Here is a 249,034-nt window from a genome sequence, read left to right as displayed (position 1 = left end):
GTCGAAAAACAAAATGTATGCAGTGTAACATCCTAGAACTAATTCTTGCCTTCATTCCTATCCCTTCTTTTTTGTAAATAGTTTTATTTTTCTGATTCTCAAGACTTACCCCAAATGCTATGTCTGGTATGGCAAGGAACGAGGAAAGCCCCGCTTCTCATTATTAGCAGGAAAAAGAAATCTCTAGGCATGGATGGCAAACAATTCAGATTTTTGTTTTGTTTACGTAATATTCCATTGCTGTGAAGCAAAACTTGAAATGGGGGTAGGGAGGCTTTTTATTCTTATCAAAGCACTGCACACGGAGTAAAATTTAAAGAAGAATTGAGCTTGCTTGAATATTTGATGTTGCAATAGTTAGAATAAAATAAACCAGTTATCAATCATAAGTGACAGTAAGAAACAGGACATGTAGTTATAATCTCTTGGAACCATTTTCTATTTTTAAGAAGGTGGTCAGTTCAGAGGAGGGTCTGCCTTTACGGTTAATTAATGAATCATTGTAGGAACATTTGGTCTTCAGTCTCTTTCTTTGGGATAATAATGTTTGTCTTGGAAACAAAAGAGTTGTCAGATCAATGGTATAGTTTTGCACAGGCTACTGTGGCATAAGAATCCTTTAGACAGAAAGTGATGGTTATCCACAGAAGCCAATATTCTTGGGAAGCAGGGTTCCTTATATGTATGCAGGCTTAATGTGAGCTAGTAAATGATCCCATTAGATTCTGCTTAGAAGCATGCATATTATATGAGAACATCTACACTTGTGATGATCAAGAATAGTGCTGCTGCAGCTTCCGGCTAACATTTGCTTTTGCATGAGTTTGCTGGCATGTTATATGAGGCAGATTTGCCTTTCTGTCTTCACTGGAAAAAATGTGATTCTTCTTTCCTATCTATCAGGGCTTCTCAATAAGGAATTTGGTGCCTTAAATGACTCTCCTCAAGTTGAGGGAAAAGTCAGCTTAAAAAAAAAACATTCTTTAAGTGTTGTCCAAGTTAAAGGAGTAGCACCTTTAAACAGGAAAATAGGTTTGTGGATTTTTTTCCTTTATTTTATTATTGATTTAAAACTGATTGCAAGTTCGGTGAGAGTCAAATGCACCATTGGTGGGGTTTAAAACACCCTGTTTGGGTTCATCTCTACTGTTCTGAAAATAAAGGTACCGAGTATTGAAGTGGTGGACATTTTGTCACTTCAAGAGGTGGGTGTAACCACTGGCTTCAAGTTTTTGAACCTAACCTCATCTTGCTTTCTAGATTACCTCAGTGAGTGGAAGATGGCATAGAATGTGATGGGGGCAGTTGTAACCAGTTCTTCAGTAGCGTGCCATTCCCTTGCATCCTTTTTTCAAATAACTATTCCATTTTATGTTCCGAAAACAGGTCTTTGTTCTGCCTTGATTGACTATTGTCTAAGTTATCTGTGCTTTGGCCCTTGAAGGCCAAAGGATACAAGGATACAGAGGATGATTCCTGGGCAAAGCAACTCTAGGGGTCTGATGCCACTTAGCTTTTTTCCAGTCCCTCCACAGTCTAGCCAGATTCAGCTTCTGCTAGCAAAGCTGAATCCAAAAAGTGGGTTGCATAGAGAAGCAGATATTGTAAGGGCTGGGCCCAGAAACCATTTGTATAGCCCTCATATATTAGAATACAACAGTTCAGAACTAGGTATGAACAGCAAGAAAACCTGTAGAATGCTAACTAGCTAGAACCCAGATGACTTGTGGTTGTAAGTTCAGTAAAAATTATGCATTGGGGCTATGTTCATTTTGACTTACAGTAGTAAATCATTCAGGGGCTTAAATCGTACATAGATTGTTGACTGTTCTCCATGATTTCAGGAAAGAGTATGTTGGATAAAAATATTTCATGAAGACTGGCATCTACCCATAGATTCATTGAAGAATAAGGCCAGAGTGTCCCCCCATCCCACCCCTCCCAGTGCCATTTTTGCTTGAAATGTAATCCTAAAATGTAAAGCTTAATACTGAATGGTATTCCAGATCTCCCCAATCAATACCCATTGAACTTGTTTCTCAGTTTGAGAGAGAGAGAGAGAGAGAGAGAGAGAGAGAGAGAGAGAGAGAGAGAGAGATCCATTCTCCACATTTAAATTGACTCTGGAATACAGGCAAGATAAGTGCCCTTTTCAGAGTAGGTTCTGTCTGGAAGCAAGAATAAACATAAATATTGGACCAATTAATTTTCCTTGCTTTTTGATTAACTCTGTGACCTTGGTGTTTTCAGAAAGCCATTGGCCAAGTCAAGTAAAATATGAAATCATTAGTTCTTTGTAAGATACCATTGGGGAGAGGGATAGAACTTGGAAGAGATAGCTTTACTTTCTCCTGCTTTTTTCTCCAGAAGGGGAAAATAATAACTGGGTCTCTTTTGGGGAAGAGGGTGTGTGCCTTGGTCTTCATAGGTGCTGACTGCCAGGAACAGTTTCCTACCCTTCTTGGGCAAGTGAACTTCTGGCTTGTATTCTTTGAAGCAGATTCTGGGCAGTTCAAGCTGTGTCAAAGCAAAACTGACTGTACAGATTACTATTGTTGTTAGTGGGAAAAAAATACTTTCAATAAGAAACTATATAATGTCATGGTGGGTTGCTCCACAGTCTGTCATCCTTCATCAAGATTCATATCTGTCTTAATGTATTGTGGGAGGTTGACAGTCTGGCAATGGATTTGAATTCTGATCCATTGAATGCTATTATTACTGATAAATATTTATTGTATTTAAAAACTTCAAAAGCCTATTATGACATAAAACTTCAATAAATTTTCCAAGCTTTTTAATATCTCATCTCTTGGGTGCTTGTTTCATTCCGGAAATGAAAGTATTGGAGAGCTGTCATTTATCAAATCCTGAGTTGCTTCTGTTAAAAACAAGTGCTAGACACAAGAGGGTCATAACAGAGTCTTCCTGGGCCAGGACGGATGTAACATACAGATCTAAGAAGTACGATTCTCAATGCTATCTCTTTTGTGTTGGCATTAAATGATTTTATTTGCAAAACGGTCGTAAAAACAAAAATCTATCTGCCAATCAATATTTGTTATCGGAGTATTCTAGAAATAAAATAGCACCTGTCAAGCAGGGGTGGTATTCACTTACCTTCACTACCGGTTCGCAAATGTGAACGTGTGCGCACGCACTTCGCTTGCATGCGCCACCTCCGCACATACGCAGGGCCTTCTGCACATGCGCAGAGCATCAAAAACAGAATGTGATATATGTCCAGGTGGGTGGGCGGAGCTTCCCGCAACCGCCACTACCAGTTCGCCCAATCTGGATAGAACCGGCTGAATATCACCACTGCTGTCAATATAACAAATAGCAAAAGTATTAAAATGTGTGGAAGTTCAAAAAATGCTGATAAAATATTTTTTTTTCCCCTAATTGGGAAGCTACAGGTTCTTTTCAAAGGCTGCCAAGAAGAGGCGGAAGAGAGGGATTTGGCTTTCAGGAGGCAAGGAACAGAAAGGAATTTCACAGAATCATAGAATCATGTGACTGAAAAGACCTTGGAGATCTTCTAGTCCAACCCTCTATTTAAGGCAGGAGTTCTTTATACCATCCCAAACAGATGGTTGTCCAATTTATTTGGAGCAGAGAAAAACAATGCCTAGCCTGGCAATAATATAAATACTTGTCTAAAAAGAGACAAGGATTAAATATGACACAAAGTACAAATGCTATGGTTGCCTGAATCCAGAGTATTACCGCGGTTTAATAAATGGGAAGCCCGACCGATTCTTTGCAGATGTTTTGGATTTTCAGTTTCCATCAGGCCTAGACATGGAACAATCAAGGTATTAGGGAGTTGCTCAAAATATCTAGCAGGCACCAGGTTGTCTGTCTCTGATATTAGATGAATAGGTTTGTTCTTAAGATAACCTGGAAACCTTGAATGCTCTCCAAGGATTTAATTCCCCAATTGATTGCCGCAGAATAGCCCAGTATGGAAGTGCATTTTCAATAGCTCTCAGCAGGTCTTTTCATTTGGGGTAATAACAACAGAAATGCCTCCTTTTCCAAGTCCAGACTTTTCTGCAAAAGAACTTGCACTGGACGTGAAGAATTGAGTCCCAGTCTCAAATGGCCTGATTTTTGTTCTCCAATTCAATGACCCACAATCCAACTGGAGGCACAGCTGACACCAATAACCAATTCTAGAGGATGCTTCAAGATGGCTGCTTTCCAGACAGTTGTGATGTTAACCTATTAGATCTCCTGGGTTATTCTGTGTAAGAGAAGGAGTAGCAGAAAGGAACAATTAAGGACACCAATGTCAGACAATGGCAACAACTGAAAACGATCTTATAACCGTATATCTCAGGGGTGTCAAACTCAAGGCCCATGGGCCGGGTCTGGCCTGCAGGGTGCTTAGATCTGGCCCATTGGGCTGCCCTGAAAACAGCGAAAGACCTGCCCGTGGTGCCTCTGCCAGCAAAAACGGAGCTTGGGAGGACCCCACACTCCGTTTTCGCTGGCAGAGGGTTGCAGGAGGCCCGTGAAAACGGAGCTCAGGAGCCCATTTTCGCTGGCAGAGCACTCAGGCCACCACAGGCACCCCTGACATGAATGACATTGAGCTGGCCACTCCGGCACCCGAAGGTCAAACACAACCCTGATGCAGCCCTCAATGAAATCGAGTTCGACACTTCTAGTATATCTGAACACATGCTGTTGCGTATGTTGATGTAATAAAGCAGCCAAGATGCTGAAATGGGAATTGGGTTATCCTTGGTTTGACTCTTAACATAGACTCATGCAACGTAATTAAGTTTTAGTTAACAAAACACCTCTGTTGCCTCCAAAGTCCAAACCATGTGGTGGCCTGGCTCATACAACATATTAACACAATAGAGAATCTGTGCAGTAGTTGAATTAAGTAATGGCAAGTTTTGTTTTGTCAGCTGATGAAAAAGTTGCTGACTAACAGCATGAAAAAAATGTTGACTGCATGGGCCTCATCCTCACTGCAAAACACATTGCTCCAATTCCATGGCTACTCTTGGTAGATTATTTAGTGTTTTCAAGATGACGATAAAGATGTAATTCAGTTGTAGAATTTCTGTTTTGCAGGAAGAAAGTCCCCGATTTTATCTTTAACCTTTCCAGGTAGAGCAGGGAAAGACTTTAACTGGGAACCTGCTGCCAGTTAATATAGACGATACAGGTAGTCCTCAGCTTATGACCACAACTGAGCCCAAAATTTCTGGTGTCAAGTGAGAATTTGTTAAATGAGTTTTGCCCCATTTAATGACATTTCTTACCACAGTTGTTAAGTGAACCACTATAGTTGATAAATTAGTAATCTGGTTGTTAAATGAATCTGGCTTCCCCATTGACTTTGCTTGTCAGAAGGTTGCAAAAGTTGATCACGTGACCCAAGGACGCTGCAACGGTCATAAGTACGAACCAGTTGCCAAGCATCTGAATTTTGATCACATGATCATGGGGATGATCAGGATTGTGCTGTTACAAAAATTAACCAAGTCCCTATTGCTCAACGCACAGTGAACAATGTCTGTAGACTTTTAATTGAAGAAGAGGCATTCATGTTGGAGACGCCACCATTACTGCTGTAAGTCTAGAACTACCTGTATTGTGCTAGGTGGCAAGATGAGCAACTTCGCAGAACAGTTGAGACCGCCAAAAATGTTAGTGTATTCTTGGAGTTGTTTTGTTTTTTTTTTTTTAATTTGATTTATATGCCGCCCTTCTCCGAAGACTCAGGGCGGCTTACAATGTGCTCAGCAATAGCCTTCATCCTTTTGTATATTTATACAAAGTCAGCTTATTGCCCCCACAACTGGGTCCTCATTTCACCTACCTTAGAAAGGATGGAAGGCTGAGTCAACCTTGAGCCTTGGCGAGATTCGAACCCTGCAGTAATTTCAGGCAGCTGGTCTTAATAAGCTTAATAACAGGGTGCTTTAAACCCCTGTACCACCAAGGCTCTTGGAGTTGTTGATTGTGTTCCTGACACAGACATTTAAGAATGAAGCACCCATGCAAGAAGAATGGGCAGGTGTGTTATGCATGCTCTATAGCAGGGGTGTCAAACTCAAGACCCGCAGGCCGGATCTGGTCCACGGGGCCCCCCTGGAAACAGCAAAGGACCAGTCCGCAGTGCCTCTGCCAGCAAAAACGGAGCTCGCGAGGGTTGCGCACAGCCCTCCCGAGCTCCATTTTCGCTGGCAGAGGGCTGCAGGACGTTGAGCTGGCCATGCCCACCCTGGCCATGCCCATTCAGCCCCCTGAGGTCAAACACAATGCTGTTGCAGCCCTCAATGAAATCGAGTTTGACACCCTTGCTCTATAGAGAGATTACAATCATATCCTGCCTTCCACCTCCTTTTCTCCCCAAATTCTGATTCCACCCAGTGCCATTACAGCATGTTCTGTAGGTAGCTTTAAGCAGATACCCATCACTCACCATCTGAAATATCCAGCAAATCTTCCATTTCTTGCTGAATGCGCAGGAGGAGAATCTCCTGCAATAGCTCCTCCCGCAGGCTCTTTGGCGCTATGCCCATGCGCTCCAGGGTTTCCTCGGAGAGGCGCAAGAGAGCCTTGCCAGAGATGGCATGGCTATTGGCTGCCTCCAGCAGCGGGCTGCCTGGAGTTCCCAAGGTTTTTCCTCTTAGCCAGACACACACTTCGGCTGCTGTCCACTGTGCCACCGGCCGCCTTGCTTCCTCCTCCTTTGAACCCTGTAAGGAGCCAAGCGGATCTTTTAATATTGATGTCTTTTACCTTTAGCGCACCACATCAACTCTCAACAGTATACACTGAGTGCTCGACTTACAACCATTCCTTTCACAACCACTCGAAGTTACAATGGCACTGAAAATAGTGACTTACAACTGGTCCTTGCACTTAGGACCGTCGCAGCATCCTCACGGTCATGCAATCAAAAGCCAGACACTAGATAACCAACATTTATTTATGGCAGTTGCAGTCCAGGGGTCATGTGAAGTCTGTTTGCAACCTCAACCGGATTCTGACAAGCAAAATCAGCAAGGAAATCCAAATTTGATATGACCATGTGTTCCTCTTAACAACAGCAATGATCCACTTAGCAGCCATGGCAAAAAAAAAAAAAAGGTCATAAAATTGAGAGTGACTCACTGAACACCTGATTTGCTCAGCAACAGAAATTCTGGCTCCAATTGTCCTAAGTTGAGGACTGCTTGTAATGAAAGGAAGTTTTGCTTTTTGAATCTCTCAATCCTTTCTTAATTCTGTGCCAATAACAGAAGTACATGAATAAAGCCACATTGGTTAAAACCAACAGGATATTTTTTTCTATTTATTCAGTACACTTGCAAATTGGACTTCAGTGGAAGGTTCTCAGGGCAATATATGCTTAAGAACAAAAGCAAATACAGAAAAAGTAATGAATTGCACCACACCCTCCCACAAAATAAGCAGGCAATATTTGACACTGGAACCACAATGTTCTTCCAAAGAAGGAGTCTACTATACATCCTAATGTCAAGTTATATAGACCACCAGAAGACAGGTATAACATTATTATTATTACTACTGGAATAGTAAGTAGCAAGATGTTATTCAATGGCACGGGTGTCAAACTCGCAGTGTCATGTTGCTGTCACATGACAAATCGTGATGTTTTCCCCTTGGCAGAGCTGGGTGGGGCATGGCCTGCATGTGATGCATCTGGCCCATAGGCCGCCAGTTTGACACCCCTGTTCTAAATGCTTAAGGGAAGATAGACTCTATGCAGGTATGACCATTGAAAACAACAGTTCAAAGTTGCAATGGCCTCGAAAAAAGTTACTTAAGACTTGTCCTACTAAGTTTAGCTAATTTGATTAAGTATGTTGAAGGAACACAGTGTAAGAGTTAAATTAATCCAATAAGAGGAGCTCTGGTGGCTCAGCAGACTAATTAACATCCACTTACATCTGCTGCCTGCAATTACTGCAAGTTCAAATCTCACCAGGCTCAAGGTTGACTCAGCCTTCCATCCTTTCTAAGGTAGGTAAAATGAGGATCCAGATTATGGGGGCAATAAGCTGACTTTGTATAAATATACAAAAATATGAAGGCTATTGCTTAACGCATTGTAAGCCGCCCTGAGTCTCCGGATAAGGGCGGCATATAAATCAATTTTTTTTTTTAAAATGAGAGGTTATGCAAAAAAAAAATGCTTTGATTTGGCACTAGTTGTATAAAAATATTTTAAACTGAAGTATCATCAACTAAGAACCCCAGGAATTTTTTTTCCTGCCAAATTGTACACTAACTGAAGCTTCCAGATAGTTATGGAGAATGATATCAATAATCTGTCCTGGAAGTTACCAGAACATAGTAACTGTGACTAGATTACTTTTGCTCAAAACCTTTAGCTAATGCCACCCAGAATTTAAGGGCAGCCTTAAAAATATGAGAAATAAATAAATAAATAAATAACTGACTGACTTATGTCATTAAGATGTCTGAAAATGTTGGTTCAGCAAACATGCTCAAACTGAATACTCTCCTTTGAGGAGAATAGCAATCCAGAACTGGTTGAACAATCATATCTTGAACCAAGTAATTGGAGTACTCAACGTATTGGAGCACTCAACCACTTAGAGGTAATAGAGAGAGAGAGGGAGCAGGGAGAAGATGGCACTCCAAGCTCAGATTTCCCATCCCTACTGCTACTTTCTAAAATGCATTCTTCAGGTTAAGAGAGGAAAACCTCATTGCTCTGGACTCCAATCTCCTAAACTAGTTTGGCTAGTTACCAAAGTTGATAGCATCAAAGCTGCTACTGAGAGGTCAAAGGAATTCTTGCTATCTTTAAACCAAAGTCCTCTTATCAGGTTGATCAAGGTTGTTCTCATGCCATAACCGGTTGGAAAACAAAGCTTGCAATCAATCTAAACTTATTTAATGCTGCCTAGTGTTCAACCACTATTGCCTTCCACCAGTTTTGTGCTCAAAAAAGGACAACTTTGTGACCAAGCCATTGTTAAGAAATCTTCTAGATTCAGCAGATTTCACAGTAGTATATAATCAATCAAAACCTGGACAATAAAGAATACAATCAATATAATGTAAAGTCTAAACTCTCTGGCCAACACCAGCATGTTCCATTCGGTTGTAATATTTCCACAGGTTTTATTTCTGCCCCTTGATGGAGAATGGAGTTACAAAAATTATTATTCATTATTAACTAGTTCAGTGTTTCTCAACCTTGGTAGCTTGAAGATGGGTGGACTTCAACTCCCAGAGTCTTGCACACTGATCTAAAAGGATAATGCCAGTGGTGAAACTGAGCTGGTTCTATATGGCTCGGGCAAACCGGTAGTGCCAGTGGTGGAATGCTCCGCCCACCTGCCCGGACGTCATCATGTCCTGTTTTTGACCCTCTGCATATGCACGGAAGGTCCTGCACATGCGCAGAGGTGTCGCATATGCAGTAATGAACTGGTAGCGAAGGTAAGTGAATTTCATCCCTGGATAATGCCCAAAACACCACAACAGTTTCTGTATTTTATCAGGATATGGATTATAAAGATCAATGGATTTACAATGCAGGAAAGCAGATTCTGGTCAAATACTATTAAAAACTGCTTTTAACAGTTAATTACTTTTATCAGCAAGAGTAATGGAATCCACTATTTAGAAAGCCAATGGAAAATGCTGAAGCACAATCTAGCTCAGAGTTTTTCAAACCTGGCAACTTTAAGATGTATGGACTTCAACTCCCCAATTTCCCCTAGAATAGCAGTCAGTGGAGATAGGGCATGAGTTTGGATGTGAGAGTCTAAAAATGGCCTGTTCCAGATGCCTGGTTCTTTTACATTCCGGAGCCGTGTTTTGTTCTCAACCTCAGCAACTTTAAGATACGTGGACTTCAGCTCCTAGAATTTCTCCAGCCAGCATGGTGGGAAAGATAAAGGGCATGTAATGAAATATTTCCACAGGTTTTATTTCTGCCCCTTGATGGAGAATGGAGTTACAAAAATTATTATTCATTATTAACTAGTTCAGTGTTTCTCAACCTTGGTAGCTTGAAGTCCACCGATCTTCAAGCTACCAAGGTTGAGAAACACTGAACTAGTAGAAATTATGGAAGAGCTTAGAAGGAATCCATGGTTTAGTAACACAGCGTCTGTTCTGTGTGTAGAGTGGACCAGATTCAATAAGTGTCATTTTCAGTCAGAGATATTCAATTGATAAAGAGGGTGGAGAAGATCCTTTTCCATCAGAGGCCCTGCAATACAATGCCAGGTGGTTTACTTTTGCCTGACATGAAGTGGCCTCTTTTCCATTATTGATCTGAGGGCACCTCCATTACCACTTATTCTGATTAAGGATTTCTGCAGCACTTTGGATTCATTCTCCAAATGGTGCCTCAGAACATCTAGGAGCAGTTGGTTTGTTCCAAGACGTGTTATGTTCACACTCCTGCATACTTAGCAAGCATTTTTTGGGAGACAAAGCACTTGTACAGCACTGTACTATACACAATTTAAGACGGTCTTAGAACTGGATTAATGGATAAGCGCATTTTGGCAAGAATAAATCCAATGTAAATGGTTTGCCTTTGTTTTGCTCTAGAACATAAAAGTTACAGAATCTGCACTCTACACTCTGCATAAGGATGAAACATTTATTGCAGACTGCTGGAGCCAGAGGAAGGAAAGGAAACAGAGTCCAAAGTGCTTAGTTAATCTCCAGGAAGGGGACAGCTGACCTTCTCTAAGTCTGCAGGCTCTGCTTGTGATTCTTCCATGCTGTTCAAGCCTCCCAATCCCCTCTTAGCGTTGCTCTCGTCGGGATCATGAGCTGAAGGAGCCAAGCACACAAGGCTGCAAAGTAGGTGGACAATATACTGTTGACAAAGCAGAAAAATCATTTTAAGGAAAGGATCCTGGAGTCCTCTGATATACATTACAAATGCAGGCCTGGAAGCCATCTTTTTTGTTGGATCTTCAGGCCTGCCACATTTACTACTGTGGGAAACTGGGAGGGGGGAATTGTATGGAGCCAGGGTGATATATACAGTAGTCATAATAACGTTCCTTTCTCAGAAAGTCAAGGACATCTTGCCCTGCACCTGGATAGCTGGAACTGGGAGGCATCTCCAGTTGGGACAGTGCTTTGATTGGACCATGTGATGGACATGTGGATGCTGGGCAGGGACTTGAACTTTCCTTTGGGTGGGGAAAACCTGGAACTGTCAGATTCGGGTTTTCCCAGATGTGCCAATATGACATCTCTAATAAATTGGAACTTTGAGGAAACTCAAACCTCGGAGTTTTCTTTCATTGGGGGTGTTACTTGGAACCCTGACATGTGGTTTGGCTCATTGTGCAAAAGGCTGCCAGCCGGTGAATTAATATAAAGGCTTTTCATCAACAGTGCTCAAAAGTCACTCTTCTTTCCAAAAAACGGAATCCCATAACCAACCCTCCCTTCTGTAAAGCAAGATCAACAGTCCAACATAACATATTGTCATTAAAATGGGAAAGTTTTAGGGCCAGGTTCTGCAGGGTTAAAGCCTCTTCCTATTTTACTTCTTGTTCAGCAAGGCCTACGTTTCTCCCTGCCCTTTTGCATGTTTTACCTCATGTCATGTCAGGTAACAGAAGGCCCTGCCTGGAGGGCTTTTGCACAGGTCCATTCTGTGCACTAATTGCACCCTTTCCTCGATAAGGAGACCCTTCAGACAATCACTCATGCCCTGGTCACCTCATAACTGGATTATTGCAATGTGTTGTACATGAAGCAGTCCAGAAGCTCGGAATGCAATGGATGCAGGCAGTAACAGGCACCCTCTGGTGTGCGTGTGCGTTACAACTACTACATAAGCTGCATTGGCTGTCAGTTGGCTTCTGAGAGCCAGTTAAGATGCTGATCTTTACCTATAAGGCTTGGTATGGCATAGGGCCTGGATATGTGGGAGGCTGCTTATTTCAAATAGTTTCTGCCCACCCAGTATCTTTCAATAGAGTGGAAGTTTCCCTATATTAAACATTATCTTCTCATGGGACCAAGGAAGCACACCTTACCTGTTATGGCCCCTAACCTGTGGGACAGCATCCTCTCCAGAGATAAAAATGGTACCTGCACTCCTAAGCTTCTGGAAAGCTTTGAAAACCTGGCTTTGATCTCAGGCCTACGATTGATGTTTACGGTTTGTTTAAGATGCCATTTTTTATTTGTTTTTGCTCTTCATTATATACTTTTAGTTTGGGCTGTCTGTGAAATTCAACATTTTTATTTGTTTTTATGTTTCTCCTAGTTTTGTACACTGCCCAGAGTTCACTGGACTTGGGCAGACAATAAATTGAAATATATCAATAAATAAATAACATAATTCACACTTGATTTCTGTCTGGTACTTGGAGAAATCTTAGCCATTTTGATAAACATGCACTAACTTCTGAGATTTTTTTGACTAGGAAGACATTGCATAGCCTAGGGGAAAAGGCTTCACAATGAAAAGTCTGGCCACTGGGCTCAAACGAAACTGAATCCTCACCTTCCAAATGGCACCTTTTTATATAACATTCACCTTTCTTGAACATCTTGCCTAATCTTGTAAAAGCTTACCTAAGCATTCTTTCAAACAACCTACCTTATAAGAAATGTGCACTGAAGGCATAGTGACTGATATAATAATGAGAATCTGTGGTTACTTGCTTGCACACAGCCTGGACTGACTGGCTGCTAAATTGCATTCAAAGTGTGAGATTTAGAGAGATAGAAGCAAAATGACTCCACAGAAAACCATCTGTCAGACGTTCCTTACAAAGTCCTCCTCCCTCCCTCCCTCCTTCCCTCCCTCCCTCCTACACACACACACACACACACACACACACACACACACATATGAAAGAAAAGATGGGGTAGCCTATTCCCCCAATCTAGTCCTTTCTGATAAATGGGCCACAAGCTCCAACATCCCCAACTAGCTTAGTGAATAAAATAGAACAATGTTTTTGAAACTTGGCCACTTTAAGATGTGTGGATTTCAACTCCCCGAATTCTTCTGCCTCCTTTCAAGTCCAACTTGTATATTCGTAACAAACACATGATTAAGCACCGCAAGCCTTTGATGACCTTCTTCCAAAGGAAATAACAAAGTGAAGTCCAGAGAAAGAAGTAAACTCTGGCTAAATATTGCACTTCTGAAATGTCACTGCTTGTTTTGTTTTGTTTTAGTTTTGTTCTCTTTTGTTTTGATAGCTAGCCATGCTCATTTACCCTTTAGCAATAAAGTATTACATTGTGAGATCTTCTACTGCTAAAACATCCCACTTAGAGAATGTCAACCCTCATGAGATGAAACAACCATGCCCAAAGTTATTGTGGAGGATTTGGGATAAATATTTATGAGAATCCATCTGTACCGGAAGTACTTGCCACTCCAGATTGATGCCTGGATCCCTTCAAGGCCCTCCATGCATCAACACCCAATATACAGCAAATTGCACTGCTGACCCTATTTCCAAAATTAAGTTTCCCAGCAGAAAGCAAACAGCTTAAACATGACAGCTACAAATTCCCTTCCAGACTGTGGACGAATGGTGAGAACACAATTTCAAGCCCTCCCTGTAGTTCAGAGTTGATAAGGAGCATAAATGCCTGCATGTTCAAGGAGAGATATGCACTTACCAATGTTGCCGAAGTGGAATTAAATATTCCTAGGATCACCAATGTCGTGGACCCATGCCAGGTATTAAATCTTGTCCACTGGGAAGATCTAGAATGGGCTTTAAGACACTCAAGAGTTTTTGTCCCTCAGCTTCAGCCTGCCTCAGTGGTAGAGTTGTGCCTCGCCTTTGTACTAATCTCCAAACATACCTGGAGATTTTTCTCAGCTCCTTACCCTCCCCTTCCCCAGTCTCCTCCTTTTCTGATTTCAAATCCAGGCAGGAGAGTCCTTGTCTTTCCTGACTTGCAGCCACACAATCAAACAGGCATGTTCATGTTCAGATGTCTGCAGGAGCCATCTGGGAAAATTCCCTCCTCTTTGCCTTAAGAATCTAATCTGAAGCACCCTCTTTTCACTCATGCGCAACCTGACATGCATACACCAATCTGTGTTTGCTTTAACTTCAAGGCAATTTATGATTTGATTGATCCTGCTTCCTGTTTTATGCCAAGAATGCTTCATATCTATGTGGATCTTATTTGCAAAACACACTAAACCATAAGTAGTTATGCCTTGGAGACACCCAAACTCAGACCATAGATTAAGTTTCTATATATGGGTATATACTGTATATCCAAACCATAATGCTGGGTGATGTCTCAACCTGCCCTGGAGTGAATCAATGGTTCACATTCTGCTTTGGGATTGGTATATCTGTCATTGTGAAACAAGATCTGAAGGGAAAGAATGAATCTCAATCTTCTTCCCTTCCCCCTCCATCCCCTGGGGGGGATGGGGAGGGAGGTGCAGCTGAATCTCTTGTAGGTAACATAAGCATATTAACATCATCGGTCCTACTCAGCAGATTTGCAGGGAAAGAAAGAGAATAAGCAAACCTCATTAAGCCTTATTTATCCCCTTCTGCAGGAGGACATGCTTTTCAGATTTACTCCCATGACTGGGCTTTGTAGGTTGCTTGGTACAAAACCAGCCAACTCCATTGGCACAAACGTTCTAGAGGAAATCAAACTTGGCTGAACAGCAGTTTATGATGTGAACTACAAGGGGTCTTTGGCTTACAATGATTTGTTTAGTGACTGTTCAGAGTTACAATGGCACTGAGAAAAAGGGACTTACGACGGGTTTTTGTACACTTACAACTGTTGCAGCATCCCCATGGTCAAAATTCAGACACTTGGCAACTGGCATGTATTTATGACAGTTGCACTGTCCCAGGGTTATGTGACTACCATCTCTAACCTTTCCAACCAGCTTCTGACAAGCAAAGTCAAGGGGGGAAGACAGACTTGCTTAATGAACAAATGCTTCGCTTAACAACTGCGGCAGGAAAGGTCATAAAATGGGGCAAAACTTACTTCACAAATGTCTTGCTCAGCAATGGAAATTTTAGACTAAAATTGTGGTTGTAAGTCTAGGACTACCTTTATTTGATAGTGGAACAATTTATTTTGAGGGATGGTAGGTTTTCATTCCCTAGAAGTATTCACCCTATTTCCTTACTAGTGATTTATATTGATTTATACTATATGAGTAGGGTAGAGTAGAGTAGAGTAGAGTAGAGTAGAGTAGAGTAGAGTAGAGTAGAATAGAATAGAATAGAATAGAATAGAATAGAATAGAATAGAATAGAATAGAATAGAATAGAATAGAGACGGGATTTTGGAGATCTTCTAGTCCAATCTCCTGATTAGGCAGGAAATATGAACTCCAGGTTCCTTTCTCACCCTTACATTTTGCAATTCTTTGATAAGAGCCAGGCACCAAATCCTTGGTAAAGGATATAAAATAAACAGAGTTGCTAATGCTTTTTATGTTTTTCTCAGGGAGGGTACAGAAGTCTTGCTGCCATGCCAGATTGCCTACTCCCTAAAAAAGAAATCTTGTTAATGTTAATCCCTGGATATTTTAATTAAACCTACTTTATTGAGCAGATGCACTTATGCAATGGCTGTGGCTGAGTGAGCTTCAAAAGTGGAGTTTTTGAAATATGTTATAAATTAATAAAGGCAGGATAAAAATCTAATAAATAAAAAAATAAAATTTGCTGGCTGGGAAGTATCAAATGCAAATACTTCTACACTATGGACACCAGGAGTCGCTGCACATGCCTTTTAGATGAGGGAATCCTACAGAAACATTTATGCAGTTTATCTGTATCTGCAAGGGTACATATCAGGCAACTAAAAGCTGCTTCATATCACCTTGTTAAAAAACTCTAGAGGCCCTATGCCATCTATTCAAACCTAGCTTGGCTGAATCATCCACTTGGAAGATACTTCAGTGCTGCCCTGTTCTTATAAATTCAATTTTTCCAACCCATGTAATCAGCATCTTTTGCCCCATAGTTTGAATCTCCTAAGCTAGTGTTCCCAACCTTAGCAACTTTAAGATATGTGAACTTCAACTCCCAGAATTCCCCAGTCAGTCATGCTGGGAGATGACGTCCATATACGTTAAAGTTGCTAAGATTGGGAAACGCTAGTTTACCCCTTGTTTTCTTTGCCATTTCAGGGAAGGCTATATGCTTCTTTTTCTCATAACAGCTGGTGCAGAATGAAATGAAGTTTCTGATGTTCTGAGTCCAACGCGGAGAGCAAACTTTGGAACTCAGTAGGGAATTTATTTCCATTTATTGTTCCTGACTCTATGGGATCCTGAATAGGTGATAGTTCATCCTCTTTTTGTTATCCTTGCATCCTTGCATCTCAGTTTTTTTGTTCACAGAGCAAGCATGATACTTCGGATTTGAGGCATAGCAATCGAGATTGGCAGTCTGCACAGATGAGCAAGCCCTGATACTCGTATGAGCACATCTAGTTTGGTTAGCTGTGAGTCCAAATAATCACAGGCAAAAGCATTGGGAAAGCCAGTTGACAATTGAGATGCCATAACTCTCATTCAGGCAGAAGCAGGCTGGTCTGATGAGTGTATTATTTCAATAAACCCATCCAAATGCCCCCATGAAGAGAGATACATCTATTCTTGACAAACCCTGCAGACTTCTGATATTCGTTTCCAAATATTATTTGTAGCCCTTATGATCACCGCTACAGCCACTGAACATGAAAGTAGCTTGTTATCACAGAACAGAAGTCATTTCTCTGGGTTTCTTTTTTAAGCCTCGACTAGCTGTGTGGTCTTCTGTGAACTGAAATGTCTTCCAATGTGCTCAATCCAATGTGCTCAATCCAAACAATGCTATCTGTCCCTCTGCGATTCAGTATTGTCAGCTTAAATAGTATCTACAGTCAGCTGACTGTATCTGCAGTATTCCTGTTACAGGATCCATGGATCAGGCCCAATAACAGACATGAGTCAATCAGTTAATTAAGTCTCTTTTATTCACAGGTTCATCATTACATCACATACTGCATCTGGAAGTGAGTAACGTGGGAGAGTGTGTCTACCTTTTATACCTGTGGGCGGAGACTCAGATAAGGAGTGGTCTGTGGGTGGAGCTGACCAGGTGGGTGTTGTTGTTAACCCCTGCACTACTGTGTCCCAGTTGACCCCTGGCATGGATAAGGCATTTATACTTGACAAATCCCCTTCTAAATGCCTGACCTGTGGCTGTGGACCTGACTGTTTAAGTGGCACCCAGGGGCGGATATTGAGTTTGGATACCAGGTGTGAGTGTTGCCTGCCCTGTAATGGTTTTGTGAGTATGTCTGCAGTCTGTTCTTCTGTGTCACAATGTATGGCCTTTACGAACCCGATTTTGGAGAGCTGCCTCACATGTTTGTACTTTATGTCAATATGTCTTGATCTCTGTCCTACCGCGTCGGCCATGGAGATTTCTATGGCGGCCTTGTTGTCTTCGTAGATGTTTATCGGGTACGCTGGTTCGTTCCACACACAGGCGAGTAGGTCGTCGAACCAGATGAGGTTGTTTGCGGCCTTGGATAGGCATATATACTCTGCCTCTGTGGTTGAAGTGGCCACCAAGTTTTGTTTACCTGTGTATCAATGCACCGGACTATTGTTCAAGTAAAATACGTATCCTGATGTGCTTTTCCGGCTTTTGGTGTCCCCGGCCCAGTCAGCATCAGCATAGCAGGAGAGAACGGGCCCGTTGGATGGTTCTGGTTCTAGGACTAGGCACGCATCGGCGCTTTGTTTCAGATACCTCAGCACCCTCTTTACAGCGTCCCAGTGGTACAAGGTAGGTTTGCCTACGTGCCTGGACAATAGATTAACTGATAATGCAATGTCTGGCCTAGTCCAGTTGGCGATATATAAAAGCGAGCCTATGACTGACCTGTACAGTGTGTTGTCTTCAAATTCGGGTGATTCACCATGCGTGTTTTTTAGGAAGTCCGGCTGCATGGGTGACTCACACCCCTTGGCATCTGCCATGTTGCACTTGTGTAGTATTTCTTCTATCTTTTCTCTTTGGGACAGCTGAAAACCTTTGGGGGTTTCGTTGACCTGCACGCCTAGGTATCTGTTTATTTTCCCAAGATATTTTAATGTGAAGTGTTCACTTAGTTTACTGGCGAAGGCGTTACAGTTCCCTTCGTGTTTACTGATGTAAAGTATGTCATCCACGTAGACTAGGATGTATTCTGGCGAGTCCCCCTCTCTCCTAGTGAAAAAATAGTTGTCGGCTATGGTTGCTGTAAATCCCATTGACTTCAGGACCTCAACCAGGCACTCATACCAGCATTTGCCGGACTGTTTCAGTCCATATAGGCTTTTGTGAAGTAGCCAGGTGTCCCCCCTGTTGGTCTCTTTACTGTGTGGTGCCCTAACGTATATTTCCTTATCTAGGTTGGCGTGCAGGTAAGCTGTCTGCATGTCGAACTGATGTACCTCTAGTCCTAGCAGAGAAGCGATGACCAGGGCACTTTTGACGCTTTCAGTCCTCACGGTGGGTGAGTAAGTGTCGGTGTAGTCTTCTGGGAATCTCTGGGCAAACCCCTGGGCAACCAGTCTAGCCTTGTATAGGTTTTGACCACCCTCCAGGTTCTTGATTTTGAAGATCCACCTGGTACCTATCGCACTTTTGCCCTCTGGAACCTTGGCTGGAGCGTAAACTTCTAGCTTTCTCAGACTGTCCATTTCCTTGGCCATAGCCGATTCCCATTTCGACCTCTCCTCTTGTGGTAGCCTCAATACCTCTTCATATGAGTTAGGTGTGATATGGTTCGTGTGTATGTGCATCACGTAGTCATTTAACCTTCTTGGTAATTGGTTCCTGGTTGATCTGACTGGCCTATCTGTCGTTTGTTTGGTGTTGTGTAAGTACCTGGCTTCCTTTTGTGTTAGTGAGTCTACACTTATCTTGGGTGATTCCCTTTCCATTCCTCAACCTTGATGCTTTGGAGCTTGGGTTTGTGTTCCTTCCTTTCCTGTCTATCTGCTGTTTCATGTTTGTCTTGCACTTGCTCGTCTGGCCTAGTCTCCCGCCTGGTGGATATCTCGTTGAGGTGTATCCTGGACCAGTTGGTTTGTTCATGGAATACCGCTGTCCTAGACACCACGAATCTGTCGTTATTGTCCACAAATCTGAACCCCTTGGTACCTGGCTCGTACCCCATAAATCTCAGTCTCCTGGATACTTTGTCTCCCTTCCTGCGCAGCTGTTTGGGTATATGGACATCAGCAGTTACACCGAATACATGTAGGTGTGCTATCTGTGGTTTTTTGTTGTACATGAGTTCGTATGGCGTTTTGTCTATTACACTGGACCAGGTTCTGTTTAGTGTGCAGTTTGAGTAAACTAAGGCCTCAGACCAAAAGTGTTGACCAATTCCCGCATCCTCTAAGGCGCACCTGACCATTGTCTGTAGCATGGAATTTCTTCGTTCTACGACTCCATTCTGAAAGGCCAAGAACGGGGACGACGTAAAGTGAAGCACGCCTTTGGATCTGAGCCAATGAGAGAAATCCTTTGACAGGAACTCAGATCCTCTGTCGGTCATAATTTGTTTGATTTGGGTATTGTTTTGAGTCTCTACCCTTTTGTAGAACTCTTTAAATTTTTGGAAGGCCTCATCCTTTCGTCTTAGGGTATAAACGAAGCCATAACGACTATAATCATCCACGATGGTGAGGAAGTATCTTTTCTTGTATTTGATGGATGGCCTTAGGGGCCCCACCAGATCCATGTGGACTAAATTGAATACTTGTTTGGCGGCGCGTGAGGATTTCTTAGGTCTGGGTTTGACCTTTAACTTGTAACATTTGCACACCGAGCACTCGAGGTAATTTTCACAACTCTTTATTTTGATGCCCTCGGTACAGTTGGCCATTTTTTGGACTACGGGGAAACTGGCGTGCCCTAGTTTCCAGTGTAGTAGGTGAGCACAGTCGTCATGCATGGGCTTGCCTATCGATGGCCTTCTCTGGGTGTGTTTGGTGGGGTGTGTTTCATGTGTCATGTTCTCCTCGCTCTCCGTCTCTCCCTCATTCACCTGTTCTTCCTCAGCTCTGTCCTGGTTAGTGTCTTTCGTGCATTCTGAGTTGGTGTATATGCTGGGTGTGTTAGTTTCATAGAATGTTATGTATGGTAGCCCTTGCCTGACTGTCACTCTCCCTATATTCTCTCCGCCCTTGCTAACGTGAGCCTTCCCTTCTGCGAAGGTTACCTTAATCCCTGATTCTTCACTGAGTTTTACTGTGGCCAATATGTTGTGGGGTATCTCCGGGACCAGCAGTACCCCCTCTATCTTCCCTATGTCTGGTAGCGTAACCATCCCCTTGCCTGTCACCTTAACCTCGCTTTGATTTGCAACCTTGATTGAGAAGTTCTCCTCTGTGAATGAGGAGAGCAGTTTTTGGTTATAGGTTGTGTGGTTGGAGGACCCAGAGTCCAGAAGCCACGAGTTGGCCTCCCTACCCTGACATGTTATGTGGGTGCGCTCCCCTATCCCATATAATGATCCTGTTCTGCTGTCACGTGAGCTATCTCTGTTCCCCCTCCTGTCTCTGGGGTTGGGTGAGTCCCTGCGTCTGTATCTTTCCTCAGAGGTGTGTCTCTCTGTCTGTCTGAACCTATGTTCTGGTCTGCTTCTCTCCCTGTAGTTCTTGGGGCAGTCTCTCTTGAGATGTCCCCTTGACCCGCAGCTATAGCACTCTGTTGCATTATGCTGCCTGTCTTGGAAGGCTACTTTCTTTTCATGCTTATGTTCCCTGGAGGAGCCAGAGCGGCTCCTTTTCAAGTTGTCTTCAGCGATCAGTTTGTTGGACAGCTTCTCAATGGATAGTAGGCCTAGACTAACAGTATCTAAGTGTGCTAAGAAACTGTCCCATGAGTGATCTAAAGAGTTAATTATTACACTCTTCATGATCTGATCTGATATGACCTCTCCCCTAAGGTGAAGTTCTGCCCTGGTAGCGTTTAGGGACACCAGGTGCTCACTTATGGGGGTCCCTGGCTTGACTCTAGCAGAGAAGAAATCTTTGGAAATCTGGGTGGTGATTGACACACTTTCACTGTAAAATAACCCAAACATTTTTTGTATGATTTCCGACACAGTGAGATTATGACCAATGCTATGGTAAATTGTGGGAGATATGCTAGCAATTAAAAGGTAAAATGCCCTATGGTGCATACAGTCCAACTCTAAAGTCCATGGTCTCTCTGGGGGGTCATTAATAAAATGTGACATGTTTTCTTTTAGGAACACCACCTGAAGCTGCTGTGACCACTCTAGGATGTTGCCCCCATCCATCCTCAACTTTGGAAAGTCACTTGGTAAGTTCCCAGCATTATTTGTAAATTTACTTACTGCAGGCTGCTGTCCATGGTTCTTTATGTGTCTATAACAGCAATACGGCATGGGAACGCTTGCCGGTAGTTTAAAAGTCCCTTTCTGCAGTTTTTTTCTTTTTTCTTCCTCTAGGTGAAACAGTGCATGCGCGAAGTCCATTTCTGCTCTGCCGCCGTCGTGGAAGGACCTGTTCATCGCAGCTCTGGCGTAGAGGTCCCTATCGGTCGGGAAGGCCTCGGCTTTGGTCTTGGGGGTCCAGGTGTGCTCCGGATGGTGATGACTTGCAGCGGCTTCCTCGGGGTGAAGATCCTGACGGCGCTGGAGTCTCAGCGACGAAAGTAAGTAGCTGCCCCAATCCCTGCGTTCTGGGGTGCACGGCCTGGGCGATCGGTGGCGCGGTGTCCTTGGGGTGCGCAGGGGGGTTGGTACGCTGGCGTGGGCATCCTCGACCCTCGGGTGGGTGTTCCGGTGCCCCTCTCCTCGCTTTCCCTTTCGCTTGGGCCCTTCCGGTTCCCCTCTAGTAACTTTGAGGCCTGGGCCGAAGGCGGCGGCAAGGGTCTTCATGGTCTTGTCGACTTGCCGCTCAGTTGGGGTGTATCCGTGGTCCGAATCGGACTCTGCCCCCTCGCCCCAGTCGCTTTCATTGCCGCTTAGGGTCGGGCATTTTTCGCGCGCCGGACATTTTAAATTCCGGCTTCCGATTGGGCGGGGGTCGGCCATCTTGTCTGACCACGTGGTCAAAGATGGCCGCTGTTTTGAATTTTGAGCGGGGCTGTGGGGCTCGGTGACTGTAGTGGGGTCGTTTTGGGGCGATCCACTCACCGAGTCCAGCTCTTCGAGCTCCGGGTCCGAGTCTTCCTCGCTTCTTGCCACCTCGCGGTCCATTATGAAGCTTCGAAGGTCCACGAGGAGGTTCTTGTCGCTGGCTCGCTCCTTTAGCAGTCGTAGGACGTCGAGCCGCAGCCTTTCTTCCTCCTGGTCACCAGGGTTTGTTATTTTTCCTTTCTTGGTCTCCCCTCTTTCCTCCGTTGCGGTGGCTTTGGGGTCTGTCGTGGTTTCTGCCTTCCCTGGAGATCCCGCTGGGTTGCCATCCCGTTGTTTCGGTGGAGTCGCCATCTCGTAGGCAGTGATGTGTCCTCGTTGTGGGTTCGGAGGTTATTGGGCCATCAAACCATCCTCTGCTACCATATTTGTTACAGGATCCATGGATCAGGCCCAATAACAGACATGAGTCAATCGGTTAATTAAGTCTCTTTTATTCACAGGTTCATCATTACATCACATACTGCATCTGGAAGTGAGTAACGTGGGAGAGTGTGTCTACCTTTTATACCTGTGGGCGGAGACTCGGATAAGGAGTGGTCTGTGGGTGGAGCTGACCAGGTGGGTGTTGTTGTTAACCCCTGCACTACTGTGTCCCAGTTGACCCCTGGCATGGATAAGGCATTTATACTTGACAATTCCTAAGCAATCTTGGACCAGAATTTGAGTTAGCTTTGCTGTTCCCATTTGGCACTGGTTTCTAAGGAATCCATACAGCTGGGCCCTTCTATTTAGAAGTCCCTACAATATATGAAAGGCTTAGAACCTTTTTCACCAATGGATATAGATTTAGAAATACTGTAGAGCAGTGGTGGGTTGCTACAGGTTCGCCCCAGATCGGGCGAACTGGTGGCGGCGGCGGGAGGCTCCGCCCACCCGCCTAGACGCTTCTGTACATGCGCAGAAGCATTGTGCACATGTGCCCACAAGCAAACTGGTAGCGATGGGTTTTGAAACCCGCCCCTGCTGTAGATAATGCCATTCTAGCACTTTAAAATATTCTATCTGGATTTTGGTATCTAAGAGACAACTGCAAATCAACCAATGAGAGTTCAGCCAGTATTACACAATTCATGCTAGGCTTTTCATGCCAACTTAACTAGATACTAAAGCAGGACAACTGCTACTATTATAAAGATATTTGGATTTGTATGCATGCAGTAATGGGCTCTGTGTGCCTGTGTTTGCTGTCCCAACCTCCGTAACAGAATAAAATGTAGGAATCTCTAGTGAAGAATATTGTTCAACAACATGTTGTTGTCATATATGAGTCGCCATGGGCGAATAGGCGGCAATATGAATCTAATAAATAAATAATAAATTAATTAATATTGATTTTCCTTGTTCCTCAAAAAGGACATGAAGTGGGGGGGGGAAAAGTAAGGAAAATAAACGACTGTAGTATTCAATCTACATAAAGCCTTTTCTGTCATGATTATATACCCAACTATTGGGAAGAGCCACAGAAAATAGAATGAATCTATAGCGTACAGATCAAGGAAAAGGAGTATAATGTGAGTAAACCTAGGAGCACCACTGCGTTCCCTGCTGCATTCTGGATCAATTCTAACTGCTGCGTAGTCTTCAAAGGCAGCCACATGCGGAATGCATTGTAATAATCCCAATGGAAACTGATGAAGGATTGAGAGACCACAAGCAAAGCTTCCTGGTCCAGGATGAGACATAGGTGGCACATAAGTCAAATCTGTACAAAGGCTCCCCTGGTCATGGCTGCCACCTGCTCCTCAAGCAGGAACTGTGAGTCTAGGAGGATCCCCAAATTGCATACCAGCTCAGTCCAAGGGAGCGCCATCCCATCCAGAGTCAGAAGTTAAATATCACCTGGGCCTAGGCCCTAGGGCAGTGATGGCTAACCTTTTTGCCATTACATGCAAAAGCGGGGGGAGCGCGGGTGGGGTTGCGTGTGTGCGTGCCCACACCCATAATTCTATACGCCCTGCCCCTGCACATGTGTGCGTGATCCCCCTGCGCTTCCCTCTCTTTTGGCATGTGATGGCATGGTGGGCCCGGTAGGCCCGTTTTTCACCCTCCCCAGGCTCCAGAGCCTTTCTAGGAGCCTGGGGAGGGTAAAAATGGCCTTCCCCACGCTCCCCACAGGCCCTCCGGAGGCTGGAAATGGCCTGTTTGCCAACTTCCAGTGGGCCCAGAAGGCCCGAAAATCAGCTGGCCGGTGCACGCATGTGTGCCAGAGCTGAGCTCGCGTGCCCACCAATATGGCTCCACGTGCCACCTGTGGCACATGTGCCATAGGTTCGCCATCACGGCCCTAGGGGGTCAAAAACCCAGAGCCACTCTGTCTTGCCATGGTTGAATCAAAGCCAGTGTCTCCCCATCTAAACCCTTACAGTCTCCAGGCACAGGGCCTACATTGCAACAGCATCAGTGGTGGGTTGCCCCCGGTTTGCACCGGTTCTATAGAACTGGTAGTAAAACCAGCAGGAGGCTCCGCCCACCAACCCCGTCGTCATCAGAATGCTTCTGTGCATGCGCAGAAGAGCGCGCACGTGGCCTCATTGCAAACTGGTAGTAAAGGTAAGTAGAACCCACCTCTGAACAGCATCCTTTGCCTAGCTAGGGGTAGAGAGGTATAACCACACCTCACGGCATCAGATAATCTCCCCTAGAAGTTTCATGTATGTTAAATAGGAAGGTGAAAGACTGGAGCCCCAAGACAACCCACATTCTAGAGCCTAAGCCTTGATCTCTCCTCCCCCAATACAAACTGGAACATGGAGGGAGGAGGAGGAAGGAAAAGAACCACTGAAGCACAGTGCCTCCCACTCCCAACCCCCAAAGCTGGACCAAAAGGATACAGTGGTTGATAGTATTAAGCTGCTGAGAGGTCCAGAAGGGCCAGAATGATTGCGCCGCTCCCATCCCACTCTCCAGAGGTTACAAGTGCAACCAATGCCTTTTCAGTGCTGTGCCCCAGCCTGAGAAGGATCGGTAACTGCTTCATCCAGGGCCCTTTGTAACTGTGTGCCAACCACTCTCTCATAATCTTCCCTAAAAAGAGAAGTTGGACTGTTCTGTCTAGTTGGAGCCTGGACCAAAAACACTGTTGCATCTAAGGATGGCCTCTTGAGAAGGGGGCTCACCAAGGCTTCCTTCTCAAGAGGCAGGTGGTACCACACCCTCCTGCAAAGAGGCCTTAACCACCATTTGGACCCAACCTGCAATTGAATGGAGGGCTGGCACAACCATGTGGCACTTCCCAGGTGGCCTTGATCACCCAGGAATATGGGTCCAGGCGGCCAAGCTCAGTCACAAGGATCCTATCTGCTTCCTCAGGAATTTTTCTGCTGTGTCTTTTATGTCAGGAACAGCTTTTTTTATGCTAGCTGGATGTTGTCAGTCACTGCTGATTCATATTAGCTTGGGAAGCAGTCATTTCCAGAACTGACAAAAGGGCTGGGCATTGACAATGGAGAAATCATTGCCAAGGCATTTTGGAATTCAAGATGATTTTTCAATACCAGGAATGTACAACTCCTTGGGAACTGAAATCTAAACTTAATCTTTATGGAGTACCTCATACACACACACGCACACATAAAAGAATAAATGATCTTAAGTTGAAATCTGAATTGATGTTCATTTAATAAACATTATATTGAATTAAATGAATGTTGGTATTCATGTACTTAATAATTGTCAAGCTCTAGGGAAATCAGGAGATTCAGGCAGCTCAAATGATTGCAAAATTTACTGCAAGCTTAAGGTCTCTACAAGAATCTGACCTACTAACGGCCAAGGGAAATAGCGGGAATTAAGAGGCATTCAAGGTGGGCTGGATTTAGATCTCTTGCGGGTATGCAGGGACTCTTGACTTATGACATGTTGGGCCCTTCCCTTGGGCTCTGCCTGGTCATCTCCTACAATTATTTCTTTTTTTAGAGACTATTGGAACAAGACATTCAAGACTAGGAGTGGGATGTGTATGTGTGTGGCTCAGTGGCTAAAACACTGAGCTTGTCGATTGAAAGGTCAGCGGTTCAGTGGTTCGAATCCCTAGTGCCACATAACGTGGTGAGCTCCTGTTACTTGTCTCAGCTTCTGCCAACCTAGCAGTTCGAAAGCACGTAAAAAATGCAAGTATAAAAATAGGGACCTTTGGTGTTTAGTCATGCTGGCCACATGACCATGGAGATGTCTTCGGACAGCGCTGGCTCTTCGGCTTTGAAAGAGAGATGAGCACCGCCCCCTAGAGTCAGGAACGACTAACACATATATGCGAAAGGCACCTTTACCTTTATAAATCTGTGTAACACTGCTTTAATCCAGACATTGACATGCAACAGTACTTTCATACATCATGCTAAGCCACTGACCTGATTTTCATCCAGCATGATGTAATTCCATCTAATATTTAACTCTGGATATTGGGCTGAAGGCTGACCACTGTACTGGTTTTACAGGAACGGGTTACATATCTGATAAAATCCAAGTCAGTTTTATTTTCCAGCATCACAGTTTTCTTCTGGAGAGGACAGTTCTGTAAGTGTGGTAGTGGCTCATCAGCTACTATTTTCCACCCCCCCCCCATACTTCCCTGAATTAAGTCTGACAGCTTTTGAAATTGGGAGCGGAGTCTGGGTGGGAAGAATCGGTATTCAAATGAAACCACTTCACACATTTGTGTTGAACAAGGTGGTTAAGCAGACTTGAGCTGCCATTAAAGCAGCAGAAGGAAAAAGCACCAGAAAGCAGATAAGCTGAGAAAGTCCAGCTTTTCTGCATCCTAAAACTGGGACGTTCTGATAAAAAACAACAGTGACATGTGTTCCAGTCTTCTTTCTCATTTATTAAGGCTGATGTCAGATAAATACTGTTTAGAACATTTAGATTATTTTCCCTTAACAAGAGATTTTCTTTTTAAAGAAACCTCAAAGCCATGTTGTTCACTTGAAAACTGTTAAGAACCATTCTCTTTGCATAGCAAATTTTGCTTTATCGCTCCAGACAACTTTACAGAACGCAGCATGCCAACTTACAATATTATTCTCATGGTGGGAAAAAAGTAGTTAGCTATTGTCAAGTGGCAGGAAACCTATATTAACGTAAATATCCAGATAAAATATGTGTGGCTTTCTCCATTTACTGTGAAACAATTTTTTTTGAAGGCACTAGAAAATATTAACAAAAGCCACTGAGAGTCCTTTATAGGAAAGTCCAGAGATATCTTTTGGAGCATTATTACTACATTCGTTGTCTTGCAGATAACAGGCAAATCCCCTCGTGCCAATTTTCACCTCCTTACTTCGGATAATTCTCAATAATCATTGCATGGCCCTGCAGCAAGAGAAGAACTGAAATTACTCAAGAGAGAAACAAGATTCCCACCCCAAGAAAGAAGAAAGAAGAAAGAAAAATGAACAATGGGAAAATAGGATTACAAAAGGAAACCTTGGCAAGCGCAAGGCAACTATGGCCATGCTACATTGAGTCTAGAACCAATTTGTCCTGATGGTTAAGGCACTAGGTTAGAAACCAGGAGGTAGAGAATTCTAGTCTTGCCTTAGGCATAAAACCCAGCTGGGTGACTCTCTCTCAGCCCAATACACAGAGTTATTGTTGTGGGCAAAATAGGAGGAGAAAGGAGTACAGGCAGTCCCCGACTTACAATCATTCATTTAGTGATTGTAAATTGGGGACTTATCTGTATTAGGTATACAGTACTTGCCACCTTGAGTTATTTATAAAAACAGTAAAAGTGGAATATAAATAAGTAAAACTATTAATAAATAAATATATAAACAAACAAACCTAAATTGCTCATTGTAGGATTCTTACCTGTCCTCCAGCAGCACATGCTGCCACTACGGCATATTGTCCCCCTTCCTTCTTCAACCTGTGGGCAGCTGTGATTACTAAACGGCAGCCAGTAGCACCAAAAGGATGTCCTAAGGACAGGGATCCACCCCAGTTATTAAATTTGTCCAGAGAAGGAGCTCCAACCTATAAGTAGGAAAACAGTAAACGAGACTTAGGCTCTGAAATAAAGTATCCAATTTCACCTACGATAGGAAGAAAGTTACAAAATGTAAGCTTGAAAGACTATCAGAGCAGGTAACATATCAACTCAGCTGATGTTTGCCAGGTGACTGCTTCAACCACTGAAACATCACTGGAGAAGAGTAGGTCTGCTCACATGTGGCAAACACTGGACCGAGGGAAGAACTAAAGACAACTATAAACAGGATGCCTCTAACTTCCACCATGCCCTCTATGAAGTTTCTAGGAAACATAGCAGGGAAAATAAGATAAAGTGATGGAAACCAAAGAACAGGAAGGACAAAATACAGAAAGATAATAGATATACAAATTCACAGTAACCTTAACCCTACCTTTGACTTTCTGCCCATGCAATTCTGGGCAAACCAATCTGAATCCATGGCTTTGAGATTTGCTAAAATCTGTCCCTGTAGTGGAAAGGAAGGGAAAGGGAAGATTACATTGCAGCAATAATATAGTCAAAATACATGCAATCTCCACAATAGAAACATTTATTGTAACTCCAGAAGAATTAATACAAACCAACTAGCTGATAAGGTGCTTGAGGTTTTACACATTTCCAAATTATTATTGCCAAACTTTAATTCCAACCACTGTGTTATGCTATTTTACTTGTTCGTTCTCATGACCATTAACATGTAAGATACCACAATGCAAAAGTAAGCGATCTTGTGACCCATAAGACATTTCCAAAATAGGTGACAATGGATTATGGGGCAAAACAGCTAAAATAAACAAAATCACCTATCAAAATTGTAATAAATGATAAATGTGCAAATTTCTAGAGTGGATTCTGTCAACAAGGCTGTTCAATGGATTTGTAGTATAGCAATTTGAATCCAACGGGGAATGCTACAAGCCCTAATCAATAAATGAAGCCTTATTGTTACAGCATCCAGAGTAATTGGACTATGACAACATGAATTTACTGGCTCGGCCTGGCCTGTATGTAAATATCAGTGTGTGACCTTGCCCCAAATCTATTTTTAAAAAGTAGACAAAGAAGTACAGGATTCGAGACATACTTGATGCAATTAACATGCATATAAGGACTGGGGTTTCTATTTATAATGTTGTTTCTTGATTACTGGAATTAAGAACACAGTCCTACAGTATCCTCACTTGCTTCTTTTATTTTATTGCTCTTTCATTCAATTTTGTTTCATATGTTCGCACTGTATTTTAGTGTCTTCATTTTGTATTTCATTCTGAATGGTCAAGCGAAAGAAGAGTCTCTTACATCATAGTCATCCTATCTGGCAAAATCTCTCAATGATCACCTGACACAAATGATGCTGAAAACTCCAAAGCGTGAGGATTTGGGGGGGGGGGGGAGAGGGAGAGAGATTTAATGTTAACAGGTGTGGTTCACAATTTCGTGGCCTATATAGGCTTTTTATACGTAAGATTCTTTCAAAATCTAAATATGAGACAAATCATACAATCTGGCTTTCATTTTGGGGGACAGTGGTCTCTGCATGAAGATCTCAGAAGTGATGCCCCTAACTATAAATGGGTCATTGTCTGGTGAAGTCTGAACTGATGAAACATATTCCATTCTACAGCTGGGGATGAGCAGCAAGAGGCAGCCTGGTTGCCTTTCATGCCTTCATTATATTCACGCCATAAGTGTTACATGGATTAGGCCTAAAGAACCATCTGTCTTGTTGCTAACATTTACAGTGTAGGAGGGACTTTTCTAAGGATGCTTCCATTCACAGAACTTTGTATGTTAGATAAAAAGGACTTTTGTGAAATAGTCTCCCGTAAGATTAGATCCCACTCTTACAACTTTTTTAAAAAGTTGAAAACATATTTCTTTTAATTCAGTCTTTTTAGCTGTTTGGAGTAGTGTATTATGCATTTAAAGTGACTTTTAAAAACTATTTTCACTTAAGTTGTTGACTAGCCACCTTAATTGTAGAAAGGGAGTGTTTCAGTTCCCTCTATAATAACTAATAACTAATCAACCCAAGATTGAAAACTACAATTACTGGGTGAAGTAGAAAATACAATGAAATGTTTGAACAAAGCTATCTGTCTTGCACATGACTTTAGAAATACTTACTGCAAATGCTTCATGAAATTCAAACACGTCAATGTCTGCCATTGTTAAGCCAGCTCTTTCCAAAACTTTGGGAGTAGCATATGTTGGCCTAAGAGAAAAAGAAGCCAAGAGTTGCATTCAGATCCTTCTGGACAGGGGAAACCCTACTAGCACATTCAGAAGAATGTGCCTGCCTGTATCACCATTATAAAAAGGCACCCTTTCCTTTTCATTTGGCAGAAATAAACAAAATAACTCTCTCTTCCAAGTAGCTTGAAGAATTCTAATCCTCTCCACCTGATCTAAAAACTCTGAATAGAGAACATAATACTTCTATAGTAACAAACATTTTCTCTCTTGCTGGTGATATAAGAAGCTGTGCAGCAAAGAAATTGAAACAGAATGTTTGCTGCAAATTAGATATGCTAAAGAGATGAGTGAAAAGAATAAGAAACTACATAAACAAAGCAATTTCAGAATTCAGGAGGATTTTACACCATTTCTTACAAGCTGTGGAGATTTGTATTTATGACTCAGCCATTGTTTCTTCAAGTATCAGTGACAAAATGTAAGAATCCAAACTGAGCATGGGTGTTGGTATGTCTGGCCATTAGTCAGCAGCTCAGTATTTGTCTTCTCCAGGGCAGTCAACTCTTGAATGATTTTCAGAGGGGGTTGATGGCAATACAGCCCTATGCTAAGGGTAGGGAAGAATGTGTGGGAGAAGGTAAGGAAGTAGTGGTGAAATCTAAAATTTGTTACTACTGGTTCTGTGGGTGTGGCTTGGTGGAAGTGGTGATAATGTGACTGGGTGGGCGTGGCCAATTTTTTTTTACTTTTAAAACCATTTTTTCTACAACCTCTTCGACAAAGAGGTTGTAAAAATATGCTTTCAAAAGGCTCTGATGATCCCAGCTGAGCTTTTTTTCTTTTAAATGACTCTGACGATCCAAGCTGAGTTGCCTGATCAGCAGAGGCTTTTTTTTCTTTTAAATGCCTCTGACGATCTCAGCTGTGTTGCCTGATCAGCAGAGCCTTTTTTTTTTTACTTTTAAAAACATTTTTTTCGGCCGAAGAGGTTGTGGAAAAAATGCTTTTAAAAGTATATAAAAAAGCCTCTGATGATTGCGCAGCTCAGCTGGGCATGGGGGGTGGGGGGCAGGGATTTTTGCTACCGGTTCTCTGAACCACCCGCCTCCATTGCTACCAGATCGGGTGATCCGGTCCGAACTGGGAGCATTTCATCCCTGTAGGGAAGGATTGAGTTCACATGTCCTAGAGAATCTTAGCTGAATGGAACTGATCACAGAAATAGGCTGCTACAACTGTCAAAAGCCAAGTGGTAGATACACTGTGGTAGATTCACACCATGAAATATTATTGCTACCAAGTGGTAGATTCACTCCATGAAATATTAGTGCTGTTGCCAGTCCTGCCAAGAAAAGCTGCTAGTAAATTTTATGTGACAAAAAGGGGGGGGGGAAATTATATTCAAAGGGAATAATCATACTGTTATGCAATTAGCTGGGAGTCAGGAGTCATATACATATTAGTGGTAAAGGTAAAGGTTTCCCCTGTATAGTTGTGTCCAACTCTAGGGGCTGGTGCTCATCTGTTTCCTAGCTGAGGAAGCAAGTGTTGTCCAAAGACACTTCCGTGGTCATGTGGCCAGTATGATTATACACCGAGGCACACAAATGTTATGTTCCCATCAAAGTGGGATATTTATTTACTCACGTATGTGTGCTTTCAAACTGTTAGATGGGCAGGAGCTGGGACAAGTAATGGGAGCCTGGCACTCAGATCTCAAACCTGGGCTGTCAAATTACCGGCTGAAAGCCCAGCATCTTAAAAGCTGGGCCACCCCAGCCCATTTTTTTAGTAGTAAAATAACTCATATTTTCAGCCAATTTCAGCTCTACGTATTTTTTAGAATGTGATGCCTAACACACTGCTTAAGGATCAAATGTGAGCCTCCATCTGAAAAAATGTTGCACCTCCCTGCAGCAGCTGGGATAGTTGCCTAGGACTAAGAGGGAATAAGGTTTCTACAAATAAAATGATTTGGAAAATGGACACATGTCCATTTTCATGGTAAAAGGATTCTAAATTTACAACTTACCCAAGCAGAAGCTGATCTTTTGGGTCTTGGGATACATATATATAATCCCTAAATTGTATTTTTTTTTAAAAAAAAAGAGAGAGAGAAAGGAGAGATTGATTACATGATTACATAGATGAGAAAATGGCCATGGTTTTATGACAGATGGTGAGAGAAGGGAGAGGAGAGCTTCCATTCACCTGAGGTAGGCTTTTGGTTTGTATCCCATTGCCAAAGCCTTTTCTTCAGACATCAAGAGTATTGCCGATGCTCCATCAGTCTGTGGAGACAATATAAGAATGCCATCAGAATCTGAAAAAAGAAGTAAACTCCACCCCTGTCTCTTAATTCAATTTGCACATTAACTGCAGTTGTTTTTTTTTTAAAAAAAAAACCCCTTCAAATCTAAGCCTAATGCAAAATAAGTGCTTTTGTATCCCCCCCCCATAAAAGGCAAACCTGAATTTTAAAACTGCTGGCCAGGAAAAAGTCTGGAACTAAGATGACTGAAAGGAAAAGAACCAGCTGGGCCCCAGTAAAGAGTGAGAAGAAAAGATAATGGGAAGGGAAGGGAGGGAGGGAAGGAGGAAGGGGAAGCATAAGCAATGACTAACATGGAAAAAGGCAAAAGAAGCAGGAAAGCCAGACACTACTTGGTGGAGGAGTTTTGGGTCACAAAATTTTAAGACCCAAGTAATTTGAAAGGTGTCCCCATATGATGGGAACATCCCATATGATGACTGTGTAATAACTGTGGAGTTCTTGATCAGGTTGAGTCAAGTAATGAAACATCTGCGAACAACCAAGATCAGAGAGCCCAAGGACTCCACAGTTCAACTGTGAGCTACATATACTCTCTTCTATTGTATAACAATGCTACACTGAACCATGTCACACTATTTCGAATTTTAGGAAAACATTATTCCTCCTAATGTTACTGCATTACTAGAATGATAAATCACTATCAAATCCTGGATAAGTAACAAATACTCATATGTAAGTTTTAGAAGCAACCATAAAATCTAAAAGAATAGCCAAGGGTCCTTCATGAACCAGATTGCGGCTTGGTGTTATACTTGAATCAATTTTGTAATCTATTCTGATTAAAAGCAAATGCCAATCTAAGATTCCAGCAATTGTGAGTATGTTGTATAATGAGGATGCTTCAGAATGTATTTTTCAAAGGCAAATGTACAAGGGTGTTACCAGGAAAGAAGAGTTGGCAGCTGTTACAGTCCCATATGGCTTAACAAAAGCAGCTTTCAGTCGACCCATCTGCTCCAATGAAGATGGCCGGACACCGTTATCCTTCACTACAGTGTCCTTCCCTGCAAGAGTCATGTGAAGAGACTTAAGGTTCAAGACATCTGCTGTGTTGAAAGCCTACCTGTGAAATTCAACCTTCTTCATTTCTGCAATTCTTGACTAGGACTTATGCTGCTCATACTCTTAAACACATACATGTTTTTCCAATATTCCCTTCCAATGGACAGGTCTTTCTCCGACTATTTACTTTATCTTCTCCTCTACCTTCAAGATTTCCCAAGATCGTTTGTTACTTTCTCTCTCTCTAGGAAACCCTTCCCAACTAGGTACTCTTCACAATGACTAGATTTCAACATTCATAATCCTCAACCAGCACATCCTCCTGCTGGGATTTGTTGCAATTCAAGTCCTGCACTTTTGCAGAAAGATTGGGGAAGGCTCCCTTTAGATCACTTGGAAATATCACAGCCAGACACTCTTAAGAATATAGCACAGAGGTGTCAAACTCAAGGCCCGTGGACCAAATCTGGCCCACGATGTGATCAGATCTCACCCGCAGGGCCGTCCTGGAAAATGTAAGGGGCTGGCCTACATTGCTTTGGCCCAGTTTACCGTGTCACTTCGGCCCAGTCTACCCAATGCGAAGAGGAAACATCAGGCCAGCATGGCTTCGGTCCGATCTAACCAATGCAAAGAGGAAACATGCCAGCAGTTTGGGGAGTGGCGTCAAGCTGGTCACGCCCATCCAGTCAGCCATGCCCACCCGGCCCCCGAAATCAACCACAGCCCTGATGCGGCCCTCAATGAAATTGAGTTTGACACCCCTGATATAGCAGCTTATCCAGTGGTAAGATTTATGGTCAAAGTCATGCAACTGGCTGAGGACTTTGTGTCAGCCAGACAATTATAGCCAGCAGGTGGCATCATTAATATCAATTCCTGTAGTATATTACATTATGGGTATAATCATTTTGCAGGATGACAACCTTTCATAGGAAAAATAAATTTGTATTATTTTAAAAGACAGAAAAAAGTGGCTAGTTGTGCTTGTTACACCATATAACACCAGGAAGGATTTTGACCAAAATACTTTTGAGAACATTAAAGAGTTCTGTATATTTGAGGCCCATTTGACTGACTTACTACTAGCATTTTAACAGAAGGCATTCAGTCAACATTTTGACCAGAGATAATGGATAATTTTGTTTTTTAAATTTGTTATTAAATCCGATGAAGCTATGCATATCTTAATGAAAATTTGCTAATATTTAAACACAAAATGCAATTTGCTACTTCTAAATACGTATTTTTAAGGAGAATACTTAAAATTATCCCAGATGAAATAGGATATCAGCGAAAGTTTTCACTTTCCTTTTTTGCTATATGGATGTGGCTGAGTTAATGCAGGAATTAGGCACAGGTAAGGCATGTTTCAATCGTAACTCATCCACTGAAGAAATCTATGGACTAGGAAGAGCGGAAGAATAAGGCAGAAGGGGAAAAAAAACTAATATCTGTAATAACAGGTTTTTGTCTCCTCTCTCTTATCCTTAAGAGCTCTCTTTCTTTATTCAGCATCTAAACCAAAAGCCATTCCAAGAGAAAAGTATTTCCCTCCCTTCCACATCCCTCTGGAATGTGGGACCATTGCTACAGATTCTTCTAAACAGACATTTTACCTGGCACTTTGAATGCTACCACATCTGTGAGAAGAGATTCATCTTGTGCTTTCTTAGCCAGAGTGTGCGAACGGAGAGCATATTCATCTTGCTCCAAACGCGATATAGCAAATGCAGCTGCCAGGCGATCTGCTGAATGACCCATGGTCTCGTTGGTGGAAAATTCTGCCACTGCAGGGAGCTAGAATTATTGAAAAAATATCATGTGAAGATCAGTGTCCCTCAATTCAGTGCAGACAGCTCCATAATCTAATAGCTGAAGGTAAATCCACAGGATTTAGCAATGTAAAATATGTACCATAACACTGGTGTGCAGCAGCTCACCTTTTGCCATCTCTTGTTTAATCTACTCTTCCTCCTAAACTGCTTTACCTACAAACTTGGCCATGACTTTTTCCTCCCTCAACCTACTTTTTCTTTCAGCAAAGGAATTCCATATGTCAACCTCAGCCTCATTTTGCTCTATTATGTAATGAGTTTCTCAAGCCTGGGAAAAAGAATGACAGCTTGCAAAGAATTAAAAGAACATCTGCACATTTTTTCTTTACTAGGTAGCCAACTCTCCAGTAAGTTAACAGATGTTCAGCAAAAGATCAATGAAGTTAGAAATAAATATAAATGCTAAACTAAATATAGCAAATCCGCAAGTTTTTTGTAACAAATCTCTTTCCTCTTCCAATAAATCTGGTTAAAGAAGCCTATATAAGAATCTTGGGGAAGATTTGTGAACAACTGCTAAGGGCTTGATATGATACATCTTTTCTAGCATGTAGGCATTATTCTACTCTCCTCAGAATTCTCATACTGGCTGACATGATATTGACTACTTGAACCCTTGATTACTTTTTTTATAAATTGCTTTCTAGACCAAAGCTAATGGAAGTTGAAGTAGTATCCAGGGAACAGACAGAGTCAGCAACCATTTTTGGCCACAATGTGTCTCTAGCTCATTATTCTATTTATCCTTGCTCATTTTCTGAATTGGTTCCTCAGGCAGGCAGTGAAATGAAATCTATTTCCTGCTTTACCTCAGGTGCAAAGTAATCAGGACGGATTCTGGAGATCAGGGATAACTTCTGACCCAATCCTTTTGCTCTTGAAAATCCAAGCAAAATCTTCCTCATCTTCCGACTGTGTCTGATAGGAACATCGGACATCAATTCAACACCACCAGCAATTACCACATCCATCTGGCCAGATACGATGAGGTTATATGCTATAAAAATCAGAAGGCACATACATGACAGTTACCAAGTTGAAGACTGATCAGTTTCCTGACTGAAAAAAATCACTTCAATTACTTTTTTATGCTCTTCAGAATTGGCCATTTCTCACCCTTGTACTTCATACACATCGTGGAACTTTTCAAGCAGAAGATGAGGGACAATTGATAAAGTCACGTTAGAGTTAAGGATTCAATAGATAACAATTCTTTCCTAAAGTATTTTTTTAAAGTCACTTTAAAAGTTCAACTTTATACCGTAAATCCAATTGGGTTTCCACTTTATATGACTCTAGGTATACATTTACACTTTTAAATCTTGGTTTCTTCATGTGCTCTGTTTATTTGCATACTACCCTGCTTCCCCCAAAATAAGACATCCCCTGATAATAAGCCCAATCGGGCTTTTGAATGCATGGCAATAAGGCCAAGCGCTTATTTCAGGGTTCAAAAAAATATAAGACAGGGTCTTATTTTCGGGGAAACACGGTATCTTTTGCCTATATACCAAATTTAAATATTTATCCAATTTATAAAGGGGCTGGGTAGAATCTGTTATACATCCTATTAGAATTAGGCATGTGAAAATTAAAACGCAAATCAAGTTGTAAGAATGAAATTCTCTGAAGCAATTTACATTATTTTATTCTGGACCATAACCTCTCTATAAAGGCTTTCTTAGCATTTTTAAACTAGAAATAGATTTTTATGTCTTTTTTTTTTGTCCAAGAGATGGCCTCTGTTGAATGAAACAGATGACTATCAGCTGCCACATGGCAGATCACTGTGGATATTTCAGGCGTCATACTTTATTCTTTGTCCTCCTTATAAAATTTGGTGCAAAACTCCAGGAATTTGTAACCATAACTAATACTTTATTTTTTACTATAAGACCAAGCAGATCACTTGCTAATATACCATAAAATATCGAAACATCTTCCATGGGGCAAATTCTACTTTTCTTTCATCTCTGAGTTAGAATATTTATTTATTTATTTTTATCTATTTATTATTAAAATTCGATGCCACCCATCTTGCTGAGGCAAGTCATACAATTAAAATACCACATAAAACATTAAAACAATAATAAGAACCAAACATTTAAAACTCAGATAAAATTCAATTAACCAAGATGGAAAGGAGTGAAGTATGCATGGGGAGGAGGCGGGGTCTGACTAATATATTAACCACCTCCAAGTTGCCACTCCCACCGGGGTCCCAGGCCAGATGGCAGAGCCTGGTTCTCAAGTTTTTTCAGAAGACCAGAAGGGTGGATACAGATCTCACCGGGATGGGTGACCCCGGGGGGGGGGGGGGGGGGGGCAGGGCCTCTAAGTGTTCCATAGGGCGGGTGTCATGGCAGAAAAGGCTCTTTTCCTGGATCCTGCCAGCTGAAATTCCTTGACTGACAGGGCCCACATGCCTCTTCTGCTGGCATGGATGGGGCAGGCTAATCCCATCAGCAGGAGCAGGTTCCTCAAATAACCTGGACCCATGCCATGAAGGACTTTTTAGGTGATAACCAACACCTTGAATTGGACCTGGAAGCAAACTGGCAACCAGTGCAGCTCACAGAACAGTGATGTAACATGGACTGCCCTAGGGGCCTCAATAACTGCTCATCCAACTGGTTCTACGCCAGCTGAAACTTCCAGACTCTTGAAGGGTGACTAAATGTAGAGCATGTTGCAACAGTCCGATATTAAGAGGTAATAAATTCTACTGCAGAAATACATTTTCCTGCATGTTCACAGCCTATTTATATATGGTCCTTACTTAATCAAGCAGGATAACATACCTGTTGTCATTGCCTGGTTGGAAGATATGCAAGCCATGGTGACAGTGTGAGCAGGAGTTTTGTCAGAGAAGCCAGCTCCCAAGGCAGCCTACATAAAAGTCAGAAAGCCAACCAGAATATTGAGAGATGTCTAATTTCTATAGTTCTCATGATACATTGCAGTCCAAAGTTTTCAGCGTAGCAGGTTTTGCAAGAATCTTGCAGAGAAACTCAGGTTGAGAAATTTTATCTTATTGGTGTATTCAATGACTGGGTAAAGATAGCAATAGCACTTAGACTTATATACCACTTCATAGTGCTTTACAGCTCTCTTTAAGCGGTTTATTGGGTCAGCATATTGCCCCCAACAACCTGGATCCTCATTTTACCGACCTCGGAAGAATGGAAGATTGAGTCAACCTTGAGCTGGTCAGGATCGAATTACTGGCTGTGGGAAGAGTTAGCCTGCAATACTGCATTCTAACTACTGTGCTACCACGGCTCTTGTAGAAGCCTTTTGCTCGTCAAACTTTTTATAGTCAACAACTAATTCAATAAGGTTTGTTTCTGTTTAACCAATATTAAATAAACATTTTTTGTTTGACCAATATTAAACAGCATTTTAAAAGGATATAACCAGAGCCTCTGCTTGTCAATTATAATCACTCTTTGTATTGCAATTTTCAGTTTATTGAAAACAGAATGGTCCGTTCACATCTCATACTAAGTAATAATTTGTGATTTTGGCTTAGCCTATTTGGTGAACCCAGCTAATTTACTCAAACCATGGTTAAACCAAAAATGGTGTGAATCCAGATCACCAAATGTAACAAATAAGTTCAGGCTACAGTAACCACAGGTTAAGAAACTAATTTATTTGCAATAGCCAAATGGTCAATTTTACAAATCAGTTAAAAGTTCTTGGCTGTTTGCCTCTGCTTAAAAACATATGCATAAAATTGCTCAGGAGGCTTTGGACCTAACTGCAGAGGCACCATATCTAAGAGACCTTTTACACATTTTAACTAGCACGGGAATAATCCTAGAGTTGCCAGGAAAAGTACTGAAGACTAGTCTTCCAATGAGATCACTGGGACTTGCAAATAGTGAATATTTTCCTATTGATATACTTCTGTCTCAATAACACCAGAGAAAAGGCTGCCCCAGGTCCAGTTACCTAATTGTACAGTGGACCAGAATGCCAAAGTAATTTTTATCTGGAAAATGTAACCTGAATCTTATACCACCCATGAAATGAAGTTCTCTCAGAGACATTTTACTTATGTTGGAAACTATGAAGAGAGAATGTATCCACAAATGCCTCTCTGCTTTCAGTTAAAAGGGGCGGGGGGCAGGGAAGATGCTGCTGAATGGAAAATATGGCATAGTATAGCAGAGAAATGTAGCTCAGTCAAGGGAGCAAAAGCTTAGTCTCAGGCCCGCCTCTGCTTAAGACGCTCTTAGGAAGCAGGGCTTCAAATGGCCAGGGTCAGCATGAAAACTTGAAAAACAGGGAATAGAAGAATATTCAGAGGTAGAATATTCTAGAAGAACTGATGCAATGCTCCAATTTAATCAATCTTGGTTTCTATGATTCAGCAGTAAGACATCTAAATAAGGTAACCTTGGTTACACAATACCACACAACATTGCTTCACTGACACAAAGCCAACTGGGGTAAAGTTCAGCCTGAACGTTAAAATGAAGATACTTGTTCAGGCGGAGAATCAGACAAGCAAAAACTGGTGACAGGTGACGCAATACAGAGGGAAAATGCAAGCAGTAACTAGTTACTATCATGTTTAACTGCTAAAAATGGCAACTTTGGGTCTTTTAATATTAAAACTTCATCCAGGTGCCTGCTTAGTTTTTGAAAAGCAAACATGAATGCTCTTGCAGTTGTCAGAAATGGGAGATGATTGACATGCTTAAGGTTTATGAGCAGAACAAATAATAAATAAAGGCTTGTCAACAAGTCAAAGGGCAAGTCCAGCATTCAAAGCAACAAAAGCCATCAGCAAAATTAGGTAAAATCAATCTGGAGAAAAAAGGTTGGTATCTGTGAGTGTGCATACATAAAAAATTACTTAATCCTAAAGAATTGGACTTAGTCCTTTTCAGGTATCAAGTTACTAATCAACAACCCGTACATTCTTAACTTCATTTGACTTGAACTCTCAGTGGTTTTTGCATATAGGAGCTGCAGACAAGCAAATGTGCCTTCAGAAATTATTTGGGAGGGGTGGGGGTTGCCTTTAAATTAGTATTGATTCCTGGAAAATGCCTGGACTAATCTTTACAATTTTCTTGGCCAGATTTTTTGGGAACTGATTTGCTATGTCTCCTTCCTAGAGCTAAGTATGATTGGCCCAAAGCATAAAATGATACCTTCATGAGCATTGCCAAATCCATGTTTGTAATTACAATGCCGAAGTAATACTTTGTAATTCAAGGCTGAGTATGCCTTGGAAAACAATATTTTACTTCTGTAAGTTGCCCAGAATTGCCATCAGTGAGTTGGGCAGCCATATACATTTTCTTAAGAAATATTTAAAAAGTGCTTCAGACTTGCCCATCTGTTGTTTAAATCGGCCTGTCATTTTTCATGCTTCTAAATACCAAAAACAAACAAACAAACACAGCTATGTCTGCTTTGAGGGTTACACTGACTTTAATAAGTGGATTTCTTACAGGAGTCACCCCCTTTTTTAAGTGATTATGAAGATCAGCAGCAGGAAAGCACTGGAAAAAATAGGATGGGAACCCTGTAGGAAAAGTGATAGGTGGCCCGTGACGACCTTTCTGGGACAGAGAGAAGATTAGAAAGTTAAAAAGTACCATGTATTAGACTTATAGCATAGAAAGTGACGAAAGGCAGAGGGGGCTCTAGTCTGGGGCAGGTGGTGAGAGAAACTGGCAGATACAGCATCAAGCCTTGCAGGTTTTAAAGAACAGGAAGCAGAAGCAGACATTCCTTCATGTGCATCAAGTCTGCAAAATGACAGGCAGGCTTTTAAACACATGCACAAAATGTGGAAATGTTTTAATGTTTAGAATGACTCGATATTTAGAAAGTAAATCTGATATAAAATTCAGTTTTATTTGAAAACCATTAAAGGCTACATTGTTAAACATGGAATTGCACTATATCCAAAATTATGGTTTCAGAAGTTAAATTCTAACTTAATATATAATCTCCGTATCCGTTAGGAAATGGTTATTTGTCTAACTAGTTGGTCAGGCAATATATAAACCAACAATGTATGTTTGCAGTCAGAAAGGTATTATATTGCTTTAAGACTGTATTGCATCATCCTGTATCCTGATTGGCTAAGCTCTATAGCCAATGTACTTAAGGGAAGTCAGGATTGATATATTTTTTTATCATCTGTAGTTTTTCTCTCTCTCCTTTTAAAATGTCTGACAGTGGTAAGCCAAACTTAAAACCATATCTAACCAAAGATGTTTTGATTAGAAAATGGGTATGAAATGTTTTGTGTTACAACTTTTAAATAAGGTATTAGACCATATTTGTGATATATTTTACATTTTATCAAGTCTTCTTTTACTGTTTATATTTATCTGTATTATCTATTTTTACAATCTTTTAAACGCATATTCACGTCTTCTTCCAATTTAACAAATTGCAGTTTAACGGATACCCCTTCTCCCAAGTGGGACCATTAAATAAAAAGTTTTATTGCGGGATCCAATCTAGGTCAGTCACTGGGACCAGAGGTTTAGTTTTCTGAGCTTTCTTGGGCTCCAGCAAGAGTCTGAAAGCTCAGAAGACTAAGCCTCTGGTCCTGGTGACCAACTCAGTCTGAATCCTGCATCATTATCCTAGGACACGTATATTTGCCTTCATTCATAAAAGTTTTATTGTATTTCAAGATTGCAGAAAGAGGTACATCTCTATTTTAAGTCATAGAAGCCAGATTCCACTCAAAATTAGTTCCTTCATCTCATCTCCATTCATATCCCCACCCTCCATCCCAAGTCTTATGATTCTTCTATTGTTTAACATACCTCTCTAGCAACATTACTTGTTTTCACTTCTTGGATAACAGTGCCTAACATAATGTACTCCACAGCTTCCTTAGGCACATCAGTCCGATACAGCAAGCCTCTGAGGGAACAAATCAGAGAAAGAAGGCACTTCAATGTCATATCAAGAGTGTTTTAAAAAATGGTAACAGAGATGACAGAGGGGATTGAGTACATCCCTTAAGAGGACAGACTGAAGGAACTTGATTCTTCAGTCTGAAGAAAATAAGGTTATAGTTTGGCAAGATTCTGTCCATTAGTGTAAGCAGACGTTTTAATCACATCTATCTATAGTATGAGAGTCACTCTGATGTTGTGGTTAAGGCAGGCTAGAAACCAAGAGACTGCACATGAAACCAGTTGGATGACCTTGGGCCAGTCACTCCCTCTCAGCCCTAGGAAGAAGGCAATGGCAAACCACTTCTGAAAAACCTTACCAAGAAAACTACAGGGACTTATCCAGGCAGTCTTTGAGAATCAGATAGCAAATTGGCTCTCCAAGCATTTCCAAAACTCCTGTCCCAAATTTTGTTACATGCTAATCTAGGTAATCTACTGAATCTAGTCAACAGAAATCTTGACAGGATTTTTGTTGTTGCTCTTTTGTGTGTAAGTGATTAAATTATCTTGTGTACTTTTTAATTCTGGAAATTATCAAAGAATAGGCAGGTTTCAAAATACTCTTCCCTCACTAAATGCTTCCCAGAGTGGGCCAAGAGGTTATCTTGGAAAGAATCACACTTTGCTACAGCCTGTGCAGTTTTGCTCCCACAGCCCATAGTCCACCTTGCTTTGTAGTTAAGCAAAGTAGTAAATATAGTCCTTGAATTAAAATATGATTCTACATAACATTGCAATTGTAAATCCTAGATTTTATAACTGGGAAAACAGTCCTTTTCATTCTATAAGCTAAGTCACAAGGTGATTTCTAGGGCAATGCTTTGGATCTGATTGGGGGAAAATGCTTCAGAATGCAAGAAAAGGTGAATGCAGTAAATTCCTGTAGTTCACTGGAGAAGCTATTGCTGTTCTAAGGACTTTGTGGCAGTTTCAGTTCATTCAGCTTTAATGAATCCAGAGGGAAGCTGTATTCCTGCTCTTAGGAAAAGTACTTCTTCCCAATTTGAATCCAAAGCTTACAGGACAGGACACTACAAAATTTAGGACATTTCTACCTTCTTTTTTAAATTCACATGTAAGTGTTTTACTTAAGATAAAGACAAATCTAAAGAAAAACATAGAAAAAAGTGCAAGGTAAGAAAAAAAAAGTTATGCAATACAGTGAGCTCTGAATTTATCTTTAACAGATAATTACAATTTTATAATCTTCCCTCCCTCTTAGATGTCAAACAAATTCCTTTAGCTCCACTTTTTAAAAAAATCCTCAATCCATAACTCATATTATTTTTCTTCTTTCAGCAAAAGCTCCATATAAGATAACATTTCACCTGGAGACTGGAAATTCTAGTCCCACCTTAAGCACAAAAGTGCTTGGATAACTTTAGACCAGTCACACTCACTCAGTCCAACCCACCTTACAGGGTTGTTGTGAGGAAAAGAAGAAGAGGAAGAATGATTAGATATGCCTGCTACCTTGAGTTATTTATAAAAATAATAAAGATGGGATATAAATAAAGATGAAAGAATTCAAAGTACATTAGGAAGACAACAAGGTGAATTATTCTCATCTGTATTTATTCGGAGTAAGAATGGCAGCATTCTACTGATTGCCAAAAAAGAGTAGTTGTATAAAACAAGAAAGAAGAAAAGGCATTTCAGGCAGAAAAAACAAAGCAGAACAACATCCCTAAGCAACTCTCTATGAACTCACAACCAAACTGCCCCACTTCTATTTATTTACTACTTACATCAGTGCTGCCCTGGCCAAGTCATGTGGCATTAAATCTGCATACCTGAAGATTAGAAGAGAAAGAAAAAAATACCTTCTCATTAATTCCTGAAAAATATACTTTTGTTTTATTAACTGCAGTATAAATTGAAAAGGAAATTACAATACCTTTAAATTTGGCTGTTTCTCTGTTAACATTATTTATATCTCTTTTTCCCAAAAGTGCCCAAGAGATTTCATAAATTGTTTTTATAAATTTTTATAAAGTGAAGATTTAATACTCACGAAGTCCCAGACTGCAAAAATGGAATGCGAACACCATCCACCACTACAATATTCTTCATCCCATTTTTAGTTAGGGTTTTCTTGCTTTTGGCCTGAACTGCAGTAATAATAAATTATTACTAGAAAAACTGGAACAAGAATTATCATAAAATAATTGAAAACTAAAGTATTGATTTATTGCTATTGTTTAGAAAAGGGATTAAAATAATTTTTACACTAGTATAAGAACAAGAGAGTTTATTTTGAAGTTTGTCAAAAACATCCAAAGCTCACTATTTATTCCTTCTATTTAATAACGTTAAGATATTTATTGTTTGATTTTTCCATCTGTAGTTTTCAATGAAGCATGAATAAACATCAAAGCTAGAATCATAGAATTTGAACATTTTAAAAATATATTCGTGTGTATAACACACACACACATGTCATACTAGTAGAATATGTTTCTTATAGATTACAGTACTTTCACAACCCCTTTTGGATTTAATTTATGTGATCTCAGATCTATTTAATATCCTAATTTATGAGACAGCATAGGAGTGCAACTACAATAGAGATGTGCAGTCAGATTATTCATATTTTTCCTGTACCTGTTGCGAATAACTGGGATGAGCAGCTGAAAGATCTCAAAGCTGAAATATTAAGAAAACCAAAATAACATAGGTAAAACAGACAATGATGTTATTCAGACATAAAAACAAAGCAAATTTCTCATAAGCTTCTAACTAATCATGAGCCAAAAGGATCAGAGAGAATGTACTGTGACATTTAGAACACTAAAGCAAAAAATGAATAATATGATAGGATTATGGTATCTTAATATGCTAGTAGCTGCATCAGAAAAAGAGCAATGAAACTCAGAAAAAGACAATGAACTATTTTAACTAAAACGAATTTATAACCTTTATAACATGCCAGATATAAGTCCAATAACTAATCATGCATTGGGTATTTAGATTATCTAAAGGAGAAAAACTTACAGAATTTGGTTGCCCGTGGAATGATGGTAGGAAGAATTTTCATGCCACAAGTCAACAAGGATGCCATTTTGAAGCCTGAAACATGAAGAAGAGATTGCTGTCATTTGTCTTAGTTACTGTGGCTTGTTAACAGTAAATATTGTGGGCATAGTGCCCAGTTCAAAGGTTTATTCAAAGTAGCCAAGCTTATGGTTCCCCATCTAGTTTCCAAAAAACACTGGGAAGTTTTCAAAAAGCAAGGCATAATTTTGTTTTATTAATAACAGATAATACAAAGTAGATTAAATTACTTATTTTATACTGGAACTTTGTTAACTTTGGTTAACCAAATTTGCAACCTGGCAAGTATAATTCTTGATTTAATGTTTCCATCAAGGTTTTGCTCACTTTGAAAAGAACGTTCTTTCAAATGCTTTGTACTACTTAATCATCTATCTTCTCTTACATTTCCCAGTTTATATATGTCCAGCTCATTTTATTAAATGTTGCTGTAATATTATGGTTTTGGAAATTCTCCAAAAAGGAGAATCAGCATAGTGTATCAATTCAGATACTGAACTGGGATAGGAAAGAATCAGGTTTAAATTAACATTTAGCTACCGGTATTTATGTAATTTCATTGAGTAGCTTTCCACTTAGAGAAAGAAGAACAATTGATTCAACATGCCGCATGAAATGAAATTGGAAAAAAAGTTTTGAAGAACTATTATGTACAAATACTTTGTACCTGGAAGAATGCAGGATATATGCAGGATCAATCACATAATGCAGGATCATTCACATAATATCAATCACATAATATCAAAAGTCAACCATTGAGTCTCTTTCCTGCTATGAACTGCAATTATGATAGGGAAAACCAAAATGCCCTATTATATATGGTATTTTAATTATCTTTATTGTTATTGCAGTTTAATAATATGCAAAACAAAAATACAAAACCAGTACAAAAAAGTGTTAACAAATGAAAGTATCAAACTATAAACAAAAATTAAAAAAAAGAAAGGAAAATGATAAACAATAAGCAAAAAAAGAGAGATATATTTCATATATCAAACATTAAACAATCTATGAAGATTTCAAATTTAAAAGAGAATAAACCTCCTTTGTGATAAAAATGTTATGATATTCGCCTGCTTTAGAAAAGTGTAAATATTATACCATAACAGTGTTTCCTAAGTACAATGGGCAATTTAATTATCTAAATACATATCTTAAGCATTCCATATTGCTATTATGCTTGCACAGTATTGGAACATTCTTCCTTATGAAACTTTGCATCGTATGTTCTTTGGGGTTTATACACAAGCTACTTTTGCTCATGCCGATTGCCCTTCCTCAACTTCACCTCCAATTAATCCCATTACATGCAAAAAAACCAGGATGTGTAATTCAATGCAGCTATATTAAGAAAAAGTAGATAGATCGGTCATTGCGCATATCGATACATCATCATCCGTCCACTGCTCCTATCGCGTCACTTCCCTCCACGGAGAACCCACGCAGGAAAGCAAATCCTCCCACCGCCTAATCCCCCTCAGTTGCCCTCCCTCCAGCCCGCTTGGGAATTAGAATCGCCCACCTTGGGGGAGCGCGAAAAAAACAAGGCAGATTAGCTCACCGCCGACAACAGCCCTCCACCACAGGCTGCAAACAAACAGCCCCGCCCCTTTACCCGCTCAAGGGCGCCCAGTACAAAGGAGGCCCTCCCTTGCAGACAGTAACCGGCGTTCGCCGTAGCCGCCTAAACACTCCCCCCCCCTTCCCGCGGTTCAACGTTTCTTTTTCCACATAACAAATATTGAAGAAGCGCCTTAGAAAACGTGAGAGAAATGTGCCCTTCGGAAGAACCGTGGGGGGGGGGGGGACATCTGCCGCGCCATAGCATAGCAAGGCGCGCTGTGGCTTGTCATCAGGCAAATCGGGGGACGCCTCAGTTGAAGTAAACGAGAGCGACGGAGGAGAAGGGAAAGCCCCCTTGGGCTTTTCCACGCCCTTATCGCCTCCTTTCGCTTCTTTCAATCTTCGCTTGCTTGACCGACCTCCCCGCTGGGCTAAGATGGCGGCTGCTGTCAGGGCTATCGGGAGCTTGACGCGCTTCACGGCCGCTGCCAAGTATTGCTCGACCCGGAGCAGCCTCTTAGGTGAGAAAGGTTGGAAGGGAAACTTGCAGGCGCTCGGTTAATGGAGAGGGAATAGGAGGAAGAGCACAGGCGTTCCATTTTGTAGGGTAAGGGAAGGAGGGAGGAAGGAAGGAAGGGGGCGTTTCTAGGTTTACTCATGGTCTAAAGCTGGCACCAGATTACACTCTTCCTTTATGCTTACTTCTCTCCGTTGCATGGGAAGTGGCCAAAGAGATTACTTAGACTACTTCACTCCAGCGTGCCTTTAAATCTCGGTCTTCTAGATCAGCCCTTGGAGCCTGGAGGCAGCCTTGAAATATTTTTCATGCCTCGGGGAAACCTCTGCATATTTAGGCTCAATTATAAGCAGAGTTTACAAAATTATTCTAGTCCAGAGGTCTTCAAACTTGGCAGCTTTAAGACTTGTGGACTTCAACTCCCAGAATTCTCCAGCCAGCTATGCCTTGCAACTCTGTTATTCTTTTAAAGTATGTTCTATTAAGGATACCTTCCTTGGTATTCACCAGAATTACATCTAATTTTAATTTTTTGTTGATTCTTTTACTTAAAAGATGGAACAATCCAAAGCTTAGTCTTAGATCATTAGGTACTACAAGGTTGCAAGCTTAGAATCTGGTCATTTTAAATGCCCTTTCTATAGAGAAGACTCGGCTATCTAAATTCCTCTTGAACACTTACCTGGAGCTTCTAGCAAGGTTGTGCAGATAGTGAGTGAAGCAATGTGATTGAAGGCCCACCCCTTTTCTTCAGGTGTACCTGGAATCCCTTGGAGTTTCCTTCAAGCAGTTGATATGGTCCTTAGCAAAACTGGGTAGATCAAGAGGAGAGAAAAAAACAGTCTCTTTTCCCAGTTTGTTGAAATTTCTCTTCATTGGCTTTGTGTTTGGGAGACAAAGCTGGATGGAGCAAGTATCACAACTCCAGAAAGGCTCAGAAAGACAATAGGCCAGAGGTTGCCAAACTTGGCAACTTTAAGACCTGAGGACTTCAACTTCCAGAATTCCTCAGCCATCAAAGCTCCTAGAGTTGAAGTCCACAAGTCTTAAAGCTGCCAAGTTTGGGGATCCCTGTTCTAGTCGTTTCATGCACTTCGTTCTCTAAATCCAGTTTCTCCTTCCTTGCTGCTCCTCTGTTTCCACCTCCTCTCCCAAGGACCTTTTTGCAAAACTAGAGGGGGGGGGTTTGAGGCCTTTGCAACATCAAGCACCCATCCCCTTAATATTTAGGCTTGTTGACCTCTCCTGAATTCTTGGCACCTGATGCCCAATCCTTCAGCATCACCATAGCTTTTCCTCCCCTCCCCACATCCTTTCCCCTCCACCCTTTATGGGTGGTTCCTGCTTCCCCAGATGCACAGCAGGGTTGCCAGTTGGGCAAGTTTTCCTGCCCATTTGGGCTTGATTTTGGACATTAGTTGCAGGAAATTTTTGGCATTTGTGGGTTGCATTTTTTGAAGCTATTTTGGGCTACTGTCGTTTTAAGATGGTGTACAATTTGGGGATTATATATCAAGCTGTTGTATTTGCAGAATGCAGCCCAGGGACACAGATGATACTGGCTCACTGAGTTGGATCAGTCAGCCTAGTCATCTGCTGCTCCACCACCAGTCCTGCAAATCCAACTTCTCCTTTATCTAACCCCTCCTCCCCTTTCTATCTCCTTTCCCAAGGATCCTTCTGCAGAACTAGAGAGGGGTTCAACCTTGCAGCCTCCCCTAAATATTTGGACTCCTCAACCTCCTGAATTTTTGGCACCCTGATGCTAAATACCACATACATACACTTTTCCCACTACCCTCTTCCCCCCACTTTGTGGGTGTTTCTTTTTGCCACTGCTGTCCGGGCCAGTCCGGCCCCAGATCTCCTGCACCCACTCTGAGATTTATTTCCATAACTGAGGGTGAATCTGAATCTAAGTCTCCTTGTTCCAAGTCTAGCATCTTAAACTCTGTGCAGCTCAGGATGGGGAATAAAAGATGAATCACTTAAGTGGTTAATGCAGAACCTATAAATTTGGGATTCTTTCTAAAGTATTGTAAACCATGAGTCCCATTGCACAAGTACTCATTGTGTTATGATGGCAATTGGACCGGAATTTCCATCACTAAGCAATCATAAAGTACAATGTCACATGATTGAATTGTACACCAACAGCAGTCCTGGATGTCACTGTAATCCCACTGTAATGTGGTTGTGGGAAGAGGTGTGGGTCTCAGGCAAGAAACATGGTGAGGGTACCACAAGCAGACTGCTAATTTCCATGACCATGTGATGGCTGGAACATTGAGGATCAATCATAAGTATCACTCATTCAGTGTTATAAGTTGAACAAATGTTTATAACCTGAGAACTACCTGTAATTCATGCAGATTTTTTATTTAACAGTTTGTAATTAACGAAAATTAACTATCATAACACATCAAAGAGCATTTAAATATGCTTTTTTCAATAAATAGGCAAGATTCTGTTATTCTGGTACAGTCGGTTGTACAATGTATTGTTACTTAATTGGTTTTTAATTTTAATTTGTCTGATAATTTGACTTTAAAATTTGTATTGGTTTTATTGCCGTTAAAAATTGTTTATATTTATTTGTGCTTTTTGATTGAAATGTGGAGGCACATTACAAGTGACTGTTGTTGTCAGTAGGTAAATTCTTGCATTTTCCTCAGAGATAAACTACCACTGAAAAATCAATCCTGTACATTTTGTTACTCCAGAGTATACAATTTATTGTACAATCTACTGAATTTCTTTTAAATATCCATGGAAGAAACATGCCATATAATGATTAGGATATTTTTTTTATCTCGGGATTATATTCTAAACAAAGGTTATGGAAAGAAAAAAGGGAAAAAGACTTGTTACCTAAAGGTATCTAATGCTGTGTCATCGCATTAGATTTCATGGTTGAAATATCACCTACTATATAGTTGTCAGTTCGTTGTCATCGGATGATAATAGATTACAAGGTTATAGTTTAGGAAAGCAATTACTGCCAATGTTCTTCCATGTCTGTATAAATTCAGAGGCTTCTTTTAAACTGATAAAAGGTGGTTGTGCAATGTACATACTTCCTTAATACTATAGTTATAGTAGTATATGCTTGGGCATATATAATTGTCGGTATTGGTTTTAAAAGATATCAAACTACAGGACTCTGCTAGTTTAGAATAAGTAAACTAGCAAACAGACTTAATTTTGTGAAATCATCTCAAAAAACTGGGTAGGAGAGAAATCTTTATGTCCCAGGAATTGTGGACAAAAACCAATCCCAACTTTACAACATGAGCATATTTACGTTGCAGTATACTGAGGATTTCTCCCTAAATAATATTTTGTAAATTAGGGAAATTGTTGAAAACAAAGGAATTGAGAGCACAGTTTCTGGTAAATACATTTATTATTTAACCACATTCTGTGCTACCACAATAAAAATTGACTCTTGACTACTTATATGGAAAAGATATAGATTAAAATATATGTGGTACAAATAAACATGATAAGACTGACAATGGGAAATTTGTATATGTATGTGTGTATATAAACACAAATAATTCCATTTTAAATTGTTTTTATCATATTTTAGTAATAATTTGTGTCTGGAACCCTGCACTTTGATATAGCCCAAGGGCTAATCAATAAAGTAAACTCAAACTCAAATATATACACTCATGCAAGTGTGTCAAATGCATACATTTATATGTGATGGGGGTGAGTTTTCCTGGCTTGATTTCAGTGGGATCTGGCAACGCTGAGTGGACAATGTAGGAAAGCAAGGTATTATGTTGAATTTTAATCTGTGTTCATAGTTAATTTTTTATCTGTTCCATTTTGGGGGGAACAGTTCTCTTTAAGTACATCTTCCTTTTGGATAAATATTGTATGCTTGTCTTGCTGAGCTGACTGTGATAGAGAAGACAAACATAGAGAGACTTGTTAGGAAGATAGTAGTGGGGACAAGCATATGACCCCAGCTCTTCATTGCCTGCATTTCTGGACAAGATGGAATGTAGGTGAAAGGTCCTTTCCTTTCTGTTTGCTCCTATTGAAAAGTAAGCAGGAAGGCAGGGCACCCTTCCAGCTTTTGAGCTGAGATCATGTGATTGACTTACAAAGCATAGCATGTTTCAGTATGGACGTGTAGGTTTTTTAAATCAATCATTGCGTTTTTGTTTAGGACTTGCACATCCCCCCCAGCCCATTTTGAGTACATATTTTCATATCATTTTTGCTCAATGTATCAATAGGTAAAGTAATTAGTCTCTTGTTAGTCACCTATTTCAGAGTTAATATGCTTTGAAAGCCATACTTCAAAAAAATCATAGGTGATAAAATGTTAAAAGTGCTATTTTTTTTTAAAAAAAAGAGGTCATTGTTTTTTGCATTCCAGACAGTTTTTGCATACTCTCTTATTGCTATTTTTTTTAATTTAACCAGATTCCATGGATGTAAGATTTTTCCATGTTTTCAGTTTTGAGTCACACAGAAAGCAAAAAGCCATGCCAGCCAGAATTTGTTCAATATAATATTAAATTATATTGAGCAAAATACCATTCAGTGTTTATGTCCCTGAAGAGCTCAGAACTGCACCAGGAGCTTTTTTGGTAGCACTTAAAAGGTCATTGATCTAAGACGGGATATACTGATTTAACCTGAGATGACAGCACATAATGCATATTGTTCTCCCAAGTAGGATGGATTACAACTCCCATCATCCCTATTCAGCATGGCCATAATAAGTACAGAGGACCCAATTTTTCACTCCCAGGTGCCAAAAGCACATAAAACTCATCATAAGTCTGAGGTCTTAACAACAATATACAGGTAGTCCCCGACTTGCAGCCATTTCTTTAGTGACTGCAGTTACAACAGTACTGACAAAAGTGACTTATGACCATTTTTCACATTTATGACCATTGCTGCATCCTTGTGGTTATGTGATCAAAATGCGGATGCTTGGCAACTGGCTCATATTTGTGATGGTTGCAATGTCCTGGAGTCATGTGATCACCTTTTGTGACTTTCTGACAAGCAAAGTCAATGGGAAAACCAGATTCTTTTTACAACCATGTTACTAACTGAACAACTGCAGTGATTCATTTAACAACTGTGGCAAAAAAAGTCATAAAATGGGAAACCATCTGACCATTAAGCAGCTATGGGCTCCCCTCCCCTTGTTTGATTGTTCCCTAGGCAGCATCTCTTCCCATCATCTCTCCAGATCATTTGTATATATCATTACAAATAATGAAAGAAGGAGGGAGAGAGAGAGAGAGTGCAAAGATTGTAAATAAGGGCATTAGTCTCAAAGTTACTTTTTCATCACTGTCATAGCTGTGAATGGTTGTTATCCAAGGCAGTCAGCAAAGAAGGACTACAGGTAGGCCTTGACTTACAACAGGTCATTTAACAGGTCATGTTCAAAGTTACATAGCCTCCGAAAGGGAGCTTTGTGGCCCTTAAAACACTTCCAGCCATCGTAAAATGTCATGCTACCCCCACCAAATACATGACCTGTTGCAAACTGTTTGCACTTACGACTTGTTGCCAAGCACCCCACAATCATGTCATTGTTTGCAATCTTCTCTGTAAGCTTTCCCAGAAAGTCCATGAGGGAAGCCAGCAGGAAAGATTTCGAGTTGCTGCCATCTGCCAGGAGGACTTCCTTTTATCTCTAGGACAGTGGTTCTCAACCTGTGGGTCGCGACCCCTTTGGGGGTCGAACGACCCTTTCACAGTGGTCGCCTAAGACTATAGGAAAACACATATTTTCAATGGTTTTAGGAATAATTTTATGGTTGGGGGTCACCACAACATGAGGAACTGTATTAGAGGGTCGCGGCATTAGGAAGGTTGAGAACCACTGCTCTAGGAGGTTGGTTGAAAGAGCTGCTTGCCCAGTAGAACTCAATCCCTCCACTGATTGCAGAAATGCAATCTCTTTCTGCAACGCAGCAGAGGTGTTCTCTTCCACACACAGAGGAGAGCTCAGTCCCTCCGCTAGGCTGCAGTAACAGGTCTCTGATCCTGAAGATCCAAGCAGTGTTTCTGGAGCCTGGCACAGGAAGAACGCAGGAAAACTAGTGAACACCATCCTGAGGCCTATAATATTTTTAGCCTTCAGAATGATCATGCTTGCTAGCTTTTTAGTTGGGAAAGCTAACAAATGCAATCATTTTCATAATAATTTGGAAGGTGAGAATGAGGCCTGCTTGCAGAAAAAGGCAAAGGTAAGTGGACCTGTGCATGGTGGAGCAGGGAGAAGGTCTGGGCCCAGTAGGGACTGGGAGATAGGCTGGGCCTCCTGGATGCAGTAGCGCAGGAAGAGGGTCCTGGCCTTCTTGGCATAGTAGAGCAGGGAAAGTCGATCTGTTAAACAACCTGTGCAGTTGCTTAACAACTGCAACTGGGAGAGCTAGTTTGTGGTCATGTACCATTTCAGTGAGATCTTCACTCAGTGAGATTTCTGTCCCAACTGTGGTCATAGGTCAAGGACTATCTGTACAAGTATCTATTTTGCAGGAGGCATTCAATGCTTTTTAAAAAAATATGATGCTTCTTTGGAATGCCCAGATGTTTAAATATTTGCTCATGAGGATTTAAAATAATTTTTTGGCCCTGTGTAACTCCTGAAATCTCTTCCAGATTATGCTTGCCGAAACCTCAGCACTTCCCCTGCTGTTAAATGTAAGTATAAATACTTTCTTGGTGGGGATTGATGGGTATAAGCTGGAATTTTGACTGATGGAATGAAATTACATAGAGGTGACTCTTGGTCAATTTTTTGCACAATGTTTTAATCTGTTCAGAAGTTTTTGTACATGTAACAATTAAAAAATAATGAGAAGGAAACTGTAAAGCAACATGCGGGATTAATAAAGATGTAGACGACACTAGCGTACTGGGAGAAACGGGGGTGTGGGAACTTTCATATTAGAAAGAATTTGTTTTCTATGTAACATGTTTCTTTTTGCCTTATAAATGCTGGAGGCCGAATATTGGGTTCGTTCATAAGGTTACATGCATAGGAAGCACTTGCAAAAACAAGTCTGAAACTTGGAACAGCAACAGTAATTAAGACACATATCAGCTAATCACTTAGCTGTGCTTCCCAGGTGTGTTGGGTGATAACTATTGAAAAGGATGGAAATTATAGCTACACATCTGGAAGGGAATTAGACTGGGGAATATTGCCTCATCATATAGAACAGTGAAAGTTATGAGAATGACTATTATAGGCCCAAAGGGTATCTCATTAAGACCTTTTGTTCATCTCATTATGTTGAAAAACTGCCCTCCTGTCAATGAGAGTTGATATCTTTGTTTCCCACAGGATCTGAAATATTTACTTATTTTTGCTAACTATTAGTGGCATTATATAATTTTGAACGTTTTTTTCCTCCTCTGTTGAATATTAGGGTGTAGAATAATACATGCATCTCATGCCTCTTTTTTATCTTAGCTAGAACCCATGTTAATTATGAGATCAAAGAAGATGTTGCTGTTGTTCGTTTTAACTCCCCTAATTCCAAGGTAAGTTTTTCCAATTGCTTTTCACTTGGTGAAAGTCATTTAGACCTGGCAAAAATACAGATATCTAGAATACAATGAAGAAAGGATGATGAAGGAAGATCTTATACAGAAAATTTGAAAGTGGAGGTTGGGGACTTGGAGAGCTAAACAAGGGGTAGGAACTTTCCAGAAATGGAAAAAAAGAAGGTGCCAGGGTCTAATGTAGTAATGACAATAAGAACCGTTATAAAATAAAGATTAGTTGTAAGGCTTGGGTGTGGTTTCAACCCAGGTCTGTATTGCATAGAGTCCAGTTTCAGCATCAGTTTATTTTATTTATTTATTTTATTAAATTTCTATACCGCTCTTCTCCCGAAGGACTCAGGGCAGTGAACAGCCACGAGATAAAACACATAAAATTTAAAATGAATTAAAAATGAATTAAATAATTTGGCTGAATTTAAAATACCCCATAATTTAAAACAAATTAAAATTTACATTTAAAAATTTACATTTAAAAAGGGGAGAAGATTTAGGCCAGGCCAGCTTGATGGAATAGGAAAGTCTTAAGCGTGCGACGGAAGGTGCGCAGATCCGGGATCCTCCGTATCTCCGCGGGGAGCTCGTTCCAGATCGTAGGTGCCCCCACAGAGAAGGCTCTACCCCTAGGGGCTGCCAGTCGACATTGTTTGGCCAACGGCACCCTGAGGAGCTCCTCTCTATGGGAGCGTACTGGCCGGTGGGAGGCTATTGGTGGTAGCAGGCGGTCCCATAGATAACCACATCCTATTTCTATTTCTATTTCTATTTCTATTTATTGAATTTGTATACCGCCCTACTCCCGAAGGACTCAGGGCGGTGAACAGCCATAAAAATAAAACATGGAAGTACAAAATTTAAAATAGAGATAAAACAAATTAAATAAATTTGGCTGAACCATATTTAAAACCCCAATAATTTAAAACCAAATTTAAAATTCCCATTTAAAAGCGGAGAAGTTTAGGTCAGGCCGGCTTGCTGGAATAGGAACGTCTTAAGCGTGCGACGGAAGGTACGCAGATCCGGAATCCTCCGTATCTCGGGGGGGAGCTCGTTCCAGATAGTAGGTGCCCCCACAGAGAAGGCTCTCCCCCTGGGGGCCGCCAGTCGACATTGTTTGGCCGACGGCACCCGGAGGAGCCCCTCTCTATGGGAGCGTACTGGTCGGTGGGAGGCTATTGGTGGTAGCAGGCGGTCCCGTAGATAACCAGGTCCTAAGCCATGGAGCGCTCTAAAGGTGATAACCAAAACCTTGAAGCGCACTCGGAAGACCACCGGGAGCCAGTGCAGCTCGCGCAGGAGGGGCGTTACATGGGAGCGCCACGTCGCTCCCATCACCACCCGCGCGGCTGCACTCTGCGCCAGTTGGAGCCTCCGAGTGCTCCTCAAGGGGAGCCCCATGTAGAGAGCATTACAGTAGTCCAGATGAGAGGTGACGAGGGCGTGAGTGACTGAGTGTAGAGAGTCCCGATCTAGAAAGGGACGCAACTGGTGGATCAGGCGAACCTGATGAAAAATCCTCCTGGTCACGGCCGTCAAGTGCTCTTCTAAAGACAGCCGTGAATCCAGGAGGACACCCAAGTTGCGAGCCCTCTCCGTGGGGGCCAATGCTTCGCCCCCAATAGTCAGCGATGGCACCAGCTGACTATATTGGGACGTCGGAAACCACAGCCACTCGGTCTTGGATGGGTTGAGTCTGAGCCTGTTTCTCCCCATCCAGATCCGTACGGCCTCCAGGCACCGGGACATCACTTCAAGGGCATCGTTGGGGTGGTCTGGGGTGGAGATGTACAGCTGGGTGTCGTCAGCGTACTGATGGTACTCCACCCCAAAACCACGGATGATCTCACCCAGCGGCTTCACATAAATGTTGAACAAAAGGGGCGAGAGGACCGATTCTTGTGGCACCCCACATATAAGGGGCCTCGGGGTCGACCTCTGCCCCCCTGTCAACACAGACTGCGACCGGTCGGAGAGAAAGGAGGAGAACCACCGTAGTACGGTGCCTCCCACCCCCAACTCTTCCAACCGGTGCAGCATGATACCATGGTCGATGGTATCAAAAGCCGCTGAGAGATCTAATAGGACCAGGATAGAGGAACAGCCTCTGTCCCGAGCCCTCCAGAGATCATCCACCAACGCGACCAATGCCGTTTCCGTGCTGTACCCAGGCCTGAAGCCCGACTGGAACGGATCTAGATACGTCGTTTCATCCAGGTACCGGGGAAACTGTCGTGCCACCACACTCTCAACAACCTTCGCAACAAAGCCATGGAACGCTTTAAAGGTGATAACCAGAACTTTGAAGCGCACTCGGAAGACCACCGGGAGCCAGTGCAGCTCGTGCAGGAGAGGTGTTACATGGGAACTCTACATTGCTCCCATAACCACCCGTGCGGCCGCACTCTGCGCCAGTTGGAGCCTCCGAGTCCACCTCAAGGGGAGCCCCATGTAGAGAGCGTTACAATAGTCCAGATGAGAGGTGACGAGGGCGTGAGTGACTGAGTGTAGAGAGTCCCGATCTAGAAAGGGACGCAACTGGTGGATCAGGCGAACCTGATGAAAAATCCTCCTGGTCACGGCCGTCAAGTGCTCTTCTAAGGACAGCCGTGAATCCAGGAGGACGCCCAAGTTGTGAGACCTTTCCGTGGGGGCCAATGATTCGCCCCCAATAGTCAGCAATGGCACCAGCTGACTATATCGGGATGTTGGAAACCACAGCCACTCAGTCTTGGATGGGTTGAGCGTGAGCCTGTTTCTCCCAATCCAGATCTCTACGGCCTCCAGGCACCGGGACATCACTTCAAGGGCATCGTTGGGATGGTCCAGGGTGGAGATGTACAGCTGGGTGTCGTCAGCGTACTGATGGTACTTCACCCCGAAACCACGGATGATCTCGCCCAGCGGCTTTACATAAATGATGAACAAAAGGGGAGGCTAGTTACTAGCCTCCACAGCAGAACTACATTTTTGTGGGTGGCACGGTGAACTCAGTATATCTGATCTAAATGATCTTTTTTTAATCAGTTCATTCAGCAGCTACAGCTGGTTCAGCTCCAATGGCACAAGCAATAAATGGGAATAAACTCTTGTTAATCTCAATTGTTATTGGTGTTGCCTGAGCTGCACTGGATGCCAATTGGCTTCTGAGTGTAGTTCAACATGCTGGTTGTTATCTATCAACCTCAACATGACACAAGGCCTGGTTACTGGAGGAACCACCTATCTCCTATCTCTTTCAAAACCCATCGCTACCGGTTTGTTCATGGACACTCATGCACAATGCTTCTGCACATGCACAGAAATGTCTGGGCGGAGCCTCCCGCCGCTGCCACCAGTTCGCCCAATTCAGGGCGAACTGGTAGCAGCCCACCACTGCCCTATACCATTTCAGAGAAACGGCTGTCCAATCTCTTCTTAAAAACTTCTGGTGATGATGGAGCACCCATAACCTCGGGGAGTAAAATGGTTCCACTGATTAATTGTTCTCACTGACAGAAAATTTCTCCTTAGTTTTAGGTTGGATCTCTCCTTGATATGTTTCCATCCATTGCTTTTTGTAATGGATGAAACCTATAAAAATGATCTTCCTAAACTAGAAGATTATCACAGAATGATCCTCTAGCATCATTCACAATGATTCAATGGCAGCTGCATTTCACAAAAACAGTTAAGCCAAGTTGGGGAAGAAAATAAGTAACTTCTGAATTATGACAAGAACATGAACTGACATTGTATTCCTCCCAGAAACTGCTACCAGGCATTTTGTACTTTTCAAAGCAGAAAATTTCTCCATCCAAAATTAACCAATTTAGCAAGGTCTCATCAGTTTATCTTATAGGATTGAGAAAGTGTGCCTTTTTTTTTTTTTTTTTTTTACTGCTTCTGCCCTCTGAGCTTAATTTTTGGCAGCTTTTCTTATTGCAATCAAACATTGCAAGCATCCCATGTTAGCTATGACAAAATCATACCATAATAAAATCAGAGATAATGGAGTTCAATTCTTCAAGATTTTGTCCCTGCATTTTAAATGTATGCTAATCATTACTGTTTAAAAGTATCTTGAAAAGCATGGAACATTTGTGTTTAATTGTGCTTAATTGTTAAATATTGTAGCCTCTGTGAGCATTGGCTCTTTTGAGAGATTGCCAGTTTCAGGTGGGAAGAAAGGCAAAGGATGTCTCCATCTAATACTGAACTTTCTGCCGTGGTTTTAATGTACCTATTTCTATGTTATAGGTAAACACATTGTCCAAGGAAATGCAAGCTGAGTTCTTAGATATAATGAAAGAAGTATGGGACAATGATGCTGTCAGAAGTGCAGTCCTTATCTCAGGAAAGCCTGGTTGTTTTATTGCAGGGGCAGACATCAAGTAAGTTCTATGGAGGGGAATCCCTGCTAGATAACTGGAGATATTGTTCTTTTGTTTTAAAAATAATGATACATAAGTGGTCACCCCTATTGGCCTCTTACTATATTTAAGTTATTTTAACATTCGTAATATATGTACCTTTTACATATTTTGCCTGAGAGATTATACCACAAAGATTTACTGCTTCTTTCCCAAGCATGCTGTACCACAAAATAGAAATCAGTTTGCTTTGCAATTTATCTACAAACATCAGAGGACAAGAAGACAGTGCGCTTAAAATCCTCTGCCCCCTGCTGGAAAGAAATTGGAATAACAGAGGTAGCAAATCATTAGGATGGCTCCTTCCCAGTTGTAGATGGTTGGTGACTTCTAAATTCAGTGAAAGAAGATGAAAGCATTAACATGTGTTTTATTGTAAAACAAAATTCCTGTCCTTTTGTAAAAGTGTATAAAACTCAGAAATTCAGGGATGTATTTTTCTGGAGAAACACTTTTCCCTCCCAAAACGTACCAATCCAGCCATTTTAGGGATTGAGAAGTAAAGTTTCCAATATAAAAAATGTGAAATTACCAAATCAGTAATTTGATAGTAGCCAAATGGACACTTTCCAGAAGAAAGTCAAGATAGTAGGCAACTGTTTTCTTGCTTAGTAGAGAAACATTTTCTTTTCCAAAGTAAATACTAGCACCCAGCAAAAATGAAATGAAGCTCCTTAGAGAATTAGATGAAGTTGAGAAAGATTTTAGCTCACATTAGCTTAAAACAGTATTCACAAAGAAAACATAAGGCAACTTTGGGTCACTTGAGAAAAAAACCCTTCAAATTGCTTTTTCATAGATATGAAGTAAATATCATTCTCTTCACTAGCCACCATTCATCTGGCTTTCTCTTGCTTGTTTGGTTTCACACTGTAGCATGATTGAGGCTTGTGGGTCCAGCCAAGAAATAACTGAACTATCTCAGGAAGGACAGAAGATGCTGCACAGCCTTGAAAAGTCACCCAAACCCATTGTTGCTGCAATCAGTGGTTCCTGCTTTGGAGGAGGACTAGAGGTATGAGGAAAGGCTTCCATAAGAGAAGTCAAAAAGGACCTAAATACAATAAAAACAGATTAATAAACATTCCAGCTAGCTAATTCTGTGAAACATTTGACTAGAAAAATCTATGGAGCAACCTCAAGAAGAGTTATTAACAATAATTCTCTCTCTCCCTCTCGCAGTGCCTGGAGGCTGTTAGGGGTTGGATGGGAAGCAATGGGTTGAAACTAAACCCTGGCAAGACCAAGTGGCTCTGGGTTTGGGGTTTGTTGGCTCAGGGAGAATTGCCATCTTTGGTCTTGGATGGGGTAGCACTATCCCAAACAGACCCTGTGTGTAATCTGGGGGCTCTCCTGGACTCACGACTCCTGCTCAAAGAGCAGGTGACAATCACGGCCAGAAGGGCCTTCGTGCAACTGCGAATTGTGCACCAGTTACGCCCTTTCCTGGACCGGCAATCCCTCAATGAGTAGCACAGTAGTACAATGAGTAGTACAATGAGTAGCACAGTCACTCATGCCTTAGTTACTTCCCGTCTTGACTATTGCAGCATGCTCTACATGGGGCTGCTCTTGAAGAACATCCGGAAGCTCCAGTTGGAGCAAAATGCAGCGGCCCACACGATTTTGTGCAGACCCCAGTGTACACATATATCACCTCTCCTGCGAGAGCTGCATTGGCTGCTGATTTGCTTCTGGGTGCAATTCAAGGGGCTGGTTGTCACCTTTAAAGCCCTTCATGGCTTGGGACCAAGTTATCTGAGGGACCGTCTCCTGCTGGTCACATCTACTTGACCTATTAGAGCGGGGAGGCAGGGAATGCTGTGGGTCCCATCCCCGAAGGAGATACACCTGGTGGGACCGAGAAGAAGGGCCTTCTCTGTGGTGGCTCCCTCTCTCTGGAACATCATTCCCCCAGAGATTAGAACGGCCCCCACTATAACACTCTTCCAGAAGGCGCTGAAGACCTAGTTCTGCCAGCAGGCCTGGGGAACCCAGAGCGGAATGGAGCCCACTAAATGGCTCATGTGATCAGCTGTCGCTGGGGCGGGAGGTGTGGGTCATTTATTTGATTTTCTTTGAGTTTTAGTTTTTTAAATGTGGTTTTTTATATTCCACCTTGAGTCGCCATGGGCAAATAGGCAGCTATATAAATCTAATAAGAAAGAAAAGAAAAGAAAAGAAAAGAAAGAAAGAAAGAAAGAAAGAAAGAAAGAAAGAAAGAAAGAAAGAAAGAAAGAAAGGATTGTTTCAGAAAATGAGGATTCCAGCATAAACAGAAGTAGATTGGTCTAGTGGTTAAGGCATCAAGCTAGAAATCAGGTAAATGTGAGTTCTAGACATGAAAAAAACTGTCTGAGTGATTTTGAGCCAATCATTCTCTCTCAGCCCAACCCACCTCATAGAGTTATTATTGTGAGGAAAATAAATAATAGAGAATAAAGTTCATATAAAACAATTGTTGGACCCTGGAGTGTGTTTAGGGGAAAATGAGTTGTAATTGTGCTTTCTGACTCTTCAGGTTGCCATCGCTTGCCAATACAGAATAGCCACTAAGGATAAAAAGACAGTCCTGGGGACTCCTGAGATGTTGCTGGGATTGCTTCCAGGGGCAGGAGGCACACAGAGATTGCCAAAAATGGTGAGATTATCTCTTTGATAAAGACCCAGTTTTCTTTCCTGTGCCCCCTTTTTGGATATGTGAAATCCCTATTTCTGTATTTCAGGTAGGAATTCCTGCTGCCTTTGACATGATGTTGACTGGAAGAAATATTCGTGCTGACAGAGCAAAAAAAATGGGACTAGTAGACCAGCTGGTGGATCCACTAGGTTAGATTGTGATCTTTCCACCCACAGTTTTTGCCTCAAATTCACCTTGCAGAACAGAATATTATGAGAAGGGGCTATTATTGAAATGAAGGGAGGGAACGCTGGGACTAGGATTAAAAGAATGGAGGCAAGTTATAAATTTATAGGATGTTCTACAATGTGAGAACAAGGAAGCTTATTGAGCCAAGGGGAAAATGAAGGAAGAGTGGGCCAATTGAACTCTTTGCTTGAAGTAATTATTTTGTTTATTTAAAACATTTATACAGATTCCCATCTTCTAACCAACTCTGGGCAGCTCCCAGTCAAAAGCCAATTATTCCATCAGTGACAATTCATCTCTGCCTATGGGCTTACAATGTAATAGAAATCAGTGGTGCAACATATGGATTTTGGAGGAGGGATAAGAGTGGGAGCTTCAATGGTTGTGGGTGCTCCAACACTGGAAGTTTTTAAGAAGAGGTTGGGCAACCATTTGTCTGAAGTGGTATAGGGTTTCCTGCCTGATCAGGGGATTGGATTAGAAGACCTCCAAGATCTCTTCCAACTCTGTTATTCTGTTAACAAGATTCTTGTGATACTGGAGGTTGTTCTTTCTGTTATCAAGATCGGCAGGCTATTAATCTTGTTGCATTTGCAGGTCCAGGTATCAAGAGCCCTGAGGAACGGACCATGGAATATCTGGAAGAGGTGGCCATTACATTTGCCCAAGGATTAGCCAACAAAACAATTACTCGAAAGGTTGACAAAGGGCTGATTCAGAGTGAGTGGGCACAACACTACCAGCTAAAGTAGTTTTGTTTTGATTCTTGGAAAAAGATGCCCTGGCTTTGTTCTTCTTGAAATCTTGGGGTTCCTTTGGCCCACAGGCCAAATTAGCCCAGAGTAGTTTGTCACTGAACTGCTTTGTCTTACAGAAGTGACGGATTATGCCTTGACAATTCCCTTTATAAGGCAACAAGTATACAAAACAGTAGAAAAAAAAGTGCAGAAGCAAACCAAAGGACTTTATCCTGCACCCTTGAGCATCATTGAGGTAATTCAGGTTTCTTCAGTGGCTTTTGGGGTTCCACCCAGGCTTGCAAAGTTAGGTAGCGTGTGTTTATGTACATACGTAGATTCTGCTCGTTTGTTTTCAGCTTTGAATGTTATCGACTTTAGAATAAGATTTGTGGCATATTTGATCTTGTTTTTGGGGCAGGGACTGGCCAGGATGACTTGGAACCCGACTTTGGTTCAAGGAAGCTATTTATAAATACATCAGTTACCTGAAAGCCAAACACTTTGCAGTTTCTGTGTCATAGTTCTTCAGTATTTAACAAGCTTTCTACCATAGGATAGGTCAGGAGACCTCTACCTGGAGGAGCAAAAGATTTTCATTTTAGAAGGGCTGGCTAAACGTTTTTTAGCTTTTGCAGAACATTCATGCTATTTTGGCATCTCTGAAATTGTCCCTCACAATTGTTTCACTTAATTCCATAAACATTAGTAAGTATAAACTGAAAGACCATATTGGTGTACTCACTGACTGAATTTGTAAAACTGCTCTTTGATGGAAAGTGATACTTCAAAGAATGCAGCTTATGTTTCTCTCGGAGTCAGTGGCTCTACAAGAAGAGTCCTTTTGAAGTGGCTTATCTGTTACCTAGGAATGTAGTTTTTGCAAAAAGATAAAAGATCTTTTTATTTTAATGGGTATTTAAAACATTGTTTTAGACTTTGAATTCTATTTGCTGCTTGCTTTACTTTGTTTAATATTCTTCATTTTTTTTTCTCCTTCCTAGTTTTACTGGGTACTATTTGTTGCTATTTATTATATTTATGCATTTAATTGATCTGAATACATTATTCATTAAATTCTTATGCTGCCCATTTCACTAATACGGTGGCTTTAGGTGGCTTACAAATTAATTAAAAATTAAAATGTGCTAAAAAGCAATTAAAAGAATTGAATGGAGAAGTTAAAGGTTAAAAATGGAGATGATGGGCGACTTGGGGAGTGAGTCATGTTCTCTAACCTGTCAGCTATCCCCCAACATAGCAGGCCCTGTTGAGACCCCAGTCCAAGCAGCAAAGCCACATTTTTAGGTTTCTTCCAGAAGGTCAGGAGTGTGGAGGTAGACCTCACCTCCAAAAGGAAAATATACCAGAATGTGGGCTCTTGTCCAGGACCCTGCTAGCCAAAATTCTTTAGCCAATGGAATCCAAAGTGGATTTTTTCCACTGGAACAATTGGGGTGGGTTAGTTCCATGAGGTGAGACAGTTCCTCAAATACCCTTTACCCATGCCATAAAGGGCTTTAAAGGTGACAACCATCACCTTGAATTGGGCCCAGAAGCAAAACAGCAGCGAATGCAGCTCACGCAACAGTTGTGTCACATGTTTCACCTGAGGGTCCCCCAGAATTGTCTACACCATCACGCTCTGTACCTGTTTTCAGCTTCTGAATATTCTTCAAGCACGCATTGCAGTGATCCAAATGACCAGGTCAGGAGTGACCTGTGTGCAGGGCCTCACAATCCAGGAAAGGGCGCAACTGGAACACCACATGAAATTATGTAAAAGTTCTCCTAGGCATGACTGTCACCTGCCATACATCGAATTTGGGAGGTTGTTTTGTTCCGTATTTATTGACGAAGCAATTTGGGGACAAAGTATAGGGAGGGAAAAAAAACTTTAACATCTCAGTAGCAAGAGGGAGTTTTGGAATTTTCTGATCAAACGGAATACTGTTGGGTGGAATGCAATGTTGGAAAGTCTGTTTCTTCACCTTCGGTTTTCCTGCATGTCTTCAAAATCTGCCTTGGAAAGTTGGGAAGTCTCAGGTGAAGATTTTAAGGATGCATGGAGGTTACAAGGGAAAGGAAGAATTGTTCTATCTTGTTCCATAACTGAAAAACCTAGTGCAAACATGATTGAATCCCTCCCAATTTTGATTTTTGTTACTTATTTTAAGTTACAGCAGGCTATATATGTTGGATTACAATTCCCATTATTCTCAATATATAGTACTTTATCTTTGGAGGCACAAAGTTGCAAAAGCTAGGTTGCAGGTTTGGGATCCTCTCTGAAAGCTCTATTGCAAAATAAAACCTGGACACATTGTTTCACTGAGATGTTACTGGTTTCGGAAACATGAGATTTCTTTGCATTCTCCAAAGTTTCTACTTTCTGTGCTAGAATCTTTTCTGCCAAGGTGGTAAAAAAAAAAAACTCAGTTGCAAGATCTGGGGAGAGCCAGAAGGATAGGCAACACATCCTCCAACACTTGAAAAGTGAAATGGCTTTTGTTGTGTCCTTTTTCTCTTAACTGTTTTTAATACTGTATTTAATGTTTTATCTGTTATTGTCAACAATATGGGCTAAACATACTTTAACATTTTTTTGGGTTGGTTTAGGTAGTGAAGACTGGCCTAGAAAAAGGCAATGAAGCTGGCTACCTTCTGGAATCCCAGGTAAAGAATCTTTGATCCACTTCTAAAAAGTTTCACATGATTCTTAAAAGATGATTGGCTTAAATAGGTGACAGGCTGGTAGTGACTTTTGCCTTGATCTCGTTTCATGTCTTAGTACTAGTAGAACTAGATAAACAGTTGGTACATCTTCCAAAATTTGATCAGGACTTGCCACTTTTGTTATAATTATCTTCTTATCATTACCTGGATATTCTCTGCAGCTTCTCATGCCTCTAGTTTATAACTAGAGGCTTCTGATCGTTCAGCTTGGAGGCTAAAGATGCAGCATGGCCTTCTCCAATTCGAAGAGACACTTGTTCGGCAGGCTGAGGCAAAGAGGCATCTCGGAACCAGCAAAATCTAGGGGCTGGGCAGGGGACAGAATGTATCTGCCCTCAGTGTGGAAGGGATTGCCACTCTCGAATTGGCCTTTTTAGTCACACCAGATGCTGTTTTAGGACCTCTTTCCAGAGCACGATATCATAGTCTTTTGAGACTGAAGGATGCCAATGCCAAGTTTATAACTACTCAGTCAAGACATCTCAAAAGCCCTTAATTTCCCACTTCCTCAGCATTCTTTATGCTAAGAAAGAAAAAGATACTATCAGATAATAAAAAATAGATAGCATTGGGGATGTATGAGAATCTTTCTTATTGGAGCAGTAGCATTCTCAATATATTTTTCAGAGGTAACTTGTCAGCAGCTCTCTAAAGTCTTTATCTTGCAGCCTTAGCAATATCCTTCTTGAGTTTTCAGTGCAGTTTTTTGCAGGTTTTCTCCAGTAGTCAGGTACATTGAGTGATCAGTTGCTCTCTCGGATTAGCCATAATTTCCAATTTTCCATCTTTATTTCAAAAAAGAAGCTAGTCTTCAGCCCTACAAGCCAGAATGAAATAGAATGTGTGATCCAATCTTTTATTTTGTAAGAAAAATCTCTTTTTAGTAGCTCACTGAACAAAATCCTATCAATAACGTAAGTAATGCCAAGATAAGGGAGTACTTTAAAAAACTTTGATGCAAAGTGTCTGCTGTCTTATTAAAAAAAATTACAATTCAGGTTTTTTTGGGTGCAACACTGTATGTTCCACTAGTTCAGTTGCTTTCAAACCATCACCAGCTATTGTGATGTCCCAGTTTTTGTAACCATAAACTATGATCCTATGATAAGCTTTTATCTGGAAACTTGCTAAAAGTGCTTATATTATTGATTAAAGATGCATGTATTGCTGCATTATTGTTCTTTACATGGATTTAACACCAAAAGTTAAACACTATGATCACCAGTTAGAAGAAGTGTAATTCCTAAACTAAGCCAGATGAAAAATCAGCAAGTTTAGAGGGAAATGCCATGCACTACAGCAGTTTTCTTCACCACTGACCCTTTTAAATACCTTTTGTGGCCCTAGACCAAGGCTTTGGAGCACCAAGACTTAATTCACGATTTAAATCATAACATTTTTTCAAGCCTTCGTGGACCCCCTGTGACAACATCGTGGACCCTACTAATGTTAATTTGTATCTGGTCTTCTGATGTGCTTGTTTACTCTTCGTTGTTACTTCGGGATAGTATTATGATTCTATGGCAGTTCCTCTGAATGTTTCTTTTTCATTTTCTCTCCACTTCTTCCATCCCCACCTCTTGCAGAAATTTGGGGAACTTGGGATGACTCCTGAATGCAAGGCTTTAATGGGGCTCTACCATGGTCAGGTGCAGTGCAAGAAGAACAAGTTTGGGGAGCCCAAGCAACCAGTCAAGTAAGTTCAACTATTTGAACAGCCTTCAGGTGTGCTGGCTAGAACAATTCTGTTTGTTTGAATGTAAAAGATTAGATGGTTTTCATTAATAACATGCAGGCCAGTTCAAAGGGCAGGAATGTCACTTAGCCAATTCAATCTAGTTTGAGAGGACTGGCTCTGAAATTGTTGAATGCATTCTAGCTAAGCCAAAACCTCCCATTTTTCCTGCTTGTCCTGGTAAGGCGGAAAGTTAGTTGTCCTGCTTTGCTTCAGATCGGGCTTTGCATGCATAGGCAAAGTCAGATTCCTGGCAGAACTATGCGCAGAGCTTTCTATACAGTCAGCTTATCTACTGCAAAGCAGGGAAAATGGAAGTTTATATCCTAACTGCATTGAAAATGTCGACATTCAGGCAACTAATAAAGATCTTAATTTCTGTTGATTCTTTTTTAATGTAACTTGAAATTTATTATTGCAGTTTATAGATAAACATTTCTCCCAAATATTTATATAAATATACACTTGTTAAATTCAGTAGGATTCTGGGCTCCAAAAATTACATTGGCCTAGCTTGAAGCAGAAGTGACCAGTGAGCTAAGGCGGGCATTTAATGCTTTTTAACTACTGTATTTTTCGGAGTATAAGACGCACCTTTTTCCCCAAAAATGAGGGTGAGAATCTGGGTGCGTCTTATACTCCGAACGTAGCCCCACCCAGCTTCTCAAACAGAGGTTTCAGAGGCTGAAAAAAGCATCAGAAACGAAGCTTCAGAAAAGAAGCCCCCAAACAGAACTTCAGAGGCTTTTTTTTCTGAAGCTGTTTCGGAGGCTTTCAGAGGCAGGAAAAAAAGTTTTTTCTGAAATGGAATTTCAGAAGTTTCAGAGGCAGAAAAAAAAGCAAGGCACAGAGCTCACAACCCAGGAACCTGTTGCTAAAATTCACCTCTGGGAACAGCTGATTGGGGGTATTCTGGAAGGCTGATCCACCTTCAAATCAGCTTTTTTCTTATTTTCCTCCCCAAAAACTAAGGTGCCTCTTATACTCCGAAAAATATGGCAGTAAATTATTCAGCATCATTTTAATTATTTGATTACTTTTCCAGCATTATTAAAAAGGAGGAATTTTAAATGTGAATTATTTATACTGTAAATTATACTGAATTTGTTCTTTTTTTTAATGAACTTTTTTTTATTCCCTTTCTGTGCAGGAATCTTGCTATTTTGGGAGCAGGTTTGATGGGTGCAGGAATTGCTCAGGTTTCTGTGGAAAAGGGTCTTAAGATCATAATGAAGGACACCACTCTGGATGGCTTGAGCAGGGGACAGCAGCAGGTCTATAAAGGGTATGTTCACTTCGGATCTAACATCTGGTGTATTTGCAGTCTGGAGAGTTTGGACTCCTGCAGTAATGTCAGCCCTGAATTGTCAGTATTTGTCATTTTTGAAGCAGTAATACAGCAAAAAAAAAATTTATCTTTTTGCTCTTCAATGTCATAAATGTCATAAATGTAGGCTGAAGAAACTTATCAGAATAGCAAGTATGACTCCAACAATGTCCTTTCCTTCCAGCATTTCTTATGTTGGAATACAGTATCTTTGTGCCTAACTCTTTCCCAATAAAAGAAGGACTGTTCCAATATCTCAGAGGCTGCCACAAAGAAGGAGGAGTCAGGCTATTCTCCAAAGTACCTGAGGGCGGGACAAGAAGCAATGGGTGGAAACTAATCAAGGAGAGAAGCAACCTAGAACTAAGGAGAAACTTCCTTACAGTTAGAACAATTAATCAGTGGAACAACTTGCCTCCAGAAGTTGTGAATGCTCCAACACTGGAAGTTTTTAAGAAGAGATTGGACAGCTATTTGTATGAAATAGAATAGGGTTTCCTGTCTAAGCAGGGGGTTGGACTAGAAGATCTCCAAGGTCCAACTTTCAATTCTGTTGTTCTAATTCTAATTCAATAATCTTACTTCTGCAAGCTGCCCAGAGTCACTGCAACTAATTTGGGCATTCATATAAATTTTCTAAATAAATAAAACAAAATAATGAAGCTTTAAAAGCTGCTGGCATTGCTGAAAAGCTATTATACTTTCTCAGTTACTTAAAGAATCATCTCTTTTTCTAGATTTGTTTAGGCTTGGAGAGATCTACTCTGGTAATAAATTATCAGTTGACAGAAAAATTTGAAAACAATGACACATTCTTGTCATAAGCTGCAGTGGTCATCTTACAGGTTTTTTTTAAAAAAATCAGTGTAGTATCTCTCCCAAAGTCCATTTTACTTAAGTATATTTATTTTGACAAGTATCTTATTATTATTATTATTATTATTATTCCTCTCCCTTTTAGGAAGGTATCCAAAATCAGTATTCGCATTTGGCAAACTGTTTGGAAACAATACTATTTATAAATGCACTATTAGCCCTCAAAGTCTGTGTTGTTTAGTTTTGCTTTTTTGCTTTGTTGTCTGTTGATCAGTATATGTATTTCCAGGTTGGCTGTGAAAAATTTACAGTAAAGGAATAGATTTCAGAATTAAAACAAAAAAACTAAAACAATATTTTAGAAGTGCTTAAAAATAATAAAACCTAAAGTTAAAAAGACATCTGCTTCTAAAATAATAGTTGCTTTTACTTAGCGCTTGAAAGATCCTTCAAAGCTTAAGACAAGCTTTCTTCAGTATATATAAAAAAAGGATGAATATGAACAACTTCTTCACAACTATACTGTACCCAATAGCTTATTTTCAATACTTCCACTGTCCCCACCCTAATAATTTTCTCAGCTTGAATGATAAAGTGAAAAAGAAGAGTTTGACGTCATTTGAGAGGGATATGCTCCTAAGTGACCTCACGGGACAGCTGGATTACAAGGATTTTAACAAAACTGACATGATCATTGAAGCTGTCTTTGAAGACCTCAACATCAAACACAAAGTGCTGAAGGAGGTGGAAGCAGTAAGTAGGAGTTCAAGGCCAAAAGGCCTGATGGGTCTGTGATATGCATTTGAATATATTTGGGGGCATCTCCCACCTTCCTAATTTCCCATATACAGTTGTGCTCATAAGTTTACATACCCTGGCAGAATTTATGATTTCTTGGCCATTTTTCAGAGAATATAATGATAACACGAAAACCTTTCACTCATAGTTAATGTTTGGCTGAAGTCATTTATTATCAATCAACTGTGTTTACTCTTTTTCAATCATAATGACAACAGAAACTACCTAGATGACCCTAATCACAAGTTCTTAATACGGTGTATTGCCCCCTTTAACATCAATGACAGCTTGAAGTCTCTTGTGGTATGTGTGGATGAGGCTCTTCATCTTCTCAGATGGTAAAGCTGCCCATTCTTCCTGGCAAAAAGCCTCCAGGTTCTGTAAATTCTTGGGCTGTCTTGCATGAACTGCACGTTTGAGATCTCCCCAAAGTGGCTCAATGATATTGAGGTCAAGAGATTGAGATGGCCACCCCAGAACCTTCACTTTATTCTGCTGTAGCCAATGACAGATCGACTTGGCCTTGTGTTTAGGATCATTGCCATGTTGGAATGTCCAAGTACATCCCATGTGCAGCTTCCGGGCTGATGAATGCAAATTGTCCTCCAGTATCTTTTGATAACATACTGCATTCATCGTGCCATCAGTTCTGACCAAATGTCCTGTGCCTTTGTAGCTCACACATCCCCAAAACATCAGTGATCCACCTCCGGGTTTCACAGTAGGAATGGTGTACTTTTCATCATAAGCCTTGTTGACTCCTCTCCAAATGTAACATTTATGGTTGTGTCCGAAAAGCTCAATTTTGGTCTCATCACTCCAAATGACTTTGTGCCAGAAGGCTTGCTGTTTGGCGTATTGTAAGCGGGATACTTTGTGGCATTTGCGTAGTAATGGCTTTCTTCTGGCGACTCGACCATGCAGCCCATCTTTCTTCAAGTGCCTCCTTAGTGTGCATCTTTCAACAGCCACACCACATGTTTTCAGAGAGTCCTGTATTTCACCTGAAGTTATTTGTGGGTTTTTCTTTGCATCCTAACAATTTTCCTGGCAGTTGTGGCTGAAAGTTTAGTTGGTCTACCTGACCGTGGTTTGGTTTCAACAGAACCCCTCATTTTCCACTTCATGATTAGAGTTTGAACACTGCTGATTGGCATTCTCAATTCCTTGGATATCATTTTATATCCCTTTCCTGTTTTATTCAGTTCAATTACCTTTTCCCGCAGATTCTTTGACAATTCTTTTGCTTTCCCCATGACTCAGAATCCAGAAACGTCAGTGCAGTACTAGATAAAGGATGCAAGGGTCTGTCAGGCGGCCAGAAACTCATTGACCTTTTATACACACACACTAATTACATGCAAACAGATCACAGGAGAGGATAGTTACCTTTAATAGCCATTCACACCCTTGTGTGTCAACCTGTGTGCATGTTATCAGGCCACAATCACCAGGGTATGTAAACTTTTGATCAGGGTCATTTGGGTCATTTCTGTTGTCATTATGATTGAAAAAGAGTAAACACAGTTGATTGATAATAAATGGCTTCAGCCAAACGCTGACTATGAGTGAAAGAAAGGTTTTCGTGTTATCATTCATATTCTCTGAAAAATGGCCAGGAAATCATAAATTCTGCCAGGGTATGTAAACTTATGAGTACAACTGTAAAATTTGCTACCTCATTCCTCTGCAAAAGCTGAAGAAATTGGAAGAGTATGTTAATCTTGGAGCATGTACCAGGCACGTCTAACTCTGGTCAGTACTCTGATCCTATGACTGCCCCTGAAAGTATCTCCATTCAGTCTAACGAGATGATTCCATCTATCAACATTAGAATTGTAGCAGTCAAAGGAAGGAATATTACTATAAGGATGTCAATCCTCACCTTGTTGCTTGCTTCCTACCAAGTACAAGCCAGTCCTGTCAAGGGACCAAGCACATGGCTACATCAGGGCTTTTATGAAATTCTCTATCCCAGATAAGAGAGGTTTTTTATTCTTTATATAGCAATAGCACTTAGACTTATATACCGCTTTCCAGCCCTCTCTAAGTGGTTTACAGAGTCAGCATATTGCCCCCAACAATTTTGGGTCCTCATTTTACCCACCTCGGAAGGATGGAAGGCTGAGTCAACCTTGAGCCTGGTGAGATTCGATCTGCCAAATTGCAGGCAACCGGCTGTCAGCAGAAGTAGCCTGCAGTACTGCACTCTAACCACTGCGCCACCACGGCTCTTGCTGTAGTCATAACGATGCACTTTCCCTCTCCCACATGTAACATTTGCTTTGTCTTCCCAGCTTATCCCTCCTCATTGTATCTTTGCCAGCAACACATCTGCTCTTCCTATTAATCAGATAGCTGTAGCCAGCAAAAGGCCAGATAAGGTGAGTTTGGTGTGTTTTTGTAAAATACAGAAAAACCATTGTTAAGTAAGGCCTCTCCATCTGTGGTTTCCCCACAGCATATCTTACTCTTGTTGGAAAAACCAGCATTTTATTCTGATCCTGAGCTTTGACCTCTCTCATAAATCAGGAATCTGCGTTCTGCGGTGGTTCTGCAGTGGTTCTCCTCCTTCACTGTTCTGCGGTGGTTCTCTTCCTTCCTTTCCGACCGCTCGCAGTTCGTGTTGGCAGGGGGGCAGAGGTCGACCTCGAGGCGTCTCGCATGGGGAGTGCCACAAGGGTCGGTCCTCTCGCCCCTTCTGTTCAACATTTATGTGAAGCCGCGGGGTGAGATCATCCGTGGTTTTGGGGTGACGTGTCATCTGTACGCTGATGATACTCAGCTGTACATCACCACCACAGACCACCCCAACGATGCCCTTGATGTGATGTCTCGCTGCCTGGAGGCCATGCGGATGGATGGGGAGGAACAGGTTCAGACTCAACCCGTCCAAGACTGAGTGGCTGTGGCTGCCGGCGTCCCGATATAGTCAGCAGGTGCCATCGCTGACCTTTGGGGGTGAATCTTTGCCCCCCACAGAGAGGGCTCGCAATCTGGGTGTCCTCCTGGACGCACGGCTGTCTTTAGAAGAGCACATGACGGCCGTGGCCAGGGGGGCCTTTTATCAGGTTCGCCAGATCCGCCAGTTGCAGCCCTTTCTGGACCGGGACGCCTTGCGCACGGTCACTCACGTCCTTGTCACCTCCCGGCTGGACTATTGTAATGCTCTCTACATGGGGCTCCCCTTGAAGAGCACTCGGAGGCTCCAACTGGTCCAGAATGCGGCTGCGCGGGTGGTTATGGGCGCAACCCGTTGTGCCCGCGTGACACCCCTCCTGCGCGAGCTGCACTGGCTCCCAGTGGTCTTCCGGGTGCGATTCAAGGTGTTGGTTACCACCTTTAAAGCGCTTCATGGCATAGGACCCGGGTACCTTCGAGACCGTCTTCTGCCACCAATAGCCTCCCACCGACCAGTCCGCTCCCACAGAGAGGGTCTCCTCAGGGTGCCATCAGCCAAGTTATGTCGGCTGGTGACACCCAGGGGGAGGGCCTTCTCTGTGGGAGCCCCAGCCCTGTGGAATGAACTGCCCCTGGAAATACGTAAGATCTCCGACCTCCGGGTGTTTCGTTGCGCATTGAAGACCCTGTTGTTCCGCCAGGCCGGGCTATCAACATAATAATTTTAATTGGGGTATTTTAAATTTTTGGGGTTTTAATCCGGCCAAATTTATTTAATTATTTTAATTTTTAATCATTGTTGTGTCTTGTGTTTTTAAATTGGCTGTACACTGCCCTGAGTCCTTCGGGAGAAGGGCGGTATAGAAATAAAATAATAATAATAATAATAATAATAATAATAATAATAATAATAATAATAATAATAATAATAATAATAATAATAATAATTTGCCCTAAATGCCTTGAGCTCGCTAGATTTCTGCTAACGTTTTGTGATGCAGACTATAGCAAATGGGTTTAAAGAGAATATTAGTCCTTGGCTTCCATTTGTGAGTAGCTTGTTCGAGCATCACTTAAACAAGTACAGCAGCAGGCTGGAACAGTTTAAAAGAGTGAAAACCTTACACACAAAATTAGGCTTAGCTTTAATTAGACTTGGTTATCCCAGTGTAAAGGATTTGACTTTTTCTGCTTTGCAGCATATCACGAGCCCACTGTATTTTAATTGGGTGAATTTTATGGGTAAGGGGTTTTAAATTGGAGAAGCCAAAGATAATTTAATTTTGTTTTAATTGTATTTTAATATTTGTATTGTGTGTTTTAATTTTGGCTGTTCACCGCCCCGAGTCCTTCGGGAGAGGGGGCGGTATAAAAATGTAATAAATAAATAAATAAATAAATAAATAAATAAATAAATAAATAAATAAATAAATAAATAAATAAGTAAGTAAGTATGTTGAGGGTCTTCATTCTTTTCCATTTTACTTCTTCCATACTTCAGGTGATTGGGATGCACTACTTTTCTCCTGTTGATAAGATGCAGCTGCTAGAGATCATTACTACTGACAAGACATCCCCGGAAACAGCAGCCTCTGCTGTAGCTGTTGGTCTCAAGCAAGGAAAGGTCATCATTGTGGTTAAGGTGATTGTGATTTTTATGAAAAATGCAGACGGCTCCCAGTGGAATTATCACTTTGAGTCAGAATGGCCAGGATTAAACTTTTCCCCCCTAAATTGCCACATGAGCAGGCTGCGACAAGACAAGTAAAGGATCAGCCATATTTTTCACAGGAAACTTACTGCAGATGCACAGAGGACTTTCACAAGAGCCAAAAAGAGCTAATTTTCCTAGAAATTACAATTACAACAATAAAAATTAATACAAACTAAAAAAAAAGGAAAGAATAAAGAATAGAAGTTGCAGAAAGGGGAAAATAGAAAAGAAATGAAAAATAAGAATATGATAAAAAAGAAATATATAAAGAAATAATTTCCCCTTTCATCAAAACAAGTATGAACAATTTTAGTAACATCACTCTCCTAAAATACAACAATTTTTTTCCAGTGCAGTTGTAAGCTTGAACAGTCATTAACTGAATGGTTGTAAGTCGAGGATTACCTCTATGCAAACCAGGTGTCCTTTTAAAGATGCCAACAGTGGTTTGAGCAAGACAGCTATTCCTTTGTTTCCCAGAACTCTAAATCTGCTGTTTTGTGGTCTCCTTGTAAGTAGCAACTCTCAGGAACACTTGTGAGTGATCTTAAGTTTTCTTCCTGTCCGGAGAGGAAGTATTGAGATTGTCTACTCATCAACTCTTCATTCCACTGTGGTTGTCGGCTTTGCTTCTCACAAGCTGAGTCTACCATTTCTTTCCTGTAAGGCGCAAAAAAGCCCGGCTTTGTGTTTTTTTTCTCGGTGGTACAAAATAATTTTTATACACTAATTATTTGTCTGTAAGCTCTCCAAGAGCTTACGAGCTCTTGGAGAGCTCACAAATGTCAATCTGAAGTCAAAGCTTAACCCTTTTATATTTAGATGTAGAATACAAATTATGTGCATAAAAACAAATTATATTAATAAATATCAAATCCATGTTAGTTGGGATCTCAGCCTAAATTCCTGTTCAGCCCATACCACTGAAAAATTGGTCTAAACAAGTGTCTTTGCCACATGTATAGCCTCTAAATAGGAAAATACCCCATAGATGAGAAATGCCCTATAGATAAGAAAACCAACATCCATTAAAGTACATTGATGAGGGTAGACTAGTTAGATTATTTGCTGCCTCATCTTCCTTAGCAAACCTATTTCATATTTCTGTTTCCTCCTCCACAGGATGGTCCAGGATTCTATACAACTAGGTGCCTTGCTCCTATGTTGGCTGAAATTGTCCGTATCCTTCAGGTTAGTTCTCTTGCAAACTGCTGGGGTTCTGGAGAGTCTTTTATGGATTTAAATGGGATGATACAGCTCTGTGAAACGACGCTCACCCCGTTTCAAGTCCTACTGATAACATAAAGAGTGTTTAAATTAACAAATAACATCCAATTTATTTGAGTCAGAAATTGAATTTTAAGGCTATGTTTTGTTTTGTCCTTATGTTTTGTGATAATTATTGAATTCCATAAAAGGAATTTACTGTATTTTTTGGTGTATAAGACGCACCGGAGTATAAGGCGCACCTTAATTTTGGGGGAGGAAAACAAGGAAAAAAGTATTTTACCTCTGCCTACCAGCATTTAAGTTGGCGCCGCCCTCCTCTTCCTCCTGCAAGCAAGAGGTGCAGGGACTACTCGCTTTCCCCCAAAGGGACCCCTAGCATGCTCTGGGGGGAGGGACAGAGCACAGCCTGAGGAACAACCCTCCCTCTTTGGGACAGTGGGGGGGGGGAATCTGCCCAGCAGCTTTGGGGAACAAGGCGGGTGCCACGATTTGCAGCTGGTCGCCCCTCTGGCCGCGCTGACTTCACTCCCCAGCAATGTGAAGAGCCGCCGCCGTTGCTGCCTAACCCTCTCTGTGCCCAGGAGCCAAGCCAAGCTGAATGGGAGCCCCTAAAGGGAAACGTTCCTCCTTTCCAGCCATTGCTGCCCAGATTCCAAAATGCAAACCTCAAGAGTCGCGCTTCAGGTGGCGGCCAGTTCCCCTGCAATGTGCAGCGGGGAACTGGGAAGTGCTTTGGATTCAGGGAGGAGATTGTAGCGCTGCCGCCTAAAAGTGTTTTTCTGCACATTGCAGAGCCGCGCGCCCCCGTCCTCCTTCTCAGCAGACTCTTCTCTTTCCTCCTGGCCAGATCCGCCACCTGAAACACGGTACACTTTTTTTTGTCTCTGCACACACCCCATGTTTGGAATCGGGAAGGGGATCGCGGGTCTGCCGCCCGAAGCGCGACTCTTTCCAGCGATGGCTGGAAAGGAGGAATGTTTCCCTTTAGGGGCTCCCATTCAACTCGGCTTGGCTCCTGGGCACAGAGGGTTAGGCAGCAGCGGCGGCGGCTCCTCACATTGCTGGGGAGTGAAGTCAGCATGGCCAGAGGGGTGACCAGCTGCAAATCGTGGCACCCGCCTTGTTCCCCAAAGCTGCTGGGCAGATTCCCCCCCACCCCACTGTCCTGAAGAGGGAGGGTTGTTCCTCAGGCTGTGCCCTGACCCAGATCCCTGCCGCCTGGAACTGGCCGAAAATGGCCGAAAAGTGGGGGCCGGCAGGTGGGCGGGGCTACATTCGGCATATAAGATGCACCCAGATTTTCACCCCCTTTTTGGGGGTAAAAAGGTGCGTCTTATACACCGAAAAATATGGTATATCGGCTATCAAATATGTAAAGGGTACTTTGGGATTGCTTTGCCACCTACATTAGAGTGGATGAACAGATTCTTTTTTTTCAAAATGGTCAAGTCAGAATTCAAATCTAAATTCTGTAAAGCGGCAGGACTTGAAACAAGTAGTTCATGCTAGAAAAAATCCTCAAGTATGAGCTAAAACAGTTCACCATGGAGGAAAGGCTCAACATTGGACTGATAACCAATAATCAGAAGTATTTGGTTGCAATTGCCCCAATTTCCGAGCAATTGGGCTGGGAGTACAGCCAGTTAGAGGTGATTACCTTTTCAGACTAGCAAATCATAAGATGATTATTTATATATAAATGACACCAACATCAAAATTCGGTGTATAGTGTTTGTTCATTACAGGAAATTGACAAGATTCAGTAGAAAAATATAGTCCAAAAAAGAACCAAAAACTTTTACACAGAAGTGCACATAATTAGAAGGATACACTCGGGTTCATTGGTTTTACTCTTGTGGCTTTTAAATCATAGCATTATACCCACCAAGTGAAACTGGGACAAAATAGGGCAACACTAACCATTTATAGTCTTCTCATAAGTTATACACCTGGTTCATCCAGTGAGAAATCCGTGATTAGGGACACTATATTTACTCACTATAATTTGAGAGGGAGGAGGCAAACAGTCTTGCTCATAATGTTAATTAGTTGAGACAGAAATTGCAGACTATTGCAAATTATTGAACAATCTAATCACCAGAATTTGATCTACCTTCACCCTATTTCTTTCACCCAAAGCATTTTCTTTTTCAATGCATCTTCTGCAGGAAGGTGTTGATCCTAAGAAAGTGGATTCCCTTTCCACCAGCTTTGGCTTCCCTGTTGGAGCTGCTACTTTGATTGATGAAGTTGGGGTCGATGTTGCCACTCATGTAGCTGAAGATCTTGGCAAAGCTTTTGGTGAACGATTCAAAGGAGGGGATGTGGAGCTAATGAAAGCCATGGTAGACAAGGGCTTTTTAGGTATGAGTTGCATGCTGGGGAATTCCTCACAGTTCAATCTCATGTATCAGTCAGCATCAGTTGTTCTTCACATGTTCTTCACATGTTCTTTGCTTGGTTTTCAACTACCTTATGCCAGTGGCATGTCTGTGGATGGTTATCCGTGGGATGGCTTGTTCCTTTTAAGCCACTTCTCAAATCCAGCTACCACTCATTCTGCTCCTGTATATTGTATTTTTTTCGTGGAAAATAATTGTAATCTATGTTTTGAGCCAGTCATACATAGCACACATAATCCTCAATTTACAATTTGATTTGTTTAGTGATCGCTCAAAGTTACAATGGCACTGAAAAATGTGACTTATGACCATTCTCCACATGACCATCCCTGAACCCCCACAGTCACATGATCAAAATTCAGTTTCTTGGAAACTGATTCATATTTATGAGGGTTGCAGTGCCCCAGGGTCATGTGATCACTTTGTGACATTCTAACAAGCAAGGTCAATGGGGAAGCTAAATTCACTTAACAAATGTTATTAACTTAATGCAGTGATTCACTTAACAACTGTGGCAAGAAAGGTCATAAAATGAGACAAAACTCACTTAAGAACCATCTCATTTAGCAACAGAGATTTTGGGCTCAATTGTTGTAAATTGAGGACTACCTGTAAAGAATGATATGACAGGACATTGTCACTTTTCCCCTATTACTTCCTTCTGCATGAAGAAATTACTGGATCTCAGCTTTCTGAAATCAGTTTGAAAACAAAGAGATGAGCCCCGGGAAAGATGGTTTATCTGTCAGATCCATTCTTTCCCCCATTTTAAGCCCTGTTTTCTCAGAGTAACTTGATATCTGCTGCATTGGTCTGCATCACTACAGGGAAAGCAGTGACTACGGATGACGAACATTAGAGCTGGTCCCAGTCTCTGGGTTCATTTCTTGATTCTAAAAGTAATGTTTCTCCACCTTGGCAACTTTTAAGATGGGTGGATTTCAACTCCCAGAATTCTCCAACCAGCAGGCCCTTGCTGGCTGGAGAAATCTGGGAGTTGAAGCCCATCCATCCTAAAATTGCCAAGATGGAAAAATATTCTAAAAGTAATTTGGGATATGGCTGAGTTAAACAGGTTTCCAATGACTGGGTCATGCCATGCATTCTGCTTTTGTTATTGTTAGGACAGTTACTACTATAGAGACCAGTGCATGAGTTAAGTCACTTATTCAACCTGTCAGAGCTGGAAGTCTTCATGGACTTCAAGTTCCATAGATACGATGTGGTAGAATTAGTATCAGCTGCTACTGTTGGTAACAACAGTTTATCCTAATTATTGTAAATTTGAGCAATTGCTAAACAAGGCAGTCAGTAAGTGATGACTACCTCTAGATTTGTTAGAGGAAAATGGTCATTGAATTTTAGGATAGAAGAATATTTTCCCCACTCCCTACCCCATTCTTCTTTCCAAAAGGTAGAGCATCTTTTTGAGCTTTCCTGTATTTATCTTTTCTCGTCAATGTTTGCCATTTTTTATACTAAGCGCATCCTCACTACCCTCTTATCTTTCATTTGACAGGCCGCAAAGCCGGAAAAGGCTTTTATCTTTACAAGCAAGGCGTAAAGAATCGGGATCTCAACAATGGAATGAATGAAATTCTAGAGAAATTCAAAATAGTTGCCAACCCAGTGGTGTAAGTGGGAAAAGAGAAGTTTCCTAAATAGATACAGCATTCCAGAATAAGGCCTGATCATTGGCTTTACTTAATTCCCTGCACGCATGCAAATACATAACAGCTGCCATATGGAATTAGAACGTCCATTTAGCACAGGGGTGTCAAACTTGCATTGTCACGGTGTCGTCACGTGATGTACTGTATTTTTCAGAGTATAAGATGCACTTTTTCCCCCCTAAAAGAGGCTGAAAATTTGGGTAGTCTTATACTCCGAATGTAGCTTTTTTGAGGCTTTTTTTCAGCCCTAACGAGGCACTAGCGAGTGAAGCAATCCCCTCTGACTCTCAGCTGTGCTTTAGAAGCTTTTTTTCAGCTCTAGCGAGACGCTAGAGAGTGAAGCTTCTGGAGCTTTGAGCTTTTCTCATTGCTTCTCTCTCCAAAGATCAGCTGTGCCTTAGAAGCTGTTTTTTATCCCCAAGCAGGGGATAAAAAACCAGCAAACTAATGTGCTGAAGCTGACCAGACTAAGGACGCTAGCCAGATGAATATCTGGTAGGCAGATTTTTTTTTCCTATTTTCCTTCCCAAAAACTAAGCTGTATCTTATACTCCGGTCCGTCTTATACTCCGAAACATACGGTATGTTTTTTCCCCTTCACTAAATCAGGTGTGGGCGTGGCCAGCGCGTGATACATCCAGTCCACGAGTTTGACAGCCCTAATTTAGCACAATTTATTTTACTGTGGCAATATTTCAGATAGCTGGAGCTTTTCCTAAAATTTGCTGTCAGAAATCTTTACACATTTCGCATGTAGAACATCTCAGAATCGACATGGGAACATCTGCATGTAAAAGCATTGAAAGCCTAGTCCATTAGTTTGTATGGTTTCCAACAGAACAGTACCAGATGCAGGAGAAGTGGAATTGTCTCTGGTGTGCACAAAAACAGCATCATTTGAGCATACGTTCAAGCAAAAAATTACTAGCTCCAAAACTAGATGAATATTCCGTTGATATATAAATCCATATCCATGTTGGTTTTCTCCTAAGTATTGCAAATTTATATTTTCAATTGGATCCTAGTTTGCTTTCAACCTATCCCCCCTTCTGCAAAATACAAAAAATAGGCTTTTGCCATCACCTGTTCTCTGAAATCCAGTTGTTGTTGTTGTTGTTGTTGTTGTTGTTGTTGTTATTATTATTATTATTATTATTATTATTATTATTATTATTATTATTATTATTTCTATGCTGCCCACTCTCCGAGGACTCTGGGCAGCTTACACCAAAGACAGTATACTAAATAGCATATTGCCTCCAACAATCTGGGTCCTCCTTTTACCCACCTCGGAAGGATGGAAGGCTGAGTCAACCGTGAGCCGGTGAGATTTGATCCGCTGATCTGCTGAACTAGCAGTCAGCTGAAGTAGCTGCAGTACTGCACTCTAACCACTGCGCCACCTCGACTCAATCTTCAGTTAACTGAAGATTGCTGAGAATTGTCAGCCCTGCCACTGGATATTAGTCCCCACCGTTCAATGTCACTGGCTTGTGCCTCTCTGTTTCAGCTGCTGTGTTTCTAATCTAGCTGTGAGGGTGGTTAATGAATTACTGCTTCCCTTCCCAGGTCCACAGAGAAAGATATCCAAATGCGTTTGGTGACTAGGTTTGTGAATGAAGCCATTCTGACCTTACAAGAGGGCATCCTCAGCAATCCTGTGGAGGGGGACATTGGAGCTGTATTTGGACTAGGCTTTCCACCATGCCTGGGAGGTGAGTTTTGTCATTCAGCCAGGAATTAATCAACGTCTTTTATATAGCCGAAGGGTTGGAAACAATAATGGAAAAAAAATCTTACAAGCGCCTTTTGAAGTGGTAGTAATTTGGGTTGCATTTTTTTTCAGTTGGTAATGTAGAATTGGTAGTAGGATTGACTCGTTCCGGAGTATAACTCCTTCCATAGGAAAATACTTCTTGAGCGCTTGCAAATAGGCATTAAATATTCAAACTACGGAAATCTTTCTTAGCAGCAGCAATGCAATTTTAACAACCCTATAGTGTTCTTGAGGGTTACCAGGAATTGGCAATAGTTGAACTGTAGTTCCAGTGCTTGCTCTCCAGAGATAAGTACAGGCAACCTGGTGTCCTCTGAATGTGTTGAACTGCATTTCTCACCATTTCATGCCATACATTTTGCTGTGTAAAGTTCTCTGTGGCTCCAGAGTTTGTAAGATCCAGTGGAACTTGATTGCCCACAATTACATAGTGAGTGAATCCATTCGTTATTCGCCTTCCAAATTATTTTTTATCACATACCTAGATGCATTAATGCTTGTAACCAAGGTATAATGGCAGTCGAGGCCAGTGTTATGAAATAATTTTGGCATAAAGACCACATTGTTTAGGAAGTCTTACCTTCTCCTCTTCCTCCCTCACTTCTGTGAATGTTGTGGCAGGCCCCTTCCAATATGCAGATTACTTTGGGGCCCAGCAGCTCGTGGACTGCATGAAGAAGTATGAAGATGTCTATGGGAGTCAGTTCACACCATGCCAGTTGCTGCTTGACCACGCCAAGGACTCCAGCAAGAAATTTCACAAGAGAACTGCCTGAATGGGCATCTGCTAACCAAAAATAAAAGGGGAAGACCTACAAGACATCTTCGTATCGGAGGGCTGTGGGTTTTAACTCTTTTAAGTGCCTTAGTTATTTAGGCACTATTTCTTCCTGGCCCACCCCCCATCAGGCTGAATGTCGATTTCCCCATTATCACGAGAAAGAATGGGGAGGTTTCTGCTCAAAGTATGGTACTTTTCAGGCCCATTGCAAGGAACTACTCATCGGAAAGCAGATGTAGCTTGCAGAAAATTCATAAGAATAAATTCTAGTGTATTGTTCTGTACATAATTTTGTCATTCATCCGGGGTTAGAACTGCTATTAAAGTGTTGCGTGGCTAAAATAAGGTTCAGTTGAGGCTGAAACCTCTGAAGGAATCTGTGCTGTAATAAGATTAGTTTATCAAAGATCATTTGAAGATCTCCAGAGCATTCTGGAAAGTCTACCACTGGTATAAGTAAGTCTCCAATAAATCTGAGAATGCAGGGATTTTCAGCATGGAGTTGGGATTTTGCTAATACTAGAGTTCATGAAGTTTTACATACAATTTTTGTGCTATATCCAGGGCAAAACACAAATTATGGAAGATTTGCACAAAATATATACATGCATCAAAACAAAAACATGCTGTGTAAAAATGAGAGAACAAGTAAAATGTATGCATGCATTAGCTCACAAAATAATACCTTTCTATTCATCACATTCCTCTAGGACACTCAACGTATTTTCTATTTCTTATGCATAAACACAAGGTTTAACATTCTATTTTTATTTTTTTCAGAAATGCTTTGTAATGTAGAGCTATCCTTGACAATATAGTGTTGGAGGCAGTATAATTAAATTCATTGCGGAGAGCTTGTAGCTCGAGGGCATCAATAGGCAGCTGGAGTGTACTGGCAAACCATGTTGAAGACATTTAAGTTAAATGAACGAAAGTTGCCCAAGAATCTTTACTGAGACTGGAACTTCCTAATTTACACAAAAACAATCTAGGTTGGAGGTGAGGAAGCACACGATACAGCATTATTGAAGGAAGTTTTTAAAACATTTGGGGGAGGGGGGGCTGCTAAGAGCTCCAAAAGTATCCAAATTAGGACAATCGGCATTTACAATCCAAAAGTAATCCCATGTATGGAAATAAACACTTGTCAAAATACTGAAGGCATCTTTCTCCAGCCAGATGCTTTAAATAAAACAAATCAGCCTTCAAGGGATGGGGATCCAGCAGACTTTGGCTTATTTTGTACGTTGCCAGTGGGGAAGCGGGGAGAAGCCCATCTTTTCAGTGTCAGTTGCTGGGGAACATAAGCAGGAGTGTAGTTCTGTGTTACTTGAAAGCTTCTTTGAGGTTATCTCATTGTGTGAAGACACTTGAACGAGAGTGGCTCTTAATCTGATGTAGCATCATTGCTTTGGTTCTCACTCTTCCCATTTTTGTTGAAACTAGCTGATACTCTAGTTGCTGTTTACAACAGCAACTAGAGTCTCCAGCCCCCTCCGGTCCGCAGCCCACTACCAGGTCTTGAGCCATTCAAAATTGGGCCACAGAAATGGCCGAGTGTGTTTGCATCCCTACTTGTGCAAATAGCAGCCAAGTGCATGCACTCGCCATTTGCACAAGCATGTGCTTGCTGCTCATATGGAACCATCCCCTCTCCCCCCACCCCACCCCCCTGGCCAGACCAGAAAGGTTGGGGAACTCTGCTATAACAGATATTCAGTTTCTTGCTAAACAACATATTCTAGGCACACATTTTTAAATAAATGTTTATTTGATTAATGCAGTACTAAAAGTAGAAATGAATATATTGAACTCCTCTAGGCTTAAACCATTTAGCCCCATTTTCTGCTAAAAACAATTGTGAAAGTTGTGGTCGTCTTAGGAAACAGGCAGTTGCTGCTGAAATATGGAAAACGTGACAGTAGTAGGCAGGCAATAACAGAATGAAATTGCCAGGAGAAAGGAGAAAGATTAGTAAATGCCTAGAGATTTACAGAGTGAGTTTTTTTTAAAAAAAACCCACCAACTGCCTATACATTATACTAAGGTGCAGTAAATAACTGCCATCCAAAAAAACAAAATCACAGACATCTGGTTAGGAGCAAATTACATGAAACTCACTGGGTGCTAGGGAATTTCTGCATAGGCAAAACTAGGCTGCCCAAATATTCCATAATTTTAGTGCAGAAACATGAAATTTAAGGCGCACACAGTTGTTACGGTTTTAGCCCTTTCAGCAGTGCAAAGGTGCTTCAAAAGTTCAAGTGTTTAGGAAGGTGGCCTTATGCAGCGTCAGTGTTCTGTGTAAAGAGAGCAGAATCATCAAGCTTTTACTACCCTGCAGCCCTTTTGACTTGCAGATGGGTGGACACCACTGTCAGCATTGCACACTGATTTTGCAGAATGAGCACTTCTAGATTACTCTAAAACCCTTCTTTTAAGCCCATTCATTTTCTGCATGCAGGATGCTTTCTCCATAGGGCAACACTGAAATTAGCCTGCATGTGGAAGTAAGGCTCTAAGCAATGCTGTAAAATACAAATTGACACACTGACATTTTAATCTAGATCCCAGATTAAGGATCAGGGTTTCTAGGGCAGAGATTGCCAGGTGAGTTCTATCCAAACCTCTTTCAGCTATAAAGTTGCCTACATTTCATTCCAAAGGTTTAATTATAAAACCTTATGAGGGCATTTGGGGAAAAGAAATGCAAATATACTTTCTCTACTTGTGTGTGTGTGTGTATCATAAGTCATTGCTGTTACTTTTTCTTCTATGTCAAGAGCCCCTCTCAAATTGATTGCCTCCAAACAATCATAAGGATACATATTCATTACTTGTCCCTTACTAAAACAAAACCCCTCCAAGCTAATGTTACGTGAAACAATCAGGAGATGAATAGGGATGTTATCACAGGAAAAGTAGGCAGCTTGGCTCTGGTGATTCTGAGACTTGGCCAGAAAGGGAACATGTAACCTTCTTCCCACAAATTGGCTATGCTGCTTTCCTCCTCTTCCACACTATCAATGCAAGAAATTACGTAAGGCAATAACTCTCCTTGCTAATCTTGGCACAAAGACTATCAATAGGAACTCATCATAAAGTATCATTCATGTGCAACCGTTGAGGCTTCTGTTTTGCTCTGATTTCTACTTTGCCCATTTCCATAAAAGGAAATTTGTAACTTCCTGCCAATTTCTTGTGTTGGTTTGTGGTTAAAACTGACATCATCAAAATCCTGCGTTGCTCTTGGGTTCATGTCCTGCTATCATTTTTGAGATAGTGGTATCTGCTTTGGCCTCTCCCCTAGGGGGAGAGCCTGAATCTAACTCCTGCAATCCACAGAGAAACGTTTCCTCACCAGTCTAGATCTTGGGCCTCCAGCCCTTGATGAACTGCATTATTTTTTTGACTTGAAGTTTGGTAAGATGAAAATCCTCAGATAGGATCTCCTCAGTGAGTTGAACAAAGATACTACCATCGATGCGTTCCCGAGCAAAGAAGCTGACCACATCCTCAGAGAGGCCGATGAAGCGCAAGGACCGAGATACCTCCTCAAGTGACAGCGCTGATAAGTCACCAGGAGGCTGCCAGGGTGAGCCATCCCCATTCAAACGGGCAGGAGGTGCCTCAATGACCCCCTGAGCCAGATAAAGGTGGGTGATGCCACCTTCAGAACCATGAACAATGGTGGATGACAAAGGGGCTACTGACGTCCGAATGACAATATTTTCAGCCGTGTCAAAGGGTTTCGATGAGCGAGGTGGTGGTGCAGGACTACAGTGCCCCTCTGGGGAGGAAGTGCCTTCAAAGGGGTCAAAAGTGTCTATGGAAGAGGCAGCTGTCTTCTGCCAATCAAGAGATTCCAGCCAATCTGAGGAGCCTGAAGAAGCTGGACTGGAAGAGTATGCTGGATTGGAAAAGGGGTTAAGAGCACCAAAGGGAGCAAAGCGTTTCTGTGGAGGGGGAGGCTTCAGGCGAGGGCAGCTATGGTAGCTCTTGATGGCGTTGGCATCAGTGCTTCCCAGCAGAGGTGTGGATCTCCCAGTGGCCACACTTGAGCCTGGATCATTACATGGCCAAGGGTCAGACCAGGAAGACATCTGTGCAGGTGGGGGCTGAGATGGCAATTGTATTTGAGGGCTGGCCAACTGCCGACTAGTGGACTCTCCAACTTTGCAGTCACTCCATGTGCAGGGATAGCAGTACAAGGAGTAGGAGTCCGGAGATGGGGAGCAGCTACCGCTTCGTGGCCTTGAACTGGCAGGCAAAGAAAACAAACAGTATCAGAGCTAACTCAAGTGAAATGGGATTTGGAGCTCTCTGATCATAAATCTGGAGCAGATTAGTGTCTTAAAACCACAGTGGACAAATCCAGCAACATCTAAAGATATGCACTCCCACCTCCAGAGTTTTGCCTATGCATGGTTCCAACTTAATTTGAAAAACCTTGTGCTCACTACTCCAAATACATCTTTGCCTGACAACAAAGAAGGCTAAGAAGCATTTCACGCACGCTGAATATGCTGTTTCCATAGATTTAAGCATATACAAATCTCTTGAAAATGAAAAATTACCATAATCCATCCAATATTGCTTGTTATTAAAAAGGCATTGATGTCATTTTCATTCAACCTCCCCAACTTCTAACTCTGGAAGTTTCTTCCCAATCAAGTATATTGTTAGGTAAAATATAAATGGCAGGGGCCAAACAGGATACAATGCTGCCCCTTTTCATTTGCTTTTTTTCTGAGACCCACAGAAAGTTTGAAAGTGCCACAGCCATGGGAATAAAAGGTCAACGTTTTTACAAAGGTTTTTTGAGAATCCAAACATATAGTCCAAAATAATGGGGAGGCATAGCTCCTTTTATCAAAGCCATCCTTATCTTCAATGGAAAGATACTTTATGTGCCTGGTACTGTTACATATAATTAAGCTTTCCATAATATTGTACCTTTTAGGACATTTGCTTAGGAAAAAACAGAGCCAGCAAGCAGCCAAACCTGAAGGAAAAGTGTTATTTATATTGTATAATTAACTCTCAGGATTAAAAATCTTATTTTTTATTTCCTGGTAAATATAGTAATGTGTTTTCTCTTTTTTGCATAAAACTTTAACAGAGGGCTAAATTTTCTAGCTCAAGGTAGGAAGATTCTATGCTTCCTTTCTGATACCTGAGAATGCCTCTGTTAAAGGTCAACCAACAAGAAAAATTCTACTCATATGGTATTTCCTTTCTTGCTGTTGTACTCAGCATGCCTGCACATCCCCTGAATCTAGCAATAGTAAGTGCACAGCTGACTCATGCAGCCAATTCAGTGATAAGAAGGAAGATCATTCAAGGCCTCTGGATACCAGCCCAGAAGTCTATACTTTAAGACTTCATTCATAATAATATTGCATCTTACAGTACACAAAGAAAGACGATAAAGCAAATGCCTTTAAGCATATGCAGTACTTTCTTCTCCCCATTCTCATCTTCCCAAATGAGTTCCTACAAGGAAGGCTACATCTCACAACTCCCTCTATAGAAGCAATCCCACTTCCATCACTCACATGTCATGAAGTCCAGATGAGTAGTATGAGAGGTTGGCACTGGGTGATACTGCCGCTTGGAGCTTGGGGAAGCGCACAGGCATTGGAGGGCTGGAGGTGGCCGATGTGTGGGCACCACGTGGTGGCACAGGGGGGGCAACAAGGAGACGACATTCCTCTCTCACCTATGAAAAGATTGGGGATAAGATGGTAATTTGCTGGGTTGATGGGCCAAATACAATCAAAGATATTTTCTGCAGCAGATTGATCACACATGTCCATACGGACTGAAAAAGGCATTTTCAAAGACTTCAAGCAGAGCTATACAACACTTTAGAAACTGGATGTTTTCAAGCCTATTTTTTCCAAGATTACTTGAAAAGATAGAGATGATTCAACTTCCTGTCAATTACCCCTTACTTTTGTTTTCTTGGATTTACGTCTAATCTTAACAAAGTAGAATGGAATGAAAATTACAGGGCATAATTTAACCAAGGTATATGAAGTTACATACTTAGCTGACCAGAGTTGTTTCATAGTGAGATGGGTACCATATAAATTTAATAAATAATTAGGGGGAAAATGAAAACAAATGAGAAAACAGATTTTGGAAGATCAGAAGACTGCATTGTGGTCCTTTCATGCGCTATACTAGGTCAATGTGGCAGATAACATTGCCTGTCAAACTCATATCTGGACTGGCTTTAAGATCCAATCTGTAATGTTTAATAAATGCTACCAGAAACTATGTGTGTGTCCTACAGAGAGCTAGAAGTTTTTTTTTTTAATAAAAGCTGTTAATATAGAAAGTGCCCATGTAGAAAGTTTGCAAATAGATGTTGGTTAGAGAGGGATTGGCAAAGTGTAAACACAAGGTAACAGTTTCATTAATCCAACATGCAAAATGCTGAGAAGAAACTAGATAAGAAACTATAATGACAATCAAATCCTCAAGTGCCATTAAAACAGAATAATTGATTACTAAGAGAGATGGCAAGCTCCCTTCCACTGGCTATGTAGTTGAGGATATTTTAATTTATATCTCTACACTGAGCAAAAGATTGGGTTCAATGATTTAAATTATCTTTTGTAAGGCTTTGTTCATCCAGGGAATGGTGTGGATATTTCAAACATGGGAAGGGACGTGGAAAACACGGAGAGCACAAAGGTTTGTTAAAAGGAAAATCAGAAATTGTACATTACTGAAACACAGGAATAGGAGGTCAAGCTATAAAACTATATCTTCAATATAAAATTATGAGATGCAAAGGGCTTTCCCAAATAATGCACAATTTTACAGCGATCAGTCAGGTTTTAAATTTACACTGAGAGAACCATCAAAGAGTCTATAAATAAATAAAGGTCTATATTTTCAAGAAATGCTTGGATATTAACTTTGAAAATACTATTAGCAAATATCATTGACGGGCAGAATTTGTCAGTCCTTTAAGGAAGATATTTCACTGCAGGTAAGAAAGAACTGAGTACCCATTATTCTAAGCATGACCAAACTACAGCCAAATTCCATTTTTAAAAAAATAAATATAAACATTTGGAGATTATGTACTACGCTTAGGGCAGACTGAAGGTGGCATAGTTCTAAATTGTCTACGCCCAAAATTTCAAGCCTGGTAGCATAAGGTATTCTGTTGCGAGCAGAGGAGTGGAGGACTCTTCTCGTGAAATATCTCTAGATTCCCTCAATTGTATTAATGTCCGATATGCAGTGCGGGTTCCAGACAGATGAGCTGTATTCAAGAATTCGTCTAGCAAATGTTTTGTATGCTCTAGTTAGCAGTACAATATTACCAGAGAAGAAACTACCTAAGATTAGGTTAACAACTCTTAATGCCTTTTTGGCAATGTTTTTACAGTTGGCTCTGGCACTGAGATCATTAGAGATGAGTACTCCAAGGTCCTTGACAGAGTGAGAGAGAGATAGTGAAGAGCCAGTTATGTATGGGACTCATCTATAGTCCAACAAATACAGTACAAGCAGTGAGGTTGAACATTTATGGGTAGAGTCTTAACGTATTACGATAAGAAGCCAAAGCTATACAGAAGACTTGAGAGAGACACAGGAAAGATTTGTCTGTCAGCCATCAATCTAGGATTCTATGCTGTATTGCATATCCTATGACTAAGAATCTATAGTCTTACTGTGGTAGACTCCCATGCTAAAGATAAGAAAGACAAGAGATGAAAGAGATGAAAGAAAGACCACCATAGTATTGAGTTATTCAAAGATGAACTTGGACCACAAAAAGAAAAAAGAGAGAAAGCAAAGTATTATTAATACAGAAGTTTTATTATTAAGAGCAATTTATTATTTACAGTTAAATTTGTCAAATTCTTTTCTACTTGCTTATGATACTGTCCACAAACATGTATATTTCAGCTGTCTATAGCAGTATCTGCCTTTTTTTGTTTTTGTGTCCGGTTACTTTGGACAACAATTTGATACAGGCAGGTGCATCTCATCCAATGACAGAGACATTAGATAATCTAGTAGCTCAAGGGACAGTGGCTGCACCTGTACTGGGATGGTCTCAGAAAGCTGAACCACTGTCAGCAAATAAATTGAGACAGGGAAGAAACAATACCCTAATCAAGCAACCATTGAGGAAGAAGCTACGTGACCATTAATTGGCAGGACAGCCAGCAAATTCCACTCTCCCTCATACTGATGTTAAAAAGTCTGGCAATGAAAGAAGAAAACAAGCTCAGTGTTCTGTATTTTCTAGGACCAGAAATGCCCTTAAAAACTAGCAACCGACAGATTGATCAATACGTCACATTCTCTCTCTTTCCCACGCTCTCTCACACTCAAAAATCCTCACATTCTGTCATAAGGGAACAGGATATGGACAATAAGTTAGAGTTCAATATCTTTTCCAAATACATTTCCACACAAAAATAGAGTACAATAATTCAAATTTTAGTTAACTCAATAAGCATATGAACAAAATTTCCTTATACTAAATGGAGGGCTGAACCAGATGCGCATTTTTAAGGCAAAGTTGCACATTAAAAAAACAAACAAACACTGAGTGCCAATGAACAAAGAAGTTCCATAACAAAGGCCTAATGATTTGAAAAGAAACTGCACTTTGGGAAGAATGAATTATTACCAAAGGAAAAAGCAACTGACTGGACTGTTTCATTTCTAGTAGCAACCAACCAATTTCTTTGTGTGCGTGCATACGTGTGCATGCACACATACACACACACACACACACACACACACACACACACACACGGTAATATATATCATAAACATTCATATAAAATGAATTTTACACATTTTATAACCCATTTATGTATCCAAAATATCACTCTCTGCATACATCAATAAAATATAGCAATTCTCATGAGGAAAAAAACCATAAGAATTAAAGTTTATAATGAACGAAAGAAAAATAAATTAAAGCCAAAGCAATACTGATGCCGAAGCAGCTTCAGTAGCTATGGAATGCTAATTAATTACTAGAGAAGACAGGGAGTTGATAAATATGAGGAGTCAATGAAATGAGGTGTCCCCTCCAAAATGCATTCTATATTAGAATATTTTAGAGCAGATCCTGTTTGTTATTCCTTTATTACAGAATCATCAACAGTAACCCAAATGTCTTTCAAGGAAATATGGACAGCAAAAATCCCACTGAGCTTGTCACTGCTTCTGTATAATAACACACATGAGCAGCATTTAAAGACTTAGGAAATTCAGATTTCTCAGTAAATAATCAACTTGGGGGAGAGACCAGACAAAGACCGCAACCAGTGATCAATGCTATTGGCTTTCCATACCTTTATAGTCCATTTATCCTTTTGAAATCACTACCATTCCAATGGAAAGCCATTATAATATATTGAGCGTTCATCTGATTCAAAGGAAATGCCTAATACATTGCATAGGTTCCTTAGAAGCTAATTGGACCAATGCCAACTCAGGTTATTCCTTCTGCTTTCTAAAAATCTATTGAAAAATAATTACTGTGGTATAATGAAAAAATTGGGATGTGGTGGCTCAGTGGCTAAGATGCTGAGCTTGTCGATCGAAAGGTCGGCAGTTCAGCAGTTTGAATCCCTAGTGCCGCGTAACGGGATGAGCTCCCGTTACTTGTCTCAGCTTCTGCCAACCTAGCAGTTCGAAACCATGTAAAAAATGCAAGTAGAAAAATAGGGACCCCCTTTGGTGGGAAGGTAACAGCGTTCCATACGCCTTTGGCATTTAGTCATGCCGGCCACATGACCACGGAGACGTCTTCTGACAGCACTGGCTTTTTGGCTTTGAAACGGGGATGAGCACCGCCCCCTAGAGTCGGGAACGACTAGCACATATGTGCGAGGGGAACCTTTACCTTTATCTTTTTAATGAAAAAATAAAAAATGGTCAAAATTTCAACTTTTGTCCCACACTGGATTTCTGCATATTCCTGGGGAATCCTATATTCTATCCATCTGAAGTTACAGCTGTGCTTGCAGAATAGCAATTAGTCTTCAAGACTGGCTTGTTATGCAAAGTCTTTAAGGAGGTGGACTGGGTTCAAGGAGACCCAGGTATAAATCCACCATCAGTCATGAAAGTTCATTGAATGACTTTGGGACAAGCACTCCCTCTCAGTTCAGCCTATGTCACAGAATGGTTTCTGTAGGGAAAATAATTAGACAAGAGAATACAGGTAGTCTTTGATGTACGACCAAAATTTATGTTGCTAAGTGAGAAATTTGTTAAGTGAATTTTACCCCATTTTACCACTTTTCTTGCCACATTTATTAACTACGGTAAATCACTACATTGGTTAAATAAGTAACACCGTTGTTAAGTGAATCTGGATTCCCATTGACATTCCTTTTCAGAAGATTGCAAAAGGTGATCACATGACACCGGGACACTGCAACCGTCATAAATGAGAGTCAGTTGTCAAGCATCCGAATATAAATCACGTGACCATGGGGATGCTACAATGGTCATAAGTGTGAAAAATGGTCATAAGTCACTTTTATCCATGCCGTTGTAACTTTGAACAGTCACTAAATGAACTGTACTAGATATGCCACTGAAAAAAGCCAAATTATAGAGCTAACAATAGCTTAGCTAATTTTACAGTTAAACTATGCAAGACAGTAAATAGTATAAGAAATACTGTTCAATAGCAATAGCACTTAGACTTATATACCATTTCACAGTGCTTTACAGACCTCTCTAAGCGGTTTACAGAGTCAGCATATTGCCCCCAACAATTTGGGTTCTCATTTTATCAACCTCGGAAGGATGAAAGGCTGAGTCAACTTTGAGCCTGGTGCAGGGGTGAAATGCTCCCAGTTTGGACCAGATCGCCTGATCCGGTAGCAATGGAAGCAAGTGCTTCAGAGAACCAGTAGCAAAAGTCCCTGCCCACCCCCCCATGCCCAGCTGAGCCGCACAATCATCAGAGGCTTTTTTTTACTTTTAAAAGCATTTTTTCTACAACCTCTTCAGTGGAAAAAATGCTTTTAAAAGTAAAAAAAAAAAAAAAAGCCTCTGATAATTGTTTATTTATTTATTTTATTTTATTTCGAATTTATATACTGCACCTTCTCCCGAGGGACTCAGGGCGGTGTACAGCCAGATAAAAACATACAATACAAACATTAAAAACAATTAAAAAGATATATATTAATTTGGCCCCAATTTAAAAAAACAAACCAATTAAAAATATTTTAAAAATATATTAAAAATATATTGTGTGGCTCAGCTGGGATCGTCAAAGGCTTTTAAAAGAAAAAAAACCCTTTTTTTCTTTTAAATGCCTCTGACGATCCAAGCTGAGTTGCCTGATCGGCAGAGGCTTTTTAAAAAACTCAGCTGGGATTGTCAGAGGCATTTAAAAGAAAAAAACCCTTTTTTTCTTTTAAATGTCTCTGACGATCCCAGCTGAGTTGCCTGATCGGCAGAGGCTTTTTAAAAAACTCAGCTGGGATTGTCAGAGGCATTTAAAAGAAAAAAACCCTTTTTTTCCTTTTAAATGTCTCTGACAATCCCAGCTGAGTTGCCTGATCGGCTGAGGCTTTAAAAAGAGGTTGTAGAAAAAATGGTTTTAAAAGTAAAAAAAAAAAAAAATTGGCCACGCCCACCCAGTCACATTACTCCCCCCCCACCAAGCCACGCCCACAGAACCGATAGTAACAAATTTTAGATTTCACCACTGGCCTGGTGAGATTCGAACTGCCAAATTGCAGGCGGCCAGATGTCAGCAGAAGTAGCCAGCAGTACTGCACTCTAACCACTGCACTACCGTGGCTCTCAATCCTGAATTTTCCACACTTCAGCTGTACTAAATTACCTCAAGGTTCTAGTTTTATGGCAGAGTGGCAAAAACATTTCCCAGTCTTTCCTTTTCATATCTGTATGCACCATTCTCTACCTTAAAATACACTTATTATTGTATGTTTTCTTTATAAAGAAAGTGCTCAATGCAATGCAGTACAATGACAAAAACTGTTAGCAATATTCCAAATGTGGGTTACATTACGGATTTTTATCAATGATTTATAGTAATATATTTTAGTTCATTTTCTAATAATCTTCAGAATGGACGGTTTATCCATCTACATCTCTACATGCAGAATTTGCCTGAATAAGCAACATTTACTTTTAAGTGTGTTTCCCTTCCCTGGATGAGAACAACTTTATTTGACAGTTAATTCAAATTAAACACATTTCTGAGTGCCTTGCGTGACTGCCATTTCTATTTTCCATCAAACTGTCCACTACCCGAATCTCTTACCGCTTCAGATTTGGGTGGGACCGGGGGAGGAGCATCTGTGCTAAGGTCTTCCTGCAGCAGGCCTCGATGGCAAGGTGAACCCCCAAAAGAGATAAGATCCCGCTGGCCCTTGTTGGCATTCTCCAGTCCAGGAACTGTGCTACTGGATTCAGAATAATTCTCTGGGTTTTGATTAGTCCACAATTCTTCATACGGGAGCTCTTGAGTCCGGAATGTGGGTTCCACCCAATCAGGTGTCATGTATTCACGCTCAGAATCCAAAGTATCAGAAATAAGGCTAGAGGACTCTTGGTGAGAGGGGAGAAGCAATCGTTGGGCCCTCCCTCCTTGAGCCAAGTCCTGGCAACTGCTTTCAGAGGCAGCATACAAGCAAAGTGAGAGGCGCTGAAAGGATTGGGCCAATTCATTACGGCTGTAGCCCTGCAGACAGAGTCGTACATGGCGGGGGCTGGCACAGTCTTCTGAGAAGTCTGGCTTGGCCTCACGCACAGCCTTAGAATATTCATTGGGATCGAAGCATTCCTGGCAGAGGGCAGCCGTTTCTCGTAACAACTTCTCCAGTTGGGGGTCTCCGCCTACACGCAACATCCCCTCCGGCAGCAGAAAACGGGGCATATCTGTGAGCAGGAGGAAGTGGAAGGGAGCCACTTCATCCTTGCGGAGAATGCAGCATAACACCACCGTTTTGGAAACGATGCTCACCAACTTGTAACAGTGGCCCTCACGGATGGCGTGCAGATCGTAGGGGTTTCGAGGCGGCCGGCTGGGCACAATCACATTGACAGGAAGTCGCACCTTCTCAATGATACTGCGAATGGTATGCTCCCCTTCCTGCATTTGCAGCTCCAGCGGTGAGCGAGTGCTGAAGCGCCCTTTGCACTGGAAAGGCAAGCTGAGGCTTTCGTTGGTCCGATGGTTCATGCAAATCAAGCAAGGCATCTTGCCCTTCAACTGTTTGCCACTGCCACCTCCAGTGTTGCCGCCGCTGCCGCTGTTACCACTACCGCCATTCCCACCACCAGTGCCGGGGACACCTGCTTTGCCCAACTTCCGCAGCAATGTGTTCAAACGCGACTTTTCCTTCGCAGCCTTTGCGCACAGAATCTCTGCCTGGCCCATAAGTGTTAATTCATCTCCTGCATGCAGCGTGAAATTGTACACTTCACTGTCTTCACTGAACTCGCCCGACACAACCTGGAAGAAGCCAATTGGTGAGGGAAAATGAATAGATAAGAAGAGGCTTAACAAGGAAAATTCTACAACATGGAGGGTGAGGAAAGAGGGGGCTTTTGTACCACAGAAAGAGGGGTTCTGTGATACAAAAGCTACTGCTGTGCTTTGCCATAACATGAGCCAAACGGTGGATTTCTGTGATTGTGCGTGCTGTATAGGGAAGAAAGAAGTACAGGTAGTCCTCGACTTACAACCACAATTTTGAGCCCAAAATTTATGTTGTTATGTGAAACGTTTGTTAAGTGAATTTTGCCCCATTTTACAACTTTCCTTGCCACTGTTAAGTAAACCATTGCCACTGTTATGTTAGTAACACGGTTGTTAAGTGAATCTGGCTTCCCCATTGACTTTGCTTGTCAGGCGGTCGCAAAAGGGAATCGCGTGACCTTGGGACACTGCAATGGTCATAAATATGAACTAGTTGCCAAGCATCTGAATTTTGATCTCGTGACAATGGGGATGCCGTAACGATCGTTAAGTGTGAAAAATGGTCATATAAGTCATTCTGAACGGTCACTGAACTGTTGTAAGTAGAGGACTACTTGTACCACAGGCCATCATTTGGGGCTGATGGACTTCATTCCACTCAGGGGTTTTTGAACTGTATCCATTTGATCAAAAAGGAAAAACAGAACAGGAGCCTCTTTGATACAAAAGATAAGAGAAAAGTTTAAGAGATGGACACCTGAACGGCCAACGGAGAGAGATGCCAGAATGTGTGGGTTTGGGGTGAGAGAAGTCAAATTCCAGGAAATTATCTAATTTTGGGTTACTTAAAAGACATTTGTTGGTTTCCACAAAATAGATAATTGAATTGGCTGTAAGATCAAAGCTGTCACCACTTGAAAAGGAAATACTCCTGAGTTTCTCTCTTTTACAGAGTACAGAAAGTCTTTTTCATTTCATTGGGCAAATGAAGTTCTAAGATGCTACTTTTATAGATTCAGTGCAATGCTCTATACATTGTTTCCCAGAAGAAAATCCCACTCTGTTCAATGGGAAATATAACTCTATGTAGGATTGTAGTCCTAGAGCAGTGTCGGTGAACCTTTTCGGCACCAAGTGCCGAAACTGGAGTGCCAGCACGCGTGCATGTGCACGCATGCCGGAAACCAGAAGGCTGCTCTTCTGGTTTCTGGCATGTGCATGTGCACCAGCCACCTGGTCTACTGGTTTCTGGTGTGTATGCATGCTCGAAGACCAGGTGGCCGGTGCACATGCGCGTGATGACCAGGTGGCCGGTGCACATGCGCAAGCCAGGAAGATGATCTTCTGGTGGGCAGCGGCCAGGTGGTCTTCGTGCACGCATGCATGCCAGAAACCAGAAGACCAGGTGGCTGATGTGCATGTGCATGCTGGAAACCGGAAGAGCAGCTGCCCAGTGGGCACATGAGCACCGGGTGGCTGCTCTTCCAGTTTCCAGCGCTCCCGCGGACATGAAGACTAGCAGCCAGCATGCCAGAACCTGGGAAAGCAACGGGCGACAGCTCACATGCCCGGAGAGATGGCTCTGCATGCCACTTCTGGCACATGTGCCATAGGTTCGCCATCACGGTCCTAGAGGAAATGACACTTTTTGAAATGTTCTGCTTTGTGCATACTTACTGAAGTTTCCATCCTTTGCCTTTTCAGAAAATCAAGCCCTGTCTAAACTTAGAATGCATTTGATCCTATTAGTTATTATTGTTGTGGCTTTCAGCAGAGTGCATTACATTTTCTTCCCAGAGTGTGTTTAGCTTTGTGGTAGGAAAAGTGTTTCTATTTATTCCTAGAGATAATTTACAATCTTATAATTGGAGAGGCAGAGATCCAAATTGAACTAGAAACCCTGAATCAGTGAATGAGTGCAAATGCTCAACTGTACTCCCTGATTTTCCAAATCTTATCTCCACCTCAGGTTTAAAATGCAATTGATGAAACTAGAGAAGACATATTAATATTTCTATTCATTCAGAGCAGATCCCTAAATTCATGATAAAAAGACCATTGTCAAAAATACAAAAGAGCCTATTGGGTCAGATTAAAAGAGAACCAGCCAGTTCAATAATCCAATCCATCTCTCTCCCAGTGGCTAACCAGTTATCATTTTGGTGAAGCCCAAAAGTTAAAGCATCCTTCTGAACTTTGAGACTACTTTACAGTAGAAAGCAAGGCTATATTCTGCTTTCAACTCCTTAAATCTCAGCTATCTAATTTCTTACTTTAGCAATGGTTATTGCATAAAAAACTGATCCTTCAAAAATGTTATGCAGTCTATCAGATATGAAATAGCCAATTAAACTGCAAGTCACATTTTTGGTTAACTAGACATGATCAAATCTGAGCTTGCAAGAATTCTTTTAATTTGCTTTGCTATAGCTTAGCTCTTCATTAACCAAGCAGAAAAAAAAATTGTCAAGAAATCAGATATCAAACCTGAACAGAGGGAGGTTGACCTGAGTGGAAACAGCATTCCCACCCCATTCCCATTTATTCTTTAGACCAGGGGTCTCCAACCTTGGCAACTTTGCTGGCTGAGGAATTCTGGGAGTTGAAGTCCACAAGTCTTAAAGTTGCCAAGATTGGAGACCCCTGCTTTAGACAGTTGACATATGCTAAAGTACAACTAACCTTTACGCTGAAGGTGATGGCCTCCATGACGAACACCCGGTCTGGAAAGATGCTCGCCACCTCCTCCACACTGTTGAAGTACTGCACAGGCTCCCGGACATCCCTGTCCTGATCTAGCAGCTTAAATTTCCCTGCAGGATTGGAACCCAAAACATGCTAGTTTAGTTAGGAGATGGGTTTGTTGAGAGATTGTTTTCTCTGCTGAAGCCAGATAGGCAGCTGGCAGGGAATGAGAGAAGGGGAGACTCTGAAAGACCTACTGCTATGCCTCCTGGGCATCACCTAACTAACCAATTAATATCTCCAATAGTGGCCAACTAGAAACAGCAGGGAAGCTTATAAACAGGGTTTAACTCCCCCCCCCAACATCTTATTATCAAAGGTATTTTTGTGCTTAATGCAGAGCCTGTTTTAATATATTATGGCTAGCAGTCATTGGGATATTTGTTCCCATACAGTTCTCCATTTTTCTTTAAAAAAAAAACATAAAAGCAGAAGATAAAAGAAAAATGTTGGAGTTGGACACAAATGAAAATAAAATAAAATAAAATAAAATAAAATAAAATAAAATAAAATAAAATAAAATAAAATAAAATAATAAAATAAAATAAAATAAAATAAAATAAAATAAAATAAAATATAATAAAATAAAATAAAATAAAATAAAATAAAATAAAATAAAATAAAATAAAATAAAATAAAATAGAGGAGCCTTGAATGGCTGGCTCTGACAAAGAGTCTATTTAGCTAGCATCCTATTTCCAGGCACAGCTAACCAGATAGCTTTAGAAGCCCACAAATAAGCATCAAAATAATCAATAAATTTCTCCCACTTTCCTCTGTCAATTACAATATAAGAGGCAGAGTAATCCCGAACTTAGAATTTCATATAGCCACCATCACAAAGAGTAAATTATTTATTTTTCCTTCAGGAACCTAACCAATCCCCTTTTAGAGCCCTCTGTGTTCCTACCCATTACTTAGATCCTATTACTGTACATTCCATATATTAACAATACTGTGTAAAAAAAAATGAACTTTTCTTCCTTGTCTCAAATCTATATTCTAGTATAAATAAAGAGAAGATGAGGAAAATATTGTATTGATGTATTTGTGCACTCCTAATTTTATAAACCTCTGATCATTTTCTCCCCATCATATTTGTTATGTTTCTAAGCCATCATCGTCATCGAAGGCACATTCTCCATTCAGAAAAAAGGGCCAACCTGGAAAAATATCTGTGTACCAAAAGTAAAATTATATCTAAATATACATAGAATGCATTTCTTCCTTTTCCAAGTCATAGGCTAATCATAACCTAGAATTACGAATAAAACTTTCCTATTTATATCACCCAAGAATGCACCTATCAAAGTGCATTCTTATGAAAAATGAATATTGGCATCCAGAGTTGCGGCAATGTGAATCAAATGGGATGAAGATATGCAAGCCTTTATGGTAGCAAGAATCTAGGACTGGCTTGTCTTCAGAACACCAAATCTTTGCTGGCTGTACACATAATACTCTAATAAAGAGAATCCTTAGTCTGTTATGCCTTTTGCTGAAACTTTTCTCCTTTATCTGGGTTACCCTCTGTAATGTCCATTTTATTATATTGTGTTGCATTCCTATTCTTTCTGAAGGAGCTCAGAGCTGCCTGTAACTGCCTTAGTTACCTTTCAGCAGCAAGAGATCCCTTGAAATGCAAATGGCATTTCTGCCCGGGATTCAGTTGCCATAGTTCGCCCAGCAACTTCTTTGTACCCAGCAAACAAGGAAGCCAAACAGATGGAGATATCAAATTGGAGTAGAAGTTAATGACAGGAGCCGCTGGTGATGATGGCAAGTGAGAAAGAGGCAGGGTGTCAGGGCTGTCCCCAGCTCTGTTATCAGCCATGGGCCTCTTTCTTTTTTCTCAAGGAAAAGGCAATATGGCAACAACAATTGTGGGCTGGGATGGGGGGATCAATGCACCAGCTGGAAGAGTAACAAAGGCATACAATGGATAGAGATGAGTATCCATGGCATCTCTGCCTCTTTACACTCTTGCTATCTGGGCTACGGGCATAACAATATAAACTTTTAATGAAGTTTAAATTCTGTGTGTGTGTGTGTGTGTGTGTGTGTGTGTGTGTGTATACGTGTACTATTATTGGCCCAGATAGAGATGACTTCTTGATGTCTTTTATCAGAACAAATTTCTAGCAAGACAGGAGATTAGAATATTTTGCCAGAAAATTCAGTGTAGAATTAATGCTGCCAAGTTCTTATTAGTAATGGTCAATTAAAAATACATACACACATGCGGATTTCAACCACAGGGAATACATTGGTTTTTTCTAGAGCATTCTTCTGTATTATTCCAGTTATACAGAAAAAGAAAAAGGAACCACCCATGCTAAGGCCTACTCCTGTTTTAGCTGTTTGAAAGGAAGAATTTGGAAGAGGGAAATCTGCTTTATTTATTAAACATGGTTTTTCTGATTTTCAAACTCTGATTGCATATAGTTCAAAATCACAAGCAGCACAGAGAAGTTCCCCTTTTCAAAATGCCTTCCTCAATGCATAAATAGCAAAAGACGCAGACACAGCTGTAGAAAAATGCCTGAATGGGAATTTTGTGGTAATTTTTAATTGAGTTGCGTCTCAAAACTAAATGGTTCTGAGCAATTTAGCAGTTAATGATGGAGTGAACAGACATGGAAGCATCACTGTTTTACTAAGCCTAATTGATTAGCTCGATTCAGCAACTCTATGAAGTAAGAAACAGCATTCTTATTCGGTCTGGTGCCTTTTACTGAAGCCTCAAACTTTTTCTCTGAAATCCACACCTCGATGGCTGAACCAGCATGAGTTAAGATCTTATGACTATTATGAGCTTCACTGGCATCCTGGTGCAATGAGCCCACATACCTAGTGGTATCTGCAGCAAATCACAATGATGACAAAATGATGACAAACATCATGATATCATCACACAAATGCCATCATTTTGTACTTGCATCCTAACATTTGATACCAGTGTATAATTTGTAAGATCACATACCTTTCATATTTTGCTTCCCCTTGACTCCCCTGAAGACCCCCATGTACCTTTCATTAATGAGACAGTACACAATATATCACATGTTTCTCTTATAAGATACAATGATGAAAATAATGTGTGGGAAGCGTTTGAACATTTATAGAAATGCCACAAGTTATAGTCTTTATCGTGTTTTCTTTCTGAAAGGCCACAGGCTTCACACATTTATTTCACCTCACTTGGAATGACAATGTTGGGAATTTATGTTCAGGTCAGGTATTGTGTCCAAACTCTTGCTTTTTACAAGAACCCAGCCTCTTTGTCTGTCCTCTCTAGATAGTGTAGTTTGCTCACGATCAAAAGACCCTTACTGTTAGGAAACATTTCCAAATATTCAACCATAATCTGTCATCCCATAATTTAAATCCATTACTACTTGTCCAACCTTCTGAGATGATAAACAGATCTTGGCCTTTTTCTGATGGCACTGTTTTCAGACACTCAGGGAACTTAAGTCTCTAGTGTCAAGGTTCCAAGTAATAAATCCATAGCAAGCAAAACTCCGAGGCAGGCAATTTCTTCAAAGGATAGCTTTATTGGAAAAATCATATTGGCCAGGGCTGGGCTGCTGGGGGTTCGCAGGGGTTTGGCAGAACCTCTAGTTAAGATTCTGTGCAGTTCGGAGAACCCCAAATCCCATTCCTGGCTGGCTCCACCTGCCCGGCCCCTCCCAAGAATCCCCACATGGCCTGTTTTGGATGCAGGTAAGTGCAGGGAGCGCGTGGAAGCTCGGGAAGGGTGAAAAACAGGCCTACCGGAAGTTCAGGAAGGTCAGAAATGGCCCATTTCTGCCCTCCAGAGGGCCTCCGGAGCCTGGGGAGGCCGTTTTTGCCCTCCCGGAGGCTCAAGGAAAACCTCTGGAGCCCAGGGAGGGCAAAAACACCCCCCCCCATTATGGTGCAGGAGACCGACTAGGCCACGCCCATCATGGTCACACCCACCCAGCAACCGGGCAGAGAACCCCTTGCTAAAATTTTTGAAGCCCACCCCTTATATTGGCATATATCTGGTGAAAACCAACTCTAAAGGTTCCCAGAGTTTTCACCTAGTTAAAAAAGAGAGTTTTTCCCAAACCCCAAACAATCAGTCACATGGTCCAATCAAAATGCTGTCTGGTTGTCTGGAGACCTCCCCCCTTCTTCCACGATCTAGGTGTGAGAATATCTTGGTTCTCAAGAGAAAGTATTTTATTTTGGCTACACAAACCCCTCTATCTCTAAACCCCCCTCCCTGTCCCTCAGCTCCAATGTAGCAACACTGAAGCTCCTATATGGCTGCGGTCAGGTCAGCTTCAGTGTTGACATCTAGTTTAACTCTCTTACTTAATCTGAAATATTCCTATCCTTTTCCCTTTGTCCCCCAATTTAAAATCTTTGGTTATCTGAGAATCTCAAGTTCACTCATCAGCATATAGTAAATGATTGCAGAGGACATTTTGTCGGTACAATTTAAATGTTCTGGTTTCAAACACAATAGAATCGGGTTAAGTGAGATCAGAATGGTGTTAGACTCCAAGGATACCTAGGGTCAAATCCCAATCCAGCATGAAGCTCACTAGGTGACCTTTAGCCATTTATCATGTGCTAGCCTAAATTAAGTCACAAGCTTGCTAAGCAGATAAAGATAGAGGCAGAAATAATGTTTCCAACCCCTAAATTATCAGGAAAAGAGCACAATTTAAAAATTCAGTTTTTAGCACATTCAAAAGCCAATAAATGCTTTCAGAGGTGTTTTGCTGTTGCCAAAAGCAGACTCAGTCCCCAGAGTGCTTAATCATACTAACTGAAACCTTCATGTGATATTTAAACCCATTTTGAGAAAAAATAGCTCCGAGATATCCTAATTCATTTCAGTGGAGATGAAATGAGTTGATTTTCCAAGGCAGCCCAAGAACTGTTTAGATATACACACTGTTGCCTAGACACTATACAATCTCTCATATGAAAAGTCTTAGTGGCGTCTCCTTTCTCTTAAATAGCACAGGCTATGTACATCATGTCTCCATCACCGCAAGGAATGACATTTTTAAGCAACTCCATTTCAACAAGACTTCAATTTCTCAAGCTACTTGGCAAGCCTGCTCGATCAGATCTTTCTCATTTCTACCATTCTTAACAGCAATCAATAATTCTGGCAAGCTAATATTTTCCCTGCATGCAGTTGTCCACTTATCAGAAGCAACGGTTTCACAATGAAGTGTGCATTTTGCTTTGCTTGCAAGCTGAAACTGGAACCATCTGCTCTGGGGGGTTTTTTTATGAATGAGGCCAACAAAACAGGTTAACACACTTACTCTTCTTTTCCTGTCCCATCTGTCTCCCCAAGGAACAGCAATTAACTGCTCCTGTCCGCTTGCCTCTCATTATTTATTCATACTTGCACATCATTACCAAAGATGGGAGGCACTTAAGAGTCTCATTAAAGGCCAGAGATGATGTCAGTTCTGTTAATTCACGACTCCAGTCACTCCTTCCTACTGTACCATCTGTTCAGCACCTCCCAATGCTCTCACATGGTGCCAGCAACTCCCTTTCCCTCTCTGATCTTCTACATTAGGCACCAACCTCCTGCAAACCATGTCCTGTCTTCATTTAGTGTTCACCTTCACCATATTTTCTGAGCCTGGTCACTGCTACTCTCTTTCCATACCTCTAGAACTCAGACAAGATGGAGTAAGCATTAGCAAGTCCAGGACCACAGTGCCCAGGAATGTTTGCAACTAAACCTAGACTAAGAATGAGGAGTATTTGATACTAATAACATAAAGTCCAACCATTGGTTGGAGCAGTTGGGAATTGTAGTTCAAGATTTGGAGGGTCATAGATTCCTTATATGCAGTACAGATTGAGAGGTTGAGCATGCTGGAAACTAGATAAAGGGGAAAAAAACTGACACAAGGCAAACCAGGCCCACTAAAGCCTTTTTGGGGGAAAAAGAGATTTTTCCAGATGAAGCTGGGAAACTCCCTTCTCTTTCTGAATAAAAAAGGGGAGGCAACAGGATGGATTGGTACATTTTGGAGTGCTCAGTCTAATGGTGGAAACCTAGTACCATATTTTTCAGAGTATAAGACGCACCTTTTTGGGGAGGAAAATAAGAAAAAAGCTGATTGGCAGGTGGATCGGCCTTCCGGAATATCCCCCAATCAGCTGTTCCCAGAGGTGAATTTTAGCAACAGGTTCCTTGGTTGTGAGCTCTGTGCCTTTCTTTCTTTCTTTCTTTTTCTTTTTTTGCTTTTTTTTCTGCCTCTGAAACTTCTGAAACTCTGTTTCAGAAAACACTTTTTTTCCTGCCTCTGAAAGCCTCGGAAACAGAGCTTCACAAAAAAAGCCTCTGAAGCTCTGTTTGGGGGCTTCTTTTCTGAAGCTCTGTTTCTGATGCTTTTTTCAGCCTCCGAAACCTCCGTTTGAGAAGCTGGGCGGGGCTACATTTGGAGTATAAGATGCAGCCAGATTTTCACCCTCTTTTTTTGGGGGGAAAAGGTGCGTTTTATACTCCAAAAAATACGGTATATGCAATATAGATCTCCATTCCCATTACAATTTTTATAGGAAACCCAAAATTAGCATTCACCCATATACCCACTAGATTCCAGAACAATAGCTTTTGTTGTAGCAAAATTAATATCTAGGTTTTTTTTTTTTTCCTTTGAGCTCACTAATTACAAGTTCTGATTCTTACTGATCTATTTCTTATGAAAAGTCTAGCCTGAGATATGGCTGATTCCACATAGCCGATCCTTCACCATTTGCTTTACAAACTGCATTTGCTTCTTTCACTCTCTGATATCAGAAAATTATTTCATCTCCTGAAGTACTGATAGAAGTACTGATAGAAGTAGACAAATGTGGAGCTTACTAAGGCATTCTGCTCCAGCCAATACACCGTGCAGCTCCTTTGCCAACAATGACTTACGCTGGGTGTAAATTTACCTAAAAGACCTCACCCCCAAACACAAACAGAAAAGAAGATATTGTTATTTTCTAGTAGAAGGAGATCTTATGAATCTGCCTATTATCTTTCTCCATTAGAAGATTAAAAAACACTGAAGTTGTTACCTAGCTAGGTAACCAAATATCTGCAAGAAAACAATCAAGTTCAGAGACCACCAAGGATTCCACAGATTAAAAACCATAACACTTGGAATGAGAACCTCATGAGATCCTATCTGATGAGACATCTATATGCAACAAAACTTTTGAGAGGAACTGGGTTGTGTAGGAAAAAAGAATCTCTTGCTTTAAACATAAACTTTGAACATTATAAGCAACTAAGCACAACTAAAAAAGTATTCCACCTTCCTTATAGATTTATCAAAATAAGATAATATTGTTTCATCATGCCATTTTGCCTCGGAAGGCAAACGATAAGCAATTCCTCTAATTTGAAGATAATATAGAGCCATTGGATTGATCAGGAGTTTTCCCGTAGTTTTTTTAAACTTTCCTGGCTGATGCTTCACTTATTCAACAGTGCAGGAATTTCTGTTAATCTATAACCTAAAGCTCTATTTCTTTTAGGCCCAGATCCATAAACAGCAGTCCAGATCTTCTCTTATCCATTTCTCTTCATTTTATAAGTTTGTGAGGCAGGGATCTATCTTTTTCACTTTATAATTTATCACCCAGGACAACGTGATTGATGCATCAAGGTTTCAGAAAAGGTACATCACTACTGATCAGAAGTAAAAAAAAGAAAGAAAAGAAACTAACCTGAGCAGAAACATTCAAGAAGTTAGGACAGCTATCAGAGTATCTATAGAAAAATCTATGCATTTGCTGTCTAACCCTCTTTCACTATTTCCCTTCAAATATGTGCTTCACTGAATTCTCACCGTTCTGTTACCTGGATATTGCAGGGGGATGTCAATCTTGGGGCCAATGACATAATGTCCTTCCTCCAAGCTGTGGGCTGTCACTGTAGTCCATTGACGACAGGAGTGGATGAGAAGCACATCTTGGTCACTGACCCCCTCTACATATTCCCCTGTGACAGAAATGAGAAGAGGTGTGAGATTGCTATGCATTCACCCAAATTATTTTTTAGATGTGCACCAACCCAGCGTTATTGTAATGACAACAAAGGAGAGAAGACTCTAGTCAGATTACTTCAATCAGAATTCTGGGAGCTGTCCTGGAAGCTGCTGCAAGATGAAAAATGCCATCAAGAGTTCAACTAAAATGAAAGCCACCCCCACTTATTCTCACATTAATGGGGTAAATTCCCAGTTGAGTACCCTAACTTTCCAAAAGTGAGGCACAGAGCCCTTCTGCATAAAAGTTCAATTATAATATGACCTGTAGGCACCTGGCTATTCAAATCAGTCAACTTCTCCATCCTGCCAATATCTGCAAAGCCTTCTTTGAATCATTACTGGCAATGTAGCAATGCAACAGAGAGTTTTAAAAGTCATTATCTGTAAACCCTGAGCAATGCACTCCAATGTAGGCAGGATTTTTAAGTGTAAGTCAATCTCTCTAAGTTCCTTCTTCCCTAACCTGATGTTTTCCAGAAATGTTGGACCTAATTGGCTGAAAATAAAGCACCAAGGTACAGTACAGAATGCTAGAGAATCAATGCATCAGATTAACATACACATGTAGGAAATATGACTTTTGCAACAGAGTAGTAAATGTCTGGAACAATCTACCTTATCCTGTTGTTAGTCTCTCTAATCCCCATACCTTTTACTGTAAACTGTCTACCGTGGACCTTTCATGTTTCTTAAGAAGTCCCTAAGGGGGCGTGCATAAGCGCACCAGCGGGCCTATCGTCCCTGTCCTACTGTTCCTAATTATATGTAATCATTCTATGTGTTTATGGCTATGTTTTGCCAATTTATATCCTTTTTTTTGTGCCAAAAATTTTTCGTGCATCCATGTCTGTGTCTACTTTGTTACTTGTTTTCTTATTTGTTGACAAATAAATAAATAAATAATAATAATAATCATCTCATTGAACATGGCACTCTGTCTCTTGAAATGTCATCCCAGGAACTACACTGAAAATGAGAGAAAGTGGAAGACTTTACTAAAGCTCTTCCCTCAGGCCCAGAACACCCCTGAGATGCCAGCTCCAAGAGTGGAGCATTTCCCCCAGCCAAATGCAACAGAAGAGTGGGGCCATGCTGCCAAGAGATAGGTTGCCCCAGAAACAGCCCTTTGTGCTCAATGGCGAGAACTGCAGGCCCAAAGCCCTGCTTGGAACAATCCTTTGTACTGATGCTAAATCTAGGCCTGCAATGGAGAATTCTCTCCTCCTCCTCCTCCCCCACCCCCCGCCATTGGGGTGCACATAGCATATGCATTTCAAATCCACAAAATAACCCAGGACAAAATGTATCTCCTATACAGCTTGTTATATTTAATATCCAAATACACACGGAAGTTATATAGAAATACACAAGGATAGAAATTCATCTTCGCCATGCACGATGTATTAAAGTTATAAAACAAGACTAAGAATTTTTTTTAAAAAAAACAATACACTGTAAAAAATTACACTTCTTTATTTCAGAAAGCCATCCTTTACATTTATTTTTTCAAAAACTCACTTTAGTCGTTTATTTGGTCAGTTGATTTTTACCATACCAAAAAATCATCTAATGCTTCACATTCATGTAAAAAAAATATGAAAATTGAATATTTTAATAAAATAAATGTACATAATGTATATTGGTTGATTTTAGATATTTTTATTACAATAGCCATTTTTGTAAATGTTTTTTTTTATTTTGCTCTTGACTTTTCCTTTATGAAATGAAGTTATAAACACAATTTTCCCCTATGAATCTCTTTCAGATTTGTCTTTTTCACATCTGTCCTTCATTTTTCTCAAGGAAATATGCTCACTGTACTATAAATAATAAAGTAGAAAAGCACAAATAAGCAATCCAAAAGGGGCAGTGCTCCCACAAAATAGTGCTTTCGTTCTTTTGATAAGAGATCCTCTGCAGACACTTCTCAACCAGATTGGTTTCCATCTCCCCGAGTCTCTTCAGTGGCCCAATCAACAGCTTGAATTTATGCACTTCTTCAGCTTTGACAGTTTACATAATATTTACCCCAAAAAAATGAAATAAGGATTGTATCATTAAATGGAAGCAGAATTTGAATATAGTCATTGAGACGGAACACAGGGAATTCTAATGGAAGAACATCAGATTTACTTGGCATATTATTACTTAGAGAAAATTGGCATAAGATGTTTTACTGTTGGTATGTTACTCCACTCTTGATCACTAAAGTGAATAATTCTCTTTCCTAAAACTGTAAGAAATGCAATTATAAGGTTAGAATCCTTTTTTTTTTATATGTGGTGGCAATGATGTAAAGTTTAACAATTCTGAGAAATGTTTCATAATAGAATGGAGCACATTTTGATGGCTGTAATTCCAATACAACCAAGATATTCTTAATAAGTTTTTCTAAATCAAAATATATTGAACCGTATATATTAATGCATAAATTCTAATTTTTTGCTGAAAAAAATATTTTAATTCATTCTTCAGAAGAATAACTAAATCACAAGAGGCTGCTAACATGTCTAAAACAACATTCTACTGAAAAGTAAATTGATGTAGAATTAAATTCTAATTAGAAACCATTCTTGCATTGCGTTGTATATGGATTTCCGCTACACCAACAATTTGGGTTTTCTTATCTATGGAATTATATTATATTATAAATTTGATCTATAACTTGTAGTACTGATTGAATGTATTGGTTATCATTTATTGTTTTGTCAGTGACTTACATTTTGTTGACCAAGTATGTTTAGCTTAAATCCAATAAGGATAGAGAAAGGATTATGTGGATCTTTTTCATTTGGGATTTGGGCTGGAGTAAAGTACTGAGAAGGCACTGATCTTGTTCATAGATAACCTCTGGGGGGCTTGGGACAGGGATGACGAGTCCATCCTGGCCCTCTTGGCAGATCACCAAATATTCCACACAGCATATTGAAAAAGGAGAGGACTCTGCCAAACCTAATGTTTGGTTTCTTCAGTATTTTTAGCTAAGCTTGTTGTTTGCAAGAATAAAAAAGAAACTTCTTTCCATCTAACCCAATTTTTATTTAATCTATATATAAATTCAGCATTTTGGTTTTAGGCCAATTTATTTAGCAGCAACAATATGATTCTATCTTGTTTGTTTTATATTGGTAATCATTTTGCTGCACCAGATAAGCCCAAGAGAAGGAATAGTCAACATTGCACTAAAATAAATCATTGTTTTATCCTGTTTTAGCTTATTTTTCAGTCAGAGTTTTGCTGCTATGGTCACACATATTTTACTAAGTCTGTTGGGCTATATTCATAAAACATGCTAAACTTAGTTAGTTTTGGTTTGTTTGTGTATGTTTTGGTAACTTAGTCTAGACTAGAGTATATGAATCCAAGATATTTAAATAGTTCAATGTATTGTGCGCAGTCAAAAAATGAGTTTATTCAGTAGCCAAATTAAGTGCATTGTACAAACCCAGCAATTTATACATTGCAGGTTAAAGTGAGGTTGCTTGATTTAAAATTAATTTCATAGTCAAAGGAAGGTCTCCCCAATATAATTTCCCAAGAATTTGGCCCCATCCTATCTAACTTGTGTTTTTCTTTGGTAATAAGGCTAATTTCTAATAGAGGTGGCATCTTGGTCATGGGCCAAGGAGAAGAGCAGCACACCTAGAAAAATATTATTTTTATTGCTGCTGCTGCTTTATTGCAGAATGATAGGTGAGTTTCAATAAATTGTACCTAAACATTTTTAAATGTTTCAAATACCCAATGTTCAAAACAGTAGCCCAGATAATGTGCCTAATATGTTCAGAAGAGCATGAGTCCTGTGCCTAGCACTCATACATTACATTTTTTATTATGTTTTTTATTATTTTGCCACTTTCTTTCTGGATGTTGTGAACTGTTATTCCTTGCTAGCCACCTAGAGTCATTTGGCAAGAGATCAGCTACATAAATTGGTTAATTAAATAACAAACTAAATAATTTGGAGATTGCCATAGAGATCTTAAACTCTCTATTGCTGAAGGTCACATAAAAGAACCAAGTCTCTATGCAGATTTTATTCAGAAGGCTAGGAAGAAACCTAGGAAAGAAACTTAATGTTTTAGACATTTAATTTAGCTAAAAACAAATATAATAAGATATTCACTTACATACACTTTCCTATTTGAGGCTGGGGAAAGGGGTCTGTCCAAATTGCCCTTCTAATGTTACTCTTCATACAGCAACTTTGAGGGAGATGGGTGGTTCAGAAATGTGAAATATAAATAAGTAAATAAATTATTTGTGTGGCATTCATCTTCTGACTTGGTTGTTCCCTGCCCCCTTCAAAATAACTGGGTCACATCAAGTTAAACCAGGGGTCCTCAAACTTTTTAAACAGGGGGCCAATTCATGATCCCTCAGACTGTTGGGGGGCCGGACCAGCTGGGTGGGCGTGGCTAGGTGGTCATGTGACTGGGCGGGTGTGGCCATTTGTTTATTTATATGGATTTTTATGTTTTACATCTATGGTTTTTATATAATTTTATCTCACTGTTGTATGCCACCCAGAGTCACCTTTGGTGAACTGCTCTCATCAGGATCTAAGCTAAATAATTATCAACAGTAAATAAACTCTCAATATTTTAATATAAATAAATAATAATAAATAAATGACTTTATTGTCATTGTACGTGTATATCAGAGGTGGGTTTCAGCAGGTTCTGACCAGTACTGGAGAACCGGTAGCAGAAATTTTGAGTAGTTTGGAGAACCAGTAGTAAAAAATCTGACTGACCCCACCCCCATCTATTCTCTGCCTCCCAAGTCCCAGCTGATTGGGAGGAAATGGGGATTTTGCAGTAACCCTTCCCTGGATTGGGGTGGGAATGGAGATTTTATGGTATCCTTCCCCTGGAGTGGGGTGGGAATGGAGATTTTACAGTATCCTTCCCCTGCCACGCCCACCAAGCCAAGCTACACCACAGAACCGGTAGTAAAAAATTTTGAAACTCACCACTAGTGTATATACAGTATACCCATACAACGAAATTCACTTAACACCCAAAGACCAGGTCCAACACACATAACAATCCCCAAACACACTCCCACCCACCACAATTCTCCACCCCTAAACCACCCAAACAACAGACTATAGTATTTAACATTAAAGTTCCAAATTGAAATGGAAACAGCTTTGCACCACAGATATCTCAAGACCCAAATGCTCAACTGAATTCCCAGTTTTAACTGTTTCACTGAAATAATAAACGTCTGAGTGCCATCTAAGGGTAGCATGTTCCAGGACAGGGTCACCATCGCGTAAGTCTTCTTCCTGGTTCCCATGTCCTTAACATCTTGGACAAGACACCCAAAGCAGGCCTTCTCACACTGTTCTTATTGTCTGTTTGGAGCAGAGAGTCCTGTAGGTAATCTCAACTCAAGTATATGCAGCTCTGAAGGGCAAAATCAGTACCTGGAATTGTAGTCTAGAACATACTGGGAGACAACGAGGCACCCACAATTTGGGTATAAAATGCTAAAGCAGCTTTTACCTACCAAACTGCAAGCTGCTGCATTCTGTATCCACTTAAATATCCATATAGTCTTCAAAGGAAGCCCTGAGTAATCCAGTCTAAGGTAACATGGACACAAGTTAATATCATTCTCAAGAGGCCTACATCTAAACCGCACCTTAGCCATGAAAGTCGGCTATGAGCCAGTCACTGTCTCAGCCCAACTCATCTCACAGGGCTGTTGTCGTGTGGAAAATAAGAGAAGAAAGATGTGTGTTGAATATGTTCACTGTCTTGAGTTATTTATAAAAATAATAAAGGTGAGATGCAAATAAATAAACTAGGAGATCAGCTGAAGAGCCTTGATAGTACAGGGGTTTAGTGCACCCTGTAATTAACACAGCTGCCTGCAATTTCTGCTGGTTCAATCTCTCCAAGGCTCAAGGTTGACTCAGCCTTCCATCCTTTCTAAGGTAGGTGAAATGAGGACCCAGTTGTGGGGGCAATAAGCTGACTTTGTATAAAATATACAAAAGAATGAAGGCTATTGCTTAACGCATTGTAAGCCGCCCTGAGTCTCCGGAGAAGGGCGGCATATAAATCAAATTAAAAAAAAAAAAAGGCTCCTCTGACCACAGGATCAAATCAGCTGATCGAGTAGGAGCTGTCCAGGAGAACATGCAAGTCATAGAACTGCTCCATTAGAGGGAGCACAACCCCATCCACAGACAGTGTAGTAGCCAGCCACAAAGTGGTGGTTTCTGGATGAGCAGAACTCCATCTATCTGGAATTGAGTTTCAACCTGAGTCATCCCAATCATTTCTAATTCATATCTCCTGCCTGGTCCAAGCAGAGATATATTCAACTGGATATCAACAGCATATTCATGATAATTTACCCTAAACAGATAAATATTTCCCTATGAGTTTCATATAGAAAAGAATAGTGTTTTGTGTCACCTTAAAAATTGAGCACAAATGATAGCATAAATTTCTACCTATAATGCCCTTCTTTATCATGTGCCCAAAATAATCCCATGTTGCCTGTCTAACAATGGTACCTGCTGTCCCTAATGGGATAGCTCTCTCTCCACCTTACCTATCTACACTATGCTTCCAACCATTGTTTTCAAATTCTACTGTTCCATCTCCATATGCTGTATTTCAGTTCCTATAATCCCTAAATAGTATATACCAAACTTCTTGTAACAGGGGGCACATACTTTCCTTCTCCTTTTCTTTCTATATCTCTGGTCACTTAGAAACACCATCATGCATAGAAAGAGGTCTTTTGCACTCATTATGTAGGTTAATAAGGTAAAAAGAAGAGGGAAAGAGATTTGTGTCTTATATTTTACACATCCTGGTTAACTAACCATATATACCCGCCGATAAAGAACTCGTCATTATTCTGGTAAAAGATTCTGTGTCAGACATTTATTTTTCTGTAGGTTGTTTTTTTTCAGGTGCTTAAGATGCTTAAAAAGGATCCTGCTCTGCAATCTCCTTCCCTCCTTTGGCCCACTTGGATTCTGGCACCAGTTTCTCCCAACAGATTTACACTAATTCTTTCTTCACATTCGACAAAGCTGGAGCTCAGAGCCAGCAATAGGCGGATGGTGGAGTGGGAGAGAGATGGAACGGAATGACAAAGCTCTCAGACAAAAGGCACCTTAGCAGGCCTTTAGATGCAAATCACACAAGGATAGGGCCTGAAAATCTGGCAGCTGGACAAGGGAAGGGAGGCTATCAGACTGAAAGGTTTTCCCTAATAAGCTTGGAGCTGAGCTATTTTACCCCTCCAGCCCCAAAATACACATAAGGAAAAAGAGGCAATACAGTAAATACATCATTCTTGGAGATTCTAAGTTAACCCCAGAGGAAGTCTTGCAAACCTTTTCCAACCAACACATTTTATTAAAAGGAATAAGCTTTCACAAGTCGTTCCTCACTTCATCAGATTGTGTTTATTTATTTGAAGCATTTATATAGCTGCCCATCCCGATAATAAACTCTGGGCAAACTCCCAAACAAAAATTACAATAAAACATAAAACCTATATTAAAACTATTTAAACTAAATGCATGAAAACAAAACCCTGGTTCCAAATGAAGCTTCCGATATACAGTCACCTCAGTTATCCCAGCAATTGGGGGAAAAGCCAGATCTTCAGTATTTTTTTACTAGGAGGGTAGGAAGGTAGAGGCTGCTGCTCTTCAAGGGGAAGAGTGTTTCATAGGCCAAGAGTTGCCACAGAAAATGAATACTTCCAAAATTGCAATATTTAAAGAAAGGGACTAGGAGCATGTCCATGCTATCTAACCTGGTAGGACAGGTAGATATCCTTAGGGAAAGGGGGTCTCTCAGATAACCTGGCCCAATGCCACATAGGGCTTTAAAGGTGAGGACCAGCATCTTGAAAGAAACTGGAAACTAGTGCAGCTCATGCAACAAAAGTGTTACATGGATAAACCTAGGGCCATGCAACACGGTATGCCTTGCTGAGTTCTGGGTCACTTAAAGTTTCTGGGAAGTCTTTGAGGACAGCAGCACGCAGAGTGCATTGCTGTAATCCAGAGGGGAGGTGACCAAGGCATGAGTGACTGTGAGCAAGGCCTCCTGGTTCTGGAAAAGGTACAATTAGTTCACTAGACAAATCTGTGACAAGCCTCCCCACCCCACCCCATAGCCACAGCTGCACACCAGCTCAGTCTGGGGAAGTGCCCAGACCCCATCCAGAGTCAAAGATGAAATATAATCTGGATGTAAGGGACCAAAAGCTCAGAGCCTCTCTGTCGTGCATTAGTGACTTTACTAATGTAGGATTTAAAGATATTTATGATCTATATAATCAGATCTACATAATCAACCTATCTTCCCCTCCCTTTCCTATTTGTCATCCCAATATAAATCTGACATCAGTTTAGTCTAGCCACTCTACACATCTGATGAAATAGCATGCATCTTCCTACAAAACGCATGCCTAATAATATTTGTTAATTGGAAAAGGTGGTATTAGATTCCTTCTCGTGTTTTGCCACCATAAACTAGCACCTTTCTTTTCCTACAGTAAGTATCAAAACAGTACAGCAGAAGTAAGAAACCTGGTGTCCTCAAGCTGTTCTGGGATTACATCTCCGAGAATCCTTTGTCATTACTCATGCCAGGCTGGGGTTGATGAAAATTGAAGTAAAAACCAGCAAGATAATATAGGGTATCCATTAAACATACAATTCCCCAGAGCTGTTTCTCCATCACCTTTGTACATCTAACTTGAAAGAGGCCCATTAAAAAGTTGATTTGAAGCTAAATACTTCAGCTCCAGGAGTATTTAGCCATGTCGCCTGAAGTTTCACTGGCTGGTGATGGAAAAAAAAAATCCAGCACTGGTTATTCTTTTTTTCATACATTCTCAATGCATCAAGTCCTTACAGGGAATGCGAGGAGCTTCCTGGCTTGTATAAATCTTTACCTTTAATGGAGTTAACCAGCCTCTAGACTGGAAAAGTGGTCTACAGCATCTCTGAATAACTTATTCTGGTGGGGCGCTCCAATCACAGAGTTTGCATATTTCCTTCCGCTTCATCAAACATTTTAAGGTGGAACAACTATCTCGAAGTAGAGAAATCATTTTCCAGTCTTCTTCAAAGGACCTTTTCTGCTGGGTTCTTACAAGGCGATTATTTAGATCACTGTCTGGATTAGCACAATGCTCCCGAATCCGCACACCAAATATCAAACTAGGAAAACACAGCCCAGCCAAGATCAAAGCTAATCAAGTTCTGCATATTGGTCTTCAGTTGATCTCCTTAATCAGGTTCCGTAAATCCCAAGCTATTGGGTTTCATTAAGTATCGCCAAGCCAGTCTTCAGCTTTCACCTTACACTGCACACTCATCATAAATGGAAGAGCTTTCCTGGGATCAGGCAAAGGGCCCATCTCAGGTGGCTACAGCGGTTAACCCAATGCACTTGGTTGTATTCCCCAACCGACAGCAGCAAAACCTCCAGGAACAGACCAGCCAGCTTTCCATTTCCTCTTGGTATTTGGGAAGGGGGGTGGGGGGTATTGACAACTCAGGGCCGCTTCCTTAGGCTTTTCAAGACAACCGAGGAGTTTGAAATGGGGTAATACAGACAACCGAGTCATGCGGGGAGGGGGCTATTGTATATGTAGCCCTGCCCTCCCCCTCAATCCATTCACAAGAAAAATTGGGAGGGGGAGAAACCAGGGCGGAAGCAGGCTTCCCTTCTCATTAGTATTCAAAACATCGTTCAAAGCCAAACTCCCTATTCTTCTCACGCTGTACAAAACCCGAAGCCGGGCAGCTTGCCACCCCCTCCCCTTCCCTCCCTACCCCTCTCCCCGAGGGATCTGCAAGCAATCCCTCCCCGCAATCGGAGGGGGAACAAAAGTGGGGCAAGGGAAAGAGAAATGAACGGAACGGGTAAAATTGCCATAAAACCTTCCCTCAGGTCCTGCAGCACATTTTTTTTGCATCTGTACCAGAGACCACCTATGAACCCTACGGGAAGGGCGGGGGGAAGAACCGGCCGCTATTAAAAAAAAAAACCCACAAAAAAGTCCAACCAGAAGTAAATGAACCGCTTAGCGGTTTCCAGGTACTAGGCTTCCTTTCTCCCCCCCGCGCGCCGTCTCAGCGCGCCGTCCCAGCGCACCAGATCTGCCCACGCCAAATTTTCGGTGCAAAGGCCGCTTCACCTGTAAGAGGAATCCCAGACAGGAATGCCGGGACTCCCCTTTCGGGAGGCAGGGAGGGAGGAACCCGGACTGCGCTCGCAACGCCTGGACGAGACAAGAAGAGGCGGGATGCCGGGGGAGATTCGCCGCAAGCCCCCGCGGGCGCTTGGTCTGCACCAGCCCCGCCGTCGATCTGCTTGTACGCGGCAGCAGTACAAGAGCCGTCCATTAATGTCTATGGGGGTTTCCGCCAGGAGAATCAGCCATGGGATCGCGCGCTGCCATCTGGATCAGCAAGAAGAAAGAATCGAACGCAAGTCGGCGAAGTTTTTTGTTCGGCGTCCCTCCTCCGCCCCCGCTTTCGCTCAGCCACTTGCTTCCCCGCTTCCCTCCCGACAGTGCCTCACACCCTCCGCCTTGCCGACAAACGCAAATAACCCGCGGAGGCCCGGAAATCTCCCTCCAGCCGCGACAACGATCCCCAACCGAAAGCAGAAGCCAGGCGGCGGCCCCCTTCGCCTGCCCACCCGCACCGCGAGCGAGAGACCCACCCGGGCCGGGGCGCACGAGGGCGGGCAAGCGGCATTTGGCCACGATAAGGTCGAGCGGCAGCGGCGGGCCGGAGCTCCACGCCAGGCGGCCCAGAGCTGCCGCCAAACGCTCCATGCTGGCCGTCCGCCCCGTCGCCGCCGCAGGAGCATCGCCCTCCACCTCCTCGCTCGCGCCGCTCAGAAGCAGCCGCAGCCGCAACAAGCGAAGCCCGGGCGCTGCTGCTGCTCCTCCTCCTCCTCTTCTTCCGACGACCGCTGCGACACGCCGGGCAAGAGCAGCGCCGCCCGCCCCGTCCAGCAGGGCCTGCTTTTCCCGGCCGGGCACGGAACCTCGGCCAGCGGGGGACCAGGTGGCGCTCGCTCCGGCGGCTACATACCTCTCTCGGCTTGCCGGCTCGCTCGCTCGGCTGGAGGCCGGCCAGACCCGCCCACTGGAGGGCCCGCCGTGGACGCGCTCGCACCCCCCTTGCAGGCGCCCCTTAAGCGGCCGAGCCTCCCTTCTTTCTCTCCTCGACGCTTCTCTGGTTTCTCCGCGGCAGCAGCCTCGCTTCTTCCTCGCAGCGGGACTCACGAGGGCTCCCAGAGGCAACCCGGCCGGAATAAATCGACCCATCCCCTCGGCAGTGATGGAGAAGGCTTTCCTCGCGCCAGCAAGTCTCTTAAGGGCAGCCTATTTCGGAGTAGGCCTAACTGAATTGTGTGGGGGCTTCCTGGAGGACTATACTGGGCTGGCAGCCATCTGCAAGATGTCCTCTGCACACACAGGCAGGCTGGAGGTTGCCCCAAGCCTGTTATTTACTGCCATCTGACATGGATCTGTTTCTTTTTCCAAAAACGGTCTGACGTTTCCCTTACCTTGACTGGAGTCAAGTCAACTCATTGATCAGTTCCTCTGGTTACTAGCTTTTAGAGCAGTGTTTCTCAACCTTGGTAGCTTGAAGATGGGTGGACTTCAACTCCCAGAATCCCCCAGCCAGCAGTGCTGGCTGGGGGATTCTGGGAGTTGAAGTCCACCCATCTTCAAGCTACCAAGGTTGAGAAACACTGTTCTAGAGGGCTTCCAGCTTCTCCAGGAAAGCAGTGCCAACCTTTCCTCACCGCGGAAATAAAGAAGAAAGGGTGAGAAAACGGAGAAAAGCTACAGGTGGAAAGGATCTTCATCAGGACATCTGGTGACATTCTCTCCGTTTTAACAAATTTTAGGGCAGGACAATTACCGGCAGAAACAGCAGGTTGCCCTGTACAGTCTCTGCCTCACAGGAGAATCCGAAGGTCATAGTAAAAAAAAAAAAAGTTAAGATGGTAGCCATGTGATTGAAGCCCCGCCTGCTTTTTATAAGGGTTGTACTATTATGGTCAACATCTTGACTTTTTTGACCACACTGTCCAAATAAATCTGCTTGTCTAGTATTTTGTGGTATACAAAACAGTGGGATGCTAAAACATGGCCTGGGAGAAGATAAAGCCAACATCATGTAGACCAGTGGTTCTCAACCTTCAGTTCCTCATGTTGTGGTGACCCCCAACCAGGGGTGGGTTCTAAATTTCTTTACTACCGGTTCTGTGGGTGTGGCTTATTTTGTGGGTGTGGCTTGGAGGTCATGTGACTGGGTGGGCGTGGCTAGCTGGTCATGTGACCGGGTGGCCATGGCTATGTGTATAGACAGAGAGTCAATATGAGGTTGCCAGCCCAATCTGGTATCTCTAGAAAGGATGAATGATATGTGGAGGCTCTGTGATCAAGGATTTCACAAAAGCAAGCTGAAGATATGATATATGCTGATCATATTATGTGCTCTTTTTTTTGGTAATAGTCAATATTCTTGACCAGAATGTATGGGTATAATGCAACTATTTGCTAAGTAATTAATTCAATTAATTTGAGATTCAATTAGAATGTTCAATATATTTTCAGTAGGATGTAAAATGAATTCTATAAAAAATTGCATTTTGTGGTGTTTTCAAAAATTGTAAATGTTATGAAATTTGCAGTAGAATATTTCTATTCATATAAAATTTTAATTACAGAAATATAAATATTTTAAAATATTTCAGATTACAATCAGATTAAAAATTATCAGACCTTAATGAAGAATAAATGTTTTAAAACAAATTCAAGATTGATATATACATGCATATTTATTTATTTATTTATTTATTTATTTATTTATTTATTTATTTATTTATTTATTTATAAGAGCCTGGTGGAGCAGTGGACTAAGTGCTGTTAAAGTAGCACTTAATTGCCAGTTGCCTGCAATTACTGCAAGTTCAAATCTCACCAGGCTCAAGGTTGACTCAGCCTTCCATCCTTTCGAGGTAGGTAAAATGAGGACCCGGATTGTGGGGGCAATAAATTGACTTTGTATTAAAAAAAAAACACCGCTTAGGGGGGGCCGAAAGCCCTACTAAGCAGGTATATACAAAAGAATTAAGGCTATTGCTTAATGCATTGTAAGCCGCCCTGAGTCTCCGGAGAAGGGCGGCATATAAATCGAACTAATAAATAAATAAATATAATTTAGAGGCTGCTCAACTCTAAACAACTGTAGATGCCTTATACTTTAAAAACAATAAATAATAAAAATTAAAAAAAAAACAGATCATAGAAATCCAGAAGCAAGAAAAGACGGAAGCAAATTTTAAAGTCACCTTCCAAGATCACATTGTTCAGTCAAGGGGATCTGGAACACACCCACTTTTCTTAAGTTTACCAGGACAAAAAAAATGCAAGATAGTTCGTTCTTCAAACAACCAGGCATTGTGCTATGAGAGGATTTATAGATGATAACCAGTGCCTCAAATAATACCCGGGTTATAACTTAAGCATAGAATCATAGGGCTGGAAGCGACCATAGGTCTTCTAGTCTAAATTCCTAGGGCAGGAGCCTTATACTATCCTGGACAAATGGTAATCTTTTCTTTAAAACTTCCAGTGAGGGAGCATCCACAACTCTAGGAGACAAGCAGTTCCATTAATCATTCTCACTGGCAAGAAATTCCTCATTTCCAGCTCATCTCCCACTGATGAGCTTCCGCCCATTGCATCTTGACTTCTCTTCTCATCTTGTCATGTGCTGTCCATCTCATCTTGAGGTGACTTGTTACTCTTCTTCAGGTGCTATGGAGAATAAATCAATGGCATCTTCCCTTTGACAGTCCTTCAAATATTGGAAGACTGCTTTCATGTCTTGTAGAGTACTGCTTATCATATGAGCATACCATGGCATGCCCATCAGTGGTCATATTGCATTGTAGACCAGTTGTAGCTTCAAAGTGATCTTCAAAGATAACCCTGTGTATAGTGCAATGCAATAGTCTAGTCATGTGATTATTAGGCATGGGTGGCCATCTGAAGTCCCTCTCAACTGGCACTTCAGATGATACACTGCAAAGGTCCTTTTGACTACTTCAATGACCTTTTCTCTGAGCCAGAGCTGTGAGCCCATTGTGCACCAATCCTGCATGGGGAAGGGCACCGCCATGCTAAAGACAAATATTCCTCAGTTAGTGGGCCCAAATATTCACAGGAAGATTTTGTCAAGATTGAATCTGAGCCTGTTCTTCCCAGAGCCACCCAGCCTTGACATTGTATCTAAGGATTCAGCTGAATTGTCCATCAGAATGTTCAGCTAAATCAGGAAAAATTCCAAGTTTTCCTGGAAAAATGCAACCACTGGTGTGTTGGTATTTAATAATTTGGGATAGGTGCATGGTTGTCATGCTTTAAGAATCCCACATCAAATAGCTTAGATTTTCATTATCTAAATGGTAAGTTTTTTAAGAAGACGGGAGTTTAATATTCCTAATTCCAACTTCATCACTGGGTTTACATGTTTTGACATCTACTTTAATGTGACTAATTTCAAAAGCCATTATGAGTGAAAGTTCTTATTTGACCTTTTGATATCTAGGGAATTTCTATTATCTCCCCAGCATTAATCAGAAGGTTTGGGGCTGAAAGTTTACATTTTTTATTTTCATGAAATATTGAGACATTGGAATAAGGTGGAGGAGGTGGGATGGCTCAGTGGTTAAAGACACTGAGCTGGTCAGCTTGAAAACTGACAGCCCAGATTCAAGACCTTGCATGATGAGGTGAGTTCCATTACTTCCCCAGCTCCTGCCCATCTAGCAATTTCAAAGTACGCAAATGCGAGTAGTCAAATAGGCACCACTTTGGTGGGAATGTAACTTTCTGTATGCCTCAGTCATGCTGGTCACATAACCACAGAAATGAAGAAAACTGTTTCCTAGAGTAGGAAACAATTGCACAGAGGAAACCTTTACCTGGAATAAGGTGAGAATTGCAGTATTTTTCTCCAGAATTGTTGGACAATAAGTGATATCTTTTAAGTCTTTTAAATAATATTTATTGCAAGAATTTGGAATAATTAAGTAGCTGAATACATTCAATAAAAGCAGCTTTTAACATACAGTTTGAACCTGGCACATTGTTTGAAATTCCTAAATTGTGATTATTGGAAAATATTTTACGTTATTCTAAATCTATAGGTCTTTTTAGTCACTTTTAGAGAATTATTAAATTATGTATCAGTAAACTACAATTATGAAAAAGGATTGGAATGTCCCACTAATCATACTAATTATTGCAGAAAAATAAGGGAAAAGAAGTAAATTATGCTGGGATTCACCCCCATGTCCTTCTAACTGAAGCATAATTGCATTTTACTAACTCCTTTTAAGGGACATGGCCCCATAATGCCTCTTATATTATCCCCAGCCCATTATGGAACTAAGCTAGTATTGTCTGTAGTTGTTATGCCGAAAAATGGTGTAAAATTCCAGATGACTGTCCAGATGGGTGTCTGAGGAGCATGGGAAGAAGCTAAAGGGGATATTAAGCAAAGAGTCATATTTTATTAGCGGCAATTGGGTGGTTATTTTTCCCCCTTTGGTAGGTGAAGCCAGATTGGAGGGAAAAGAAAGCTAGGAATCCCTTAAATCACTGACCTGGAGCTGCCCTGTATCACAGCTTCCAAGCCCAGCAGCATTGACTCATCATGCTGCCAAAATGCAGTAAAGCTCAGCTGTGGGGTAGTGCAATTTATTTTGACATACTTTTCTGCTGACTCAAAAACCTGAACATGAAGAGCTCTTACTCACACTCTGGGAACCCAGGTAGAAGTTCCTCTTTGGAATTAACTTATGTCTCGGGGAGATCCAGCAGCTTGACTAATTAATGCATTTGACAGTTTGGAAATCATTGTTATAAAACATTTTATTCTGTACATTTTGCACTTTTTTAAAAAAGAGGGCTTTTAACAGTCAACTCTATTTACACTGGAAAGACCTCTCAAGTGTTGACTGCTCAGGAGAAATAGAAAACTACACTAGCCATTCTCTGCAATACCATTATCTGCCTCAATTTAAAATACAATGTGAACTTAGAAAAGTAAAACCACTTCAAATGTCCTTGACATTGATGAAGACATGACGGATCAACGGACAGACGGAAGGAGCGAGAGAGAAAAGGAGAGGGAAAGAGTTCCAATCTTCCAGGAATATGCCTTTGAGAGGAGCTCCTAAAATACCATTGCAGGATGGAACAAGGATATGGCTTCAGGAATCCTCACCAAATTCCTCACAGTAGATCCACTCTGGGTTACCTGAGTAGAAGGAGGAGGGCTTATGGAACAATCAGCAAATTCCAAGCCACTGAAGAACTGCCTGATTTCTAAAACTGCACTGGGTGAATTTCAGTAATCATTTTCTCAACAGCCTTCAGTGACATCTGAAACTGCCGTTTCTTTTGTCAGCTTCTCCTCCCACGCTATATTTGGTCCCATTTGGTTCTTTTCTGAAGTGTCTTTAATTCCTTTATGCAATTTGTTTCCAACATTCCACTGGATTGCAAAGAATAAAAATGGAAAGAGATCACAAATGAGAATGCAAATACCAATCTTGTCTAGGCAAAGAGCCCCACAACTAATGTGTCCACAAATTGCAATAAGTTCTTATGTGGTTTATTTGATTTGATGGTGTAGTACAGCAGTCCCCAACCTTTTGGGCACTAGGGACTGGTTCCGTGTAGAGGTTTTTCTATGGACTGGAGTTTTGTGTGCATGGGGATGGGGCTCCGCTTGTTTGTGTGGCCTAGTTTCTGCATGCCAAGGACCGGTGCCGGTCCACGGATCTGGGGTTGGGGACCCTTGATATAGTATATGAACCCCATATAGTATGGTTGTAACATGATTTATATCTTAGCTTTGTATGTAATCCAGTTTTATAGGATTAAACTAATAATAGTTAAAACAAATCGGATACGGTGCAATCTAAAAATTGAATCAGTATTATTGATTAATTAAAACTAATCTCTCCATAAACTTTGCAAGACTAACAGTTTTGCAGAGCTTGTTATATTCAGTCTCTTTTGGAATGATGGTTTTCTAATTACACTGTGTACAAGCAAACTACACTGAATAGTTTGTATGCCAGCAAGCAAATTAAGCAATTGCAAGAACTGGAATTTATACAGCAGAATAGTAGCTTTATGTCAACCATATTATTTTAAATCATTTTCTCCTCCTTCATCCCTTCTTTGAATTTTGGAAGGGCTGTACAATGTCGTTAAAATAAATTGTATTTCTTGGAATAAGCTGCTAAAAAGGGGTATTTAGTATCTTCTTCTGTCTGTAAGCAAATAGGGAATCAAATTACAAAATTCTCATAGCAAATCTGTAAATAGTTTTAATCAGGAGAGTAATATATAACTGCAGAGCACATGGCCTTAAGGCTGGATTCAAACCTTACCAACAGCAGCCCTATCAGCTTTAAGCAAAATGGGACTCTCGGTCTCTTCTCAAGTGGAAGAGCAGCACCCTCTGCTGTTAAAGTGAATTCTGCTAAATTTAAGAATATCCCTCAGTAATTCTGCTTGAGGGCCAAGCTAGTTACTTCCAAGCAAATATGCCTGAGAACATGTGTTACGGAGAATGAACCTAGAGACACCGTCACAAAAGGAAAAAATGAGAACGAAGAAAACATCAAGTAGCAGAAGAAAGCTACTGCTCTGCACACAGAAAACCTCAACTGTTGCAATCTTTCAAGTAAATTACTGAGGGAGGTCATGGGAAAAATCAAACTCATTCTCACTGTTTCTGCATGAGAATCCAGAGCTGCTATCAATGACTGGGATAGACCTATTTATGAACTGATGTTCAAAAATATTGGTACAATAAACAGATACAAGGCAAAAAAGATGAGTTAAGCTGTATGAAAGGATGAAGCAACAGAAATGAAAGTAAAGGTCTATTCAAAGTCTTGATAGAAGGCAGCTATCCAGTACTCACTGGAGAAGAGCCTAATGCTGGGAAAGATTGAGGGCAAAAGAAGGGGACAACAGAGGTGGCTGGATGGAGTCACTGAAGCAGTAGCTTAAATGAGCTACTTAAATGAGCTTAAATGGACTCCAGAGGATGATGGAGGACAGGAAGGCCTGGGGGAATGTTGTCCACGGGGTCGCGATGGGTCGGACATGACTTTACACCTAACAACAACAACAAAAATCCAGTGTTTGCTGGAAGAGATACTAGCATTTTAAAAGTTGCTACCACTTAGTATGAAGACTATCTGTGGAAGTACTAGAAATAGAAAAAAATTGTGCTCAGAGCCAGGTGTGAAATCTCCAAGTAGGTATTACAAGTGTGGAGATATCAAAAGGTTTAACGTATGTTTCCTTGGCCATTGTGTTTAGAGACAATCTTAACAAAATCTTCAATCTTGTTTTCCCTGTTATCCATACCCCTTGCATCCATTATTATCACCCTTTCCAAGTTTCGCTCAATCCTTTCCCTTCTAAGAAGCTGTTGCACACCTTGTTCTCATTACATGCTTTGCAATGGCTGGTATAGCTACCCATCACTCTTAACACCAGCTGACAGAGCAAATTGAGGGGAATTTTGGATTTATCACTGATAAAAGTGGAGAAAGCTAACCAGCCTCTTGACCCACTGTACATAACAGAAGATCAGGAGCAGAACAAACATATTTGCTCCAGTCTTTCCATTTACACTGGAAAATCACCTTAGATTTGTATCTAAAAGCTAGGAGAATTTTTCAATTAACTCTCCCAAGTTCCCACAACACAAGAGATCAAAGTTAAGATATTTTATTTTAGTTACCAATTGTCCTTAAGATGCTATGTCTTTACCACATTTAGACTCAAACTCTGGGAAGAGCAAATTATTTTCATGCTTTTGCCAAGAAAACTTCATGTACATATTCAGTTAACTATCTCAAGTCAAATGTGACTCAGTGAAGTCTTTCTGACATGAGTATACAAAAGGAGACCCAGACTTTGTATTTTTAGCAATGAAATTTAAAACAAACCCTTTTCCGACATTGCATAGGTTTTTCCCCTAGTACTTTAGCCCCTCTAGCAAGAAAAAGGCACACCCAGCAATGGCTTTATTTTGTCTACTATTATATAAATGATGGGACTTAAGAAAATAAAAACCAAATCACATTTTCAATATGAACAGAAATAGACCAGCTAGAAATATTTCAGTTTATTTAACTTGTTAAGTAGAGTATGATTTTTCATCTAGTAGTACCAGAGAGTGGACTGTTTTGATTAACTACCTGGTGCTTAATGAACACAGCTTTTACAAAGGTTCTTAAAGAGACTCGTACAGGAGGGCCAAGCCCAAGGAAGCAAATAAAAAGCACACATTTTAAACAAAGATTATACAAAAAAATTATGCACACTCTATATTCCCTTTTTGATAATGTTAGAAAGTGCAGATCTGAAAAAGGTAACAATTTCTATTTACAACACTAATCAATACATCAGTATGTGAGGAACAGAACTGCATTGATTTGTCCCCTCAAGTCCCTGGTTTCTGCCTTTAACTTTAACAGCCACTCACCTGGAATTGATTAACAAACAGGATAGGAATCAATTCCTAAGCATAAGGGAGACAGGAAAATTATTAGGAAACCAGATCAAGGCTAGAGTTCCAAACACTTTCATTTTATTAAAATTAGTCAGCCTCATCAGCCGATTTAATTAGTAGAGGAAATTTTCTAAAAACAAGTGCAAAAAGGTTGTCTCAAGCTTGTCTCTGAGACTACATGGGGGGGGGGGAGGAAGAGGAGTTTGCCAGGAAATCCTTTTACAGACAGGCCAAGTGGTGAAAAGAATGACTCAGCAAGGCACCCAAATTTAACATGAGCCTCAAAAGATACAAGCCGTTGATCCTTGTTCCCAGTATTTTCAAAATTGAACACCACCTCTCTGTTGTTTAAATATAGGTGTCTAAATGACATTTCTAGCAGATCTAGAATGAGAGGCAAATCAGGAAACCAGAAAAGCAAGGCCCATTCCCGTGGGACCCCCAAAAGCAGAGCATACTTGCTTCCTTAAGTAGAAAATTTAAAGTGGTATTTATGCTTAATATTATTCAGTATTAGTTGAAAGAAGTTACAGTTGCCCAGGGTTGTAAACAAGGGATTTTTTATTGTGAAGAACTTAACACAGAAGGAAAACATTCTAGGGGTGTGATCATTCAAACTTACTTGCCCTCTTTCTCTCCCCCCACCCCACCCACATTTTAAATATTGACTAGGCTACTGAGTCACCTGCCTGGAGCAGCAAAGAAAACCAAATTCTTTATGAATGGCTGTAGATTTGGGAACCACATGGTATAGTCATACACGAAGATTGAAGACAGCCACATCATCCTCCATAGAAAACTAGTGCATGCAATTAACTCTTCCATATCATAAACCCCAACAACTATGCAGGAAGGAAGGGAGAAATAGTAATTGGTCTGACAGCTGCTAGACAAAGGTTAGTAGATACTTCACGTTTTACCTCAGAAAGCTAGATTTGTGATCTGTACTTCGAATTAAATTTGGCAATCATACTGTATTGCCATCTCTTAACACTTCACGCTATATATAAAAAAAAATAAAACTGGCATGCAGGCAAAAAAAAGGGGGGGGAGGGGGACTGCTAAAGAGAAAAAAAAATGGCAGCAGGAACTGGTCAGAATTTAAACCAACAGGAAAAGAGACATCAAGCAGGTTGGAATAGCTTGCTCTAACCCCTTTGTCCTCAATCCTCTACATCAATCATAGTAAAGTCACCACAGTAGAATTTGATCTTCTGTCTTGCTTCCACCAGAACAGAAAAAAAGTGGGGAGGGGAAGAACTAAAGTTCCTTTCCACATAAGGCACAGGACAAAATAAACCCCATTTACATACTCAAGGCGAATGAGTTTTTTGCTGATGCAAATATGGTGACTTAAGCACAGTGTTCATAATAAAACCCCACTGTTGTACAAAATAAACTGTTAATGCTAGGTTTTATTCTTGTACAGTTTGCAGACTGGAGCTGAAATGGTCGCTCTACATTTTAATGTTAAGACTGGGCTATAATACAACCAGAGTGTGGCATTGAGTTCAGCTGGTACATTAAAAATAACGTCAGACATGATTTTAATACAGTTTGTTTCAAGAAAATTATAGTCAGTGAGCTCTCCCTAACAGAAGAACAAAGGAAAGGTGGAGCCATGTTAAGATGAGGAGAAAAATATTTAAGGTTAAAAATGGGCAAAGTGGTTTATTCCACAGCAAGAAGAGGAGGGGTGATGGGTGGTGCTTGGTGAGAGGAACACATTCAGCAGCACTTGGTCTTCCAGCCTGTCACACCACCTCCACTGCTGATATCTACATTTTCACTGTTGGGCTCTTTTACAGGGGTCTGCAATAAAGAAGCAATGTAAGAGTTAAGCCAAATTTCACAATCGTCGGAGCCATATTCACTGTTCAGCAGAGCAACATAGTTGAATCCACAAGTAGTGCAGGTAGTCCTCGACTTACAACAGTTCATTTAGTGACCACTCAAAGTTACAATGGCACTGAAAAAAGTGACTTGTGACCATTCTTCGTAGTTATAATCTTTGTAGCATCCCCATGATCAAGAAGTTAAAATTCAGATGCTTTGCAACTGGTTCATACTTATGACCATTGCTGTGTCCCAAGGTCATGTGATCACCTTTTGATAAGCAAAGTCAATGGGGAAACCAGATTGACTTAACTGGGTTACTAATTTATCAACTGCAGTGATTCACTTAACAACTGTGGCAAGACAGGCCGTAAAATGGGGCAAAACTCACTTAACAACAGAAAATTTGGGCTCAATTGTGGTCATAAGTGGAGGACTACCTGTAGTAGTCAAGCAAAAAAAAAAAAATTAACAGCAATTCAACTTTTTAGGTACATAAAACCAGACAAAGATACTGATAATTCAGTAATTACTGAAATAATTACTTTTCAGCTACACTCTAATTTTATGGGACTTAGGAAAATGCTTTATATTACTTTGTATTGGTGTGTATCACCCCAATTTTGAAGTTAGTCTATATTGGTGAAATGGTGTCTCCCATTTATTTATGTAAATTATACCAGGTTATTTGAGGAATTGTCTCTTCCCAATTACATGTACGTATTTCAACAGGGTATGCTATGGGTGCTGTCTATTAGAGCTCCACCAGACATGTGACTTTTATGCTGTCGCTCCTGCCCTCTAGAACATTATTCCCCCTGTTGGCCTTCTGGAAAGCCCTTAAACTTGATTCTTTCATCAATCTTGGAAGGGCAACCCATGGTGAGCCTACAAAGTGGCTGAACAGTCCTGCAATGTTAGGCTTTGTTTTTTAATGTACATCTGACTGTTTTAGTTTTTTGTCATTATGTGTATACTGTCCAGAGTCACCATTCATGAGATGGGGAGTTATATACATTTATTAAATAACATAAAATACATTTTAAACTTTAATATGGCTACCCTTGTGTATTATAACCCTGGTTGCTTACAAACAACAACAAAACAGAAAGGATAAAAGCAACACAGAAATTCCTGGTGCCCCCTAAAGACAACTTCATATCCAACAGACAAGTTTCTTGAGTCCATTATCCCAAAGTTTTTATGAAAAACCATGTCTGCACCTGTGGGGATAATCAGATCATGTTTTAAGTCATATTTGTGCAGAAACATTGAGAATTGCAAAGGGTTCACAAACTTTTTTGTAGATGGCAAACCTCATAGCCCCAACGACTTGGTCATTTCTTTTAGAGCAGTCCATTATTAACGTGGGACCCACACCCCACAGGGATGCAATTTGATTTTTAATGGGGGCAATTGGAACCTTGTTTAAATCAAATTAATGGTCTTTTAGGCTTCCTCTGCATGAGTAGGAGTTCACTTTTTGAATAGTAAGAATTATATGTCACGGGGGGGGGGGGGTGTCAGGATTTTAGAGATGCTTAGGTGGGGCATGGCCAAAAAAAGGTTGGGAACCACTGTTTTAGAGTAATGGGCTCAAACTCTTCCCAGATTGCAGACATGGTTGCCCTTGCTCTTCATGTTTTACCAATGACATTCTAGTGTGCATGGTAGCTATAGGCAAGACTGATAGTACTATTAAGTCAGGATCTCAAATCATATTCAGTATTTTAATGTTCCTGCCACCCCATTTTCTGCTAAAGATTGCAGTTACCTTTCGAAGAATGTCTTCTGCTAACGTGAGGAATGCCTTCTCAATGTTTATATTTGCTTTTGCACTAGTTTCGAAAAACCTAATACCATGCTCCCTTGCAATCTAGGCCAAAAGGGGGAAAAAAACTGTTAGGCTTGTTACAAATGCTTTTGGAAATGATACACATCAGCAAGTTCTCAGATATACTGTCAAAAACATACTTTAAAAAAAATCCTAATCCAAACACATTAAAAGATGATTTGCAAATTAGCAGTTGTTCTGCTAATTTGCAAAATTAGCAGAACAACTTCTAAGTCTGTCCCAAAGTATATATAACAAAATAACACATTTTAAAAACATTTTAGCAAAGCATAATTCATATATGTATAATTTAAAATGCTAGTTAAATAATAGATTATGTTCTCATAGGAATATAAAGAACTCACAGACTCTGAGAAAATAGACTTTTACTCAGTCAATTGTAAAATTTTATATAGAAGAACACCATATCTCAGAACTTTAAAAAATAAAAATCAAACCAACATTCCAAATTGGGGAAAACCCTCCACCAATAAATGCAGAAGTATTCCACATTTTTATCAATTAGAAGTTTTAAAACATTCAGACCACTGATTGCTAAAAATTATAGCAGTTTCTTATAAAGCAAGAAATACATAAAATGGTAATGTTAACTTTATGATAAACACATTACAATTAACCCTATTCCCAGTCCTATCGAAACATATAATATGATCACATTAATCTAGCAGGATTCAGCCTCACTAAACACACCAATATCTTTTAGCCACCAAAAGAATGCTGACCATTGGCCTAAAGGAAACTTAAGACTTACTTTCCTCTATTATCTGCACTACCAATGCAGAAAATTGCTGAAGTAGTACTTACCTGTTCACCTTTTGCTTTAGGTACCACTCTTTTGTCATCCATATCACATTTGTTTCCTAAAAGCATTCTCTCCACATCTTCATTAGCATGCTAGGATGCAATCAGAGAATGATATTTTATATTTCTGTACAGCATTCTATTAACCACCCTATGAAAGTTAAGCTCAAATTTTCATGAGTGAAATTTACAACCCCTTCCCTTTCATTTTTGGGGCTTGGGTGGTTGTTATTTAAGTAAAATAGGTAATTAAATCTACTAAAGATCAAAATCAGAAAATAATGGTACTCAATTATAAAGGATATAATAATATACACTAAAGTTATATAGACACTTTGCCAAAATGGATATGCTTCAGATTATATTCTTTTAATGGGACAATTTTACAGTGATCCTGTATGGTCCAAAACAAGTCTAGAATTGGTGAAATCTATGATATAATAAATTAATACGAACTGGGAAACAGCATGACTTGGAGGTGATTGGATAGGATATTGTATCTTAACTGCATCTGCATCAGGCTAAAAGATGTACTATATTTTGGCTGGATAGTTTATTTTATTATAAATATAGTTTATCCTGCCAAAACACAGTTCTAAAAGATAGTCCTATCAGCCACCTTCTTAATAGTTACTATTAATTGTGATTACTAAGTCTTAGCCCAGAAAATCATTCCCCATATATCCCTCATTGCTTTGAGACAGTAATTGCTCAAGTCTTGGCCATTGTTTTTGATTTACGATGTAAAATCTCTGAAAGTCCAAGCTGCAAATTTAAATATGAAGATTATTAGTATATGTAATATGTAATACTAGCTATGAGGAAAATGGTTGAGTTATTTACTCCAAAAAGCAAGATTGCCTCAAAGGATACTATTATGCCTAATATCTTTTAAGAAGCAAGATTGGCCTGTGATAGATTGTAAAAGATTACTTTCTTTACCCTTCCATACCTGACTCTGTGACAACATCCTCTTATTCCCATTTCCTCTTAATTTTACTGTTTTAGTATCTTAAAATTATCTTGAGAAACAAAACGACATATAAATGCATTAAGTACTGTACATGATATAATTAATTCTTACGTATCTAAAGTCTGTAAAAAGCAACAACAAAAGAATGCTGACACATTCTGTATAAATGCTCAAATTATAGGCAGATGGCATTTAAATCCCCTGGGATCATGTATAGTGTCAAATTCTTTCAAATTCTTCTGTAATAAGCAGGCATCCCATCTGAACATATCAGGAGCACATTTTTTTTCCCTCAAAAAATGAAAAGTCAGGAATGAAAAGGTATTTAGTTAATCTCTTAGCAAGCACTAGTTTTCCACCAACCCGCGCTAAACTGCTTACCTCATCTATGTTTCTAAGCCATTTGCTGATGTTTTCAAAGCTTTTGGCATTGGTGATATCATACACTAGCATGATTCCCATGGCACCTCTATAGTAGGAGGTGGTGATGGTATGGAATCGCTCTTGTCCTGCTGTGTCCCTGTAAAGAAAAGCAATGAAACATTGAAAAGTCTAACAAAATGGGTGAAAAATATGGGTGGGGAGAAAATGGGAAAATCTGTCATAACACCTAGATAATTTTCAGTTTTGACACTCTTCTGTAGAAATATCTCGTACAACGTATTTATTTATTTATCCAACTTTTATGGCTGCTCATGTTGCAAAAAGCAACTCTGGGAGGCATACAACAATCAAGTAAAGCAACAAATATATATAAAAATAATTATAAAAATAAAAACAATTAATTATTAAAATTTTAAATTCTATGAACTACAAAGTGAATCCCCCTGCAGCTCAAATCCCCCTGCAACTCAGACTAACCTGAGCACCACCAAGCCCCCACCCAAACAGAACACACCCCCATCCAATCAGAGCACAGCCAAGCCCCCAACCAATCAGAACACACCTCCACCCAATCAGAACACAGCCAAGCTCCCACCCAATCAGTTCACACCCCCACTGGCAGTTAAAAGGAAGAAACAGCTGCGATCACACATTGCTCCTAGAAGCACGAAGCCGAAAACACCAGCCTGAAGATGACGAATGAGACTTCGTCGAAACGTCGCCAAGACACTTCCAATTTTATGCGGGAGAAAACCCGAATAACCAAAGACCTACATACAAAATGAATGTATCAACCACAGTGGAGCCATCTAAAAAATGTCTCTGGTTCCCTGGGACCTCCAGGCCTGGTGACGTAACTACTGGTAGGTCTTAAGGGACTTCTGGAACATTAACAGGGATGGAACTATCTGATTTCAGGGGTAGGTGAAGGTGGGGAGAATGTTCTGTAAAGCCTTCATCAGTTTTTGAGTTCTCAGACAATTACAGGTAGTCCTTGACTTGCAAACATTCGTTTAGTGATCATTCAAAATTACAATGGCCCTGAAAAAAGTGAGTTATGACCATTTTTCACATTTATGACATCCCCATGGTTCAGATGCTTGACAACTGGCATGTATTTATGACAATCGCAATGTCCAGGGGTCATGTGATACATTATGAGACCTTTTGAGAAGCAAAGTTAATGAGGAAGCCAAATTCACCTAACTCTCCACAGCAATCAAATCAAATTGAATCAAATTAAATCAATCAATCACAAACATTTTACTAACTTTACAATAATAGAGATTCGGTTAACAACTGTGCAAGAAAGACCACAAAATGGGGCAAAGCCCACTTAACAATTCTATTGCTTAGCAATGGAAATTTTGAGCTCAATTGTGTTACTTGAACTTTGTACAACTGATGCAGTAACTGCATCAGTTACTGCATCAGTTGTAATAACAACTGCTGCAATAACAATTTTTTCCCACTTACCATAATATATTCCAATCTCCTAATTTAATTTTTTAAAAAAATAGTTTACAATTTGGGAAGGTGCTTTATGAGCTATACCTCCTCATACAAATACAGATTTTTACTAGTCTATTCCTTAATGCAATTTGTAGAATTCCTTGATTTCTAATCTAGTTTATATGATTTGTAAAACTGCAGAATATCCTGGGCTCCTAGACAGGAGGGATTATTTTTTTCAACTTTGTTTCAGTTGGAATTCAGATGGATTTGATTTTGCCTTTCTTGCTATAATGTGGTTCACAATTCATTTTGTTCAGGTCTAAGAGAGATCTAGATTTCAATTAAAAAAGTACAATAATATAAAGCAATTACTTTGTCAAATTTTACAATACATTTCATGATTCATTATGAAAACAAGAGAAAGTTGGAAGAAATGCATGTCTTCACAAGTATTTAAAAATAAATGTCAGTGCTCTGTTAACATTTTATTCCATATATCAAATCTGATGTTTCGTTTATAAGTATTGGCCCGAGGTGAGATGGGCAGATAGATAGATAGATAGATAGATAGATAGATAGATAGATAGATAGATAGATAGATAGATAAAACAGGTAAGTAAGTACAATTCATTGGAATTACAATTAGTGTACTCAGCAGAACCAATGAAGTACCATGGAAACTCACCCAATTAGTTTGGGCTAGTCTCAGCTCAATCATTTTTCAGAAATAGATTGCTGTGGGAGGAAAATTAGGAAGAAAACTTGGAGGATGAAGTAGGTTATAGACTGCCTTAAGGAGAAGGATGGAATACAGGTTTAACAAAAACTAATCTAAATGCCAGTCCCAATTACTGTTATTAAGCAAGGAACTACCTGTAAATTTAACTAACAGACCTTTATGCAAATAATGTATATTTTCCTAAAAACAACTTTTGTCAAGCATTCCTCCTGTCACATACCTTCTTACTTTGTATCTTAAAAATTTAAAGAGAAATAAAATACAATTAAATTTAAAGAAAAGTCCTTGAATAAGTAACATCAGCTGGAATAAGCATGTAGTGGGAGCTTTTCTCTTTTGCACATATGTCTCTAAAGTTAAAGAAAGAGTTCATTCTAAGCAATTAACCATTGTTTAATGGCTCATTAGCTGAATTCATGCAACACTCTAAGCCATTAAATACTAGCATTTACAACTACTACAATGAAAATATGTTAAACTGACACCACCAACCACACTATGGTTCATTGCAGAGTATGAATATGTTCACCCATTTCTTGGAACTTTCCATCTAGAGAATGGAGCTTTCCATCCACAGAGATACTGAGATAAAGCCATCCTCAAGACTAAAAGGAGAAACATATTACATTTGCACTCCATATCTGCTTTGGTCCTAAAATTGTTGCCTCTAGACAAGATGGGCAGCACACAAATCTAATAAATAAATAAAAATTTATCATATCATCCCCCAAAGCTAATTGTAGTTGTTTAAATGCTGATGAGCTGTACCCTCTCTTAAGCCTCCAACATCAACTATGGCATTAATATTTTCATATTCATTTTCTCTATTGAAGGATTTGACTTTCATTTTTATCATATACCGTGTTTCCCCCAAAATAAGACCCTTTCTTATATTTTTTTGAACCCTGAAATAAGCGCTAGGCCTTATTGCCATGCACTCAAAAGCCCGATTGGGCTTATTATCAGGGGATGTCTTATTTTGGGGGAAACAGGGTAGTAATACATAAGAACAAGACTTAAGAAACACCAGGTATACAATTATAGGAATTCCCTTCTACTTAATACTACACGATTTGCAATTTTAAAGGCAAAACTGCAACTATTGTATTCTATGGCGGTCTTACAAATTTAGATATTCAAACGTAACTTTTTACAATATTCCCCATATAAGATGTCTGTCTGTCTGTCTGTCTGTCTGTCTGTCTGTCTGTCTATCTATCTATCTAAAATAGACATCTTCCATCTTATATCCAAGTAACTCTGGGTGGTTTATAGACGCAAACAATCAAATATACAAGAGGGAGGAGCGGACCTGGCGGGTATTACGGAGACCTGGTTGGGCCCGGAGGGTGGCGTCCCTCTGGTTGAAATGTGCCCACCAGGCTTCAGAGCATTCCATCAGCCGAGGGCCCAGGGGAGGGGCGGGGGGGTGGCGGTTATTATTAACGAGGATCTGGATCCGAGGGAGACCACTGTGCCTCAGATAGCCGGATGTGAGTCCCTCCTTGTGAGGTGGGGCCGTGGGGTTCAGATGGGCTTGTTGCTTACGTACCTGGCTCCCTGCCGCGTGGCAACAGCCCTTCCTGAGCTACTCGACGTGATAGCCACGGTGGCAGTAGATACACCCAGGCTTTTAGTCATGGGTGATTTCAACTTGCCATCTGTCGGTGAAACGTCTGAGGTGGCTCGGGAGTTCATGGCTTCCATGACGGCCATGGACCTGACCCAGTTAGTTCATGGCCCTACTCACAGGGGAGGTCACACTCTGGATCTGATTTTTGTCTCTGGCCAGTGGTTGAGTGGTCTTGTTATAGGGGATATAGACATGGAAACCTTGTCATGGACTGACCACTCACTCCTTCGCCTAGATCTTCGAACCGCGACCCCTCGCCGCAGGGAGGCGGACCCAATTAGATGGATCCGCCCCAGGCGCCTGATGGATCCTGATAGGTTCCAGACGGAGCTTGGGCCATTTCCTGAGGATCTAGCACATGACTCGGCCGAGGACCTGGTAGCCGCCTGGGATCGGGCGGCTGGTGGGGCCTTGGACCGAGTTGTGCCTTTGCGGCCTCTGACCCGATGCCGATCCCGGGTGGCTCCTTGGTTTACTGAGGAGCTGAGGGAAATGAAGCGCCGGAAAAGACGCCTGGAGAGCGGTTGGAGGGCCAGTCTCGCTGAATCTGATCGAACACTGGTAAGGTCGCATATTAAGGCCTACCTAGTGGCGATAAAGACGGCAAAGTCTAACTACTTTTCCGCCTCTATTGCGTCATCAGGGAATCGTCCGGCCGCCCTGTTTAGGGTGACCCGCGCCCTGCTCCATCTGGGAGTGCGGGAGGATCCCTTAGAAGGCAGGGCGGAGGATTTCGGACAATACCTGTATGACAAAATCGCTCAGATCCGGGGGGATTTGGACTCTGACTGGGTAGATCAGGGCAGGGTGACGAGGAACAGTCTTGAGAATGTTATCTGGGAGGAGTTTGATGCTGTGACTCCCGATGATGTGGACAGGATTTTGGGGAGACTTAGTGCGGCCACATGTTTACTGGACCCGTGTCCCTCCTGGTTGGTACTGGCTTCCCGGGAGGTTACACGAGGCTGGCTCCAGGGCGTTATTAATGCTTCCTTGAGTGAGGGTCACTTCCCCGCTGCCCTGAAAGAGGCGGTGGTGAGGCCTCTCCTCAAGAAGCCGTCCCTGGATCCAGCAATATTGGCTAACTATCGTCCTGTCTCCAACCTTCGCTTCATTGCGAAGGTTGTTGAGAGTGTGGTCGCGCAACAGTTTCCACAATTCCTGGAGGAAACATCCTATCTGGATCCGTTCCAGTCAGGTTTCAGGTCTGGGCACAGCACGGAAACGGCATTGGTCGCGTTGGTCGATGATCTCTGGAGGGCTCGGGACAGGGGTTATTCCTCTGTTCTGGTCCTATTAGATCTCTCAGCGGCTTTTGATACCATCGACCATGGTATCATGCTGCACCGGCTGGAAGAGTTGGGGGTGGGAGGCACCGTGTTACGGTGGTTCTCCTCCTTTCTCTCCGACCGGTCGCAGTTTGTGTTGGCAGGGGGGCAGAGGTCGACCTCGAGGCCTCTCATTTGTGGAGTGCCGCAGGGATCGGTCCTCTCGCCCCTTCTGTTCAACATTTATGTGAAGCCACTGGGCGAGATCATCCGTGGCTTTGGGGTGAGATACCACCAGTACGCTGATGACACCCAGCTGTACATCTCCACCCCAGGCCACCCCAACGATGCCCTTGAAGTGATGTCCCAGTGCCTGGAGGCTGTGCGGATCTGGATGGGGAGGAACAGGCTCAGGCTCAACCCTTCCAAGACTGAGTGGCTGTGGCTCCCGGCATCCCGATATAGTCAGTTGACTCCATCACTGACTATTGGGGGCGAGTCTTTGGCCCCCACTGAAAGGGCTCGCAATCTGGGAGTCCTCCTGGATAGGCAGCTGTCTTTGGAGGAACATCTGACGGCTGTTACCAGGGGGACCTTTTATCAGGTTCGCCTGATTCGCCAGTTGCGGCCCTTTCTTGATCGGGATTCCCTGTGCACAGTCACTCACGCCCTCGTCACCTCTCGCCTTGACTACTGTAACGCTCTCTACATGGGGCTCCCCTTGAAGAGCACCCGGAGGCTCCAGCTGGTCCAGAATGCAGCAGCGCGGGTAGTGATGGGAGCAACATGGCGCTCCCATGTAACACCACTCCTGCGCGAGCTGCACTGGCTCCCGGTGGTCTTCCGGGTGCGCTTCAAGGTGTTGGTTATCACCTTTAAAGCGCTCCATGGCATAGGGCCTAGCTATCTCCGAGACCGCCTGCTGCTACCGATGACCTCCCATCGACCCGTGCGCTCCCACAGAGAGGGCCTCCTCAGGGTGCCATCAGCCAAACAATGTAGGCTGGTGGCCCCCAGGGGGAGGGCTTTCTCTGTGGGGGCTCCCACCCTCTGGAATCAGTTGCCCACGGAGATAAGAAGAATCCAGGACCTCAATGCCTTCCGTCGTTCCCTGAAAACCTATCTTTTTCAGCAAGCCGGGTTGGCTTAAGAAGAAATTTTTAAAATTTTTAAATCCTTTTAATTAGTCTGCGATTTTAATTTTTTGGGCCAAATTTTATATATATTTTTAAATGTTTTAATATTTGTATTCTATGTTTTTTATCTTGGCTGTACACCGCCCTGAGTCCTCAGGGAGAAGGGCGGTATATAAATTCGAAATTAAATTAAATTAAATTAAATTAAACCATATAAAAGAATATAATTAAAACCAGAGAATAAAAAGCAAAGAATAAAATAAGAACAAAGTTAAAAGACAGAGTGAGAGTCTGATGGCGGATCAAGTACTGTATAGTACTTGACATATATTTTCTGTGTTATTCCTTAAAAAGTATATTCTCATGAATTATAAATTGTTTAATTTACAGGATGAAAATGGAGTAATGAAAATGGAAATATCAGTGGTCGGAAAGAGGTTTTTGATAACCACTGGGACTATTTAAATGGAACTGATTGTTTACTTAGGGGATATAAAGAACTGGGATTAGTGCATTCCTTGAAGGGCAATTTAAGGACTGAATAAATAGTTCCTGAACTGGACAAAAGTTGAACTTTTGAGTGCTCATATGTTAATGAAATCTTGGGTCTGGAATCTTCGTCACACCTATATCAGCAAAGTCCTAGATTATTACGTAAACTTGTACCGAAACACCTGTTACATTGTATCTGGTACAATTCTGCTTGTGATTCAGAGGGTTTACCACTGTGAACATTTATATTGCATTTCCTCACTACTGTATGTTAGATTCCTAAAAACTGGAAATCTATGGTTTCAGTCTGATCCATATCAGGGATTTTTTAATTTTGGCTGTTCACCGCCCCGAGTCCTTCGGGAGAGGGGGCGGTATAAAAATCTAATAAATAAAGAAATAAAGAAATAAAGAAATAAAGAAATAAAGAAATAAATACATACATACATACATACATACATACATACATACATACATACATAAATAAATAAATAAATAAATAAATAAATGCTCCCGGTTTGGACCTGCCCCTCTTCCCCATGCCCAGCTGAGCCGCACGATCATCAGAGGCTTTTTTTAAAATTTTAAAAAGCAGTTTTAACAACCTCATCAGCCACGCCCACAGAACCGATAGTAACAAATTTTACATTTCATCACTGATCCATATATAGTAGAATCTCAACCCTCACTTTTTTCAAGAGTTTGAAACAGATTTATCACAAAGGTCTTCAGCTAATTTAGAACCCTGAGCGAGTGCTGACATTTCCTATTTTGTTTCCCCAAATTTGTTTCTGCCCAAATCAAAAAGGAGTCCCAAATATTCTGGAATAAGTTTGGGTGATAGATAGAACATGGAAGGAGCATTATTATTCTCATAGGAGATGTGGAGGTGGTCCTTAACAACCACTTGTTCAACAATCTTTTGAACTTGTGACGGCACTGAATTAGCAGTTATGACTGGAGCGTGTATTTCAATGTGCAATTATGACCTTCCCTGCCAGCTTCCCTTATAGTCAATAGGGAAGCTGCAAGAAATCAGAAGCTCCGATCATGTGAAGTACTTTTTTTTTTTTTTTAATTTGATTTATATGCCGCCCTTCTCCGGAGACTCAGGGCGGCTTACAATGCGTTAAGCAATAGCCTTCATTCTTTTGTATATTTTATACAAAGTCAGCTTATTGCCCCCACAAACTGGGTCCTCATTTCACCTACCTTAGAAAGGATGGAAGGCTGAGTCAACCTTGAGCCTTGGAGAGATTCGAACCAGCAGTAAATTGCAGGCAGCTGTGTTAATAACAGGGTGCTTAGACCACTGTACCAGCAAGACTCTTGTTTAAAGACCTGCATGGCCCTCATTTAACAATGTCGACTGAACTGCCATTGCTAAATGATGCAGTCACAAGGTTTTTCAATTTATGATTGCATCACTTAACAGAATTTTCAGTCCCAATTAATCCCAAAGGCACTAGTTGAAGAGGCAATTGAACTTTCTGGTTTTTCTTTGAAGAAGTTTCACTTCTCATCCAAGAAGCTTCTTCAGCTCTGAGAGCTGAGAGCTGAAGAAGATTTTGGATGAGAAACGAAACGTTTTCAGAGAAAAACCAGAAAGTCTAGTTGCCTCTTCAAAAAGCACGTTTGGGACAACCATGACCCAGATGACTGAGAGTCTCCATAGACATTCAGTCCCAATAAGAGTAACTGTAATCCACTGAAAGAATAGCATTTGTAACTATAATGCTATTTGTTATTAAATCTAATTAAATTATAATTAACATTCAATTTGCAAAATATATAGGTTGTAGCATTGCTTATGTTCCTTTTATATATATTTGTGGGAGAAGAGGACTTTTGAGACTATTCAGTTTTTCTTGATCTCTATAGTTGCCATCATTTTTTATATTAGGTTATATTATAATTACTAAACCAATTCTTTTCTTTTTTAAAAGATTAGAGGATCTTAAATCAGGGATTTTAAATTTATTTCTTCATATTTATGTAGCTACCCATCTCACAAAATGTAACTCTGGATGGTGTACAAAAAAAAAAAAAAAAAAAACCCAGACCATAAAATAAACAATGTTAAAAACTTTCCAAAATTAAAAAAGCCATCAATGTTATTATTAAAAGACTAGGAGAGAGGATTCAGTGTTATAGAAATGTAGTCACTTCATTAGCACATATGATATAGGTAGTCCTCAAATTACGACCAAAATTGAGCCTCGAATTACAGTCAAAGTCATGTTGGTTGTTGTCAGCATGTGACTGATCTGATTTTATGACCCTTTTTTGTGGTAATCATTAAGCGAATCATCATGGTTAAATAATGATGTATCTTGATTAGGTAGATAATAACCGAACAAGTCAAATGTAGCTAATAAAAATCACAAAGTATTTTGAATGTCAAAAAGTTTGATTAGTCACTTACCATATCTGTAGCTTTATCTTCTTTCCTTGCAATTCAACTGTTTTGATCTTGAAATCTATCCCTACAAAGTAAAGTAAAACAAGTAAATCAACAAAGCAGCATGAAAACATCCACAAAAAGAATGCACACAAATAAAGTATATCTGAGAAGTATAAATATAAATATCCCATCAAATAACCTTATAGAAAAGATTTTGATTTTTTTCCCTGCCACAGGAAGACTGTATTTGGGCTGCTCCTTTATGCATTTCATTATAGTTACTTTTTTGTTATTCATGTTTTTAATCCCAAGAGTGCACTCAGATTTATAAGCTTCTGACAGTCAATTGTAATTAGGACATTATGTAAGCTAGGAAAATAAAATAAAAATTAAAAAGCATCTGATTATATTTATACCTATATACCTATATACTTTAGGTACCAAGACATTCCAGCTTCAACTTTGTAAGAAATTACATGTAATACTTGTTCTATAGAGTCCCCACCCCCATAAAAGAAAAAAATATTTCCGAAAGCTAGTTTAAGGTTTTCGGGACAATACATGTATGTGGAATATATTTTGTGATTTTTTCCAGTTCTTTTTCTTCAACCCTGGCATCTCCTGGTACGACGATATCAATAAATTGTACGCTTCAGTTTTTGACAACTGTGATATCTGGCATGCTGTGTTCCAAATATTCGAAAGTCCCACAAGATCTTCACCTTCTCATTTTTGACAACTTTTTCCACTTACATTCCCATGACTTTTCAGATACAGGTAAATTGTATTTTTATATAATAACCAGTGAGTTAATTCAGCAATTTGGTCATGTCTAGCTTTGTAATCTGTTTGTGCAATTATATTATTATTATTATAAACTTTTATTCATTAAACATGAAACTCAAGTCAACTGAACATTTAAAAATGTATCACAAATATTATTGACTGGCGCTGATGGTTGATACGGGTTGCTGCCAGCATCCTAGGTATTGACCAAGTACTTTCTTAAGATGTATGATGTTCGGAGTAGCACAGTTTTTTGCAGTTCTGCTGATGTTATTGCAGGAAGCTGCAATTTATTGATATATTTGGTAAAATTCTTGGACATGGTACCAAGTACCCCGATGACAATGGGTATCACTGTTACACGTTTCATCCATAAGTATCTGGCATGTTGTGTTCCAAATGACAATCCGTCTGTATTCGAAAGTCCCACAAGATCTTCACCTTCTCATGACTTTTTGGATACAGGTAAGTCATATTTTTTTACATAATGACCAGTGGATTAATTTAGCAACTCAGTCATGTCTAGCTTTGTAATCAGTTTGTGTGATTTTGCTGCATCCACGTATTAAATGTGAAATAGTTTCAACTTTGTCATTGCAAAGTCAGCAGTTTGGATTGTCAGTGGATTTTTGTATCTTCGCTTTCATGGCATTAGTTTGTAGTGCTTGTTCTTGAGCAGCAAGTATTAAACCATCCTTTTCTTTCTTGATGTTCCCATCTTAAGCCATGCCCATGTCAAGTTGTTATCACATTTTCCTTCAATGTTTTTCAAGTGCTGTCCATGTAAAGCTTTGGTTTTCCATCCATTTAATCTGACATCCAGCTGTTTTTCCTTATATTCTGCCTTTGTTTCTGTTGTTTTTATAATGTTCTCTGTTTTCACAGCCTGTAGCAATTTTTCTGTACTTTGATTCACATAGTCATTCAAACTTCCCCTTTCTTCTTCTACAGTTTGGTGGATTTGCAATAGCCCTCTGTTCCCTGTTCTTCTCAGCAGGTACAACCTGTCGATGTCATTTTGTGGATGTAAAGCGTGGTACATATTCAAAAGTTTGCGCGTTTTCCGGTCCAGGTTTTCCAGTTCAGCCAAAATCCAGTTGATGATTCCAGCTGAGTAGCATATCACTGGAACTTCCCATGTATTAATGGCTTTAATTATGTTTCTAGCATTCAGCCTTGATTTTAATATTTTGCAGACACTCCTGATGTATTCCTTTTGCATTGACTCTTCGACTTTTCCATTTAAGATGTTATCTGCTTCCAATATGCCTAGGTATTTGTAACCGTCATCCTTTGCTAATGCTTTCACTATACTTCCATTTCCCAGTTCTATTCCTTCTATTTTTCCCACTTTTCCTCACTGCATGGAAAATATAGCACATTTTTCAAGTCCAAAGTTCATTTTGATGTCGCTGCTGAACAGTTGAACTGTATTTAGTATTGATTTAAGCTCAATAGGGCTTTTCGCATACATTTTTAAGTCATCCATGTATGGTAGATGATTTATCTTGCCATATTTGCTTGACATTTAGTATCCCAGTTTTGTGTTTCATAAGATTATTGTCAGTGGAATTAATGCAATGTTGAACAGTAGTGGTGAAAGTGAGTCCCCCTGAAAGACTCCTCGTCTGATGTTGACTTCACCAATGTTCTCCCCATTTTTGTTGTTAGAACTGTTTTCCATTTTTGTATATTTGCTTTAAAAAATGTACAACTATTTTTGCTGATTCCAAAGTTTTCCAGACAGGCATTAATCCAGCTGTGGGGTAGTGAGTCTATTATTATTATTATTATTTACTTTATTCATTAAACATGAAACTCAATCAACTGAACATTCAAAAATGCATCACAAATACCATTGACTGGTGCTAATGGTTGATACGGGTTGCTGCCAGCATCCTAGGTATCAACCAAGTATCTTCTTAAGATGTACGATGTTCCAAGTAGCGCAGTTTTTTGCAGTTCCGCTGGTGTTATTGCAGGAAGCTGCAATTGGTTTTTTTATCATTATATTTTTATAATATAATCAGCCAGATGTTCAGAGTGGGTTTAGCATTTTTGTGTACCTATCAAGTTCTTATCAAGGACCTGGGATAGGCAGATTTGAATGTTTGATGGTGTTACAGATACCATCGCAAGATGGAAGCTGTTCCAAGTAAAGCTGCCTTCTGCAACTGACTGATGGCAAATTTGTCGATGCCAATGGTTTGTAAGCGGTGCTCCACTTGTTTTGGAATTGCACCCAAGGCGCCTATTACTAGTGGTACTACCTTTGCTTGCCTTTGCCACAGTCGTTCTATTTCTATTTGTAGGTCTTTGTATTTTGTTATCTTCTCCAATTCTTTCTCTTCTATTCTGCTGTCTCCAGGCACTGCCACATCCACTATCCAGACTCTTTTTTCTTTCTCATTGACAATTGTTAAGTCTGGGGAGTTATGTGGCAGATGCCTGTTTGTTTGAATTCTAAAGTCCCAGAGCAATTTAACTTCATTTTCTATGACTTTCTCTATTTTACTACTACTAGTGTTTCCCTGAAAATAAGACAGGATCTTATTTTCTTTTGAACCCCGAAATAAGGGCTTGGCCTTATTATCGGGGTGTGTGTGGTTTCTTATTATTTTGGGGGTGGAGGAGGCAGCAAGCATGGGACTGGATGTCCTGCCGCCGCCTCCCCTCCCTGTTCTTTGTGCTGGACTCTGCAAGGCTTGTTGTGCCATTGCACACACCAACTACAACACCGTCGCGAGCCTCATCATACTGGCACAGCTGGCATCCTTCCACTCGTGGCTGCGCCGGTATGTCGAACCTCGCGGCTGTGCTGCCATTCGTGTGTGCAACGGCACAAGCCTTGCAAAGTCCTGTTTCACGAGGTGGCACTGGCAGTGCGATGAGTTTCACAAAGACTCATTTTTGACAGGTGGGGCAGGGGAGAAGCGAGATGTGTGGAGCGAGATGTGGTTTCCCTTGCCATCTCTTCTCCCCCCCTCATCAAGGCATGGCAGGGCTCCTGCCCCTTGCTTAGCCACCCGCCCCCTTTAGGGATGCAATTTGGGTGTGGCAGGTGGAGCGGGCGAGAAGCGGGATGCACATCTCGCCTTTCAAGCTCCATGGCATTCCTTGCTGTTGTGTCCAGGGAAACACATTGTAAAAAAAACCCCTCCTCACGAGTTCAATCAAACTTCTCGCCAAATTACCATTACTGGTTCGCGTAAACCGGTGCAAACCAGTAGAAACCCACCAGTCTGGAATGCACCCTCTCCCTATGACATTCCATTGTAAGTGTTCTTATTTTAAAGTGCATTATATTTTCAAAACAAACTGTGGAGTAGGGAGGAGGGAATGAAAAGTGATCAAGTAATTTTAATTGATGTTTATATTATTGTCTAATATTTCTTTCTACAGAACTGATTTTTCCCTAGGCTAAAAATGCCTCTTAAGAATTCCCTATATATTTCATCAACATATTCTTTTACCATGTAGCAGAAATTAAATATCACAGTCACTGGATTTGAAAAAACATAATAATTTACACTGATTGAACCCAGCTCCAATATTATTAATTTTTTTAAAAAATATGTTCATACTGATTTGCAAGCATTGAATGCATGTAAAAATATAAATGGTTATATTCACTAGAGGAAAAAGAATTTGTCTGCTACATATATCTCATAGCCAAATTGTGAGATTCTGAATTGTTTGAGGGGCTGGGAAAGATTAAGTGTAGAAATCAGGCCATTTTTTTTCTCCTCAATGTCTGCTGCTCTTATTTCCATGTTATTTTGTAACAAAAATAAAAATTACAATAAAACAAGCCATTTCACACTAAATTTTAATGGTATGATTTAAGGTGCTAGCTAGGCCAAATACCTAGCCAAATTTGGGAACTACCCATTCATGACTTATATTAATATGAGATTATTAGTTATCTTAAAAAGGTAAAGGTGAAGGATCCCCTCGCACATACGTGCTAGTCATTCCCGACTCTAGGGGGCAGTGCTCATCTCTGTTTCAAAGATGAAGAGCCAGCACCATCCAAAGATGTCTCCATGGTCATGTGGCCGGCATGACTAAATGCCAAAGGCACACGGAACACTGTTACCTTCCCACCAAAGGTGGTCCCTATTTTTCTACTTGCATTTTTTACGTGCTTTCGAACTGCTAGGTTGGCAGAAGCTGGGACAAGTAACGGGAGCTCACCCCGTTATGCGGCACTAGGGATTTGAACTGCTGAACTGCCGACCTGTCGATTGACAAGCTCAGCATTTTAGCCACTGAGATTATTTTAGGCTAAGCCAAACTGTTAAAACCAAAATGGTTTTGCTATTTTGGAAAGATCATGATTTTATTTTGTGAATTATTTTCAAATTGAAACTGAAAGTCTGATCTGACAGTATTAGGAAAAAAATCTGAAAATGGGAAGTATCAACTATGCCTGTGCCATTTTAATTTGGGGGAGTATTAAATTTAGGCTTGATACAAAACTAGTTCAAAACAATGGAACAGGTTTTGACTGGAAATTAACTTTGAGATTAATATGCAACACCTTTTTGTAATATCCAAGATGATATATCAGAGTCATGAATCCCCAAATGTGATTTCCAGTGAAAACCTGGTCTATGCAAGAAATGCAGATATCTTTATTTCAATCAACAAACATTCATATTTCAAAATAAATTAAATGACTTATTATAGATATAATTGCCTAGAATTCTGACTGTTTTGCAAAGTAACATGAAGTGACAATTATCAAGAGTCATCAAGTAAAATAAGGAAAAAGAGTGGGGGAAGTACAAAATGGGAGAAAATCAAATGTTAATTTTAGGTTTCATTTTACCTAAGGACTTTGAAAAATTCCCCACTATTTTTAATAAGCAGACTTTATTTTTATATCTGATGGAAAAAACAGCAGCAATATGAGATTCAGAGAGTTAACCCTACTGCACCAATATAGAGTCAGAATAAATAGGAAAAGGCATAGTAGTTATCCATGTTTGAAGGAAGAATACAAAACCTAGGCTGATTAAACACCAAACAGCATCCTGAGATGGAAATTAACGAGAAACATTCTTTAATAGTGAGTTTAGTTAAAAGACTGAGTATGAGTTGACAGTTTTAAAAAGAGACAAATTTATACTTGTTGCACATTTTAATTGTTATTTTGCCTCTTAAAAAATAAGTTTCCTCATTTATGCTTAGTTTGGAAATCCTAAATCAGAAATTAAATTGCTACATCAAGATCTTGCAACAAGCCAAGATAATCTTCATCTCTAATCAGAAAATTACCAACATTTGAAGTCTGCTGACAAACTCAATAAATTTGAGTTGAGCAATAAAATACTGCCACTCAACAGACTAAGTAACAACCATAATATGGTTTGTTTTTGGTTTCTGTTATATCACACAGCAGTCCTAACCATAATAGCCTGGCTTCAGACATAACATGGAGAATGGATTGTGTAGCCCACTTCGGATCTTAGATATCAGTATATAATGTCAGTAAAGCAGCTAACATTTCCCATTGCTCTGTACATGGTCAAAAGATAAGAAAATTCTAGACCCGAGGTCTTCAAACTTGGCAGCTTTAAGACTTGTGGACTTCAACTCCCAGAATTCTCCAGCCAGCTATACAGTCTGTTATAGACTGTAGATCAGGGGTGAAATGCTCCCAGTTCGGACTGGATCGCTGGATCCGGTAATAATGGAGGCGGGTGGTTCGGAGAACCGGTAACAAAAATCCCTGCCCCCCCTCCCCCCATGCCCAGCTGAGCCACACAATCATCAGAGGCTTTTTTTTAACTTTAAAAATGCTTTTAAAGGTTAAAAAAAAAAAGCCTCTGATGATCGCGCGGCTCATCTGGGATCCTCAAAGGTTTTTTAAAAGAAAAAAACCCTTTTTTTCTTTTAAATGCCTCTGATGATCCAAGCTGAGTTGCCTGATTGGCAGAGACTTTTTTTCTTTTAAATGCCTCTAACGATCAGGTAAGTCATCTTGGATCTTCAGAGGCATTTAAAAGAAAAAAAGGGTTTTTTTCTTTTAAATGCCTCTGACAATCCAAGCTGAGTTGCTTGATCGGCAGATGTATTTAAAAGAAAAAAAGTCTCTGCTGATCAGGCAACTCAGCTGGGATCCTCAGAGCCTTTTGAAAGCTTTTTTACAACCTCTTCGCTGAAGAGGTTGTAGAAAAAAGTTTTAAAAGTAAAAAAAAATTGGCCACTCCCACCGTCACATTAACCCCCCCAAGCCACACCCACAGAACCAGTAGTAACAAATTTTAGATTTCACCACTGCTGTAGATTTACATTCTAATAGACACAACAGAAAAATTATGAATGAAGTGCCAGAATCAATTCCTAGAGCATTACTAGAGGAAGATTCGGAGTGTGTCTGATCAAACATGAGGACAAGCCCACACAAGTAAGTCTTCAGGTTACAACTACCCCTTCAGCGATTCAACGAAGGTACTGTGTTTCCCTGAAAATAAGACCCTGTCTTATATTTTTTTGAACCTCGAAATAAGCGCTTGGCCTTATTTTCGGGGAGGTCTTATTATTTTGGGGTGGGTGGAGCAAGATGGGGCTCCTCTTGCCATCTTACCTGATTTCCAGCTCTGCATTTAAATATTTTCAGGTAGGGCTTATTTTTGGGGGGAGGCTTATTTCAGTGCATACGCTCAAAAGCCCGATTTGGCTTATTATCAGGCAGGGTGGATTTGATTTAAAACGAGTTGATTTAAATCACAATTTAAATCATGATTTAAATCACTAGTAAAAAGGCTTGATTTAAACCAACTCGATTTAAATCATAATTTTTAAAGAGCAACTGTCATCTCTGCTACTCCTTTGACCCACTGTTGACTCACCGATAGTCCCAGTGTTGCAGAATATACAGCCTCATGCTACATAACTAAGCTCCATTTCATGCTGAATAAACTAAATTATTTATGTATCTTAAATAGAAAACTATCTTACGATAGATTTTTACCCCAAGTTTTTTATTAAAATAAATTCGATAAAAATAAAAAAAACCCGATTTAAATAAAAAAAATCCGATTTAAATCAAAAAAATCTGATTTTTTTTTATTTTTTTTAAAAAATCATTGATTTTTATCCACCCTGTTATCGGGGGATGTCTTATTTTCAGGGAAACTGGGTACTGAATGAGGGAGCCTCATGACTGGTCCTCAAAGTTGCATCCATTGCAACATTTCTGCAATCACATAGTCAATTTGGTTGCTTAGTAACCAGCTTGTATTTTATGATGGTTGCAATATACCGTGCGATTCCCAATGTTCCCTGCCAGCTTCCCACAATCAAAGTAAATGGGGAAGCTGGCAGATGGGTGCAAATTGCACCCACCGCCTTTTCACTCACCCACCTGCCCTGTACTCCATTGTGCCTACTTATGATACTCGCCTGCAGGTGTCCCCCACTGGCTTGTTTGCCAGGGACTTCCACTTTTTCCCATATGAATTCATGTAAGATCCTTGCTTAATGGATGCAGTGATGTGGTCCTAAGGTTATAACAGCATGCATCAAATATAAACATATTATGACAATACTTCACCGTCTACACTAGCTGCCTGTTCATTTCCAGACTGGTTAGGACCAGGTTACCTGAAGGAATTCCTCATATATATATATATATAAACTGTGATGGGTGCTCACTTTAGTGTTATTTTTGCACCATGTGAAGACCTTCCATTTTCCCAGCTTTAAAACTAGTTTCTATTAAAAAAAAAAAAAGATATTGTTTGAGTCACTGCCTTGCTCCTGTATAGTCTGTATGGTATTTTCTTTCTACATTTTATTTGATATTATTGATATGGCTTATTTAAATTGAATTAATTTCTCTCATTATAAACTGTCCAGGAAGTTTCAGTAAATGCCTAGCTTAAAATTGTTAACATATATTTGTTTGTATGCACTCTCACAAACTGATACAATCCATAGTACTTTTTGCTAAAAGGATGCTTTAACTTTTGTTAAACATCTTTGATGCAGGTTTTTTTTTGTTTTTTTGTTTTTTTGCATTTCAATGGTCCATCCAGGCAGAGAAGGATTTTTTTCCTTGCTCATTCTACCAAGGATAAACCAGTAATATTTTGGCAGACAGCCTAGAAGAATGAAAAATCTGCAGATGAACCTTTAAACAGGGGAGTGTGGAAGAAGTGTTCATGTTTCTGGAGGTCTGCAAAATCATATTTAGGCTTATTCAATGCAAATTTGAAGGTTGATTTTAAAACTTTTTAAAACTAACTCATTCATGGACTGACAAATTAATATTTTCAGCAGCTCTTTACTGTTATCTAGTGATTAGCAATAGCAATTAGCGATTGCACTTAGACTTATATACCTTTACAGCACACTCTGGGCAATTTACAATGTCAGCATATAGCCCCCAACAATTTCCTTTGAAGCTGTTTCACTTCTTATCCAAGAAGCTTCTTCAGATCTGGCTGCTGGTGGGGAAAAAGCACATTTGGGGCAACCATGATCTGAATGACTGAGAAACTCCATAGACATCTTGGAGCTATAATAATCATAAGCTCTAAAGTGCAAATTACACTGTTATATTTTCATACAGTATTACTCATTCATTAATCATTAAGTTGTTATTTGGCATCATGTGTGAAACAAATTATGAGAATTCTTAAATTACAATTCACTGGTTAGTGTTAACAAATCAGGTAATTTATTCAATAAAGTTGATTAAAAAATATCAGAGCATACTGGAATATATGAAATCAGCCACTATATTCAATAGATGCCATGGCTCTTCAAAAATACTGTACTTTTCTCTATTCATCCACTAATCATGAACACAATAGATTCTCATTTACATAATTTTCTTCAATTCTTCACATTCTACTGAATGTCAGATTAGATATTTCCAAACGAAGATTGCCTCTGTTTCAACTCCCGCTCAATTTCTGCTCTTTTGACTGCTTTGCATTCTACCGCCATCCACCTGAGATGCCTCCAGTTGAACATCCCTGCTTTTTTCCTGCTACTGCTGACAAAGTGTGCCAGCTCAGGCTGATGCTAGCCCTTCAAAAGGCCAAAAGGGCAGAGATGGGGGAGGGAAGTGCCGGGGCAGAGGGGGGAGAGAAGATAGGAGGATAAGGGGAGTTGAAGCAGAAGCTATGGTCATAAATTTGGGTGGCCTGCCAATCACCCAAATTTTGATTATGTGATTGCAAGTGTATTACAACCGACGTAACCTCGAGAACTGGCCGTAACTACAATTTGTTTAGTGCCATCATGACTTTGAACAATTGCTGAATAAATGATTTTTAAGCAAAGACTACTTGTATAGGATTGTTCTTTTGCCTCATCTCCTTGCTAGATTCGCAAATCTTGCTAAATTCAAGTAGACTACTTTTTTTCCTCTGGAGATGCTCTTTTATTTTGAACTTTGAGGGAAGAATGCGATATAATTGATGATATGGTACTTCCAGAGGGGGTAGACATTTCCCATATTTATTAATTAAAAAGCAGGAAGTATCTCATTGTCAAAATGTTATCTTGCCATTAAATTCTAGCAGAATGATCTGGGCACAGCAGCCTTCACAGCAAACAGTGATATCATCACGCATACACCATGATTATGTACTCTCATCTCAACAGTGGATGTAAGTATGTAACTTGTGGCATTTATGTGATGACATTACATGAATCTTTCATCATTGCCTTCCACCCAGACAACAATGTCTAGGCATGCTCTACAGATTGCAAATGTGGGACATGAGATCTATAAACTTCTTGCCTCATTCTAACATATAATATTGTTTGATTTTACTTACCACACAATATATGGACCCAACCAGTGTGGTTTATTTGATAAATTATGGTCAGAACGCTTTGTGAACTCAGTTATTGATCTGCTATACCTGAAAGGGTTTGCATAAGCATATTTTCCTTATTTGACTTTAACCAAGACCATATTTGATCCAAAAATAAAACAAAACTTTAAAACTTGTGGTTATCAAGCATATTGGTTCAGGAAAACACTAACAAAGGTGATTCAGAATGAGTTTTTTATTTATTTATTTATTTATATGCCGCCCTTCTCCGGAGACTCAGGGCGGCTTACAATGTGCTCAGCAATAGCCTTCATCCTTTTGTATATTTATACAAAGTCAGCTTTGTATAAATTCCAGCATACAGTATTCCAGATCTACATATTCTCCTCACTGCTCCTTCTTTTCATGAGAGTGAAAATCACGACTTTAGACAAACCATTTCTGTACTACCTTCAAACTTAATAGAGTAATGATTTATTAAAAAACAAAACAAAAAAACCAAATGAATTTAGACTATGGTCATTTCAAATTAATACTAAGTGACTAATAAGAAATGAATAAAATGCTATCAGGAAAACAACCATTCAGATTTAGCAGATGTAAATACATACAATCTTTTCCATATAGCTAATGCTACAAATCTAGTGCTACAAATCCCACCAGCTTACTGGTACTTAGCTTGAAGAAATTCTACTAACAGAATAGTCATTTGCAGTCAACCCCTTTGCTAATCAAGGCAACAGATACTGCTTCTTCACAATTTTATTTATTTATAAAATTTATTGGCTGCCCATCTTACCACAGCGCAACTCTGGGTGGATTGTGCTAACATCCAATTTATCACAACTCTCAGCCTAGTTTTCTTGATAAATGTAGGTGGGGAAGGGATTGTCTCAAAATTGTTAAGTGCAATACTTAATAGTATTTGCAAAGGGTTATTTACCTACAATATCTAAAATAAAGCTCCAGTCATATACACTAACTACACTGTATTAGTAATGAGAAAAATCCCTGGTAGCTAAACCCAACAAGCCAGTTTATATCATAATTAAAATAACTGTTGAATAGCAGGCCATTTACATTATAAACATATAACACAACTCTTATTAGTTGTCATAGGAAAGCATTAAGTAAATTATGTAAAATAAACCTCCATACCCAAACCTTCCAGAAGTGTACCTATCATAACTCAAAATACATGGGTTGAAAATAACTTCTCTGGACTCCAATATAAAAGGTGTTATTTGATAATATAGTACAAAAGGGGAATCCTTGATTATGTACAATTTTGCTTTTGAAGTCCAACTTTCTGCTCTATCAGGGAACCTATGATGACTTGGATATTTTAGCACTGGAAGGTATTTATAGCAATCCTAGCTAGGATACAGAAACCATCTCCCTCCTCTCAGCATTTACTTTTCAAACAGGAGCAGGACCACAACTAAAAATAACACTGTCCCAAATCATTGGCAAGCTAAATGATGTGACAGAAACGTAATTTTGAAGATCCAATGTCACCCTGAAGTAAACTGTCAACCATTGTATCAAATTAATACATCTGAAAGATGTATTGAGAACTACAGCACTCCTAAAATTTCCCCAACTAAAACATTAGGAGACTGTTAAAACTTGCTAAAGGGCTTTCAAACATAGTAAAGTCCTAAAGTATCTGGGAATAAGAACAAAAAAGTATACTAATTAAGATCAGAATGAAAGATGATAAATGCTGATAATGGGTCATGATTTACTATACAGGCCCAGCTAGAGCTGGGGCAGAATGCAGCAATGTGCACAGTTCTGGGGGTCCCTAGGATGGCACATATAACAGTGCTGTTGCTTCCAAGTCCAATTCAAGGTGCTAGGTATTACCTTTAAAGTTCTTTATGGCATGGGTCCAGGGTATCTGAGGAGCTAACTCACCTCAAAGGGATTAATGCACTGCACTTGTGACAGTGGAAAAGGCCTATTACAAACCCTAAGAATTTCGGTGGGTGGAGTCAAGGCCTTTTCTGCTGTGGCCCCAACCCTGTGGAACACTTGATCAATGGCGGTGAGAAGTGCACCCACTCTTTTGGCCTTCTGGAAGGGCATTAAAACTTGGCATTGTTGGTTTGCTTGAGGCACCAAAGGGGCTGCTCATTGCTGGAGGTGGTTGACGACCTCATCTTCGTAACGTCCATCCCTTGGTTCCTGTTTTTTATAATTTTAATCTTTTTAATTTGCATAGTTTTACAATTTTAAGTGTTTTCTATTTTTCTTTTTGTGGTCTGTAAGACACCTAGAGTTGCTTTACTGGGGAGATAATGAGATATAATTTAATAAATTATATAAGGAGCCTGAGTGGCGTAGGAGGCTAATGCCTCCTAAGGCAGCATTTAACATCCAGCTGCCTGCAATTACTGGGAGTTCAATTCTCACCAGGCTCAAGGTCGACTCAGCCTTCCATCCTTTCTAAGGTGGGTAAAATGAGGACCCGGTTTGTGGGGGCAATAAGATGACTTTGTATAAAATATACAAAAGTATGAAGGCTATTGCTTAACGCATTGTAAGCCGCCCTGAGTCTCCGGAGAAGGGCGGCATATAAAAATAAATAAATAAAAATAAATAAATAAATAAAATAAATAAGCTGACAAATACCCAAAACTAGACTGGAACTTTTATTAAATGATGTTTAACAAGACAGTAAAGGCAGGTGGGAGATTCCCTGTGTTAATAATAAGAGTTTGTATTTATTTATTAAATATATAAGAGCATTCAATTCAATAGCTTTGGACAAAATACAATCAACATAATTTAAAAAGATACTGGTAAAAAAACTACAGACATTCTGAAGAAGCAAAAAATATTCTAAAACATCACAGCACATAGGATCTGCCAGTCAGTCTAACGTAAGGCCTGTGGGAAAAAGTTTCAAGGGCCCTTTTAAACACATTCAGGTAGAGGTTAGACCAGGGTTACTGGTCAGTATCGATATCCCCAGGTCGATGAGACTATCCAAAAAGTCAATAGATGTCTGGGGATCAGAAAGTGGTTGATAAATAATAGATGGTTGATGGGGTTCAATTAATCTGTGAGATCTCTGTAAAGTTGCACACCAGTTCCTAGTCCTGAAGATGAGGTGGTTAGAAGCAACACAATTTTGATTGGTCAGTCAGCAGTGGAAACAGCCTTGAGTTGTCCCTGTTATGTTGTTTTAGGATTGATGAACAATCTGAAACTTCACTGAGTTAATGATCTGAAGAATTTGGGGACTCCTGTGCTAGACAAAGGAAATACTAAAGAGCAGAGGCTGTTATAAAGAACACACATTATAGATCCTTAGCATGACACTACAAGTACAAGACTGGAATTTCCATCCCTAAGTGATGTAGTCACAAAGCACAATGTTAGGTGACTGCATCGCTTAGTGACAGCAATTCCTGCAGTACATTTTGCCATTGTTAAGAGAAGATGATGGGTTGTTAAGTAAACAGTTTGCAACATCCTGCTGGCTTCCAACAACCAAAGTCAGTCGGAAGATTGGCAGGAAATTTTAAATCCCAGGTGGCTCACAAGCGAGCCTGAAGGCAGGTAAATGGCTGATGCCAGGAGGGAAAAGATGCACAAGTATCAGAAAAGGTGTGGCATAAGTATGGCAGGAGTTGGGATAATTGCTGCCAGATGAGAGAGGAACATTTATTTATTTATTTGATTTATATGCCGCCCTTTTCCGGAGACTCAGGGTGGCTTACAATGCATTAAGCAATAGCCTTCACACTTTTGTATATACCTGCTTAGTAGGGCTTTCGCCCCCCCCCAAGCGGTGTTCTTTTTTATACAAAGTCATCTTATTGCCCCCACAAACCGGGTCTTCATTTTACCTACCTCAAAAGGATGGAAGGCTGAGTCAACCTTGAGCCTGGTGAGATTTGAACTTGCAGTAATTGCAGGCAGCTGGTGTTACTTAACAGTGCTTTAGTCTGCTGCGCCACCAAGGCTCTATTAGGGTGCATGAGTGGTGGGGAGACACAGTGTGAATACAGTGGGGTTTGGGGTGGCAGCTGTCATGTGGGGGAAGATGTGCAAATGGCCAGGGAGGTCTGACGCAAGCACAGTGAGGCCTGAGGAGTGTGCACAAACAGGGGAGACTTAACCGAGCAGCTTGTGACCTTCCCTGCTAGCTTCTCTATTGACTTTGCTTGTGTGAAGCCAGCAAGGAAGGTTGCAAATCATAATCCTGTGTTCACAGGACACTACAATGTTGCAAGTACAAGCTGGTTGGCAAGCATCAAAATCACTAACACAAGAACTTTGCAACAGATGGAAGTTTGAGAACCAGCTGCAGTCACCACTCTTTCAGTGCCAGCATAACTTTAGACGGTCACTGAATGAGTGGTCATTAATTGAGGACTATCTGTATCATGCTGCAAAAGTCAGAGATGGAATGTTTTTAAACAACTATTCCAATGTTAGTAAATAAACCTGATATTATTAACCTTTATGCCAAGGGTGTCAAACTCGATTCCATTGAGGGCCGCATCAGGGTTGTGTTTGACCTTGGGAGGGCCAGGTGTGGGGAGCGTGGCTAGGGGGCATGGCCAGCTCGACATCGCTCATGTTGGAGGTGCCTGTGGTGGCCCGTGTACTCTGCCAGCAAAAGCGGGTCCCCGAGCTCTGTTTTCGCCTGTGACAGCCTCCTGCTCTGCCAGCGAATATGGAGCTTGTGAGTGGAAATGGAGCTCCGTTTTTGTTGGCAGAGGCACTGCGGGCCAGTCTTTTGCTGTTTCCAGGGCAGCCCCATGGGCCAGATCTAAGCATTCCACGGGCTGCATCCGGCCCACAGGCCTTGAGTTTGAGACCCCTGCTTTATGCCATCGAAAGAAAAGGCATAAAACTTCTATTTTTAATGAACAAGAGGGAATACTATGCAACTGATAACCACATACAGATAGATCTTGACTTATGACTATAATTGAGCCCTTACGATTGTAAGTTGTCCCAGTCATTAAGTGGGTCACTATGTGACCATGCCTGTTTTTACTATGTTTTTTGTGGCAGTCACAATGAACCCGTTTTAGGAAAAGAGTGTTTCAAATGAATTTGCTTAATGACTGATTCACTATAAAAATGGTTAAAAAAAATAAATCAGGTGCTTGATGTACAATGGCAATAATTTACGATTAAAATTCCAGTCTGAATTGTGGTTTTAAGTCAAGGACTACCTATAAGTAGTAAATTTAAATTTTAAACTAGAAAGATAAATATTAGAGGTTACATTTAATGTCTAAAACAATCAAGTTCTGTCTGTATAGCAGAAATCAGTTGTAAAATATCTATGTTAACTCTAAAAAACAAACTGCCAACTTTTATGCATCTCATTAAGGAATTTTTTTTTTCCAGTGAAAGCTTTTGGTAATAAATCTATTAGATCAAAAGCCACTACATATTACATTATTTAAATTTACATCTAAATTAACAGAAACATGCATATTATAATCAAGATGCAATTACCTTCAGTAATTGAAGTAATTTTACATATCAGTGTATATAATACGTGGATTGACTCTAAAATGGCTTCTCCTTAGAACTTTGAAAAACATCCTAAACCTATAGATTTTCTTACAGAACAAACAATTCCATTCAAACTTGAGGAAATTAACATTAACTTCTGCCACTAATAAAAGTAAAGTCTTTCCTCAGTCAACTCTTGCAGAAAAGAAATCTATCTCAATGAAAATTATATATGAGTCACTAATAAATATGGTTATTTGCCATTCTACATACTGTTTTTCAATGTTAATGTCTAGCCGTGAACTTAAGTGAGAATAGCTAAGATGATGCTCCAGGAGTATTTATAATTAAAAACACTATGCATAAAGCAGTTTTTGACCTAGTCTATATAAATGTCCTACAATAAAGTTATATGAAACTTTGGATTCAAAAGCAAAAAATCCTTAAGAGCAAGTATGGACACAAACTGTGTGTACTATGTAACTCTGTGAACCAAAGATGTCTTTTCTTGGGTCTAACTGCAATCAATCTGCATGTAATCATAAGAAAAGGCATGGCTGTTTTAAGGAGCTACAGGTAGGTGCTATATTCATGCTGTAAACAAATTCAAAAGCCCCTTTTTGCCTTTGAATTGGAAGAGCTGCACAGTCCTACAATGTTTACTTTCATATTCAGCTGAAAGTCCCCAGCACTAATAGCACTATGATAAACTGCAGCAGTGACTAGCAAATGATACCACCAACCTACACTTGTAATTTGAGATCTTTGGAATATTTTGCTAGATTAAAGTATACAAAGCAAAACACAATGAATAATATTAATAGGTTTGATTCAATTGAATTCCTTTTAGGAATCTGAAGTATCTATATAGAGGTTTCTGCATCCTCAGCATTAACAGAGATATGTAGTAAAGCTGGAGAATACAGCTTTCATTCAAAACTCACGATTTAATCTTACAGACTGGTTAAAGAATCTGTCTGTCACAATATTTTTTTAAAAAATTGGGGGTTTTCATAAACCAATGATCTATTTCCAGACATGAGAACTTTTAGAACTTTCAAAGAACAGCCATTGAAGTCCAGCACTGAAATAAAACAAAAATTGCTTCACATATTTCTAGATTCCCAGAAATCACTACCATCTCTTTCATAGAGGAACTTCTTTCTTCCAAACATCAGAAACTGACAGTAGGACAACAGCCATTTATCTGTATTACATGGATTAACTAGCTGTTCATTTGGGACATAGAGTAGCAGTAAATATGAACAAAGAAATCAGGCACAAAGGACGATATATATTTAAGAAAACTAGTATGAACAAGCAGTATCAACACTAGGGGGTGTGGGAGAAATAGAAAACCTTGGATGATGTTGAGGTCACTCCCAGGAATGAATGTGGCATTGGTTAGGTACAGTGGTATAAAACCATACTCCACTAACAACATGAAAGAAATGGGGAGTATGCCGTAACATTGATGTTAGAAGAAGGGCCAAAGGATTCTGCTGATCACTGTGCTAGTTAGCATAATGTATTAAAAACATTTTTGCTTTCCTTTTCAAAAGGCCAAGGCTATTTGAATAAGCACTGCCCACTGTGCAGCTGGAATGACAGCTAAACCCCCCCTTTTTTTTTCTTATGGAAGGCAGAGATTGCAAAATATCAACCCAATATAGAAGTAAAAAGAAAACTCATCAAGTCAGCAGCTACATTACCAAGAATCAAAGATTATTCCAGAATGGATTGTAGGCTGAAAAATAGGTGAAAGGTGGATAATCCTACATTCAAAAACTGAAAAGTATAATGAGACAGAGAACAGGAACAAAGGATGCCTAGACAAGATATTTGGGGTGGGGTTACCTCATAAAATTAACTTCCTCAATCTTAACAACCCCAAAATCACATCATCTTTTTGCCCTTATCGGCATTGGAAGAATAATTTTTGGGGCGGGGGTGTGGGGAGGGGGGGGACAGAAATGGACATTTCTACAGGCGCGCCTTCATCGCCACAGGAGAAAGAAAAAACGAAAGAATGGAGGAGAAAATACAAATATTACATAGGAAGAGCACAAAAAAAAAAAAAGAGGCTCTCTGGAGGAAAGTCGGGGCATTTATATATAAAAAAATAAAATAAAAAAAAAGCCGCGGGCGCAATACTTGGCACTCCCAACTCTCGCTCACCGATGGTGGAGATGAAGGTGGTGTTAAAAGCATCATCGGAGAACCGGAAAAGCACGCAGGTCTTGCCAACGCCCGAGTCGCCGATCAGCAGCAGCTTGAAGAGCAGGTCGTAGGTTTTCTTCGCCATGGGGGCCCCCCCGCGCCGCGCGCCACTTCCTCGCCAGGCTCTGCCTCAGCAGGCGCCGCCGCCGCCGCCGCCTTGGGCCCTCCGAGACCCCTCCGTACTACAACGCACAAGGCCGGGCTCCGCGGCGGTGGCGAAGGAGGAGGCGGCAAGCTGAGGGAGGGAAGGGGAGGCACAAAATGGCTGCCTTGGTGACAGCGGGCCGGGCAAGGCAGGCAGCAGCTGTAAGGGACTCGGTTCCCGGGCAGAACTACCTCACGGGTGAACAGCGACGGCGGCGCTCGACTTCATGCCCCTCGGTTCCCTCTTCAGGCGACAGCTTCTCGGTTTCCTTAGTCAATCACGCTCCGGACGGGAGCAGGCCGAACGCACGCACAGCCGGGCCGAGGGACTCAGTGGACGGGTGGGGCGGGGTTACGCTCACGCAAAGGATGAGGAAGGGCGCGGGAGCGCGCACGCTGATTTGGCGGCCGCTCCCTTTCTTGCAGACAAGAAGTTGCTCCCTGACGTCAAAGGATGTGAACGGACCGCGGGCCAACCCTCCCGCATGCGCAGCTGAATTTGGCGAGTTGCTACACACCACAGGAGGCCGTTCTGCGCCTGCGCGAGTCCGGACTGCTGCTCCACGCACGAAGGTGCGACGTCCCCAATCGTCGTACAGCGACGTGACGCAAAATGGCCAGGGAAATTCGCGGAGCTTTAGAAAAAAAGGAAGGGTTTTTTTTTTGTCGTTGTTGTTTGTTGTTGCGCTCCCAAAATGAAGGTTTCGAGGAGGGCGGGATTTGGACGCTTGTAACTCTTCCCTCGTCCATGATTGGTGGAAGAGTGGATCGGAAAGGCGGGGTCATAACGTTGAATGGGAGCGGTTCGGTATGGCGCGTGCGCAGAGAGCAAGATTGTGACATGTGCGATCCATGTCCTGCCCTTCTCCCTCCCCCCCTTCTTTGGCTCAGGTAGTGCTTAGAATTTGAGAAGACTCTTAACCTGACCTGAGTTTAAGGAATGACTTGCATTTTTCCTCAGTAGGTTTCCACTTTAGTCTGCCTGGGCTTGCCCCTCCTGCAAAGCCACACGTTATTCAAGTTTACTTATTTCATGTTTATATTGACAACTCCAAACTATATGCACTCTGGGGCACACAATACTTCAAAGTGTAAAAGTCTGTAGAGATTCTCAGTCATGGGTTGTCCCAAAGATGGTTTTTCAGGAGGCAACTGGACTTTCTCGTTTTTCTTTTGAAGACGTTTAACTTCTCATCCAAGAAACTTCTTCAGCTCTGACAGGATAGTGGGGAATGGAAGGATTTATAAAGGATGCAAATGACCTGTCTGCAAGGAATATAAACCCTTCCATTCCCCACTATCCTGTCAGATCTGAAGAAGCTTCTTGGATGAGAAGCGAAATATCTTCAAAAGAAAAACAAGAAAGTCAAGTTGCCTTCTGAAAAACCACCTTTGGGACTGTAGGAAGTTAGCACCCACCCCTTTCCTAGAAGAATGAAATATTTTAGGAAATATTAAAAAGGCAGAATATTATGTTTCCCTGGTTGAAAAATGGAGAAACATGTTTTAAAGACAGCAGCTCCCACCTTCCTGTCTCCCCCCCCCCCCTTTGTTAATCGGCCAGAGGCAGAAACTCAAATCTTTGACAATAGGACCCATCTGCAACACAATAGCAACTCACCACATGGCTCCTGGGAAGATTACATCAGCCAGCAAGGCTAGCAAAGACCCCCACCCCCTGGGAGTTTGACAATCAATCAGGATACTCTTTCGGGGCCCCAGGAAGTTCAAAGCCAGAGAGAGTATACAACCCAGGGACTTGCTGTATCTTGTCCCTTTTTCTGTTCAGGAACTCAAGCCATGTGATCCTGTCCACCATTAAACCATCTTTCCAAGCAGTCTTCATGTCTCCAGTGTCTTTGTCCCCACTTGGAGCTGAACCCAGAAGGATATTTCTTCCAACAGGACTTTAAAGTGTAATACCTTAAAGCAACTGAAAAAGTAGTTCTCAGCAATTATAGACTTCCAACAAAGATACAGGCCAGAGTCTTCTTCAAATCGTATTACTTTCACTTCCTTCTTGAAACCTAAAAACTTTGAAGCCGCCCATATTTCCTGGTATTAATGTTGCATGAGGTAGGGGCCGTCGCACAGAAAGTCTGTGGCCTAGTTCACATTCCATGAACTTCACAAAGGGGAGGGGGGATGAGGGAGAAAAAAACCCCAACATGCTCTTCTTTGATAGTGTAAACATATTGGATTTTGGTGAAGCAATCTGGGTTATCGGTAATCTTGCCCTTGTGTTCTATACAATGACAGTTTCTGGGTCATCTTCCAAGGCATCCATTAATGTAGCATGTAAGGTAAAGGTAAATGTTCCCCTCACACATGTGCTAGTTGTTCCGGACTCTAGGGGGCGGTGCTCATCTCCATTTCAAAGCCGAAGAGCCAGCGCTGTCCGAAGACGTCTCCGTGGCCATATGCCCGTCATGACTAAATGCCAAAGGCACACAGAACGCTGTTACCGTCCCACCAAAGGTGGTCCCTACTTTTCTACTTGCATTTTTTTTTAACGTGCTTTTGAACTGCTAGGTTGGCAGAAGCTGGGACAAATAACGGGAGCTCACCCCATTAATGAGGCACTGGTGATTCGAACTGCTAAAACTGTCGACTTTTCGATCAACAAGCTCAGCATCTTAGCCACTGAGCCACCATGTCCCTTCTAATGTAGCATGTAACTGTATTCTAATCTGGTGATGATCAAGGCAAGTATAACTTGCTAGATCATTCTGGTCAAAGTATGATAGTAATTGATTCACTGGATGTAGCTAGACCATGCCCATCCACTCACTTGTCTGCAGTTTTAATCTGATTTCCTGGAAGAACCAAGAGTCCAGGAGGACCTCAGATTACAAACCAATTCTTTCATGTAAAGAATGAGCCCAGCCCACAATATCACTGGGTCAGTTATTGTTAAATTGCTGAATTATTTACTGACAAAAAATAGTTCTTTCTTGGAAGGATTTATTCTGAGATTGTTTTGCCCCACCCAAAGCCTTACAGCCTCCAAATACTGGTTCAGAACCTCCATGGCATGACTGTTCAGTTGGAATAGTGATGTACTATTGATATCATATGCCCAGAGGTGGGCTGCTGCCAGTTCGGACTGGTTCACCCAAACTGGTGGTTCTGATTCTGCGTGGTTCGGAGCAAATCGGACCACCGGCAAATTGGACCACTGGCTGGCCCCACCCATGCCCGTTTTTTGGGCCCTTTTCAGGCTGTTTTTCCAGCCAAAATCAGCCCTGAAAACGGCTTGAAAAATGGCCTGAAAATGCCCCAAAACAGGCCATTTTCCGGGCTGTTTTGGGGCTGTTTTCAGGCCGTTTTTGGATCAAAAAATGGCCTGCAAATGGCCTGAAAACAGCCCAAAAAAGCTGGCTGCGAGAGGAAGAGAAGCTGGGTGAGCCGGACCAAGATGTTTCCTGGGTTCCCTCACCCAAGAAGCAGCAACCTCACACTCTCCCCTTCTCTGCTAGCCCCCTTCTTCGCACGGGATCACCCAGCAATGGAGAAAGAGAAGGTGGCGGTGTTTCAGTGTGCTCCCGTTTCTGTGTAGCATTCTCCCCTCAATGCTAGCAGCTGCCGTTGCTCCCTTCACCCTCTCCATCTCCGCTGCTGGGCAATCCCGTGCGAAGAAGGGGGCTAGCAGAGAGGGGAGAGTGCGAGGTTGCTGCTTCTGGAATGAGGGGACCCGGGAAGCGTCTGGGTCCAGTTTACCCAGCTTCTTTTCCTCTTGCAGCCAGCTTTCCCAGTCTAGCTTGACATAATCTCTCTCTCCCACACACACACACAAACAGGTTGGATCTTGAATTCCTCCCCGCCCTCACCAGAGACCCTTGGATTCCCTCCCCAACCCTACCTGTCCCATACAGGTACCACCCACACAAGTGACGTAGAGTTGGCCACGCCCACTCAGTCACATGACCCCACCCAGCCATGCCCACCCAGCCAATCATTAGGGCAAAGAACCAGTTGTTAAAAGATTTGGAGCCCACCACTGCATATGCCTCTTGGTGATCCCTTACCCTGAATCAACAGATGACTTTCCCAAGGGTTTCATGTGGATGTTAAATAAGATTAATGATCAGGTACTCCTAAGAATAAGACAAGATCATTTCAATGTGGTTGTACAGTAATTTGTCTAGTCCCACTATGGGAACTGGCCTGTTGTAAAGGTAAAGGATTCTTTCCCCTGTCCAGTTGTGGCCTACGGGGCAGTGCTCATCTTTTCTTAGCTGAGGAAGTCAGCATTCTCCGAAGGCATTTCCATAGTCACATGGCCAGCATAACTATATGCGGAGGCACACAGAATACAGTTAGCTTCCCACTAAAGTGCTACCTATTTATCTACCCACATTTGCATGCTTCCGAACTGCTAGGTGGGCAGGAGTTGTGGAAAGGACAGGACCTCACCCTGTTGTGCAACGCTCGGGTCTTGAACTCGGGCTGTCAGCTTTCCAGCTGGCAAGCTCAGTGTGTTTAACCGCTGAGCCATTGCGCTTCCTAACATAATGAAAGGTTACTTAGCTGTATGGCATGTTGAGGACATACATTGAAGGTCTGTCTAATCTGGCTATTCGGTTTAAAGGGCTTTCTGTGGAGTGTGATCTGTCTGTTTCAGTGGTGGGTTGCTACGGGTTCACCCCGGTTCAAGTGAATCAATAGCAGCGTCGGGAGGCTCCACCCATCCGCCCGGACATCATCAAATACGATCTGCGCATGTGGAGAAGCTTTTGCGTATGCACAGAAGTGGCGCGTGCGAGCAAACCAGTAGCAAAGGTAAGTGAAACTCATCACTGGTCTGTTTGATTTATCTACTGCCTCAGTAACAATATATAAAATAATAATACAATTGCATTAATCACAAATATCAAGGATTGATGCTACTGGCTCCATGGTCAATATCCAAAGGCTTTCCAGAAGAATCAGATTTTTATAAACTATTTGAAGACTATGAGAGCAGAGTCCATCCTCGCCTCAGGGGGCAGACAAGATAGCACAGAGAATAACCACCACAGAGCCCCCTCTTGATAAGTGAGAATAATGGGAGCAGGAGAGTGGGTTTCTTTGCGTAACTGTTTTCAGTAAGTAGTGCTTTTGATTAATATTTCTAGTTCTTTGAAGTAACAAGCAAATTCCCCAAGTGGAATGTGGATTCTGATAAGAACCGGTTCAGACCGGCCAAAGATGAGAATTGCCCAAATATTTGAACTTTTAATAACCTGAAAACTAATCCTATTGTGAGAACCACACCTACTGAACATACAACTGGGCATTGACAAGATCATCCTAAGAATGTTAAGGGATGCTATGAAATGTTAAGACATTAGATAGGCTACATCACAGATGAGTCAAATGATGTTGACCAATGAACGAACACATTCCAAACCCAATATGTTTGAACTATATATAAAGTGATTCCCAACCTTTCCACGGGACCTCTCGCCTTGTATCTGTGATAGACCTTTCCTTGTTTATGAACAATAAGAGATATTAATTTCTCTCCTATTTTGGGTAAAAGAACACTGAGCTAAGACCTTGCCATCATTTACAGCTTACAGGGATCCTTACTAAGCATTCTCTTAGATGGGCATTTATTTTTGTTTCTCCATCCAGCTCATCAGGTGCCTCCGCACAATTTATTTAATTATTTGTTGAATTTATTTGCTGCCCATCTTGTAGCAAACAACTCTGGATGGTAAGAAGGGAGGGGGGCATATTGTCCTGTTAATTCAATAATAGTATTGGGAGACATGCTGCCACGTCCAGAGATAACATTGAAGCTTCAAGAGTAATAAACCCTGATGGTCTCCATCACTGCAGGTTTTCAAAAAAATACTGAACAACCATTTGTCTGAGATGTTATGAAGATTCCTGCCTTAGGCAGAGGGTTAGACTAGAAGATCTCCACGTTTTCTTCAACCCTATGCTGTTGCTTTCGTGTTGAGCATTGAGGCACTTCTGAGTTGAGAGGATTAGCTCAGGGGTGAAATCTAAAATTTATTACTACCGGTTCTGTGGGCTTGGTTTGGTGGTGGTGGGTAGTTTTTTTTACTTTTAAAAGCATTTTTTCTACAACCTCTTCAGGTGAAGAGGTTGCAGAAAAAAATGCTTTTAGAAGCCTCTGACAATCAGGCAACTCAGCTGGGATCACCAGGGGCTTTTAAAGGCATTTTTTCTACAACCTCTTCAGCTGAAGAGGTTGTAGAAAAAATGCTTTTAAAAGGCTCTGACGATCCCAGCTGAGCCGCACAATCATCAGAGGCTTTTTTTTTTTTTACTTTTAAAAGCATTTTTTCGGCCGAAGAGGTTGTAGAAAAAATGCTTTTAAAAGTAAAAAAAACAGCCTCTGATGATCGCGCGGCTCAGCTGGGCATGGGGGAGGGGGCGCAGGGATTTTTGCTACCGGTTCTCTGAACCACCCGCCGCCATCGCTACCAGATCGGGCGATCCGGTCCGAACCGGGAGCATTTCACCCCTGGATTAGCTGCTGACATCAGTGTAGTCCAGGAGATGACTAAGTGGAGGCTCCTTTCATATCCCTATTAATGTGCTCACTGAACTGGTACCTATCTATCTACTCGTGATTACTCACTTTTGAACTGCTCGGTCAGCAGGAGCTGGGATGACAAGACCTCACTCTGTCATGCAGCAGCACTCAGGTTATTGAACATGGGCTTGCTGATTATCAACCTAGAGTCCTAACTGTTATGTAAATAGGTTTTCTTGGTGGGAAGTTTGAGCTAACTGACCATCAGCTGATTGGCTGACCACCACAGCTGCGAGGTATATAAAGGGAGCTGTTTCCCTAGGTCAGTCGCTGGGTTCTCACCCTACAATAAAGAGCAGTTGTCACTCACTGCCTGGCTTGCTGCGTCCTCATTCACCCAACTTAACACTAACCATGTGACTCACCATGTTCCTCCTGAACTCTATGAGTCTATGTTTCTATGACATTCCTCCAAGAATTTTTCTAAAACCTCGCACTCTAAAAAGTCATATTAATTAGCGGCCATTGCCATGTTTTGTCCATGGATTAATTATATAGTTTTGTCAGTTCCAAATCTCCTAATTGGCTTAATTGAATTAGCTTTGTTTCTAATATTTTGAGAGGAGAAAAAAAATTCTTTTGATTTTGCTTGTTATGTTATATACCTTGCTTATGTTTGCTGAAATTGCCTTTTTCTACGGTTACAGGTTAGAAAGTCCCCAACATTATGACCTTTTCTGATAAAGTAATTATTTTGGCTGACTTATTCTGTACTGTTTCTAGTTCTGTTCCATCCTTTTTAAAAATCACTTTAAAAAGTGATTACCAAAGCGATATACAGCACTCTAGATGCAGATTAGATTTGAGTTAGAGCTTTATGATTTTGGTAGTCTTTCCAAATATTTCTAAATATTCTTGGTATGTCATTTGCCTTTTTACAGCTACTGGACATTTACTCAACTGTGTACCATGACCTGTATAAATATACACCCACAGAGAGAGAGAGAGAATGACCAAATTATATTGATTTTCATGTGTTTATTTATTTATTAACTTTATATACTGCAAGGCGATCAAACTGGTCAGTCGTAGAGGAGATCAACACTGATTGCTTTTTAGAAGGCCAGATCCTGAAGATGAAACTCAAATACTTTGGCCACTTAATGAGAAGGAATGACTCACTGGAGAAGAAGAGCCTAATGCTGGGAAAGATTGAGGGCAAAAGAAGAAGGAGACGGCAGAGAATGAGGTGGCTGGATGGAGTCACTGAAGCAGTAGGCGTGAGCTTAAATGAACTCCAGAGGATGGTAGAGGACAGGAAGGCCTGGAGGAACATTGTCCATGGGGTCACGATGGGTCGGAAACGACTTCACAACTAACAACAACTGTCCAATTCCCAATCACTCTAAATAGTTCACAAATATAAAATTAAAAATATTTTGTTTATGAAATATGATTTCAGCAATGTTGATTTTATATTTGTATGTTGCTTAAGGTGATAGTATATGTTTTTATGAAGGAGCACAAAAACTGCTAAATTTTTAGGGTGCAGATTCCTTCCACTATGTACTCATAAAGACTAGTTTCACACAATGAAAAATAAAACAAATCAGTTTTGGCCTCGGTGATACGGACTGATACTTTTCTTCTCTCGCAGTTATAGAAGAAATAGCCATCCACAAGGCCTTTAGATGTTGGCTAGTAGCCACATTAATCAAACCTGGGTTTCAGCCAATGGCTTCAATTACTTTCATCCAGCTTTTTTCTGTTGTTTCTTGAGCAGAAAATTGCAAAGTAGAACATTTCCAGGAAATTAATACACTTGGTTCTTTAATGAGTCTGTTGCCAAAAAGCCGCAGCGCTTTTGCAGTAAAACTCTGCGAGTGTATGAGAAGCTCCTGGATTTTGTTCTGTCTTCTTGATTTTGAGCACAAACTCTGTATAAACAGATTAACATTTTTGCTTGAGTAAATTAAAAAGTTGAAATGCCTTTTGACAGCAAATACAATTTTAAAAGGGGCGAATTTACATTCCTCTATTTCAGAGTCGCATTTAATCTGTTTTATGCTTTGCAATGGTATTTATGAATGTTTTCTAGCCACTTTAGAACCCACATTAGAGCATAAGGGGAGGGCAAAATTTAAATTTTAAAGGAGCCTGTAGTACAGTGGACTAAAGCACTGTTATTAACATCTGCTGCTTGCAATTACTGCAAGTTCAAATTTCACCAGGCTCAAGGTTGACTCAGCCTTTGATCCTTTCAAAGGTAGGTGAAATGAGGACCCAGATTGTGGGGGCAATAAGCTGACTTTATATAAATATACAAAAGTATGAAGGCTATTGCTTAACGCATTGTAAGCCGCCCTGAGTCTCCGGAGAAGGGCGGCATATAAATTAAAGCAAAAAATGTAAATAAATAAATAAATAAATAAATAAATAAATAAATAAATAAATAAAAACAGTATGTACCATAATAGCACTATATTCTTCCTGGGTAGTAGTTTCTTACACATTTTTTAAATTACAAGAAAGCTGTTTTTAAAAACACTGAAAATATGCATGCTTATCTTGACTTATATATCTTCACTTCTTCTAATTTTCTTTGAGAGACTCCTTGTTTCCATCTTTGTTGTATGTATGGATGCATATGTTGTTTCAGTTACAGCTACACTTGTATCTCGTAGATTGCCCCATTCCATAGAAGTGCTAAGTGTTTATGTTTTGTATTTTTCATCACAATCATCACATCAATGTCTAAATGAATGCCATTTTGTTTTCTTCAGAATTATATTTTTTATTCAAAGAAGGAAAAATAATATACAAAACTATAAACAAAAAGTCCAGTTGCCAGTGGGCTGGCAATAGTTATCTCCTGCCATTTTTTTTACAGTCATCCAGGAGTGAGAACTAGATTGCTTTCAACAAACCAGTTGAGTATTAGTCTCCAGTAGAAACCAGGCAGTCACTTCTTTTGATGTAAAATGTTGATTTTTTTCCTCTTTCCCTTTCCTTTGGATAGTACCAGTGGTCAGTTGCCCCCAGTTCGCACCGGTTCTATAGAACCGGTAGTAAAACTGGCGGGAGGCTCCGCCCACTGACCCTGACATCATCAAAATGCTTCTGCGCATGCACTTCTGCTTCTTCTGTGCTTGTGCAGAAGAGCGTGTGCGCGAGTGAAGCAAGTGTGCACGCATGGCCCCTTTGCGAACTGGTAGTAAAGATAAGTAGAACCCACCCCTGGATATTAACATTATTAATCCTGAATAACCTATCCTTCCCCAGTTTGCAAATGTTTCTTTTTGGCTCCTTTGTCATGTGAATAATAGGCTGCTCAAATCTTCCTTCTCCTTTATTTCTTTAGTATATTTTTCTATATCTATTTTAAAACTGGAACTTTCAGGAGTCACTTCAGCTATCTGATTTGGAAAGAATGATATGCATTTGGCCAAAAACAATGAGTATATTAATTGCACATATGGGAAAGGGTGAATTTATCTTTAATGCCAGGAACAAATTGTATGATGGTGTCCTTTTAGTGAAATGGGACTTGGACCCAATTTCAAATTGAAAACTATCCTAATCCATTAGTTTTAAAAGATAGTGGAATTTAACTCTTGCAGCAGAAATCTTGAACTATTGTTATCCATGAAAGGAAGAGGCCACAAGCCATTTCCATCTAGCCTTCCATCAGCTGAAAAATGTGAAGACATGATAATATTGCTGTTTAGAAGTAAATGATCCTTTTTCCAACAAGCCTTTCTCTTGTGTTATCATGCATCTTTCAACAGTAATTCTGCTACCATTTTCCTGAAAATAAGACCTACCCTGAAAATAAGCCCTAGCATGTGTTTACATGTGCACCTAATATAAGTTCTACCCCCAAAATAAGCCCTACTTAAGGGCCTGTGCAGCCAGCTGGCTGTACATTCCATCTGGTTACTTGTGTTGCAGCAACAAGGCAAGGTGTGTGTGTGTGGAGCTGCCCCACATACCCTGCACCGGCTTACCTCAGGGCCCCCATAGCTGGGCCATTCATGTCCCGACATCTGCCTCACGGTGGCAGCATCAACAACTATGTGTAGCAGGAACCCACGTGATTGCTGGCCCACTTCTGCTTGCTTGCAGCCACAACGGAGCAAGAAGGTGAGTGGTGTGTTGGTGCTGTGGCTGCAGCTGCAAGGCAAGGCAAGGCAGGTGTCAGGGCATGGGGGCCTGGCTGTGGGGGATCTGAGTTAAGTCGGTGCAGGGCGCATGGGGCAGCTCCAACCCAGTGGCACTGGCACTGATACACTGTGAGGCCTCCTGCGCCAACCTGAGCAAGCAGAAGAAGTGGGACTCCCATAAATGGGATAAAAAAGACACTCCCCGAAAATAAGTCCTAGTGCTTATTTTGGGGCCCAAAAGAAAATAAGACCTGGTCTTATTTTTGGGGAAACATGGGTAGCTGTGAATTTAGGTTCCTGGTTTTACGCTTTTGGATTACTGGTCAATTGTCTATTACATTAAATTTATACAAATATGCCAATAAACGGTACTTCCCTTCACCTGCAGAACTGTCATATGACAAATATGGAGCGATATCGTTCTACCTCATCAAGCTGGCTGAAATTCTGTTGTAGACCCAACAAATCTGGAGCAGATCAAGTAAGGGAACACTGGACCCAGAGGACTAGAAAAGGATGAGATACGACAGGGAGAACTTTGGCTATGAGATTAATTTCCTTGTAGATTGCTTTCAGGTAGGTTAAGGACAAGGAAAGTTTTATGGCTAAGAACTGCTCTTAACATGAGCAGTCAACGATGCACTGAGTGGGGCTGCACTACATATGGGGTATGCATGGTTACTGAGTTTGGGGTCAGTGAGATGAGGGATTTTCCTTATATTTTTAAAACAATTTCACAGCTCATATATGTTCTGTGTCAAAATGACAGAAAGCTGCAACTGGTTGTTGGCAATCTTGGAGCTGAATTCTGTGGGACCTACAAGGAAGGAGACGGAGGAGAATCATATTCTTCCCTAGTATAGTAGGTTGTCTGCCCTTAATGTAAGCCAGTACCCTGGCCTCCCTCACTTCTTATCTAAGTACGAGGCTCAAGTTATCTTTCCAGCCATCCTTTGTGCAGTACTTCAAATATCTGCTAAAATCCAAAACACTAAGACAAGCCGTAATAAATTACTAAGGCTAGGTTAATTATATAATTTTACTTGGAATTTTTAAATGTGCGTTGCCCTCTTTTGTTTTTTCAAGATTCCCTTTTCCAAAACCAGTTTGGTGTTTAGAGATTTGTCTTAGTTCGTTGATTCAATGAAAGGTTTTGTCAAGTATTTGATTGCTATTAATGGTGCCATAAATCTTCTCTTGATGGCCCTTGACTAATGGCTCTGGCTGGGTGTGAAAGAACTCGCAGGAAAGGGGAAGGGAAATGGATCCGTCCATCCACAGGCTGTTGCACACAAAGGTGTGCCGTCCCAGGGAGCTGTTGAATGGTTTTATAATTATGGGATTGAATGAAGTTGCTATGCAAATTGCATGTTATGCTGTAAAAGAGTTAAATATCCCAATTGGCATCCATCCATTAAGCAATATGTCTCCTGGAGCTTTCCAGTTCGGCTCTGAAAATCGGTCTCTTCTGTTTTTCTTTTCTTTGTAGGCAGCCTACATGCTTTCTTCTTCTCATCATTGCTTTCCTACCCCTTGCTGTATGCCTGTGTAGTTACCGCAGCTCTTTTAATTTCTCCTCCCTTAACTTTCTCCCAGGGAGGAGAATGATGACGTGAAAGGAGCCTTTGTATGTAAGAAAGCAAAGATGGTCCCATTGTTTCTCCTCTTTGTAGCTACTATTATCCATCCACAAAGAGGATAAAGTATCAGCTGCTTGGATGAAATGTCAGCACCACTGATCTATCACCGGGGTGATTTATCAACCCCAGATTCACAGCATTACTCCTGGATGAGAGCAGGCATAGGTGCTTAAGACATAAATAAAGCATTGGAGGCTTCAGTGAAGGAAAAAGCAGTCACAGGAGAGACAAAACAAATTCTTTTTTTGTAGCGCCCAGAAAATGTAGATCACAACAGCTGATGGGTGGTTTTCTGCTATTTTGCAATAGGATATAAAACTTCAATAGACATTAACTTTTCTTTTTAAAAAAAAATATTCAAAAATTCAAGAAAAAGCCCCCCAAATTCTAGTCCTCCCCACTTTACACCATCACATTGGCCACTGAAGCAGAATTACAGCATTGGAAGGGACTTTGGAGCAGGGGTGAAATGTAAAATTTGTTACTACCGGTTCTGTGGGCGTGGCTTGGTGGGGGGGGGTAATGTGACTGGGTGGGCATGGGCAACTTTTTTTTTTAACTTATCAAAGCATTTTTTCTACAACCAAAGAGGTTGCAAAAAAATGCTTTGAAAAGTCTCTGCCGATCAGGCAACTCAGCTGGGATCGTCAGAGGCTTTTCAAAGCATTTTTTTTAACCACCTCTTTGGCCAAAGAGATTACAAAAAAAAATGCTTTGAAAAGCCTCTGACAATTCCAGCTGAGCTGCGCGATCATCAGAGGCTTTTTTTTTTACTTTTAAAAGCATTTTTTCAGCGGAAGAGGTTGTAGAAAAAATGCTTTTAAAAGTAAAAAAACAAAAAGCCTCTGATGATCGTGTGGCTCAGCTGGGCATGGTGGGGGGGGGCAGGGATTTTTGCTACTGGTTCTCTGAACCACCTGCCGCCATCGCTACTGGATCGGGCGATCTGGTCCGAACCGGGAGCATTTCACCCCTGCTTTGGAGGTCTTCTAGTCTCACCCCCTACTCAGACAGAAAACCCTATACCATTTCAGAGAAAGAGTTGTCCAATCCCTTCTTAAAAACCTTCAGTGTCCACCTCCAAGCCTTCAACTCCACCCCAAATGTGAAAAGCATCCTCACCCATCAAAAATTGACCATCACAGATGTAAAATCCCATAATAATAATAATATCATATATAGCAATTTTGATAAGGACTGAAAAATAAATCTCAGAATTGCAGATAGTTTTGGCAAATAGGGCTGAGTGAGTAACAAGAGCAATCAGTGTAGTTTTCCATGATGCTGAGACCTCCCTCCCAACTGTCCAAAGGTGCTTTTTTCAAGGGGCAACTGGACTTTCTGGTTTTCTTTGAAGACATCTAGCTTCTCATCCAAGAAGCTTCTTCAGCTCTGACTGGATGGTGGGGAACGGAAGGATTTATACTCCTTGCAGACAGCTGTTCATTTGCATTCTTATATCGGGTGATTGAAGGTCACCAGGAGGTTTATCTGTGTCATCAGGGTCACCTGAGTGGTGTAAATTGGTGTGGAGCCTCCTTGGAACTGTTGAAAGGACTGTGTTGTAGATTGGAGATAGATGATGTCATATCCCTCCCCCTCTGTAGAGAGAGGGCTGTTCAATTTTGAGATAGATGGCGTCTTTAACCCCTCTTTCAAACTAGCGATCCTCTCTGTCCAAAATATGTCTTTTGAAGACAACAAAATCCATATTTTGGACAGCCGCTAAAAGTCCATATTTTAACCACCCACTAAAAGAATGCAAATGACCAGCTGTCTGTCTGCAAGGAGTATAAATCTTTCCGTTCCCCACCATCCAGTCAGAGCTGAAGAAGCTTCTTGGATGAGAAGCGAAATGTTTTCAAAGAAAAATCAGAAAGTCCAGTTGCCTCTTGAAAAAAGCACCTTTGGGACAACCATGACCTGGATGACTGAGAATCTCCATAGACACTCCCTCCCAACTGTTCCAAGAAGATATTGCAAGCCTGTGCAATAGGAATCTACCGTCTGCTTCTACCGCCAAACACAGTGTGTGGGTGGGTATGTGCATATGCATAATGATGCTATTCATACCATGAAGAGCTCACCAGCTTAACCCTGTGTTTTTAGATAGATTTGGATTATAGCTCCCATAATCCACAGTGCATTACCATTTATCAGGCCCACCACATTTGGAAAGCACCAGATTTCAGAAAACAATGATACTGAGATATATGGACACAGTTATGAAATAATTGCTAGTTACAACGCTTGTGAAGCTTTGAATCGCTTCTCTGTGTTATGTGTTACCACCAAGGCCCCAACTGGCATTCACTTTACCTCAAAAAAATATATTTAGGTTTTGGTTTTTTATTTATTTATTTATTTAAAACATTTCTAAACTGCTTTCCATCTGCAATAAATTTCAGAGTAGCAATGTACTGAGCAATATGTAAAGCCATTCAGAATTGCAAAACAGCCATCATCACCACTAACAGACAATAAAAAACCTGAAAGGTAATGAACAGTAAAACGATAGTATGTGTGGAAATAATGTAATCAGTAAAAAATAAAGAGCAAAGAAATAGATGTTGCTGTGGTACCTTAAAAGGCATGATTTTGTTAGCAGCTAATTTTTTTTCAGGAGAACATTCAGAGTTGGAGTTTACCATTGAAAAGTCTGTCACTTTTTTACTTACAATATGCATAGAAATCAGAAAAGACTGCATTTGATCATGTTAGGATAAAAACGGGTTGGCCTAGCTACCCTTTGTCTAGATCCGTGATGGCAAACCTATGGCACAGGTGCCACAGGTGGCACGCGGAGCCATATCTGAGGGCACACGAGCGTTGCCCTAGCTCAGCTCCAGCACACATGTGCCCACCGGCCAGCTGATTTTCGGGCCTTCCGGGCCCACCAGGATTTGGGAAATGGGCTGTTTCCGGCCTCCGGTGGGCCTCCGGGGGGTGTTGAAGAAGGCCATTTTTGCCCTCCCCAGGCTCCTAGAAAGCCTCTGGAGCCTGGGGAGAGTGAAAAATGGGCCCACTGTGCCATCGTGTGCCAAAAGCGTGGGGAGTGTGGGGGGAGCATGCACACATGCGCGGGAGGGCAGGGCATTGAATTATGGGTGTGGGCACACTCGCGCACGATCCCCCCGCTCTCCCCCCGCTTTTGGCACGCGACGGCAAAAAGGTTAGCCATCACTGGTCTAGATGCTTTCCAGATATATGGATTTTGGTTCCTAGAATTCCTCACCCAGCATAGCCATTTCTGGGAATTCTGGGAGTTGAAGTCCTCACTTCAAAAGAGCACACATATTGGAAAACAGCCACTAGATCAGGGGTGGTATTCACTTACCGTCGCTACCGGTTCACAAATGGGAGCATGTGCAGAGCATCAAAAATGGGACTTGATGACTTCTGGGTGAGTGGACGGAGCCTCCCGCAGCCGCCACTACCGATTCGCCCGGACCGGACAGAACTGACTGAATAGCACCACTGCACTAGATCTCAGCTGCAAAAATCCAAATGGCCACTAGATATGGCAAAGAACTATAAGAATCCAAAAAGAGCTTTGCTGTTGGTCTAAAAGTCATCCCTATCGTTGCAATCCAGATTTGGCAGCCCTAGTGAAGGGAAAAAAACATTCCTGATACAAGTAGTCCTCGACTTACGACATCAATTGAACCCTCCTCCATTTCTGTTGTTAAGCAAGACAGTTGTTAACTGAGTTTTGCCCCTTTTTATGACCTTTTTTTGCCACAGTTAAGTAAATTACTGCAGTTGTTAACTGAATGTTGTGGTCATTAAACAAATCTGGCTTCCCCCAATGATTTGCTTGTGGGAAGTCAGCTGGGAAGGCTATAAATGGTGGTGACATGACCCCTTGACTGTGCAACTGTCATAAATAAATGCCAGTTGTCAAGTGCTTGAATTCTGATCATGTGAGCAAAGGTATTTGCTGCAAAGGTCATAAGTGTGAAAAACAGTCATAAGGCACTTTTTTTCAGTGCTGTTGCAACTCAAGATGGGCATTGAATGGTTGTAAATCAAGGACTACTTGTATTTGGATCCTAGGCCACTCAGCAGTAGCATCATGAATTAGCTCATCTATTTAGAATTCTCTTTATTAATTCTGCACAAACCGAGGTTTCTGAATTGTCCTCAACTGCTATTGAAATACAGGTACCCTGTTTCTCCTAAAATAAGACATCCCCTGATAATAAGACTAATCAGGCTTTTGAGCACACACACTAAAATAAGCCCCCCCAAAAAATAAGCCCTCCCCAAAAATATTTAAACACATGCACAGCCGGTCCCTGCCATTTCCTCTAGTTAGGGTTAGGGAGACAGAGCTAGAAATCAGGTAAGATGGTAAGAGGAGCCCCGTCTTGCTCCATGCACCCAAAATAATAAGACATCCCCAAAAATAAGGCCAAGCACTTATTTCGGGGTTCAAAGAATATAAGACAGGGTCTTATTTTTGGGGAAACATGGTAGTCCTAGAATTACGACCACAATTCAGGCCAGACTTTCTGTTGCTAAGTGAGACAATTGTTAAATAAGTTTTGCCTTATTTTACAACCATTCTTGCCACAGTTGTTAAGTGAATCACTGCAGTTGTTAAGTTAGTAACAACTGGTTGTTAAGTGAAATCTGGCTTCCCCAGTGGCTTTGCTTGTCAGAAAGTCACAAAAGATGATCACATAACCCCAGGACACTGCAACCGTCATAAACATGAGTCAGTTGCCAAGGATCTGACTTTTGATCATGTGACCACGGGGAGGCTGCAACAGCTATGTGTGTGAAAAACGGTCATATGTCACTTTTTTCACTGCCGTTGTAACTTCAAATGGTCAGTAAGTGAACTGTTGCAAGTCGAGGACTACCTGTATTACAGCTAATAATAATATAATGGGCAAATAACTGTAACCAGGCTGTCAAGAACATCTGCTCATCCAGTCAAAACTTCATACTATCAAAAGGCATCTGTAAAACTCCTCTGAAACACCAACTACCTGAACTCAGCAATCAGCTACAATGTTCGGCAAAAGTTTGGCTTTGGTTATTACTCTTCCTATAGAGCAAGGGTGTCAAACTCAACTTCATTGAGGGCTGCATCAGGGTTGTGTTTGGCTTTGGGGTTGGTAGGTGGGTGGGTGTGGCCAGGGTAGGCGTAGCCAACTCGATGTCACTTGTTGAGGCTTTGTTTTCAGCCGCGACAGCCTCCTGCAGCCTTCTGCCAGCGAAAACGGAGCTCGGAGTGGCCGCAAGTGGCCCACCTGGGCTCTGTTTTCGCTGACAGAAGCACTGTGGGCCGGTCCTTCGCTGTTTCCAGGGCGACCCTGCAGGTCCAATGTAAGTATCTCACAGGCCGAATCCAGCTCACGGGCCTTGAGTTAGATTGCGGCATCAGTGGCAGTACTGCAGCACGGAAGAGTTCTCTGTTTCACACACAAAAATCCTTCTCATTTTTTTTTAATTTGATTTATATACCGCCCTACTCCCGAAGGACTCAGGGCGGTGAACAGCCAATAATAAAATACATATATACAAAATTTAAAAAGCAGAGATAAAATCAAATTAAATAGTTTGGCCCAGACAAATTTAAACCCCAATCAATTTAAAACAAATTTAACTTTGAATATTAAAAATACTAAAAAATATTAAAAATTAAAATGTTTAAAAAGAGGGGGAAAGTTAGGCCAGGCCCACCTGGTGAAATAAAAAGGTCTTTAGAGCGTGGCGGAAGGTGCGCAGATCCGGGATCCTCCGTATCTCCGGGGGGAGCTCGTTCCAGATAGTAGGTGCCCCCACAGAGAAGGCTCTCCCCCTGGGCGGGAGAGCCCAGGGGGAGAGCCTTCATCAGAGGGAAGTATTCATCAGAAGCATTCATCAGAGGGAAGGCAACCTTTTCCTGTATCCCTCAATGACTCTGCTGTCGATTATTAATTTATACATTGCTTTGTGGTGTGGTTTGAATAAGCCACAATTTATTGGGATCACAAACTATTTTAAGCCATAAATCAAAGTTTACAAATTACAGTGGTGGGTTTTGTAAAGCACATCAAATTAAAACCGAACACAGCATAAGCTACCATAATATGACCTCTGAACAGAATGAATCCTTAATACCATGTTTCCCTGAAAATAAGACCCTGTCTTATATTTTTTTGAACCCTGAAATAAGTGCTTGGCCTTATTGCCATGGACTCAAAAGCCCGATTGGGTTTATTATCAGGGGATGTCTTATTTTTGGGAAAACAGGGTAAGAAACTAGAAAATTAGCTTACAGTATTAGACAGAAATTCTGCAAAAATATTTCTCTGATTTTGTAGTACCTCATTAGCATTTATTTCTTAAAGATTGTTCCCAGGAATCCCTGTTTAGTTGACTTCCCAAATGTAGGTTCTTACCCTGACCCATGCACTGCCATAAACAATGCCACTCATATCTTACTCTGACATTATAACTGTGTCCACTACGAAGATGGATTCTGTTTGTATAACATTGGGCGTATTCAGCAACCTCTCCATGACTCAGCCTCTGCTCTGTCTCTGATTCCTTCATTAAACAGAAGAGTCAGCAGCCCCGGATAATTTCCTCACCCTTGAATGACTTTTAGCAACTGCTCATGGGAAGACCCAGCCCAGTGGAAATATTCTGCAAAAGAACAACTCTGTACATCTACCATCTCGGAGCCACAAAGTCAACCTTCATTTGGCCCCAAGACTTGGGACCATGTGTCTTCAGTTCAGTTTCTGTTATAAAACATTTGAAAATCTGCAAAGCTGACTAGAGCCACAGAAATGTTGATGTTCTCTTTTCTGGTGGATGACTAATCCTGGGAAATTGTGCTGAGCAGGCAAAACTATAATCACTAGTGAGCCAATTCCAATTGCGATAAAAAACATACCAGATCATATTTCAAAGAATTCTGTCTCATGAAGTTCCATGCCTCTCAGAAAGTGCTATTTAAAGGGAATCTTTATAAATGCTTCAATCTTGCTTGCACATTTTGGCCAAAGAGACAAAGTTCCCTCAAGAGCACAGTTTTCTGACTTTGTACCAGCTGCCTAGATTGCCTGGCTTTTAATACTGTAATGTTTCAAGGAAGGATTTAATTGGTGCCTCTTTACTGGATAAAATGTTTTCAAAATAGTCTACAGCAGAGTGCTTTTAAACCTGGGTAAATTATACAAAATTTGGTAAATGACACAGGAACCCATTACCCAATCGTGACAGGGACTTTTAAATTGACTTAAAGTGTGTTACCCACATTGGGTAAAAAGACTTTATGATCAGGAGTTTTGGATAATGTTAATACCACTTTATAATGCCTTAGTAAGGCCACACTTGGAATACTGCATCCAGTTTTGGTCAGCACAATGTAAAAAAGATGTTGAGACTCTAGAAAGAGTGCAGAGAAGAGCAACAAAGATGATTAGGGGACTCGAGGATAAAACATGAAGAACGGCTGCAGGAACTGGGTATGTCTAGTTTAATGAAAAGAAGGACTAGGGGTGACATGATAGCAATGTTCCAATATCTCAGGGGCTGCCACAAAGAAGAGGGAGCGAAGCTATTCTCCAAAGCACCTGAGGGCAGGACAAAAAGCAATGGATGGAAACTAATCAAGGAGAGAAGCAACCTAAAAATTCCTGACAGTTAGAACAATTAATCAGTGGAACAACTTGCCTCCAGAAGTTGTGAATGCTCCAACACTGGAAATTTTAAGAAGAGATTGGATAACCATTTGTCTGAAGTGGTGTAGGGTTTCCTGCCTAAGGAGGGGGTTGGACTAGAAGACCTCCAAGGTCCTTTCCAACTTTGTTTTTTCTGTTTTCTGTTTAATGAAGGAAAAGATTTATGAAGCACTGCTCTACCATCTGCAGCTGCCCATCATTTGCCTTGAATCCAACCAATTCAAGAAAAAGAACATAAGGGGTAAAGTTTTTAGTCTCTCATGTGAGACTGCTTGAAGAAACAAAATTGAGGAACTCCCTTCTCTCTAGCTTCAGTTCTTGTGTCAGTCATGTACACTTCCAGTATGCTGCGTGTATGTACTTGAAGTGGTACAGTCCAAGAAAGCCTTTACCATCGTATTGCACTAATTATGTACTCTGCCCTTCTAGCTGATGGTACCACCAGCCCTTTTCCATTCTCTGGGGTGGGTGCACCCTGTACATGCTCTTATCCTGGCCCCTTTCCAGTGTTGCTGTGCCAGCTTCCCATCAAAGAAAAGCCTCCATTGTCTTTCACAGCTGCCCATTCATATTCATCCTTCTTCCTCTATCAATGGGCCATTAGAGGAACTTGCCCTTCAGGAAGCAGCTTAACCCTTCAAACCCCAGTATGTGTCCCCTACCAGTGTGGATAAAGCCTCTTTTGACACATAGGGGGTCTTGCTTAAGGGAATCGTAGATCTTTTGTGGAAAAGATGACTGCAGAAAATGTGGAATAGTAGCTGCAAAATGGTTACACTTCCTCTGAAGATCTTGAAAGCAACAGGCAGATCAATGAGCATTACTCTAATCAAAACAGAATAGCAAGAATAGTAGCAATAGCACTTAGACTTATATGCTGCTTCATAGCGCTTTACGGATATACAGAGTCAGCATATTGCCCCCAACAATCTGGGTCTCATTTTATTGGAAAGATGGAAGGCTGAGTCAGTCTTGAGCCAATCAGGATTGAACTCCTGGCAGAGGGAATGCACAGTTAGCCTGCAATGCTGAATTCTAACCAGTGCATCACCATGACATTCTAACCAGTGCATCACGAGCCGAGGTGGTGCAGTGGTTAGGGTGCAGTACTGCAGCTACTTCAACTGACTGCTAGTTCAGCAGATCAGCAGATCAAATCTCACCGGCTCAAGGTTGACTCAGCCTTCCATCCTGCTGAGGTGGGTAAAATGAGGACCCAGATTGTTGGGGGCAATATGCTATTTAGTATACTGTCTTTGGTGTAAGCCGCCCAGATAAAGCGGAGAGTGGGCGGCATAGAAATATGAAAAATAAGTGAATAAATAAATAAATAAATAAATAAATAAATAAATAAATAAATAAAATGCAGATGTCAAATCCTTGCTCCAACCTTAAACTGGATCAAGAATAAGAAAGTGTCTGGATTCATACACCATACTCAGCTAAAAAATACTGTGTTTCCCCAAAAATAAGACCCTGTCTTATATTTTTTTGAACCCCGAAATAAGCGCTTGGCCTTATTTTTGGGGAGGTCTTATTATTTTGGAGTGCATGGAGGAAGCCAGAGGAAATGGCGGGGGCCGGCTGCACATGCATTTAAATATTTTTGGGGAGGGCTTATTTTAGTGCATGTGCTCAAAAGCCCGATTGGGCTTATTATCAGGGGATGCCTTATTTTAGGAGAAACAGGGTAATAGAATAATGGAAATGATTTCGGACATCATCTAACCCCTTGCACAATGCAGAATCTGCTAAATAACTGAACAGATGGCTATCCAGCCTGTTTGAAAATCTCTAGTGAAGGAAGTTGTAGTAGGAGTGTCTTATAAGCCCAGAGAAATAAATATACTTCATGGAAGTAACCTATTCTTCCAGTTGACAGTTCTTAATTTTTCTGGATGCTTATAACTTGTTTCTCTTTTTATTGTTCTATTTTTATTATGTAATGTGCCCAGGGTCAGTTGAAGTCAGACATTCTTTAAATCTAGTAATAAATAAATAAACAAACCAGAATCTGTTCCTCTAACCCAGAGGTGTCAAACTCATGTCGTCACGGCGTTATCATGTGATGTATTGCAACTTCCCCCCTTTTGCTAAACCAGATGTGCGTGTGGCAACCCTGCTCTAACCTGTTGACTCTGTTCCTACCTCTGGGCTACAGAGAAGAAGTCTACGTCTTCCTTTCCTACAAAAACTCTCTATAAAGTTGAAAACTGCTTTTATAACTCCCCTTGGTCATCACCTTCTTCTTTTCTTCTTTGCAGGTTAGACATATATAGAATTCGGTTTCCAGACCCTTCAACCTCTTGGTAGATTTGGTCCTTTTCCACAACTCAGTTTGTTGAGTGCATTTAAGACTGTGCTGCCTAGAACCGGACACTGCATTCTAAGAAGGTCCTGATTGAGATGGTGCAGAACATGGCTGAGTCCTCCTGCAGCAATCAGGGCTGGAAATGAACTTCAGAGGAATAAGTTTCCTTTGGCTCTGCTGTAACATTTACTGGACGGAACAACTAAAAGACAAGACAATAATTCCCACTACTTTTGCTTTCAAAGCAGAACTCTGCACACATTTAATTAAGCAGTGAACTTCTTATTTTTTTCCCTACTCTTTGATGTAGAAGAAAAAAAAATGACTTTTTTGAGAAAGCAGACCAGATTGCAGCTGGGCATTGTTTACATGGTGGCTACCAGCCTGTTGCTTAGTGTGAGAAACTGGTGTCAAAGTGGGACTTTTGTGTTCTGGAGTTTATACTCATGTTAATACAGCTGTGCAGAAATGAATGAATAAATATGCAGCTGTTTACAGATTCAGAATAAGAAAATATTAAAGGTGGAAGGTGGACACCTCCTTTGACAGAAATAAGATCTTCTGAATATTTTCCTATAGCCAGCTAGGAATGTTTTCATTTTATTTATTTGTTGATTTATTTATATCCTGCCCTTATTTTTACTCTGCCTTTTGGAATAAAAAAATGTACTCCCCACTCTTTCTTGCCGAAATGGCCTAATTCTGAAATATTCTCTTTTTGCATGCTCTATATGTTTCATATTTTCAAGACTATTCAAATTTGGAGATTGTGATGGCCATTTTAAACCAGTTTTTTTTTTTTTCCTGTAAGAAATGTCACTTGGAAGAATGCTTAAAACTTTAAATTACTGAAATATCAAAACTCTTTTCTGCAATTTTGACAAAAATAAACAGAATTCTAATCAAAAGAGAAAAAAAGTGCTAATGACCTAATTTGGAAAAAGAAGTGCAATTTCTGCTGTACACTAATTGTGCAGGCTAGATTTTGCTTTTCAGGAGATCAATATGAAATACATGGGGTTGTTGATATAGAGAAAGCATATGATAAAGCAAATAGGCTTAATTTATGAATTTTTTTGCCTAAGTATGGAATAGATTGGCTGCTAAATGTGAGGAGCATGGTATATGATGGAAGTAAAACGTAAAAATAAATGGAATTTTTAATAAATGGTTCAGCATTGAGTAAGGAGAAAGATAAGGATGCATGTTATCCTCCTTTATGAAAAAATGTATAAGCAGTGGTGGGATTCAACCAGTTCGCACCTATTCGGGAGAACCAGTTGTTAACTTTCTAAGCAGTTCGGAGAACCGGTTGTTGGAAGAAATCTTTTTTGTTTTTTTTCCCACTTTACAGGATTAATCCTGTAAGGAAGGCAGGAAGGAAACATTCTGGTGTTGTTTCTAGCCTAATCTTTATTGCCCTGCTTACAGAAACTGCCTCTCTGGTTAACCCTTATTACATTGTAATAGCTAAGGCGAAGCACCCATCGACATGAGTAACGTTGAGTTGGCCACGCCCATACAGTCACATGACCACCAAGCCACGCCTACCCAGCTGGTCATTAGGGCAGAGAACCAGTTGTTAAATTATTTGAATCCCACCACTGTGTATAAGGCCTGCTTATGATAATGGTAGATTGGCTAGGCATGTGTGATGAAAGTACAACTGTAGAATACTAAGAGGAAAATAATGTTTCAACAACCAAAGGAATTGTGCTTGACAGGTAAATAACATGAACAGTTGTAAGTTGTATGTGAATATTGAAAAATTAGAGCAAGTAGATGAACTTGTATACTGGATAAAATATTTGCTAAAGATTGGAAAGTGGGTGGAGAAACTTCAAAGTGCTTAAATAGTACGTGGTCTCTTGTGAGGAATAAATGTTTGTCAGAGGAAGCAAAAAATGGCTGTCCTTGAGAGCATGTTTCTGTCCCCTCCATTATATGGAAGAGAGAATTTGGGATGTTCAAAGAAATATAAAAGCAAAGTGAAAAAAATGTGAATAGGATATTTAAGTGTGTGGCATAAAACAGGAAGAAATAGGGTCAGGAATGAATGGGTGCAGCATGATCTCATCTAAAAGAGAGTATTCATCCTCTCTGAACTGTCTTTCAATTTACTGAGCTTTTCTTTTAGACTATGTTCACATGTCACACTTATTATTCATGGTTAGCTGAACATGCTTTTATTTAACCCAGGTCAACTGAGCTGGGTCCTTGTGCTAGAAACAAAACGGTCCTATAAGCTAACCCAAAGCCAATGTAATTATTTTTATACTGCCAATGTTATACCCCCTGGGAAAGAGGGTGGCATTTAGGAAAATATTGTGAACTCAGAACATTATTATCTGAAAACTTGAAAGCTAGCTTTCCTGTTCATCTTGTGAGCAAGAGAAAGAAGGAAGCTTTGCCCTCCCAAAGTCAGATAAATTGGATCCCAGAAACAAAAGGAGCCAGTTGTCTAAATTGTAACTGAATCCCTTTCCTTTGTAATAAAATTTAATTAGAAAAGCTCCATGAAAACCTTGGATTTGGCTACCAAGTGCTTGACAGCAGATGAGGAACTGAGAAATATTATCTTGCTGATGCTACAGTGTTAAGATAGGTTGTCTTGTATATAACCAGTACAGAGTCTCCTTAGCTTTCAAGGCCAAACAAATCTTCACTTTTTTTATTATTGTGTTATTAAGATTTCTATGCCACTCCGTTCCACACTGGGTCTGAGTGTCTTAGCTCAAGAAGCTAAGGAGCAGAGGACCTGAATTAAATCTGGATGGAAGACATATATGAGGGCTCCTGGATTGGAGCTGAAAGGCGAAAGGGAAGCAGTATGCTCCCTCCCACTTGTTGGGGTAGACCAGGTGCCTTGATAGAAAAACACTTTATATATATATATATATATATATGTATATATATGTAGGTCTTTGGTTATTCGGGTCTTCTCCCACGTAAAATTGAAGGTTTCTTGGCGACGTTTCGACGAAGTCTCATTCGTCATCTTCAGGCTGGTGTTCTCGGCTTCGTGCTTCCAGGAGCAATGTGAGATCGCAGCTGTCTCTTCCTTTTAACTGCTAGTGGGGGTGTGAGCTGATTGGGTGGGGACTTGGCTGTGCTCTGATTGGATGGGGGGGTTGGTTGTGCTCTGATTGGCTGGGGGTGTGTTCTGTTTGGGTGGGGGCTTGGTTGTGCTCAGCTTAGTCTGAGTTGCAGGGGGATTTGAGCTGGTGAGCTGCGTTGTTGTTGTTTGGCTTCGTGTTTGTGGCCGTGCGAGCTCTTCATGGTGGGTGTCAGTCTGCTTCATGTATGGATTGGAGGGGTTTAAAGTGGCTAATGATGCAGCTGCGGTCTGGCTTCTGGTCCTTGGTCGTGGCTCATTATCAGTGTGGGTTTGAGTCTGCTTTCTGCGTGGATGTGTGGTGGTGACATCCTGTGTGGCTCTCGTGAGTGTGGGTCTGGTGTCATTCGTCCTGTTAGGGACTCGTTTGTCAATAAGGGCGGGTTTCCAAATGACTGGTAGGCGGGCGGTATCGTCTCGTTTGTTCATGCTGTGTGGGCATTTTTCTATCTCGATGGCTTCTCTGATTATTCTGTTGTTAAAGTGTTCAGTTTTGGCGATAGTTCTGGTCTTTTTAAAGTCAATATCATGTCCTGTGGCTTTAAGGTGTTGGACCAGGGAAGAAGTTGGTTCCTCTTTTCTGACTGAGTTCTTGTGTTCTTCTATGCGTGCACTTATTCGTCTGTTGGTTTGTCCGATGTATGTGGTGGGGCAGGCGGTGCATGGGATTTCATATACTCCTTGATTTTCTAACTCAATTTTGTCTTTGGGGTTCCTTAGGATGGTGGATATTTTTCGGTTTGTGCAGAATGCTGTCTTGATGTTATGTTTGTGGAGGATTTTGCTTATTCTGTCTGTGGTGCCTTTTATGTATGGGAGGAGGGCTTTGCCGTTTTCTTGTTCTCTGTCTTGGATTTTAGTGGGGGTTTCTTTTTGGATTAGGTTGGTGATCTTATTTCTTTGGAATCCATAGGATGTTAGTACGTTAGTGAGAGTGTGTAGTTCGGTTTTTAGGTGTTGTTCGTCAGCTAAGCGTTTTGTTCTGGAAATGAGTGTCTTGGCTACAGAGTTGATCTGGGCAGGGTGGTGGTGTGAGAGTGCGTGCAGATAGCGGTTTGTGTGTGTTTTCTTCTGGTAGATAGTGTGTCCTAGGGAGCCATTGGATTTTCTGTAGACTAAGACATCCAGGAAGGGAAGTTGGTTGTTCGCTTCTGTTTCCATGGTGAACTGTATTTTGGGGTGTAGGCTGTTGAGGTGTGTGAGGAAGTTGTCCAGTTTTTCTTTCCCATGTGGCCAGATTATGAAGGTGTCGTCTACATATCTGAGCCAGAGTTTGGGTTTGTGATCAGATTTTTCTAGAGCTTGGGTTTCAAAGTATTCCATATAGAGGTTGGCAATGACAGGTGAGAGGGGTGATCCCATTCTATTTGTTTGTATTTCTGTCCATTATAGATGAAGTATGTGTTGGATAGGCAGTGGTTGGTCAGATCTAAGATGTGCTTGGGGGGGTTATATTTGTTTTGGATAACTGTCAAGGCTTCTTTGATTGGTACTTGGGTGAAGAGGGATATGACATCGAAGCTCACGAGTAGGTCACTGGGCTGTAAGTTTTGTTGCTTTATGATGTCTATGAACTGGAATGAGTTTTTTACATATGAGGTGATGGATTCTGCATAGGGCTGTAGTTGTTTGGCGAGAAATTTGGCTAGGTTTTGTAGAGGTGAGCCTATGGAGCTGACTATGGGTCTAAGTGGGGTTCCTTCTTTGTGTATCTTGGGGAGACCATAAAGCTTAGGGCATCTGGATGATTTCTCTCTGGGAATGATTCTTTGCTGAATCTCTTCGCTGATGGGGGAGGCTTTTATTTTGGATCTGGTGGTTTTTTCCAGGTAGGTGGTGGGGTCTGTGTTTAGGGGTTTGTATATGGAGTCTTGGAGTAGGTTGGTTAATTTGGTTTGGTAGTCAGATGTGTTCATAACCACCGTGGCATTGCCCTTGTCTGCTGGTAGGATTATTATGCTGGTGTCTTCTTTCAGGTTAAGTAGTGCTATCTGTTCCTCTTTGGGTAAGTTACTTTTGGGTGGCTTGCTAGTGCAGAGGATGTTGGTGATTTCGAGTCTGATTCTGTTTGCGTCGTCGGGGTTAATTTTGGTCAGGCTGGTTTCAACTCCACATATAATGGTTTCAGTGGGGATGCTTTTGGGAGCGACTGCAAAGTTGAATCCTTTGGAAAGGACATTGGTTTCGGCTTTGGTGAGGATCCTATCTGAGATGTTATGCACTGTTTGTTTCATGTGTGGCTGTGAGGGTGGAGGGGATTGTTTCTGGCGTTCTTGTAGTTTTCGGAGTTTGTTGGTGTGTGTGTCTGTCTTGAGGGTGGTCTGTGTTTCGGCTCTCCAGACGGCAAGTTGTTTGGATTTGTCCCAAAGTGCGGGGTGGATCTTGTTGCTGAGTTTGAGGTGAAGTGTGAGGAGATCCTTGTTGATTCGGTCTAGGAGGAATCTTTTTCTGTGGAGTTCATTTCTGATTAGGGCTAGTTCTGTTCTTTTCAGAATGCGTTTGGTGGCTGCAGAGTTGGAGTGGAATTTCAGTTGGAAGCCTGTGGGGATTAAATTTTGATCTCGGCAGTTGCGTAGGAATGCAAGGTCACATAAAATGGAAGCTCTTTGGACTTCGAGTTTTTCATAGGTCCTGGTCAGATGGTGGATTTCCTCCCCGTAGAGGTGCGATATTTGTTTTCTCAGGTTTTCGCGGGTGTTTGTATGTAGGTCTTTGGTTATTCGGGTCTTCGCCCACGTAAAATTGAAGGTTTCTTGGCGACGTTTCGACGAAGTCTCATTCGTCATCTTCAGGCTGGTGTTCTCGGCTTCGTGCTTCCAGGAGCAATGTGAGATCGCAGCTGTCTCTTCCTTTTAACTGCTAGTGGGGGTGTGAGCTGATTGGGTGGGGACTTGGCTGTGCTCTGATTGGATGGGGGGTTGGTTGTGCTCTGATTGGCTGGGGGTGTGTTCTGTTTGGGTGGGGGCTTGGTTGTGCTCAGCTTAGTCTGAGTTGCAGGGGGATTTGAGCTGGTGAGCTGCGTTGTTGTTGTTTGGCTTCGTGTTTGTGGCCGTGCGAGCTCTTCATGGTGGGTGTCAGTCTGCTTCATGTATGGATTGGAGGGGTTTAAAGTGGCTAATGATGACATTGCTCCTGGAAGCACGAAGCCGAGAACACCAGCCTGAAGATGACGAATGAGACTTCGTCGAAACGTCGCCAAGACACTTCCAATTTTACGTGGGAGAAGACCCGAATAACCAAAGACCTACATATATATATATATATATATATATTATATTGCTCAAAAAAATAAAGGGAACACAAGCAGAAGACATCCGACATCTGAATGAATGAAGTAGCCTTATTAAATACTTTGTTCTTTACATACAGTAGTTTATACACTGCTCAAACAACTAAAGGGAACACAAAACTACTGTATGTAACGAACAAAGTATTTAATAAGGCTATTTCATTCATTCAGATCTCGGATGTCTTCTGCTTGTGTTCCCTTTATTTTTTTGAGCAGTGTGTAATTATATATATATATATATATATATATATATATATATATATATATATATATATATATATATATATTAATACAAAACATTCCATCATTCATTAAACAGTGTGTCGTCTGGGTACAAATTTTTTTGTGTCATAACAGTTAAAGCTTACCACCATATTCATTTTTATATCTACTCTTCTTTTAATATTAATACTTAATACTTAGCATATCTATTACCATAGCATTTCTCTTCTTAACTTATTTAACTTTACTATACATTACTTTCATATTTATTCTCTAACCATTGATAAAATAAATCCCATATATTGTAATAATCGGATTCTTCCTTCCCTTTAATTGCAAGTGTTAATCTATTCATTTCTGCACATTCCAATATTTTTTAAATCATGTTTTCATCTGCAGGAATCTCTTCACCTTTCCAATTCTGTGCAACTACAATTCTAGCCGCAGTTACTACATGAATAATCAAGTATACAATTTCTTTACTATAATTCCCTGGTAAAATCCCCAACAAGAATATCTCAGGTTTTAAATCAATATGCTGCTGTGTCATCTTCTCCAACCACATACAAATTCTTGCCCAGTATTTTTTTGCTTCTACACACCACATATGATAATACAATCCCGATGTCTGATGGCATTTCCAACATTTAGTTGATTTATCTTTAAACATTTTTGCCAGTCTTTCAGGTGACAAATGCCATCTAGGATGTGGCTTTGCTTGTTTGTGTGGCCTGGTTGCTGGCATGCCGCAGACCAGTGCCAGTCTACACACCAGAGGTTGGGGACCCCTGATCTAAAGGATGCAGAATAGAGGAGCAGTTAGACTAGAAGATCTCCAAGATCCCTTCCAACTCTGTTTTCTGTGTCATGGAGGCCGGAATGCTTTTTTTACTCAGGAGCTGGAGATAAGGAGACTACTGTCTCACAACAGCAGATGAAGGCCTGTATGTAACAGGCCAAACTTGTGTTCAGTGTGGGGGTTTGAGTGTTTTGTGCTTTTGAGTCCATCTTTCTTCTGCCAACTATAACAAATGAGTTAATACAGTTTTCTTGGCAGTGTTTTCGGAAGTGGATTGCCCTTGCCTTCTTCCTAGAGCAGAGAGTGCTGACTCAAGGTCAGCCTGCTAGCTTTGTGCCTAAACTGGGATTAGAAGTGAAGTTTCTACACCACTTGTCCAGTGACAATAGACCAAACCAGCCATAACTCACAATTGGCTGGCTTCACCTAAAATGCTGGACCATAAAACACTGCAGACCAGAAGGGATGGGTTCACAAGACTTCCTAAACCACAATCTGGTATGTTTGTAACCTACTTTGTTGCATAAACACAGGCAGGGAAGAAAAAATCTGGAGCCAACATATATCTGATTTAGTCTGTGGTCAGGTTGTCATCTCTCCCTCACTGCAGTCCCTCATCCTGGGGCTTTAATATGCATCCCCCTCCTGTTGAGTTTCAGTGCCATCTGCTGTTGCCCACAGTCATGTTTTTTTGAACTAGAGGTTCTCCCTGCCAAGAGTTGATTCACAGATGGTTCACACAAGCATTTATAAGTTCATTTATCTCTGGGTACACTGTAATGGGCAGAAGCAAGTCTTCCTCTTCCAGGAATTATATTTACTGTAACATCAAAGAGCTGCTTCTTGCTGCTGAGGAAGATAGAATGACATTTGAACCTAGGGGTGTCAAACTTGGCAACTTTAAGACTTGTGGATTTCAACTCCCAGAATTCTTCAACCAACATGGCTAGCTGGGGAATTCTGGAACTGAAGTCCACAAGTCTTAATATTGCCAAGATTGGACACCTCTGCTTTAGCCAATCTGATCCTATTCTAACTTTTCCTGCCTTAGTCAGTCTAGCAAATCTTGTTTACCTTTAGCACAAATTTTATGAATGGCCTCTAAAGCAGGACCATCACTAGCCAGTCTTAGCTTATGAAATGATTAAATCTTCTTACAAGTAAATAAAGAAAAAAAAAAGTACTTTCCAAACAACATTTAAAAATGTGTTTTCCCCTTTCTATTAACCAACATACAGGTTTTGTTTGTACAACAACCTAAATCAAAATTTGTTTTGCTTCTTTGGGTCTTATAATATGTTAAGTGATTCAAGATTGTGTGGTTGGTTGATTGAGTGCATTTATTAAATAATGTGTTGCACGAACCCTTCAAGTTATAAACCATTGTTAAATAAATCATGGTTTATTTCTCCATGTCCTGCTGTGCTGCCTCATTGTGGCAAAGGGATGTATGTGTTTCTGGGAGGGATGAGTGAGAACATCTTTATTTTGTTTATTTGTGGTTCATTAGCTACAATGAGTTCAGCTTACAAATAAAGTAAGCCACGAATCATGCTTTCCAGAACACTTGGCTGTACTTAGAGGCTATGCTAACACAACACATTATAGTTTAATGCGGTTCGTACACACTGTTATAGGATGCTGTTTCAAAAATAAAATTAATATCCCATATCTGAAGGCACTGGTTTCAAAATATTTTCCAGAAATAAATCTCACTCATAAAACTCTGCAGCCTCTCTTCTGCATTGTTTTCAAATCAGTGGCATGTATTTTAGAGAAATCAGTGGCGTGTATTTTAGAGAAATCAGTGGCGTGTATTTTAGAGAAATCAGTGGCATGTATTTTAGAGAAATCAGTGGCATGTATTTTAGGGAATTTGGTTAGAAGCTGCCTCAGGAGGCTGGTGCCATTCAAAGTTAACATAGCAGTGTTTTTACTTTTCACCTGGGACTGGGTTTTACGTATCACTTTTAGCCAAAATGTGGTTTGCTTGGCTGTGTGAAGTTGAACCCAAAGCAGTGTGGATTGTAAACTAGACTTATGGTTATATGTGTTTGTAAACCCTGATAACTGATTAAGCAAACAGAGCTAAAAGTTTTGGGTGAGAAGATGTTTACCTTTTTCTCCCCATGTAGTTTTCCTGTCCTAACTTGCACTGTGGGTTATGTTGAGAAACGTTATGGAACGGAAGGGTTGGGTCTAATCCTTTTTCGCTGATCCAGTTAGCAGATATTTCCTCCCACTGCAGCGATTTAATGGATGTAGCAGAAGGTTACCTCACAGGCTGCTGTATAAACTCCTCCCCCCCTTTTTTCACTGCTTGACCCCACATTCATATGCTGAGAATTTCCTTCTCATCACAGTCCCTTCTAAATCAATTTCATGCTCCAGTTAAGCAGGACCTGGGGTAGTCTGGTTTTCCCTTCTAACACCTTCCACTGTACATAGTTTTTCATTTCTTCTTAATACTCTCCTCCTCCTATCTTTTCTGGAAGTGCAACGCTCGGACACTGTTTTAGATCTCTTTCCTTTTCTGGGCTCTGATGCTTACAGTATGTTCAGATTTAATATTTCCTCCCATCATTATGAAACGGGTAGGAGAGATCCTTTTCTTTCTGCTGACTCTACCAAAGTTTTAAAGTGGACTCTTTTCAGTCCTAGTCATATTGATTATTATAGTACTCTATTTTCTGGTCTCTGTTGTAACGTTTCTCTCTCTGCCTTTAATGGTTTTGTGCACTTAATTCTTTCTTCCCTTGCACGACAGCCTGGCCATGTTGTTTCTATTGTTTTCTTGGTGTAGGATACCGAGGTTCTTCATCCAACATGGGTTAGATCAGTGTTTCTCAACCTTGGTAGCTTGAAGATGGGTGGACTTCAACTCCCAGAATCCTCCATCCAGCAGCACTGGCTGGGGGATTCTGGGAGTTGAAGTCCACCCATCTTCAAGCTTCCAAGGTTGAGAAACACTGGGTTAGATAGAAGCTGAAGCATCCCCTTCTATTGAAAACCTACCTTCAATCTTTCTGCCCTTCGTTTGCCTCTTCAGATTTCTTCACTACTGAGTCAATTGAATCAACCCTTTGATGGTACAATATATGGAATGATAAACTGATCAACCAGGCTGGGCTTGTGCTGCTTATTAATCCACAAAAATGCTAGCCAAGAGTTAACACAAAACAAATTTCATTTTGCAAATGCAGTCATTAGGTTTATAACTAACCTTGTGAACATGTGTGAACACAATCTTTTCTTTCAGTGTCAGCCACTTCTGCTCTTGCCTGCTTGCTAGATGCTCTGTTTCATATATTTTCTTCATGTCTTTTCTCCACGTTAGTGTTTCTCTATTTCCTTTTTATGAGGATCTTATTTTTAATTTTGTTCCAGCATCTGATGAATCGACTTTTCTTTTTCTCCCTTTCATGATTTTGAGCAAAATACCAAAGTAGACATCCCTAGCCTTGTACCCGGTAGAAAAGTTGGCTATCTCCCCATCTCCAGCTCTAGCATGGACCTTTAAAAATATTAAACATATCTATTTTTAGACTCAGCTAATGACAGCACTGGACTGTGCCTGATCTCAAAAAGGCTTGGATAGTGCTTGTATTGGAGAGTACTGGGAACTCCCAAGGTGTAAACTAATCTGAGAAGGTGGAAGAACATCCTGGAAAAAAATAATAATAAACCATTTCCATAGTTGACATAAAAACAGCATGGATGTATCCATAAGACCATCGGGAATTGAATTTCATTCAAGGAGATCTGAGGTTTTTATTAAGTTTTTAAATGTGAAGTTTTATTCTTCCCATGTTGAAAATTGTATCTGCTCCTCTTCTGGTGGACAGAGAAACAGCACTTTAAGTTTCTTTTCTTTTCATTCCTTTTCTTTTTCATGCAAGTGCATAATAAGCTGCCACATGCCCAAGGGATTACCTGAAAGTGAAAAATGTAGTAGCTTTGCTTTGCGGCTATTCTTGCATCCTATCACCATTTCCAAGGTGACTAATGTTTGCTAAACATAGCTAGCAATAAGTCCAGGTTTGCACAAGTCATGGAGCTATGCTGGACTATATAAATCAAGAACAAGAGGTGGCTACAGGCCAAGAACCTGAAGTACAATCTGGATTTTCAGTGTAAACCCAATCTTCAGTGAACATGCAGAATTGTTTGCTTGAATAGCAGATGACAGTCTTCTCTGCAAATGGGAAACACTGCTTTCTCCTATTGAAGAAGAGTATTTTCCAATATAGTTCAGATTCAAATACGGGTTTCTCTCGTAGGAAAGGGCTCGGTGATTCAGCAGGCTAAGTGAATACTGGAGATAGCTGTATGTGTAACAGGTTCAGGGGTGGGTTCTAAATTTTTTTACTACCGGTTCTGTGGGCGTGGCTTATTTTGTGGGTGTGGCTTGGAGGTCATGTGACTAGGTGGGTGTGGCTAGCTGGTCAGAGTCATTTCTGGAAGGTCCTCGCACTTACAACCAGTCCTCGCACTTACGACCCGACTCATTTGTTTGCTTTTAACACTGATCAGCTGTAGGACGGCCCTTTGAAGCCCCGCGGCAAGAGTTTAAACAGTTTTTTTCCCTCTAGTCATCAGCTGGGACTCAGGAGGCAGCAATAGATTGGGGGTGGGACCAAATAAAAGGTAAGAATAATGTGGGGGGGGAGGGGGGAGAACCGGTTCGGTGACGTCATATTGTCACCGCTACTGGCTCGGCCGAACCGGACCAAACCGGGAGGAACCCACCACTGAGTAGGTTGTACCATTCTCCCTCCCTTTATTTCCCCTCCCCCTTAATGATGACTATCATTAAGTGTTGTACCTTATGATTCTTTGACGAATGTATTTTTTCTTTTATGTACACTGAGAGCGTATGCACCAAGACAAATTATTTGTTTGTCCAATTACTTGGCCAATAAAGAATTCTATTCTATTCTATTCTATTCTATTCTATTCTATTCTATTCTATTCTAATTCTAATTCTAATTCTAATTCTAATTCTCAAGTGATATGTTTGGATGCAGGGGTAGGTTCTACTTACCTTTACTACCGGTTCGCAACAGGAGCACTTCTGCGCATGAACAGATCAGCAATTATGACGTCCAGGTGGATGGGCAGAGCCTCCCACCACTTTTACTACCGCTTCTAAAGAACCAGACAGAACCGGGAGCAACCCACCACTGCTCCCATTATTAGAATGTTTATAGATGAACTTCTAAGATCAGAACCTAAAAAGAACTATGCTGGACCAGAACCAAGACCTATCTAATCTAGCTTCCTCTGTCACATAGGAACCATTCAGCTGCATGCAGCAAGCTCACAAGGATGGACAGGATGGTGGTAGCCAAATTTCAGAATTGCTTCTCAGCAATTGAAATTTAAGACATATTGCCTTTGATCAAAGAAAGAGCAAATACGTGGCTACCATATTGAGTTGTAAAAATCTGGATGACCACTACATGGCAACAGAATCATGGCTTTCTGTAGTTCTTAGTTACCATCTAATAGTCATCTGGTTTTCTGTAGCCCGGATCGGGTAGTGTGATAGAATGTGTACCTGGAGAAGCAATGGAAGGGAATCGTGGCATCGCAGAGCTTTCCCAGTACATTCCAGAGAAAAAGGCAAATTGAAAGACTGCAGAGTCCTGAACTGGATGGAGACTGGGGAAAGAAGTTCAGGGTAGCCCCTCACCCTAGAAACTCTTAGAATATATCTATTAGGGCAGCAGCCCCCAACTTTTTGGGCACCAGCAACCGGTTCCATGGAGAGAGGTTTTTCCACAGACTGGAGGGGGCATGGTTTTCCATGCTGCCTGTATCCCGCAGATGGGGCTTTGTTTGTTTGCAGCCCTGCGAAGCAGTGATGGGATTCAAATAATTTAACAACCAGTTCTCTGCCCTAATGATTTCTCCCAACAACCAGTTCACCAAACTGCTCAGAAAGTTAACGACCGGTTCTCCCGAAGTGGTGCGAACTGGCTGAATCCCATCACTGCTGCGGATCTCTGCAGGGACCCCTGTATTAGGGTACAGAGTTATAGCTTTAGTTTGACAAGATTCTTCCATCAGGTGTAAGCAAATAAAGGGTTAGATTTGATTGGATTTCGTTGTGTTGGCTTTGGTGTTTGGACCTGACAAGTAGATCTAAGCAGGCAGCCAGTAAGACATAACTTCATCCAAATGCATTCCACAAATGCAAAAACATAATGATTAACACTGCAGATATGACCCTCTTCCATTTGGCCATGTACTTGTTTATGGCATATGAGGTGGGGGTGGTGAAGCTGTTGCTGAGAAGCCTCTGCTAAAATTAGGTAGTGCAAAGCTAGCAGATCTGCCAGCAAAGTGCATCTGTTAAAAGCATTTTGGAAGGAATCTTGACACTGATCTGAATCATGAAAGGATCCAGATGCTAGGAGAGTAGCCAGAAACTCTTGAACACCAAAACTCAGAAAGGGGCTTTACAAAACAGGTATGGGGAGAAAAAATATATATGGAAGATTGCTACCTTTGAGATCATGAAGACTTCTAAAACATCTAAAAAAAATATCCCAGCTGGCATTGTGTATCATATTCATTGTGATCATATTAATGTTCTGTCCTAATCTTCAAACTTTCTCATTATCCTTTGGGTATTCCCAATAGTGAAGTATCCAATCCCTGCAGAAATGTTTAAGTAGTTATCTAGGAGCTCCATTGCTGTGCTTCAGGAGAAGGGAGACAAAAAGTGGACCCAGCTGCAACAGTCACTCTGCCAGTGACTAAGAAAAGAAAGTTTAATGGTGATACCCACTTTATAACTTCCTCTAGGGCCAGGCCCTTGCTTGCTGAACAGCTTTCTACTGAGTTTCTTGCATTTATTCTCTTAAATTGAGGTTTGGTCATGGACACAGATTAGGTCCCAGCTGGGATGCATAGTCTTGTGTAATCAACCACCAGAGGGAGCTCCAGGACACTTCCTGGAGGTTGAAAGCAACCTGCACCTCTCCTATGTACCTCTCACATGGTGTTCCAAGGATAGTAGATTTGATTCAAAAATACATTTGCTAAATCCAGCCAAAATGTACTTTTACTGAGTTCTGAAAAACAATATGTTTCGTGGAGATACAGTAGCAGCTAAACTGTGCAAGACACTGAAAGACTGAACTCTATAATAGCAATAGCACTTATATCAGGGGTGGGTTCTACTTACCTTTACTACCAGTTCGCAATGGGGCCGCGCACACCCGTGTGCTTCACTTGAGTATGCGCACATGTGCGTGCTTCTGCACATGTGCAGAAGCTTCCTGATGACATCGGGGTCGGTGGGCAGAACCTCCCACCAGTTTTACTATCGGTTCTATAGAACTGGTCCGAACCGGAGGCAACCACTGAGTTAGATATCTCTTCACGGTGCTTTACAGCCTCTCTAAGCGGTTTACAGAGTCAGCATATTGGTCCCAACAATACCACTAATAAAACTTCCCTCAGTCCTTTGTGCAGTGCTTTGAATTGGTAATTCAACAAATGAACAGGTAAATACATATGAAGTGGATGAGATCTTGATTTACATGTAGTCCTCAAGTTATGATTTTAATTGAGCCTGGCTCAATTGTGCCAAATAGTTGTGATGGTTGTAAAACAGGTCACGACATGACTGGACCTGATTTTACAACCTACGGTGGTCCTTAAGTGAATGTGGCTATCGTTAAGTGAATGTGGAAGTTGTTAAGCTAATGCTGCAGTTGTTAAGAGGTGTTTGCCAAAAATTGGAAGTGTAGGAAGGCTCCTCCCTCCCCAGATTAAAATATTCTTTATTCTTAATATTAAAAAGAGGCAGGATAGAATATTTCCCCTCAAGAAGAAGAGGAGAAAGAATATTAACAAAGGCAGAAAACAGCCCCTGTCTTCCTGCCGCAGGAAAACAGCCTTAAGCAGAAGCTTGAAGAGGCTGGTCTTGCATATTTTGTATCCATTCAGAAAGACTGGGCCAAGCAAAGAGACTCCAAATAAGCAACACAATTAGGCAAGCCAGAACTGACAAGATTAGCTCAGACAAACACCTAGGATTTGTATTTCCCCTTTTGCCTATAGAGCCAGCCATGACCCTTACATGACCCCATAGGAATCTAGCAACAGCCCGTAAAATATTAAAGGACACAGTCTTACTCAGGAACAGGCATCTCTGTCACAAAGCCCCAAAGAATGTATAAAAACCCACCTACTCTTAATCCCATTTTGTCAGCCACCCCAGAAACATGCTGCTGTCACAGAAGTTTCTGACTATCAAATAAACAGAGACCTTCTTTCCTGCAGCCAGCCTCCATCTTATTTCCAGTGTCTTTCTCCTGGCTTGGAACCGGACTGAATTTTTCTTCAAACAGAAGTAAATGCCAGTTTCCAGCCAAATTGTGGTCACCTGAGTACGGAGTGCTGCAAATGGCTGTATATGCAGGCCAGTAGCTAAGTTCCCAAAATTCAGTCATATGACTAAAGGGGAAGCAACATTAGAACTTTGAAACCAGGATGTAAGTAGCTTTGAGGTGGGGGGCTGTTATAACTTTGAACGGTTGCTATGATACTCTCATAAGTCAAAGATTACCTGTAATCTTTTTAAAACTGGCACTTTACTTGATTCCAGAGGATGAAACAAAAAAAGTGCCAGCACCATTCATTTCAATGGATCTGTGTCTGCCCAAGTGACCTGAAATAAGAACTGAAGTAAAATATTGGAAGAAACATTTTTGAGGACACTCTCATTATTTGCCGCACACTGATACATCTTTTTTTGTAATTTACAGAATCCGTACGTAACTATTTTACATTTTATTTCTTTCAAAGTAACTTATTTTCAACGCAACTATAAAACAAACCAAAATTAAAACATTTAACTGTTACCACAAATTAAGCACGCTGGCAATGAAACATTTTATAATACTCAAATAATACCGTAAATTGAGGTTAAATAAACAATCAAAACATTTAAAAAGTCAGATGAGAGACTTGAAACTTTTCTTAGTCAAAGCAACCTGAAATTGAAGGCTAAAATGTTTGTCTTAATATAAAAAGTGGGGGAAATGTAGCCTATCTTCAGTGGAAGGGAGATCAGCAAATGAAGGCTCAATAATACCTTGGTGGATGTCCCAAAGGAAGTCTGAAGAACTGAAAAGCTTCTTTGATGAGAAGCAAAACATCTTCAAGGAAAAACAAAGTTGCCTTTTGAAAAAGCACCTTGACCTGGATGACTAAGAATCTCTAGAGACCTTGGTGGAGACTATTATTTTTATTTAACTGAAAACAGATATATTTCAATAAGGATATCTTTAGGTGGAAAGATTCAATTAGTACCCAACATACATGTAGTCCTCAATTTACAATCATTTGTTTAGTGACCATTCAAAGTTACAATGGCACTGAAAAAAAGTTTTCACCCTTATGACTGTTGCAGCATCCTCATGGTCACAAAATGTGGGTGCTTGGCAACTACCGGTAGTGTGTACTTATGATGCTTGCAGTGTCCCAGGATCATTTGATCTCCATGGAGGGTGGAATTAAAAACATCATTGGCTTAGAAGTGTTGCATTCCCACAAGTGGTCCAAATCCATCCCCTCTTGATCGTTACCTTGCGCCAATTTAGTGTTGAGCTTTAGTTGACTAGATTTTTGTGTATAGGCTTAAATAAGTCTTCTATGTTGCAATGTAACAAATGATCCTGATTCTTTGCAGCTGACATGGTGGGAGACCAGGCTGATTCAGAAACGTCCTCTTCTAGGAGATTATTGCCATGTCTGTCCTCCTGATCCACATAGTCTTTGGACCGATGCTATGACTTGGTTTATATCTCATACAGAATCATGATTTACTTAACTAAGCTTAGTGAGTAAACAATACAGATAATCCTTGACTTACAACCATAATTGGGATCAGAATTTCTGTTGCCAAGCAAGGTAATTGTTAAGTGAGTTGTGCCTGATTGTATGACTTTTTTTGCCATAGTTGTTAAGCAAATCACTGCAGTTGTTAAGTGACTCCTGCAGTCATTAAGTGAATCTGGCTTCAATAAACTTTGCTTCTCGAAGCTGGCTGGGAAGATCACAAAGAGCAATAGCAATAGTGCTTAGACTTATATACAGCTTCACAGTGCTTTACAGCCCTCTCTAAGCAGTTTACAGAGTCAGCATAACTGCCCCCAACAATCTGGGGGGCAGTTATGCCTCATTTTATCGACCTCGGATGGATGGAAGGCTCTCAACCTTCAAGGGGTCAGAATCGAACTTCTGGCAGTGAACAGCGAGTTACCCTGCAATGCTGCATTCTAGCCACTGTGCCACCATGGCTCCTAATGGCGATCACATGAGACTAGGTCTAGGACCGTGATAGCGAATCTATGGCACGTGTGCCACAGGTGGCACACGGAGCTGTATCTGTGGGCACACAAGTGTTGCCCTAGCTCAGCTCCAGCACGCATACTTGCGCTGGCCACCTGATTTTTGGCCCTTCTGGGCCCACTGGAAGTCAGGAAATGGGCTGTTTCCGGCCTCTGGGGGGGGGCAGTTTTTGCCCTTCTCAGGCTCCTAGAAAGCCTCTGGAGGCTGGGGAGGGCAAAAAACTACTGGGCCCACCATGCCATTGTGTGCCAAAAGCGGGGGGGGGGCAGGGTGTGGTCACACGCGCATGTGCAGGGGGGGTGCATTGAATTATGGTTGTGGGCACACACACGCACAAACCCCCCGCGCTCCCCCCGCTTTTGGCACATGACAGCAAAAAGGTTAGCCATCACTGGTCTAGGATGTCACAAACAATGTAAATATATGCTAGTTGCCAAGTGCCTGAATTTAGATCACATGACCAGGGGAATCCTGCAGCAATCTAAATGCAAGGACCGATTGTATGTCACTTTTTTTCAGTGCCGTTATAACTTCAAAGAGTCACTAAACAAAGGTTTGTAATTTAAGGACTTCACTAATAGACTTGATTTGTACAACCCACTGAGCCAAAATTAAGGAAGCCTTGCTAGGTCTAGAATGATGGTTGAACTCAATTATTGTATATATATATATAAGTTTGGGCACTCCAATTCCCTAACTGTTATATCTAAAATCAAGAAGCTCTATAATTCAGGAGAGAGTCCCTTCAAGCAATTGAATTCTCCTGCCTTCCTGCAACAAAAACTGCTATTTTTATAGCTCTCCTAAATAGCAATCTGTTTGCATATTTAATGAAAGACCGAATCGGTAACAATTCTTAGACATGTAGAAAAATGTAAGAAGCTATTTTGCTTTCATCAAAAGTACTGGAATCTGGCGTTGTGATTACTCTTCAGTTGCCAGTATCATCCAGAGCACCAAATGTAGGCCGAAACATCAGCCTGTAAAGGGGCATCCATTTTACCTAAAACAACCTACTTGGGTTTTCAATGCCAGATAAGAACAAAGTAATGTTTTCTCTGATGACTTCATTTTATCTGCCAACCCATCTTTTCAGCCTTCCTTCCCTGAGGAAGTGGTTTGTATTGTATTGATTACTTATTTATGAAACTTCTGCCTCAGTACATGCAATTCAAAAGATTCTTGGCAGCTTACAGCTTGCAAGTTAAAACATCAACAGTCTGATTAAAACTCCAAACAGGGACCATCAAAAGCAACCTAAACAAGGGAAAGGAATACAATAAGGACAAAAAAACGGGGGGGGGGGATAATTAAATATGGTATCATACATGAGAGAATACTTATACACACAGAAGTTTGGTCTTCAACATTTTCCTAACAATCAGCAAAATGGGAGCTACCCTGAGTTTTGTCAGGAGGCTGTTCCAAGGCACCAGAATTGACACAAAAGAAGCAGTGCTTTGCAGCTTCACTCCCTCCAATCAGTGGTGGGTTGCTCCTGGTTTGCACCAGTTCACAAGAACCGGTAGTAAAAATTTGTAGTAGTTCGGAGAACCGGTAATAACATTGGCTGGCCACACCCCCGAACTGGTCCCCGACCTAGTCACCACTCGCTTACCCCGCCTACCTCATTAGAGGCTTTTTTTTTTTACTTTTAAAAGCATTTTTTCTACAACCTCTTCGACTGAAAAAAATGCTTTTAAAAGTAAAAAAAAAAAGCCTCTGATGATCGCGCGGCTCAGCTGGGATCGTCAGAGGCTTCTGAAAGCATTTTTTCTGCAACCTCTTTGGCTGAAGAAGCTGTAGAAAAAAAAATGCCTTTAAAAGTCTCTGGCGATCCCAGCTGAGTTGCCTGATCGCCAGAGGCTTCTAAAAGCATTTTTTTCTGCATCCTCTTAAGGTTGTAGAAAAAATACATTTAAAACTAAAAAAAAAAAAAAAAAAAAAGTTGGCCACGCCCACCATCACATTACACCCACCAAACCACGCCCATAAAATAAGCCATGCTCACAGAACCAGTAGTAAAAAATTTTAGAACCCACCCCTGCCTCCAATGTTATATAACGTATAAGGAAGTAAGGAAGTGAGTTGCAGGCTTCACTCAGGTCCTCCAAATAGGCAGGAAAATACTTGAATCTCATTGGCTAAGCCGTCTGGCAGCCCTCTATAAAAGAGGACACTGCCAGACAAGCAGGTTGTGGGGTTGTACTGGTCTACTATTAAAGAGCTATTGTTACTAAAGAACTGTGTCGGTCTCTTCTATCACCGCATCTAACATCGAACCTCGCAGAAATGTGGGACTATGAGTAGCTTCTCCTTGGATACAGGTAGTCCTTGACTTACAAACACTTCGTTTAGTGATCATTCAAAGTTACAACAGCACTGAAAAAAGTGACTTATGGCCATTTTTCACATTTACGACCGTTGCAGTATCCCCATCGTTATGTGATTTACATTCAGATGCTTGAAAACTGACTCACCTTTATGACGGTTGCAGTGTCCTGGGGTCACATGATCCCCTTTTACAATCTTCTGACAAGCAAAGTCAATGGGGAAACCAGATTCGCTTAACAACTGTGTTACTAATTTAAAAATTGCAGTGATTTCACTTAACAGATGCGGCAAGAAAAGTCGTAAAATGGGCAAAACTCACTTAACAAATTTCTCACTTAACATAAATTTTGGACTCAATTGTTGTCATAAGTTTAGGACTACCTGTATTTTAATAGATTGAGCTGGTTGGAATATGTGGCCCTGCAGGTACCCTTTTTCCCCTAAAATAAGACATTCCCTGATAATAAGCCCAATTGGGCTTTTGAGCGCATGCAGTAAAATAACCCCCCCCCCGAAAATAAGCCCTCCCAAAAATATTTAAATGCATGCACAGCCAGTCTTTGCCATTTCCTCTGGTTTCCTCCACCGGCCCCAAAATAATAAAACCTTCCCGAAAATAAGGCCAAGTGCTTATTTCAGGGTTCAAAAAAATATAAGACAGGGTCTTATTTTCGGGGAAACACGGTACTGCCACATAACTCAAACATAAGTGAATTAAGACTCATCTTTGTAGAAATTATGTTGATCATTTTCAACCGAGACCTTGATCTTCTGCATAATAATGTTACAGGTAATAATCCATTTCTACATAAACTGATAGACTTATGAGTTCCTGATTTCCATTTTAAAATTTGGCAGTACACTGATTCTTTTCCAATAAAAGATTGATGTTACAGTACATTATATATTTCTGGTACAAAATTAAGGTCTCATCCAACAATGCTAGAATGGATCTCATCCTTCCTTAGGTAGGATCAGTGTATTCATGTGAGCCAGCAAGACTTTCAAATGTTAGTGTCCTTTCACCCGCTGGCAACCCTAACTTAGGTAAGAAATCCTCCAGTTAGGAAAACTAGACAGGAAACTCAGGAGAGCCAGATTTATTTCCACGATCTCCGCTTGCCTATTTTTATCCTCAAGGAAAGGCAGGATAAACAGCTAGTTGGCTTCAACCCATAGCATATAATTCATTTAATGTAGCATTGCCACAAGATTCAGTGATAGCAATAGATTTATATTGCAGTTGACCTTGTGAGATCTCAGAAAGCTAAGCAGGGCTGGAGCTGTCTGGTGCTTGATTGAGAAACCACAAGGAAATAAGCAAGAATGGAATACAGAGGAAACAATCCAGGAAGAAGGCAATGGTAGCCATTTTGGTGTTATTGTCAAGAAATCTACATGAATGGATCCAGGAAGATGAACATAACTCCAAAGGATCTTACTTTTTCAAAGGAAGCTAAGTAAATAGGTGGTAGAAGTAGCTATTAGATATGAAAGCTTAATGGCATTTTCATTCTTAAAAGAATCAATGTACTGTTGAATGCCAGGCAAACAGCAAGAAAACTGCCATTTCATTCTCTGTCAATGAATTTACCAGAGTATTTGCTTGGTCATTATGAAAACAGACTATAGATCAGCGGTGAAATGCACTTACCTTCATTACCAGTTCGGAAATGTAAGCGTGCGCGCCTCTTCTGCACATGCGCAGAGCATCAAAAACGGGACATAATGACGTCCCAGTGGGTGGGCGGAGCATCCTGCCGCCGGCCCTACCGGTTCGTGCGAGCCGGATAGATTCTGCCGGATTTCACTGCTGCTATAGATTCATATAGATCAGGATTGTCAAATTCAAGGCCCATGGGCTGGATCCAGCCCGTGGGGTGCTTAGATCTGGCCCGTAGAGCTGCCCTGGAAACAGTGAAGGACCGACCCGCGATGCCTCTGCCAATAAAAATGGAGCTTGGAAGGGCCACAGGTGGCCCTCCCAAGCTGTTTTCACTGGCGGAGGGTTTCAGGAGGCTGTTGCAGGTGAAAACGGAGCTTGGGAGCCCGTTTTCACTGGCAAAGCACTTGGGCCACCACAGGCACCCCCAATATGAGTGACATTGAGCTAGTCATGCCCCCTGGCCACGCCCCCTGGCCCTCCCAAGGTCAAACACAACCCTGGTTCGGCCCTCAATGAAGTCAAGTTTGACACACCTGATATAGATGACACACCTGATATAGATGGATCTTTGGTCAGTAAGACTGCTGGTGCTTCTATAAGATATATATTATCATCAAGTTTTAAAAGATGAGTCTAAAGAAAGGGGTACAGCTAAGGAGATAAAAGATTGCAGTGTTTCCCACATACAGGGAACATTTGGATCAGCCTTGCTCAATGTAATACTCTCCAGATGCAAACCAGTCCAGCTGCAGACCATGAGGAACTATTGAAAAAACGAGTGCTGCAAAATTTGCATGATTCCTTACAATTTTAGTACTGAGTGGGAAGGGAATCCAAGTTGGCCCTCTGCCTGAAGTGCTAAATCAGCAGGAGGAAAAATACAAAAGTGCTTAGCAAAATTGCCAGAGCATTGTAGAATGAGAAAGCAGTCCCATTGACCCTGTGGCTTTATTTGGTTATTCAGCTCCCTCATCTTCTGCATCCCACCTGCAATGTTTTCTGGCCGGTATTTTGATTTTGCTTAGGTTTATTATTCTTGGTTTCTTGTAAAGGTCAACCTGCTTCTGGATAGTGGCTGGATCAGCAATCATTAATAATACATTGTAAGTGGGCAGAGCAGGTAATTCAGTTTGCAAAATGGAACCGAAGCTGCAAAGAAGTTAGATATTTGTGCAAAACTGTTACGGTACAGATAGTCCTCAACTTACAACCATTTGTTTAGTGACCAGTACAACAGCACTGAAAAAAGTCACTTATGACTGGTTTTCGTATTATGACTGTTGCAGCATTCCTATGGTCACACAATCAATATTCCGGCTTTTGGCAACTGGCATGTATTTATGACAGTTGCATTGTCCTGGGGTCATTTGATCCAGGCGTGGGTTCTACTTACCTTTACTACCGGTTTGCAATGGGGCCGCGTGCGTGTGCTCGCTTCACTCGCTTGCTCCTCTGCACATACACCGAAGCTTCTGCGCATGCGCAGAAGCTTTCTGATGACATCCGGGTCAGTGGGCGGAGTCTCCCGCCAGTTTTACTACCGGTTCTTGCGAACCGGTCCAAACTGGGGGACAACCCACCACTTATTTGATCTCACCACTTGTAACCTTCCCAGCTGGCTTCTGACAAGCAAAATCAGTGAGTGAAGCCAGATTTGCTTAATGACCGTAAGAGTCACTTAAACAATTGCAGTGATTTGCTTAACAACTGTGGCAAAAAGGTTGTAAGATGGAGCAAAACTCACTTAACCACTTTCTTGCTTAGCAACAGAAATGTTGAGCTCAATTGTGGTTGTAAATCAAGGACTATGTGTATTTGAAACTAATTTCCAAACTAACCATGAAATGGCTATAGGACAGATAAATGTTTTGTAACAGCTTCACAGTCAACAGGATTGAATATTATTCAGGATCTGGGAGATCTCAAAATCTAGTGCATGTAAGGAGTTCAGGAGTTGTTCTTAAGCCAGAAAGGTTCTGCAAAGAAGAATGGGAAAAAATATCAAAATATCAAAACCAAGACTAAAAATACATTCTTTAAAATACAGAAAGTACATTATTCCTTTTAGCCAAAGGAAGGAATACAGAGCAGTGTCTGAAAGGCTGCCTAAGCTTTTGCATCTACTATATTCACCATTTTCTTATTTTGAATCTAATATATATGTATGTACCGGTATGTATGTATGTATACACTTTCCGCACTGACCTGAAGACATGGCTGTTTCAGCAATTTCCCTGATCTGCTACGAGATTTTATTCTGTTTGGGGTTTTATATTGGCTGTTTTTAGGATTTCTTATTGTTACATGTTTTTATTCTGTGTGTCACCCCGAGTCCTACGGGAGAAGGGCGGCATATAAATTTAATAAAATAAATAAATAAAATAAATAAATATACATATTGTAGAACTAATTTGTACAGTATTTAGCTCTCTACTCTGTGGGAACTGTTCATTTAGAGATTTGTGCAAACATACAATTTGCTCCCAAAATATATCTTTTATTCAGATTTCTCTGCTAAACAGTCTGTAAAAATGGGTACATAGGTTAATTAAAATTGCAGGAATAAGAAAAAGGAGATAAAATAAAGCAGCACTGAACAACTCCTGCTAACTATATGGGCATGTCCATGCATTTTCCTGGAAGGAATATCAAAATAATTTAATCATAATCATAAGTTTATTTGTCAAGCATATATAAGATAACAGGTAAAAGTATAAACATAATTTGAGTACATGAAAAGAGTAAGTAAAAAGAAATATTAGGACAGGGACGCTAGGCACGCTGGTGCACTTATGCACGCCCATTACAGACTTCTTAGGAATGGGGTGAGGTCAACAGTAGACAGTTTAAGGTTAAAGTTTGGGGGTTTGCTGTTACCTTTTCCCAGCATGCTGGCTGGGGAATTCTGGGAGCTTAAATACTGATTTAAATACTAGCAAAGCCTGATCCATACTTCCAGACTCAATCAGCTGTTGATATGGGAGGTGGAGATTTAGAAAAAAAAATAGCAAATTTCTGTGTATCATTAATATCTCAATGTTTCTATTATTGCTTACAGTTTTAGGGCTGATCTAGATGCCTCAAGCAGACAATTAAAAAAAAAAAGCCCAAAATGTCACTCTCCCAAGGTGCGCTAATTAATGCCCTAACGAACCCATGGAAATGAAAAGGCTGTGTATTATTTTAGGAGACTCACTACTGGATGACCACTAGGTGACAGCAAATAACTTGTCTCTTCCCAGAGGTTTTTTGCATAGCCCAGATCTGGCAAGGAATTGGGGCTAGAGAAGAGTTGCATAGGAGAACTCGCTGGGCTGTGCCATCTGTGTGAGAGCTGCCTTTCCTTCTGCTAGGCTGTTTCACATTCCAAATGGATTTTTTTTTCTTTTCTGGGCTCAAACTCCGCCCCACCCAAAAAAACTCTTTTCTAGTCCTGCCTAATCTTGGGTTTGTCCCAATCATCACAACCACATATAAAATGACTGTGAGACCTAAGAGGAGCCTATTTTTTAAAGAGGCTATCAAGGAATAAAATGTACATTCGTTTTGATTAATCTGCTCACATCAGGCACTCTTTACTACATTATACCCCCATGATGCCCAGCAGTCTGGGAGACGTAGCAGCCACTCCGTTGGGAAAGGTTTTCGTAAATCAGTGTTTCTCAACCTTGGAAGCTTGAAGATGGTGGACTTCAAGCTACCAAGGTTGAGAAACACTGTCGTAAATTGTTGCTGGTCTCAAAGATTCAAACGTCTGAACAATCCTGATGATGATGATGATGATGATGATATGTCATCGGCCTTTCTCTTGATCCCGGAGGCTCCCTCCTTCTGTTTGGCTCCAAATTTCATTTCATTTCATTTTCATTTTATTTGATTTATATACCGCCCTACTCCCGAAGGACTCAGGGCAGTGAACAGGCACAAGATAAAACACCTAGAATACAAAAATTTAAGAGCAGAAGTAAAATCGAATTAAATCAATTTAGCCCAAGACAAATTTAAAACCCCAGGTTTTAAATGGCCGAAAGAAAGAGCCGAGGTGGCGCAGTGGTTAGAGTGCTGTACTGCAGCTACTTCAGCTGACTGCTAGATCAGTGGATCAAATCTCACCGGCTCAAGGTTGACTCAGCCTTCCATCCTTCCAAGGTGGGGTAAAATGAGGACCCAGATTGTTGGGGGGCAATATGCTATTTAAGTATACTGTCTTTAGTGTAAGCCGCCCAGAGTCCTCGGAGAGTGGGCGGCACAGAAATATGACTAATAAAAACATAATAATATGACTAATAATAAAGACGCCTGTCCCTTTAAGAAACACCATATCACCAACAACCCCAGCCTACCTTCTCCAAGTCAACCGGCTCTGAGTTGCATCCTTCTTGTGGCTGAAGAAGAAGAAGACAACAAAGGCAGGACTACGTTCCCCAGGATGCTTTGCGAACAGTGGGCGGGGACAGCCGAGGAGCTGCTGGTGGTTCCCCTTCTGGGGGTGGGCAGCAAACTGAGGATGAGGAGACGCTTTCTGTTATCCCCCAGCCCCCTTCCGCCCTCCCGCGGTTTGCTTTTCCGTTCCAGGGCAGCCGGCAGCAAGCCAAGCGCCGGCAGCCCTCCTTTACCCCCCCCCTCCACCGGATCAGCAGCAGCAGCAGCAGGAGCATCTCCCTCCGGGCGCTGCTTCCCCCTCCCTTCTGTTTTCCTCCCTCGTCCTCTTACGTGCGAGAGGGGCGGCAGCTGCTGTTGCCGCTGCTGAGCTGCAATGAATGAGCATCCAGCGCTGCGACTCGCGAGCCCTTCGGATCGCCTGGAGCTGCTGAGGGACTCGCTGCGAAGCTATTGAGATTAGGAAGGAAGCGAGCCTGGGCAGAGCGGGGGTTAACGCCGTCCGCCGCCTGCGGGGAAGGCTAAAAAACCCCGCACCGTCCGTCCGTCCGTCCCCCGCCCTTACCTCTCTCTTCTTCCTTACCCACCCACCCCCTCCACCCACCCCTCCTTCACGGCGGGATGAGCCGGCATGGGTGGTCCGTGGTCCGAGGCGGGATGCCGTGAAGGGAGCACGCCTTAAACTCTTTACCTATTGTGAGAAGAGACGGTGCCGAGAACCGCAGCCCGCGCCAGCCTGTCAACTCCGGTGCCGCAGCGGAGCAGCCACCCAGCTCGCCACTCGGAGCGGAGAGAGGAGGACCTCATGCCTAGAAACGGTGCTGCCGCTGCCCAGCCCTGACAGCCGAAGGGCAAGGAAAGATCCCGGGAGCAGGGACCCCCCGTTCTCGGTTTCGCGATGGCTAATAGGCCCAGGGTCAGCGAGACTCTGAAAGTCGTGGTCCGCTGCCGCCCCATGAACAGGAAAGAGGAAGCCACCGGCTACGAGAGGATCCTGGACATGGATGTGAAGCTGGGCCAGGTGACTATCCGGAACCCCAAGGCCTCCCCAGGGGAACTGGCCAAAACCTTCACCTTTGATGCTGTGTATGATGCCACCTCCAAACAGGCAGACCTATATGATGAAACGGTCCGGCCCTTGATCGATTCGGTCCTGCAAGGATTCAATGGCACCATCTTTGCCTACGGTCAGACGGGTACCGGGAAGACCTACACTATGCAAGGGATCTGGGCTGACCCTGAGAAGAGAGGTGTCATCCCCATCTCCTTTGAGCACATTTTCACCCACATCTCCCGTTCGCAGAACCAGCAATATTTGGTCAGGGCTTCCTATTTGGAGATCTATCAAGAAGAGATCCGAGATCTCCTGGCAAAAGACCAGAGTAAGAAAATGGAGTTGAAAGAGAACCCGGAAACGGGTGTTTACATCAAGGACCTTTCGTCCTTTGTGACAAAAAACGTCAAAGAAATTGAACACGTCATGAATTTGGGGAACCAAACTCGATCGGTGGGCAGCACGAACATGAACGAGTACAGCTCCCGCTCACACGCCATCTTTGTCATCACGGTGGAGTGCAGTGAGACTGGCCCAGATGGAGAGGATCACATCCGGGTAGGAAAGCTCAACCTGGTGGACTTGGCTGGGAGTGAAAGGCAAAGCAAGATGGGTGCCCAGGGGGAACGACCCAAAGAAGCCTCCAAGATCAACCTCTCCCTCTCCGCTCTGGGGAATGTGATTTCAGCCCTGGTGGATGGCAAAAGCACCCATATCCCATATCGGGATTCCAAGCTCACCCGCCTTCTGCAGGACTCTTTGGGTGGCAATGCCAAGACCATCATGGTAGCCACGCTGGGCCCAGCTTCCCACAGCTACGATGAGAGCTTGTCAACCCTCCGATTTGCTAATAGGGCCAAAAATATCAAGAACAAGCCACGAATCAACGAGGATCCTAAAGATACACTATTGCGGGAGTTTCAGGAGGAGATCATCCGCCTGAAGGCCCAGTTGGAGAAACGTGGGATGCTGAGCAAGAAAAGGCGGAGGAGTAGCCGGAGAAAGAAAACCATAGATGGGGAGGGAACCCCCGAAGGTGAAGAACCAGAGGACAATGAGGATGGAGGGCTGGAAAAAAACATGAAAAATTACTTGAAGGAGCAAAAGGAGAGGTTGGAGGAGGAGAAAGCTGCAATCCAAGATGACCACAGCCTGGTGAATGAGGAGAAGCAAAAGCTACTGGAGGAGAAAGAAAAGATGATTGAGGAACTCAGGAGGGAGCAAGAGGCCACTGAACTTCTAGCAACCAAATACAAGGTAAGCCTCATTCATACCACCATTTCTGAAGTTTGGTTCGGGTACACAGCACTAAGCAATCATTTGTGCATTCAGGAAAAAAAAAAAACAGTGAGGCAGGACATCATTTTCCAGGTGGAGCAGGAGGTTCCACATTGTCCTAAATATCATCTGATAGGTTCACTATTAAGATTAATTCACTCCCCCCTTTTAATAACACTTAGCTAATCAGATGGACTTATTGGAGTCTTAACTCAGCATGCAGCCATTCATTATGAGGACTATTCCAGCAATATTTGTGGTAAATATGGGTTGATGCTCAGTGAAAAGAGGTGTGACTTCCTGGGGAGACAGAGGCCACATGCTAATATTTTGTCTGCTGGCGCACACTGGACCTTGTGGCAGTAATGGATTTCTGTTGGCTGCAGTATCTGCTGGGCCTCTTGCTTAGGTTTATGCGCTGTCATGTGTCGGATTCCTTTGCATAGGCTGTCAGATGCTGCTCCATCTGGCCAGGAAGGAGGAGTGGCTGAACTGTGGAGCGATGAAGCTCAGGAGGGGGTCTTTGGTGTTTAGGGCTGGCAGCTTCAGCTAATAAGCTCTTCCATTGCACAACAAAGCGGCACAGAAAAGGCCATTGCTATGACTGGGTGGAGGTGACCTCCTGCATACGCATTGGCTGGTACCTCTGGGAGGTTGGCCAATTGTTCCTGCAGTTCTGATGGGGTTTCCTTTTGTCTCTGCAAATGGGTGTTAACGAGGGGATGCAACCTTCCCTGTCTTCCAGGTCACACCGCCTGCAGCTTCTCAGGGGTTTAAGTGAGGACTTTTCCCATCCTATTTCTGTCCCAGCTTTTACTGAAAAGTATGCCTAACGGATGCTCAAAGGTCATTTCCTCCCCTAAACTGTATCTGCGGTTTTTTTTGCTGATTCTTGTTTGGCCAGATTTGCAAGTGTTGTCTGTGCCCTTGATTGCCTTTTAGCATGACCTGGGAAGTGCAGCAAGATAGGGCCCATCCTGTGGTCCAAGCATGAGGATCCAAAATTTGCCTAAAAGATTTGAGTTTCATCTCTCTTGAAAAATGGGTGGGTGTGCCCCACGATTCAGACTAGGGAGCACATGGAACATCTCTGTTTATTGAAAATGCTTAAGTTGGTTACTCAAGTAATCAGTTTGAAGGATTCATGCAATATATTGAAGCATAAACTAATTCAACGGTTGAGGTGCACACAAGATGCTAAGCTGCAAAAACAAACAAAAAAAATCCCTAATCAAGGTTAATACAAAATCAAATATAGCACACTGGACAAACGTAGCTGCTTTGCCTTTAACTGACATGGCTGTATGAATATTTCTGAAATGTTTATAGTGATTCTATACTGCATTTCCAGGATGAAAACACAAAGTCCCACTGAGGCTCCCAGAAATAATGTCTCTGCCCCAAATGATGGCTTTTATAAAATCTTGTGTCAAACTACTAGGCTTCCCTCCTCTCCTAGAACTAATTGGACATTCCAAGAACCAAACCTTGGAATTCTTCAACAACTACTTGGCATTTATCCATCCATCCTTCCATCCAATGTATGTATCTGCCTATCTATCCCACCAGATTCTAGATGGTAAACCAAATCGAACTGAACAATCAATTAAAACAGCAACCAAAAAGATACTAAAATTTCAGTATCCCCATCATATACACCAGGGGCGGGTTCTACTTACCTTTATTATCGGTTCGCAACTGGGCCGCGCACGCTTCTGCGCATGCTTCCTGATGACATTGGGGTTGGTGGGTGGAGCCTCCTGTCAGTTTTACTACCGGTTCTATAGAACCGGTCCGAACCGGGGGCAACCCACCACTGATATACACCCACAGCAGAACTTCAGTAATTATCATCTTGGCCACAATGCCTGGGGAAGCAGCAAATCTTCACTGCTTTGCAAAAGGCCAACAGAGTTGGAGCCATCCATATCTCTGCATTCCCATAGAAGCCAATGACCACAGGACTGTTCCCTCCCTCACCTTACAAATCTCAATTAATATATATATATATATAAATTTGATTTATATGCCGCCCTTCTCCGGAGACTCAGGGCGGCTTACAATGCGCTAAGCAATAGCCTTCATACTTTTGTATATTTATACAAAGTCAGCTTATTGCCCCCACAACTGGGTCTTCAATTTACCTACCTTAGAAAGGATGGAAGGCTGAGTCACCTTGAGCCTTGGAGAGATTCGAACCAGCAGAAATTTCAAGCAGCTGGTCTTAATAACAGGGTGCTTTAGACCACTGTACTACCATTTGCTCCTATTGGAAGCTCAAATGGTGACTCTAGTGGTTCCTGAGTACAATCTACTTTTATTTATTTATCTGTTAAATTTATCTCACCATGGGGCTACTGTAGGTGGCTTACAACAATAAAAAACGTAGAAATGAAAAGAAGTAAACATAAGAGTAGCAAAGGGATGGAACGATGGAATAAGCAATGAAAAAGAAAACTATGAGAATATAAGTGATATGAGAATAAAAAATGGGCAGGTGGGGAAGCGCTAGGTTTACTAGCCACCTAGTAAACCTAGCTTTACTCCAGTGCGTTACTTCCCCATTGGGTCCCCAGGCCAACCGGCAGAGCCAGGTTTTCAGGCTCTTGTGCAGAGGTCTTCAAACTTGGCAGCTTTAAGACTTGTGGACTTCAACTCCCAGAATTCTCCAGCCAGCTATGCTTAAAGCTGCCAAGTTTGAAGACCTCATCTCTTGTGGACGGATAGGAGGATGGAGGCAGATGGTGGGTAGAATGTTCCAAAAGGCAGGCAGATAGGATCTTCTTCTGGAACCACAGTTGGAATTCTTTGACGGATAGGATCTGCACTAGGCTCGCTCTCATGTTGGCATGAGTGGGGCGGGCTTGTCCTAGTTATACCACACGGTTTGCAAGCTTCGGAGGCTTGGTATGAAGTAAATAGCTATATAATTGTATATGCTTATCTTAGCAATCCTGAGGGTAAAAGCAGATAAAACATAGTGAATGACTACAGTAATAAAAACAGCAAACATTCTATGCCACCTTCATTCCACCCTCTTTATTTCCAACGTGCACATCTTGAAGAGTATGTTTAAATAAATAAATGTGGGAGAACATTTTAAAGGAGAGGTATTTTCCCACGTGGGTTCCTTTAAGCCATAGTTTGCGGAATAAACCATTGCTGGTTCAGCTTGCACAATATACAAAGGTATAACCCATGGTTTACAAATCAGAATAGTTGAGTTCACGTGACATGTTAAGCTAGAGCCAAACCAGCCATATGCCACGTATGAATGCAGTTGGATGACTGGAATTATTTACTGGGTTCATACCATATGATGAATAGTCTTAAGTGGTCAGGGCTTCCATAGTATGCTTAACCGTAAAAAAAAACCCTAACCAAATGTTTTCACATTTAGACATTATGACTTTAATTGACTAGGAGGTTAATCATTTGTGGACCTAGCCTGTGAATCTCTGGGATAACTTAACAACACCCCTCCTGCCCACCCCCCCAAATCTCCATATGAGAAATCCAGAATCCCACAGGTTTCCTATCTCATTGAGGAGATTTTGCAAGTCTCAGTTGCCCAAATGCTGTTGTTGCTACCTCAATCTGGTTCAGCTGCTTCTCTCACTCCCACGATCACCACCAAATGGTTGCCTTGGGGTCTTCTTCTGCTCCTCTCCAGAGGTTCATCCAGGGGATTCCAGCATTTTAAGCTAAATCATAGCATAGCTGGGGCTCAGTTCCATGAAGTCTTTTCAGAGTATTGTCTGTCCTGGCATGTATGGTATATGCCTCTGAACATGCACAGAGCACTATGCTCTCGTATTTCCAGGATTATGACCAGTGGTGGGTTTCAATTTGTTTTACTACCAGTTCTGTGGGTATGGCTTGGTGGGCGTGGCTTGGTGGGCGTGGCAGGGGAAGGATACAGTAAAATCTTCATTCCCTCCCCACTCCAGGGGAAGGATACTGTAAAATCCCCATTCTCTCCCCACTCCAGGGGAAGGATACTGTAAAATCCCCATTCCCTCCCCACTCCAGGGAAAGGTTACTGCAAAATCCCCATTCCCTCCCAATCAGCTGGGACTCGGGAGGCAGAGAATAGATGGGGCGGGGTCAGTCAGAGGTTCTCCAAACTACTCAAAATTTTCGCTACTGGTTCTCCAGAACTGGTCAGAACCTGCTGAATACCACCTCTGATTATGACTGGCCTTTGCAGAATTAAGGTTTCCTTCCTACAGGCAGAAACCACTGGACTACATGAAGGGGATCGGCACCCCTCAAAACACCTGTTTGCATATTATTCTTGGTACCGGACAATGCAAAGAGGCAAAGAAAGAAGCCAAACTTCAAAAAGGACCAAATCATATTTGAGCATACCCCAAAAGTGGGCAAGGGGCCGATGAGTTTCAAACTTGGGAGGTTGGGGGTGTTTTTGTAAGCCCATTATTTGTAAGCTTGGGCTGAGGGCAGGGAATAAAGCTGTGCATGGCTAGAGATATTGCATTCTCCCCAGGTGAAACTTACAACTTTGGAACTGCCCTACAAATGATGTGGACTCTCATTGCAAATGCAGACAGTATCACTGGCTAGATAAATCGCTAAGGCTGAATGTGCATTGATCATGAGAGCTACAGTGAAAAACTCCATGCTGTCTGGGCTTGGCCCATAGTTTATAATTAGAAGAAAATTATTGGACACATTAAGTCAAGACCCGGAGGTTGTTTTGCAGCCAAAACTATATTGTGTGTGTGTTTTTTAAAAAAATCTTTTATTTTTGGTCCACTGAGGACCCCAGAGGTTGTGGTAGTGATATGCTGAAGTTACTGGAAAGGGTGGGGCCAGAATTTCAGGCCCTTTGTTCATTTTTTTAAAGTTTATCTTTTCTTTCTGTTTTAGTAAGATAAATTCGTACATCAACTCTGTCAGGGGCTGAATATACCTTCCTTTCCCCTTTTTTCTTTTGAAAGAAAATTATACCTCCACATTTTGATACTTTGCTGCTGAATTTCATTGACAAAATCTTGGAGGTTGAGGAAAGTTTTTAAAAGGCTTGCAGTCTCATGCAATTCATAAGCTATGGATCACTTACTCCTAGGAGTATCCTTCAGTGTGCAGATGACGGGCACGATGCTTTCTCAGAATCAGGCTTCTTCCTTTCTCTGCTACAGTAAGAATCAAGGCTTCGGTGAAATGAAGGAGGCAGTGCTTTCCTTCTTCCTCTTTAGTCTCTGAAATCCAGGGGTGGGTTCTAAATTTTTTTACTACCAGTTCTGTGGGGGGTGGCTTATTTTGTGGGCGTGGCTTGGGGGGGTAATGTGACTGGTAGGCGTGGCCAACTTTTTTTTTTTACTTTTACTTTTAAAAGCATTTTTTCTACAACCTTAAGAGGTTGCAGAAAAAATGCTTTTAGAAGCCTCTGACGATCAGGCAAATCTGCTAGGATCACCAGAGGCTTTTAAAGGGATTTTTTTTCCTACAACCTCTTCGGCTGAAGAGATTGCAGAAAAAAATGCTTTTAGAAGCTTCTGGTGATCTGGGATTGCCAGAGGCTTTTAAAGGGATTTTTTTTCCTACAACCTCTTCGGCTGAAGAGATTGCAGAAAAAAATGCTTTTAGAAGCTTCTGATGATCTGGGATTGCCAGAGGCTTTTAAAGGGATTTTTTTTCCTACAACCTCTTCGGCTGAAGAGATTGCAGAAAAAAATGCTTTTAGAAGCTTCTGGTGATCTGGGATTGCCAGAGGCTTTTAAAGGGATTTTTTTTCTGACAATCAGAAGCTTCTAAAAGCATTTTTTTCTGCAATCTTATTACCGGTTCTCCGAACTACTAAAATTTTTTACTACTGGTTCTTGCAAACCGGTGCAAACCGGGAGCAACCCATCACTGCTGAAATCCCATGTCCTATTTCTAGGGGGTAACACCCGGATCCCATTTTTTTCTAATCCTAGATCAGTAGTGAGGAAATAGCATGTCAATGATACTCCCTTGTTTGATATTCCTGGTTTTCCAGGATTGGATGGGCACAGAGGATGCCCTGAAGAATCCCAACAAAGCTCTCCCAGATATGGACCTCTCGGCTTCCAAGAAGATAGCAGAGGCATCTGACTGACCTCTTGTAGCTAACGGGAGGGTGAGGGATGTGGGGTAATGGCATCTGCATGAATGTTCCCTTCTGTTGGTTGGAGTTACCCTCTCAATGAACAAGCACAATGCCTATAACAAGTCCCCCCAGCCCATACAGCCTTGGGTCAATGGTGGCCTAGAAAAGAAGGAGACCATTGTGTACCGGAGAGAGGCAGCTTTGTGAACGGATGGATGGAAAATGGAGGGAAGCCCTCCTTTTCTTTAGCACACAATCCAGCCTTATGGAATATTGTGTAAAAAAAATCAGATCAAAGACTGACCAGCTTAGCAGCCCCGAAAAGGACATGATCTCATTTCCAATAGGTGGGCCAAGGGGTGATGAATATCATGAATGATCAGTGGTCTGATCTGGAGAAATACATTATCAGAGCTGAGCCATTGTGGGTTTGTATATCATGATTTGTGACCAAGCATATTATATGTACCTGGCCAGTGGTAATTTTATAATCAGTGTTTAAAGTATCTTCAGCTTAACGCATTGCCTGAACTTAGTCAATGATGTAAGCCTGCTTCTTTAGTTTTCTGCTTCTGTCACCTTGGAAGAAGAGCCCAGGAACCTTGCTATGCATACAAAGGCAACAAAGATAATAGGAGCGATATAAATAGCAGGAAAAGTGGTCATGCTCAGATCTTTGATATTGTGCTGCTTTCAAAAAGCTCTTGCATTTGGCTTCCTGGGAGTGGTCAGTAATCACAAGGACGTGTTGGATAAAATGATCACTGAACCACATTTTGCTGCATAGGGCCTGGCATGGCACATCAAGAACCAAAGAAAAGATTGGTGGTTGTCCATGGATACCACCCTAATATGACAAAGAATCCAGAAACTAGCTGGTCAGATCTTGCTGTATAATTGGTTGGAGGTGACAGTAATGTGTAACAGTAATGAGTCTCTCCTAAATCTGGTCAATAGTCCAATTAGCCCAGGAGAGTCAATATGAAGGCTACTGCCATTGGTTCCTCAAGACCCCTGGCCAAATATCTAGCTCTTCGAATTTGACATCCTTGGCTACCAGTATATCCACAGAACCTCCCTTGGTGCCCAAGATGTTCTAAACGCCATTACCGAAAATTAAAGAGCTTTTTTTTTTTAGAGTGTATCCTCTTGCCCAGAAAAAGAAGGCAGAGGTGAGCTGAGATTGAAAGAGCATCTCAGTTTGTGTTTGGGCTGTGAATATTTTATGCCTCCCACACCTGCCATTTTGCAAGTTTCCTATGCCATGCTCAGAATTCCAGCTGTTCCCAGCAGCTCAACAGGAAAAAGAGGAATTGTCAGTGAGGAAAAGCAGATCCTTCCTCAGCTCCAGAGACAGGTTCACTGAGCTATTATCTGTTGGCTTGAGCTCTAAGCCATAACGTTTGCCTGGTTCAGCTGTATATATTCCGTATCTTCCAACAAGCCATGTTTAAGCAAACCATGACTAAGTATGTTGTGTGAATCTGATCAGAAAGTAATTTATATTAGAGCTCTGCTTTGCCCTTGTAGTTCCTGTGGTGGAATACCATTGCATTCTATTTTAATTTGCAAGATTTTAGCAAAGGAAACTTAAATCGAAAACAAAGATCGTGTGAGGGTTTTTTTATGCTTCTATCTTACTATCATGCTTGATGGAATTGTTTTTGATCAGCAGCTGCCTTTAGCAACGTAATTGCAATGGAAGGCTGACCTAATTTTGACAAGCACTGGGAATATAGGCTGTAGGGCTAGGCAGAGTAACGAGCGCTCTAGATTGGGCTCCCTTTGGGAGCATGTGTGCACACAATGCAGTTTCAGAGATGTGATTCTTACTGGCAGAACGGATGGTAGTGAAAGCGACAGCATTGCATTAGTAATGCTAAAAGATGAAAAGGGGGCAGAGAGACAGTATTAGACTACAAAACTCATCCTTCATCTATTTCTAAATGGGAGACTATTGTTGGATAGCGATCAAATGAACAATGGTCTTTTTTTTTCACTTCAGCAAGGCTGTGTGCACGTTGTAATTCCACAGCAGCAAGAAACACACACACACACACACACACACACACACACACACACAATAATTGTATTTCCACATGATGACAGTTAATTTTAAAAATAACACATTTCTAGCCTTTCTAGTACTCAAATGGGCTTGAAAATGTATCGGCAACATCTGGTGAGATGCCTGAAACCAACAGGGAAGGGCCAAAAACTGAAGACAAAATTTGTAATATGAGTTTATGTGTTTAGGATGCTAAATTAAATTGTTCTTGAGGGAAGTGTTATCTTGTAATGGATACTCTAAGCTCTAAACCAGGGATATATAACTTCTGATTTGATTAGTATTTTTATAGCTTGTTGAAGTCTTTACTCCAAAATTGGGGTTTTCCCTCCTCCATTTTAGAAGATGTTCTTCAAGCATAGCAAACAGCCCAGAGGACAAGCTCAGGATCCCAAAAGATCTTGACAGACTCCATTTTTTCTTGTCTTTGTCTTCTGGTGGTTTTTGAAAATAAGTTGACTCCCTCTTCTTTGTGACAGCCCCGCAAATACTGGAATACTGCTATCATGTCACCCCTTGTCCTTCTTTTCTCTAGACTAGCCATATCCAAATTCTTCAACTATTCTTCATATGTTTTTGTCTCCAGGCCTTTAATCATTTTAGTTGCTCTTCTTTGCACTTTTTCCAAAGTCTCAACATCTTTTTTATAATGTGGTAACCAGAACTGTATGCAGTATTCTAGGTGTGGTCTTACTAAAGATTTATAAAGTGGTACTAATTCTTCACGTGATTTTGATACTATGCCTCTGTTTATACAACCAAGGATTGTATTAGCTTTTTTGGCTGCTGACGCACACTGCTGGCTCATGTTTAAGGGATCGTCCACTAGGACTTAAAGGTCCCTCTCACAGTTACTGTTTTTGAGCCATGTTTCGTCTAATCTATACTTGTATCTTTGGTTTTTCCTGCATAGATATTTCCTGCTTTTCTCCACAATAAATTTCATGTTGTTGGACAATCGACTGTGTATCTTAGAGCAGCGGCCCCCAATTTTTGGACACCAGGGACCAGTTCAAAAATCTGGAAAAAGGTTTTTCTGTGAACTGGAGGGGATGTGGCTTTGTGTGCTGCCTGCATCCTGCAGATGGGGCTTCACTTGTTTGTGTGGCCCGGTTTCTGGCATGCTGCGGCCTGTTACCAATCCACAAACTGGGAATTGGGACAGTGTGACCACATCCCCACTCATATCCAAGATTGAGCTCCATCTATTTTTCCCTATCTAGACCCCTATAACCTCTAGACATTGAGATAGAAGATCAGTGACCAAGAGTTATGTAAATAGGTATCATTAGCATATTGTTGATATCCAGTCCCATGACAACAGATAACATCACCCAGGAGATTCATGTAGATGCTAGATAGGAATAGTGGGGGTGGGTGGGTGGGAAACTGAACCCTGAGCAAGAGCTGAGGACTCCCCCACATCAACAGGAAGGGGGACTGTTTGTGGAAGAAGGAGGAGAGCTAACACAACACAGTGTCTCTCACTCCCAACCACCTGAGCTGATCCAGAAGGATACAATGATCAATGGCATTGAAAGCCAAGAGATTTAGAAGGACCAGGATGAATGTATTACCCCCATCTCAGTCCCATCATAGATCAAAGGGCTGTCTCAGTAACATGTCCAGATCTGGTAGGGATCCAATCTATTTCTTCCCGCAGCGCTCTAATGTCTTTTGCCATTTTATTTCCTAGTTCCTTTGAGAACCAGGAGACCTCTGGGATTCATGTATAGAGAAAGGCCATGAAGGTACAATCTGAATCAAGGCTGTCACCACATTCTCATCCCAAGAGATGACTAAGGCCCAAGATGAACTGAGGTCTAACCGGTATCTGGGCAGACAAATTGATAGGCATGAAGAACTCTAGAACTATGATCTGTATCTCAAGGGCAAGAGCAACATTCCCAGTTCCAGATCACATTGTCACTGCCCCTAGAGAAAGAAAAGATCCAACAAGTGACCCACTCCTATGCATCTTACTCTTGATGACTTGGGTCAGGTCAATGGTTGCCATGGTGGCAGCTGTGAACTCCCAAGCCACTTCAGACTCCACACCTGGGGAAGACAAGTTGACATCTCCCAGTAGTATAGGCTGGAAAACCTAGGCACAATGTCAAGCAGTTCAGGTAAGGAAGCCATGACAGAGCATCTTCAATTTACAACCTATTTGTTTAGCGATCTTTCATGGTTACAACTACACTGAAAAATGTGACTTATAACTAACTGGTCCTGGCACTTGTGATCATTGCAGCATCGCCATGGTCACGTGATCAAAGGGTTGGGCACTTGGCAACCAACATGTTTTTATGACGGTTGTAGCATCTAAGGATCATTTGCAACTTTCCGAGCTGGCTTCCGACAAGCAAAGTAAATGGGAGAAACCAGATTGGCTTAATGATGGCATGCTTCACATAACTGCTGTGATTTGCTTAATAACCAGGGCAAAAAAAAAGTGTCATAAAACTAGAAGTGGCTCACTTAACAACTGCCTTGTTTAGCAACATAAATTATGGTCCCATTTGTATTTGTAAGTTGAGAATTACCTGTATGCAGCAAGGAGGCCTACACAGTAGCAGCAGTCCTATCTGTTCCCTACAGCTTGATTCTGCAAAGAGGATCTCACCTCCGGATATCTGTGGGTCAGGAACTCCAAAAGCCACAATAGCCATTGCCCCACCATTGGCCTGGGTTCGCAATTGCCACATTGGAAATCAAGATGGCACTGGATTCTGTCAATATGCTAAACCAGAACTAAACAAGCAGTCATATACCTTTATAGCTTAACATTTTGCCTGAACCCAACCTATGACTGCAAATATTACCATCAAGGAAGGAAAATCTGAAGGCTGAGTAGCAACGCGCATCTACTAATAGGGCTAGATTGGAGAGTACAAGAGTCTCCTAAGGGAAATAATGGGAGGAGCTGTTGCTAAGCAACTGATTTGCCAGGCATTGCAGGGAATTCTTGTGATGGAGTAAGCAGAGATCCATAGCCACCATTTGTGTCATTTAGACAGATTCTATCACCGTATTTTTCCCCTTCTTTTGCCCTTTGGAAATTGCCTTTTTTTATTCTTCAGGTGTTACTAAATAGTACGCAGATGGCTTCCCTTTGATGAAGTTTTTATATCTCCCTTTAACATGATTTTAATGCAGGGTGTGGTTTTATTGACAGTTTGTGATATTTTCTGGAAAATAACCACTTTATTTGTATTTTTATTATTAAAATTTAACACTGTCTATATATTTTCCTCGACATTCTGTCAGAGTGATGGAGGCAAAAAGTAGAAGTGTGGGCGACGTGTCCTGCTAAATGGAAAACAGGATTCCCGGGTTTTCTGAGGATCAAAAGTAAATATTTCAATCCATGAGCAAAAATAGGGCTAGCCACTGCCTCATCTGGAGGATTTTCTAAAAACTGTATGAATTGTAGCCAAGGTGCAAAGCTGCCTAATAAAGCATTGTTTATTAAACAATAAGCATTGTTGCATTCAGGAGCATCCATAGAGGAGGCCAAAGAAAGTCTAGACAATGTCTGTGACTGTGATTGAAGCTGTGCCCTTTTTAACATGCATTACACATGCAACATACATAAAAGAGGCAGGGCTTTAATCCTGCCTCCATGACCACTATCTTGGCTTTTTTCTTACTCTCACCTACCATGCATCCTCCAGTACTTTTCAGTAGTTGTTATTGATGTACATTTTTTTCATGTACCAGAGGAGGAAATGATCAAATACATATACTGCATAGGGATAACCATATTTATTGCAATTTACATTTAATCAAATTTATTTTTTGTTGTACTTGGCTTATGTATGTTTCTATGGTGTGTGGGTTTAATATAATGGGATGGACACATAAGGAAAAAAAAACATATACTATATAACCTGCCCTTATTTCCAACTAAGTATTTCCAACTAAGTATTTTCAACGAAGAAGGCCAGTAGCAATGCAATGTATAATTCATGGTGGAAGATAATGACTGGATTGTATTAGAAATTAGGGTATAGAAATATCCTTTTCACAGATGGTAGGAGACTTTTCTTAACTTCTCAGCATTGTCATGCTCGTTGCTCAGCATGACATGTAAATCCAGTTTTTGTGGTTTTTAAAATATAGCTTGTAGCATAACATATGTGAAGCCTACCAGCTGTGAAATAGTCAACAAACCAATTTTATTTTTCAAAAAAAATTGTGACATACACTCAGTTGCAGTGAATGTCACCCCTTTATGATTTTCTTGTAAGAAAATTGCAGCCAGTGATAGTGCTAAACTTGGAACTGGAACCAGGAAGAATTTCTTGTAATGTTAATATTACATGGCAAAATACTAGCCTAATAGACTGAGACAAAGTCTAGGTGGCAAGCAATAGTGTTGATGTGAATTCTGAGCAGTCTTAGGATCTGCAATGTGTGACAGATGAATTTTGTGCCTTCAATTATAGGCTACATATTTTCAAAAGATGCTGAATTATGAGCTTATCCATAGATGTGTATGCCTCTTTCTGTTTTATTTCACTTATTATTTACATCACTTAGATGCCCATCATCCAAATTATGACAAGCTTATTTGATAAGCTTGTTTAATAATGTTCTTCAATGATGAGAAGGCTGAGAGTTTATGAAATCATCTGTCTGGATCCAGGATGGTTCATCGCTTCCTTTCATTTTTATCATTCAGTCAGGAGCAGCAGGCACATGCCACAGTTCATCATGCAAAGTCAAGGGATGGTGCAAGTCATCTAAGGATTTGTGAAACCAACAAAGGGTGGGTGGGGCCCTTGTGTTTTGAGAGCTAGCAATGCCTCTGGAATGTCTGTGTCTTTACAGAAAGCCCCTGAACATCCCTCCCAGGTGAGATACTCTCCAGAGGCGAATGAAAAGCATTATTAATAAAATGAAATTTAATTTAGATAAAGATTTAATAATTAAAATTCTAAACATTTCAGAATAAATCTTAAAATTCTGCTTAACCATCTTCTTAGTTGTAGTTGCACACATTATCCAGCTTATTCATAAATACATCTATTTTTTTCACTTTAAAAACATTCAGGATTTAACCTGCGCTGTTTCTCCTATAAATGAACAAGAGAGAGTTTTTTTCTTTGTGTGTTTTTTTAATTGATTGATTATGAGCCATCAGATTAGTGTCAGCTCTTAGTGATGACATTCTCCAACTCTGTCCCCACCCTGATTCTTCAGGTCTTCCAAAGATACACAGTTGCTGCTGTAACTGAGTCTACCTATTTGCTGCTGGCCTTCTCCCTCCCCCCCCCCCCCCCTCTCTCTCTCTCTCTCTCTCTCTTTATCTTTCCCAGCAAAAGAACCTTCTCAAGGGAGCTAAGTCTTCACAGAATGTGTCCAAAATATGATTTGAGCTTGTGTCAAATAAGAACTCTGCATTGATTTTAGTTATGATCCATTTATTTGTTTTCTTGGCTACCCATGGTATTTTCAGGTATCTTCGTGAACATCAAAGTTCAAAAGCATCAATATTCTTTTATCCTACTCCTTTAAAGTCTTTCACTTCCATCGAGTGTCACAGGAGAACCATTGCTGCACAATTCTGGTCTTCATAGATATAAATAAATCATGGCATCTGAATATCTTTTCCAAGGCCTTCACTGCTATCCTATGATGTCGTAGTTGAAGTGTATTGATTGATTGAAAGGAATCAACAATTCTTTTATTGTTGATAGTCGATCCTAAAAGGTAGAAGCTACCAATCATTTCAGTATCTTTATTATTAATGATGAGGATAGTTGCTCTATCTAATTAATTTGATCTTTTTTATGCTTAACCTTAATCCCAATTTTTTATTGTGCTTGTTAATTTTTATTACTAATGCTTATAGATCATTTGCATTTTTAGCTATGAAGTGTAGTACCATCAACATAGTACAGGTTATTGATGTTTCTTCCTTCTATTTTAAAATCATGTTCTTCTTCCAGTCTTTCCTCTGTCAATATATCTTCAGTATATACAATAGGTTGAATAAATTAGGAGAGAGTATCTATATAGCCTTGTCTCACTCCTTCACTGATCTAAATCCAATCTTTTCATCATGGTCTGATCAGTGTGTGGCTTTCTGTCCTGTATATAAATTTCTCATGAGGACAAGGAGATCTTTTAGGACATGCCTTTTCCTAAGGACTTTCTGCTGCTTGACATGATTGCCACAATCAAAGCCTTTCTATGATCAGTATAACACACATTGTTTTCTTTTGGGTATTTGGCTTTCTCAATTATTCAGCATGCATCTATAATGTTTCCTTGTTCCTCGGCCTTTTCTTAAAACTAACTTGAACATTTGGCATCTTCTCTTCTGTGTAGGGCTCTAATCTCCAGTGGGGGATCCTGAGCATTATTTTGTGGCATGTGAAATTAAGAATGTTGCACAATAGTTTGCACACTTTGTGAAATCTTCTGTATCTTTAGAAATGTCACCATAAACCTGCTTCTTGTCTCTTCTAAGAACTATCTGAAATTATTAACTTCTTCCTGAGATCTTTGTCCTTCTTGACTTTGGCTTCTCTTCTCTGCTTGTTTTCAGTTTTATAATATATCAGTGGTGGGTTTCAAATTTTTTTACTACCGGTTCTGTGGGTGTGGCTTGGTGGGCGTGGCAGGGGAAGGATACTGTAAAATCTCCATTCCCACCCCACTCCAGGGGAAGGATATTGCAAAATCCCCATTTCCTCCCAATCAGCTGGGAGGCAGAGAATAGATGGGGGCGGGGCCAGTCAGAATTTTTACTACTGGTTCTCTGAACTACTCAAAATTTCCGCTACCGGTTCTCCAGAACTGGTCAGAACCCACCTCTGATTCATATCATGTAAATAAATCTTGCTTCTTGGTATTTATTTATTTATTTATTTATTTACTTATTTATTTATTAGTTTGATTTATATGCTGCCCTTCTCCGGAGACTCAGGGCGGCTTACAATGCTTTTAAGCAATAGCCTTCATACTTTTGTGTATACCTGCTTAGTAGGGCTTTTGGCCCACCCTAAGCGGTGTTCTATTTTATACAAAGTCAGCTTATTGCCACCACAAACCGGGTCCTCATTTTACCTACCTCGGAAGGATGGAAGGCTGAGTCAACCTTGAGTCAACTATTATAGTGACTTTTTAGTTTTGTCAATATTTATATCTAGTCTAAGTGACTTGTAGGCTAAGTCATCTGTAGGCTGATCTAGCAAGTTCTTCTTCTTATATTTTAATAAGAAAGTGAAGGGTATTACAGAACTATAGATATAGGTATAGTTAAATCTTTATGGATAAATAATATATTCCTATCTTATGGTAAATAGACAGTTGAATACTCTTTGAATTTATATTGCACATGTAGGGCATTTTGATTAAAGTGATGTGCATAAGAGTATGGGTAGAATTGGTTGAGATGTGCTTATGGTGAGGTGAGCATATCAGTTTCCAGTTTCAACCTTTAATCTAGTAGCTACAACTGATGGGATCTCCCAAGAGCTTTGTGTAGTAAAATTAGAGGGCAGCCTATGAAAAGATGTAAACAGCAAAGCTTTTTAAGCAGTCCATTGAGAACATACAAAGCTATTGGGAAGAAGGGGGAGTTTATGATATTCTCAGAAAGAACAATATACCAGTATATATGATGGGGGAGAGAGTGCATATTTATAGTCATGTCTATAGATGGCTATTAGTGATTTGTAGCAACACATATAATGTAATATATAATTAATATGTGGGGCAATGCCCCCCTGGGCTAGAACTATACTGAAGGTATACAAAAGATCTATATTCCAGGGAGTTAGCAGCTCTTAGGGCCTCTGAACTCATACCATAAGGAAGTGAGTTGTCACTTACTTTGATGAGCTGAACTTTCAACAAATGGTCTTCTCTTTGAATTGGGAGTTCACAACTTGAACAAATAGGATTAGTGAGTTGTTCAAGGTCATACACTCTTGCTTGACAACCTTACAATCCTCACTTTCCCATCATATTAGTTTTGGACATGATGCATGAAGAGGTAGAGTAAATGGCCAGTTGTGGATATCATAACAGATAGACGTTGAAACTATCCAATAGGATAGAAATTGTAACCATCCAGTGAGTTGAATGTTAAATTGCCACCTAACAATGAAACCTATCTTACTGCTGCAGAGATGAAGCTCTCTGGCTTGCTGACATCTGAATGACTGCTGCTGAACTAACACATGATGACATTAATAATTTGTGTATTTAGGTGGGGAGGCAATATATTCACATCTCCAATGAACACAATCACTTTTGTTCACACATCACCGCAATTCTGGAATCTTTGAGTTGTTCAGCTCTAAGAAGCCTGAGTTGGAAGGCTTTTTTGTTGTTATTGTTGTTCATTACTGATCTCTGTATTATATAAAAGAGACAAGAGGGGGATACTGGATTGGGTGTAGCTACTTAACAAATATTTGCAACCTTCCCCTCTTATTTTTTAATCCCTTAGTCATACACGATATAAATCAAACATACAGTATTTTTGTTATTCTGCTGTACTTAGTTCAAGAGAAATGGACTCTGACAGATGAGAATCATTATAGAGTGCACCCATTTGTTTCTTAATTATATTTAACCCTCAAGCAGGCATGCTGGCTTACAGAGTGCATCATTATTGCTTTTCACTTTTTTATTGGTTTTTTTTGGAAGCGGTTCAGTTTTAGTGCCTCCCAGGTTAAGGTGTTCCTAGGCTGCTGTCTATTCAGCCGCTGTCTAAAGCTGGCCCCATTCATGGCTTGTGATAGACACCACAGCACAACCAGGGAAACATGGAAGCTAGAGACAGGTAGTCCATTTATAAGTCTGGTACCTGCTCTTTAATCTTTCGTCCATTTTTGAGATGCATTCTAGCTAAAATAGCAATAGCAATAGCACTTAGACTTATATACCACTTCACAGTGCTTTACAGCCCTCTCTAAGCGGTTTACACAGCATATTGCCCCCAACAATCTGGGTCCTCATTTTACCCACCTCGGAAGGATGGAAGGCTGAGTCAACCTTGAGCCTGGTGAGATTCGAACTGCCAAATTGCAGTCAGCTGGTAGTCAGCAGAAGTAGCCTGCAGTACTGCACTCTAACCACTGTGCCACCATGGCTCAAATATAATGGACTTTGATGGAAAGAAATAAAAAGTATAATTCAATACAACAATTGCAAATACAGAAAACACAAATACTACATGAAAAAAAATTAGAAGGTAGACTAATCTTGCGACAGAACAAATAGAAAATGGACATAAGAAAATGTGATGTAGAAGCTACTTTGAGAGGAATGAAAATTTTGATGTTATAGAATGTGTGAGTTAATGCTGAAGGGAAGTATGAAAAAGGATGCTGAATGGAAAGAAGAAGTGAAAGAGGCAGTGAATGAGAAAAATGCATGTAAGAGAATGCTAAAAAAATAATAATAGAAATATATGCATAGGTAGTCCTTGGTTAACAACCACTCATTCAGCAAACTATTAGAAATTGCAATGGCACGAAGGAGTGGTACCTACAACTGGTTCTCAAAGTTCTCGCCATCATGATGCCTCCACAGTCACATCATTGCAATGTGGGCACTTGGCAACCAGCTTGCACTCATAATTGTTGGAGGTCTTTCCACAGAAGAGGGGCTGTTGCACATAAAAACATCAATTCCTGATCCCAGCCCCCCTTAGTTATGATAGTTTGGGACTACCAGGTTACTCCAAGGACATCCATATAGGATGAATTGCTTCAAGTTGGAGAAGCTACCTTGTCACCATTGCTTGTGTACTCAAAAAGGACACATATCTAAACAAAGCACTGAATAGAAGGAGCGTACCACTTTTATTTTCTAATAAAACTTCTGGTGTCCATTTTTAATGTAAAAAAATCAGGTGCCAAGCATGTCCACAGGCTTCTCTCATGGCACCCAAGAATTCCTGGGTCCACCTAAGTGGCAAGTAAGGGATCAGTAGACATATTTGCAGTGGTGAAATCCAATTTTTTTTACTACTGGTTCTGTGGGCGTGGCTTGGTGGCCGTGGTGTGGCTTGGTGGCCATGGCTTTGTGGGCATGGCAGGGGAAGGATACCGCAAAATCCCCATTCCCTCCCCACTCCTGGGGGAAGGATATTGCAAAATCTCCATTCCCACCCCACTCTGGACTCAGCCAGAGGTGGTATTTGCCGGTTCTCCGAACTGCTCAAAATTTGTGCTACCAGTTCTCCAGAACCTGTAAGAACCTGCTGAATTTTACCCCTGCATATTTTGCATCTTTGAGTGCCATATCATCAGTAAATGATAGCTCCTCAGTGACTCTTGAATGATAGTGTTACAAAGTACCTCTTGGAAAGATGAGTTTTTCATATAAATTGATGTATAAGCTTATCATCCTAATAAATAAATGATATGCCCTGTAGATGGAGACTGGCTTCCTTAGTTGTTTTTCCACGTGGAAGTTTGTTTCAATTACCTTGCTAGAAATGTGTGTGTAAATTCAGTGAGGAACATGAAAGAAGATTTTAATATTCATTATTATTTTTTATTTCTACATCATTCCAAAAGAACGCTGCATGGCATACAATAAAATCAAAGAGACGACAAATACAGGCAAGCTTCTAGACAGGTAGTATACTGAAATGAATAGGATGGAATTTAAGATGGAGAAACATAACATTCTGCATCAGGATAGAAAAATGTAAAGCACAAATATAGGCTGGAGGATATTTGGCTTGACACTAGTTACATATGGAAAGGATCTGGGAGTCCTTGTCAGTCATACTGTAAATTAAATATCAGCCAACCGTCTGATGTGGCTGCCAAAAAGGCAAATGCTACCTTAGGATGCATTAGTGGGAGCACAGAGAGCGGAGACTTCATCAGAGGAATTGATTGCTCTATTTCATTATCCCCTGCTCAGACCCATTTGGAGTACAGTTTTAGTCACCATAGTTCAAAAATTAGAGCACATTCAGAGGAAGAATATGAAGGAGTGTGGAAACAAAGCCTTAAGAAGGATGGTTAAATGATCTGGGCATGTTTAACCCACATAAGTGGTAAATAAGGTATCATAGCAGAAGAGTTGTTGCACACAAATGAGAGAGTGGACTTATTTTCCACAATTTCAGAGCACAGGACCAATATTAATGGGTAAAAATGACAAGAGGTTCAGGCTAGAGCAGGGTTGTCAAACTCGATTTCATTGAGGGCCACATCAGGGTTGTGTTTGACCTCAGGGGGCCGGGTGGGCAGGGCCAGAGTAGGCGTGGCCAGTTTAATGTCACTCGTGTCATGGGAACCTGTGGTGGTCCAGGTGGGGCTGGCAGGATCCATTGTCTCCAGAGGAGGAAAATGAGACCAGGGAGAGGGCCAAACCCTTGTCCTCCAGAGGAGGCTTGCCGTCCCTCTCAGGCCATGTGGAGGACCCCTGGATGGTGGCGCAGGCCATCCTGACTCTAGGCAGCAGCAGGCAAGTGCCCAGCCAGGCCCTTGAGCTCCCAGGGCACGGGGACCCCACAGCCCAGCCCAGCCCTGCTTCCCCAAGGGGCTGCCCAGCTGCGCTTCCTCCTCGAGGCTGCTGCTGCTGCTGTTGCTGTTCTTGCTCTCCTTGGTCAGGTTACTCATGGTGTGTGCAGGAGGGCAAAATGGATGGGTCTTCCGAGCTCCTTTTTCGCTGGCAGAGGGCTGCAGGAGGCCGACACAACCTAAAACAGAGCCTGGGAAGGCCACGCACAGCCCTCCCAAGCTTCATTGTGCTGGCGGAGGCACCCTGGCCTGTCCGCTGTTTCCAAGGCAGCCCTGTAGGCCAGATCTAAGCAGCCCATGGTTGGATCCGGTCCACGGGCTTTGAGTTTGACACCCCTGGGCTAGAGTAAGCCCCTCAGCCGTTGCAAGATTTGCTACATGGAGAGCTCTCCTGCCATAGAGGTCTTCAGAAAGGTTGGATAATTACCTGCAAGTGCTATCATGGAACTTGCACTGAGCAAGGGATTGGACTTTGTGATCTCTTAAGATATCTTCCAGCTCTAGGATTCTCTGAATCTAAGCATACAGGAGTTAGAGTGGAGAGTGCAACAATACCTCTCCTTTTTACTCAGCTTCCCCATTAAGCACTGATGACAGCTTCTGAGGAAGGACAGGCCCTCCTCCCTGGCCCTGCTTCCTGCCTCTCCTCCTTCAAATCTCTTGGCTTGAATTCAGCTCCCTGCAGTACATAGCAAGATTTGAGTCTAGGTTCTGAATATTTTCTAGACCAGGCTACAGGTTGTCCTCTTATGAAATCCTGGGATTTCAGAAAACCAAATTGTTTAGGATAATCAAAATATTTGGTACTTTAAAAGGAAAGTCTAACTGATCGTTTGAGAGGAGGCAGGCAATCTAATTTGCTTCTTGAGTACAGGCCCCAGAGAAATTAAAGGGCATGTCTGAAGAATTTCCTAGTGGGATTTGTCCATGAACCAGATAGATCTTGGGCCTGTATTCCATGGCACCCTATGTAGACTGTTTGAGGAGTTTAACTGGTCTGAAATCATGCAACTTTTCTTATCGTGGTTCAAAGTTGTCTAGGAAAAAGAGAGTTATACCCTATCCTTGAAGTTACGACTATTACACATGACACCCTGGTCATGTGATTATAATTTGGGCTCTTGGCAAATGCCTTGCATTTATGACAGCTGCAGCATCTTGCAATCATATGATCACAATTTGTGACTTTCCCAGCCTACTTCTGAAAAGCAAAGTCAATTGGGGAAGCTAGATTCACTTAATGAACATGTGATTCACTTAACAACCACATGATTTATTTAACCAACTCCATAAAATGGTCATAAAATCATGTCTGGTCACATGACAATTCACTTAACAACCACATCACTTAATGATCAAAATTCTGGTCCCAGTTGTGGTCATAGGGTGAACACTGTTGTACAGTGTTCCAAGAGACTACTACAATCCTTGATTTACCATCATTTGTTTGGTGACCAAAGTTACAAAGGCACTGAAAAAAGTGACATGACCATTTTTCACACAACCATTGCGGCATCCCCATGGTCACGGGATCAAAATTCAGACACTTGGCAATTGGCATGTATTTTTGATGGTTGCAGGGTCCTGGGATCTTGTGATCACCTTTTGCAGCCTTATGACAAGCGAAGTCAATGCGGAAACCACATTCACTTTAACAACTGTGCTACTAATTTAACAACTGCAGTGATTCACTTAACTACTGCGGCAAAAATGTTGTAAAATGAAGCAAAATTCACTTAACAACTGTCTTGCTCAGCAACGGAAATGTTGGGCTCAATTGTGGTCATAGGTCAAGAAAGTATTTGTCTACCTTCGCAGTTGGGTTTAGCAAGAACTGAATCAGAGACTCTGATGAATCCTATTCTGCATACAATACAAACACGAGAGTCATGTGTCCCACATTGTTCTATTTCTGTCCAGGGAAATCCTTCTCTATGAATATGCCTGACTAGGAACCTGAAGCTTAATTAATGAATCAGTAATGCTTCTCTCTTTGTAAATGGGGAAAATATGAAAACAAGCAAGTCCTGTTGCCTTTATAGTTTCCATCAGATGGTTCTCCATTTATCTCTCATCTGCCCTAATGCTATATAGCACTGCCTGCAAAATTATCAAAAATTGACAAGCTCTCCTCATCACTTCAGCCTAAAATTCAGGGTTGGCCAAACTAGAGCCTTGCATAAAGTTTATGGGTGTGTTAAACGACCATTTGTTCAGTAACCATTCAAAGTTACAACAGCACTGAAGGACGCTTACAACCAGCCCTTAAAGTTGCAGCCATCACAGTGTCCCCACGGTCATGTAAACATGATTCGGGTGTTCATCAGCCACATGCAATTATAATGTCACAGAATCCCATGGTCATGTAATCTCCATTTGCAATCTTCTTTGCTGGCTTTCTACAAGCAAAGTCAATGGGGAAGCTGGCAGGTGGTTGCAAATGATGACCCATGATGTCCTCACTTAACAACCCACGGAGATTCACTTAATGATGATACCGAGAAGTACTGAAATTTCCATTGCTAAATGTTGCAGTCACATGACTTAGCAGTGGAAATACTGGTCACAATTACCATTGATATGTGAATTCTGCCTGTATATCAGTGGTGGAATTCAAATTTTTTTACTACCGTTTCTGTGGCCGTGGCTTGGTGGGCATGGCAGGGGAAGGATACTGTAAAATCTCCATTCCCACCCCACTCCAGGGGAAGGATACTGCAAAATCCCCATTCTCTCCCCACTCCTGGGGGAAGGATATTGCAAAATTTCCATTCCTACCCTACTCTGGGGCCAGCCAAAGGTGATATTTGCCAATTCGCCAAACTACTCAAAATTTCCGCTACCGGTTCTCCAGAACCTGTCAGAACCTGCTGAATAGCACCCTGCTGTATATATAAATGTATACCTACAGGATTTGTAGAATAACAAAAGCTTTGGTAACTGCAATTCTTTGGTGCAAAATAGGGCCAGTTTTCATGATAGAAGAATCAGGGAGATATGAACTTTTCAGTCTGCAAAACTCAAATCCCCAACCAAATTGTTGCTTGCCTTCCTTTCAAGTAAAAGATTCCAGTGTTTTTGTGGGAAAGAACTGCTCAGTGCAGAGTCACACAGGAAGGAGGGCTTGCAAGTAGTGAGTGCAGCTGCCATGTGTTGGCCAGCAGCTGTGTGGAAGGAAATAGTCCTGGCTATAACCCAGCACCATCTGGGAAGTGTCAGCACCACAGCCTGGGAACAAAGGGGAGCGGAGAGCTCACTTAGGACACCTTAAATATTGGGCTATCACAGGCAGTTTGAGCATTCCCACAGGGTAAGTGGGAGAATGTTTCATCTTAGCTCTTTTTCAAAGCACTAAAATTAGGTGAGCAGAACAGGATTAATTGAAATTGATATTTAAAAAGTAGGCCGTGAAATTCTTACTTTCTCACTCTTGGAGACAGGAAAGCCACAAATTCTTAATGGATGCCAGTTGAAAGTACCTTCAGAAAAATACCCTCCATTCTATCCCAATTGACAGGAAACTCCAGTATTTCAGAGAGATGCAAATTCACAATCTCCTTAAATAGCTTGTGATTTTATTAATGCTGCTTATTTATATGGGAAACATAAGCTTGGTTTACCTTTTCTAAATTTCTTTTTATAAGCTTTCTTGTCAGGAGTCATTATATCAAGGGTTAAGTACTGCCTTTTTTTTTTTTTGTTCTGTTATTTCCTTTCCATCATAAGGCAAAGTTCAAGGCATTTTTGAATTTCCCATCTCAACAGATTTTTACATATGATCACTTCCGTTTCTTATATAGAGAGGAAGATGAGTAATTTTGAATTTGTATTTTAACTGGGATTTGAAAAGCCTTGATCCTAGACCCAAACAGTTTAACTATAGTTATCCATGGCTGGCTATTTCAGGGTTATTTATCCAATGTCAACAGTTTTGAAAGAAATTGAATGTATCCATAGCTTAAAAATGGGGAAAATTCAACCAGGTTTAATCATCAGGATGGCATTAAAAAGGCGGAAGAATGTTCTAAAAAGTGAATTTTCATACCAACCCCATTATGTATATTTTTAAGCAGCTGGCTTCCATTTCACTAAGGCTGGTCAATATATACTGCTCAAAAAAATAAAGGGAACACAAGCAGAAGACATCCAAGATCTGAATGAATGAAATAGCCTTATTAAATACTTTGTTCTTTACATACAGTAGTTTATACACTTCTCAAGCAACTAAAGGGAACACAAAACTACTGTATGTAACGAACAAAGTATTTAATAAGGCTATTTCATTCATTCAGATCTCGGATGTCTTCTGCTTGTGTTCCCTTTATTTGTTTGAGCAGTGTATTACATCACAGCCACAAGAACCAGATCCATCTGCCTTCCAATGTGTGATGTCATCCAAAATCTCTTGCCTCTAAAACAGGGGTGTCAAACTCGTGTCGTCACAGCGGCTTCACATGACGTATCAAGACTTTTTTCCCCTTTGCTAAACCGGGCGTCGGCGTGGCCAGCATGTGACTCATCTGGCCCGCGGGCTGCGAGTTTGACAGCCCTGCTGTAAGACAGCTATGTCACTTTTGCTCATGGTTAGGCCATTTCCAGTCCTCTTATCCCAGACATTAAGATTCCTATGCAGTGTTAGTCACATTGAGAAAGGGGAAATACGTAGCATTTAACTTCCATCATTTTACTTTTTAATAACTGCCTCAACATCAGGCAGGATTGGGACCATATTGCAACAAAATGGAGGGGAAATCCTCTCCCTTCATGCTATTTTTCTCCTTCAAAACTCCCTTTGGAGAGGGATCATAACAGCTGTGGAAAACTTCACCTGAGGCCCAGAGATGGATGGTGTCAAAAGCAACCTATCAGTTGGCTTTTTAATTGCTTTCTCTTTCTCTTTTGAATTGTTTTTCTGTTGTGGATTTGGACCTGCAGTTTGCCAATTTTGTATAGCCAAGTTGAACCAGGAGCTTTTTCGTCTATATTTTTTTGGCTCAGGTGCTTGAAACGTCTGCTACCAAATGCCAAGTTAGCTGCTTCAACTGATTACTGAATTAATGCAGCTTCTGGATTTGCACAAACATCGAACCACATGGTTAAAGCCTGATTTGGAAAAAAAATGCCCAACCTCTTTATGAATTCATTCAATGTTCTGATTTTATAAATACACTGAACCGCAAACTAACAATGCTGCTTATGCACGTTCTGCTAAACTACAATTAAAAAAAAAAAGTCAGCTTAGTGTGCAAATGCAGCTGTTAGATTATTAAACGATTTGGTTAAGCAAATCATGAGAACCCAGCCTTTGTTAATTGGCTATTTGCATGCCACCAGAAAAATATGGGTTTCTGAATTATTTAACTACAGTAATTGATTTGTTCCAAATTCTGTACACAGCTTCATTTCTCCAGTTACTACCTCAAGATTTGGCAGGAAGGATTGAAGCAGGACATACCAATGTGCTATTACTGGGCTAACCAGGAAGTTGAAGGAGAATAGAATATAAGCTAAGCCTTTGTGATCCAAGAAATAAACTGCCAATATTTGTGGTAACAGTTTGACCTTTATAGTGTGTCTATTAAATATTGGCTATAGCATTGATTACATATTTAATCCTTTCAAATGAATTAAATCACTTGAGAGGGGGAATAAACATTCTCAAATAGAACAATTGTTCAGACTTATTAGGGCTGCTCAACTGTACACATAAGCACTGTACTGGTTAAAGCATGGAATCCTTTGCCATAATCTAAAGATAATTTCCCCTTCTTGACTTCAGGCAATGGAAAGCAAATTGCTGATTGGCGGAAGGAACATCATGGACCACACAAATGAGCAGCAAAAGATGCTTGAGCTGAAGAGACAGGAAATTGCAGAGCAGGTAAGGACCAGCTGGGATTTGGATGAGCCGCAGACCCCTCAACTTTCTTTCCGGGTGTCCCACTCTTTCTCAAACCAATATGAATGGATATGACCCTTGGCCTCTTTCAAAATACAAGCAATCTTCCAAGCAGATCATGGAGGCTGGACTGGAATGCTTGTCTATGGAGCCAGGGGTTGCTGTATCTGATAATATTCTGGTGGGAGGTAGCAGGACTGTATTCTGACATTGAGGGATGTTTGGCCTGATTCTATAACACAGAAGCGGCATGAGCGGGAAATGCAACAGGAAGTGCTTTTGCGGGATGAGGAAACCATGGAGCTCCGGGAGACATTCACTTCTTTACAGCAGGAAGTAGAAATCAAAACCAAGAAGCTCAAAAAGGTAAGAATCCTGCAGAAATCTAGGACACAGGAAGATTCAATAGGGTCAGGGAAATCCTACAGAATGTCCATTAGAATAGATTGATAGCTCTCTTTAGAGACAGGCTAATATATGTTTTAAGATTATTCTTTCCCAGGAGCCAAATCAGGAACAAGGTGTCTCCTGCAATAGATTACAGCAGGATCATGTTCAGTTGGCAGAAGTTAGTCAGGAACCTTGAGAAGAACAAGGGTTCAGCAGCTTCATGTTGCAATTAAGGCTGAAGAGAAATCTTTCCTTTTTATCATTTACCAGCTAAATATTGTCTTTATGACACCTAAGATGTACAGTATATAGAAAAAAGTATGCAGACTGACTCTTAGAGGGGCTATTATGGGTCAGTGTACTCTATATTCAGAGACCACTGCACCAGTGGTGGGCTCCTCTCGGTTCGGTCCAGTTCGGCTGAGCCGGTAGCGCTGACGATATGATGTCACCGAACCGGTTCTCCCCCCCCGCCCTCCCACCTGCCCACCCACCCACATTATTCTTACCTTTTATTTGGTCCCACCCCCAATCTATTGCTGCCTCCTGAGTCCCAGCTGATGACTAGAGGGAAAAAAACTGTTTAAACTCTTGCCGCAGGGCTTCAAAGGGCCGTCCTACAGCTGATCAGTGTTAAAAGCAAACAAATGAGTCAGGTCGTAAGTGCGACGACTGGTCATAAGTGCGAGGACCTTCCAGAAATGACTCTGACCAGCTAGCCACGCCCGCCTAGTCACATGACCTCCAAGCCACACCCACAAAATAAGCCACGCCCACAGAACCGGTAGTAAAAAAATTTAGAACCCACCCCTGCACTGCACTCTCTCCTTGGGAAGACTGTTATTGGTATCATGGGATGGGGTGATTGAGTAGGCATCACATAGTAGCATTGTCACTGAGATGAATGCTCTGCATTTTTCCACAAGAACAAATAGCAACTGTTCACATGGATGGGAGAAAATAAAACATACACTCCTTGTTAGTAAATTAGATGAGTTTTAGATGTCTCCTCTCCCATGCCAAAACACAGATTATCCTACAGTGTATAATGGAAGCTGTTAGAACTGACAGTTTCTGCATGTGTAGTCATAGCAGGTTTTTTTCTTGCTGTAATCCCAGTAGGACAAAATTTCAATGACTACTTCCATAAATAGATACATAGATAATAGGTAAGTGCAAAACTTAATATTTCATTTACACTCTGTATGCAACCTTTGCTGTGTTTTCCCACACAATGGGTTTATTACTCCTTTTTTTCAGATGAGGAATGGTATTTCTTACTAATAATCATTAAAATATTGAAAATGGAACTACATTTCTTGTACCCATTGGGTTCTTTCAAAGAAGAAACAGCTACATTTTGGCCATTGCGTAGGTCTGAGCGGTGGTACTAATTTCACTGAGAATTCTCTTTTATCCCCCAGGTTCTCCACTGGACTTGGTCCAATTTTAGCTGTCTCCAACAGAACAAGTGCTAAGATTTAATTAATAAATTAGTCAAACACGAGGGAGGCTTCCGATATATGATCTTAAGAAAAAAGAATATTTTTTATCCTAGGTCAGACCATTTGTTTAAAGTAATCTCTATTATATGGGTGTGACTTTCAAGATATTGTTGAATTGTAGTATCCAGCCATCCCAGAGAGTATGGTCTGTGGTAACTACCTTGGCCTCCTGGGTTCCTACAATATGTTTAACCCCAAATCCAACATAACAAAACACAGTTGTTGTGTTTTCATAACATGTTTTAATGTGGTAGCATGATTCACACAACATGCAAAATAAATGACTGGGTTTCTGCAACATGTTAAACTATAAAATATCCAAACCGATTTCATTGAGGGCCACATCAGGGTTGTGTTTGACCTCGGGGGCTGGGGATGTGGCCAGGGTGGGTGTGACTAGCTTGATATCACTCATGTTGGGGGCACCTGTGGGGGCCCAAGTGCTCTGCCAATAAAAACGGAGCTTGGGAGGGACACATGTAGCCCTCCCAAGCTCCCTTTTTGCTGGCAGAGGCACTGTGGGCTGGACCGTTGCTGTTTCCAGGGCAGCCCTGTGGGCCAGATTTAAGCACTCCGTGAACCGAATCCAGCCCGCGGTCCTTGAGTTTGACACCCCTGGTCTAATCTATCATTTGTGTGCTTGTAGCAGCTCTCCAACCTCTAATACTGCGAATATGAAACTGTGCTAAACAAGATGCTCTGGCTAAATATATCTGATCCTTTAACATGAATAATTAATATTTATATAAATAAAGCAAGCTCTTTTAAGAAGAACCCCTCTCTAAAAGCTCTTTGTTATTAAACCAGTAAGAAGATAATATGAGCCTATTTGAAGGCACCTTGGACATTCTCACCACATAGAAGCAAGCTAGAGCTTGGGCTCTTTTCCAGTCAGAGCCTATTCTCAGTAAGACATTTTGAGACAAACAACATGTGATGCGCTAAGTCAATTGAACGGTGTGTCTCTACAAATGTTGATAGCAGGCACTGAGTCAGTGTATAATCAAAAAGCGAAATGACTATGCTGGAAGAAAGTCTGACTATCAGCTGGTGTCAATTGATTATTGGGCTTCCTTTGGACACAAGCTGAGTGCTTTTCTAGAATAGCAATTGGTTTTGTTACCAATTAGTGCTGTTTGGTGGGAGAGAGGAAAACAAAGCCAGAGGACCCCACCAACTCCTGCTTTTAATATGTCCTGCACCACTTAAGGAGAGGAACATTTGCCAGCATTGTGCCTGTTGCAGAATAGGTATCCCCAGGGGGAGGCTGGAAAATGTTACACTAATATTGTTTTCTGTCAGCTCAAGAGCAAGTACAAAGCTTTTAGCTTGGCTGTGAGAGAGAACCCAATGTCTGTGTGAACGTAGAAAATCTGTGTGCAGATAAGGTTATCATATTATTGGAGCTAAACAATATTATTTGTAGTTTGACTCATGAATTGCCCATTTAAGGGGTAGACAATTTTTCGGCCATGGAAAGCACATAATTTTATTGATTGATTGATTGATTGATTGATTTGATTTGATTTGATTTCTACAAGCACATAATCTCTCTCTCTCTCTCTCTCTCTCTTTTTCTCTCTCTCTTTCTCTCTCTTTCTTTCTCTTTCTCTTTCTCTCTCTCTCTCTCTCTCTTTCATTTGTTCATTTATTTGATTTCTATAGCTGCCCATTCTAACAAGTGACTCTGGGTGGTGTTTGCATATAGTTATTTCTAACAAATTATTTACATCTTCCATATTTTTTTCTGGAATGATTGAGGCCAAAATGTTTGAAATCTTATTAAAGCATTGCCCAAAATATCTCACCTATTTATCTTATTTAGAACCCCCAAATCATTTCACTCTTTAAAACCTCTATCCCTCAAAGCAAAAAAAAAAAAAAAGGAGAGAAGACTTTAAAATTTGGCTGCACTTACATTTTAGTGATATTAAGACTTGGCTGCCTGGCAGACCTCAAAGCAGAGCATATTTTTCAGGCTAAGAAATATGGTCCATGAGCTGTAGTTCATGCCAGCTGGAAAGGTGAGATGTGATATCAAAGCTATTCTGATAAATAAACAGCATTTTTTTTTTGGATCCGGCAGCTTTATGCCAAGCTTCAAGCTGTAAAGGCAGAGATCCAGGACCAACATGATGAATACATCCGAGTGCGGCAAGACCTGGAGGAGGCACAGAATGAGCAGACACGAGAACTGAAACTCAAGTAGGTACCTTGTAGGTACTCAAGTAGGTACCTCGGTAGGATGTGTTGAGGTAGAGGCCGAGGCAGCCCAGTCTATGAGAATCCCAAGGAATGATTGACCATCTTGCACATCTGGCTCATTGCCAGGGCTGGTAGGTAGAAAGGGACTTATGAAAGGAGAGACAAACCAGATGTGCCAAAGTGACAAGTTGCTCAAGTGGAGAAATAAGGCCAGAATCACCAACAGCTTTTTAAAAAAGAAGTGAAATCCTATTGCAGGGATTCCCAAACTTGGCAACTTTAAGACTTGTGGACTTCAACTCCCAGAATTCTCTAGCCAGCATAGCTGCCAAGTTTGAAGACCTCTGACCTGTTAGTTTTCCTGTGTCACCTGATCCCTACAAAGTGAATGCCCTAGGACAGAGATAGGGAACTATGGACCCTTTATGACTTGTGGACTTCAACTGGAGTCCACAAGTCATAAAAGGGCCATAGTCCCCCACCCCTGTCCTTGGAACATCTTTTAGATACTTCTGATGGCAATGTCCCCAAAGTGGCAAATAATCCTGTTCTTTCTCTCTTTTTTTTGAGTTGATTAACAAAATAAAATTAGCAGTAAACAAATCAATTTCAGTGCTGAGAACAAATACTTAAATTAGGGATAAAAGAATTAACCTCATATGATGCTGCTTATTTTTTTCTATATATATATCCTAATTGATTTTGGTATACCACAACCACAGGGATTTTTTAAAACAGCAACACCCATCTCTGTTAGATGACATCTCTCTAAAAAGGAATGGGGGGGGGGACTTGAAGGAATTCCTGTAGGGACATGTTCTCACTACAAGACCCACTCTACAATTAACATTCTTAACTGTGGGATGGTTTCTGAAGGAAAAGGTAATTTCTTTAGTCTTTTTATTTTATTGCTCCTCTCTGCCAGCTTGCCTTTCCCATTTCGAGAAACCAATTAAGGCTTGGGTTTTCATTATTCTTTTTTCTCTTTGGCACACTACCTGTTACTGCCTGTGTTTTTATGATATTCTATATCAAAGGAAAGGTTAATGCGAAAGTGTACAACGCGAACCACCCAGTCCCACTCGATTGTTATTTTATCTAGCACTCAAGGCTTAGTGACATTTTCGATTTGCTAAAACCAGCTGTTAAAGTCTTCTGTTGGCAGCTTGAATGGCACCATAAGCCCCCAACTCTAGTTTAACAAGTTACTTCAAATGATGAGTAAAGTTATAGGGCAAGTTTCTCTTTAACTCTTTTCTGACCTAGTGTGACAACCCAACCACTATGTGAAGATGTCTCAAAAGAAACATTTGCCACAAGAGTATCTTGAGAGTAACTTTTTTTTCCTGGCAGCATAGCCCCAATCCCTATAATCTATCTACGGAAACCCCTGCTTTCATTCACTATCTCTATTATTCATTCCCATCATTTCTCACTGCCTCTTACTGTGTCACTCTACAAATTGGCATGGTACCAAACAAGGTTGCTGATGCTGTGCAGAATATAAAAATAACCGCAGCCCTGAGGAGAGGGAGATCATAATAGTTCAGCTTCATTGACTCCAATGCCTCTCATTTTGGTGAGGTGATGATTCTCAGTATATCCACCTAATGCCTTCCCTTCCTCCTAGTTAACATAAGACATACCATCCTCTGCAAAGTTCTCTTCTACAGTGGATTTTTCCCCAGGATTGTCTCTTTCCAATCCTTCATGGCATCTCTATTCATGGTAGCATTTCCTTAGGTGGAGATGAGATGATGCAGCTTTAGAACATACTTCTGAGACTATCAAAGAGCAGGTTGCCATTGAGAAATAATCAAGGGGTCAAACCATTTCAGCTGGGCTGGACAAATTGTTCCCAAATTCCCAAATTCAAATTCCCAAGTTCACAATAGTATAAATGTGAAAAAAGCTACAGTACCATTCTTCTACTTTGATTTTGCCTTCCCAATATTTGATTGATATAACTGCCAGTTAAAACATTAAAGAGAAGTGTTTTGTTATTGTTTCTTTGATTCTTTCCATTTCTATTTGGTGCAGGTACCTAATCATTGAAAATTTCATCCCCCCTGAAGAGAAGAACAAGATCATGAACCGCCTCTACTTTGACTGTGAGGAAGACCAGTGGAAATTCCAGCCCTTGGTGCTGACTCCAGGGAGGTGAGTCTGCAATCTCTGACCTTTGATGCCCAGTGTCCCTGGGAAAGCCGGGCTGGAGGAGCTTCATGTAGATAGTGATGAAGAAAAAACAACTGGGGGCCAGGCATGGGTCCTTCCATTCCATCCACCCCTTTTAAATTGGTGGTAAATCAGCCATACATTCTGAAGTCCCAGAGCCATATCGGGTGTCAAGGCCCAGGAAAACGAGGAGATCCAGACAGTTCAAATGAGTATAAAGATTTATTGTAAGCTTGAGCTCGCTACAAGAAGCTGAACTACTAGCCGTCAAGGGAAAGTAGCAAGAGATAAGAGTAGAAGGAATTCAAGGTGGGCTGGTCCTAGATCTCTTGTGGGCATGAGGGAACTCATGACTGATGACACGTTTGACCCTTCCCTCGGGCTCAGCTGGGTCATCTCCTACATGAGGCTCACCAAACTCCTCAAAAAAACTTGCTGTCAAACTGTAATGGAAGGAAGATGATTAAAAACTTGTGGATTAATCATGCTCAGTATTTAATGTGTTTAATATTAATTCAGTAATTAAGTTCAGTCTCGGTCCTTGTGCTACCCAATTTTTAGAGGTCATGTATTTAGACTTATAAGCACTTAGACTTATATACCGCTTCTCAGTGCTTTCCAGCCCTCTCTAAGCGATTTACAGAGTCAGCATATTGCCCCCAACAATTTGGGTCCTCATTTTACTGACCTCAGAAGGATGGAAGGCTGAGTCAACCTTGAACCTGTTGAGATTTGAACTGCCAAATTGCAGGTAGCCAGCAAGCAGCAGAAGTAGCCTGCAGTACTGCACTCTAACCACTGCACCACCGTGGCTCTATATGCAAGATACAAGGCTGGACCCTGAGGAAGCTTTGCAGTTGTGATATGTATATGTGTGTACTCTTATGTTTGGGGTACTGGTTATGTTCTGTTTTTGTTTGGTTTTATTGTTTTTATTATTTTATTTTATTTTATTCTTTTATTCTTTTTAATTGTAATTATTTTACTGTTGCTGTGAGCTGCCCAGGGTTATATTACATAAGATGGGCAACTATATTAAATCTTTCCAATAAATAAACAAACCGTGGTATGCCGTTACATGACCCTAAACACTGCCCTCATCACTCCCTTGTCCTCCCCACTGGCATTATATTGTGAAATTGTTGCAAAGATGAGACTTGTGAGGCAGACTCAATAGCAAAAAAATGGAAAATGAGCTCTATTAGTTAAATGCCAGATTGTAGAGAGGAAAAAGTAGAAAGGAATCCTATTTAGGCATATAGTGATTTAGGAACCATCTATGTGTTGCTACATGCCCTATATTCATCATGGCTACTCTGGAGAAACTCCTTGTATGTTTTTTATTTCTTTTACACCAACAGTAGTAGCAGCAGCAGCAACAGCAACTCCACCACTGGGACTCAGATGAAAAAGCGCCCAACTTCTGCAGTGGGATACAAAAGGCCAATCAGCCAATATGCTCGCCTAGCCATGTCAATGGGGTCCCATCCTCGGTATCGGGTGAGAAAAGGTTTCTTAATGGAGTAGGTGGGGGGGTTGGTATTGGTGAGGAGAATAAATCACTCGTAATGTGCTCTACATGGGGCTACCCTTGAAGAGCATCCAGAAGCTACAGCTGGCGTAGAGTGCGGCAGCATGGGCAGTTTGGGGGACCCCTAGAATGGCCCCTGTAATACCACTGGTCCACAAGCTGCATTGATTACCAGTCTGCTTCTGGGTGCAATTCAAGGTGTTGGTGATCACCTTTAAAACCTTTGTAGCATGGGGTCTAGGCTACTTGAGGGACCATCTCACCCCACTGGGATTGTCCCATCCCACCCGTGCCGCCAGAGGAGGCATGCTGCAGGTCCCATCAGCCCAATTATTCCGGCTCCAGGGCCCAGGAGGAGGCCCTTCTTTGCTGTTGCTCCTGATGTCTGGAACATCTTGCTCCCCGGTGTGAGGTTGACCTCTAACCTCCTATCCTTTTGTAAGGGCCTAAAGATGTAGTTCTTCCAGTTTGCTTGGAGCCCCAGTGGTGGTGGTTGATCAAGTAACAACAGATCCCACTTTCCCCCAACTCCGCCTGGCCTTCGCCATGTGTCCTTAGGTTTTTATGTTGATTTTAATAATTTATGCTTCAATTGTACACGTATTGACATATTTTTATGACTGTAAACCACCCAGAGTTATCCTATGGCAAGATGAGTGGCCCATAAGTTTTATAAATATATAAATACAATAAATAAGGCCAAACTGTTTGGCTACAAGGCAAGCTATATTCCAGTAAAGACTGTTTGTATAGCATTCTTGACACTAAACAAGCCCATTTTCTAACAATACACAGAACCATAAACTGGTAAAAAAGACTAGGGTTGTATAACATGCTAAGCCTTAAGCAACCTAATGAAGACAAATGCAAACAAACTTAGCATATTATATAAATGTGTGTCTTAATCTAACTCATTTAACTAATATTTGTATCCCAGTCTTGGCCAAAAAAAAGCCCATTGTAACAAGCTTTTAACAAGATATTGAAATCCGTATTACAGAAATAAATTAATTAAAAGGCAAGATTGAAAAACTAATCAAATAGCAGTCAGGTCACAACAAGAAAAAAGATGACTAATTGTGTTTAGAATATGAAAGATAAGACTAAATAGCTGGCCGGTTAGAACTTCTGTTTTCACAGTGGCTGGCCAAATACTTGGGGAAAGGCCATAAGTAGGATATGAGAATAAATTGGATTCCGTCTACTCATGTTACTCAGCAATTAATATTGAGAAACATGCTGTCTCCATTAATAGGGTTAATATATAGAAGTCATGACTAGCAGCCATTTGTAGTTGCTACTAATTTACCTAATCCTCTTCAAAAAAGCTTTCAAGTTAGAAGCTATTTCTATATTTGGGATAATAAATTCCATCTATGTGCTTATAAATATGTCCTTTTATCAGTCTTAAATATCCTAATCTTTTATTGGATGATCCTGGTTTATAGTATTATGAGGTATTAAGTCTGATGAGAAAACCTTTTTTCTATCCATTTTTTTCACACAAGGCATAATTTTCTACATCCTTCACTTTCTTCTTTGGAGATTTGTTCCAGTCTCATGCACATTTTGGTTAATCTTTCCTACATTAGTGAAATCGCAACCTACATAAAAAGAGAATTAAAAAAGTATTTCTCATAAACCACCACTTTTGTGCAGGTTCTGAAGATTACAATATTAAAGAAGAGTTAGAATGAATATCCTCTAGGGGGAAAAAAATCAGAGGATTGGTTTTACTGAAACCTTGACAGCTGAGGGGTTCTAAGCAAAATGCAAAAAATACGGGCAGCTTCATATGAAAAACTATCAGTTTGTAAGGCCTAGAACTCAGACCATGAAAAAAACCATTCAGGATTTGCTTATAGAATTATCCTAATTTAGCTTTGCATAGGGACTGTGTATTTATTTCAACTACTAGAATAGAATAGAATAGAATAGAATAGAATAGAATAGAATAGAATAGAATAGAATAGAATAGAATAGAATAGAATAGAACAGAATTTTTTATTGGCCAAGTGTGATTGGACACACAAGGAATTTGTCTCGGTGCATATGCTCTTAGTGTACATAAAAGAAAAGATACATTCGTCAAGAATTATAAGGTACAACACTTAATGATAGTCATAGGGTACAAATAAGCAACCAGGAAGCAATATCAATATAAATTGTAAGGATACAATATATGTGTAGTAGCTGTAAGAGTAACCTTAAGGAACAGGAGGAAGAGCCGCCACCAAAACAATAGTCAGATAAAAGATATTTGAATCTGTGGCAGAAATACAACTTGAGAAAGCATCTCAGATTTGAGCCTCCCTAGTTTTCTTGAAGATAAAGAGAGACAGTGGAGGCACATTCATACTTGTAAAATTCTGTAACTGTAATCTTATAATAATAGTATTAGCATTCATATCTTTGGTTTCCAAGTCTGATCTACTTGAAAGGCTAACAATATGTTGAACCAGAACTCAGTTTCAGCTCTGTAATAAACTGATCTCTTGATATTATCAACATCTTTCTGCCTTCCTTTCTTCTCCAACTTCACCACCAAAGGCTGAGAACATCATGTTTCTGGAACTAGATGTCTCTCCCCCAGCTGTATTTGAGTTTGAGATCACACAAGACCAAAGTGAACAGGACCCACGAGCATTGCATTTGGAGAGGCTGATGCGCCTAGATAGCCTCCTGGAGCGACCTGCAGCATCCCGAGTACGGAAGTCACGATCTTGGTGAGTTAGTGAATGGAAAGCAGATGTAGGGGGCTCTTGCCAGTATCCTTGGCTCCAGTGCTTGGCTTAGTTATTAACTGAATTTTATGTTTTGTGGCATTACAAAGACAAATAAGCAAGAATGAGCCATGGAGAGTATGACTAAGATTGAGGAATGTTGGTCAAATAAAAGCCTAGTAATCACCAACACAATGTTCAGAATTAGTGTGTGACTTTTCTCTGAGTCATATTACATCTTTGTCTATAACATTTATGTCAGGGGTGTCAAACTAAAGATCCAGAGGCCAGAACCGGTCTGCCGGGTTCTTAGATCTGGCCTGCAGGGCTGCCCTGGAAACAGCGAAGGACTGGCTCACAGTGCCTTTGCCGGCGAAAGGAGCTCGGGAGGGCTGTGTACAGCCTTCCTGAGCTCTGTTTTCCTTGGCAAAGCGCTGCATCTGAAAATGTTGGCAGGCCATCACAGCTGAAAATGGAGCTCGGGAGCCCATTTTTGCTGGCAGAGCACTCGGGCCATCACAGCCGCCCCCAACATGAGTGTCATTGAGCTGTCCATGCCCACCCTGCCCATGCCCACCCCAGCCCCCCAAGGTCAAACACAACCCTGATGTAGCCCTCAATGAAATTGAGTTTGATACCCCTGATCTATGTTTATGTCTATAACAACCATAAAAATAGGTTGGTAGCAGGGGTGAAATCCAATTTTTTTCCCTACCGGTTCTGTGGGTGTGGCTTGGTGGGCGTGGCAGGGTAAGGATATTGCAAAATCTCCATTCCCACCCCACTCCAGAGGAAGGATACTGCAAAATCTCCATTCCCTCCCCTCCTGGGGGAAGGATATTGCAAAATCTCCATTCCCAACCCACTCTGGGGCCAGCCAGAGGTGGTATTTGCCGGTTCTCTGAACTGCTCAAAATTTCCGCTACCGGTTCTCTGAACTGCTCAAAATTTCCGCTACCGGTTCTCCAGAACCTGTCAGAACCTGCTGGATTTCACCCCTGGTTGGTAGTCTATCAGAACCAGTGTAGAGTAGCCCTGGAGTACTGAATAAGGACTGGGAAGAAATCAGTTTGAAATCTCCACCCAGCCATGAAACTTCCCAGAAAATTCGAGCTAGTCATTTTTTTAGCCTAATCTATTTCACTGAGTTATTAGGATGTAAAGGAAGGATATATCAACTGCTGTTCTTTTTCTCAGATGAAAATTTTTGGTTTCTTAGGCAGGAGAAAAAATGCTTTTAATGAAGAGGGGTGGAAAAAAAGAAAAATGTGGATTCTTGTTCCTATTTTTTTTTCTTTCTTATCCCACTTTAGGTGCCAGACTCCTCGCACCTTGCCGTCTTCAGCAACACAAGTCTCCCTGTCCTCCAGCTCACAGAACCCTTCCACAGCACTGGCTCACAAATAATATTCCTCGAGCCCTTCCCCTTCCTTCAGATATGAGGACTGCGCTCTTTCTGCCACTGATTGCCTCTGAGAACACATAGTCCAGGGAGAGGTGTCCCCTGCACTAGCTCATCTTTGTCTTTAGCTACTTTGTGTGTGTGTGTCTGTATGAGATGATGGCTCCTTGGGGCCCACATCCCCAGCGTTCTCTGGATCTGTCACCCAATCACTCTATTTATTTAACATATTTATTTATGGTGTGTCTTTGTGATGATGCAGGTTTCAAGCTGAGCAGCAACTCCAGTTGGTGGAAGGTGCAGT

General features: G+C 41.2%; 5 protein-coding genes across 6 annotated transcripts; 2 read left to right on the top strand and 3 right to left on the bottom strand.

The window, feature by feature from the left end:
• Positions 1-27,001: 27,001 nt before the first annotated feature.
• HADHB (hydroxyacyl-CoA dehydrogenase trifunctional multienzyme complex subunit beta) lies at positions 27,002-47,148 on the bottom strand. 2 transcript variants are annotated; one of them, XM_070932179.1, is made up of 16 exons: positions 47,108-47,148; positions 45,487-45,561; positions 45,097-45,138; positions 44,507-44,603; positions 44,241-44,285; positions 42,355-42,454; positions 38,347-38,434; positions 36,355-36,542; positions 35,327-35,507; positions 33,588-33,709; positions 32,582-32,661; positions 32,403-32,450; positions 30,302-30,389; positions 28,566-28,640; positions 28,012-28,176; positions 27,002-27,510 (listed from the first exon to the last, which is right to left on the bottom strand). In XM_070932179.1, exons 2-16 carry the CDS (start codon positions 45,551-45,553, stop codon positions 27,475-27,477), a joined length of 1,422 nt encoding a protein of 473 aa, XP_070788280.1. In that variant the 5' UTR covers positions 45,554-45,561; positions 47,108-47,148; the 3' UTR covers positions 27,002-27,474. The 2 variants fall into 2 exon arrangements, with proteins under 2 accessions (XP_070788280.1, XP_070788279.1); XM_070932178.1 differs by having other exon boundaries at positions 47,069-47,144.
• Positions 47,149-47,510: 362 nt separating this feature from the next.
• On the top strand, positions 47,511-83,380 carry HADHA (hydroxyacyl-CoA dehydrogenase trifunctional multienzyme complex subunit alpha). Its single transcript, XM_070932177.1, has 20 exons — positions 47,511-47,630; positions 54,278-54,319; positions 55,095-55,165; positions 59,423-59,556; positions 60,472-60,610; positions 62,117-62,236; positions 62,322-62,424; positions 63,062-63,184; positions 63,339-63,457; positions 65,821-65,877; positions 67,524-67,633; positions 68,823-68,957; positions 70,397-70,568; positions 72,911-72,997; positions 75,016-75,156; positions 76,351-76,419; positions 78,627-78,822; positions 80,380-80,494; positions 82,103-82,248; positions 82,932-83,380. Exons 1-20 carry the CDS (start codon positions 47,546-47,548, stop codon positions 83,084-83,086), a joined length of 2,319 nt encoding a protein of 772 aa, XP_070788278.1. The 5' UTR covers positions 47,511-47,545; the 3' UTR covers positions 83,087-83,380.
• A 3,076-nt stretch (positions 83,381-86,456) lies between these two features.
• Positions 86,457-118,203, bottom strand: GAREM2 (GRB2 associated regulator of MAPK1 subtype 2). The gene is made up of 6 exons (XM_070946895.1): positions 118,089-118,203; positions 107,172-107,312; positions 99,242-99,372; positions 95,399-96,592; positions 88,650-88,813; positions 86,457-87,351 (listed from the first exon to the last, which is right to left on the bottom strand). Exons 1-6 carry the CDS (start codon positions 118,201-118,203, stop codon positions 86,457-86,459), a joined length of 2,640 nt encoding a protein of 879 aa, XP_070802996.1.
• Positions 118,204-126,604: 8,401 nt separating this feature from the next.
• Positions 126,605-160,912, bottom strand: RAB10 (RAB10, member RAS oncogene family). The gene is made up of 6 exons (XM_070932176.1): positions 160,240-160,912; positions 142,004-142,064; positions 132,853-132,991; positions 131,502-131,591; positions 130,617-130,718; positions 126,605-128,818 (listed from the first exon to the last, which is right to left on the bottom strand). The coding sequence occupies exons 1-6, from the start codon at positions 160,364-160,366 to the stop codon at positions 128,735-128,737; spliced, it is 603 nt and encodes a 200-aa protein (XP_070788277.1). The 5' UTR covers positions 160,367-160,912; the 3' UTR covers positions 126,605-128,734.
• Positions 160,913-209,791: 48,879 nt separating this feature from the next.
• Positions 209,792-248,735, top strand: KIF3C (kinesin family member 3C). Its single transcript, XM_070946881.1, has 8 exons — positions 209,792-211,204; positions 236,677-236,778; positions 237,040-237,162; positions 240,778-240,896; positions 242,937-243,056; positions 244,439-244,574; positions 247,156-247,331; positions 248,642-248,735. Exons 1-8 carry the CDS (start codon positions 209,792-209,794, stop codon positions 248,733-248,735), a joined length of 2,283 nt encoding a protein of 760 aa, XP_070802982.1.
• Positions 248,736-249,034: the final 299 nt, after the last annotated feature.

This window comes from Pituophis catenifer, unplaced genomic scaffold (assembly GCF_029215685.1).
Source record: "Pituophis catenifer annectens isolate HBS135680 unplaced genomic scaffold, rPitCat1.0.hap2 SCAF_1, whole genome shotgun sequence".
NCBI classification, from domain to species: Eukaryota; Metazoa; Chordata; class Lepidosauria; order Squamata; family Colubridae; genus Pituophis; species Pituophis catenifer.
The sequence above is the reverse complement of the archived record's forward strand: the minus strand, read 5'-3'. Positions and strand labels throughout refer to the sequence as shown.

Coding starts and splice junctions, on each gene's coding strand:
- HADHB (XM_070932179.1), bottom strand. CDS start 45,553: ATGGCATCCTTGTTGACTTGTGGCATGAAAATTCTTCCTACCATCATT. Junction 45,139..45,486: donor TCCACGGGCAACCAAATTCT/GTAAGTTTTTCT, acceptor TTAATATTTCAG/CTTTGAGATCTTTCAGCTGC. Junction 35,508..36,354: donor CTGATTACTTTGCACCTGAG/GTAAAGCAGGAA, acceptor CAATAATTCTAG/CTCCCTGCAGTGGCAGAATT.
- HADHA (XM_070932177.1), top strand. CDS start 47,546: ATGGCGGCTGCTGTCAGGGCTATCGGGAGCTTGACGCGCTTCACGGCC. Junction 63,185..63,338: donor TGACAAAGGGCTGATTCAGA/GTGAGTGGGCAC, acceptor TTTGTCTTACAG/AAGTGACGGATTATGCCTTG. Junction 78,823..80,379: donor GGTAGACAAGGGCTTTTTAG/GTATGAGTTGCA, acceptor TTCATTTGACAG/GCCGCAAAGCCGGAAAAGGC.
- GAREM2 (XM_070946895.1), bottom strand. CDS start 118,203: ATGGAGCGTTTGGCGGCAGCTCTGGGCCGCCTGGCGTGGAGCTCCGGC. Junction 96,593..99,241: donor CCATCACCTTCAGCGTAAAG/GTTAGTTGTACT, acceptor GGCTTCTTCCAG/GTTGTGTCGGGCGAGTTCAG. Junction 88,814..95,398: donor TCCCACCCAAATCTGAAGCG/GTAAGAGATTCG, acceptor ATCTTTTCATAG/GTGAGAGAGGAATGTCGTCT.
- RAB10 (XM_070932176.1), bottom strand. CDS start 160,366: ATGGCGAAGAAAACCTACGACCTGCTCTTCAAGCTGCTGCTGATCGGC. Junction 132,992..142,003: donor AAGATAAAGCTACAGATATG/GTAAGTGACTAA, acceptor TTTTCTTTACAG/GGACACAGCAGGACAAGAGC. Junction 128,819..130,616: donor CAGAAGACATTCTTCGAAAG/GTAACTGCAATC, acceptor TCTTTATTGCAG/ACCCCTGTAAAAGAGCCCAA.
- KIF3C (XM_070946881.1), top strand. CDS start 209,792: ATGGCTAATAGGCCCAGGGTCAGCGAGACTCTGAAAGTCGTGGTCCGC. Junction 237,163..240,777: donor AAACCAAGAAGCTCAAAAAG/GTAAGAATCCTG, acceptor TGGATCCGGCAG/CTTTATGCCAAGCTTCAAGC. Junction 240,897..242,936: donor ACACGAGAACTGAAACTCAA/GTAGGTACCTTG, acceptor TATTTGGTGCAG/GTACCTAATCATTGAAAATT.